This window comes from Nycticebus coucang, chromosome 2 (genome assembly GCF_027406575.1).
Source record: "Nycticebus coucang isolate mNycCou1 chromosome 2, mNycCou1.pri, whole genome shotgun sequence".
NCBI lineage: Eukaryota > Metazoa > Chordata > Mammalia > Primates > Lorisidae > Nycticebus > Nycticebus coucang.
Genome location: NC_069781.1, coordinates 7538046 through 7816982, shown reverse-complemented (window position 1 = coordinate 7816982; position 278937 = coordinate 7538046). Strand labels below are relative to the sequence as shown.

The 278937-nt window shown below is 51.0% G+C and overlaps 10 protein-coding genes and 2 pseudogenes across 29 annotated transcripts; 5 read left to right on the top strand and 7 right to left on the bottom strand.

Annotated features, from left to right (window-relative positions):
• Window positions 1-37219: 37219 nt before the first annotated feature.
• C2H9orf50 (chromosome 2 C9orf50 homolog) lies at window positions 37220-46292 on the bottom strand. The gene is made up of 6 exons (XM_053559878.1): window positions 43412-46292; window positions 43080-43170; window positions 39794-39957; window positions 38052-38214; window positions 37718-37892; window positions 37220-37378 (listed from the first exon to the last, which is right to left on the bottom strand). The coding sequence occupies exons 1-6, from the start codon at window positions 43911-43913 to the stop codon at window positions 37271-37273; spliced, it is 1203 nt and encodes a 400-aa protein (XP_053415853.1). The 5' UTR covers window positions 43914-46292; the 3' UTR covers window positions 37220-37270.
• NTMT1 (N-terminal Xaa-Pro-Lys N-methyltransferase 1) lies at window positions 43724-55985 on the top strand. 5 transcript variants are annotated; one of them, XM_053559931.1, is made up of 6 exons: window positions 43726-43862; window positions 46310-46445; window positions 46644-46802; window positions 53557-53770; window positions 54494-54746; window positions 55596-55985. In XM_053559931.1, exons 4-6 carry the CDS (start codon window positions 53609-53611, stop codon window positions 55850-55852), a joined length of 672 nt encoding a protein of 223 aa, XP_053415906.1. In that variant the 5' UTR covers window positions 43726-43862; window positions 46310-46445; window positions 46644-46802; window positions 53557-53608; the 3' UTR covers window positions 55853-55985. The 5 variants fall into 5 exon arrangements, with proteins under 5 accessions (XP_053415915.1, XP_053415906.1, XP_053415910.1 ...); XM_053559940.1 differs by lacking the exon at window positions 46310-46445 and having other exon boundaries at window positions 43724-43862; XM_053559935.1 differs by lacking the exons at window positions 43726-43862; window positions 46310-46445; window positions 46644-46802 and adding an exon at window positions 46878-47005.
• A 687-nt stretch (window positions 55986-56672) lies between these two features.
• Window positions 56673-62566, bottom strand: ASB6 (ankyrin repeat and SOCS box containing 6). Of its 2 annotated transcripts, XM_053559867.1 has the most exons (6): window positions 62309-62566; window positions 60232-60413; window positions 59172-59278; window positions 58954-59062; window positions 58370-58456; window positions 56673-58222 (listed from the first exon to the last, which is right to left on the bottom strand). In XM_053559867.1, the coding sequence occupies exons 1-6, from the start codon at window positions 62419-62421 to the stop codon at window positions 57555-57557; spliced, it is 1266 nt and encodes a 421-aa protein (XP_053415842.1). In that variant the 5' UTR covers window positions 62422-62566; the 3' UTR covers window positions 56673-57554. The 2 variants fall into 2 exon arrangements, with proteins under 2 accessions (XP_053415842.1, XP_053415850.1); XM_053559875.1 differs by lacking the exon at window positions 58954-59062 and having other exon boundaries at window positions 58118-58222.
• A 13266-nt stretch (window positions 62567-75832) lies between these two features.
• Window positions 75833-76284, bottom strand: LOC128564521 (60S acidic ribosomal protein P2-like). Its single transcript, XM_053559974.1, has one exon. It carries the CDS (start codon window positions 76230-76232, stop codon window positions 75885-75887), a length of 348 nt encoding a protein of 115 aa, XP_053415949.1. The 5' UTR covers window positions 76233-76284; the 3' UTR covers window positions 75833-75884.
• Window positions 76285-81495: 5211 nt separating this feature from the next.
• Window positions 81496-127300, top strand: PRRX2 (paired related homeobox 2). 2 transcript variants are annotated; one of them, XM_053559920.1, is made up of 4 exons: window positions 81496-82074; window positions 124401-124588; window positions 125801-125979; window positions 126843-127300. In XM_053559920.1, the coding sequence occupies exons 1-4, from the start codon at window positions 81816-81818 to the stop codon at window positions 126976-126978; spliced, it is 762 nt and encodes a 253-aa protein (XP_053415895.1). In that variant the 5' UTR covers window positions 81496-81815; the 3' UTR covers window positions 126979-127300. The 2 variants fall into 2 exon arrangements, with proteins under 2 accessions (XP_053415895.1, XP_053415902.1); XM_053559927.1 differs by lacking the exon at window positions 126843-127300 and adding an exon at window positions 126686-126828 and having other exon boundaries at window positions 81698-82074.
• A 9399-nt stretch (window positions 127301-136699) lies between these two features.
• PTGES (prostaglandin E synthase) lies at window positions 136700-166630 on the bottom strand. 3 transcript variants are annotated; one of them, XM_053559967.1, is made up of 4 exons: window positions 166462-166630; window positions 147817-147927; window positions 144442-144524; window positions 136700-137881 (listed from the first exon to the last, which is right to left on the bottom strand). In XM_053559967.1, exons 2-4 carry the CDS (start codon window positions 147922-147924, stop codon window positions 137632-137634), a joined length of 441 nt encoding a protein of 146 aa, XP_053415942.1. In that variant the 5' UTR covers window positions 147925-147927; window positions 166462-166630; the 3' UTR covers window positions 136700-137631. The 3 variants fall into 3 exon arrangements, with proteins under 3 accessions (XP_053415942.1, XP_053415944.1, XP_053415935.1); XM_053559969.1 differs by lacking the exon at window positions 166462-166630 and adding an exon at window positions 152510-152539; XM_053559960.1 differs by lacking the exon at window positions 166462-166630 and having other exon boundaries at window positions 147817-148000.
• LOC128596102 (40S ribosomal protein S12-like) lies at window positions 162285-192912 on the top strand (annotated as a pseudogene).
• TOR1B (torsin family 1 member B) lies at window positions 191940-198010 on the top strand. Of its 2 annotated transcripts, XM_053559883.1 has the most exons (5): window positions 191945-193463; window positions 194033-194298; window positions 195566-195741; window positions 196466-196593; window positions 197219-198010. In XM_053559883.1, exons 1-5 carry the CDS (start codon window positions 193172-193174, stop codon window positions 197458-197460), a joined length of 1104 nt encoding a protein of 367 aa, XP_053415858.1. In that variant the 5' UTR covers window positions 191945-193171; the 3' UTR covers window positions 197461-198010. The 2 variants fall into 2 exon arrangements, with proteins under 2 accessions (XP_053415863.1, XP_053415858.1); XM_053559888.1 differs by lacking the exon at window positions 196466-196593 and having other exon boundaries at window positions 191940-193463; window positions 197219-197464.
• Window positions 198011-198147: 137 nt separating this feature from the next.
• On the bottom strand, window positions 198148-210583 carry TOR1A (torsin family 1 member A). 2 transcript variants are annotated; one of them, XM_053559904.1, is made up of 5 exons: window positions 210264-210504; window positions 209361-209626; window positions 206306-206481; window positions 206082-206209; window positions 198148-200727 (listed from the first exon to the last, which is right to left on the bottom strand). In XM_053559904.1, exons 1-5 carry the CDS (start codon window positions 210439-210441, stop codon window positions 200669-200671), a joined length of 807 nt encoding a protein of 268 aa, XP_053415879.1. In that variant the 5' UTR covers window positions 210442-210504; the 3' UTR covers window positions 198148-200668. The 2 variants fall into 2 exon arrangements, with proteins under 2 accessions (XP_053415879.1, XP_053415873.1); XM_053559898.1 differs by lacking the exon at window positions 198148-200727 and adding an exon at window positions 201118-201965 and having other exon boundaries at window positions 210264-210583.
• A 2933-nt stretch (window positions 210584-213516) lies between these two features.
• Window positions 213517-221246, bottom strand: C2H9orf78 (chromosome 2 C9orf78 homolog). Its single transcript, XM_053559911.1, has 9 exons — window positions 221062-221246; window positions 220673-220732; window positions 219245-219296; window positions 219042-219112; window positions 216688-216765; window positions 215705-215902; window positions 214868-215004; window positions 214661-214759; window positions 213517-214212 (listed from the first exon to the last, which is right to left on the bottom strand). The coding sequence occupies exons 1-9, from the start codon at window positions 221142-221144 to the stop codon at window positions 214121-214123; spliced, it is 870 nt and encodes a 289-aa protein (XP_053415886.1). The 5' UTR covers window positions 221145-221246; the 3' UTR covers window positions 213517-214120.
• Window positions 221247-221302: 56 nt separating this feature from the next.
• USP20 (ubiquitin specific peptidase 20) lies at window positions 221303-276780 on the top strand. Of its 10 annotated transcripts, none has more exons than XM_053559823.1 (26): window positions 221303-221415; window positions 241855-241956; window positions 244796-244892; window positions 252767-252820; window positions 254480-254542; window positions 254881-255012; window positions 256270-256366; window positions 256719-256788; window positions 258580-258693; window positions 259657-259735; window positions 262103-262547; window positions 263194-263331; window positions 263565-263680; window positions 263930-264102; window positions 264625-264719; window positions 269119-269152; window positions 269314-269359; window positions 269840-270020; window positions 270096-270222; window positions 270887-271056; window positions 271149-271230; window positions 272127-272235; window positions 273931-274033; window positions 274967-275038; window positions 275360-275535; window positions 275927-276780. In XM_053559823.1, the coding sequence occupies exons 3-25, from the start codon at window positions 244812-244814 to the stop codon at window positions 275518-275520; spliced, it is 2742 nt and encodes a 913-aa protein (XP_053415798.1). In that variant the 5' UTR covers window positions 221303-221415; window positions 241855-241956; window positions 244796-244811; the 3' UTR covers window positions 275521-275535; window positions 275927-276780. The 10 variants fall into 10 exon arrangements, with proteins under 10 accessions (XP_053415798.1, XP_053415764.1, XP_053415769.1 ...); XM_053559789.1 differs by having other exon boundaries at window positions 275862-276780; XM_053559794.1 differs by having other exon boundaries at window positions 221377-221516; window positions 275862-276780.
• On the bottom strand, window positions 244906-249054 carry LOC128564362 (glucosamine-6-phosphate isomerase 1-like; annotated as a pseudogene).
• Window positions 276781-278937: the final 2157 nt, after the last annotated feature.

The window sequence follows — 278937 nt, the reverse complement described above, 5'->3', positions numbered from 1 at the left end:
GAAAGACCTTTCTGGCAGCTGCTACATGGAAAATGACTTGAATTCGACAGGGACTATGCCCAGGGCAGCTGTGGGTATCACCCAGCCAAGAGGGAATGGGGTCTGATCTGTGGCTGGAGGTGGGAGAAAAGCTGATAGAATCAAGAATTATTGCTGATTGACGTTCACTTCTGGCCAAGATGGAGTAACAATAGGCCAGATTAACTAATCTCTCCTGAAACAACCAAAGCATTTATAAAAATACATGAAAACAGTGGTTTTCAAAAGGCTGGAAAAAGAATCATCTGAAAGGGTTAGAGAGACTAGAAAGAACAGTGCCTGTTCCCAGCTGCCAGACTGGAAAACTTGTAATTCATTACAGATTGGGTGGAACAGGCAGGACAGTCTTACCTCAGAGGTGGAGAACAGCTAGCCCTCGCCTGGACACTGCTCCAGGTCCATCTAATAAATCATAACGCAAGACCAAAAGGCTCAACTGGTTCCCAAGTGACTTACTGCTTCCTAGAACAAATCTCAAGATTTATAAGAATATAAAAGTATCCAAAATTCATAATGTTTTCATTCAATAAAAAATTATCAGGCACGTAAAGTAGCAGGAAAACATGACCCATAAAAAAGAGAATTATCTCATCAGCGGACACCAACACAGATGTTAGAATTAGTAGAGAAGGACTCCAAAACAATTCATATAACTGTATTGCATGTTTTCAAAAAGTTAAGTGGAGGCCAGGTATGGTGGCTCACACCTATAATCCTAGCACTCTGAAAGGCCAAGGTGGGTGGATTGCTTGAGCTCATGAGATTGAGACCAGCCTGAGCAAAATGTGAGACCCTGTCTCAACTAAAAATAGAAGAAAGAAAAACTGAGGTAAGAGGATTGCTTGACTCAAGAGTTGGAGGTTGCTGTGAGCTATGACACCATAGCACTCTACCCAGGGTGACAGCTTGAGACTCTAGCTCAAAAAAAAAAAAAAAGTTGAGTGGAAACATGGAAGTTATTAGAAAGGTCTAAATTGAACTTTTAGAGTAGAAAAGGACCATATCTGAGATGAAAAATACAATGAATGGGATTAACGGCAGATCAGACAAGGCAAGAGATTCGTGAACTTGAGAGGACAGCAATAAAAACTACAAAATGAAACAGAAAAAATAAATCAAGAGGAAGAAAAGAAAAAAGGGAAGAAACAGGACACCAATGAGCTGTGGGATAAATCCACGTGGCCTAATATATATATAATTGGAGCCCCACAAGGAAAAGAGGGAGGAGAACAAAAAAAAGTATTGGTAGAATTAATGGTTGAAAAATTTCTTTCTTTTTTTGGTAGAGACAGAGTCTCGCTTTATCACCCTCGGCAGAGTGCCGTGGTGTCACACAGCTCACAGCAACCTCCAACTCCTGGGCTTAGGCGATTCTCTTGCCTCAGCCTCCTGAGTAGCTGGGACTACAGGCGCCCGCCACAACGCCCGGCTATTTTTTTTTTTTTTTTTGCAGTTTGGCTGGGCCGGGTTTGAACCCACCACCCTCGGTATATGGGGTCAGTGCCCTACTCACTGAGCCACAGGCGCCACCTGGTTGAAAAATTTCTAAATTTAATAAAATCTATATCCTAGGGGCAGCACCTGTGGCTCAAGGAGTAAGGCGCCAGCCCCATATACTGGAGGTGGTGGGTTCAAACCTGGCCCTGACCAAAAAAAAACAAAACAAAAAACTATATCCCAAAAGCCCAATAAACCCTGAGTAGGAACGCTCAGTGACCAAAAGGACGTAGAGGGAGAGAGAGAAGAAGGCCAGGGTGGTGTCTTGCCCTCTGGCTGGGAGACCTTGGCAGGGGTACAATTTCTTGAGAGGGAATAAAGGAGGGGTAGGTGGGGGGAGACTGGGGTGGAATGGACCTGTGTGGGCTTTGGGGGACACTGATTGGACCTGTCCAAGGGCAGCACCCATGATGGGTCTGGTGTGCAGAAGGAGACAGGGCTAGGGGTGGAAGTTCAGGAGGCTGTGGGTGTGGTGGGCACCACTGGGATAATCAAGAAACAGAACAAAAAGAGCTACCTAGGGGGCCTACAAAGGGACATGCAGACAGGGAGCAGGGAGACTGAAGGATGGGGTGTCTAGCTGGAGTGGCTGTGATGAGAGTTCAGTCAAAAGTGATAATGCCAGGCTGGGCGCCTGTAATCCTAGCCCTCTGGGAGGCTGAGGCGGATGGATTGCCTGAGCTCCTGGGTTTGAGACCAGCTTGAGCAACAGCAAGATCCTGCCTCTAAAAATAGCCAGGCATTGTGGCGGGTGCCTGTAGTCCCAGCTACTTGGGAGGCTGAGGCAAGAGAATCGCTTAAGCCTAAGAGTTTGAGGTTGCTATGAGCTATGATGCTATGGCACTCTCCTGAGGGCAACAAAGTGAGAGTCTGTTTAAAAAAAAAAAGAAAGAAAGAAAGAAAAGTGATAATGCCATTGCTTAAAGGTCCCATGTGGTGAGGCTGGCCCCAGGGCAGGACCATGGCAGCATATTATAGGGAAAGTGGTAGACGTGAGGAATCCTGGGAAGGGGTGGGACTTATGGGACAGAGTTCTGGAAGAGAGCGCTTAGGTACTTCTTAGGGGGCTAGATGGACAGGAGGCGGGGACATTGACCTTCAGACCTCAGAGGTGGGGCCGAACAAGCAATGATGGAGTCAGGGTGGTGCATGGAGCATGGTGGAGGTCCCTGAAGATGATGGGATGGAGGAAAAGGAAACCAGGGGCCTTCGTGGTGCCCAGAAGGGTCACACTGAGCAGGGGGAGGAGGACTCTGGATGACTCCAATGTCTTCAGAGGATGAGGGTTGCACCAGGAGGGGAGTATTGGATCCCAGGTGCAGTGGTGGCAGGAAGCACAGGGAGAAGGATGCAAACTGTGGTGGATAGAAGGGCATCACAGACTCAGGTCACACTTACTACGAGAGAGAAAGCACACACACGCTGCTTTTCTGTGCCCTGCATTACTTTCAGCCAGGAGGGCAGCTCGTGCATCTCCAGCTGCTGAGGGGGAGAAGCTTGGCCCAGCTCCAGCCGGAGCCTTGAAGCCAGGGCTGTGGGATGCAGAAAAACTCTGGAGGAGCCAGGCCCTGCAGCCTGGCCCCTGTGGCTCGGAGCTTTGAGCAGAGAGGCCCTGGGGCAGGCGTAAGAGATAAACACAGTGGACACAGTGGCATGTAGTGGCTCTGTAAGCTCAGAGAGCCTCCTTTGGCATGGGGCCAAGGGAGTCCTGGTGGGAACGGGAGGAGGCCATTTCCCTGAACCCCAGCTAGGTTCAGAGAAGGCCGTGGAGAGGGACAGCTGGGCAGCCCTGGTTGGCTTCTGCTTCCAACTCAGCATCCTCCACGAGCAACCAGCAGCCAAGCCCCGCCCTCTCTCTGTCCTCTAGCACTTTGCTGAAACCCAGGAAAACCCCTCCCCACGTCAGTGTGCTGCACTCCCCAATGAGTGTGTGTTTGCACACTCCCAGGGCACCACACATACTCAAAATGTGCACAGAGGCAAACACAGAGGCCAAACATGAGAACCCACAGAAATATATGTGCACCCGGGGAGAGCTACCCACACCAACCTGCATGTGTGCAGAAGAATTACACACATGCAAATGCAAAGACACCACAAAGGTGTGCAAAGAGATTACGCGCCCCTGCATAAAAATATACATCAGATGAAAGATGAACGCATGGCCGTCACATACCCCTCACACAGCTTCTGCGTCCTCAGAGATACCTGTTCCATGTACTTATGAACATTAGCAGAAATGTTCACCTACACACAAGTGTGCACTTAAAATCAAGTACAAAGAGATAAACACAAGCACACGCAAGATGCACATACAAACATCCACAAAGACGCACCCCTATGTAAATGCCTATGTGCACGTGAATACACACAGTTACACATTTACGGAGCTGTTCCTGTCTATACTTATGTACATACACAAGCAGTCATGCCCACGGACACACTGCACATGTACTTACATACACACAAAGACACGCATGCAAATGTAACGTGTCCTCATGCTTATAAACGCCTAGCTGAAGGCGCTCACGTGTATTCCTACAGATACACACATCCCGATACATATTTGCACAATCCGTCCAGAGCTCTATGAGGAAAGGGACCGTGGCTGTATCCCTGATTCCCCAACACAGAGGTCTGCTCGGCAGAATACTGGGGACAGCCAGAGGCAAGAGGGCAACAGGTGAGCTTGGGAGGTAGCCAGGAGTCCCAGGTAGAGGGAAATCAGACACAGGCAGGGGGTATAGGGAGGGCAGGGGTATAAGGATGGATGGGCCTGGTTCACCATGACCATGACCATGACTATTGTGCTAAGTAGGGAGTGGGTTTTTTTTGAGACAGAGTCTCACTTTGCTGCCCTTGGTAAAGTGCCATCGCATCATAGCTCAAATTCCTGGGCTCAAGTGATTTTCTTTTTATTTTTTTTCGTTGCAGTTTGGCCGGGGCCAGGTTCGAACCCGCCACCCTTGGTATATGGGGCCAGCGCCCCACTCACTGAGCCATAGGCGCCCCCCTCAAGTGATATTATTGCCTCAGCCTTCCAAATACCTGGGACTGCAGGAGCCCACCACAATGCCGGCTACTTTTTTTTTGAGACAGAGTCTCACTATGTTGCCCTGGGTAGAGTGCTGTGACATCACAGCTCACAGCAACCTCCGACTCTTATGCTTAAGTGATTCTCTTGTCTCAGCCTCTCAAGTAGCTGGGACTACAAGTGCCCACCACAATACCCAGCTGTTTTCTGTTTTTTTGATTATAGTTGTCATTGTTGTTTGGCAGGCCCAGGCTGGATTCAAACCCACCAGTTCCAATGTATGCGCTGGCGCCCTAGCCACTAAGCTATAGGCACCAAGCCAGCCGGCTACTTTTAGAGATGAGGTCTCACTCTGGTGGGTGGTCTCAAACCTGTGAGCTCAAGCAATCCACCAGCCTCGGCCTCCTAAAATGCTAGGATTACAGGCATGAGCCCCATGCCCGGCCTAAGGAGTGGTTATTCAGGGCCATGCAGGGTCTTGAAGTTATTTCTCCTTTCACTCTCCTCTTTCTTCCCTGGTTCCCCACTTGCACATTTCTGCGCACCCACATGTGTATTGACGGCAGGTGGGATGTCAGATGCTGGCAGAGAGGCCAGATGTGGGCAGGAAGGAGGGAGGATGCCACAGAAAACATGACCTTGTAGCCAGGTAGGCAGGTCTTGTCTCAAATCTATCATAGTACCGGAAGACCTGATTTTCTGTGTGCCTCAGTTTCCTTACCTGGCCAGTGAGAAGACCAGGCAGTTCTGATGGTTAGCTGCTATAGTCATCCTCTCTCAGTGGCTCGTGCCAGCAGGAGCATTCTTTTTTTTTTGAGACAGAGTTTCATTATGTCACCCTCGATAGAGTGCTGTGGCCATAGCTCACAGCAACCCCCAGCTCTTGGGCTTAAGGGATTCTCTTGCTTCAGCCTCCCAAGTAGCTGGGACTACAGATACCTGCTGCAACACCCAGCTATTTTGTTGTGGTTGTTGCCACTATTGTTTTTAGCAGGTCCGGGCCAGGTTGGAACCCACCAGCCCTGGTGCATGTGGCCAGCGCCCTAACCACTGAACTACTGGTGCCGAGCTCAGCAGGAGCATTCTACGGTCCCAAGAACCCTAGAAACCAGCAAGGTGGGCTCTTCAGCCCTGGGGCAGCCTCAGAGCCCCCTCTGGCATGCACAAGCTGGGCTTTCTCTGTGATGCCATAAGCATGCTGGCTCCTACCTCACAGGTTGCTGTCGCCAAGCCACTAGCAGCTCAGAAAGAGACCCACTGGGACATGCCATTGAAGGGTGATACACATACAGAGAAATACAAAGCGAACCCATGTGCATGTAACACCAGCATCCAAATCCCAGAAGCCATGTGATGGTCAATTTTTACAGAACCTAGGGCAGCCCCAGTCCCAACAGGTCAGCTTGTCCCTCAGTTTCTGGGTTCCTTTGTGTGCCAGAAAGGGGACATTTTGTCTCCTCAGCTTGGATCCCTTTATCCCTGGCCACAGCCCCATCTCACATTAGCTGGGGTCATCAAGCCCAGAGGAGAGAGGCAGGGACCTTCAGCTCCTGCATCAGCCTCCAGCCCTACACCCGGCCTCTCCTCAGTATCCCGCTGGGGCTCCTGTGAGCAGAAAGTGTCACAGAGGACATACTGTTGTGGATCTTGAGGACCATCTCTGGAACCCCATTTGGGGGGTCAGGAAAGCTGAGGGAGAGGACAGAGACCCCAAGTTTCCATGCGGGCATGCACCCCTTTCTTTGAGCACGTGTTGAACACCACCTAAGTTCTCACGGCTTGTAGGAAAGACTTGAACTCACGCTGTCCCCTCAAAACCCACAGCCATTACAGCAGTGGAGATCATTTTAGCCATTTTTCAGAAGAGGAAACTGAGGTTCAGAGATGCCAAGAACAGAGCCCGGCCTCCAAGCAAGATTTCTGCATCCCAAGCCCATGTGAACAGGCTTTCAGCAGCAGGGCTGAACTTGACCCTGTCACTCTCCTCTCAAATCCTTTCTGCTCCCCTGCCCTTGGGTGGAGTCTAACCTTCACAGGGTCAGGTCCCATATGGTCTAGGCCTCCTCTCTCATCTTCCTCTCCCTTTACTCTTCAGCATTCTCCCCTGTCAACTCCAACTCACTAGCCTTTCTCCCCTTAGCCAACATTGCAAGTTCCTCTTGGAGTTGAGCCTTGGCTCATGCTGTTCCCCTTTGGAGGGCTACTCTCCCCTGCTCATGTCACCTCTCACCAGTTTCAGCTTAAATGACACTGACTCTGGGAAGTCTTCCCTGGTGACTCACCTCCCACCCCAGGCCCCCTGAATTCCCCACAGGTGAGGTACATAGCTGTGTAATGATTTACTTAATATCCATCTTGCCCCAAGAAAGCTGGGACAGGACTGTCTGTTCTCAGCTGTAGTATTCACTGTGCCCAGCACAGTCCTGGCACCTAGTACGTGCTGGATGATGTGCTGAACCTTTAAGATGGATAAGACTGTGGCTGGCAGGCAGGTGGGGAGCCCAAAGGAGTTTTGGGGGCCATGGGGTTTCTCTCTATAGAAGGTCTGGGAAGGGGCAGGAACTTGCTCTGGGTCACACAGTGGTGAGTGCAAGATCAGGATAAGAACTCAGATCCCCAGCCTTCCAGCCTAGAGACTCCCTCCCCCAGCATAGTTCATTCTCTGAGCAAGGGCTCTCACCTCCCCCTCGTGCCCTCCTCCCTAGAGGCTGGTGTGTGTGTGGGGGGGTGCTCACTCAGACTTAACCACCTGCCCCTCCCTCTGCCCAGGCCCTGTGATATGTCAGCAGCACTCCCTGAGAAGACCCCACCACCCCAGCAGACTGTCAGGGCTGCAGGTGCCAGGAATCAAGCTCCAGCTGTTCTGCCCACCCCAACCCTGTCCCTCTGATGGCTGGTTCTGGAGACCTTGGCCACTTGCTTGTTCTGTGTCCCTGGACAAGGCGTCCCCTCTCTGAGCCTAGTTTACCCCTCTATAAAATGGGGTTATGACACATCCCCTAGAGTTGCTGGTAGGAATCAGTGATATCGACGCCAAATAAAGCCCCGGCGCGCGCACTGTCAAGAGCCTCTCATTTTACCCTCTGCAGAGCCAGGCACAGCCACCACCACCCCGGTTCATGGATGAGGAAACTGAGGCTCAGAGAGGTCTCAAAACTTTCCCAGGCAGCTGGGCTCCCAATCCGGGCCTGCTTGGGAGCCCGCACTCCTGCCGCTCCTCCCGGGGGACAGGGCCCCCCGCGTGCCAGGAGCTTGGTGGCAGCCCGCGGGCGCGCAGCCGGCGCAGGTGTTTAAGCCAGGGAGAGAAGACAGAGGGGGCGCCCGGCTGCCGCGGGGTCTGCCCGGGCCCACGCGGTGGCGGGGTAGACGGGAGAGCAGAGCGCAGCGCCAAGGAGGAAGAACCCCCCCATCCAAGGCCCAGGGGGGCCCGGCCAGGTCTGCAGCCGTCAGCGCGAGCGCGGCCCCGCGGCCCCGCCGAGGGATCGATAACTAATTTCGCCGCGGCAGCCGCCCCAGTTTTTTCCCGATAATTGTGCGCCGGCAGCTGCGAGGGGGCCCCCAGCCCGGCGCGCAGCCCCGCCCGCGCGCGATCAATTGACACTGCCACCGGGCGGCAGGAAAACTCATTTCTCTCCGGCTGCCCGGCTCCAGTTTGGGTGCGCACTACGCTCAGTCCGGCCCGGGGCTGGGGGTGCTCCGGAGGTCGCGGAGGTCGGGGCGGGAGTCGGGGTGGGCCGGGCACCTGCAGGGGGCGCCGGCTGGGAATAAGCTTCCTGGGAACCCGTGGAGGCCAGAGTACCCTGGTTTCCCCACTTTACCAGCAGGACTGTGGCCAAAGGCCTTGGGGACATGGAGTGTGTGCTAAAGTGACCCTACCCCTCTCAGCTTTTCAAGGTGGTGGCTAGAGATACACCTGGCCAGCCCTGGCTGGTGGGAGGAAGAGCTAAGAGGCGCTGCGGCCTGAGTCCTGGACATGTGGGTTGGACTTGGACTCTGCCGGTATCCCTGAGCGACTTTGCTATGATCTTTCCCTATCTGAGCCGCAGTTTCCCCATCTTCCCAAAGGGCCTGGAATGGTCCTGGGTACGCAGAGCCGTTGATTAGAGACAGTGAGATGGAGCATACGTAAGTCGTGCTTGGAGGAAATCTTCACTGTTGAGTAACTAAGTGTGCCAGGCCCCGTTCTAGGCCATGGCTGGGGATGGTGTGGTGATCTCAGCAGACAAAAATCCCTGCCCTTGTGGAACTGACGATTGAATGAGGGGACGGACAACAAATATCATACACAAGACAAATAAAGAACGAGAAGATGGCGAACACCATGGAGCAAAGTAAAGTAAGGTAAACAGGACAGGGTGTGGGGGTGCCAAGGCGATGCAGCCCCCAGGACCAACACTCCTTGCAGAGCTCTCAGTTACAACTTCCAAACAGCCGACTGTTCAAGGTCATGGTAAACTGCGGACTTGGCATTCTCCAAGGAGCGAGAGCAAGAGGTGGGAAAAGGCAGGATTCAGGGTGGGAGAGTCTCCCTGTGGGAGAGCCCACAGGAGGGCCAGAGAGATGTGCGGGCCTCAGGGCACCAGTGAAAAGGGGGCTGCAGACAGAGTTCTGATGGCCAAGGTGTCCTAGAGGTCAGGTCAGATGAGAAGAGGCTTAGATGGCTCGGCGCCTGTAGCACAGTGGTCACGGTGCCAGCCACATGCACCGATACTGGCGGGTTCAAACCTGGCCTGGGCCAGCTAAACAACAATGACAACTGCAATGAAAAATAGCCAGGCATTGTGTTGGGCGCCTATAGTCCCAGCTGCTTAGGGTACTGGGGCAGGAGGATCGCTTGGGCCCAGGAGTTTGGAGTTGCTGTGAGATGTGACGTCACAGAGGGTGACATAGTGAGACTGTCTTGGTGGGGGGAGGGAAGAAGAGGCTCAGATGCTGGCCAGTAAGGCCCAGATAGAGGCCGGGGCCTGCCCAATGCCACAGTACAGAGATGAGCTCCTGGGTCCTGCCACCAGACCTGGAAGAAGGACCAGAGAGGAAAAGGAAAGACAGAGAATCATAGAGAGGCACGTGGTGCTCTGAGGGGTGGGAGCCCTGACAGGCCTCCTGGGAGTTGCACGGGTTGTGCTGGGGCTTCCGTAAGACACCGTAAGACACCGCACGGCTAGTGGGGCCCTGGAGAATTGGTCTGCTGACCAGTTCCCCCTCACCCCGTTACCCCAAGCTCTGACAGAGGAGTTCTACGGACCCCCACAATGGTGGGTGAGCCAGGCGGGGCCAGGAGCCCCATGCTGCTGGGGAAGTGGAATGTGAGTGTCCTCCTACCTCAGTTTCCTCATCTTAAAAATGAAGCTGGTGTTAGGGTTCTGAGGTTCTGTCAGTCTTTCTTCCCTCCAAATTCCTGGCACGCTGAGCCCCATGACTGGGGGAGAGCAGTGACTTTGCAGAAAATGAAAGAGAGAGGCTGTTAGCAACCAAATGAGGTTAGCAGAGGAGGCTGGGCCAGCACACACAGCTAGGTCCCTCCTGCCCGTGGTCTGCTTGTCCACCCACCTTCTCACCTAGACATCTATTAGGACATTCAGCAACTATTTAGTTGGGCCCAGTGGCTCAGGCCTGTAAGTTGGGGTGGTGGGTTTGTGCAGCACCCTGAGAACAGAGGGAGCAGCCTGTCACTGGAGCTGCAGCTGGTAGCTGGAACGTGTGGCCAGGAGCAAGTTGTGGAAATGGGATCCCCCATCCCCCCAGTGACCCACTGTGGATTTGTACTTCTCATCCCTGCAACCACAGAAGTGTCCAGATGAGAGGACCCAGTTACCTGGGACAGGCAGAGAAGGGAGAGAGGGCAGGGGAGAAGGGAAGTGGGGGAGGACTCCACCAGGCACCATGAGGGTGCCCCTGAACTAAAAGCTGTGACTGCATCTGGTCACGCTGGGATCTTTGTGCCAGGATCCAGAACCAACATGTAAAGAAAGGGGGTTACCATCCAGGTGTGGTTCTAGCTCATCTCCGTCACCCTTTTGCAAGTGGTATTTGCGGAGATCGCAGATGGCCAGCAGCTTGAAGGGGACCCAGCGGAGGGTACTGTGGCAGAGCTGGGTGCTGCAGGGGGCGGGCTGCGTTGAGCAGCTCTCAGGTCTACTTTAGACCTCTCTGCTCTGCCCCTTAATCCAGGCCCAGCTGCAGTAAAGAGTCCTTGCAGGCTTTGACAAGCTCTACACAGCTGCAACCTGACAATGGCTCACCCTGGGACTTGCATCGTCTTACTTCCTGCCTGGAGCTTCTGCCTGGGGCTTCGCTAATGCCACAATGTGGGCTGCCCCCTCCCCAACACCACCACCACCACAATAACCCACTAGGCAGTTACCTGTGCTCAGCTGCAAGTGCAAGGCACTAACACCCTACAGGCCAACCCTTCTTCAAGAGCAAGAGAACCCTGGGATCAATTCCTTCCTCCCAGTGCCAGATGCATTTCACGAGGCAGTGCAGACGATCCTGTGGGATCGGGCACCCAGACGCCATAAAAGGAGCTTGATAATGCACGTTGTGTTGGCTCACTCTCCTCTCCTGTTTTGCTCCCCACTCCCCATGCCTCACTCTCACCCCTGGGAGTATGCTTCACACACAATACACCAGCCTATATTTTAGACCTGCTTTCAGGGGAACCCAGACCAGAACAGGTGTTCCCTAAACTCACATGTTGAAGTTCTAACCCATGGTAGATACTCCAGAATGCGACTGTATCTGGAGATAGGGTTCTGAGGTCTGGACGGTTGTGTGCCCCCCAAATTCACATATTGAAACTTCATCTTCAATGTGATGGTATTAAGAAGCTCTGCTCCCATAAACGAGTTCAGGCTCTCATCAAAGAGGCACCAGGGAGCCTGTTTACCCCCTCCTCACATGGGGACAGTGAGAACATGCCTCAGTCAACCAGGAAATCGCCCTCACCAAATCTGCTGGTGCCTTGACACAGGTGTAATCATCAGCTCAGTCATGTACACAGTACCCTTTAGGTAATTCCTCTTCCCACCCCCCCATCCCACCCTTTCACCCTGTGAGTCTCCAGTGTCTATTACTCCCCTCTGTATGTCCCTGTGCACCGCTGTGAGGACATGCAGGAACTGGCTTTCTGGTTCTTAGTTATTTCAACTTAAGCTAATGGCCTCCACTTCCTCCCATGTTGCTGCAAAAGACATCATTTCCTCCTTTTTTTGTGCCCTGACCTCATTTTCACAGACTGGGCATGCACCACGTGTATGTGTCAGTACAGCAGGTCCAGTTCCATACGTTGACCAGTTTGAGACAGTCCCTTGGGTGGTCACTTACAGAGGTTCTGCTGTGCGTGTGTGTGCTGTACACATCACACTTTCTTTATCCAGTCATCCATTTTTGGATACTTAGGTTGATTCCCTGGCTTAGCTGGTGTGAACAGTGCTGCAATAAACACACCAGAGTGTAGGTATCTTTTCGATATAATGATTTCTTGCCCTTTGGGTAGATACCCAGCAGTGGGATTTCTGGATCTAATGGTAGTTCCATTTTTAGTTCATTGAGAAATCTCCATACTGTTTTCCACAAAGGTTGTACTAATTTACATTCCCACCAACAGTGCATAAGTGTTGCCTTTTCTCTGCATCCTCACTAATATCTATTGTGTTGTAACTTTTTAATAATAGCCATTCTGACTTTCACTTAAGCCCGGGAGTTTGAGTTTGCAGTGAGCTATGATGACACCACTGCACGCTGGCCCTGGCAACTGAGCCAGATCCTGTCTCAAAAATAATAATAGTAGCCATTCCGACTGGTGTAAGATGGTATCTCATTGTGGCTTTGATTTGCATTTCTCTGATGGTTAGTGATGTTAAGCATTTTTTATACACTTTTAGGCCATTTGTGTGTCTTTTTTTTTTTTTTTTTTTGAGGCATGTCTTACTCTGGTCCTGGGTAGAATGTCCTGGCATCACAGCTCACAGCAACCTCAAATCTCGGGCTTCATGAAATACTCTTTAGGTTCAGCACTTGTAGCAGCAGAGAGGGCACCAGCCACATACACCAGGACTGGTGGGTTCGAACCCAGCCCGGGCCTGCCAAATAACAATGACAACTACAACAAAAAAATAGCTGGGCATTGTGCCAGGCACCTGTAGTCCCACCTATTTGGGAGGCTGAGGCAAGAGAACCGCTTAAGCCCAAGAGTTTGAGGTTGCTGTGAGCTGTGACACCATTGCACTCTACCGAGGGCGACATACAGATACTCTGTCTCAAAAAACAAAAAGAAAGAAATCCTCTTTTGCCTCAGCCTCCTGAGTAGCTAGGACTGCAGGTGCCTGCTACAACATCCAGCTAGCTTTTCTATTTTTGGTAGAGACGGGGTCTAACTGTTGCTCAAGCCAGTCTTGAACTCTTGAGCTTAAGCAATCCATCCTCCTTAGCCTCCCAGAGTGCTAGGATTATAAGTGCCAACCACTGGGCAGCGCCTGTGGCTCAAAGGAGTAGGGTGCCAGTCTCATGCCCCGGCCAAAAACCGCAAAAAAAAAAAAAAATATTGTAATAAAATAATAAAAAATAATAACAAAAAAAAAAAACCCAAGTGCCAGCCACTGTGCCTGCCTGTATGTCTTCTTTTGAAGAATGTCTGTTCTTGGGCGGTGCCTGTGGCTCAGTGAGTAGGGCGCCAACCCCATATACCAAGGGTGGCAGGTTCAAACCCGGCCCCGGCCAAACTGCAACAAAAAATAGCCGGGCGTTGTGGCGGGTGCCTGTAGTCCCAGCTGCTAGGGAGACTAAGGCAAGAGAATCACCTAAGCCCAGGAGCTGGAGGTTGCTGTGAACTGTGATGCCGCGACACTCTACCAAGGGCGATAAAGTGAGAATCTGTCTCTACAAAAAAAAAGAAAAGAAAAATGTCTGTTCTTGTCTTTTGCCCACTTTCTAATGGGGTTATGGGTGGGGTGGGGTGTGGACTGTTGTTGATGTTTGAATTTTTTTGAGTTCCTCACAGATTCTGGATGTTAATCCTTTGTCAGAAAATTTCTGTTCTTTGTAAGCTACCCGGTCTATGATGCCTTTTTTTTTTTGAGACAGAATTTCACTTTGTCGCCCTCAGTAGAGTGCTGTAGTGTCACAGCTCATAGCAACCTCCAGCTCTTGGGCTTAGGCAATTCTCGTGCCTCAGCCTCCCAAGTAGCTGGGACTACAGGCGTCCACCACATGCCTGGCTATTTTTTTGTTGCAGTTTGGCTGGGGCTGGGTTTGAACCCGCCACCCTCGCTATTTGGGGCTGGCGGCCTACCCACTGAGCCACAGGTGCCGCCTGATGCTTTTTTAATAGTAGTCCAATGGCCTAAGAAAGACAAGGCTTCTTTAAAGGATGATTAAGTTAAAATGAGGTCATTAGAGTGGGCCCTAATCCAATATGACTGGTGTCCTTCTAAGAAGAAGAAATCAGGACACAGAGAAGTAAAGAGGAAAGACTATGAAGACCGGGAGAAGGCGGCGATTTACAAGCCAAGGAGAGAGCTTCAGAAGAAACCATCCCTGCTGTCTCCTTGATCTTGGATTTCTAGCCTCCAGAACTTTGAGCAAATAAATCTCTGTTGTTCAAGGCACCCAGCCCACAGTACTGTGGAAAACTAATCTACAGGTATGTGCTATTATCATCTCCATTTTACCAGGGAAAAAATGCGGCTCTGAAGGCAGAGGATTCACCCAAAGTCACACATGGTAGAGGCCCAAATTCAAGCCTGAGACCTTGGGCAGCACAGGAGTGCCAGGGAGCCAAGTGGGTCTTCAGACCCTCTGGTCCAGAATTCTCCCAGTCTCCTCTCTCGGATTTTGGCAGCTTCCTCCTCCCTCCAGGCCCCACTCTCCTTCACTGGGCCTTGCTGGAGGCCCCCCACTTCCCTGCCTCTGGGCTGCTGCCTTAGCTGTTACTGCACTGCCGAGTTTTTCCTGCTCATTCCCTCCCTCCCCCCTGCTGAAGGCTCTTCTGCCAGCTACAGACACACACACACACTCGCACACACTCAGAGCTCACCCTTCTTCAGCTGCCACTCGAGGTTTTTTCTGCCACCTTCCTTAATTCCTGCTGCAAACCAGCAACACAGTAGCTTTGGGGGCTCCACGCCCCATGCCTCCATCTGACACTGTTGCCCAGGCGAGCACACCCCCTGAGCTGGAGCACATAGAGAGTGTCACAGACTCTCACCCATGCAGTGGGGACTGGTATTGTTTGCATTTCTTATGTGAAGGACCAAGGCCTGTGGAGCAGAGCAGGGAGAGGTGGGCTGCTCTGCCACCCTGGACGCAGGACCAGCCTCACCCAGGAGTTGACAAACTCAGAGAATGGGATTTATTCTGAAATGTGGTGGCTAACGCAGTCCCTTTCCTGACAGCGGGTTGTGATGTAGGGTGGAAGGCAGGGGCTGACAGAGGTCACCCTTCCACCACTGCCCTGATCCTCACCACAAGGGGTTCCTCCATGGCTGCCTGACTCCTCCGGTGTCAGGGTGTTCTGCAGAGATCCTCAAAGACCCCTGCTGCATGGGGAGGGGAGGTAGGCAATGGTACCTATTAAGTGCCAAGCTTCTTGCTGGGTGTGGCAGTGGACCAGCCAAACCAGGCCAGAGCCGTGGAAGAACAACATGTAATTATTCCACAAGCAAATGGAACTAGCTTTCTGACTATGACAGACACTGGAGAGAGAGAGGCATGGGACTCAAGCTGTCAGGGAGGCAAGCATTGTGCTAGGGGCTGGGGACGTGAGCAAGACGGACCTGTCCTGCCCTCTCAGGAGCTCTCTGGGAACAAACCACAAGGCCCTGAATGCAGGAACGAGGAAAGGAAGTGGGGGGAGGAGGAAACCATCAGGATGATGACAAAATTATACTTACTGAGCATTTCTCATGCCAGACGTGTTGAGCCCTCTATAAACACCAGCTCATTAATTGCTGCAAGTCTGCAAAGAAGGGCTGCTGTGCCATTCTACAGATGATGAGGATCAGAGAGGCAGAGTGATCGGTTAGGGGCAGGGCCAGCAGCTGGGCTGCAGGCAGGGCCAGGCCCTCACCCCCTCCCTCTTCCCCAGAGCCTCTGCTTTGACCTCCTCCTGGCCTGAGCAGGAGCTGGGGCCAGAGGGGGATGCTCCAAAGGCTGCTGGGCTGTGCAATCCCTTGTGACCCTGGGAGGTCTCTGCTCCTCCTCCATTCAGTGGAGGGGCCCAGGCTGGATGGATGGAGGTCACAGGGAGGTCAGGGAAAGAGGAAGGAGCTGTGGCTGCAGGTGTCCACCTTCCCTCCCAGCCCCCACCACACCTTCCCCACAGCAAGGCAGCTTAGATAGGCGGCCTGCACTGCCCAGGGTGGGAGGTACTGCGGGGGAGCAGGGGCAGTGGGCACTCTGCTCCTCTCTTTCTAGCCCCCTTCCAAGGCACAGTCTTGGCCCAAGTCTCCCCTGTCAGCAAATGTGGAGACACATCTTTGCACGCACATGCTCCACACCCATCCTGCAACGAGCAGCTGCCTTGCTCGTGCATCCAGACATGCATTCATTCATTCATTCATTCAGCAAAGGCACTGAGCCCTATTCAGCAGGAAACAAGGAGGGTGCCTCTGGAACAGGGGAGAACCAAGGCACCCTCCTTCCTGACGTCAGCAATGACTCAGAGTCAAGAAGGATGTTCATGAGTGATCATTGCAGATGGGATTGGCGCTGAGACCAGGGCAGCACACAGCAAGGAGGTGGCATGGGGTCAAGGGGAGAGGCAGCAACTCCTGTGGGGTGGCAGTCCGGGAAGGCTACCTGGAGGAGGTGGTAAACCCAAGACTGAGTAGGAGCTAGTCAATAAGAAGAGAAAAATGTTCCAGACAAAGGAATAGCACAGATGAAGGCCTGGACTCCCATGGATCATGACCCAGCTGAGGAATAGGGAAGAGGAAGGTAGGACCAGCTCTCAGGGTACAAGCTGGGAGCCCGGGAATGAAGCTGAGAGACTGGCAGGTGCTGGGCTGGCAGGGTCTTGCAGGCCTTGATGAAGATTTGAACTGTGCCCAAGGGGAGTGGGGAACTGGGAGCAGGGAGTAACAAATCAAGATGAATTTCGGAAAGCTCACCGGGCTGCATATCTACCTGCACACACATGCCTGCAATATGTACCTGCGCAGCATGCCCGCATACATGCACCTGTACACCCATACCTGCACATGAGTACCTGTATATGAGTACTTGCACACCTGGTGCCCATGGGGTGCACCTGCATGCCCAGCCCTGAGTTGAGTTCTTCACAAACACAGCATCTAATTGGGTCCTATAGGTGAGTTCATTCTAGTCTTTGCATTTCACAGAGAAGGAAACCGAGCTGGGAGAGGTGAAAAGAACTGCCCAAAGACACACAATGATGACTTAGCTGAGCTAAGAATTGGCCGCCAGGGGAGCTGCTCTCCAGCCTGTGCCTGTGATGGTTGGGCTCTGAGGCCTCCTGGTAAAGAGAACACCCTGGCCCAGGGAAGCCCACCAGCTCTGCCTCTTAAGGATGCTTTCCCGTTTCTTTTGGAATCTTGAGCCTCCTCTCCTTGTTGGCCCAAGCCCCTTGAATAGGCCAGATCCTATGTGACCTGGTAGCCTTGAGAGGCTCTTACCACCGACCCTTGGCTCTTTAAACATTTACAGAGCAGGGTCACGCCTATTCTCTTTTCTTTCTGGAACACTAGAGCTGGCTAAGAATGGAAGAAGAGCTGGCTGGGGTCCCTCTGTCAGTTTCCTGCTGCTGCTATAACAAATGACCGCAAAGTCAGTGGCCGAGATAACACAAGTTTATTCTCTTATAGGTTGGAGGTCAGAAGTTCCAAAGTCAAGGTGGTGTCCAGAGACCTTGGGAAATCTGTTTCCTTACCTTTTCTGGCTTCTAGGGGAGGTGCCCACATTGCTTGGCTTGTGTGCCCATCTCCCTCTTCAAAGCCAGCGTGTGGCATCTTCCTGTCTCTCTCTGATTCTGACCTTGCCTTTCTCTTACAGGACCTTTGTTGTTAAAATGAGTCCACTCTCCTTATGCTGGCTGTGACCTCCAGGGGGCTGCTCATCTCCCTCCCCCTACCTCTAAACACCTCTAGGACAGGAATGGGGCCCATCACTGCTGCCCAGATGACATGAAGAACCAGGCTTCCTGGGAAGGCATTGAGATGCTTCTGAGGATCTGGGGCTCTAAGGACCCAGATCTGAGGGCCTTTGCTCCACGGCCAGAGGTTCTTACTTCTGGCCTAAGGGGAAGTTGAAGTTCACTCTGTTAGGAACTCCTAAGTCCTGTACAGATTCCCCTAGGCTGTTCAGTACTTCCTACTCTGAGGGATGCTACCTGAGCTGATTAGTTGGGCCCTACCAGGCTCTGGACATCTGGAGAAGGGAGAAGGCTCCTATACCTGGGTCTGGGGTATGTCCAGGGATCTTGGAGCAGAGAATCCCTGCTCTGCCACGTGACTCCTGGTCCATGCATGAAGGTCTTCTCTTCCTCCCTGAGCCTCAGGAGCCTATTTGGAAGATGTGTATTAAGAATAGTTAGGGGGCTTGGTGACTGTAGCTCCACAAGGCGCCAGCCACATATACTGGAGCTGGTGGGTTTGCATCCAGCCGGGCCCGCCAAACAACAATGACAACTACAACCAAAAAGTAGCTGGGCGCCTGTAGTCCCAGCTACTTGGGAGGTTGAGGCAAGATAATCGCTTAAGCCCAGGAGTTGGAGGTTGCTATGTGATGCCATGGCACTCTACCCAGGATGACAGCTTGAGACTCTGTCTCAAAAAAAAAAAAAAAAACTGTTAGGGATGGGCGGCACCCATAGCTTGCTTAGTGGGTAGGGCGCCGGCCACATGCACCGAGGCTGGCAGGTTGGAACCTGGCCGAGGCCAGCTAAAACAACAATGGCAACTGTAATGAAAAAAATAGCCGGGCATTGTGGCAGACACCTATAGTCCCAGCTACTTAGGAGGCTGAGACAAGAGAATCACTTAAGCCCAAGAGTTTGAGGTTGCTGTGAGCTGTGACACTACAGCACTCTATCCCGGGCGACAGCTTCCCGACTCTGTCTCAAAAAAAAAAGAACAGTTAGGGGCCAGGAGTGGTGGCTCACACCTGTAATCCTAACACTCTGGGAGGTGGGGGGCCAGGTGGGCAGATTACTTGAACTCAGGAGTACTGAGACCACCCTGTCTCTACTAAAAAAATAGAAAAACTAGCTGGGCATTGTGGCAGACCCCTGTAGTGCCAACTACTGGGGAGGGTGAGGTAGGAGGATCACTTGAGCCCAAGAGTTTGAGGTTGCTGTGACTTATGATGCCACAGCACTCTACCCAGGGGTGACAGAGTGACATTCTATCTCAAAAAAAAAAAAAAGAAAGAAAGAAAAGGACAGTTAGGGATGCTGGGGGCAAACAAATGTACTCAGCAGACATGCGCCTTAATGTCTGCCATGAAACAGCCCTGTCCCACCTGGATCCTGAAGAGAGGGGAGCTGCTGCCTCCTGCCACCCAGCTGTACAGGCAGGAGGTTGATCACTGTGGTTACCAGGCACCGTGATGAGGGCACTGCTTGTCACCACAGCATAACCCAGAGAGAGCTGACTAATGCACCATCTCCCCAGTTAAAGCCAGTTGCAGCTGGCGCATTCCCTGTCTGCCCTCTTTCTCACCTCCCTCTGCTGTCGGGGACCCTGATGCCCAGAATCCCAGCCTGAAGAAATCACCAAGCATGTTGGTTTCTCCTTCTCCCTTCGTTTCCAAAATTCCTTGGTCCCTGGGGTCAAGTGACTCCGCCTGTCCAGGACTCCTCCCCCTTTGCTATGGGCTTCTCCTTAGTCCTCCCCCAACCTCCTTTCCCTGCCCTCCCAACGCTCCCTGCTTGGTGGGCATAATCTCTGCACCCTAATTATGGGAGTAGAGTAGAGGTCCTTAACCTGGGGCGTGCCATGCATAGAATTCAGGGCATTCATGAACTTGAACAGAAAAAAAATACAATATTACATCTCCATTTTCCCTAACCAAGTTTACCATTTCCTTTTTTTTTTTTGTAGTTCCTGGCGGGGGCTGGGTTTGAACCTGCCACCTCCAGCATATGGAGCCGGCACCCTACCCTTTTGAGCCACAGGTGCCACCCAAGTTTACCATTTCCTTCAGTGATGAACATACCCACAAAACCAGGAGTAGCAGTTCCTGTGGCTTTGTCCCCAGTAGAAATCACTGATGTCTTCGATTACCTCAAAGTTGGTGCAGATTTCTCAAACTCTCACCCATCACGCCTTCATTTTAGCCCCATGGCTGGATCCTGTTAATGGTTACTAAGAAGGCACATTTATTAATTACATCACAAATGTGGTTTTAAAAAGTATCTTGATAGGTGTATTTGAAATACTTGGTTTCCTGGGGCAGTGCCTGTGGCTCAGTGAATAGGGTGCCAGCCCCACATACCGAGGGTGGCAGGTTCAAACCTGGCCCCATCCAAACTGCAACAAAAAAATAGCCAGGTATTGTGGCGGGCGCCTGTAGTCCCAGCTACTCGGGAGGCTGAGGTATGAGAATTGCCTAAGCCCAAGAGCTGGAGGTTGCTGTGAGCTGTGACCCCACAGGGTGACAAAATGAAACTCTGTCTCTAAAAAGAAAAAGAAAGAAATACTTCCTGCGTAATTCTATGTATTTCTTATGCATTTACAAATAAGACAGGGTAAGAAGTTGTCACCAGATGCCAGATCAGTCCATGGCACAGGAAAGGTCACAATTCCCCACTGCAAAGAAAGGCACTGGGGATCTTGGCTACATGGAGAAGCAGGACCCTGGGAGGCCTGCAGAGTGCAGGGGCCTAGCCTGCAGGCAACCAGGGCCACGTGGGGAAGAAAGTGGCACCCTCTGGTTGTCCAGGGCCTCTTTTCCTGGAGGATGGTGCCACAGGCTGCAGGTTGGCTCTTTCCAGGGTCCCAGTGGCCTCCTCTTTCTGCATCCTAAATGCAGGCTAAGTAGGAAAGTGTCCCCAGGCAGAGACAGCCCAGCGGGGAGCAGCCACTGCTCAAAAGAGAGGGCTGAAGAAATGCAGGCTGGGAAACATCCCTGGGCTCCTTTGAGACCCAAAATGCTCAGCAAGAGCCTGTCCCTAACTCAAGATCAGGTTACCCCAGGAGTCTTGGTAGGGACACCCTAGGCTCTTCTCTGCCATAGAAAGATCTTTGCATATTGACTCAGTCCCAGTTTTGGAAAAGACTTTCTCCATGTCCCTCCTTCCCTGGTTCTCTGGAACCCTCCATCACACCTGTCCCTCCCCCTTCTTTCCCTCCTGGTAGCAAAAGGAACTGGCCCCCCCAAGTCCTCTTGAATCAGGCCAGGCTCAGTCCTGAAAGTCACAGCTCAGACCCTGAGCCAGCCCAACAGACAGGGGGAGAAACCCACATTGTTCAATGCCTCATCTATTTCTGGGGCACATGCAGACAAGAGCACATTTGGTAGGCGGAGTCATTCATTCTACAGAGATTGAGATGGGTTGACAGAGAAGTAGGGAAGGCTCAGCTCTAGAACCAGGTGGTCCTATGTTCAAACTCAACTGGGTGATTTAGCAGCTGGGTGGCCTTGGGTAAAGGATTTGACCAATTCCATTCTTAGTTTCCCTACCTTGAGGATTAAATGAATGACTACAAAGGAAAGTACAAAATACATGTCAGCTGTTATTATCATGAGCCAAGAGGTAGGGACTGTGACATAGGCTTTGGGTACTCTTCTTTGAGAATAGTACCTCATCCTTAGCTAGGACGGCCACGGGCATAGAGACTACATTTTCCAGCTTCCCTTGAAGCTAGACATGGTCATATGATCACGTTCTGGCCAATATGATGCTGGCAGACGTGGTTTGGACCACTTCCTGGGAGTTTTCGTTAAAGAACGAGGGTGATACCTTTTCCCTTTTTTCTCTTTACTGCTGATCAGAATGTGAGCATGAAGGCTGGAGCAGGAGCAGCCATTATGCACTGTGAAGTTGATGCTAGGTATTGAGGACAGCAGAGCAATAAAACAGTAGCCCCATACCAGCTCTGGATTGCTTGTGTTTACTTGAACAAGAAATATACCTTTTCTTTTTTAAACCACTGTTATTTGCGGTCCGCCCAATTTGAAGTGCAGCTGAGTTGTTTTTAACACAAGCACAGCAGTAAGTAAGATGCACAGTCCTGCCTTCTGGGAGCCTCAGTCTGGGTGGGGAGACAATAACTATGTAAACAAAGGAGGGAATAACTGCAGTTGTGAGAAGAGCCGTGAAGAGAATGAAACTATGGGATAGACAGCAGGATGAAGAGTGGAGAGGCGCTGAGGGACCAACCCTAGGAGGACGGTGCCGCGGGAATAGGAGACAGCTGAGATGTAACATCTGGGAGGGGCAGCGAAGGTGTCCCTGCAAAGGGAAGGAGGGACCGCAGAGGAAGGCAGCCCACCTCTGTGACTCAGAGCACAAGCATTAGAGTCAGGAGTCCTGGGCTCCTAGCCTGGCTCCGCCAGTGTGCGACCTGGGAAAGCCACTCCTCTTTCTTCTCTCTGAGGCAAAGTGCCCGGCATGTGCACCTCATACACAGTGGGTATTCAAGGAAAGATCACTGTTTTACTTATTTTTTATTGTTTCAGGTTCATTGAAACCTGAACTGAATTGAATTGACGGTACAAAGAATCAGGTTACAATGTTTGCATTTGTTAGGTAAAGTCCCTCTTATAATTGTGTCCCGCCCCCAGAGATGTCCCATACACCCTAACATTGTGCCCATTAAGTGGGAAAACACCCATCCCCCTCCCTCCTCCCCTCTCCCTCATTCCCCCACCTCCCTACCTTGAATTGATGGGAGTTTTTGTCTTGTGTGGGTGTGCATTAAATCGTCTACTGGCTTCTTATTAGAATTGAGTACATTGGATTCTTGCTTCTCTGTTCTTGTGATGCTTTACTAAGAAGAATGTGTTCCACCTCCATCCAGGTTAATACAAAAGATGTAAAGCCTCCATCTTTTTTATTGGCTGAATAGGATTCCATGTTATGCATATACCACAGCATTTTTTTTTTTTTTTGAGACAGAGTCTCACTTTATCTCCCTCAGTACTGTGCCTGGCATCACAGCTCACAGCAACCTCCAGCTCTTGGGCTTAGGCGATTGTCTTGCCTCAGCCTCCCAAGTAGCTGGGACTACAGGCGCCCAACACAATGCTCTGCTATTTTTTGTTGCATTGTGGCCAGGGCCGGGTTCAAACCCACCACCTTGGTATATGGGGCCGGCGCCCTACTCACTGAGCCACAGGTGCCACCCATATACCACAGCTTTTTAATCCCTTCCTGGGCATTTAGGTTGTTTCCACATTTTGGTAGTTGTAAATTGAGCTTCAATAGTCTAGTGAAAATGTCCTTATGATAAAATTATATTTTTTTCTTCTGGGTAGATGCCTAGTAATGGGATTGCAGGATCAAATGGGAGGTCAAGATCACGTTTTAGAAGGCAAGGTGAAGTGTGAATGAAATCATAGTGAGGGAAAACCCTAGGAGGGTCTGGAAAGTCTTCACAGCAGTAGAAACATTTAGATTGAGTCCTGAGGGTTGTATAGGAGTTTGACCAAGGTAGTGGAAAGAAAGGTATTCTCAGGGCGGCACCTGTGGCTCAAAGGAGTAAGGCACCGGTCCCATATGTCAGAGGTGGTGGGTTCAAACCCAGCCCTGGCCAGAAACTGCAAGAAAGGTATTCTCAGAGAGTGGGTCACAGGCCCTTTCTACTCCCCATCCATTTGGGGAACAGCCCCATCCACCACAACTCTTCAGAGTCTCTGATTCCTGTTTCTCCAGGTCAGGCTTTGGCCAGTCCATTCCAAGTGAAGTCTGAAATGGGCCTTTCTTCTAACCCCAACTCAACCCTCCTTCTTTGGGTCCTTTCATTTGAGTTCCCTAAGCTGAGGAGTAGGGCTGGTTATTATTGGTGCCTGGGTCCTAAAAGGCTCTATGCACCTTGGACTCCTTGACAACCCCTTGCCTCTGCCACACCAACCTGTCTTTCTCTCCTGAGTAAGCGCTTCCTCTCTCCCTCACTCACACAACCCAGCCCAGTTCCCTCTGCCCCTCTGCCCCTCCCACCACTCACCTCACCCGCCTGGTCCTGGCCTTTGCTTTCAACTCACCTATCCCACTTCCTCCAGGAAGTCTTTCCTAATGTCTGTGGCTGGCTTAGGCCCTTGTCTCTGAGATGCCTGTGGTCTCACCATCATAGCACAGATTTATGGATCTCTTTGATTTGTGTCTGTTTTGCCCGTGATACAGTGAGGCTATCCTGTCCACAGAGGTATCCCCAGCGTTCGTGCAGAACCGACACATAGTGGGTGCTTAGTATCAGCAGTCCCGGGGTTACAAACATCTGGCTGGGGTACAACCCACACTTATGAACAGGGCTGTTATGGGTAATAGGTAAATGTACCTGTTCCAACTTGCATACAAATTCAACTTAAGAACAAACCTATCAAAAAAAAAAAAAAAAAAGAACAAACCTATCTCATTGTAACCCAGGGACTGCCTGTGAACATTTGTTAAAGGGAAGGAAGGAGGAGAGTTAGTCCAGCCCTTCACGAAAAATGAGAAACCAGGCTGAGAAGCTGGGTCCATGGGGATCAGGTCTCCTGCCAGTAGCCCTCAGAGTGAGCCCCCTTCCTCCTCCTCCCTTCTCCCCTCTGCCTGCTGAACCTGGAGTTGGGAGGGAGCAGAGGCAGTGAGTGGTGCTAGGAGCTGCAGAAAGAATACCCCAGGGAGGCAGCCCTGAGAAAGCTGAGCTGGAGATCTCCGGAAAGCAGGAGCTGGCAGGGAGGGTGGCTGCAGCTCACATCTGGTCTCGCCCACCCAGGCTGCAGCTCCTGGGCAGCCAGCCACCCCTGAATCGGGACTGCCCCTTCCACCCTGCCTAACCCCTACTCTCCCCTCCTGGAGAGACACGGCAGGGCCCCTTTCAGAGTCACAGATGTAATCCCAGATTGTGTGTGGGCAGCGACACAGCCAGCCAGTTACCTGGGCTGTGCATCAAAACAGCAATTCCCAGAGGTCACACGGAAACCTGCCTGAGCCCGGAGGCTGATGTTCCTGTGTTTAATATTCTAACGACCTTCCCTCCCACCATGGACAAATGGACAGTGCCTGGGCCCTCTCACTGTCCCAGGAGGCCATGATGGAATGGAGTCCTAGGTTTGAACCCAGCTTGGCGGGGAGCCTGTACCTCACCTCTCTTGGCTCCCCTGGGGCTGATGCCTGAAATGGCCACTTCAGTCTGACCAGCTTATAGGACCTTGATGTTGCTATGGGCCTCAGTGTCCTCATCTGCAACTTGGAACCAAAACTCTGTCCTCAGTCTACAGCTCTGGAGCTGGGAGCTGGAAGCTGCCAGTAAAGTGGCGGGATGGGACAGACGAGGCAGCTACAAAGCTTCATGGGACTTTGAGGGCAAAGCACGGAGGCCAGGGCTTTCTAGAGGCTGCCAGTGTTGAGCCCAAGGGATATAGCAGCAGTAGAGGGCCCTCTGCCTGAGTCAGAGGTGGGGAGCAGGGTGACCTGGCTTTGTAATCTGGGAAGGAGGGAAGAGAAAGAGGCTATCAAGCCACTGATGGCACACATCTGGAGCTGTCACACACCTGGCTGGTGCTGGACCGGGTATTCATTCCCTCAGCAGCTGCCCTCAAACTGGCCTGTCCCAAAGGCTTATTAGTATTATGATTGCTATTATTATTATTACATTGAGACATAGTCTCACTATGTTGCATCTCACTATGTCACCCGGGTTAGGGTGCCGTGGCATCACAGCTCACACAACCTCTAACTCTTGGACTTAAGCAATTCTCTTGCCTCGGCCTCCCAAGTAGCTGGGACTACAGGCCCCCCACCTACCCCCAACCAGGCCACAACGCCTCCTGATTTTTCTGTTGCAGTTGTCATTGTTGTTTGGCAGGCCCTGGCTGGGTTCGAACCTGCCAGTCTGGATGTATGTGGCTGACATTGTAACCAACTACTGTGTAACCAACCACTGTGCTAAGGGCTCCCAGCCTATCATCGCTATTATTGAAGGACCGCCCTTTCTCCCTGCCTCCTGTGTGCCCACCCACAGCTGTCCAGGCTGGGGGTCGCAAGGATGTCCTCCAGGTGCCCACAGCTGGGTTGGGCAAGGGGTTATTAGAGTGGGAGCAGCCACTCAGGGGGACAGAAGAGATGACACCCACCCCCACCCCTGCAAGGAGGAGCTGAGCCCTAAGCTTGGGAGGAAGATATGGGAAGGGTGCTTTGGGCAGAAGGAATAGAGTGTACTGGTGAGATGGGGCAGTAGCTGAGACCCACAGTCACCCTGGCTGGCCAAGAGGCCGAGGGCGAGCGTGGAAGCGGCCAGTGCAGTCAGGGCGCCCAGCGGGGTAACTCGTTCCTCGCTCCTTGGGCGAGGCCTGGCCGCCCTGGGGCTCCTGGGGAGGGCGTCGAGCTGAGCCTTTTCTACCCACCTTCTCCCCTGCCCCCTCCACCCCGCTCCTTCCTCTCCTCCCCACCCTGCCCGGCCCAGTCCGGGACGGGCCCGCGGCTCGCCCTTTCAAGTCGGCCTCCCGGAGCCTCCCGAACCTTCCGAGCGCCCGGCCCGCGGCGGGGACATCAAAAGCCCGGCGCCCCCAGCCAGATCCGGTTGCGGAAGGGGCGGGTGAGCCGGGAAGGAGGCAGGTTTCGGCGGATTCCCCTTTCATGCCGCGGCTCGGGCCAGGCGCAGACCTCCGGGAGGCCCGGCACGTCCCGGCTGGGCAGGTCCCTGCAGAGCCCGCGGAGGGCGGGGCCCTAAGGCGGCGCCGCCGGGCTGCGCGAGGACCGAGCCCCGACTTGGGAAGCGGGCGACTGGGGTTCCGGACCTCAAGCCAGCGCCTGCCCGGGGAGCCCTGGCTCGGGACCTTCTGGAGAGGCAGAAATGCACGCGGGAAGCTGGGCTCTGCTCAGGGTGGCTGCACCTTTCTCCCACCCTCGGATCCACTTCCTGCATCAGACAAGCCTGCGCCCCTGTGTGACCCATGGTCCTGTCTTCCCCTCGCTGGGACACTGAGGGGGTGGACAGCCAATGCCTTCCCTCCCTGCTGAAATGAACACATCCTCTGCATCCTCTTTTCCGTCTGGCCGTCCAGGGTGGAGGCTCTGCTTTTCTGGAGAACTGTAGGAAAGGAAAGGACACTGCCTGCTTGCTCATCTCTAGCCTTCCACATGCTGAAAGGCTCTCCTCTCTCCCGCACTATCCCAGGACACCTTCCAACATCCTAGACCTCCTCTCTCAGGTGCACTTCCTGAGGTTCAGAGAAGGGAGGGGGCTTGTCCCCAGGCCACCCAGCCAGCGGAGGAAATGGTACCTGGCAGTAGGCCTTCATGGGGTGCAGTGACATCAGGCTGGGAATAATGCAGACAGCCAATCTGAGAGGACATATTCCCTCTACTTTACAGATGGGGAAACTGAGGCCCTGGAAGCCTACCACAGCCAGCTAAGTAGCAGAGCTGGGTATCAACCTGGACTTTTTGGCCTCAGAGACTTGAGGCTTAGCCATTGCCTCTGCAGTGAGAGAGGGCCCCAGGGCACATACTGAGTGTCAGCCCTGGGCAGTGAACCATCCTGGTCAACGCAAGCACTGCAGCGGAGAGGTGCTGTTGTTACGCCCACTATACAGGCCAGGGACTGGGTAGAATGGTGAGCCCCAGTCCTACTGTAGTGACAGAGTCAGAATCTGAACCCAGTTGGTCTGGTTCCTGAGCTCTCCAACTTAATTTGACAGCTATAGCCAAAGATAGCAGTGTCCCTCCCCTCCCCCATCCCCCCATGAGCCAAACAACACACAGTGACAGAGCCCTGGGAGGGACCTTATGTGCCAAGAGGGGGCAGTTTTATTTTTTTTGAGGGGGGGAAGTTTTAGCAGGCCTCCCCAAGAATGCTAGGTATATCCAGGCTGGTGGGATGGCACAGGTGCCCAGATATCCACCAGATGCCACCCCAGCCCAGAGATTTGCCAGTTCAGAATTCCTCCCTGGAAAATCAGATAATCAAAGAAGTCAAATACCATGAAATGAGTATGATCCTTGCCAAAAACCCAGAGGAAACGTCAAAGAAGAATCACATGGCAGGTGCAGGTGTGGGACCCTCCCCCTCAACTTACAGTCAGGGAAACTGAGGCGGATGGTGCAGCAGGGAGATGCCCACAGATAGGCTCCCACCCCTTTACTCAGCTTTTTTCCAGGCCCTTCTATATGGCCAGCTGTGGGTTAGGGGCCTGTCCAGTCCCTGCGCTTTTGGAACACGGGAATACCGGTGATGAGTGCTACATTGCTCCGTTCTGACTGTGGTAAGTGCTACACAGCACAGAGAACCATGGGGACCTGGCTTCCTTTGGGAGGGCTTCCTGAGGAGGTAACATCTAAGATCCATCCCACGTTAAGTAGGAGTCAGTAAAGCTGGTGAAAGGAACATTTCAGGTATTGAGAAAAGCTCAAAGGCCGTGGGGCATGAAGAGGTCTGGCTCAGGACAGTGAAGCAGCAGCCAGAGGCCTGCTATGGAGAGTGAAGGGGAGCATGAAGGGAGTGAAGCCAGGGGGAGGGACGAGGAGAGGGCAGGGCCTAGGGCCTGGAGGAGAGTATCCAGTCAAGGAGAGATGTGGGTTGGCCTATCAGAGGAAGGCAAAGCTGGGACCCAGGACTCTAGACTATAGTGATATGTTGGAGATACCCCAGGACTCCAAATGTCCATACCTTGAGAACCCTGGCTGGGAGCAGGAGAGAGAAGACAGTGGTCCCTAGTCCTGTTCTAAACCCTGCTCTGCTGAGCTACAAAAAAAAAAAAAAAAAAAAAAAAAGAGAGAGAAAGAGATCAAAAGGGAAAATTTGCAAGTTAGATTTATCCTCAATTCTATTAAGTCACCAAAAGCTGTTGGAAAATAATATTAGGGTCTTAACTCCACAAATGCCGGAAATCCCAGCATGGAAGGCCCATGCAGGCACTCCCTGTCCTCCCAGCACAGGGGACTGGGGTAGGGGAAGAGCCTCTGGATCCTTCGGGGTGGCCTGGCCTATGGTTCAGCCAGGTGGCCCTCCCCGTCCTCTGTGGGCTCCCCCAGGTGTGGTCTGGCACTTCTCAGAAGTGTGCTGTTTAAATTGGGTGTCTGTGCCTGGGAGGAGAGCAAGAGGGGAGAGGAAAAAGGGGAGTAGAAAGGCAGGGAGGAGTGGGGGGTCAGAAGAGAAGAAAGAAGGAGGGAGGAGGAAAGAGAGAGGGAAAAATCAGGGGAGAAAAAGAGGAAGAAGAGGAGAGGGGAAGAGAGGAGAGAAAAGGGGGGAGAGGGAGAGAAAGAAGGAAGGAAGGAGGGAAAGAGAGGAGAAACAAAGGGGGAAAGAGGAAGGGGGAGAGGGAGAAGGAGGGGTGGAGGCTGTCTGGGTTGGGTGGCAGTCCCTGGTGAGGGGTGTCCCCACCGTCTGTCACTTCCCTCACAATAATGTCAGCTCCAGCCTACTCTCGGGCCCTGTGCCAGGGGACCTAAGAGGGGGCAGTCACCTGATCCTCACAGAGGATTGGACCTCAGTCATGCAGCTCAGCTGGACCCAAAGCCTGAGCACTTCCACCCCAGGCTGGGCCCTATAGGTTTACTCAGGAGTCAGACGTCATGTCCTGAGTGTGGTGTGTGTGGTGTGTGTGTGTGTGTGTGTGTGTGTGGTTAGGAGTGCAGTCCTGGGCCAGACTGGCTTGGCTTAGGATCCTGACTTGACCAATTCCCAGCTGTGTGACCTTGGATGAATGACTCAACCTCTCTGGGCCTCAATTGTGTGGAGGAAATGAGTTAATCAGAGAGATCCTTGCAAGTGTTCAATTTTAGCTAGTATGATTATTATTCAAAAAGGATGACTATGGGATTCCTTTAGGAAAAGGCTCTAAACTGGAGGGAGGGGTCCATGGATAGGTCTCAGAAGGTCCTAGAAGATCCTTGAATTGAGCATGTAGGGACATTTTTCTGGGCAAAGAAAGACCTTAGCTCTCAGCAGTATCTCTTGGCACCCCCTACCCCACCTCCATACTCCCTGTTGAGCCCTCTTGCACCAGCCTCACACAACTTTTGAAAGGCTGCCTCTCACTTGCTCCAGGCTGGCAGTGGGTGCTGAGTTGTCTTGTGGCATCCACACATAGTGGGCCACACATGCTCAGGAAAATGAGCCCCTGACTCAGGGGGAATTGTTTTTAAAGCTGAGATTATAGTGGACGCTGTATCCAAACCAACTAGGATGAGGAGGCACGACACAGATTTCAAAGCTGAGCTTTGGATAAACAAAACACAATAAAAATAATGCTTGGAACCCAAATGCTGAATCGGATGGCAGCTCTAGGCACATTCAGCCAGATGATGCCAGCCCTCCCAGGTGACCAGACAGCCTTGGGGGCATTCCAGAAGCCTTGCAGCACAGCTGGGGTCTAGGAGACCCGGCACCCACACCTGCCCCATCCCCCAGCAGGCCACCTGGCCCCACCCCACCCGCTAGGCCTGGCTGGGATCCCTGCCAGCTCCATCCTAGTGGCTTTGTCAGCCTGGGAGATCCATTGGCCAGATCTCACGGCTTCCCCATCCGGCATTATGGAGACTGTGAGTACCTGGTGGGGGCAGTGACCTCTGGGGCAGTGGAGCTCTGAGGATTCCATCCCTGGTTTAGTGTGTAGCCACAGAACAGTGGCTGCACTTCTCTGAGCCTCAGGGGGAAATGAAGATCATCACCGCACCTCCTTGGCAGCCCTTGCAGTTAGGACAGGAGAGAGGCTGAGTGTTTGGTGGGCACAAGGAGGGACATAGGCTGCCCCATACCAATGTGAGGCTCTATGCCTGGACCACCAGAATGCCCACACTTGCTACGTGACACCCTGGGCTCCAGTTTCTCCGTCTATACAATTCAGTGACCTTGAAAGGGCCTTTTATGATCTCCTAGTTGGATTGTGAAGTGAGAAGCCCTGTGCAGGAGAGTGGGTACAATACAGGATTTATGTAAAATCAACACTAACATATAAAAATCCTCACATGTGCATACTCCCTTGTATGTGCTCAGAATATCTCTGGGAGGCGCAGAGGAAACTGGGTTACCTAGTGGAAGGGACGGGGCCAGACAGGCGGCTGGGAGGGTTTCCTCTTCCTGGCTTCTGGTCTGTGCCTTCCCATGCCGCCCTGTGCATTACCTAGTACCGCAGAGGTGGAGGGTATTTTTAAAGTCCTTTGGGAGCTTTGCCGATCCCGAGGAACTGCCCCGAGGGTCCAGGAACCCATGACAGGGTTTTGGGGTCAGGCAGGACAAAGACTACCCCTTGCTGTCATCTCCAGGGAGCTGTCATCCCCTGACCCTCACTCCAGCCCTTCAGCCTCTCTGCCTGGCCAGTTCTTCCAAGAAGTCCTCCAGGACCCTCCTGCCACCCTTCCATGTGACCACAACCCAGCATTTGCACAATGTGTGGGGCCCAGAGTAAAACGAAAATTTGGGGCCCTTTTGTTCAGGATGTGTCATGGATTTAAAGATGGCGCCAGCAGAGGATGACTCCAGTGCAGGGGCCTTCTAAGCACAGGGACGTGGGTGACGCAGGGGTCACATGCCTGTGACCCACATGCCAGTCCCTGTCTCCCTCAATGAGATGTGGGCTCTTGAAGCAGGACCCCGCCTGTCGTGTTCACAGGGCCCACTACACCGTGGCTGCTGAACAAGGAGTGAGGGACGGAACCAAGGAGTGGGCACAGTCTACCAGGATCGCCAGCCTGGACACATTGGCTATGGCTCTGCTCTTGAGGGCCTTGGCCCTCTGGGCTGGAGGAAATCTGGCCTGGCTTCCTGGAAGAAGGTGCCTCGGCTTCAGGGGAGACAGATGTTCTGTGTTCCCCTCCACAGCTGCCTGTGCCTCCCGAATCACAACTCTTACCACGATTTATCTGGAGTATAGCTGCGTAAGTCTGATCAAATTATTTAACCTCTTTGTGGCCTGGTTTCTTCATTTGTAGGAGCAGTGTCTGTTTCCCAGAGCTGTACCTTCCTTCAAGGGTGAGTAAGCTCTAAGCATGGAGGGTTTGTCTTTTCTTTCTTTTTTTTTTTTTTTTTTTTTTGTGGTTTTTGGCCAGGGCTGGGTTTGAACCCACCACCTCCAGCATATGGGACCGGCGCCCTACTCCTTGAGCCACAGGAGCCACCCAGCATGGAGGGTTTGGATCAGTGTCCAAACATAGTACAGCTCGTAGCATCCATCAAGATTCCTCTGTGGTTGCTGGACTCTGAGCTCCAGCAGGGCAGCGCCCAGTTTGACTTCACCCTCCTGGATTCCTGGAGGCTCTAATCAATGCTGCCAGAAAGCCCATGGGCTGTGTTAGAAGTTACTCAACTGGCATGGGGAGGTGGCTACCCCTGAAGAACATGCTTTGGGTCCTCAAGATGGACGGCAAGTGTCTGGGGCAGCAGGTTCCTATAGGAAGATTCTTTGGGGATTTATTGGGCTCTATAGCCATGGGAGCTGGAAGTCTGCCCAGAGCCTGGCAGGGGGTTCTCTAGGAGTTTGGGGGCATCACTAAAGCTCCCACAGCTCCCAAGTGCAGACAGTAAACCAGGGAAACCCTGATGGGTAGGTTCCTAAGGGTCCCCAGGCTTCATGATGGGAGGCGCAAAGGAGCTGCTCTTGGCTGCTGCTCCCAGGGTCTAAGCCTCACTGTCCAGGAAGGTTCCAGAGCCCTGAAAATAGATACCGGGCCCAGCCCAGGGAGTCCAATCCCTGCTTCTGGCTCAGATTCCACCTAGCACTCAAAGCTGGCTCTGATGGGTCCAAATGACGCAATGAACATCACTTGTCTCCCACATCCCTGGAGCTGTTTTAGGGGAATGTTGAGGCTTGCGGGGCTGCCTGGAGGTGGCAGCACGTGTCTCCATGGAGAGTTTGACTGCCTCCAACAGGAGCCCCTGGAAGGTGTGGACAATCTGTCACTTAGGGCATATTTGGGAAGAAAGATGGAAGGACCCAAAGATGAGGAGAGAGGGATGGCACTGGGGGAAGCCACTGCCGGAGGGAAGGCAGGAGTTGGGTAAACAGTGCAGATAGAGGCAGAGTAGCTAGAACCAGCAATGGCCGTGACCCAGGGTGTGTGTCTGCCTTGACTAGGGGAACACCAGCCTTTTTCTCTGCCTGGTCAAAAGCCCTCCTGTATCCCTTGCCTCCCCATTGAAAACTAGTGCCAGCCTTGCAAGGGGCCATTTCATTCATTTCTCTTCCTCTTCATTCCTCTGTGTGGTTTGTTCTGAGCCACCTCATGGCTATCACAGAGCCCAGGTGTCTATCCCATTCCCTGCACAGACAGGTGGGACCCTGTCCCTGCTTCCAAAGGGCATGTCTGTGTCTGTGTGTGATGTGCATGTGGTGTCTTTGGGGGTGTCTTAGGGGGTGTTGTGTCCCTGTGGTTTGCCTGTCCGTGCTGTGTGTGTGCACGTGTCCTGGGTGCCACTGTGTCCTAGAATTGCCCACTTGAGTCCACGCCTTTACCAACTGTAGGCTCCTGAAGGCAGGACTAGTCATTCTGGTGCCTGCCATGTGCTCAGAACCCAGCACAGGTATAGCACACAGTCAGTGCTTGTTGCAGTCTATTCTGGCTGCCATTACTGTAGATTGGGTGGCTTATCGGCGACAGTCTAGAGGCTGGAGTGTGAGATCAGGGTGGTGGCACCCTTGGGCTCTGGAGAGGACCCCCTTCTGGGCAGCGGACTGCCGGCTTCTCCCTGTGTCCCCACACAGTGGAAGGGATGAGGCAGCTCTCTGGCCTCGTTTGATTAGGACACTGATCCCATTCATGAGGGCCCCTTCATGACCTTGTCACCTCCCAGAGGCCTCACCTAATGCCACTGCATTGGGATTAGGGTTCCATCATGAATTTTGGGGAGACACAAACATTCAGTCCGTAAGAGTGATAAGGATCGCTCAAATAAATAAACCCACCAAGCCAGCTCACATGCCCGGCGCCCCGCTTGGGACTGCTTCACCCAGGTCCCACATCTACAGTGGCTCCACTCCCTCCCCACTCACTGTTGGGGGCCCAGCCTGTCCTCCCAGGATCTGAGACTTTCTGCACCCACAGCCCTTTGCTTCTGCCAAATTCCACCTTCTCCAATAACTGCCTCTTTCTCTCTAACCTTGCCCTGATTCTTCCTGCCTCCAGGGTACCCCACGTGCTGTAGGAAGGGTGTCCCTAGACATTCCCCCCATCTTGGAAAGAGGGATCCCCCATTGGACTGCCTTCAGGGAGAGATGTGGACTCCCCCTGTGAAGAAGGGTGTTGGTGTCTCCTTGTGTGTGCTGAGTCTGAATCCTGACTCTAATGCCTATAATTGTGTGACCTTGAGAAAGCACTGCACCTCTCTGGGCAGCTGAAGGGAGAACTCCTGTGTGGGTGGCTGACGGCTCAACTGGCAAGGGACATTTGTGGGACTAGTCTGACTCCAGCTCAGACTGGAGTGAGGCCCCCTGAGACTCTTGGGCTTTGGCATCCTTATCAGCAAATGGGGCTGAGGAACCTCACTTGCAGGGGTCTCAGAGGCCAGGTGAGGCAGGAACACCAGGAAAAAGGAGCAATGACTGTCCTGCCTCTCCACGCCCCTATCTGGACACAGCTTCCACTCCCCCTTGCTCTGGTTGGGCACAGGTCTATGGACAATGGCAAGGTCAGGGTGAAGTGGGGTAGAGAGGGATTGCTGAGAATGAGAAGGGCAAGCAGGATGAGCTGAGGTGGGCTGGGACTGGGGGAGTACACCTGCCTTGTCCCCCAGCAGCTCAGGTGGGTCTGAGGTTGCAGGGAGCAGGTGCTTTCCTGGCCTTCTAGCAATGCTGCTCCTCAGAGCCCTGAAGGGGCTGTCACCCTCCAGGCTACCTGTACATGAGTGGAAATGCACCAGTGAAAAGAACCCTGTTGGGGTTCCCAGGGAGGAGTTGGAGCCATTGCCAGGAAGGGGTGAGAGACAGAGGACCTGAAACAACTGGGCAGGGGTCCATCCCTACTGCAGCACTCCTGCTGTTCCTCCTCACTCCCCTTCTTGGCCACCCCAACTTCCAGGCAGCAGGAAGGAGGGCAGGTTGTTGGGCAGACACACACCTACAGAGGGCCAGTGAAGAGATTCCTATGCCCTCCGGGTCAGCAGGGGACTCCAGAATATAGAGGCCGGGTTCCCTTGGAGGCCCTAACTTGTTGGAGGGCATGCATGTGTGCTGGTCAAGATCGCTGTCCCTGGCGTGTGTGCGGGAATTGTTCGTGGCGTCCGTGTCTGTGGGGGTGTCTTGGGGGGTGTTGTGTCCCTGTGTTGTGCCTGTCCGTGCTGTGTGTGCGCGCGTGTCCCATGTGCCATATCCATGTGTGTCTCTGTGTGAGCCGCAGCGGCGGGACCTGGGGCTCCGCATCCTCTAGACACAGACTCCACGTTTGCCGTCTGTGGTCTGCAGAGGCGGGAACGGGGAGCGCCGCGCGGGCGGAGCGGGGAAAGGAAAGGGCGCTGCCGCGAGCACGGCGAGGTGACCAGACCCCGGGAGCCAGGTCGACCGGAACCCCCCAGAACCCCGCCTGCTTCCACCCTATGTGGCGTCCCTTCCCCCGCCTGGTCCCTGCGGGGGAGAACGTGGAAGCTGCGGGTGGGCCAAGGCGCCGCCCGGGTTGCCTCGGCCGCCTCCTCGCGCCCTGAGCGCTCTTCGGGGACTCGGCCTCCAGTGCTCAGGCTGCCACGCGGTTGCAAGTTTAGCAGTTTGGGGTTAACAACAAAGCGAGAGAGACGCTGGAGGCTGGAGAGGCGCGGCTTTCCCCAACCCCTACCCCAGGCCCGCCGAGAGCTCTGGCAGGCGCGAAGAGGTCGCGGGGCCCGAGCGGAGCGGGGCTGCTCGGCCTCCCGCAGCGCAGCGCGACACTGGAGGAAAAGTTTCCGACCCTGGAGCAGGAAGCTGAGAAGTTTCGGCTGCGCCAATTGGCGCCAAACCCAGGCCAACACTGCCCCCGCGTGGGCGCCACGCGGAGCGGCAGCCGGCTGCGAGGCTGGGGCCCGTCGCGGCTCTTCGGGGGAAACTGAGGCTCAGCAACCGCGAGGTGGGCTGCGCAAGGCCACTGAGAGGTGCGGCAGAATCAGACCCCCTCTGAAGCACGCGGACTTTCCAGGCACTAGAAAGGTTGGGTTGGCGATACGTGAACAGTCCAGGAAGGGTGACAGAGGGGAGAGGACATCCCAGGGTTTGAAACCCGCTCCAGGCCCCGTGGAGGGGCGGTTGTAGCACTGCCTCCTTCCCACCCGCGCAGGATTCATGCAAAGTGTGCCTAGATCTATCAGCTTTCCTCTGGAGCCAGGCCTCCTCGTCACAAAAGGCCTCCCCCATCCACAACCCCATCCTGCCTCAAGACGGCCCACCAACCACCGTTCAGCCCAAACCCCACCTGGAGCGGCCCAGTGCCTTGCTGGGAAAACTAAGCGCCTGGGTGGATTCCATGACCGTTTCCTCCCTGGCCAGGAGGTGGCGATAAAGACCCGGATCCTGGGCAATGGCGAGGGGGTAGAGGCGGGTAAAGGGCAACTTCAAGGAGAGAGGAGTGGGCTCAAACTTCCAGGGGATTGGAACGCAGGTATGGGGCGCACTGGGGGTGCTGGGTCAGCGCCTGCCACCTTGTCGCTTACTACCTCCTGATAGTTTACTTTTTTTTTTTGAGATAGAGTCTTAACTTTGTCACCCTCAGTAGAGTGCTGTGGTGTCACAGCACAGCAACCTCCAACTCTTGGGCTTAGGCATTCTTTTTCCTCAACCTCCTGAGTAGCTGGGACTACAGCCGCCGGCCGCATTGCCTGGCTATTTTTTGTTGCAGTTGTCACTGCTGTTTTGGCTGGCTGGGGCTGGGTTCGAACCCGCCACCCTCATATATGGGGCCAGCACCCTACCCACTGAGCCACAGGCTCTGCCCCTGTTACAGATTTAAGATTGGTCTTGAACTCCTGGGCTCAAGTGACTGTCCTGCCTCAGCCACCTCAGTAGCCAGGGCTACAGTTGGGTCAGCTCTCCTGATGCAGATTTGGATATTGGCCCCCACTCTGTACCCAGCCCACACAGAGGCTTCCCCTCCAGGGCCCAGATAGTAGGAACATGGCCAGGAAGATGCAGAGGACTAACACTGTCCACACACAGGGCACTTTTCCCTGGGCTGGTATCGGGAAGGCCTCACCCAGTGGTAGGAGGTCAGCAAAGCAGCTATTAGTGCCAAAGATGGCCACTGCCATGAGTGTGGGTGGGAGGTGCTGGTTCTCCCCCAAATTCAGGTCACCACAGGTGCCTGCTTCAGGTATAGGCTGATCTAGGTTGACAGAGGCTTGGTCCCAGGTTTGAAGTGTGTGGGCAGGGTCTCCCACCTTCCAGAAGTGGGGGTCACCCAGAACAAGCCCTGAACCCTGATGATGCTTTGCCCTACCCCTCAGCCTCATTGCAGCTGTGATTCCACACATTTCCTCCTCTGGCCCAGGAACCCTAAGATAAGCAGTCAGGTACCTGGAGAGGCTTGTACCATGAGACCTAGTGGCAGGCCCCAGCCAGCTGGGGTGTGTGTTTATTTGTGGGGCAAGAGGGTACCCTCCTCACTCCCTGGCCTGCTGGTGCCGCTGGGCGTGGGCTGGTGGGTTTTCATCTCTGAGCCCACTGCAGTGTCATAGATGGCAGGAAGAGCTGGTAGTCCTTGGGGCGGCTTCGCCTCAGGACCGACTGCAGCACCACACTGGGCAGGAAAGATTCCTAGAGGAGGAGGAGAACCAGCTGAGTGCTTCTGGGACTTCAGGGCAGGGATGGGGCTCCCTGGCCCTAGCAGATTTTCTCTCCACCACAGCTCTAGGGGGCAGCCCTAATTCACAGATGAAGAAACAAATGCAGAAAGGCCCCATGGCCTGCAGGTGTGGCACTGGGACCTGAACCCAGCAAGCCCAGCCTAGAGACCACCCTCTTGACTGCTGCACTTTGAGGGAGATGCAGGTACACAAGGCCTGACCACTGCACCCCCATGCTGAGTGTACTCCCAGCCTTGGCCATCCTGCCAAGCAGGGCTGTTCCTGGTGGTGGCTACCGGCAGGTGCTCACCAGCTTCTGATTCCAGGGGCTGGGTGGTTTGCCCAACTTCTCCGGGATGTTGTGGGTGCCCAGTAAGTTCTGGAGGTCCCCCCGCTGCCTCTGGGTGGTGGCCCTAGGGATGAAGGGCAGGCTGCTATTCATAGGAGTGTCTTCAGACAAGTGGCTGTGTAGCTCCTTGGTGGCCCTGGGGGAGACAGGAGCCCATGAGTTTGATGTATCCTGAGTCTGGGCCCTTGAGGACCCAGACCAGCAACGTGCCTGCTACTGGCTGGGAAGGTCTGTAGGGCAAGGAGGGAGAACCCTGGCAATGCCCTTGAGTCCTGCCCTTTCCCTAGAGTCTTACAGGCTGGGGAAGTTCCAGCAGGAGAAGCTGGTCGGGGCCTCCTCCCTGGCCCCCAGGTACAGGGCTTTGGGCAGAGTCTCTAGCCATCGCCCAACACTCCCGAGCAGTTGCTCTGACACAGCCGGCAGCCTGGAGGTCTGGTTCTCAGTGAAGCTCTGCCGGACTGAAGGAGAGAGGGCAGGGTGAGATCCCACCAGGGAAAGGGCTCCCCCCGTAACCCTGCTCTCCCCTCCCTGCTCTAGCAGGCAAGGCTGGGCACAGCCCTGTCTCCATGGTAATCCCAGGCTCCCCAATGCCTCTTGGCTGCCTCCAGAGAGGGCTTGGGGTTTAAAACTACCCTGTGTGACTGTTCTGCTGTTATCACCCAAGCTGTGTCCCTCCTCCATACCCCACTCCTGCTCTAGCCCAAAACAGGCCCTCTTTCCTCTAGTGCAAAGGCAGGTCACTACCCTCCATGGAAATCTCAGAGCCCATGCTGAGAATGCCAAAGGGTGGAAGGGGAGCTGCCTCAAGGCTGGAAGCCTTTCCTGACCAACAGCTGCCATTTGGGGGTGGCCAGGACCCCACAGCTGCCTCAGGATGGAAAGGGCTAGGGAGCAGCAGACTGTGGACCCGGTGCCCTGGAGTCCAAGCATAGGTCCTGTGCCATTGGCTGACAAGGAATTATCTCCCATATGAGCCAACTGCCATTTGTGTGAAATTGTTTCTCCTGGGCTTGTCCTGTCCTTGGACTCCCAAGAGCGGCCTGGGGCACTCTGGCTTCTATGTCACATACACACACGCCTGTTCTGCTCTTGGGGACTTATTTTTCCTCGTCAAACAACCAGAATTTGGGCAAAAATAACAGCTTCCATCTCCAACTTCCTGCAACTCTTAAGTGGATGAGCCTGGATTGAAACTGCACATACTAGGTGCTCAATAAATAGCAGCAGGATGTTGACTACTGGAAGCCTTGGGGGCTCCTGGATCCTGAGAATAGAAGCAGTGGGGCACATGGAGAAAGGTGGAGCTTGGGGAGGGCACACCAGAGCAAAGACAGGCACTGCTCAGCTGCCTCTCAACACCCACTTTGGAAAGTGTGCAGAACAGAAGCCACTACGTCGGGCCTTGGAGGGTCTTAGCTTCTTTGTGGGACTAGGCAGTGGCAGCTTTCCCCAGAAGAAAGGTTTCTTCTTTTTGACCTTCCTTCAGCCAGGCTTCTGAGGTTTGCCTTCATGTATATGGGGGGTAGATGTTTCCAGTGGCTTCTGGACCTCCTGGAGAAGGAGCCCCTCTAGGTTGTGTGTGTGGGGGGGAGCACAGATGTGGGCTGTGGAAGCTGTGGGTGCTGCTTTCCAGCTGGGCAGATACAGTGTGTGGGACCTCTTGGCAAAAAGAAGTCCTTTGGTGGTGGCCAGACCTGGGCCACCATTTCAGCCACTCCCTAGTGCCACCCACCAGAGTCCAGCCACTCTGCTGGACCTCAGACCCTCAGTGGTTCTCAACCTTCCTAATGCTGCGGCCCTTTAATACAGTTCCTATGGGTCGCGACCCACAGGTTGAGAACCGCTGCTCTACTTGGTCCTTGAAGGTCACTGTGACATCCTCTAGTGAGGCCAGTTGGGGTATTTCGTCTTCAGGGTCAGTGATCTCTTGGCCTTTTACAGGCTGGCCTCTCACTCTAGGGGCCTGGGGCCATGGTCTCTGCCCTGCCAGCTCTGGGCTGGAACTTCCTGGAGTGCTGAAACTCCCTGTCTGCCTACCTGCACAGCTGCGCTCCCAGTATCGCAGTGCAGTATCCCGTACGGTCTCATCAGCAAATCGAACCCGGAGAGGGGAACACCGCCTGCGGGCCCTGGAGGCCTCCCCTGAGAGGTTTCGAGTGACCACAGCCTTGGGCTTGGGGATTTGTGCACAGTAGGGGCTGCTGAGAGAGGTGAGAGGGGCAGGAGCAGACAGGGGCTGACCCCAAAGCCCCCATCTTGACCCCGACACCACATCCACTAGATCCAGACTCGCTGTGTGATCCTGGACAATTGGCCTCTGCTGGTCTGTAAGCTGAGGCCACGGCATAATGCCCACCACGGCAGCCAGCCTTTACTGAGCACTTCGTTTCTGCCTGGCAACAGATCACACAGGTCATATGCACCATCCTACCAAACCCCAGTCGCCCCCATGAACAAGCATCATTATCCCCATTTTATAGTTGAGGAAACTGAGGCCCAGAGACTTTTGCAACTTGCCCAGGGTCACACAGTTATAAAGCATAGCGCCAAGATTTACATTCTGGGGCGGCACCTGTGGCTCAAAAGAGTGGGGCGCCGGCCCCATGTGCTGGAGGTGGTGGGTTCAAACCCAGCCCCAGCCAAAAACTGTAGGAAAAAAAAAAAAAGATTTACATTCTGGTTCCAGAGTAAGCACTTTTACATCTCAAACAAGTTAGCACAGAGAAGATGCAAGCCAACCCAGGAGTCATGCAGTCTTGGGCTTTTCCTGACTCTCCAAGCCTCAGTTTTCTTCTCTGTAAATGGGGATGACAATGGCACCTACTGTACAGGGTTGTGAAGACACGGAGTGCAAAAGTGTCCAGCCCAGTGTCTGCAGGGCTGGAAGTAAACATCTCTAATAGTTCATAATGGAGCTGTCTCCCATTATGTTCCATGCCAACCACGTGACCTTTGGCAGATTGCCCCCAAATCTCCATTTTGCAGTTTTCTCCTTTAAATTATTTATTATAGGCAAAATAACACCATTCTCATATGAGTTTGGTGAGTATCAAGTGACTTATGTGAGCCTGGTATAAGGCTTGTGTTCAGTAAAGGGTATCTTTTATATTTATATGGAATGGATAAAATTGTTCTACGTATTGTTATTAATTTCAGCCTCAAGGTCAAGGCCACAGGAGGGCCTTCTTGATCCACTGAAGGATCTGTTATTCAGAAATACCATATTTGATTTTAAGAATACAAACATGTATATATGTACATCTATTGATCTGACCATTTATCTGGTATTGGCAGAGGGATGCTTTCCATCAGCCCACCCAAGAGCCAAGCAGCTGTGAGATGTCTACCACAGCACCTAGCCACAAGCTACTTGGTATCCAATGGAGCCTGCTCTTGCTCTGCCTGCCCATCTGAAGTTTTGGCTTCTCCCCTTCAGGATTGCTGCGGCCTGTTTTAATGCACCCTGATGTCCCCTGTAGGACTACCAGGGAACCTCACACACAGCAAAGTGTTCAAGCACTTGCTTTTTAATCTGCAAGTCTGTGAATGTGTCTATCTCTGCTTTTGCTCACATTTAAGAGAATGAATTCCATACTTTTAATTATATCTTGTGAGCAGTAGTGTGCTTACTTAGCCTGACTGGTTTAAAATTTCTGGGTTGGTAAATGTTTTACATTTTCAGCTTCTACTCTGAACCATCAGTGATGTCTGCCTGGAGTTTTGTTTTCTGAGTCTCAGGGGGGAAATGTGCTGTAATCCATTAGTATTGTCTGGCATGGGCACAGTATAAGGAGGAATAACAACATATGCCTTATGCTTAGTCTTCCTGGTCTTTAAACTCATGGGCAGTGCTCTTCACCCTTTACCCCTACTTAAGCCTGTTTAACCTGGAGAGATTTTTTTTTTTTCTGCTTTCTTTTTTTTTTTTTTTTGTACAGACAGAGTCCCACCTTATCGCCCTTGGTAGAGTGCCGTGGCGTCACACGGCTCACAGCAACCTCCAAATCCTTGGGCTTAAGCGATTCTCTTGCCTCAGCCTCCCGAGTAGCTGGGACTACAGGTGCCCACCACAACGCCCGGCTATTTTTTTGTTGCAGTTTGGCCAGGGCTGGGTTTGAACCCGCCACCCTCGGCATATGGGGCCGGCGCCCTACTCACTGAGCCACAGGCGCCGCCTTTTTCTGCTTTCTTTTCTGTTAGAACTATGGCATCTAGGCACCAGTAAGCTCTCATGCCCCAGTTCTTCTCTTACCTCTATCCCTTATTTTACTTCCCCCATTATTTGGCATATAGTAAAACCTAATAAAGTTAGAGAAAGAAATGGACAAGTTGCTGGTGGGATGGATAAAAGAATGAAGACTGGGTGGGTGGGCTGATGGATGAAATAACGGGTGAACTAAGGAAGGGTCTGGATAGGATTAAATCATGGGAGGATGGTGGATGGATGGATGGGTGGCTAGAGGAGTATGTAGATTTGTGGGTGGATTGTGACTAGACTAAGGATGAAAGTGTCCTGGATTTGTAGTAGATGGAAAGATTTGAAGATAGTTAACCATTAGATGCACAGATGGATGGACAGAAGAGTGGGAGTTTGTGAACAAATGAGAGACGGACCAACTGGCTGCATGGATGGATTAAAGGACTCACAGAAGACGTGATTCATCAGTGAGTGGGCAGATGGAGTCATGGGTTCGTGACAGATGGATGAATGGACAGGTTGGTGAACAGGCTGTAGAAGATCAGGCCATGGACTAGATGTTTGCAAGAGTGGATAGGTGAATGGGAGAATAGACACATGAATAGGTTCACCAATGAATTATGAATGTGTTGCAGAAGACCTGATTAATGGATGGACGGATTCATAGATGAATTGTTGAATGAATTTGGAGTGGGTTGGTAGAAGACCTAATTCTCAGACAGACCTATGCACTAATAGGTGTGTGGCTTCACAGATGGATTGTGAATGCTTGCTTCAGCAGAAGACCGAACCCATGGATGGACACATGAATGGGTGGATTGATGATGGATAGGTGGATAAATGGATAAATCCATAGGTGAAAGAGGAAAGAAAGGAAGGAAAGAAATGCCCTTTCTCCCCACCCCTACTCATCACTCATCCCCTCCCATCACTCACTGGTTGACCTTGGTGAGTTGTGAGTGATCACCCTTTAGAGGCCCCAGGGTAGAATCTGATGGAGCAAAATCTTCTTAAGATTATCTCCAAAGTAGGCTGACTGTCCCCTTAAAGACAGTGGCTGGGGTCCCTCACCCTGGAAGCACTGATGGCAACCCTGTCTTGACCAAGAAGGAGACTGACACTTACCACAGGTCTGGGAGGAAAGAGCAGTTGGGACACTGATGAGACCTTCGGCAGTGCTCTGACACACCCCTTTGGTGTCGTGGTACTGAGGATGCTGGAGCCAGAAGGAGGTGGAAATGGTTGTGAGCCTTCGCTGCGGGGCAGTCTTTATTACGATCTTCCTACTTTATAGGGCCTTGGGGGCGATGGTGGACCAGCCCTCAAGCAGGGATTGTGAGGACTCTGTGAGAGATACTCAGCTGACATTAGCATCCTTCTGAGCCCTGGGCACCCCCCCAGGAACCAGCTCGGCCCCGCCCCGCCCCGCCCCCTCGGGCCCGGGGGCTTGGCCTCACTCTGTGGCTCCGGGGGCTCCTCGCACTTCTCATGGAGCTGTCGCAGGAACTCGCGGAACCTGCTAGGGAGGAACTCTCCTAAGAGGGCGCCAAAGGAACTGGGGCCCTCCCTGGCCGCGCCCCTCCGGGTGTACTGGCACAGTCCAGGGCCGGGACGCCCGGGCGTCGATCCCCGGGACGCGCTGGCGGACAGCAGGGGTGGCAGCAGCAGGGACTCTAGCAGGCTGCGCTTCCTCTGTGCCTGCGGGGGCACTGGGGACCGGACGGGCAGGCGCGGCGTGGGGATCCTGACGTCCTCCCGGGGCTCAGCGTCCCAGCCCTGCCACCACGTGGAGCCACCCTCCCGGATGCTGGAGCCCGCTGCATCCCGCGCGTATCGGGCGGCTCGGAGCTTGGGCGGGGTCAGCCTGGGCAGCCGCGGGTCTCTCCGTCGCAAGTCGCCATCAGCGGGGTACCTCTTGCGCGCCTCCTGGGCCCCCGGGTTGAGCTGACGCCGGAACATGTTCGGCCCTGCTCAGCTCAGGGCATCCTCACGCCAGCGGGGGCGGGGGGCGCCGTGCGAGGTGGGGGGCAAAGACCTGCTCCGGGCCATAGTGCCCAGAGCCGGACAGAGCAATAACGGGGGACTCACGCTACTGGCCGGCAGACAGTGAGGGGCTCAGGCTGGAGCTCCCTGAGCCTCTGTTTCCTCACCTGAAAAATGGTGACGGCAGGAGCACCCACCTTTTTGGGTTGCTGTGACGTTTAAATGAGCGAATACGTGTCAGTCTCTTAGAACAGTGCCAGGCACGTTGTACGTACTTAAAGACTAGTTGCCATTCTTATTATTTTAAAATTATTATTTAGGATTAGTCTTGGCTTCACTACTTACCAGCTCTGTAACCCTGGGCAAGCCAATTAACTTCTCTGTCTTGTCTCAGTGTTCTAGTGAAATGGTTTTTGGCTGGTTGAGCGCTTAGCCCAGGCTGCTACGTCCAGATGTTAGTGCTCTGCTGGGAACTTGGACGAAAACAGACCTGAGCAGCAGTCCCCCAGTCCTGGTGGTGCCTCAGAGCCCCTTGGGTGGGGAGCTTGTTGAAAATAAGGATGACTTCCCCCCACCTCCCACCCCAGATGCTGATTCAGCAAGTTTGGGGTGGGGCCAAGACAGATTTTTAACAGACTTCTCCTTTGGTAGGTAGAGGCCTAGTCCCACCCCCAGTTCTTTTTTTTTTTTTTGGCTGGGGCCGGGTTTGAACCCACCATGTCTGGTATATGGGACAAGCACCCTACTCATTGAGCCACAGGTGCCACCCCTCACCCCCAGTTCTGACACTGAGGGTATCTGAGCCCACTTCCTTTCCATACCACATTCCCAGGTTGCTGTCAGCTTTGAGCTGGTTCCTGGGTGGTGTCACACCCAGGTGGATCCACTCACCCTGGTGGATCTTCTAGGGAGGGCCACAGAAGGTCTCATGAGTTCAGAGCCCCCTACCAGGCGGGCTAGTGCTTGGGAGAGCCCATCTTCCTTGACTGATCTCTTTGCCAGCCCCTCCCTGCTGCTTCTAGGGGCCTCTCCAGGGTCATTGTGATCTGTCCCTCACCCCTAGCCACCTAAGCAGCAGTGAGCACAGGCCTGGAGCCAAGGGCGGGGCTCTGGTGCCCCAGCCATGGCTGCAGCCACCAGAGACTCCTGATCAAGGCATCCAGGACTAAACCAGAGAGGGCAGGGTCCAGAACGGGCCACTCATTCCAGATCCAGGAGACTCAGATGGGTCATGTTTGGCTGGGTGACTGGATAAATTCTGCCTCAAATCTGGGCAGTAATAATATTGGAAACTAAGAGACCCAAGTCCAACTCTATGATCTACTTCTCTTTGCTGTGTGATGCAGGCCAGGTGACTCCCTTCTCAGGGCTCCATGGTAAAATGGACTGATGGCCTATATGACTCTTGGCTGGGAGGGGGCCAGGAGGAAGTTCACACTATTGTGAAACTCAGGTGGAGGACAAGGATAGTTTAGACTAGTATTTCACTGGCATGGTATAATTTTATAAGTTGAAAATGACAAAATGACTTTGTAATTCAAATTACATGGTGTCTTACTGGATGAGGTATCAACAAATATGTATTTTATTTTCTGTTTATGTTCCTCAACCAGAGATAGAGGGGTGTACTTCTTTGGGAAGGACGGAAATTGAGTGGGAGAGGCAGAAATTTTTGTATTTATTTAAAGGGTATGTGAGTTTTAAGAAATGATAGAGGAACATCAGATTGTAGATGATTTCTAAAGAGTCCTCCAGCCCTTACCCACTGTAAACATTTATTGAGCAACTACTATGTGCTAGGTGGGCTTGGGCAATCAGAGATGTGAGAAGCTTTGTGGTCAGGGTGCTGTCCAGTTTCTGTAAAGGCCTGGGAGCCTAGTGTGGGAAAGAGGCTTTCTCTTTGACAGGAAATAAGGTAGAGGCAGATTTTGGCGCATGTGAGAGCTTGGAGCAGAGCTATCCCTCGAAAGAGGATTCTAGACACCTCCAGCAATTGAATTACCCAGATCTATCCCTTTTCCTTAGAGACATGGAAAATAAAGTTTGAGAGAAGGGTCCAGACCAGGGGAAGCAGGTATATGCTAGAATAGTCTACAGGGAATGCTGGATAATATGTACATAAACAGATTTGGGGGAGTCAACTGGGGCTTTTCAGCACCCCCTCTCCCCATAGCTTTCACTGCATTACAGCAAAGACATTTTAAGCACTTCCTGTGTGCATCACCCAGAGAAAGGCATTGTAAATCTAATACTAGGATGTTAAAAGGAAAAATTAACAAGACAAATATATTCACTGTAACAGCTTCTGTTTCTTAAGAACCCACTGCAAGTATCAGGCTGAAGTGCAATATCCCACAAATTTAACACTTCAGGGCGTCAGAAGCTGAGCAATTATTCCATCTGTCTGGCAGAAGAGGAGAATGAAGAGAGGTTAACAGAGTCTACCTACTCCTAAGCTTGCGAGTCCATCACAGCTGCTTCAGAGATGGCTTTAGAATTTCCATGTAGGTGAGGATCCCAGGGAAAGGCTACCTTTTTGGAATGGAAACTTCATAAACAATTTGATTGTGTGGGGGTGGCAGACCCCAGGTATGAAAGCCCAGTTATTTCATTTTCTTTACTTTTGGGGGTTGGTATATTATTTTAAGATGCTAATGGTGATGGGTGGACTTGAGGTTAAAAGCCTTTTTTCCTTTTTTTAAACAGTGGGAAACTCGTTCGATCTTTAAAAGCCCAGACTTGTAGCCTCTGAATGTACTAGTGCACGTGCTGGAGGTGGGGAGAGGACGACGCGTGGACCTTCAAGTTGGGGAGATCCCTTCCAGAGACCCGAAGTCAAATCAGGTCCAGAGCTCGAGGGACTGGGTGAGTTGGGGGTGGGCGGGGCCATCTGTAGCCCCGCCCCAAGCGTACGGAAGTGACGTTAGCGGACAAAGGCAACACGCGCTGGGAGGTGTGGCGTCTGGTCGTGGCTCAGGCTGCTTTGGCTTTTGGGGTTGCCGCCGCCGCCGCCCTCCCACACTTCCTCTTCCCTGGCTTCTCCTGGGTCCCGGGAGTCCCTGCCCGGGGTGAGTAGCGAGAGGCGATGCTAAGGGGAGGCAGCCCCGGGAGAAGGGAGGCCGCGACCCCCAACTGCCTCCGGCTCGTCACATGACCCAAGCGCGTGCGCGCATGTTGGCCGGAGCCCCACGTGCGCGTCTCCAAAAGGTCCACCGGCGGGACCTGAGCAGGGACAACCGGGTTCCATGGCTGGAGATAGCGGATAAAAGCCAAGACACCTAAAGCCTGGGTGGGCCATTCCCTTATGCCTGTTTCCAGGCTGCAGCAAGTCCCTTTCTCTCCCTGAGCTTCATTTTCCTTCTGAGAAATGTATCTATAAGGAGAGCACCCACTCGGAGGTTGAGTGTGAGGAATCAGTAGAATCACAGCTCAGAGCCTGGCAGAGTTAAAGTCTGTGGCATAGCAGTCGGTATCGTATTTTACCAGTGCGCCTCGCCCCGGCTCTGGCCTGACACAGATGCAGCTCACAAGACAGCCGCCGCCAAGAGCTCCTGGGGCCAAGGTCAGCCTGTTTGCAAGGAGGCAGCCATATCGAAAAGCCTAGGCTTTACCGTCCTCCAACTGTGAGATCTTTTCTCATACTGGACCTTGGTTCTTCGTCTGTGCAAGAGGGGACTGAAACTGAAACAGGTGGCGTCAGAGGCCCTGAAGGTGGGGTGGGGCAGTGTAGCAGATGGTTGTGATGTGCAGAATGATTGCCCTGGGAGATGATATGAGCCTGGATTCCTTCCTGAATTCTGTTCCTGGTTCCATGTATGTGTTTTCACATACTTACTTTGGTGTGTCGGTTTTCTGTCTGTAGACTGGGGGCTGTGGGAGGCTTGGAGGTACAGATGGGAATGTTTTGGTGAAGGTCAGAGCTACAGACTACACAAGGAGAGCCTCTCAGAAATCCCTGCTTTGGTTCATGGAGGGAAAGCTCACTCCCCAGCCCTGCTGATTTGCAGAGCTGTTTGAGTCTGTTGGATACCAGTAATGATCCCTTAGGTGCATCTGACACTACAGTTCATGTGGCATTTCAATGCATTTTTCTCACTTGATTCTCACAATTGGCAAAGTTGACAGGAATTTCCTTTGACAGAAATTTCTAAAGCTCAAGAGAGAATCTGTGCTTGGCACTGTGTGGAGCACTTTAAGCTTTTCATGTGCACATTTAATCAGCTCAGCCTTTCTGTACAGCCAGCGTCACTGTTCCCACTGTAAGAGAAACAGGATGGTGAGGTTAAGTGTCTCAATCTGAGCCTACACAGCTGGTGAGCAGGGCTGAGCTTCACACCTGGTTCATCTCACTCTCTCAGAGCCTTTGTTAGTTTTAGAATTTTCAGCTACCTTTTTTTATTTGTCTTATCTCCCACTTTCCTATTTATTTATTTATTTTTGTTGTTAAGACTGAGTCCCACCCTATGCCCTGAGCAGAGTGCAGTGGCGTCATAGCTCACTGCAACCTCAGACTCTGGGCTGTGGGGATCCTGCTGCCTCAGCCTCCGGAATACAGGTGCTCGTAGCAGTGCCCAGTTGGGTTTTTCTTTTTTCTTTTCTTTTTTTTTGAGACAGAGTCTCAAGCTGTAGCCCTGGGTAGAGTGCTGTGGCGTCATAGCTCACAGCAACCTCAAACTCTTGGGCTTAAGCGATTCTCTTGCCTCAGCTTCCCAAGTAGCTGGGACTACAGGCACCCACCACAAGGCCCGGCTATTTTTTGGTTGTAGTTGTCATTGTTGTTTGGCAGGCTGGGCTGGATATGAACCCGCCAGCTCCACTGTATGTGGCTGGCACCCTAGCCGCTTGAGCTACAGGCGCCAAGCCGGTTTTTTTTTTTTTTTTTTTAATGAGTTGGGGTCTCACTCACTCAGGCAAGTCTTGAACTCCTGAGCTCAAGGAATTCTCCCTTCTCAGCCCCTACAGTGCTGGGATTACAAGTGTGAGCCACCACGTGCCTATAGAGAAAGGCATCCCTTTCTTTTTTATAGAGCACCCCATCGTTGTCACGTGTTCACCTGCTGTCCAGAAAGAATGGGCAGGCTGTGAGAGGGAGGAGGTAAAGGAAACTTTAAGCAGGCTTTTGCCTCCTGTTGCTTTCAGACGGTTTCTTAGAGACTTACATGAGGAGGGAGATCTGAGTGTGCAAACATCACCTGGTGAGTTCAAGCACAATTCTCTGCCATGGATCCTGGGAGAAGGGAAGTAGTGGCGGAGGCAGCTGCCTGGATGTTGCTATAAACAACATCCCCTTGTAGGGGGACGAAGAGGCCAGATGACTGAAAGGTGTACGATTGCATCTACTAGCTGAGCAGACAATTTACTATGAGTAAGGGGTTTCGTCTCTGAGCCAGCCCAGAGTGTACACAAAGCCAAGCTGTGCCCCTCAACCCTTCCCAGGCCCTGTAGCCAGGTAGCTCCTCAATGCTCTGGAACAGAGTATAGGAGCACTTCCTGCTGTGGGCTGTTCCTTCTGACTCCTAGCAACTCCCTGGCCCACTCCAGTCTGGACACTGGGAGGAAAAGCATAGACAGGGTCCCTGGAATCATGCTTATTAAGGAGTCAGCTGTTAGGGCTAATGTCAGCTGTGCTTGCTGTTTCCCGATCTAGCTGTGCCTCCCTGGCTTGTTCCTAGAATTTGCATGTAAGTGGAATTCTTATAAATTAGATTATTCAGGGGACCTTGACATTTAAAAGAATCGAGTTGTAAGGCTTTCAGAAAAGCAAAAAATTACATTGTCGGTAACAGCTGTCAGTGTTACCAGTTTTGAGTGGTTGGGCTTTCATCTGTAGGATTTTCTTAAAAATTGGAATGTCAGGGCGGTGCCTGTGGCTCAGTGAGTAGGGCGCCGGCCCCATATGCCGAGGGTGGCGGGTTCAAACCCAGCCCCGGCCGAACTGCAACAAAAAAATAGCCGGGTGTTGTGGCACGCGCCTGTAGTCCCAGCTGCTCGGGAGGCTGAGGCAAGAGAATCGCGTAAACCCAAGAGTTAGAGGTTGCTGTGAGCCGTGTGACGCCACGGCACTCTACCCGAGGGCGGTACAGTGAGACTCTGTCTCTACAAAAAAAAAAAAATTGGAATGTCAGCTGTGCAAAGTGGCTCATACCTGTAATCCTAGCACTCTGGGGAGGGGGATGGGCAAGGCAGATAGATTGCTTGAGCTCAGGAATTCAAGACTAGCCTGAGCAAGAGTGAGGCCCCATCTCTACTAAAAATAGAAAAAATTAGCCAGGCATTGTGGAGGGCACCTGAAGCCCCAGCTGCTCGGGAGGCTGAGGCAGGAGGATTGTTTGAGCCCAAGAGTCTGAGGTTGCTGTGACCTATGACATCATGGCACTGAACCCCAGGGTGACAGTAAGACTCTGTCTAAAAAAAGAAAACAAATGGCAATGGCTATAGCTGCACAAGGCCCATTCCTTTATTTGTTTGACAGCCAATTAGTAAATGCCCACCTCTTATCAGGAAGTGGGCTACTGTTGTACAAGGTAATGTCCCTGCTGCCTGGGAAGCTTGCCTCTTGGGAAGGGAAGCAGACAGATAGGCAGAGAAAGTACAGCCTGGTAAGTGTTGGGCCCAAATTTATTTTATTCATTTGATTGGAAGTGAACGTTGTTGAATATCTGTGTGTCGTACGGGATGCAAGAGAAATGCAGGGATAAATCTTGGATGTTGCCCTTGCTCTCGAAGGAGCTCCCAGTCCTCCGGGGAGATCAATTTGAATACAGAACCTTCAGTTTGCCAACACCTGTGGTTGGTTAGAGAGAGGGTTTAGTGAAACCAGGAGTTCTGCTGGTGCATGGAAAAGTGGTTTTGATACTGTCCCCAGCTTGATGGATGGAGGATCTGTGACATGGTAGTCATGGTACCTGTTGGCAGGCAGCCCAGTTGGCCTGGGTCCTTAACCCCCATCAGACCCCACAATGTAAGTAGCTCTCAAACACAGCTGTGTAGTGACATTCAGGCTAGGGGCCCTTTTCTTGGCAGGCCTGCTTGGCATGAGAGTCCGTTCTCCCTAGCAGTGCACCACTTTTCTTTTCTTTTTTTTTTTTTTTTTTTTTGGCCGGGGCTGGGTTTGAACCCACAACATCTGGCATATGGGACTGGCGCCCTACTCCTTGAGCTACAGGCGCCACCAGTGCACCACTTTTCTTTTCAGGATGTAGCTCAAGGTGCTGGGACACTGGTGTGGGGGCATTGTGTTGAACCAGGGGCTGCAGGCCTGTTATCCCAAAGGGCTTCTGTGATAGGTGCAGTGATTGTAGCTTTTCTTCATCTTGGCCTGAAACCTTTGTGCCTGAATGGTGAAGTGAGGGGATCAGTCTTCAAGTTGACTCAAGAATCCGAAGAGGGATATCAACAAGCCTCTCTCTAGACACATTAAATGGGTTCTACTATGTGGAGAAACAGTGGCAAAAAAGATCTAAGGAAACCCAGACCCTGTCAGGGCAGATGAATGTCATCAGCTCTCTTCCAGCCCCTCTGAGGGCTGGTGTTGACTGTGTGAGGAATGAATGCCCAGAGGTGCTGAAGGAGCCATGTCTGGGGATGGAAGGGAGGGCCCCATCCCATCTGTTCTCAGCAGCAACGGCAGGCCCTTCCCTGGTGCCCCCCTGGCTGGCAAGGTCTCTGGAAAAGGCCAACCAGTGACAGAGACAGAACTGCATCAGTTAGGAGCATTCTTGAGCTGTTTGGCTGGGCCTGCTGCTTCTGGAAGATTCCTTCTCAGGACAAGTTTGGAATACAGTTGAGCACTAGGGGAAAATAAATGTGACCAATGAAAATCCTTCAGCTTTTCTCATATTTTATTCCTTCCCTCTTTCTAGTCTGTAAATCATGGATCAGCAGCCTTGGGTTCCTCCTCAGGGCACTTTTCTTTTCTCTGTGACTGCCCTCAAAGCCTTTAAACCATTCCCTGGTCTTGGGGGTTTTACACTTTTATTTTTTTTAAGGCCATTATCAGAGCTCCACATGTTGACTCTTGACCCTGTAGTTCGGGGATCGGAGGCTCACCACAGCTTGGTGAGTACAGAGTACAGCCAATGAATTCCTCAGGGAAGGGATGTGACCTTGTGTCTCTCCCTGACCTGATGGGGATAGGCTGGCTCCATGTGGCATGTGGGGCCAAACTGTCATCCCTCTCCTGAAGGGTGTGGTGGGCCTTTGCTCTGCTGCCTGGGCCCATCCGTGCTGTTCCCTCTCCGTCTGTCCTGGCAACAGTCTCCTTACCTGTGTCTGCTTTTGCTCCTGGCCCCTGCTGTTTACCCAGTTGTCAGAAGTCTTCAGAAGCACAGATCTTCCATGCTGCTCCCCACTTATTAGGTGGGTCAAGTTCCATTGTTCTTCAGGGTCAAGTCCAGACAACTAAAGTGGATCCAGAGAACCTTAAGTTTCTAGTCTCAAGGGCTCTGCGCATCCTTTTCTTTCAGGAGCATGTTCTTGTCTCCTTCCAGCTCTTGCCCCTCTGTTAAGTTTCAGCTTCTATATCACTTCTCCCCTCCCCCCCCCCCCAAGATCTCACAACATCACCCTTGGTAGGGTTCTGTGGCATCATAGCTCACAGCAACCTCTAACTCTTGGGCTTAAGCAATTGTCTTGCCTCAGTCTCCCAAGTTGGGACTACAGGCGCCCGCTGCCGACTTTTTTTGTTGTTGTCGTCGTTGAAGTTGTCATTGTAATTTAGCAGGCCCTGGCTAGGTTCGAACCCACCACCCCTGGTGTATGTGGCTGTCGCCCTAACCACTGAGCTGCAGGCACGGAGCCTTCTGTGTCACTTCTTGAGGGATGCTTTCCCTGATCCCCACTGAGTCGGCTCCCTCAAGTGGTTAGCCTTTCTAGCATTCCACTCTTCTTCCCTGCCCCCCGCAGTTGTAGTTATGTGTGTTTGTATAGTTGTTTTCTGCCTGGTTGTGTTCCCGGTTCACAGCACAGTGCCTGGCAGTACCCATTTTTCGTTAAGGAAGGACTGTACCCCACATGAGTTGTGTCTGTGCTGAGCGGAAGGCAGGTGTGTACTCCTCAGGGCCTCCCCAGGTCTGCTGTCTCACCTGCTCTGTGGTGTGGATCAGGGTTGTCTGTCTGCTGGGCCAGAGGTCAGAGTCAGGTGTCATGTAGCACAGGTCAAGAACTCAGAGCTGGGCGGCGCCTGTGGCTCAGTCGGTAGGGCGCTGGCCCCATATACCGAGGGTGGTGGGTTCAAACCCGGCCCCGGCCGAACTGCAACCAAAAAATGGCTGGGCGTTGTGGCAGGCGCCTGTGGTCCCAGCTACTCGGGAGGCTGAGGCAAGAGAATCGCTTAAGCCCAGGAGTTGGAGGTTGCTGTGAGCTGTGTGAGGCCACGGCACTCTACCCAGGGCCATAAAGTGAGACTCTGTCTCTAAAAAAAAAAAAAAATAAGAACTCAGAGCCAGGAACCCAGGGCTCCTGCTTTGTGCCTTCATCCAGAGGGGAGAGGCAGATTTGGGGATTCTGTACATTCCTCTGTGCTGGGCAGGACTGTGCGTCTTTTGAAGCCTGGCCCTCTACCTGCAGGGCCTTTCCGAGTCCTTGGCTGGGCTGACTTACTCCTCTTTTCCTTATTCAGGAGGTGCCATTGCTCATCGTGGTGCTTGAGTGGAGCCTTGGTTGGTGACAGCATGACAAGTGAGGTGATAGAAGATGAGAAACAATTCTATTCAAAGGCCAAGACGTACTGGAAGCAAATACCACCCACAGTGGACGGCATGCTTGGGGGGTACGGCCACATCTCCAGCATCGACATCAACAGCTCCCGGAAGTTCCTGCAGAGGTTTTTGAGGGTAGGCAGGTCTGGTGTGCTATCCAGGAGAGGCTGTGGCTCTGGTGTCACCTTTCACACTTTACACTGCTACAGTCTGGTTATCTGTTGGTACCTGCCCCAAGGCCTTAAGGAGTTGGGGCAGTGGGGTGACTTCAGGTCTGTGGACTTAGCCGCAGGGTTACCAGATGCAAGTTGACTGTTACGGCAGAATTGAGGTGCCAGAATGGGGCAGACTTCTCTCAAACTGTTCAGTTCCCCTGGGGATGAAACCCTTGCCATCCTGCCGTGTCCGCGGGTGTTGGCTGTTCTGCCAGGTGCAGACTCCTAATTACTATGGTTTCCACCGCACCTCTCCCACCACCCCGGGGCCTGTCCCTTTTTCGTCTCCCTTGGCCAGCACGGATGCTGCTGCTTGGCCCCCTCCACCCAGCATCTCCCTTTACCTGCTTTCCCTCTCCCAGCCCCATTCACTACTTGTCCTTTCATTTTTCTGTCTGAATTCTTCTCTGCTATTGTTTCCCTGGGGTCTCAGGAGAGAGAGATTAATGTGCCTGTTCAAGCTATCACCTTGAAGTAGACATGCGGCTGTCATTTTAGAAATGTGTGGCCCGGAAAAGGAATGTCCTATGTACCCACCCACCCCACCCCGCTAGCTTGTACTGAGTCCTGATTTGAGTTTCATTCCCAGGGGGGCTCATGAGGAAGGGACCTTTGATAGGTCATATTCCTTCTCTGCTTTTAGGAAGGCCCGAACAAGACAGGAACGTCCTGTGCCCTGGACTGTGGTGCTGGCATTGGCAGGATCACCAAGCGGCTGCTCTTGCCGCTGTTCAGGGAGGTGGATATGGTTGATGTGACAGAGGACTTTCTGATTAAAGCCAAGACCTACCTGGGGGAGGAAGGCAAGAGGGTGAGGAACTACTTCTGTTGTGGTCTCCAGGACTTCAGCCCGGAGCCGGACTCTTACGACGTGATCTGGATCCAGTGGGTGATAGGTGAGGGTCCTGCTGTCCTTCCCCACCCACTTGTGTGTCTCCTGCCACTTTAGTTACCCACGCAGTCTTGGGAGCTGGGGCTTTGTGCTCCCGCAGTAGGCAGGCAGCAAGGATTCCTCCATTCTCCCTGCATATCTAGGACTCTGGGAGACTCTGCCTAAAAGGTACACGTCCTCCTTCTGGGTTTTGTTTCAACTATCTGCTGCTATCCATTTGGGGGCAGTTTTCTGTCAGATTTTTACATGGCCAATAACTGTATTCAAAGAAACAAAAATAAGTTGTATGAGGGTTTCTTAAAAAAAAAAAAAAATTAAAAATTTAACCCTTGGCTGCCCCTGCTGTTTGCAGGAAGTAATCCCTGCTTTGACACCCCACCCTGTGTGCTCAGCTTAATGGCACACCTGGAATGTTGTGCCCTGGTGGCAGGCCACTGCACTAGTCAGCCACCTGCAAGGTGGGTAGCAGCACAGCTCTGCTGTGGACATTATTTTCTGGTTCCAGGAATCTTCTGGACTGTGAATATAGGGAAGGAAATCTGCCTGAGACTGCCTGTAGTCCCAACACCTGATACCATGTGCACACCCCTGACCTAGGCCTGCGGGGTGGCACTGTGTAGGTATTGGGCAGGGTCAGCTTTGTGCTTAGTGTGCTTTTGGGTAGGTAACTTCTGAGCCAGTTTTTGCTTAAATGTTAGCAAACCCCTCAGGTCTGTTGAGAGCCAGCAAGGCCGTGCGCACCAGATGCTGGGCACAAAGGAACGGCTCAGCTGTGGCTGAAAACTATATCCCATCCAGTGGCTTGCTTGTGTTTGCATCTTTCCCCTGGTAACCTCGCCTCTGCCCTTCCCAGGCCACCTAACCGATCAGCACTTGGCTGAGTTCCTCCGGCGCTGTAAGGGGGGCCTCCGCCCCAATGGCATCATCGTCATCAAAGACAACATGGCCCAGGAGGGCGTGATCCTAGATGATGTGGACAGCAGTGTGTGCCGGGACCTCGAGGTGGTCCATAGGATCATCCACAGCGCGGGCCTCAGCCTCCTGGCTGAGGAGAGGCAGGAGAACCTCCCTGATGAGATCTACCATGTCTACAGCTTTGCCCTGAGATGAACCTGGGCTGGCAAGAGAAACTGAGGACCCACGGCCCAGGTGGGGGTTGTTAGCAGTTGCGTGAGATGCAGGCTCTACACTGACGGCTGTTGAGTGTTGAGGCCACTAAATATACCTGTCTGCCCTCCACTCACGATACAGACTCTTCTTATAAAGGCAGGTGGGGCCCATGGGAGGGGTGCTACTGAATCTGCAGGGAGGCTGGAGCCTGGCCCCCTTGCACTTAGAGGTGGGGACGGGGTGGTAGGGGCTGGGGACCAGCAGCCCATGGGGCTCCAGATGCTCCCCATGGGAATGCAGTCATCACACCAGAAGCTGTTCCTCGGTCTTCAGTCTTACCTTTAACCATGGACCTAGCTGGCATAAGAGGAAGGGGATGAGCCTTAATTTAGTGGCTGAGGACTTGAAATGCTGTCTTTACTTGGGGGAGGAACAGAGCTGGGCTTGTGAGCATTTCCAATTGCTGCTTGTGGGTGTGTTTACGTGTCAAGTCCTCTTTGTAATGGGGTCTTAGTGGCCTTCAAATGATGGTTGTAACAGCCTGTAGCAAGGGGAGGTCTGTGGCCTCGTCTTCACTGAGCTTGGGGCTCCTTCTTAGTGGGCATTTTCATTTGGAAATAAAAGGGGTGAGCCCGTCTACTGTGAAGGTCTAGCCAGTCTGGAGTGGTGCTTCTTTATGGGGACAAGTGTCACACACCCTCTCCCTCCCAAAGCAGCATCTGCTCCTGCCTACCACGTTCCTTCCTTACTGGCTGCTATGATCCTTTATCCTGAACTGGGGAAGGAGGACAGAAACATCATACAAGGACATGGAAGGCCAAGAGAATTGGTTCAGTTTTATGATATAAATATATCATTTAATTACTTCAGCTTCGTCCCAAAGGCATTAACACAATCCACAATGGCCAGTGTGACTTGGACGCAAGTTTATGAGCCCTCTGCACTGGGCAGTGCGGTCAGCTCTGTCTTGGTGGTGTGCTCGGTCAGGTTGAGCCCCTCACAAAGCAAGACACTTCTGAAAGAGCTGTCCTAGGTGTGCACTTGTGATTGCTTTTTAGCAGAAGGCATGGTCCCCAGGACCTTGGGCTTGGTGCAATGAGAGCTGCCACTAGAGCACAGGCCTGGTAGGCAGGGCCACAGGTGACCTGGCTCCTGAGCTCTAGAAGGTAGCAGGGGTCAGCTCAGCTTCCAAGACAGGGAGATGGGCCCATGGTGCCTTCTCCCCCAGTTCAGCAAAAGCACTTCTGTTCTGAGTGACAGAATCTGGAATGAAGAGGCAGGAATAGGACCTTGCTGGGTGGCACCCACAGGATACACCCTGGCTTCATTCTGGCTCCCGCTGAGCCTCTGTGCAGGACAGCAGATTGCTGCAGCTCTTGGGGATGCTCAGATTTCGACACTTCCCTCAAATTCAGAGGGTATAACTGGTCCAAAATCTAAACCCTGTCCTTTTTTCCAATGTGGTTTGAGATTTGGGGGATACTGCTGGAGGGAAGAAAGAGGGGCAGTTTCCCTGGAAGACACAGAGCCGCACCTTTTACCACAGGAGGATTACAGCTTGAGCTCTACCTGGTATGCTCTAAGGATGCAGCCCTTTACTCACTTCAAAAGACCCTCCCTCAAGACCATCACAGGTACTCAAATCCATCACAGGTTGACTTAAGCTGCCCAGATCCTCATTCCTTTTAGTCTAGTAGCCCTGTCAGATGTCATCCTCGAGGGTGCCGCTGTGCTCACTGAGAAGGTACCACTTCAGCCTGTCAGGCAGAGGCAGAGCTTTGACCTTCACATCCACAGGCCATGGCTGAAGGTAGAGGCGGATAGAGACACGGCACAGGTGCTTGAGGGGTGGGGGATAGCTCTCCAGCTGCCTCAAGGAGAAGTGGAGGGCCTGGATCTTTTCTGCCAGGCTTCCCACAGGGTGGATGTTGAAGTTTTCAGGCAGCTGGAGTTTCTGGGAGTTGGTCACCATGAGATCCAGCACAGTCTCAGCTTTGCGCAGGAGGTCCACGTGGCTCTCGTCTTCAGCACAGCCTGGATGGGAACAGAGCCTCTCAAAGATGATGTGAAAGCCAGACCAGCAGGACGCACCATGGAGGGAACAGTTGTAGGCAGCGCCAGACTCCAAGAGGAAGCGCAGGAGAGGGAAATGCAGCTTAAAGCTCTTGAGGCAAATATGGGTGAGGGATTCGTGAGCTGGGCATTCGCTGGGGTCTGCCCCATGAGCCAGCAGCAACTGTGTTACTTGGAAGCAGAAGCGGTTGATCATTTGGGCTTCCTCTTTATCCCCTCCCACGGTCTCACCAAGCAAGAAGATGATGCAGGTGAACACATTGTCCCCGTCTTTGGTGGTAGCCTTGACATCTGCCCCTAGAAGAGCCATCAGAATAACAGAAGAAGGCCTTCAACCCTGACAAACAAATCTACACATTTAGAGGAGCTGGGGAGAGCCCATAGAAAGTGATGTGCAGTGTGAAAGGGCACAGGGAAGTCTGGGGAACACAGGACAAGCCTCACCTCCTTCCAGTAAGAGTCGGATGTTCTCGGTGTTGTGGATCTGCACCCCATCACTGCTGGCCAAAGCATGGAGCAGGGCAGTCTTTCCTAGTGAGGGAGGGAGGAGGCGTGAGGAGCAGGTAGCCAGGAGCCAGGGCAGGGCACCCCAGAGACAGGTGGAAATCTCAGGGCTCACGATCAGAAAATGGACTTCAAAAGGACTCAACTCTCAGCTGGGGTGAAGGCTGAGGGTGACTGGCTTCTGGTCATTCTCTTTCCACCTCTAAAAAGCCTGGAGTGGAAGGTCCTGAGGTGCGACCTGGGACCCAGGCTGGGCCTCCCACCAGGAAGCCACTGTTCCCTTGGAAACAGCACACACATACTCTTTCCTTTTTCCTCCTGTAGACAACCCTTGAACGCCAGCCTGGGGACATAACTGCACAGCCTCAACCCTCTGCACTCAGCAAGTCAGCAAAATCTACCCACATGCCCAGCCATGCTGTGCCATCACATAGGGCCAGTTTTCAGCCTGCCTTAACTGTCATCCTGGAGTACCCTGGTGTCCTCTAAGGTGCCAGGGTTCAGGCTGTCCAGGAGGCACCCACCATGTTTGTCAGCTGCATTGACATCAGCTCCAAGGTCCAGGAGGCGCTGCAGGCAGGGCAGGCGCTCAGGCTCCTCGCTGGCCAAGTCCAAGGGGCTGCTCTCATGAATCTGAGCCAAGACAACATGAGCCAGGTTAGCCTGGGGGCATGTGGTGGGGCTCTGAGGCTGCTGGGCTCCCACATATTCCCCTTCACGGCACACAGGATCTGGTACTTACACGGTCCCTCCGGTTGATGTCAGCCCCATGCCGCACCAGCAGCTCCACCATGTCCGGCTGGTTCCGCAGGACAGCGATATGTAGAGCTGTGTAGTAAGTGACGGGGTCTGGGGGAACAGACACAGCTCATGTTAGTCTTGCATTCTCACAGCATGTCCCAGCCTGGCCTCTGGGGCCAGCCCCAGCTCACACCTGAAGTGTCAAGCCGCAGGCCCAGGCTCCTGTCACCAATGGGGTCAGGACAGACTGTCCTCACCAGATACTAGAGGGCCCAAGCGGCCTTCTGGTGGGCCTAATACACAACCAGTTTGTGCTTTGGTCTCCTCTTTGTAAAAGGGGCATCTCCTCCAAACTGTTGAGACACTCCAGGTAGCAGCTCTGGCTGCTCTGTTCCTTGAGCCTGGACTGACAGCCGGAATTCAGAATGGGCTCCATCAGCTCCTTGAGCCTGCAGGAGCTCAGCAACCTCCAAGTCCATCCTCAGGTGGGGAGGGGTGCAGGCCTGGCTGTATCATGGGTCAGTACAGGGCCCACCTTGGGTCACCAGCCTGCCTGCCTGTCTCCTGACTAACCCTGCCCTCCACTGGTGAGAGCTACAAAGGAAAGGAGGACAGCACAGTCAAATCCTGAGCGCTCAAATCCAGAAGCCAACATGGTCCTTACGTAACTTACACCTAATGTGGCTTTTGTGTTTTCTCCTCTCCCTATGATAAGCAAATACACATATTGGCTGAGAGTAAGTTGCAGAAAATTACCTTCCCTTAGCTCTAGGCACAGTGCCAGCAGCTGCATTTTCACATTAATGGAAGTGAGGATTAATCTGGGAGCTAGAGAAAGCTTGCCAAATCAATCACATAGTAGAGCCAGCAACACACTGGCTCTTAGAAGAGGTAAGAGCCCTCTGCAAGCCCACAGGGGGAGGGAGACCACCCCCTCCACTGGTAAGAGCCAGAGAGGGAAGAAGATTGCCACCCAGGAAAGAAATGAGGGAAGTCACAGCTAAGAGGATAAAAGCAAGGGTGGAAGGCCTGCCCACCCCCAGTTCTGGGCTCCAGCTGACCTTCAAAGTTGAGATTGGCCCCACTCCGCAGAAGAACATCTGCTGCCCGTGTCAGCCCTAGCTCAGCCATCTTGAGCAGGGCATTGCTCACACCTTCCTGGTAAAATGGAGAGTGGGCCTTTCTTTCCAACAGCTCTGTGAGGACAAGGAGCCGGCTCTCCTCATTGGCAACATAACTGGGCCTGGAGCAGAAGAGAGGCAGACCAGTGAGGGTGGGCACAGCTGTAGGAACAGCTGACCCAGACACCCTGTGGAAGGGCAGCCTTTACTGTCCTGCTGTAGTCAGGGCCCTGACTCTGTGGGGCAGAAAGTCTCTCTTCGGAGAAGATCTGAAGTGGAGAGAGGGCCAAGCCAGGCCTTCATCCTGGAGTAGAATCTTGGGTTTGCTGAGAAAGGACTGGGTCTGTCTGCAGTCTTCTCCCTAGTTGCCCAAAGAACTTGGTCCCTAGGGTGGCACCTGTGGCTCAGTGAGTAGGGTGCTGGCCCCATATACCGAGGGTGGCGGGTTCAAACCCAGCGCCAGCCAAACTGCAAACAAAAAAATAGCCGGGCGTTGTGGTGGGTGCCTGTAGTCCCAGCTACTCGGGAGGCTGAGGCAAGAGAATTGCCTAAGCCCAAGAGCTGGAGGTTGCTGTGAGCTGTGATGCCACAGCACTCTACCGAGGGCAATAAAGTGAGACTCTGTCTCTACAAAAAAAAAAAAAGAACCTGGTCCCTAGCTTTGTTGCTACGGAAGGGAACCCTCAAGGCCAGGAGCCAGAACCAGAATCTGACACTCCTTCCTCAGCCTTTCAGACTAAATACCCCAACTCTCCCTGAGCTCCCAGAACAGTCAGCAGAACCTCCTCCCTCCCCTCTCTCACAGATCTTCAGCCTCACTCCTAGCCCAAGGATGAGTACACACAAGGCCCCTCACATCCTATTGCCAATGCAGCTGGTCCCCAGACTCCCCCTCTGGCCTCCCTGGCCAGCACTAACTACTAAGAGCTGCTATGGCTTTCACCAAAAGCTCAGACCCAGGCTCATGCCCTTGAACACATATGACAGTGTCCCACCTCCACCTCATGATGAGGTTTCCCTTCTCCACTGGTGCTCCCCGCCCATCTCTCTGTCTCACCCATCTGTGTCCCTTCAGTTGGCTGGTTGGGCAAGATTCCATCTCATCCCTCTGGCACCCAGTGCACCAAAGATACAAAGCAAACACCTGGGACAGTTTCTGCATGATTTCTTGGGCCCACCACAAAGGCCATGCAGCTGCCTTTTACTGACCTACTCTCATCCTGCATAGCCTTAGTTAAGGAAATGTGTTGCACTGCATTTTCAGAGCAAGCGTCAAGGCGAACACAGTAGAGATAGTGATGAGGAACGTCTAGGTTTAACCACCAAGGTCCCTGAGACTCCTAATAACTACGTTTGAAATTCCAACTGATTACCTCCCCCCAACTGAGTCCCTTCCCCCCCGCCCCTCTTGTCTCTATTACACCTAATGTACTGATTACTGATCAGAGCGTCAGTCTCTCTGGAGCATAAGTGCCACGAAAGGTGGGCGTATGTTTAGCCCCCTGATGTACTCCAACTATTGCACGCTCAGTACGACGAGCAGCTAATATGGACTACTTTGCAACACCTATCCCACAGGTTCAGGATAGACCTGCTATGCCTACACAAATACAAACCCAGCTACAAAAGAGATTGTTTCCACACCGTTCTGGGGTAAGAACTGAGGCCTTCACAGATTCCGCCCCGCTGCGCAACTCGGTGGTGGTGGTGGGGGGTAGGGCAATAAGACGGGCAGGGCACAGGGTGGGGCCCTGAGGCGCAGGCCTGCCGACACCCCACCCTTAGGCCCATGCTCTTTGCCGGCGCTAGTCTGCAACACCCTACACCCTTTAAGGGGCAAGACAGGGGTGAGCGTGGAGTAGCTCCCGCTGGAGCACGCAACTCTGGCTTCGGTCCGTCTCTCCATCTGTAAAAGGGAGAGACAACCACACCACCCCCACCAGGCTTGTAGTGACAAAGCAGGAAGCAGCGCCGGGTCGGAGAGACCTCGGCCCGCCGACAGGAGGGAGCGAGTTACCCGTCCAGAGGCTCCTGCCGCTCGGGGTCCTGGATCCCTAAAGAGCCCAGAATGGCATCCACCAGCGGCTGGTACTCGAAGATGATCCTCCGGAAGCCGTGCAGGAACGGCATCGTGGAGGCCTCCGGGCGCTGCAGAGCGGCCGTGCTTACCGCCGAGACCCACTCGTCGATTTGATGCGCTCCGGCGGCCTTAGAGGAGGTCCAACTCTGCTGGTTCAGCCCCTGCGCGCAGCCGGTCTGCCGCCCAAGCCGCTGCTCCGTGCCGGAAGTGACTCTTGCATACTTCCGGTTCGCGCGGGCCTGGGGAAATGCGCGGTTGGTGAAAGCGCCCCCTGTGGGCTCGGAGGACCCCGGCGCGACCCGGACCGCGACTAGGGAAAGGACCCGGAGATGGGGGAGGAGCTTTCTCCAGGGGGTTTCGCGGGGCGGCCCCAACTGAGCCGGCGCAGAGACCCGCGCCAAGCCTGGTGACATAATTAAACCCACTGTAATGGGTGGCCCCAGGCATGGCCCTTATGGTCTCTGGGCCTCAGTTTCCTCATCTATAACCTGAGGATCCTTCCAGCTGTGACAGTCTTGAGATGACAATTATAGTAACAGAGACCCCGAGCAGGCCCTCCCTTTCCGGCCAATGTCTGGCCCGGCTCAGCATCACCCTGCGATCCCGCTCGCGGCCGCTGGGCGCCGTCCGAGCTCCGCCCATTGAACGCCCCAGCCCGGTTGTGCTCAGGCCGGGATCAAGTCAGACAGCGTTCCTTCTAGCGTGGCCTAGCTCTCTTCTTCCCCTGAGGAGGTGCTGGGCCACCTCTGTCACCACCTGGGCACGCTGACTGGAAAGATGAGGTCCACAGCCCATGCACATCACCTCCCCGCGGGCGATGGGGACAATTCCTATTCCGTGTTCCTGGGAGCGCCCAGTCAGGCAGGCTGCCAGCTCTTTTCATTGTCTGCCTTGATGGACTCAATGAACTTTACTTTGATTGATTGATTGATTGATTGATAGATGCGGGGTCTCACTCTGTCGCTCAAGCTGGAGTGCAATGGCCCAGTCATAGCTCACTGCAGCCTTGAACTCTTGAACTCAACTGATCCTCCTGCTTTAGCCTCTGGAGCAGCTGGGTCTGCAGGCACATGCCACCACGCCTGGGTGACTTTTAAAATGTTTGTAGACTCGGGTCTTTCTGTGTTGCCAAGCTGGTCTCAAACTCCTGGCAGCAGCATCATACTAGTAGTCCTAGCTACTCAGGACGCTAAGGCAGGAGGATCCCTTGAGCCCAGGAGATTGAGGCTGCAGTGAGTTATGACCAGGCTACTGCATCCCAGACTGGGTGACAGAAAAAGACCTCTCTAGGCTCCGTGCCTGTAGCATAGTGGTTAGGGGGCCAGCCACATACACTGAGGCTGGCAGTTTCAAACCCGGCCCAGGTCAGCTAAACAACAGTGATGACAACTGCAACGGAAAAGTGGCCAGGCATTGTGGTGGACGCCTGTAGTCCCAGCTACTTGGGAGGCGGAGGCAAGAGAATGGCTTGAGCCCAAGAGTTGAGGTTGCTGTGAGCTGTGGCGCTGCAGCACTCTACGGAGGGTAATGTAGTGAGACTCTGTCTCAAAAAAAAAAAAAAAGACCTCTCTAAAAAGAAAATAAATAGGGGCGGCACCTGTGGCTCAGTCCGTAAGGCGCCGGCCCCATATACTGAGGGTGGCGGGTTCAAACCCGGCCCTGGCTGAACTGCAACCAAAAAAAATAGCAGGGCGTTGTGGCGGGCGCCTGTAGTCCCAGCTACTCGGGAGGCTGAGGCAGGAGAATCGCTTAAGCCCAGGAGTTGGAGGTTGCTGTGAGCTGTGTGATGCCACGGCACTCTACCGAGGGCCATAAGGTGAGACTCTGTCTCCACAAAAAAAAAGAAAATAAATAAAAGCACATTTCAAGCAACCTACAAATAAAAAAGGCAAAGTTATAATTTTCTTATAACTAAACATTTTTAAAATGGGCAGAGTAGAGACCCTCCGCCATGAACAACAGAGCTGTAACAAGTAGAACCAATCCAAAGTGTGTCCAGGTCTAGCCATGGGGATCTAGCAGAGTGGGAGATGCAGGCTGGCCTGGATATCTGCCTGCTATTATCACTATTATTAAGTTAAAACTGTAATGCAACTAAGGGACAAGCTATCAAAATCCCTGTCAGTACTCCAAATGCCTTATTTTGCTTCTCTTCCATTGCCTAAAGGAGCAGGAAGGAGGAGGTGGGGAAGGCAGCTGTTTTTAGCCATTTAGAGGAGGGCCAGCTTGGGCTTCCCAGAAGCAGACCACTGGGTCTGAGGCTCCCAACACATTTCTGCTTTGGTTCTCCCACCAGGAAAGAAGTATCTTCTCCTTGAGTGAAATCAGGAAATGTTGCTCATGCAAAAATGGAGATCTGCCGCTTGTCTTGTAAAATCTAAAGGGTCTGAGTTCCACACAGTAACAAGGAGCACCTGGATGGGGCACTCGCTCCAGGTGCCTCAAACTCTCCCGAGTGTCACACTGGTGGGTTGAGGATCTACATCCCTTAGCCCCTTAAGTGATGTCAAGTCCCAGAAGAGTGCAGCTGCCCTCAGGTGACCCAAGGGCTTCACCGCCCTTTTCTCATTTGATCCAGGGCTTCTGGTCCCATCACGCAGGTGAGGAGACAAGGGCGCACAGTCACTGGGCCAGGGCACATCTAGCACAGGATCCAGGGCAGAGCCGGATGGACCACCTGGTATGAACTCCAACCCCAATTCTGCCCTGGCTTCCTTACTGTCAGAGCAACACTGTTGCAAAGTACCACAAAGGTGATGTCTTAAAACAATAGACTTTTATTCTTTCACAGTTCTGGGGGCTAAAAAGTCAAACTCAAGCTGTTAGCAGGGCCACACTACTCCCTCAAGACCCTAGAAAAGGTCCCTCTTCTGCATCTTCCAACTCTGGCGACTCCAGATGTACCTGGGCTTGGGCCAGCATCCCTCCAGTCTCTACCTACCTGTCCTCACATAGCCTTCTTCCCCATGTCTGTGCCCCTGTCCAAATCACCCTCTTCTTTCTAAAAGACACCATTCATTGGATTTAGGGCCCAACCTAATCTAGTATGATCATGTTCTAACTTGATTACATCTGCAAAACCTTTTTTTCCAAATAAGTTCACATTCCAGGTTCTAGAACTAGGACTTGAACATATCTTTTTGGATGACATAATTAAACCCACTATAATAGGTGACCCTAGGCATGGCCCTTCTGGTCTCTGGGCCGCAGTTTCCTCCTCTATAACCTGAGGACCCTTCTAGCTGTGACAGTCTTGAGATGACAATTATAGTAACAGTAATAAGAGTTCACTTGTATTTATAGAGTCCTTTCTATTCGCCAGACACTTGCTAAATGCTTGACATACTGATCACATTAAATCCTATGAAGTAGGATTACACCATTTTACAAACAGGAAATGGAGGCTCAGAGAGGTTTAGGTACTTGCCTGATGTTGCACAGCTAGGTTGGGACTCAGGTTTGGGTAACTTTTTCATACATATGTCCTCTGGGGCTTGACTATCCTTTCAGCTCCTCTGGCTCTGGGCCTGAGAGGGTCTGGGCAGGGAGGAGGGCGGCACTGACCCCTTCCCCCTCACAGCCCTTGGGCACCACACTGCAGAGCCAGGTCCTGCTGCCTGCCGGTTGCCAAGGCTCCTATCTTTAGAAAACTCCGTGCCCCCTGACCTCTCTCCTGTCAGCAAGGGCAGGCTTGTTTCCTCCATCTGCCTCCCATTAAGGCTCTGTCACTCAGACCCCTGATTTCAGCTCCCTTCTCTCTTCTTTCCTTGTCACTGCCTCTCACTGCCTGGCCATCCCAGCCCCTTCCTGCCACCCAGCTCCAGGGTTCCTCAGAACAATGGGGGTCCTGGGGATAAGCACCCAGAGCTCAGGCTCTGGCAGAGTCTGTCCCTGCCCCATGGGCCCTGGGGTGCTCAGGAGTCACTCTCACTCTCCAAGGTACAGAGGAGGATACTTTAATATATAAAGAAGTGTTAAAAATCAACAAGAAGCGGGCGGTGCCTGTGGCTCAATGAGTAGGGCGCCGGCCCCATATGCCTGAGGTGCTGGGTTCAAACCCAGCCCCGGCCAAAAACTGCAACCAAAAAAAAAAAAATTTAAATGCCAACAGGATTAATAAAGAAAAGCTTTCTCGGAAAAAAAAAATCAACAAGAAGCAAAACACCAATAGAAACACGGGCAAAGGACATGCACAGGCAAATCACAAACAATGAAAAACTGTCATCAAACATAAGGATACTCAGCCTCTCAGCTGCCCAACAATGGCAGCAGGTAACACACACGACTTACTGCCCACAAGACTCTGTTCCGTAGCAATTCAACAAAACAAATCACAGAATAGTCGGAAGAAGTGTGTGTGTGTGTGTGTGTGTGTGAGAGAGAGAGAGCATGTGAGCACATGTGTGAGAGCCTCTGTGTGTGCGTGTGTGTGAGAGAATGTGTGTGTGGCTAGGTATCATTCTTGAAGGCCATAGGTTGGGATGGTTTTCTTTTTCTTTTTTTTTGAGACAGTCTCATAACAGTTCACAGCAACCTCCAACTCTCGGGCTTAAGCGATTCTCTTGCCTCAGCCTCCCAAGCAACTGGTGGGGGCGGGGTACTATAGCCACAACGCCCAGTTATATTTTTGTTGCTGTTGTCATTGTTGTTTAGCTGACCCAGCCCAGGTTCGAACCCGCCACTCGTGGTGTATGTGGCTGGCGCCATAACCCCTGTGCTATGGGCACCGAGCCAACGTAGGCTGGCATGAGAATGGTGGTGGTTTTTGGGTGCTGGGATCCATGAACTTTTATCTTCTTTGTACTTCTGGGTATTTTCTACCTTTTCTCTGGCGAGGGCGTCTTACCTAAGACTCAAAACCCTCCATAAGCCCCAGGAAGTAGACAGTCAGGCCCCGATGCTCCTCCCACGGTGGGGGAGCAGCAGGCAGACCTTGAACTCCCTCTCCTGGCTCATCTCTGACATCCTCTTTGCCTTGAAGGCCACTTCCCTCCCCCGGGGCAGGGAGCCCTCACACGGCCTGGCTGCAGCAGTGGTCATTGAGGATAACAGCAGCTTTGGCCTGAGTGTGTCCTTGTCCCATGAATTGCATTAGAATCTCAACAGGCTCCTGGACTCGCCTCACAGGGGAGTCAGCCAAATCAGGACTCCCACATCCAAGTCAAGCTCAGCGAGGGAAGAGGGATTCAAACCCAGAGCCTAGCTCTCTGTCTCTGCTGGAGCCTCCACAGGGGACCTACACCTGCCTGTCCCGCAGGGGCACACTCAGAGCAGCAGCTCCAGGGTGGGGTGGCCTGGCCCCATCCCAGCACCGCCATCTGCACTCCGCCCCCCCCCAGGAGGGGCTGCCAGCAGCAGGCCTGTCCCTTAAAAGGCCCTTAGGAGAAGTACAGAGAGTCCCCCACTTTCATTTACTTTTTTTTTTTCTTTTTTGTTATTTGGCAGAGTTTGCATAAAGTGGGATTTTTGGAAAACATAGCCATCCCCCACAAGGACTATTTCTCTTGCCCGTGGCCATCCTCCAGCTCTGGTCCCTGGGCAGGTCCCAGGGACACCATGCAGGAGATGGGAGGCGCTGAGCATGTTTCCGAAGTGCGGTCTCAGAGCCACTGACTCCCTCCCCGCTTCCCTCCTGTTTGCATGTCTCCTGCCCTAGCTCCTTCCCTTCCTTTCTTTCTCCCCCCACACCCAACCCCACCCTGATCCCCGACTCTAGAGACCAGGGGGTGTCACTGACCAGGAGGCCCAGCCTGCTTGGTCCTGTCTGGTCATAGTCCTCCTGCTGAAGGGTTCATGTGCTCCTGGAGGCCCTGCACTCTGTCAGGTCAGGGACAGGGAAAACTGAGGTGCCAGGAGCTGGAGCAGAAGCTGAGTGTCCCCCTCCCTTACTCTGTGTGTTCACCTAAGGAGCACCAGGGGCATCTGTGCCCCAGTGGACTGCCTGCTCCCCACCTCCCTGCGCTGACTAGAAACCAGCCCTGTGGCCACCACGCCCACCTCCAAGAGGAGCCCCCACCTGAGCCCTCACCGAAATGGTTCCAGGGGGCTCCTGGTGCTTGGTCTGGTTGTGGAGACCAAGTGAGCAGGGTATGGGCTGGGCCAGGCTAGCAAAGGTAGGGGAGGGTGCTAGGAGGTCTGAGCTTGCCCCACCGTTGGCTGGTAAGTGGGTCCCAGAGCCCTTAGCCCAGAGATTCCCCATCTGACTTCTGCTGGCGTCCACCTGGTATCAGCCCACAGCAGGCCAGCCCCAGGGACAGAGCTGCAGGGAGGGGACCTTGGGCCTCTGCCAGAGCAGGTTCAGGAGGGCTCAGACCCCTTGGGAAGGGGGAGGGCAGAGGTGAGGTGGAAGGCTCCTTTGTGCTCCCTGGGACGCCTCCTCCACCCCCACTGCCCCTGCTTGGCAGAGGTGCTTGCGAGAAGAATCCTATCGGCCATCCGTCAGGGAGACAGAGTGGGCCCAAACGAGGGCCGCTTGAGGAGGGAGCCGGGGAAATTTGATCATTAAGAAACCCTCCTGGCTGTCTGGGGGAATTTAATTAAATTGCTGGAGAGGGCTGAGAGAGGGGCCACATCTGGAACCAATATGTGGGCTTTGATTTTTTTCCTTCTCTCTCTCCCTCTTGCCATCTCACTGCTGTAAAAGGGAATACAGCAGAGCCTTGAGTATCGGCGCCTCTGGGACAGAATTCCTGGCAGGGGGAGAGAGACAAGGCCGACAAAGACCGAAACCCAAAGACAGGGAAACTGCGATGGAGAGGCAGAGAGAGGCAGGAGAGCAGAGAGCGGACCCAGTGGGCAGAGGCCAGGAGGAAGAGGGTCTGGGATTCGGCCATGGAGGTGTCAGCATGAAGGGGTAGAGGTCCACTTTACAGACGGAGAGAGGAACTCCCCGGGACATCACAGATCTGCATGCCCGGCCCGGCCAGCTGTCCTTCCCGTAGCTAGCATTGATCAAGCTCCTGCCCTGCTTGGTGCATACCCCATGGAGGGACTCTTCCTGACACTCCTGGGTGTAAACACTATTGTTATCCCCATTCGCAGATGAGAGAGGATTCTGGAGTGGCACTGTGGATCTGGCCCTGGGCCTGTCTGGACACTGTCTAGACATGCCTTGTGGGTCACTTGGACTGTAATGACTTCATTGGTAGCTGTTTATATTGTGCTTGCTGGTGCCAGGCACTGGGCTAGGCTCTAGGGAGGCAGCAGTGTGGACGTCCGACCAGAGGCTCCTAGTGAGTCTGGGATGTGTTGAGTGCTGGGTGTAGGCAGGAGCCACTACCAGCTGGGCAGCCAGCAGGGGTTGCAGTGGGCTCTCCCCCTGCGAGGAGTAGACAGAGAGGAAGTGAGGGCAGAGTGGTGGTGGCTCTCTCTACCCCAGGCCCCAGACTCCTGCCCACATGGAGCCAGAATGGGAATTTCTGGGCCTGGGAACAGATTGGGTGGTTTTCTGGCCTTGACTCCCAAGGCTGAGCCATCTGATACTGGCCTAGACCCTTCTTTTGGCTGGTTTCTGCCACATGAGCAACTGGACTCCAGGCTTACTATTTCCTTTCCCAGGTTCCAAAGTCCTAGGCCGAAATGGGGTTCCCAAACCTCCATCAAGCCAGGGCTGCAAGGGAGGAAAGTGGTCTCTGGTCTGGGCCAGCAACCTCTGGGGTAATTCTCTTCCCCAGCTAAGGCCCTGACACCAGTTCCTAAAACCCAACTCCAGCCTCCCATTACCTGCTTCAAAGCCAGCTCTGGCCCAGCAGAGAGTCCCCTCCAAATGCGTCCTCAGCCCAGGACAACCTGGGGTACTTCCCAGACCCCACCATGCCTGGGTGACTGAAGTCCAGCCCTACACTGGCCCTGGCACTGTGGCAGACTGGCTATCTTCACTCTTCCTCTTTAGGCTCTGGCCCCCAGGGCGGGGCTGGCCAGCTCTACCTGATCCCCAGTGTGGCCCCAGGCCCAGCCCAGGGAGGGCAGAGGAAGGAGCTTGGGACCTCTTGGTGGAATGGATGTCCTGTGACCTTGACACATGTTTGAAACAGTAACTTGAACTCTCTGGCACAAAAGGAAAAGTGAGGCACAGAGAGACAAAAGTAAAATATAATAAAAAGTCCCTCAGCAGGGCCCCAGACCCTGGGAACAGGGAAGGAAGAGTGCTGGGGGGTCTTTTGCACATGCTACGTCACCTGCCTGGCCACCCCTAGACCCGGCCCTTCCACCTGTTGAATGCTGCTCAGCCTTCAAGGAGGGTGCTCAGTGCCCATGCCCCACGGGAAGCCTCCCTCTGCCCTCACCCTCCCCTTGGTCTCCTGACCCCCTTGCTTCATTCTCTAGCAACATGGACTCCACAGGCCAGGCTGTCAGACCACTGCTCTGTCCCCCTTGCCCCAGCCCAGTCCCCAGTCTGTGAAGGCGCTCAGTTAAAACATGATGGTGAAGCTACTAAGCCCTCAGTTTAGGTGCAGACTGCTTGTGAGCTCGGAGGGAGAAACAGGCCAGGTCCTGCCCTTAAGCTCTGCTCCAGGTCCCAGGGGCAATAATGGTGGTGATAGTGGCCACTGCTGTGTCATGGACGTGCACTGTTTAGTGGCTGGAGACCAGGTGGGCACCAGGAATGCACAGCAGATCTTGCTGCAGCCTCATAGTAACCCCATTCTTGTCATCAAGAAACAATGTTTGGGGAGGCTGGGTGGCTGCCTGTAGTCACTGGGCTGTGAGAGGCAGAGCTGGGACCTGTCCTCAGAGTAAGGAGGCAGAGTTGCTGGCGTGGCCACCAGCCTGTACCCTCTGGGAGTTGGAGGCTCCAGGACTGGGTGGCAGGAGGCAGGTGGGGGGTGAGGACCCAAGGCCAGAGGAGTATCAAGATCTGGGTGACCAGATGGGGCGAGGGTAGCAGGGACAGAAAGGATGCTTTGAGCCCCCCCACCCCCCAAGGAGCAGGAACACTGGTGGCTGGGAGGACCCGCCAGACTGCGGTCCACGCGCCTGCTAATCCGAAACAAACGAACAGGGAGACTCCAGGTCCCGCTTGGAGGCCCTGACAGGGTGATGATATACAGATTTTTAAATAAATGTATCTCATTAGGGACGCGTAGTCTGGTGGGAGAAAAATGATGTCCTTCCCTACTCCGCCTCCCATTTCAAAAACAAAAAAAAAAAGGAAAAAATTCAATGCTACAGCTAAAAAGGAAATTGCATTAATACAGATTGTTTTATTTAAAAAACCTTGACCTCAACTTCAAAAAAAGTCATTAGACATTCTCTTTCTCAAAGGCCGCCCGAGCGATTAGGGTTGGCCCGCTCATTTCTCAATGACTTACTGTTCCCCGCTGCTCTGCTCGGGAAGCGCAAGGGGTGGGAGTAATTTAAGGCTCCCTGCAGAAAGGTGTGTAAATCTTTGCGTGTCTAAAGAAACTTTACCAGACCACTAAGTCAGAGGAAAAGAAAACTGGAAGGGCCCAGAACCCCACCCCCCCACCATGCCTTTTTTCTGTTTTTTTCCTTAGGAACTCTGATCTCTTTGATCGTAAAAATGGTCATATTTCACCCCAAAATATCAGCAATCAGCGAACTAAGGAAGTGGCAGCCCGCGGGGAGTTTCGCTGCCGATTAGGCCCTTGGTTTAATTATTTAACGCCTGCCTGGATTGTGTGGGCCGTGAACACACCCTCCTGGCGAGAGTTCAAGAGTGAGTTATAAATAATAATAACTATTATATCCCCAATTAAGCCGGTGAGCTGAGAGCCTTGTCCCAGCCTCAGGCCCGCCCCATCCTCAGCCCTGGCATGCCTGGTCCCTGCACGTGCCCCTCCTGGGCTGTGTGCAGTGGGGAGAGCCTGGCATAGCTGCACTTCCCCGCAGAGTAATCACAGCAAGATGTTGCAGGGCCTGAGGCTCCGGAAGGCTTGGTGAGGCTCTGGGCTCCCCTAGGCCCCAGCCTGTGCCCCTCACCTCAGGCGTCCTTCCCTGACTTCCCGCAAAGGAGAGGCAGGGGGGAGTGGGGGCAATTTGCCAGGAGAGAATTTGGAGAGCTGCAGTCTAGGGTGGGTCTCAAATTTGGGCTTTTTTCCTCCCCTGAGCCTCAGTTTCCTCACCTGTAACAGGAGGGAGTTCTCCAGCATGGGGCATCCTGGGTGGTGTATCTGTCCCAGAAGCCCAACCGAGTTCAGTCTACTGAGCTCAGGCTGCCATAGCCAGACCCTGAGCCTCCTTGAGAGTCTCATCAAGGTTCACGATGCTCACCCGGGACCCACAGTGTACCGTGTACAGGTGGTCAGCAACTCTGTGAGTGAGTCATTCAGATTGTTTCCCATTGGTCTGTCTCCCTGTGAAGCCAGCTGCCCCCACAGCAGCTTGTCCTTTGGCCCCCAACCCAAATCTAGACCTGTGCCAGGGGCCCACCTTAACACTACCCTACCACTGGACAGGCACAGTTCACTGGCTAGACATTCCTGCTAGTTGGGTATTGGCGATTATGACCACCAGCCATCTGACCAGATGGTCACTCTTGGGATAACCATGTATGTGGCCCTACTATGTGCTCAGCTTCCCCTTGCTTCTCCTACGTAAGGCTCTGAGGACCCAATGGTGTGAAAGACAAAGTCCCTGGACTCACCTCTACAGTGTCGAGAGGGCACAGCAAGCAGCTTACGGGAGGCTGAGGCTCAGAGAGGGAAATATACCACCCAAAGTCATATAGCAAGTCCGCAGTGCAGCAGCCTTGAACCCAACCGAATCTTCCCTATACTCTCTACATTAGCTTTCTTGAAGCCTTTTTTTCCACATCCATAGGTGATATGTACTGAATATTTTTCACACAATGGGCTTGTGCTAGGCTTTTTATTTACATGGATCATTTAACTTGATTTTCATAACAACCCTATGAGGAAGGGACTATTATTACCTACGACATGCAGAGGAGAAAACTGAAACTCAGTGAGGTTTTAAGAGACTCAGTCAACGTCAGGCAGCTGGATAACATTGAGCTATGCCCAGGATATATGAAAGATTTACAACAAAAACAGGAAAATAGAAAACTACAGGTGAGGAGAAAAGAGAAGCTAATACACAAACTTGACACCTGGACAGATAGAGTTACTGTGATTATGTCTTAATATTAGCTCAGAGTTTCCTGGTAACTGAGGTAAAAAGGGAAATACAACAGGTTGCTCAGATCTCATTACTGAGTTTTTTGTTTTTTTTTTTAAAGAGGATAAACTATGGGTTGGGCATGGTGGCTCATAGTTATAATCCCAGCACGGGGAGGCCAAGGTGAAAAGATCTTTTGAGCCCAGGAATTTGAGAGCCACCTGGGCAACATAGCAAGACCTCATCTATACAAAAAAATAGAAAAATGAGCCAGCTGTGGTGGCATGTACTTGTAGTTCCAGCTAGTCAGGAGGCTGAGGCAGGAGGATCACTTGAGCCCAGGAGGTTGAGGTTGCAATGAGCTGTGATTACACCACAGTACTCTAGCCTGGCAATAGGGCAAGACTTTGTCTCTAAAAAGAGAGAGAGAGAGACTATAATTTTCAAGAGAATATTGATAACTCCCTAGTTCTTAATTCTCAGCACAATGGTTAGAAGCCTGACAAACTTACAGGGACACAGAGCTTATTCTCTCTGAGCCTCATTGTCCTGTCCTTGCATAAGAGTTGTGAGGAAGCTTCAAGATAATGTGGTTTAGTACATTGTCTGGCCTATATTTATAGTAATGCTCATTACATAGCAACCCCTGCTGTTAGAGAGCACATCTGTACCTTTGAAGGTACATCGGAAACATTTTCAAAGGGGCATTAATGTTTCAAACCTTGCCAAGAGCTGAGAGCCAGCCAGGAGATCCCTAGGAAGGAAACTGAGGCTAGGAAAGCTTTGGACCCAAATGTCCTGTCTTTTGGGCCCAGCCCCACCTTCCACAAAGTGAACTAGAGTCTGGGATGAGCAGGATGAGCAGGTCTTTATGACAGCCTGACACAATATTTACAAAACACTGTGATCTGTCATGGTCACACCTAGTCACACCTGAGTCACTGTGGTCTATGGCGTGTATGAGTCCCCAGATGTGCAGCAGTGAGCATGATTTAGCCTGTGTGCCATCCATGCCCTGCTGACTTCAGAACAGGCTCTTGGATATGTGGCTGTAGGGGCTGATCAGGTGAACCAGAAGAGCTGCAGAATTCCATCTTGTCCTTAATTTGTTTTCCCATCTGTGAAATGGGCCTATTCCTTGAGTGATGGATGATGGTCAAGTGTCTTCCAGAAGTTATGAAGGTTGAAGAATGACACTCATATAACTCAATAAGAAAATTTTTAAAAAAGTTCCAGTGGTGGCTCTGCACTCGTAGCACAGTGGTTACGGTGCCATCCACATACACAGAAGGTGTCAGGTTCAAACTCAGTCCAGGCCAGCTAACCAACAATGACAATGATAACAAAAAATAGGCAGGCATTTGTGGTGGGCACCTGCAGTCCCAGCTACCTGGGAGGCTGAGGCAAGATAACAGCTTGAGCACAAGAGTTTGAGGTTACTGTGAGCTGTGACGCCACGGATTCTATGGAGGGCGACATGGGGAGACTCTGTCTCAAAAAAAAAAAAAGTTCCAGTGGAAAAATGGGTAGTGCATGTAGCCAATTTTATACATAAGTGGCTATTAAATTCCAAAGAAATTTACCTTTGGCAATAATTCAAGATATGCAGTTTTGAACAAGAAAATGCCTTTTTGAAATTTAAAGTAAGTTATCGTGATAGCACCTGGTTGCAAGACACAGAGAAATGGCCAGGAGTAGAAATTGATACAACTCTCTGGAGGTCCTACGGCAATACTAATCAAAAGTCTTAAACTTCAGCAGAATCTTTGAGACAGCATACTAGTTTTCTATTTGTTGTAATAACATCACAAAACGGTGTTTTTAAACAGCACAAATTAATTAATTAATTAATTTATTTATTTATTTTTGAGACAGAGTCTCAAGCTATTGCCCTGGGTAGAGTGCCGTGGGCTCACAGCAACCTCAAACTCTTGGGCTTAAGTGATTCTCTTGCCTCAGCCTCCCAGGTAGCTGGGACTACAGGCAGCTATTTTTTGTTTGTAGTTGTCATTGTTGTTTGGCAGGCCCGGGCCGGATTCGAACCCACCAGCCTCAGTGTATGTGGCCGGCGCCCTACCTCCTGAGACAAATATATTATCTTACAGTTCTGGAGGTCAGAAGTCCGGGAAGAAAACCAAAGTGCCCGCAGGGCTGCATTGCTTTCTGGAGGCTCTAGGGGAGAATCCTCTTCCCTACCTTTCCCCTCTTCTTGAGGCTGCTGGTGTTCCCTGACCTAAGGCTGCTCCTCCATCTCCAAAGCCAGCAATGTCCAGTGGAGTCTTCTTCACATCACATCACTCTGTCACCTTTCTCTTCCACGTTTAAGGCCCCTTATGATTACTACTTTGGGCTCAGCAGGTAATCCAGAACAATTTTCCTGTCTTTTTTTTTTTTTTACATAAAAAGGAAGCTTTATTTGCAGGGGAATGGGAATTTAATCAAATAGGCCAAATCCCATATCATCATCTGATTCTTCACACTCCTCTTTCTTCTCATCTTTCTTTTCCTCTGCTGCAGCAGGGGCCGAACCAGCAGCAGGAACTGCAGCCCCGGGGGCAGCAGAGACAGCCACAGCCCCACCAGCAGGTACCCTGGCAAGCTTACCAATACCTTGAGCAATAACATCTTCAATGTTTTTTCCATTTAGCTCGCTGATGACCTTGTTGAGCCGGTCATCGTCCACCTCCATGCCTACGCTGTCCAGGATTTTCTTGATGTCCTTGGCGCTGGGGGAGGCGTTGCCCCCGAGAGCGGCCAGCAGGTAGGAAGCGACGTAGCGCATCTTCTCGGCGGCAGAGAGGTCTCACGCGTGCGACCTCGGCGGCGTCCGGAAGGGAAAGCCAATTTTCCTGTCTTAAAGTCAGTTATCATAGCAGCATCACTGGCTTCTAAAAAAAGACAAATAAAAATAAAAATAAAAATAAAATAAAGGCAACTGATAGTCAACCTTAATTCCATCTGCATCTTTAATTCTGTTTTGATACATTCACAGGTTCCAGGGATTAGGATGGGACCATCTTTGGGCGGCTATTATTGTATCTGCCTATCATACCCAGATATCCCATTTTCTATTTTATTTATTCTTAAGAAAGTAACTATGGGTGCATAGCAAAATGGAGTAATGTATTTCTAGGCTTTGATTAAAAGTAGTGGCAGACAGACTACTTAATAACATAAAAAGTAGGTTAGAAAATAGTAGGTACAACACGTTTCCACTTTTATAATACAAACAACTATCTCCATCTATCTAGATATGTAGCTATAAGCTAGAAAGATAAACTCTCAAATTATTTCTTAGCTTATTTATTTTCTTTTTCTTTCTTTTTTGTTCTCTTTTTCTTTTCTTTTCTTTCTTTCTTTTTTTTTTTTTGAGGCAGAGTCTCACTTTGTCGCCCCCCTGGTAGAATGCAGTGGGGTCATAGCTCACATCAAACTCTTGGGCTCAAGCGATTCCCTTGCCTCAGCCTCCTGAGTAGCTGGGACTAAGGTCCCACCACAACACCTGGCTATTTTTTAGAGACCAGGTCTTGCTCTAGCACAGGATGGTCTCAAATACATGAGCTCAGATGATCCACCCGCGTCAGCCTCCTAGAGTGCTGGAATTACAGGCATGAGCCACCACTCTTTTTTTTTTTTCAGTTTTTAGCCTGGGCTGGGTTTGAACCCGCCACCTCCGGCATATGGGGCCGGTGCCCTACTTCTTTGAGCCACAGGCGCCGCCTGAACCACCACTCTTTTCTTTTTCTTGTTTTATTGCTTTTTCTAGGGCTTCCATTCAATATTGAATAAATAGGATGGTTATCTCTAACCCTTTTCATTAAACCAACTTTCTTTCTTTTTTGTTTTTAGAGACAGAGTTTCACTTTGTCACCCTTGGTAGAGTGCTGTAGCATCACAGCTCACAGCAACCTCCAGTTCTTGGGCTTAGGCGATTCTGTTGCCTCAGCCTCCCAAGTAGCTGGGACTACAGGTGCCCACCCCAATGCCCGGCTATTTTTTTGTTGCAGTTTGGCGGGGCCGGTGTGAACCTGCCACCCTCGGTATATGGGGCCAGCACCCTACTCACTGAGCCATAGGCCCTGTCTAAACCAACTTTCTTTTCTGATGCATTGAATGGGTACGTGTGACAGGGCCCTTTAGGATTAGGATACAGGTGATTTTCATTCTCTTCATTCTACTTAATGTTTTCTAAAATCTCAACAATAAGCACATTACTTCTGTAATAAGAAAAGTTAACTTTTTAAAAAATCCGTGAGTTTTCTTTTCCTTTTTTTTTTTTTTTTGAGACAGAGTCTCACTATGTCACCCTTAGTAGAGTGCCGTGACGTCACAACTTACAGCAACTTCTAACTCTTGGGCTTAAGCGATTCTCTTGCCTCAGCTTCCTAAGTAGCTGGGATTACAGGTGCCACCACAAGGCCTAGCTATTTTTTTGCTGTAGTTGTCATTGTTGTTTGGCAGGCCTGGCTGGGTTCAACCCCCGACAGCTCTGGTGTATGTGGCTGGTGCCCTAGCCACTAAGCTACAGGCGCCAAGCCAAAACCTGTGAGCTTTTAAAACTGGGGCAAATATGTATTTTCACTGAAGGTCAAACCTAAGATCTAGTCTCCCACAGAGCCACCGATTAAAAATCAGCTCTTTCTCTACAGAATCCCTCTCTAGGGAGCAGGAACCCTCTCAGCTTCACCTCTCTTTCTCCCCAACCTCCACAGCCAGGTTCAATAACCATTAGTTGAACTGAGAGGTTCCAAAGTAGAACCTATTTACCCTTCATCCCCCTCTCTGGCATAGCATCTCAGATTTGTCTAAATCATTGTGGAAATTACTTATTTGTAGCCATATCCTTTTGGGGTAATAAGTCCCTGAGTTCTGCTCTGGGTTAGCTGGAGTATCCCTGGGTGTATTTTCAGGCTGGCTCAGGACTGAGCTTTGGTGTAGCCCATCCCCTTTGCCCCACCTGTCATGCCTCTGTCACCCCTTATCTCACCCCTAGAATTAGCAAGGGCAGCAACAACGCAATCACAGCTACAACAATAATAATGCTAAATTCACGGAACCCTTTGGATGCATTTCTTGATTATCTCCATTTCACAGATGATGGACCAGACTCAGAGAGTGTGAGCAAGTGAGGATTTGAGGCCACTCAGTTAGTAAATGACAGTAAATACATTCTTACCCTTGTCCCTGCAGCTAGAGTCCGAGTTTACCTTTACTGTCTGCCTTTGAATGCACACTAGGTGACAGATGTCCTTTTGTTATACATTAGCTTATTTAATCCCCCCTAACAGTGTGTTGAGGCATGCAAGGGAAAGAGGCCAAGTAGATTGCTCCAGGCCACTGAAAGGTCTTGATTTGACCCCAGGAGGCTGGCCAGAGCATCATCATCCTACAGAGAGGTAGGATATGACCTCTCAGAGTGTAGGATGAATGAATGCATGGGCCACTGTGACTTCCAGACCCCCCGAGGGACCTTAATATGGCACATCCCAACTCTGGGCCTCACATTATTCATCTATAAAACCAAAGGGCTCGTGCCAAACAATTCTAGCGGTTCTCGCAGCTCTAGAAGAGCTTGTTTTTACCTCTGTCACCTCAGCTTCCCCATCTGTCATCCAAGGGAGTGGGACCTAGATGATCTCTCAGGCCCTTGCAAGCTCCACAGGCTGCTGTTGACAGAACCCTCCCTGTCTTTTAGACCTACAGTACCCAACCCCCAGCTGCAGATGTCAGTGGCCTGTTAAAGAACTGGGCCACACAGCAGGAGGTGAGTGAGGATAAGCAAGGAAAGCTTCATCTGTCACTGTCTCCCATCACCCCCAGATGGGACCATCTAGTTGCAGGAAAACAAGCTCAGGGCTCCCACTGATTCTGCATTATGGCGACTTGTCTAATTCTTTCTTTCTTTTTTTAAGACAGAGTCTCACTCTGTTGCCTTGGTTAGGGGGCCATGGTGTCATCATAGCTGATAGCAACCTCATACTCCTGAGTTTGAGAGCAATCCTCTTGCCTCAGCCTCCAGAGTAGTGGGATTACAGGCACCTGCCGGAATGCCCAGCTACTTTTTCTACTTTTAGTAGAGACAGGGTTTTGCTTTTGCTCAAGCTGGTCTCAAGCTCCTGAGCTCAGGCAATCCAGCTGCCTTGGCCTCCCAGATTGCTGGGATTACAGGCATGAGCCATCTGCCTGGCCTCATTATATATCACAGTGTATAATAACAGCAGTAAAGTGCACAGTAAATGTAATGTGCTTGAAGCATCTGAAAACCCACCTCTCCCCCTCTTCCACCTGTGGAAAAACTGTCTTCCATGAAATCAGTCCTTGATGCCAAAAAGGTTGGCGACGGCTATTCTAGGCCATAGGCCCAGGACTTCACCTGCCACAGACTCCTCACAGTGTCCAGGTTGAGGGTTCATTAGGTCCCTCTGCAGAGGAGGAGCTGGGGCTCACAGAGGAGAGGTGACATGCTCCAGGCCACAGGTAGCACATGGCACTGCTGGGCCTAGAGCCTGGTCTCTGACATGAAGCTGTCACAAGTCCTGCGCACGGCCTCCACTTGGTGGGCTGTGTTCTTCCTGGGGTAAAACCCCCTGCTCTGTGGCCTTGCTGGGTGATCTAGCAGGGCCCTCCCAGACACCCTCCGGAGCCAAGTAGAAGCCCCACCCTGCTTAGTCCCTCAGAAAGTTGTTCAGCCACACCCTGTGGGCAGCGCTAGGGATTCCCTGGGGGGAGGGAGGCTGCTACCTCTTTGCCAGCCTTGCTCCCTGGACGCTCCTTGGGGCAGACTTCCAAGGAAAGCCAGCCCCAGCATCTCCAAACCCTCAACCTACCCATGTGGGTTGCTGTGGCAAAATCACTCTGGGGACTCTTGGCCTCATTTTAGGGGTGATTCCTTTCTTTTTTCTTTCTTTGCTTTTCTTTTCTTTTCTTTTTTTTTTTTGAGATAGAGTCTCACTTTTGTCACCCTTGGTAGAGTGCCGGGATGTCACAGCTCACAGCAACCTCAAACTCTTGGGCTCAAGCGATTCTCTTTCCTCAGTTTCCCAAGTAGCTGAGACTATAGGCACCCACCACAACGCCAGGCTTTTTTTAGAGAGAGGTCTCCTTCTGGCTCAGGCTGGTCTCAAAACTGTGAGCTCAGGCAATCCACCAGGCTCGGCCTCCCAAGTGCTGGGATTACAGGGGTGAGCCACCGTGCCCTGCCCCTAGTTTCCTTCCTAAGGAAACTCCCAAAGAAATGACTCCTGCGGAACCTAAGGCTGCTGGTCTGCAGGTTTCAGGGGTGTGCACAGGGCGGGCTTTCCGTGTGGGATCCCATTCTGAAGGCCTTCTTCTGGTGGGGTCATTTTTGCTGGTGTGACTGCATGCCTCTGTGGTGAAGGCAGGGGACAGAGGGACAAGCAAGGAAGCAGTTATCCTGGGGAATGACCCATGGCACATCTCTGCTGTGCTTGAAAAACAAAAGCAAGAGCGGCCACCCAAGTCTGCCTCTCTCCTGTCACCCATTTGTCAGTCTGGCTGTCTCCTGTCTATCCTGTGTGCACACTAGGAATTCTGCAGAGAAATTCTTTCCCTCAGCCTGGTTTTCCTTGGGGAGGGCCTGAGACATCGCGGGTGTGGGCACCGGGCTCTGGTGGGGAGAGTCGTTTATATTCCAGAAGCTCGAGGATGCTGTGCTTTCTGGGGGGGGCAACTTGAGGCCACGTGGAGTGGGCAGGTCCAGGTGGACGTCCATCCTGAGCGCTGGGGGCGTAGCAGGCAGTGAGGGGCGGCTGGGAGTTTGGTGCTCTTCCCTGCCAACCATCTCAGAGTCGCTGCTCTCACCTGGGGGGGCGTTTTTAAATGGAAGAGGGGGCGCCAATCCCCCCTCTGTCACTTCCCAGACACTTGTTGGGGGATTAAAAACAACCACAAAACAAGGAACCTCCCACTCCCTAAAATGTGGGTGGGGAGGGTGAGAGGACGACACCCCTCCCCCTTGCCCCTCCCACCCCCAGCCTCGGCGGGACTCCGCTAGGACCCCCTCCCGCAGCCAGCCAGGAGGGCCAGGCGGGGAGGCCGGGGCGAGGAGGAGGAGGGGAGGAGGAGAGGAAGGCGGGCGAGGTTTGCTTCTAGAAGGGGCGTGTGGCCGGAGAAGTCTGTGCCTTAGCAACTTGGGAGCGAGCGGCCGAGGCACAGAAGAGGAGGGCAGAAAGTTTGCTTCCCCCGACGTCAGCGCCGGGCGGGCCGCGGCGGCCAAGCCAGGAGGCGGCCGGGAGCGGGGCCGAGCGCGGGGCGGCCGGGGCGCGCCTGCTCCGACCCGCGCCTGCGACCCCGCCTCGGGCCCACGCCCGCGACCCCCGCCGGCGACCCGGGGCCGCTCGCGGGCATGGACAGCGCGGCCGCCGCCGCCGCCTTCGTCCTGGACAAGCCGGCGCTGGGCCCCGGGCCGCCGCCGCCCGCCCTGGGGCCCGGCGACTGCGCCCAGGCGCGCAAGAACTTCACGGTGAGCCACCTCTTGGACCTGGAGGAGGTGGCGGCGGCCGGGCGGCTAGCGGCGCGCCCCGCAGCCAGGGCCGAGGCGCGGGAGGGCGCGGCGCGGGAGCCGTCCGGGGGCAGCAGCGGCAGCGAGGCGGCGCCGCAGGACGGTGAGTGCGGGCGGGCGCGGGCCGGCCGGCCGTGGGAATGCAGCGCGGGGCCGGGGGCCGGGGGCCGGGGCCGAAGGAGCGAACGCGGAGTGGGCAGAAGTGCGGGGCGCTGGGTCTGCGGGACCTCGGGGTGGGGCGCCCCGTCGGCGCGCAGGAGGAGACGCCGCGACTCGACCTGGCGGGTGCGGGGGCCGCGGAAGGAAGCTGCCACAGCCGTCGTCGGGGTGTGTGTCGGGGACAGGGTGGGCTGCGGTGGACTAGACCTCTCCACTGGGGGAAGGGACCTTCTTTCGGCCAGAGCTATAAAAGACAGGGTTGCGCTGCCCGCGCGACCAGCGCTGGAGGCAGCCCTCGTTGCCCCACTCCCAAGTAGCTTGAGAAGCCATGTGATTATTGCCACGTTACAGCTGGGGAGACTGAGGCTTCCCAGGAAGAACCCCGCACCCTGTCCGGTGACCGCCACGCAGATGCTACTCGGGGAGCAATATGGGTTCTGTGGCCCGTGACGATGCCTACCCGCCCCCACCCTCCAGTTTGCCCAGGGAGCAGCTTCTGAGAGGGAATGGCCAGCTCTGGAGAGCCAGCTAGGCCTCTCTTCCCCTGCGGAGGTTAAAGGTCATCAGGAAGGGGCTTTAAAAACAAACAACCCACCCAAGTGGCCTTTTCAAGAAGTCACACAGGATGGCAGGATCCTGAGCCCTGGGTAAGAAGGGGGTGGGGGAAAGAGCTGGAGATGAAGATAAAGCAAAGGTCTTGGCCCTGGACATTTTCCATCGGTCAGAGCAGGGATGGGAAAGCGCAGAGTCCTGCCTTCCTTCCACCCGTGCAGGCATACCCTGAAGAGGGCCAGGCAGCCTGAGACCAGGCCCCTGTCCCCTAGGTCTGGGGACTAGGCCTGCCTCCTGCCGGCTCAGGGGCCCTAAAGTGTTACCACCTGACTCCAACAGCCTTCCTACTGCCCCTAGGGACCCCACCCCCCACATCAGGTCTCAGGGGCACCCAGGCTTCTCAGACAAGGGAGGCTGTTCCTCTGTGGGGACACCTGGGGCTTGCCTGCCTTTCATAGAGCACCTTCCCAGCACAACAAGATGCCAGCTTGCAGGGAGATGAGGCCATTGGCCCCACAGTGGCATCTGCCACCAGCCAGGCACAGGGGACTGGGAGCTAGCCTCGCCCTCAGTGTTAGCATGGAGTGGGCAGATGGCACTGGGAGCTGGGTTTAGATCCCCAAAGGAAAGGTGGAGGGGGATGGCCAGTTTGGGCCAGTGATAAAGCTGGGTGTGCTCCGTGTTGGTGGTGGGGGGACACCCTGTTAGCCCAGAGTCACTGAAGGACCTCAGTTGTCTCTGAGCAGGAGCCCCTCCCTCGGGGCAGATTTTAGGGAAGATGACAAAGACTAGGGAAGGGGAGAAGACGAAAAACAAGTTGAAGGTGAAGAGGAAGGAAGGAAGGAGAGCAAAAGAGAGGGGTAAAAGGGATAAGGAAAGAAAGGGGCAGGCCCGGCCCCTCGGCTCACCTCTGAGTCTGGGTCTGCAGGCAGAGGGGGTGGTTAGGAGTGTTGGACAGAGGCCGGTTTCCTGCTCTTCCCGAAGGTCAGGTGCCCCATTCCACTGCCACTTGTTGTGGATTCCCACATCCCAAAGGCTCCAAAGGTGGGGAGAGGGACCTCTCTCATTCTGGGGAGCCCAGCTCACTGCCAGAGCCTTTGGATTGTAGGCCACCAAACCTTGGGTGTCAGGACTCAAGACCCCAGGCCAGTGGATGTGGCCCTTGGTGTGACATTGTCCTCCAGTCCTGGGCCTGCAGGAGCCCCTGCCCCTCACCAAGGAGTCAGACATGCTTAGAAGTGGGTTTTCTTGCAGCTTCTAAAGGTGTTTCTAAGTCCAAAGAAAGAGACTGGCCTGGCAGCAGGAGAGGGTGCCACCTATGGGAAATAACAGTTAATGGGGAACCTAATGAGTTAGAAAATTGACATGTGCTCAACCCGCTAGGTTAGCGGGCTCAAAAGTTTTTTTTTTTTTAAATTGAAATTCTTTTGTTTCACAAAGGCACCACTGGATATAGCCTATTCCTGCCAATGACTTTGTAAGACCAGGCTCCCGCCAGAAATGGCCAGGAAGGCTGTGGCTTCGCCAGTGACTCAGAACCAACCCTGGTCTCGGGTTCCTCCCAAATCAAACGCTGAGGGCTGTGCTGGGCGCTGAGCTTATGCCAAGCACGTTGAGAAAATAAACCCTCGTTTGCTGCCTTTGCAATGACTTACAACAAAAGAAACCACATTAATAACTGAGATTTTCTTTAAAGCATTCCCTCCTGTGGGCAGGGCGGAAGTAGGGACGTGGACACACTGTGAAAACAAACAAAGCCCCTGGTCCAGGGGAGGCCTTGTGGCCACGCTCAGGGCTGGTGCCTGTTTTGGAAAACCCCAGGATGCACTGCAGGAGAGACTGAGTGGATCCCAGGTGGATCAACTTTTCATAGATTCGGGATGATGAGGTGCTTGGAGTTGAAGGTACAAGATGAGCCAGGGTGGGCAGCAGCCCAGGTAGGGGGTGGGCTGAGCTGCATCTGTGAATGGGGGTGAGTCAGGTTGGGGCAGAGGGCCTGCCCTTCCCTCTGGCCAAAACACAGTGGGTAGGCTGGGCCACATGCAGGGCCTGAGGGACCATTGAGTTTGAGAGACTGGCAAACCAAACCTATCGTCAACTCATTTTTGTTGTAAAAATACCTAACATACAACTTAGCATTTAACCATTTATAAGTAAGTATACAGTGGCATTAAGGTATAAAGTATAAGTGACAGTCACCCTGTTGTGCAGCCATCATCACCATCTATCTCTAACATTTTTATCATTTCAGACTGAAACTCTGTACCCAATAAGCATTAGCTTCCATTTCCCCCCCCCCCAGCCCTGGGCCCCCACCCTTCTACTGTGTGTCTCTATGGATCTGACTCCTCTGGGTGCCTCCTAAACGTGGACTCACATAGCATTTGTCTGGCTTGTTTCGGCCTAGCATAACGTCCTTGAGGACCATCCATGTTGTAGCATGTGTCAGAGTCTCCTTCCTTTTTAAGGCCGAGTGATATTCCGCTGTATGGATGGGCCACATTTTATCTTTTTTTTGAGACAGAGCTTCAAGCTGTCGCACTGGGTAGAGTGCTGTGATGTCATAGCTCACAGCAACCTCCAACTCCTGAGCTCAAGCGATTCTCCTACCTCTGCCTCCCAAGTAGCTGGGACTACAGGCGCCTGCCACAATGCCCGGCTATTTTTTGGTTGCAGCCGTCATTGGTATTTGGCGGGCCCTGGCTGGATTTGAACCCACCAGCTCAGGTGTATGTGGCTAGTGCCTTAGCCGCTTGAGCCGCAGGCGCTGAGCCATTTTGTTTATCTCTTAACCCTTTCATGGACACTTGAGTTGCTTCCACCTATTGTGAGTATAGTTGCTATGAACTTGGGTGTACAACTAACTGTTTAGATCCCTTCCTTTAATTCTTTGGGGTATATATCCAGAAGTGGAATTTTTGGATCACAGGGTAATTCTGGGTTTTATTTTTAAAAGAACTGTAATACTGTTATCCACAGCCGACTTTAGTTTTTGACTAGCCTCCCATTAATGATTCTGAAATGGGTCATAGTCCCGAGTGGCCTGCCAAGACTGGGGGCCCCTGCATGGAAGGAAAGAGAAGGGTTCCTTTGGTTGGAGCCTTTGACAGACAAGCTTGATCTGCTTCCCTCCCCTCACCTTCCTTTCCCCTTGTCCGTGTCCTATTGGGGACAGAGTCACATGGTACTGCACTGGGGGTGGGGGCACCTATTAGGGGAGAGACCTGGTTTTTGCTGCCCTTTCCATGTGTGACCTTGAGCATGTCATGTCCCTTCTCTGGGCCTCTTAGTCCCCCCTGAACAGTGGGAGATAGCACACAGGTTTCCCTGCTGACTATGGTCATGACTTGACCCAGGCCTGGAAAAAGCCTGCAGTGGGCCTTCTTCAGGGATGTGGAGTTTCTGAGCCCGGATCTTAGCTGGAACTGGTGCCTGAGCCCTGAGACCATGACCGTGTCTCTCAGCAGTGCCTGGAGTACAGGGAGAGAGGAGGCACGAGCAACCCAGAGCCCAGGAGCCTTCAGTTTGGGAGCTGCTGGCCCTGCCAAATAGTGGTAGAGTCTGCACCTCTGGCTTTTTGTCAGCAGGGAGGGCACTGGATGTTCAGTTCATTGTCATGGTTATAGAATGGTCATGTTCCTGCATTCATTAGATCATCTGGATGGAGCTTGGGGGTCAGGTACAGGGACCCGGGACAGGCTTTGCCTTCTCTGTGGACAGAAGCTCAACATGCTGGAACCTTCGCTGTTCCTTCTGGAAGGCTCCAGAATAGTAGCTTTGGAGCAGTCGTGGCAGGGCCTACTTGCACACCACCCTTGAGGCTTAGTGTTGCCATCTGTGGAATGGGAACAAGGGGCTGTAGGGAGCCCTGTGTGGTTGTGAGGTACTCAGAACCATGCCTGGCACACGGTAAGTGCTTAGTGACCACCTTGTGAATCAGGGAGGGCTAGCAATTGCCATCCCTATTTTTTGGAAGCCCAGAGAGGCAAAGCAACCTGCTAAGATTGCACAGCTGGGAAGGAAGGGGTGGGGTTTTTTTTGCGTCCCCTGTCCTGGCCTCTCTCTCCTGTGCAGCTCTGTGTTTAGGCTGAAGAGTGAGGGAGGAAAAGCCCTGCCTGGTCACTGGAAGACTCTGGCTGAGGTTTGTTTAGGGACTGAAGCAAGAATGGGCCTTGAAGGCCTGCATGGAGTAGGGCTTTGCGATGGACCAATGCATGTGTTAGGGATTTCTGAGTAGGTAGAGCAGAAAGGACAGAGTTTTAGTGGCTTGTCCTGGGCAAGGATGTGAAGTCAGGCTGGATGAGGCAGAACCTGGGGCTTTCGTGGTTTCCTGGGCTAAAAGGACAGTGGCTGATCCAGAGTGGACACAGACCTTGAAGGTGATCTAGGGGAGGCAGTCCTTCCCTGAACACATCCTACAAAAGGGACACCGGTACCTGCCCTGGGAGGGAGGCTGTGGGCATGGAGCAGAGGGACGCAGCTGAAGAAGATGTGAGGGGACACAGTGACCAGGAGCACTGGCAGGTGCAGCAGCCCTGTGCTTATTGCATGTAGGCTGGAGCTTCTCAGGCCTCACCCCAGTTGTCTTCCCACCAACTGTGTGAAGTTGGTCCTGTAAGTATCCATACCCATTTTATGGAGTGGAAAACAGGCTCAGAGGAGACACGGTCACACTGCTCCCATCCCTGTGGGATTCCAGCCCAGGCCTTCCTGTTCTAAAGCCCCTGCTTCCACCACTGTCCAAAGCCACCCCGGGGACCCAGGAATGTTGGGGCATCCTATCCAGGGATGTCCACCCCCAGGCACGTGTGGGCTGTATTCAAGGGGTCATGAGATGGCCAGGGAAGGGGTCTGCTCAGTATTCTCAGCAGCCTGGCCTGGGTCACAGGTATGTCAGCCCTGGAAGAATGTTCTCCCCCTCTGAAGACCTGTCTCCAGCTGCCTAGACCTGGGAGAGCTGTGGAGGGTCCCTGTCTCTGGAGTAGCCATAGAACAGACTCCTCCCCCTCCTTTTCCAGTGTCTGTGCACGTTCATTCATTCATTCATTCATTCCACATCATGTTCTGGCCCCTACTATGTGCCAAGCCTTGAGCATGTGGTTCCCAGACTTCGAGTCAGTGTTTGAGCCCCAGTGAAATTTCCAGCAACTTAGAGGAACTGGCATAGAGTGGGCAGCACTAAAGGTTTGCCAAGAAAATCTGCCTACTCACAACAGCTGTCATTGTGTCACCCCTACCCTTTCATCCAAAAAAGAACCTTTTAGCATCTTCATCTCCAAGAAAACAAAAGTTCTCAAAACCGATTAACAAAAAAGCATGGCCCCTATTTTTCTCATTTTGTGGTAGGTCAGTGCAAGCTCTGTCATAGGCTGGCATTTGGGAACCACATGGTGGTCTGGCTTTCCCAGACTCACAGGCACAGAGACGCACATAGGCCCATACCCCCTGTGCCACACATACACGTGCACACACATGCACACACACCCGTCAGAGGGGCTGGGGCCGGCACATAGACAGCAGACGTACCGCGGCACAGGCCAGGGGTTAAGTGCCTTTTCGAGGTGGTGAGTAGGAGGGAACCGTGGGAGCTTCCTGTTTGGACAGAGGAGGCAGGGGCAGTCATTCCTCCCGGCTCCCACACTGAGCACAAGAAGAGACTGGGTGCCTGTCCTTCACGTCCTGACGTGGGGCAGGGGGCAAGTTGCAGAAAGTCCCAGCCTGGGAGGGCCAGAGCTGGCTGCAGCTGCCCAAGAAGGGGCCTGTGGCCCCCGCAGCATATGGGCTTGCTAGGTGCTGAAGGAGAGCCCATCCTGGCTGAGACCCAGGGGCCAAGGCGTCCCACCCGATCCTGGGAATAAAGGTTAAAAGACAAAAAAAAAAAAAAAAAAAGTGCTGCTTCCCCGGTTGCTCTCGCTGCCCTGAGCTGGCGTCCGGCTGCGCTGCTCTGTGTCCGTCCTGCATCTGGGAAGCTGTTTGTTCCCAGCTGGGCTCTGGGGGGCCACTGTGACAACAGGATGGGTCCCCATGGGGCTCTTTACCAGTATATCTTTTATTATGTCCTAAAAATGAAGCAGGCTCTGGAAGATATTATTTTTGGCCTCTCTTTGTGATCATTTCTGCTTTTCTGTGTGTGGGATGGGCGGCTAGAATCTTCCTGCCAGGGAGTCGGGAGGGGGGGGGTGTTGGGGATATGAGGAAGTAGCAGGGGTTTCAGGACCTGGTGGACAGGGGCTGTCAACATTAGTCTCTGGAGAAGTCCCTGAGGGTAAGACAGTGAGAAGGAGGCCCAAGGCCTTTCTATGAGGCCTAGAAACTTCTACAGAGGGACCCTCTACCCCAGAACTGAATGAGCACCTCAGTTGCTCGAGATTCAACAAGGTGAGGGCCTGTTGCCGCCTGTGACACTGCTGCCCAGGGGGCAGTGAGAGGAGCCCCAGACTAGGAGTCAGGACATCGGGGTTCCCTCCTTAGCCGGTCCTACAATGTAGGACATGCCCCGCTGCCAGTCTGAGCCTCAGTGTCCCCGTTGTAAACAATGGCATTGGCCCATCTGTTTGGGGACATAGTTTTTGTCCATTGCATTGGAATTGGAGAGCTAGTGCATGCTTCTAGGCCCCACCCCCACCTGTCTGGGCATGGGCCTCTGCATTTGACACAGCACCAGCAATTTCTATGCCCTGCTGAAGGCCTCCTCCTGAGTGGCCTCAGTTCATCCCTCATCCTCCTCAGTTTACCCAAGTGGACCACGGTCATCTTGGGGGAAAGGAGAGGCTGGGCAGAGCTGCCACAGGCAGCATGGGGCTGGCAGGGATCTGGCAGCCCCAGAAGGGACCAGCGAACCCAATAGGGAGAGAGCTGCTCCAAGGCTGAGCCCCAGCATTCCCAGAGACCTAACTTTGTGCCAGAAGCCACACTGCCGTGTCCAGGAGAGAGCAGTTTTCCCAGCTGTTGGCATTCATTGAGTGCCTACTGAATACCAGCCCAATGGAGCCCAAAGGGTTGGAGTGAAGGGGCAGATTCCTCTCTCTCCACATCCTTCCCCTCTCCTGCTGAGGTGGTCAGGGTCAGGGAGGGGCAGTCAGCAGCCTCAACACCAAGCTGGGGTCTCTGTCAGCCCATCACTGGAAAGCCCCCTCCTGGCATCCTGCTACCCTTGCTCCCCCTGCCCAGCACACCCCATGGCTCCCTTCAACAGCCTCCATGGGGTGGGGATCCACTGTCCCCAAGGGGGTGGCCGACCTTCCCAAGACTTTGTCCACCCGTACCCACCCCCACCTAGCCACCCCTTGTTGGCCTCCCCTCTTGCCGTGGGCGCAGACGTTTACAGCCAGAGATGGCATTATTAAAAATGACATTTAACCAGAGCTGGAATTAGCGTGTGGATGGCTGGAAACCTTGGAATCAAAGTGCGAGCCGCCGGGTGGGCGCGCCTGGCAGGGGCCTCTCGGCCTCCTCTCGCCGCCAGAGCTCTGCGCGGGCCTCCCATATAAAACCCCCAGAACACTGAGGTCTTGAAAGCCAGTGCACCTCCTTTCATTAGACTAACAAATAACAAGTAACAGAAAACAGCTGTTAACAGCAGCCCCTAATGCTCTCAAGATGGGGCCGCAGGCGGCCAGTCCAGCCAGTGGGCAGCTGGGCTGCCGGGTCTCGGACTGTGCCTGTCCCCACCCCAGGTGATCGCAGAGTGCCTGGCACCACTGCCCTCCCGGGCTACCTTCTTCTCCCTTTCTTCAGACTCAGTCACTCACCTGTTCCTCGCTGAGGAGGCCTAAGTCCCATGATAGAGCACCTGCAAGCTGAAGAACCAGGGAAGCTTATAGCACGGTTCAGTCTAAGTCAAAGGCCTTAGAACCAAGGAAGACAATGGCAATCTTTCAGTATGACACTAAATGCCTAAGAACCTGGGGCCCACCAGTATAAGTTCAGGAGTCCAAAGGCTGCAAAGCCTGGAATTCTAATGTCCAAGGCCAGAGAAGAAAGTGTCCCAGCTCCAGGAGTGAAAAAGGGAAATTTTGAGGGTCTCCTTGCAAGGGGATGGAGCCAAGGGTAGAGAGCACCAGGGTGGCATGGTCAAGAACATGAGAACCCGCCAAGCCCTTGACCAGCTGTGTCACCTCAGGCAGGGTCTTTGCTCTGAGCCCCTAATTTATCTCTCAGAAGAATAATTATACCTCCTTACAGGGAGGTTTTGAGGATTTGGGGTGTGATGGAGGCACAGTGCTCAGCAGATGAAACTTGAGGCTCAGAAAGTGCTCGTGATCACAGCTGAGGAGACTGGGACTCAGAGAGGGTGAATGACTTGCCCAAGGTCACACAGCAGGTGGAGAAGCCAGGCGAGGAGCCAGAGCCTCTGCGCTTTTCAGTACAGGAACAGTACTGAAACATGCAGTGAGGAGTAAGCACTGGGCTGAGTGTGGTGGACATTCAGAAAGCGTCTGACACGGCCCTGCCCTCAAAGGGTTTCCAGTCTACAGCTGATGGCAGAAAACGGCTCACCTGAGAGACAGCAGGCTCCTCCCGCCCTCACTGAGGCCCCACCACCACACCCCAGGCTGGGCAGCCAGAGGGGCCTCTAGGTGCGTCATTCCAGGCTGGGGCTGGGGGACCAGGGAGTCTCCCCAGAGCCTGAAACTCGGGGTGGAGTGGGGTTCAGCCTCAAACCTGGAGAAGGAAGTGCCACATCCCAGACTAGGGAGAACAATCCAGAGAAAACATCACGAAGTTGGGAGGAAAGACAAGTTGGCATTTTGTTTTATTTCCCCTCATGTTGAAACTGCAGCACAGAGGCCCTTTTGCTGTTAAACCCATTTCTCTCCTCCTTACCAAGATGTGCCCAGCTTTGGGGTTCCAAAACACTGGGTGAGATTCATTCATTTGCTCATTCATTCCTTCAGCACACATATGTGCTGGGCAAATGCCAGTGGACAGGCCAGCCTGGTCCCTGGGACAGGTGCTGAGCACAAAAGCAGCTCAGCTCCCCATGCTTAGCTCTAGGCACCAGCACTTACAGCCTCCTGCTGAATTCTCCCAGCAGCCTCACAGCAGAGGAAACTGAGGCTCAGAGAGAAAGCGAGCCTTGGTCACCCAGAAAACATGCAGCAATCCCTAGACCCCAGGTATCACACTGGTGCCCTAAAGAGCCAAGGAGCTGCAGTGTCCTCTTTTTTTTTTTTTTTTTTTTGAGACAGAGCCTCAAGCTGTCGCCCTGGGTAGAGTGCAGTGGCATCACAGCTCACAGCAACCTCCAACTCCTGGGCTCAAGTGATTCTCCTGCCTCCGCCTCCCAAGTAGCTGGGACTACAGGCGCCCACCACAACGCCTGGCTATTTTTTGGTTGCAGCCGTCATTGTTGTTTGGCAGGCCCGGGCTGGATTCGAACCCGCCAGCTCAGGTGTATGTGCCTGGAGCCTTAGCAGCTTGAGCCACAGGCGCTGAGCCATCAGTGTCCTCTGGATGGAAGCAGCCCAGGCCCTGACAGGGAAGGACTGTTTGCCCCCCTCACCCCAGTTTCCACCTGGAAATCTCTGTGGTGTCCCCAGGAAGACCCCCTCTGGGACCTGCTTTCCTGGGACACACCTGTGCAGACACTAGCCTGTGGCATATTCAGGGAGGCTTTGGGCTACGTGGTCATGGAGGGCCCCTGCCTTGGGGAAGCTCCAGTTTCCCGGGGACATCATGTTTTAATTGGAAGGCCAACCTCTCCCGCAGAGCCTCAGCCCCACCACCACAGCCCCAGCTGGTGCAGAGAGTGTCAGGGCTCCAAGCGGGAAATTGCTGGAGACAAGAAGTAAAAACGGACTACTCTGGTTTCACTGGGAAGGAAAAAAGAAAAGGCAGAGCTCTAATACCAGCCGAAAGCAGGGTTGTTGTTGAAAGAAAACTGTCGCCATTGCAGCAATTTTGAGTCTGGGGGAAGCGGGTCCAGAGGGCATCTGCTTTTGCAAGGGACTGATTTCTCTGTCAAGGGAGGAAGCGTTGGGGTGGTATTCTGTGAACCCTTCCTTCCTTCTATAGGTGTGTATTAAGCACCTACTCCACTCCAGGCTCAGGGCTGGACTCTGAGGTCCCCATTACACCAAGGATGTCCTGGATGCTCTGAGGACACACAGTGGGGTCCCTCCTTTTGTCTGGAGGTTGCAGGAAGGCTTCCTGGAGGAAGCTGAGTTTTGGAAGGGACTTAAAGGATGAGTGGAGTTAGCCAGAAGATGAGGTCAGGGAGGGTGCTCTGGGTGGAGGGAACAGCAGGTTCACAAGTGGGAAAGAGCTTGGCTAGTCCAGGAGAAAGGGTGGGAGAGGCCCAGCCAAACAGATACTTGTTCAAGGTTTGCAATTTTGGTATTAAGGGCAGTGAGAGTGTTTTCTGTGTGACTGGGGGTATCAGCAGTGCAGCAGTGTCCACATCACCCAGGCCCTCCCTGGGGGCTCTCTCAGTGAGCAGGTGTTCCCTGGAAAGTGAGTGGCTAACTGCAGGGGAGGGGGGCAGCAGTTGTGTCTGGGTTACCCAAAGCCGCCTGGAACCCATCGCAAGCCCCACCTTGGTTGCATCCAGCCCTGTCTGACCCTGGTCCAGCTGCTGTGAGACCCATATCCCAAGTCACAGAGGGAAAGCTTGGGAGCCATCTGGGGCCAAGGCAGGCCAGGTTTCAGTGCCCCTCATTCCAGCCTGTCACCTGCAGAATGGCAGCACTAGTCGGGAGGGGGGGTAGGGGGGGAAGAGGTGCGGACCGAGAGGTGATGTCACGGGCACCAAGGCTGTGTGCCCCAGGTGCACAAAGACCCTGGGATGGGGTTTCATTGAGAAGAAGAGGAAGGCCATCCCAGCAAGTCCTGCACCCCTCGAGGGAATGCAGTTTGGGGTGCTTGTGGCAGAGGGACAGTCGGATGACCAGGGGAGGTGGCAGTGAGTGTGCTCGAGTGTGCTCACCTTCATCATCATCATCACTGTGATCTGGCAGGACCATTCCTCGGACACCTACTATTGCTTTTGAACTACACCTTCCACGTGGATCATCTCGTTAAATCCTGCCAAACACTGTGGAAGAAAACCTGTCTCATGACCCCATTTTTCAGACAAGCAAACCGAGGCCCAAAGAGACAAGTGACTTGGCTAGGGTGGGCGTACCAGGCCTTGAGCCCTGGTCTGAGACGTGCTCCGTACCCTTGCTGACCCACGGGCTGGGTGCTTCTGACCTCACCCAGCCTCCCCAGGCTTGTTCAGGAAGAGAAGGGTGAGACCCCACAGTGTGGGGGAAGGGGTAAGTGGACAGAGCTCAGAGCTGCCCCCTGATTAGCCAGGCAGGCTGGGATCCTGGTACATTACGTTGGGCCCCCTCAGGTGCAAGGCCAGCGCCTTCTCAGGGGCAAAATGCCCTAGGTAATGGCCCAGCTCTGCTCTGGGGATTTGGGCTCAACCTCACTCCCACTTGCTGGATGATCTTGACAAGGTGCTCACCTCTCTGAGCCTCAAACTCGTCATCTGCAAAACGGACATCTGTACAGTACCCGGGGAGGGACTGCTCATAGGAGCTATTCAGCTAGGGGCTCAGCTTGGTGCCCTCTGGGCCCCCAGAAGATATTCAATAGACAGCAATTTGCTTTCTCTTTCATGTCCTATAACCCTTGGAAGGAACAATGTGCAGTTTAGGAATGTCAAGCTCCCTTCACAGATGGAAGACTGAGGAGGGAGAGGTCTCCCAAGCCCTCTTAGGAGGATCTGAGATTAGGAGCTGAGTTCTGAATCCCAAGAACTTGCCCCAGTGGCTTTGCTGGTCCCTAACTGGGTTTTCCAGAAGGGAGACAGGTGACCCAGCCCGGTGTCCTCCAGTACTCATCCAGGGCCCCGCTGTTCCGCCCAGTGCTGCCTGGTGGCCTGGGGTCTCCTCTCTGGAAGGACAGCTTGGCTGCTGGCTGGACGTTAACTGCTGCTCCTGTGTGGAACAAACATCTTGCTTCATTTTCCACAGCACAAATTATAACCATATATAATTTCATGACAAGTACTGTCTGTAAAACACAACTATTTTACTAATGTGGTGTTTGAGGTTGAAAATTTAAATTAGAGAATAATTGCAGCTTCTAGAAGGTCTATGGGTAAGGTGGCTTGGGGAGGAGGCCTGAGATGTTTAGATTTGCCTCCTCGGGAACTGCAAGTGGGCTCTCCTGTTTGCCTAGAACACACAGGCACACGCGCGCGCGCGCACACACACATATACCCAGTCCCTGGCTCCTGCAAAGCTGGTTTAGAAATGGCGTTGGCACTCAGAGAAAACTAATCTGGACACTGGCTTCCTTCTCTGCCTAGCCAGGGTCCAAGCAGCCATCAGAAGCAGGTTGCCTGATGACAAAGCAACCCCGGGTTTGTGGAGGCAGATGGCAGAGGGAGGGAAAGGGACAGAGCTGGAAGCACCAAGGGGAGAAGTGTCAGGTTTACCTCCACTGGGTGCCAGTGCTCAAAACCCGCCCCTCCTCCAGTCCCCCAAACCCAAACCAGATGGAAATGTAAGTGAATGGTGAGTCTGAGGGCAGGGCAGACAGTGTAAGATGGGAGCCCCAGTTGGGGGCCTCAGGAAAGCTGGTGAGCCCCATTCCAGAAAGGCCAAAGCCCAGATGTGTCCCCTTCAGCACCTGGGGCCAGCTCGGAGCCCCCTGCAGAAGAACCTCAGGGCTCTGTGAGGATTGTGGGCACATGTTTGCAGCTTTATGCAAAATGGGGAGCCACAGCCGTGGGCAGGAGAGCGTTTTTTCCTCTCCCACCTTCCCTTGGGAACAAGCAGGGTTTTACTCTGGAGGAAGGCAGCTCCAGGGACCTCATGTACATGGGAGAGGAGGTCCAGCATGGGACCAGGGTATCAGACCCACTCCATTCGGCTCCCTGGGGCAAGAGCTTCCCCTTCTCTGAGCCTCAGTTTCTTTATCTGCCAGGCGGAGAGAAGGACAACGTCTACCCCGAGGCTGGGTTGTGAGGCCGCGAGGGGAGGAGAGCACGGCATTTTAGCACTGGCTGCTCCTGCTGCTGTTATTATTACTGCCATCACTGTTATTAGCAACTCCTGGGTGAGCCCCTGAGCAAGGATGGCTGAGAGCCAAGCCATGCCCCTGGCAGCTTCAGGCCCCCAGGGACCTGCATCTCCCCAGCTTGAGGTTGGGGAACTGTCCCAACCCAAACTACCTCCATATTAAGGCAAAAACCCTATCCCTCCGCCCCTAGGCCCACCCTGGGGCGGACAGTGGGTGTGGGGACTTGTTTATTCACTTTGTCATTAGGGAGAGGATGGAGAGATGGGGGTGCAGGCGGTGTCTCCACCCTCTCCCAGCAGGGGCTCTGCCCTATCCCAGGATTGGGACTGCTAGAATGGCTTCAGCCCTACCAGCCTGGCTCAAAGACTAATCAGAAAACCCTGGGAGAAGCTTCGGCCTCAGGACTTGCAAACTCTGTCCCTCCCCCGCTGTGCCAGTGCCTGCCAAGTCACCTATACACAGAACTTACTTGGCTGAAGTCACTGCCTACAGGCAGGCCCCCACTAAGGACAAAGCATGCTCTTCCTTCATCTTTGCACAGGAGAAGCAGAGGCTCCTTCATTCAGCTTTTATTTCTTGAGCACCTGCTGTGTGGAGACACTGGGCAGACAATCCCCAGGTAGCCTTTAGAGAGTTTACAGGTAACAGAAAATAGACAATTAACTGATAACGACACTGGTAATTTATTACAGTGCCTGGTAAGTCCTTCCAAGGAGAAGCACGGGGCCTCTGGGGCTCAGAGACCAGGAGTCACCACCCCAAGGCTGCACAGCCAACACCTGGCAGAGATGGGGTACAAGTCCACACTCAGACTCCAGAGCCCCCTACCTGCCCTCCGCACTGCACAAGGCGGTGGCTAGTGGGAGCCCCTCCCAACAGGCTGCAAACATTCACATCCAAATTTGTTGAGAGAGAGACCCATGACAGACCATGTGGCAGGGGTGGGGCTGGGAGCAGAGGAGAGAGGATTCCAAAGACGGGTCCACAAGTCCATCTGCACTATGCTCCTCAAAGACTTGGGGTCAGGGGTTCTAGTTCTGCCAGGGGAAGGACGAGGGTCCAGGTACAGCTGGGCTTTGGCAGTGTGCCAGTTAATACTGTCAACCATGATGGATAGAGGACCAGTTCCAACTGGCTTAAGTAAAATGAAGAAATGCTTACAACACAATTTAGAAATCCAGGCTGGGACTTCAGGCACGATGGGGTCCAGGCCTGAACAATGGCACTGGGGCCTGGGTGCTCTGTCTCTGGGTCCACCCTTTACTGTAGGGGAGAGACACACACACACACACACGTGCACGCAGAGCCAACAGAAAAAAATCCAGAAGTCTCGGCAAGTCTCACTGTGCTGTGATTGAGTCCCTGTCCGCCTTGAACCAGTCACAGCAGCCATGAGGAGCTGAGTGCTGACTGGCCAAGGCCTGGGGATTGCGGACCAGGAAGGGAGGGAGGCTGCTGTCCAGAGGGTGCTCCTGGCCTAGGTGACAAAGAGCTCCCTAGGCAGCACTGATACCTACTGGTTATCATCACACCTGTTCTTCACGGAGGGACTCTGTTGTGCCTGCTTTATAGATGAGGAAGCCAGGGCTCAGAGAGGTCAAGTAACTTCCCCAAGGTCGCCCGGCTTATGGGTGGAGTAGGGGAAACTCACTCCAGGGCGTTGTTCACAACCATGACTCTCAGAGCAACCAGAGCCTGCCCCAGAGGCCATGCTTCCATCATCTTGTCCCCTTTACCAGAGCAGAGTCCCCACCCTCCCTCTTCCTGGACTGAGGACATCCACCCAGCCATTGTGGGCCCTGTGGGCGGCTGAGTGGTGCCCAGAGGGGTGGTGACAGGAAGCCGTGGAAGAGTTGCATGACCCCCCTACCTGGTCCCAGCACAGTCCCAAGACAGGCTGCACAGGCCTGGGGACAGGGATGCCATCCAGTAGCCTCATCCCCTGCCCATTGCATTAGACACTGGCAGTACACCTGGCCCCTACCCGAGAGGTGGACTTTGCTTGTCGTGTTGACATGCCACCACGTGCAGCCAATATTTCGTTAACTGTTTGTTAATCACCCTCCTGTACTATACTTTGGAATTGACTAGAAATCTGTACTTCAGGTCTCCCATTTTACCAGGCTTCTGTGAAGCCCCTGGGCCTCAGGCATTGTGCTCCTAGAGACTAAATGGTCGTAGGATGTGAAAAATTTGTCCATCCATCCAGTGTTTACTAAACACCTACCTGGGTCAGGTATGGAGACAACCCCCAAGAGTGAGGTGGCTGGGAGAGGTGGCCAGGCCCCACACCTTTCCCGGGCAGTGAGGGGAGTTCCTACAGGAAGCAGTGTCTAAGAAGAGAGGTGAAAATATTCCAACCAGAGGGACAGCATGTGCAGAGAGGGGAAGTAGCAGAGTATGAGTGTCCCAAGGAGCATGGGAAGGCCAGTGTGGCCGGTGGGAGTCTGGGGTAGGGGACAGGGGTACCCAGGGAGGCTGAAGGAGGCAGGTCTAATGCTGGAAGTATAGACCCTGGTTCAGCCTGTTAGTTCTCTTTCTGAGTCTTTCTCAGAACCAAGATCAAGACCACAGTGAGGGGCATAAGAAGCCTCCAGTGCAAGTGCAAGGCTGTACCATGCAGGGCAGGCCCCTGGGTGCAGGGTTCCTTAACTTGCACCCTGGGCACCTCATTCCCCCAGGCCAGGACCTGCCTAGAACATAACAGCTTCTTGCTCATCAGGAGCCTTGGAATTTGTCTTCACAATTGGCAGCACCTCCTCCACCCTGACTTCCTCCTCTGTCCTTGGAAAATACAGCGTGGGTGGGGTCTGGGCAGAATGCTACTGAAATCAGAGGTGCCCAGGTGGGGGCCAGGCCCAAGGTAGAGGAGAATTAAGCAAGCGTCACAAAGCTGTTGCAGACTCTTTCCATATGTGATTGGTGCTGGTTGAGGGACAGCCACCTGCCAGGCAGCCACCTACAGAGGGAAAGGGGAGGGTAAGCAGGGACAGGTCTGCTGCTGCTTCTGCCATCCTGTCTTTGGCGCCTGGATAAGTGGGCTGTATTTGGCATTCAGCAGAGCTTCACGGAAGGAAAGAGACAGAAGTGGCCCATGGCCTTGGTAGGGAGGGTACCCTGCACGGCCCAGCGTCCAGGTGGGTGTTTGTCAGCCACAGTGACACTTGCAGGTCCTGTCTACAGACATCCAGGCACCATCGCATAGAACCCTCACAATATCCATGAGTAACAAGCTCCACAGACAAGGAAACTGTGGCACTGGGGGGAAAGCACCTTGCAAGGGGAGAGCCAGCAGCTGAGCCTCTTTCTGTCACTGTACATGAGTCCCTGGAATTGTGACAACCTGGTCAGGTGAGTACTCTTGTGCCTGCCTGAGATGTGGGGAGCAGGAAGGTAGCAGGAGCAGGAGATGGGGGCAGGCCCCAGCTGGGTTGGCAACATCAACTCTCTGAACCTCGGTTTCTCCTTTTATAAAGCTAGTCAATGACAGTACCCCTCCTCGTTCAACTACTGAGGTGCCCGAGGACTGGCAAGAGCCTCCAGTGTAAAGGGGTTATAGGAAGAGCTACTCAGGATCCAGGGTCCGTGGTGTGGCAATCGCCCTCATTCTCTGCCCTTCTCTGTCCCCAAACACGGACAATAGCACATCAATCTCACATTTCCCCCCAAGACGCACCATCCACGTCAGGTTAAGATCTATCTGACCCTGGAAGAGAAAGGCCAGTCTGGCTCACTGGGTCTGCAGCTGCTGCTCTGCCTGCTGCCAGCCGTCAGCACAGGGTCCAGAGGGGTGCCTGAACCCGGGAGCTCACAGCCTGGCAGGGCCTGAGGCAGGAGATCAAGTCTAGCGACTAGTGTGAGGGGCCTGAGGCAGACACAGCGTTAGGGGTTCTGTGCATCAGGGGAGGGTTTTTCAATAGGGTCTTGTCAGACAAGTAGGAGCCCATTGTTAGCCTTCTTCACCAGTCATGGTGCACCACCTTCTGGCTGTATGGCTCTTTGCTGAGCATCCTCCCCTCTGTGACCTCAGGCTTCTCATCATTGAATGGATTGGAAAGCGCCTGTTCTGCTTTTGGAATGGCACAGTATATAACCTTTTCAGATTGGGGTTTGAATGAGTCCCAGAGTGTTCCATGTTGTTGATTTCAGATAGGCTCATGGCTTAGGGGTGCTGGTTTCATGGCATAGGGAGACACTTGTGCACCCCTTAACACACTCCACTCCCTCTCCAAATCTCTCCTCTTCCAAGCTTTCTTGCCTCCTACACCCCCAGCTCTTCTCCAAGCTCTCAGGCACTCCTGTCTTCAGTGACAGGCTTGCCTGCTTCAGCCTGATTCCTGCCCTGCTGCTAGTTAACCTGATTACCTTGGGAAAGTCACAACGCCCTCTGAGCCTCAGTTTCCTCATCTGCAAAAGGGGGATAAATGATAGTGCTTATCTCCTAGGCGGTGCCAGATTTTGGTGAAATGGTGTGTTCAACTCAACACCCTGCACACAGGAATCACTTCATATGAGAAACAGAATCCATCGTCTCCAATTCCCCCACTCACACTTGCACTGTGCTTAGTTACTTGAGTGATTGCCTAAAATAGCCTTGGAGGTGGATATCCATTTTGCAGTTTTGCAGAAGAAGAAATGGAGGCTCATTTGGGGTAAGTGGCCCTTGGCCATAGGACTGGGACTTGACTCTAAACTGGTTTGATGCCTGAAGACCCTGCACTTGGCATTATCAGCAAGTGGTCCTCAACTCTGGCTGCATGGTAGCAGGACTGGACAGCTTCCAGTGAATGCTGATGGCCAGGCCTACCCCAAACCTGTTGATCAGACTCTCAGGGATGGCAGGGGGGCTTGGCATCTTTAAAAGCTCCATGCTGCCCACCACCCAGTGATTGAGTGCACAGCTGGGGCTGAGGACTCCAGTTCTACCTTGCTGCCTCTATCCCTCCCATCTTAGGAGCCTCTCCCCACCCCCATCCTCTATTAGGGTGGGGGTCCATCATTCTTTTCCTGAGAGCTGGCATAAAAGCTGCAGGCCTAAATCTTCTCGGGCATGACTTTTTCAGCTTTCTGGGCATACTTTTGAGGGTAACAACTCATTTCAGAAAGGCCCTCGCTGCCTGGAGCAGGTGATGGAATTACATACACATGTCATGTCATATTGATGGGAAGGATTTGAACCTCGATAAAGATACGCAAGATCTAGGGGCTGGATAGGACCCCCCAGGTGTGGCAGTTCTGGGGGCTGCTAGTCCTCAGATGGACATGACTCACTGTATCCAGCTCTGAAATCCAAGGTGGGCTCTACACCATGATGCCAGCTCCAGCTAAACACATTTGCACGTGGATAAGGATAAGAGACCACCTCCTTTACGTCGGCCATAAACTATAGTGGTTTGCTTGTGCAGTTCATGAGAGACAACTATTTTTAGAATTTTAGAAGCTGGTTCTCAAACACAGATGCTGTTAAAATTAAATTATATGGCTGGGCCTAGTGATACACCCCTATAGTTTCAGCTACTCGGGAGGCTGATACAAGGTGATCATTTAAGCCCAGGAGTTTGAGGTTGCTGTGAGCTAAGCTGAGGCCATGGCATTCTAGCCTGGGGGACAGAGTGAGACTCTGTCTCAAAAAAATAAATATGAAAATTATATAGCTCGCTCGCTCTCCTTTCTTTTCTTTCTTTCATCCCTTTCTTTCCTCTCTCTCGTACTTTTACGTTCTCCCTCTTCTACACATTCAGGGAAACAACTCTAGTAACCAATGAGCAAACTATACAAGTGATCCCTGAAAGAATAGTCTTGAACTGTATACTTTAAATGGGTGAATTGTGGAGTGTGTGGATTATATCTGAATAAAGATGTTATTTTTAATCTAAAATAGTAAATTATATAAACTTGTAATCATTCTATGTAAAACACAGGCAATATATACTCAAAACTCATCTATTCCTAATCATTTTACACCTGACTATATATTTATGCTCTTGGGGTTATTTGCATTTATTGTAACTGGATGGATGCTGAAATGCTATATACCGGTTGCTACTGGGCACCTCTTCTCAATTTTTGCCTTCATTGATGTCATGTTGTAGCTTGAAATTAGCTGAAATAGAAGTATTTATAGCCCCCAAATTGGCAAACATTATCAATTAAGGATCTCTCCCTCTCCCCACCCTGAGCCTGTTGTGATATTTGTTTTTTTTCTTTTTCCTTTTTACGTAAACTTTATTTTTCAGAGCAGTTTTAGACGCACAGCAAAACTGAGCAGAAGTACAGAGATTTCCCATATACTTCCTGTCCCCCACTATCAGCGCCCCCACCGAGTGGTCCCTTTGTTATAACAATGAACCTGCATGACACGTCATCATCTCCCAGAGTCCCTAGTGTACACTGAGGCTCACTCTTGGTGTGGAACCTTCTGTGGGTTTGGACAGATGTGTAATGACACGTGTCTGCCATCAGGGTACAGTGATCTCACTGCTGAGAAGGTCCTCTGTGTCCTTCTGTCTGTGTCCTGTCTGTCTATTCATCCTCCCCCCCCCCAGCTCCCGACAAGCACTACTCTTTTTACTGTCCCTGTAGTTCTGCCTTTCCCAGGATGTCACACAGTTGGAATTACACAGTCTGTAGCCTTTCAGATCAAGGTGACTCCCTGTCATTTCGTGACTTGTTAGCTCATTTCTTTTTCGTGCTGAATAATATTCCACTGTGTGGGTATACCACAGTTTATTTTTCCATTCACCATCCTCCAGATGGTGAAGGAAATCTTGGTTGCTTCCAAGTTTTGGCAATTATGAATGAAGCCGCCGCAAACATCCCTGTGCAGGTTTTGTGTGGAAGTAAGTTTCAACTCCTTTCATTAAATACCAAGGAGCACAATTGCTGAATCGTATGGTAAAAGAATCTTTCTTTTTTCTTTTTCTTTTTTTTTTTTTTGAGACAGAGCCTCAAGCTGTCACCCTGGGTAGAGTGCCATGGCATCACAGCTCATAGCAACCTCCAACTCCTGGGCTCAAGAGATTCTCCTGCCTCCGCCTCCCAAGTAGCTGGGACTACAGGTGCCCGCCACAACGCCCGGCTATTTTTTTTTTTTTTGGTTGCAGCCGTCATTATTGTTTGGCAGCCCGGGCTGGATTCGAACCCACCAGCTCAGGTGTATGTGGCTGGCGCCTTAGCCGCTTGAGCCACAGGCACCGAGCCAAGAATCTTTCATTTTGTAAGAAACTGCCAAACTGTCTTCCAAAGTGGCTGTGCCGTTTTTCGTTCTTATCAGCAGTGAATGGTGTTCCTGTGGCTCCACACCCCACCCCCCAGCATTTGGTTGTCAGTGTTCTGGATTTTGGCCCTTGTAAGGCTGAGAGGTATCTCACTGTTGTTTTAATTTGCATTCCCTCATGATAAATGATCTTTTGAAGCATCTTTTGATAGATTATTGGCCATCTGTGTATCTTCTTTGGTGAGGTGTCTGCTCGGGGCTTTTATCCATTTTTAAATCAGATTGTTCATAACTTAATTTTGTAAAGAAGTTTTCTCATGGGAGATAGTCTTTTAAAAAGAATAAGTTGTTTTCTTGGGGCAAAACTTTCCTTGTCACAGTTACCTAGCAATGTGGTATTTTTTGTAGGAGGTAAATACTATAAATATGTTGAGAGATGTTGGATAATTTTTCCTGCCCTTGCTGAAGCCCTGGACCAGGGTTTGCCTCCTGGCAATGCCAGATTGTGCTTCATTTATTTCCTTTAAGAGGCAGAAAGGAACATGTTGTCTTCAAATGTACTTCTGTGCCCTGTGTGAGCTTCCCAAAATAAACCTGTCAGGGGACAAGGGAAGATGGTGGCACATGTCACATAATTTGCTGTGTCCCTTGAGGTGGGAAGAGCCCTCAGTGGGGAGTGAAGGTCATGTCCCACTCTGGCTCTTTCGGGAATGCTCCTGAGCCCGAGGCAGACACAGTTAATCAACCAGAGCTCCTTAGCATCCCCCTGAACGCAGTCTGCCCAGCGGTCAAAGTGGCAGGGATGACATCATGAGCCAGCCCCCTCTGACTCTTTCTTTGCTGGCTACTGCCTGGGGAGGACATGAGGGCAGACTCACCCTTGCTCAGCAGCAGGCTCTGTTTAGGAGCATGGGTGCTGGAGTCTGTGCATCAGGGTGGGGATGGGTCCTTGTTCTTCCACTAACTGGCTGTGTGACCTCAGAGAAGTTACTGGACCTCTCAGATTCTATTTCCTTCTCTGTATGAAGGGCTTCTTGACAATACTTCTTAGGGTTGCAGTTGTGGGGATTCCTTGGAGTAGTGTGTGCATGTGTGTGCGCAGGAGTGTGTTGTGTGTATGTGTAAAGTGCCTAGCACGTAAGCTCCACTGAGCCATAGCTAAGAGAGCCCCATTCAGAGTCATGGTAACTGCTGTAGTGTCTGCACATGACCCTGGTGCTCCAATGAAGGCCTCATGGCTGGGCCATTCATCAGCCCACCACACCACCCTCCACCTTCCTGTAGCTTCCAGATAAAAAGAGTTTCAACCCTGGAGGAGGAATGGGGTGTGCCACAGGCGGGCTGTGTGAGAGGTCCATGGGTAGGATCACAATACCCACTCAACACCCCACAAGCAAGTGACCAGGCCTGGCTTAGGCCAGAACCTCATGAAGATGCAAGGTCATTCTAAAGTTCTAGAAGGACACCCTCCTCACCCCTGCCCAGCGTGGACAGGGCACCTGTTCTGGCACCCCCTTAGAGGTCTCTGACTAAGAGAGACAGAGCAGGGGCCATGGAGAGGAACGAAAGTGAAGGCGCCAGAATTCTATGACCAGAAATTGCCACAAGCTCTGGTGGTACCAGAGGAAACTGCCTTTTCTGGAGACAGCTGTGGAAGTGGCAGATGCCTCAGCACAGGGTTTGTCCACATTCCCCTCCTTCGCTCCAGGCTCCACTTGACCAATTTGCTTGTTTGGTTTGGTGTTTCCACACCCCAGAGCCGAGTTTTGTTTACCCCCTTCTGAGCCTGCCTGGGGACAACTCAGTCTCAGGATGGCAGAGGGAACAGCACTGGGAGCCCCCAGCTGGTTTTCACCTCCCCTTCCTCGCATCCCCCTCATCTCAGGACCCCCCAGCCTGGGGGGAAGGGCGGGCAGGGGCCTCACCAGCCACCTTCAGATGCCTGGGCACATTTGCCATGGCTGTAATGGACCTTATTACCATTAGGCTGGGAACTTTTTTAAAGTGTGGTTTTGTTCTAAAATCCAGAATTTTTGACAGCCTGAGTTAACAAGCCTCCCAAATGAATTCAGGGGATATTAATGGGAAAGTTCTAAACAGAATTTCTGCTCTGTCCTGTAAGCAGCCCAGGGAACAGTCTTCCCCCAGTTTAAGGGTGAATGTGGCACTTTGATGCGGGCCATTTCCTTATAAAGCCCCCTGTGAGGAGGGGAAAGGTAGTTTAATCTGCAGCCACCTGACTTGCAGTTGGCCAGCGCATGCTTAGCCCACAGGTAGGGGCTCAAGGCCATGGGGGTGGGAGAGGGAGGAAGACAGGAGAGGAGAGGAGAGACAGAGAGAGGGAAAACCCACCTCCACTCACCAATCCTCTCTAGTTGATTCATTATCATTTAATCCAGTTTGAGTGACTGTCCCTAAAGATCATAGACCACTTTTCAAAAATAAACATATACCCTTGAATAATAGGCATTCCTAAATCAGAGCATCTCTGCCAGGGATAAGAATGATCCCCGAGTGTACACTCCCGTTCCGGGTTTCCCATGTGGTGAATTCCCAATAAGTAGCCTTGCCAAGAAAAGGAGTCACCCCAGTTTCCAGAGAGTCCCCACCAAGACTCCCTTCCCCCAGGCGTTTGGGTCCGAGGACGTCTGCTAAGGGATCAGAGCTGCAGCTGCAAGAGGGTCCCTGAGGAAGGCCGGCAGGGGAGGGCGCCCCAGGGGAAGGCACACACTGCAGCCAACTTTGGGCAGCCTGGAGTGCCCGGAGTGTGCGCGCGGGCAGGTGAGGAGGGGTGCAGCGGGGATCCTCCGCCGGGCTGGAGTCTAGCTGAATGCCCCGCTCTGCCGCTTTCCCACGGTGTGAGCCGGGGCGACTGATCTCCCTCTCCAGCCTCAGTTTTCCCGTCTGTGAAATGGGGATGGCAGCCGTGGTACTGCCTTGGGTTACTGTGTGGAGACGCATCCATGCAGTGCCAAGCCCAGCCCTTGACCATGGTCGGTGCTGGGCTCGTGGGAACTTCCTCTGTTACTCGCTGGGGGGGTCGCAGTCCCTTTTACTGGCTGTTGGATGAGAGTGGGCTGCAGCCCGGGATCGGGCCCGGGGACCGGGGGTGGAGAGGGAGGTGTCTGCGCAGGAGGGAAGCGGAGCGGCTGGGCGGCGGCGAGCGCGGGCCGCGCGGGGCTGGGCGCGCCGATCTATTAACGTCTGTGTGTCTGGGCCGCGGGGCTGCGGCGAGGCAGGCGCCAGGGGCTCGCCTGGAACCAGATGTGCCGCGGCGCCGCTCTGGCCGCCACCGGCGCGGCGCGCTCGCACGCACGGGCTGGCGCGCACATGGCCAGGCGGGGCGGCGGGGGCTGGCGCGTCGGCCCGGCACCCCCTGGACTCCGGGCAGACACCAGACCCGCGCGCCGCAAAGGGAACCCCCGCCCGCTCGCCCGGGCGGGAAAGCCCCCCTCAGGACTCTGGGCTCCCGGGCTGGGATCCGCTTCCAGCCTAGTGCGGAGGCTGCTCAGAAAGCTCCGCCCGGTGCTAGCGCCCCCCACCCACCAGGGCCGGGGACTCTTCCTCGCACCCCCCCCCCACCCCGCGTTTATTTTCCTAAGTTTGTGCGGAAGATTTTTCAACATTCTGAGTCAGAGCTTCCCTTAAGATGAGGCGTTTGGGCCATACTAAGAAATGCCAAAATGGGGGGCGGGAGGAAATGTGGGGGTTGGAGGCTTTTAAAGGCAGGGATTCGGAAGGGGCTTTTCACCCAAGGGGTAAGTACAAGAGTTTCATTGAGGCCTGTCCCAGCTTCTGTGGGACAACAGCAGGCTGAGGTCAACTGTCCCCACCCCGAACCCCCGCCCCTCATCTCTGGGCGCTCAGCTCTTCCAGGCAGAAGGGAATATGGTCCTGGCTTGGGGGTGACCACTCCCAGCATAAGTTAAGAAGACTCCCGGGGTTGGGTTAGGGGGGGCACTTAGGTCCCACCTCCGCAGAGCTCACGCTGAGAGAGCCAAGAGGAGGCTGGGGACAGGGCGGTGGTGCAGCCAGGCCAGCCCAGGCTGGCTACAGAAGAGATCGCCTCACCCAGTGCCTTGGGGCTCCGGGAGTTCCCCCGGGCTTGCAGCCCTCCCTCATGCTGGAGAGGAGTGTTTCATAGAAAATACGTGGCAAGAGTGAGTCCTCCCAGCCATGCTAGCCTTCCCTGTCGGAGTAAAGGAGCGCTGGGAGGCTGGGAGATGGGGAGAGTCAGCTACAGCAGTACCTTCTTCCGTGGGCATGGGCAGAGACTGGGCAAGGGAGGCCCCCTCGCATCATTGCCATCCTGTCCCTCAGTGCACTGCACAGGGAGGGCTGGCCAGGCCTGGAGAGGAGCAGTCACAGAGCCTGGGAGGTGGGAGAGGCGGGATTCCCACCCAGGCTGCTGGACTCCGGAGAGCAAAGCTTGGGCTTGGGATCAAATCTTCTTGGAAGCTCCCTTTCTCCCAGGGCAGGCTCAGGGGCCTCCTCCCCAGCAGAAAGGCTATTCCTCCTGTTCCTCAGACTTTAACCCACAAAGCCAGGTGGAAGCCCTTCCCTTTGGGGAGGGATTTCTCTGACTCGTGCTCTGGCCCCTAAATTTAAGAACAATCAGTAAGTTTCTGCAGATAGGAGGTCTGGAAGGTGAGAAGGCTAGTGACAGTTTGATAGTGCCCAGAAGTCTTCATGTGTTTGGGCGAGCAGAGAATTGAGATTACCTCCCCATGAGGACCCAAATTCCGTGCATTCATCATTCACATATTCATTCAGTATTTGTTGAGGACCTACCATGTGCCAGCCCAGAGTAAAGAAGATGCTTTCTGCCCCATCCAGCCCAGCTTTTCAGGAAGCATCTAGGAGGGGTGAAATCTTTCCTCAGGCACCTGCAGGACAGCCTCTACCAGTGTGTGTCAGCACCAGTTGGGAAGGAGGTGTGTTCGGAGGAACAGACAACTTGGTCTCTGGGCACTACAGCAGCTGTTTGGGAGCAAGACTGCAGTGTGCTGGGCAGAGGATCGCTCCTGCCTCTTAGCAGCCTAAGTTTGCACTCAGAAGTCACAAACCCTAAGGTTTAGAGAGGTAAAGCAATTTACCTATGCATTGAATAGCCAATATATGGCAAGTCTGGGATTCAAACACATATCCATCAGACTCCAGATAAATGAGGGAATGGTTAATATGATTTTTGACTTACTGTGTCCTAGGCACTATTTTTTTTTGAGACAGAGGCTCAAGCTGTCACCCTGGGTAGAGTGCTATGGCGTCATAGCGCACAGCAACTTCCAACTCTTAGGCTTATGTGATTCTCTTGCTTCAGCCTCCCAGGTAGCTGGGACCACAGGCGCTCGCCACAACACCCAGCTATTTTTTGGTTGTAGCTGTCATTGTTGTTTGGCGGGCCTGGACTGGACTCGAACCCACCAGCTCCAGTGTACGTAGCTGGCACCCTAGCCACTTGAGCTACAGGCATCAAGCCCCAGGCACTATTTTAAGAACTTTATATATTAACTCATTTACTTCCTACGACAACCCAGTGACAAAGATGTTGTCATTATCCCCATTTTCCAGATGAGAAAATCGAAGCACACAGAGGCTTCAATTTTAAGATAAGAGAGGTTGTAACTTACTCAGGGTCACTCAACAGTGACACTGGGGTTTGAACCTGGTAAACCTAACTTCAGAGTCCAGCTCTGACATCTCGTGCAGACTGAATCACCATTTGTGCTTTTGTGGGTGACCCACTCTGACCACCTTGGTGAGGAAAGTTCCTGGCAGAGAGGAGCATGCTGTCAGAAGAGTTGCTGAAGCAGTTGGGGTTTTGAAATACAGCAGGACAGAGAAATGAGGCATTTTTCACCAAGTTTTAAGTAGAGGAAAATTGGAAGGAACCTAAATGTCCAGTAAGAGGGGACTGACCAGCTGATCAATGTTGGCATCCCCCCTTGGCGAAATGAGGTAGCTACTCATTGATGGTGAAGAAGATACGAAATGGGCAGAAGGTTTGGGGTAGAGATTGACCATCATCACCACATGCCCAGGCCTGCTGCAAGCCCCCTGCTGTGAGAGGCACTCCACTCACATCACCACACCAACTCTGCTCCATAAAATGGCGAGATAATAATGGTCACTTATACAACAGCTAACATCACTTGAGCACTAACCAGGTACCAAATGTTGTCCTGTTGTCCAAGCAGTTTCCACATTGATAATGAGGACACTAAGCCTCAGAAAGGTGAAGTGCTTTGTTGACAGAGCTCACAGGGCTGACATGAAAAGCCAGGGCTTAAAGGTAGCTATTTCCAGGAAAGCAGAATATGGTTGGGCAGGTTGTCCACTGCATAACCGTAGTGGGCAGCAGTTTGTGCAGTCCATGCCCTTGGAGTTGTGCAGTGCACAACTTGTGCAACCATGCAGTTTGCCTGCGTGTGTGTCTGATCTTGATCCTGGACTCTTAATCCATGTCCCATCCAAAATGAAAATGGTGTTCATACACACTGGAAGTGGAGTCATGTGATAGCTGGATATGTGTGAACATGGGACAGAAAGTATACTAGAAATTAAGCAGATATGCTGGCCTGGGAGGATTTCTAGGAGATTTTTCTCCTTTCAAATGTCCTCCAATGCTGGTTTTTGTTGTTGTTGTTCCTCCTCCTTTAAAAAAAAAAAGAAAAAAGGAAAGAAGCAAAATTGGAGTATCTAGAGCAGCTCTACCCAGTAGAACTTTCTGTGATAAGGAAAATGTTCTGTATCTGTGGTGTTCTATATGGCAGCCACTAGCCACATGTGGCTGTTGAGTCCTTGTAATGTGGCTAGTGGAAATGAGGAATGGAATTCATATTTCTTGTATCATTTTAATCAATGCAAATTCAAATTGAGATGGCAGCGTGCATCTAGCAGCTACCGTATTGGACAGCACAGACCTAAAGTAGATCAGTGTCTTTTGTTCTGAGCCATGTCATTCCCAGCTGGCTTCTCTCAAGCACCCTCAACTTGTGGGTGAGGGAGAATCTGTTGCAGATTTCCAGCTGGTTCTTCAAGACAGGAATGTCCCAAATTGTCGATGGACAACCCCCTGCCCTTTTTTTTTTTAGAGATAGAGTCTCACTTTGTCGCCCTCGGTAGAGTGCTGTGGGCTCCAGCTCTTGGGCTTAGGCGATTCTCTTGCCTCAGCCTCCCGAGCAGCTCCTGACTGCAGGCACCCACCACTCTTGGTATATGGGGCTGGCGCCCTACTCACTGAGCCACAGGCGCTGCCCAGTGGACACCCCTTTGAGAAATTCAGAAGATCTGATAGCTGTCCCTCCACTGGGAGCCTCCTACGTGGCAAGGGTGGGGGGGCCACCCCTGCAACATGGCTGAATCCACTGGAAAATCTGCCTTCGGATGTTAGGAAGGTGGGCTTGGGAAGAGAGTCCCAGGTGCTGCCCCTCAAAGTAAAAGCCCCACATGACCCACATGAGAAAGGGATTAGGACTGGTTGTAAGGCTGAATTTTCTAGAGTCAGGCTTGGCTGTTGTGCGAGAGAGTGATCGGGAACATGGTTGTGATGTCGAAGATGACTACGTGCACAGACTCTGCACGTGCTCTCGTCCTGGGCCCATGCAGCAGCCACTGGGGTGCCCTCTTGGGGGCTGGGACACAGACAGTTACCTGCCCTGCTGAGACACCCTGCAGGGGAGCCTGGCGGGTGGGTGTGGGCAGAGTGCTCCAATTTGCTGAGCCAGAGAGGGGTGGCCAGCTAAGCCACAGAAATCAGAATGGTCTCTGCACCTGGCTGCCAGACTCACCTGACTCCCCAGCAGGTGTTGGCTGTGGCTGCCTGAGGCCCAGGAGCTCTTCAATAGGAGAGGAAAACCCCACCCTGGGCCCTTGGCAGCAATTTCATTCTGGTCTGGAAAGAGTTAACTTTTCCAAAGGCAGCTTTGTCCAGCCACTTTGGGGACAGACAAAGTGGACATAAATCACTGCTGATCACTACTGGCAGGTGACCTGGGTTGGGTACTTCACCTTGCTGAATCTCATCGTCGCTATTGGGAGCAAGGCTTGATAACAGTGCCTTCTGCCTTCTGCGTTTTGGAAGGCAGGGCTTTGTCACTCAGCGCCAGGCACATAATGAAAGTTGAGTAAATAGAAGCCAAGAAAAAAAAAGGGTGGAGAAGAAGAAGTCCCCGCCTCACCACAGGCCTGCACTGGGGCGAGGGTGTGGCAGAAACACTTGAGACAGCCCTTGGAGCTTTACCCAACGAGCCCCAAACTCAAATTTTCCAGCATGCCCAGAGCTCACAAAAGGGTCATAAAAAACTCCAGTGATCCTCCAAAGTGCAGCCTCTCCAGGAGTGGAGTGGGGCTGGGGGCCCGGGTCATAGCAGGTCCTGCTAGCCTCAGGAGAGGGACCACTGGACACAGCCTTTGTCTGAGCTGCTCTCTGTGGAGGTCTTGCTAGGCGACCCCAAGATAGGGAAGGGGCAGGCGGATTCTTCCAGGGCAAAAGAGCTGACTTTCCATTGAGCTGACCCTTGAGACTGGGGTCTGTGGACAGGATTCAGACTCACGTGTGAGCTTTTCTGTGCACCTGTGTTTTTCTGGGGAAGGGTCCGCAGAGTTCTCCAGAGTCTTTGAAGGGTTCATGATTGAAATGGGGGAAGCACTAAAGAGCCGAGGCCGGGGTTTCATTTGGGACAGATAACAGTGGGGTGGCAGTCATCTCTGAGGCGCCACTGCAATTCCTGGGTTCCTAGGAGAGGACTGGGCTGAACTGCCTAAGAGGGAGGCATAGACACTGTCTTGTCCCCATGTATAGATGATGAAACCGAGACCCCAGAAGGGAGATCTCTTGACTAAGGACGTGCAGGGAGCAATTTTTCTCATTCTCAGATGCTATGGGGAGGCGGCATCTGCTGTCTGCCTAGGCTGCTGGGTGCCACCCAACCCAATTGCTGGGTCAGGGACATGTTCTACATTCTCTCAGGAAGCCCAGGGACAGAAATGGGACCAGGAAGGGGAAAATGTGTATCTTCAGGCATCAGACGTCAGTGGCTAGAACTTGGGGTCCTACTGCCTTGCTCTGAGCCCATGACTAAGTCCCTGCCCCTCTCCCATCTGCAAAATGAGGGACTTTGAAGGATGACCTCTAAGCTCCCTGCAGGCTCTGAGTCCTCGAGTGGGCAAGAATAATAGGCTTGAGACCCCAGAGCCTTTGGCAGGTTTATTTCAAAACCAAGCCACGCAACATCAGACCGTCTCTGTGCTCAGCCCTTAGCCCTCACCCCAGCTTCCCAGGGAGCTGCAGGCTTTGAAGAGACCAGCTCTTAAACAGGAGAGAAGGACCCACACTGGACCCTTAGCTGAGCATTTCATACCATTCTGAAAATGGTTAACAAGGGCAGCCTTCCTCCACATGCCAGCCCCTCATTAAAATTTAGGCTTTACAATAAATTTGGGATTTGGCCATCAACTTTAGATTAAAACCAGACAGGACAGACACTGACCCCCTTCTTAGACCAAATTCTGAGCAGTGGGCTGCTCCTCTTCCCCATGGAAAATCCCCTGACTTTCACCCACCACGGCATCCAACTCCAGTAGGTACCCTGTTCTCTGGAGCTTGCTTTGGGGATCTCAGGAGTAGAGGAGACTGGGCTGAACACAGATGTAACCAGAGGTGCCTGGAGCTTTGAACCCTGGCTCCTGGGGCACTGAGTGGGCAGAGGCCTGGGTGCTCCGTGCTACTCCTGGCATGCTGGCAGCCTCTGAGGCGGTCAGCTGTGTCAGCCTTTGCCTCGCTTTCATGTGCCTGGGACTGGGAGCAAATGTCTGCCTGGCTACCTTGTCCCTGCTCCCCTTGGGCCTGAAGACCCCATTTCTCAAGGCTTCTGAGCTTCAGAAGGACCTTGGTCCTTGCCCATCCCCTCCTCTAGCTATGGCAGCGCCACGTGGGGACATTCTGTGCGAGAACCATGCCTCCTACCTGCCCTCTTACTGAGGTTTTCCCCCAAAGACCTTGACCAAGAGCCAGCGTGGAGCCCTCCGTGGTTCTGAGCCAGGGTCTGTGCCTTGCCCGCTTTACCTCCCTCACTCCCTGCCACCCCTTCCCACCACACCTCCAGTGCTGGGGATTTGGGGTCTCCTGTACCAATCCAAGTGTTTCTCTCTGCACCTCCTCTTTTTGAGTGTGTTCTTTTAAATAGCTTCATTGAGGTATAATTCACACTATACAATTCATCCATTTAAACTGTACAGTCCAGCTGAGCATGGTAGCTCGTGCCTGTGGGAGACCCAGGCAGGTGGATTGCTTGAGCTCAGGAGTTTGAGGCCAGTGTGAGGCAGAGGGAGACTCCATTTCTACTAAAAATAGAAAGAAAAAAAAACAAAAACAGGCAGGTGTTGTGTCAGGTGCCTGTAGTCCTGGCTACTCAGGAGGCTGAGGCAAGATCACTTGAGCCCAGTAGTTTGAGGTGGCTGTGAGCTGTGACGCCACAGCACTGTGCCCAGGGCACAGAATGAGACTCTGTCTCATGAACAAAGTGTACAGTTCAGTGATGTTTAGTATATTCAGCTGTGCAACTGTTATCACAGTCCATTCCATATCCCCAAAAGAAACGCCGAACCTTTCAGCTGTCACTCCCCAGTCCCCCATCCTCCCCAGCCAAGGCAATGGTCAGTCTCCTTTCTGCTCCATGGATTTGCCCTTTCTGGACATTTTGTGTAAATGAAATCATACGATGTGTAGTCCTCCCCGGCTGGCTTCTTTCATTTAGCATCACGTTCTCAAGGTTAACCTACAGGGTAACTGGTAGGGTGCTTCATTTCTTTTTATTTATTTATTTTGAGACAGAGTCTTACTTTGTCGCCTTTGGTAGAGTGCGGTGGAATCACAGCTCACAGCAACCTCAAACTCTTAGACTTAGGTGATTCTCTTGCCTCATCCTCCCACGTAACTGGGACTATAGGCGCCTGCCACAAGGCCTGGCTATTTTTTGGTTGTATTTGTCATTGTTGTTTGGCAGGCCCGGGCTGGGTTCGAACCTGCCAGCTCTGGTGTATGTGGCTGGCGCCCTAGCCGCTGAACTACAGGCACTGAGCCTCTTTTTATTACCTACTATAATAATATTCCATTGTATGGCTAGACCATATTTTATTTATCCATTTACCAGTTTAAGGACATTTCGGTTGCTTTCACTTTTTTTTTTTGAGACAGAGTCTCAGTATGTTACCCTCAGTAGAGTGCCATGGCGTTACAAGCCCTCAGCAACCTCCAACTCAAGGGCTCAAGCGATTCTCTTGCCTCAGCCTCCCAAGTAGCTGGGACTACAAGTGCCTGCCACAACAGCTGGCTATTTTTGTTGTTGTTGTCTTTGTTGTTTAGTGGCCTGGGCCGGGTTTGAACCCGCCACCCTTGGTGTATATGGCCAGCACCATAACCACTGTGCTATGGGTGCCAAGCAAGGTTGCTTTCACTTATTGGCTGTTATGAATAATGCAACTATGTACACTTGTGTACAAGATCTTGTGTGGACAAAGGGGGGCTGTCCAGAAAGTATCCAGCTAAGTGCTGTGACAACCAGGGACACACGTAGCTGGATACTTTCCTAGCAGGCCTCCTATGTTTTTCATTTCTCTTGGGTCTAAACCCAGGAGTGGAATTGCTGGATCTAATAGTAACTCTTTTTAATCTTTTGAGGAAGTCCCAGACTATTTTCCAAAGCAGCTGCACCATTTTACATTCCCACCAGTAGTGTCTGAGGGTTTCAGTTTTCTCCGAATCTTCACTAAGACTTGATATTTATTTGTCTTTTGATTCCAGCCATCCTCGTGGGTGTGAAGTGGTATCTCATTGTGGTTTTTTTTTTTTGGCCGGAGCTGGGTTTGAACCCGCCACCTCCGGCATATGGGACCGGCGCCCTACTCCTTGAGCCACAGGCGCCGCCCTCTCATTGTGGTTTTTATTTGCATTTCCCTGTTGACTAATGATGTTGAGCACCTTTTCATGTGCTTGTTGGTCATTTGTATATTTCCTTGGAAGAAGTGTCTATCTAGATCTTTGCTCATTTTTAGCTTGGGTTATTTATCTTTTGATTACTGAGTTGTAAGAGTTCTTTATATTTTCTTTCCTTTTCTTTTGAGACAAAGTCTCACTTTGTTGCCTTGGGTAGAGTGCTGTGGCATCATAGCTCACAGCAACCTCAAACTCTTGGGCTCAAGTGATCTCCTCACCTCAGCCTCCCAAGTAGCTGGGACTACAGGCTCCTGCCACAACGCTGAGCTATTTTTAGAGACAGGGTCTAGCTCTGGCTCAGGCTGGTCTCCATCTCCTGAGCTCAGGCAGTTCACCCACCTAGGCCTCCCAGAGTGCTGGGATTACAGCCATGAGCCACCACACCCAGCCTATTCTTTATATTTTCCAAATGCAAATCCTTTATCAAACACATGGTGTGTAAATACTTTCCTATTCCATGGGTTGTCTTCTCACTTTCTCAATGGTATTCACAAAAGTTTTTAATTTTGATAAAGTCCAATTTATCTTTTTTTTCTTTAGTTGCTTATGGTTTTGTTGTCACGTCTAAGAAACTTATCATCTGGCCCTTTTGAAGACAAAGGGACTTGGCTTTGGAAATTGAGATTTCCCATCCTTTTCTGGAGTGAGGCATTCCTCCTTTTATATAATCATTCATTCAAAAATAGTTGTGAGACCCAACTTCTTCACCAGACTTGGGGATACAGCAGGGGCAAGGGAAACCCAGTTCCTGCCTTTCTGGAGCTTAGAGTTGAATGGGATAGGCAGACATGAAGCAGAAAACTAAAATACTTGATTTTCTGTTTTGGTTCATTACAAGTATGTGGGAGAGGGAGAAGGCTTAGGAGCCTAAAACAAGGCAATCTACCCTAGTCTGGGACTGGAAAGCCTCTCAGGGCGGCACCTGCAGGCTGAGAACGAAGGGGTGGGGTAAGCACTAGCCAGGCAGAGGAGCAGCGGGATGGGGGAGGGTGCTCCAGCGGAGGGAAAAGCATGTGCGAAGTCCTTGAGGGGGAGGAGCTGGTGCTCCCCGCTAAGGGCAGCTCCTGTTGTCACACTGGCCCATCATCTGGAGTTTCTTGGGGGTCTCATGGCACCAAGGAATTGTGGGCTTCATGTCATTCATTTATGGGAGAGGCTCTAGACCCCAGAGAGACCCAGATGTGCTGCCGCTGCCTCCAGGCAAGGCTCTGCTGAGCTTTAGAAGGGACCCAGGAGGCCACCCCCAGCCTCCCATAAACTCCAGGGTCATCCCAAGCCTGTCGAGGCCTCCTTGTAGCCACACTGGTTGCTGGCCTCTGGGCTAGGTGGATGGAGGACCAGGGCAGCTCCGGGCTGGGGTGGCCCATGCCTCTGGGCTCTCACATGCTATGCTGAGGCCTGGTGATGCCATGAGATGGGGGGTGGGGTCCCAGGGGGACCTTCCGGACTCCAAGGGCCCCACTGCCTCTTCCTTCCTTGCCTGCCTTCCCAAGATGTGTTTCTTGTTTCTTCTTCTCTAGGCTGGCAGCTATAAAAATGTGTCAGAATCTTAGGGTTTTGTTCAAAATTAATGAGGTGAAACATCTTTAGAAGTGTGGCAGGGCAGAGGCTGGTCGTGGCTGGTGGTAGCCGGACCACCCCACTAGCCCCAGCCCCTTCCTCTTGCCCTGTTCCCATGTGACTCAGCAGTGGCCAGCCCTTTACAGCTCCCTACGGAGGAACCTGACCCATGGGCAGAAGGACAGGCTTCCATGGCCTCCTCATTCATGCCTTCACTCACTCAACACTCAGTATTTATGGAGCATTACCTATGCTAGTCCCTGCAGGTTCCAAGGAGACAAAAAACGGTAAGCTCAAGTCCCTGCCGGACCAATGACCCCACACTCACCCTGCAGTGTGACAGAGCTATGATGAGAAAAGCTCTTTGGGAGCTTAATCCTGGGGGCCCAGGATGGCTTCCTGGAGGAGGTGGCATCTGTGCTGAGACCTGAAGATGAGCTAAGGAGAGGAAGAGGAGAGATTTCCAGCCCGGGAGAGGTTGCAAGCTCAGGGAGGGGTACACAGGGTAGCATGTCCTATGCGACCTCTGGCACCAAGGCAGTTATGAACATGGGGCAGCAGCTGGGCAGCCCTGAGACCACTTGAGGCCACCAGCCCTGGCTCCACCTTGTGGGGTGGCCTGGGTGACCCCAATCAGCAGTGGGCTTCAGGGAGGTGGTGATGGATGTCTGGTGTGTAAATCTCGCCAGGGGACCTGAGACCTTAGTGTCTTATCCCTCATCCCTGAGCGTCTGGAGCTGTGGCCGGGCATGAAAACCAGCTTGTTTGGAATGCTGGCTGGGGTGGCGCTGGAACGCCCTGGTAGCCCAGGCCCCTTCTTCTCGGAGCCCCAGGGACTGTGCTTCCTCTTCTCTCTCCTGCCTTCTCTTCTGCCTGCAGAGGTTGCTGAGCCCGGCTCTGTGCTGGGCCCGACCCTGTCCCTTCCTCCTAGGGGACTCCAGCGCATGCCCCAACTCAGAAATGCTTCTGTTGCCTCCAGCGTCTTTCCTCTTGGTTATTCCACACACCCTAACCTTCTGGGGAGACCCCCAGAATTCCACCACATGAGGACCTGGGAGGTGCTGTTGGTGCCGCCCCTGTGCCAGGGTGACTCACGTAGTGGTGTGGGGAGGCAGGTCATTGAAACCCCTGGAGTATGTGCTGGTCTCTAAGTTCAACTCCGGCTCTGGCCTTTCCTAGCCATGTGGCTTTGGCATGTTGCTGAACCCTCTGTGCCTTAGTTTCCTTATATGTAAAGTCCAACTAGGAACCAACCGTGAAGGGTTGGACAGGGGTTAAATGCGGTAGCTCTTGGTATTCCCGCCTTTCAGGTGAGATTCCCGAGGCTGGGAGCCATTAAAAGGGTCACACATGGCCACTGTGCTAGTGAGTTGGAACCGCCTGAGATCCTAGTCAGGGGGGACTGTCCACCTACGTGACCACCGGGCTGCACTGCCTCTCATTTCTTATGGGAAGAGGAGAGACTCCTCCCTCTAGTCTCCCCCAGGGCACTTGTGTCCTTGTGGATGCGAGTGGCAGCTAAGGATGTGGTTTCGAGTTCTTGTCTGAGCCCTTCTCCCAGGGGCCCTTCAGAGGAGCCCAAATCTCTACCAATAAACCTGGGGTGGGGGAGCTGCAGCCCTCCTGCCCCCCTCCCCAGCCCACCTCCACTTCCTGCCCAAGGCTGCCCCGGCTATAAATATTTCTGCAGCTCCCAGGCTTCTCTGAGGAAGGCCCAGTGTTAATTTGTTAAATCCACATCAAGGTCCCAAGGACCCGTTGTTTGTTTTTGTGATCATATTGGCAGAGATCACGTGGGGGCGAGGTGGGGGTTTGCTGCTTATTTGGTCAGAATAAATGCTAATTAATAAAAATTATTTATTTGGGTTGGAGCTTGCAGCAGCCCAGTGTCAGGCGTAAACTGACTATTTGAAGCAAAAACAAACAGAGAGTGTCTCTCAACAGCTTGAGAAAGGCAGAAACGAAGAGGCTGAGTTTATTTGTCTTAGGAAGAATTTGCAGCTAATTCCCTCCAGACTATTTAGACCCTTAAATTACACAGAATAAGTAAAACCGTGGGCACAGGGGAGGGGTGTTGGGAACACTTGATCAGTTGGCTGAGAGCAGAGTTTTCAAATGCCTTTGGCCCGCAGTCAGCCAGATAAATGGTATGTGTGAAATAATTTAATGGCAGAAAACTGTGCACCAGTCATTTTTTCATTGTAATGTAATCGGGAACGATGTAATTTTGGTTTTAAGGGTGAGGGCTTGAAACAGGCCTCCCCCATCTGAATATGTTTCACTCTTCCTTCGTCCAGCCCTCACAATAGCGTCTGAGCAGCCAGGTCAGATGGAGGCAGTTTCATGCTTTGTTTTCCATCTCAGAGAAAAGCAGAACTTTTAATGAACAAAAGAAAACTTTGGGCCAGCCTTGCTTGGACAGAGCCTGCTGGCCAGAAGAGAGGGGCTGTGAAAAGGCAGGGACCCCGCGCCAACGCCGGAGGCTTTGAAAGGATTGATTTATTTTCTAAGTGCTAGAAGCTCAAACATGGAATCCCCAAAGGAATACACACGCCCACCACCACATTTCTCAGGAGGTGATTCAGAAATATCTCCCACGTCCGCTCTGAGGCAGAGGTCAGAGCAGCCCCCGGCCAAGTCCAAAGCTGTGGGTTCAAGTTCTGGTCCCTTGAGAGATACTGCCTCTGTCCTTCTCACTATCCTCAGCCTCAGCCCGTAGTTGGTGCTGCAGACCCATCTTTTGACTGTAGGTTGGGCTTACAAGAGACCAAAAGATCAGGAGGAGGATCGTTGCCTTCAGATCTAAGGGGAGTGAACATTTACCTAGCAATTACTGTGCTCTTGGCACTGAGCTAAACTCAGCTCCGTGCAACTCACAGCAACTTGGTGTGTCCTTGTTCCATATGTTCCCAGGGGTAAGAAGTACCCAAGGGAACACTTTTGATAAGCTGGGATGGAGATGAAGGGATTTCTGCACCAGTGAGATGGGTGAGACTGGAGGCCCCTCCCAAAGACATCTCCTTGACTGCCGTCTATGGGCTCAGAGAGCTGGTACTGAGTGTATGACAGACCCTCTCTGTCACCAGGCCTAGAAGCAAGGTGGATGAGGGAGGAGACCCCCATGGAGATGAGCTCACAGCCTTGGCTTCCAATCCCAGTTGTATGGCCTTGGGCCAGACACTCCCAGAGCCTCAGTTTCCCTATTTGTCAAGTGGCGTGATGCCTCGCAGGGTGTAGGCGTGTGCAGAGCTCGGCACTGGCCTGGTTCACTCCTACCCTGGCTGCGTGCAGCCCAGCACAGTGCTTTGCTGAGACCCCAGGGGAGTGCTCATTGAGACCCGGTGTGGACACCAGCTGGCGCTGGGGGTGGGTCTGGTGCTGGTTGAGGTGGGGGTAGATGCCGTTGTGTGAGGATTCTGGCTCCATGTCACCACATAGCTTAACTGGCATGAGAGTGGAGCTGTTTCTTCCGGCGCCCACTCAGTGAGGTGAAGACTGCAAAATGTTTTTTATTTAAACACCCCCAGTTTTGCATAGCTCAGAAACTTCCCAAAAAAGTCTCCTTTTTTGGTTGAAAGGCCTCCTGTATTGGGTGTGTGCCCAAGTGGCATTGTCTGAAGGGGGGTGGAAACCACGCCTGTGATGGCTGGTGTTCCAGAAGCTTCCATCCCTACTCTCAACCACGTATTGATCGCCACTGAGTTTTCAGCACACGGCCCCTTGTTTCAGTTTAAGGTTTTCCTCCATCAAGGGGCTGGAGGGTAAAGAGATGTTTACCGGCACCAGTCTTGTCCATCTTCACCGGAGGAAAGCGGTGAGGAGTGAAACGCGAAGCCACATCAGGCGACCAGGCCAGCTCACGAGGGGGTTCCCGCCCCGCTGCCTTCCCCATCCCAAGTTGTCTCGTGTGTTTGCAAGTTTTTCCCCAAGGGGGGTAAATAACTGAACATAAACTCCTAGTCATCCCTCTAAGCCAGGGCCACTCAACCTCAGGAATACTGACATTTTGGACCAGATAATTCTTCACGGTGGGAACTGTCCTAGGAGCTGAAGAGCTCCCAGCAGTATCCCATCTCTCCCACCAGATCTTGGGTGCATCTTTTCCCCAGTCCTGAAAACCCAAATTGGCTCCAGACACTGTCAGATGTCTTCAGGGGCTAAAACTGCCCTGCCCAGTGAAAATCACTGGTTCAAATCCAGATTGCAGGGCACCCCACACACACATGCACAATCACTTACCAGTCTCAGAACAATTTAAATCAAATCAGTTGGTTACTTAAGAGTCAGTAAACCCTGCTAACCTGGAGCTATTTAAAAGCAGGGGGTTAGATCAGGCATGGTAACTTCTCACCTATAGTCCTAGCCCTCTGCGGGGCTGAGGCAGGACTGCTTGAAGCCAGGAGTTTGAGACCAGCCTGAGCAATATAGCAAGACAGACTATATACCACCACCACCACCCCTCTCAGGCCAGCTGTTTCTACATATTTTTTAAAAATTAGCTGGGCATGGGCGTGGTGGTAGTCTCAGCTACTAGGGAGGCTGAGCCAGGAGGATTACTTGAGCCTAGGAGCTAGAGGTTACAATGAGCTGTGATCATTCCACTGCATTCCAGCCTGGGTGACAATGTCACTCTCTCTCTCTCTTTTTTTTTTTTTTGCAGTTTTTGGCTGGGGCTGGGTTTGAACTCACCACTTCCGGTATATGGGGCCAGTGCCCTACTCCTTTGAGCCACAGGTACTGCCCAACAATGTCTCTTTTTTAAAAAGCAGAGATTTAGGCTCAGCGCCTGTGGCTCAAACGGCTAAGGCTCCAGCCACATACACCTGAGCTGGCAGGTTTGAATCCAGCCTGGGCCCGCCTAACAACAATGACGGCTGCAACCAAAAAAATAGCCAGGCGTTGTGGCGGGCGCCTGTAGTCCCAGCTACTTGGGAGGCGGAGGCAGGAGAGTCGCTTGAGCCCAGAAGTTGGAGGTTGCTGTGAGCTGTGACGCCACGGTACTCTACCCAGAGTGACAGCTTGAGGCTGTGTCTCAAAAAAAAAAAAAAAAAAAGCAGAGATTTATTACATTAAGCATAAATTAAAAAATAAAAAGCAGGGGTTGAATGGTATCCATTGCTGGGCCTGGCATATTATAAAAGCTCATGACAGTTATGTGAACAAATACTTGACATCATGCATGGGAATATAAAAAGGGAATGTGTAACCAGGGAACTAAAAACACTAGGTATGGACTAAAATTCAAAAGATTCACAATGTGCTGTGTTGGCCAAACTGTGATGGGGAGGCAAATAGCCCAAGTCTATGGGGGATCTGACCACATCTAGCATTTTCTCATTGGCCCGTAAATTCCACTTCTAGGACTCTGTCCCAGACATGCCCTGGCAAAAAATTAAAAACCATGTTTGCACGAGGTTATTCATCAGAAACACACCAAGGTCCTGTCTATCAGCAGGGCTGTATGCAGCTGGGAAAAGGCTCAGGACGGGTTCCTGCCACTGCATGGAGGGACCCCCCGGGTGTACTGGTTAGGGGGAAAGCCGGCCAGCATGTGCTGTGCTTTCTTTAGATAGAAGGGGGGAGAAAATATTACACACATTTCCTTATATTTGCAAAGTGCAAAGCTGGAGAGAGACAGAAAAAACTAACTTTAAAAATGATTCCTACAGGTGGAGGGAAAGGGGCAAGAGAGAAAATACATTTTGGGAAAACGGCCCCAGTAAAGAGGGCTACGTTTGCTGTACTGAGATGGAGAGGGATGGGGGCGGGGGAACATTATTAAACAAACACAGGCAAGTTGGAGCACCAGTGTGTGCAGTGGGACCTTGTGCTTGTAAATGTTTTCAATTTCTATTTGTAATCTTATAATCCATGGGAGGAGGAAGAGGGTGAAAAGAGTGCTTTGTTTTCCTTTATACCCTTCTGTGTTGTTTGAATCAGTTACTGTGTCAGACCGTGATGCTACTTTGTTATTAAAATATGCATTTTTAATTAAAAATCATAACCCCAAGGAAGGACTGAACTGGGCAGCATTGGTTCTAAGTGCCAGGTGGAGGGAAGGGGGTTCCACAGGGACAGGCGGCCTGCAGGAGAGGGCAGCAAGCTGGGCCCTGAGGGATGAGGGTAGGTGGTTTTGCCCCTGGATAACATTTAAATGTGGATATAGCCCATCAATCCATGAATGGATTAATAAACTGTGATATATGTGTGTCAAGGGATACTGTTCAGCCATTAAAAGATGGAGACTTTGCATCTTTTGTATTTACCTGGATGGAGTTGAAGAACATTCTTCTTAGTAAAGTATCACAAGAATGCAAAAAAAGTATCCAGTGCACTCAATACTAATATAAAACCAGTAGATGAACAAATACTCACGCACAGGAGAGAAAAACACAATTCAAATGGGGAGAAGGAGAGGGGAGGAGGGAGGGAGACCCGTAAGCTCTCACCTAATGTGCACAATGTAAGGGCAGACAGCACACCTCCTGGGTGAAGGGCTTAACTACAACTTGAATCTTACCTAACAAATGAAAACAATGTAACCTAATCATTTCTACCCTCATGTTAACCTGAAATATAAAAGAAAATGGAAATAGGACCTGGACATGCCCCCTCCCTCTCCCCTGCTCCCAGTCAGGTCCCCTGTTGGGATGTTTCTGGGATACCTGCCCTTCCTCTCCTGGGTCTGACTGGAGAACTCCTGTACATCCTTCAAACCCAGGGCAAGCACCACCTCTCCAGAGGAACTCCCCCACCAGAGCCAGACATCTTCTGGAGCCCTGGCCACACTCGTTCGGGGCCTGCCTTCCCTGCTGACAAATTGGTTTGACTCCCGCCCAGCACATCCCTGGCTTCATGGATGCTCAGGGTACTGAAAGAAGGGGCCCTCTGGAAGGCTGCTTTCAACAGCTGCCTGGCTTCGTCTGTGAATAGGATGAAGATGCTGGTGCCAAACTGAGGGGCTCAAAGACCTCCTCCACCAGTGACTTCGCTGGCACCTTGAACTTGGGCCTGAGACCTTGGCCTCTCTGAATCTTCCTTCCCCTCTATAAATAGGAGTGACGAGAACCACAGGACCCATATTTAGGGTCCCTGTGAGCATCCTATGATCTGTGGATCCTCAGACCTTGACTCCTACTGTTCTTTTTTTTTTTTTTTTTTGTAGAGACAGAGTTTCACTTTATGGCCCTCGGTAGAGTGCCGTGGCCTCACACAGCTCACAGCAACCTCCAACTCCTGGGCTTAGGCGATTCTCCTGCCTCAGCCTCCCGAGTAGCTGGGACTACAGGCGCCCGCCACAACGTCCGGCTATTTTTTTTGTTGTTGTTGTTGCAGTTTGGCTGGGGCTGGGTTTGAGCCCGCCACCCTCGGTATATGGGGCCAGCGCCCTGCTCACTGAGCCACAGGCGCTGCCTGACTCCTACTGTTCTTTATTATATAATAGTCCAATTTAACAGTACATGTTGATGGAGAGTTTACCATGCCTCAGAAACTAGGCTGGGTGCTGGGGACACGCAGGTGTCTCCCCGGCCCTCCTCACCAGGTCTGTTGTCCCTGATGGGGCGGGTGGCTGTCTCCTGGGCTCTCACCATAGCCCCCATCTTTGTTTGCCCAGACTGGGGGCTCTACAGAACAGGGGCCTGGCTGCTTTTGTTCACCATTCTATCCCCAGACTCTAACATTGTGCCTGCACATAGTGCGTGTCCGGTAAATGTGTGTTGAAGAATGAATGAATGGATAGGTGAGTGAAAGAATGAATGAGGGAGTGAAGTAAAGGGAGTGTTCCTGCACTTGGGTCTACAGACCACCCACCTGCTGAGGGAGACAGACACAAGTAAAGCACTGAGCTGGTGGCTGACCAGGGCTCAGGAGTAGCCAGGCTGGGCCACAAGGGCCACCATGCGCTGACCGTCCTACCCCTCTGCAGGTGAGTGTCCCAGCCCTGGGCGAGGCAGTGCAGCCAAGCGGAAGAAAAAGCAGCGGCGCAACCGCACCACATTCAACAGCAGCCAACTGCAGGCGCTGGAGCGCGTGTTCGAGCGCACGCACTACCCCGACGCCTTTGTGCGGGAGGAGCTGGCCCGGCGCGTCAACCTCAGCGAGGCACGTGTGCAGGTTAGTGCTGGGTCCTGGGCTGCACAGGGGTGTGCTGGGAGCCCGCAGCCATCAGTCCTTCCCCTGGGGTTGCTCACTAGCAAGGGTCAGGGCGCTTAAGAGCAAGGGCATCTGTGGCCCAGAAGGATGAAGATCAGATTCACGCCCTGCCACTTACTCCCTAGTTGTGTGTCTTTGAGCAAGTTACTTAACCCCTCAGTGCCACAGGTGCCTCCCCTTAAAGTGAGGCTCACTGGGGCGGCGCCTGTGGCTCAAAAGAGTAGGGCACTGGCCCCATATGCCGGAGGTGGCAGGTTCAGACCCAGCCCTGGCCAAAAACTGCAAAAATTAAAAAAAAAAATGAGGCTCACATAGGTTTTTTGTTTGTTTGTTTTGTTTTTTGAGACAGAGCCTCAAGCTGTCACCCTGGGTAGAGTGCTGTGGCATCACAGCTCACAGCAATCTCCAACTCCTGGGTTCAAGCGATTCTCTTGCCTCTGCCTCCCAAGTAACTGGGACTACAGGTGCCTGCCACAACACCTGGCTATTTTTTGGTTTTAGCCGTCATTGTTGTTTGGCGGGCCAGGCTGGATTTAGACCTCCCAGCTCAGGTGTATGTGGCTGGCGCCTTAGCTGCTTGAGCCACAGCTGCCGAGCCAGGTCATTTTTTTTTTTTTTTTTGCAGTTTTTGGCCAGGGCTGGGTTTGAATCTGCCACCTCCGGCATATGGGGCCGGCGCCCTACTCCCTTGAGCCACAGGCGCAGCCCCATTTTTTTTTTTTTTAGAGAGATAATATCTCTCTCTATCTCCCAGGCTCCCACCTTGGCTTCATAAAGTGCTGGGATTACAGGTGTGAGTCACTGCACCTGGCCACACATGGATCTGTTTTATAGGGTAGAGTTAATATGTTTGTGAGGTGCTGAGAACAGTGCCTGACACAAAAGGTTTTGATGCATAAGTTACCATCTTAAAGCTTGAAGCACTTACTCCATGCAAGCTCTGCGCTTCGTATGCATTGGTTCCTTCCTTCCCTTGCTAGCCTGTCCCCAACACACCGTCCCCAGCAGTGGGCGTCACTCACCATCCTGGTCTTACAGATGGTGAGACTGAGGCTCAGACAGATAAAGCTGCCAGCCCAGGGTTGGTGGCAGAGGGCACATGCTCAGGTCCAAAAGGACTTGGGTCCCCTTCACATCCAGGGCACCCTGCTCACCATCCCCTCCTCCCCCCAGGTGTGGTTCCAGAACCGCCGTGCCAAGTTCCGCCGGAATGAGCGGGCCATGCTGGCCAACCGCTCCGCCTCGCTGCTCAAGTCCTATAGCCAGGAGGCCGCCATCGAGCAGCCCGTGGCTCCCCGGCCCACTGCCCTGAGCCCAGATTATCTCTCCTGGACAGCCTCATCCCCCTACAGGTGAGAACCTTCAGGCTGAGAGGGGCAGCCAGGGATCGGGGGGGCCTGTTGGGGCCCCGACTCCTCTGAGCATAAGAGGAGCTTGAAGGTATCCAGGTGGCCCTGGGATCTGGGGTCCACCAAGTGGTGTTCAGATGGGCGAGCCCACAGTGCGTGTTCATGAACGTGTGTATGTGGGTGTTGTCAGACTGTGCAGGCGAGTGTGTGTCCTCACCAGTGTGTACACACAACCATGAGTGTATGTGTGTGTGTCCCCGTGCATGTGGCTACATGAATGCATGGAGTGAGGAGAGGACAGGCCTGTTAGGAATGGGAGCAACGTACAGGCATCAACCTGAGGAAGCTGCAGAAGTGGAGGAAGATTCCCCGGCACCCGGGAGCCCCAGAACACTGTGTCACCCTCCAGCAGAGAAATGGGGTTGGAAACCTGAGGGAATGGCCTCCCTGTGCCCCCAGGCCTGGCTGGGGCCCAGAGCCAAGTTCTGGGGCAGTTTTGTCTGGGCCAGAGCTGGAGAAAGGCTCTGACATGGCCCAGCAGGAAGGAAGACAGAGGCTCAGAGTGTGGCATGGTGATACCCCACAACTTAAGAGATGCCATTTGCCCCCTAGTCGGTGTGAGTGGCTCTTCTGGATCCCTGGTCCCTGGAAGCCTCCTTTGTCCCATTGCCCATCCTGGGTACTTCTGATTTCTTCCCAAATCCTGCAGCCCCAGCCCCAGCCCCAGGTAAAGGCTCCCTGGGAGAGCAAGCTGAGGAGGGGAGGCAGCAGGACCAGAGGCTGTCAAGGACTGACAGCCAGAAGCAGTTGGCTCCAGGGAGCAGACCAGCACACCCACGTGTCCTTGTGTCTCCTGTCGCCCCTAGCACGGTGCCGCCCTACAGCCCTGGGGGCTCAGGCCCAGCAACCCCCGGGGTCAACATGGCCAACAGCATCGCCAGCCTCCGTCTCAAGGCCAAGGAGTTCAGCCTGCACCACAGCCAGGTGCCCACCGTGAACTGATTGATGCCCAGCCCCCCACCCCGGCCCAGTTTCTGGTCTGACATCAACAGAAAAGAGGGCTGACCCCCAGGAAGTAGCCTCCTGCTTGGGCTCTCCTGGCCCCCCTCTCTCCAGCAGGGACTCTCAAGCCTGAGGGGCTGCTGAGGCACCCCCAGCCCAGCACAGCCTCTCTGTCCACAGCCACCAGGGACTGCAGCCCATGACCCTCTGAGGGGCAGGGCCGGACGGCAGAGCATGCCCACCAAGGACCTCATTTACTTCGTGTATTAAAGCCAAAAAGCTTTTGTCTTTAAGAAATAAAACCATTTTTTAAGCCCCAAAAGTTTGTGGGAGGGTGGGTAAGGGCAGCTTAGAAACTTCTGGGGTCGTTCTCTGCCCTGCACCCGTGGAGGACCTGGCTCAGGACTGCAGCCATGGCTGGGCCTGCTGCCCACCCCTCTGTGCCACTGTCCAGGATGAAGTCCTCTGTCACCCTGCAGGGCCCCAGGGCATGGGGCTTGGGCTAGGAGGACAGACACCTGCCCTGAACCCCATCTTCTATCTTGAGCCCTGAGGGGACACCCAGTGTTTGAGAGGAACTTTGCTGTGTGACTCTGGACAGGGAGCAGCTCCCCTGCCCTACTGGGGGAGGCAGGATGGGTGACCATGGGGTCCTGGACGGGCCAGAGGCATGTGGGACAGAAGCAAAGGAATTAAATCTCTTGCTTCTGGGCACACAGAAGGCTTGGGACCCCTCTAAGCATTTGAGCATGGAGAGGATAGGCAATGACCCAGAAAGTAGGGGCACAGATTGGGGGTCCCAGCCAGGCTCCCAGTTCAGCATCAAGTGATCCTTGACAGGTGGGGCCACAAGAAGATCTCTCAAGTCCCTCTAACCTACCCATTCACAGACAGTAACTGGGAATGACAAAGGATATGTGTGCCACCAGCCAGTGACATCCCTTAGGAGGGGTCTGCAGAAAACTGAGGGTGGGGGAGTGGTCTGAGATCAGCCCCTCCACCTGGCCCCATGCCACCCCTTCTGATGGGCACACCAGCCAGAGAAGTCAGCAGAGCCTTTCTGCTAAAAGTAACCCCAAATCCAGCCCCCCGGGAGGTAGAATAGCACCCTCCACCCCACAGGGCACAAAGACACCCAGCCCCTGGGAGTGGTATGTGAGACCCCCAGCCCCCAGATCACATAGTGCCATATTCCACTCTGCACACGTTACCTCAGAGTGCCCTCAAGTGCCAGCTGTGGACTGTATCCTCTAGACGGCCTCAAACAGGCTAAGGCCACAGAAATATCCACCAGGAGGGATGTCCCCTTTACTTAGAAGGTGTGATATTTACACCTATGAGTGAAGTGAGGCCCTCCCTAATATGTTCTAAATATTCTAATGCTCTAACTAGAATTCCACTATGGAAACTTTGTTCTTGTGAGTTGAACACTGCGCCCCTCCGGATGTGCCAACACATCTGGGGGTGGGTGACAGGCTGGTCACTGTGTGACTTCCTTGTTTGGTGGATGGACAGCTTCTTCCCTGGCAGCAGCGGGGCCCTGGCCAGCAGGAGAACGTGGGGTGCCGCAGAGGTGGTGTTAAATTAGGCAGAATTCTTATGCATTCTGGCTTCTGTCCGGGGTAAGTGCTCTCTGGGGCTCTTTTGCTGTTCATTCACTGAACAAATACTGTGAAACACTTGCCGTGCCCCAGGCCCTGGTGAGAGACACAGGGTCTTTGGCTACAAAGGAAGCACCATCTTCCAGGGAAGCAAAACGCTAAGGAGTGGTTACAACACCACATGCCTGAGGGTGTACAGGGGCCCCAGACCTCGTCTAAAGCATCTGGGCAGGCTTCCTGGAAGAGGTGTGCCTGGAAGGAGGAAGAGTTTGCCAAAGAGGGAGAGGGAGCTGCATGTGTGAAGGTCCTGGGGCAAGAATCTGTCCCTTTGGGCGAGTGGGAGCAGGTCCCAGGCCAGATTTTCTTTTTTTTTTTTTTTTTTGTAGAGACAGAGTCTCATCGTACTGCCCTCGGTAGAGTGCCGTGGCGTCACACAGCTCACAGCAACCTCTAACTCTTGGGTTTACACGATTCTCTTGCCTCAGCCTCCCGAGCAGCTGGGACTACAGGCGCCCGCCACAACGCCCAGCTATTTTTTTGGTTGCAGTTTGGCCGGGGCTGGGTTTGAACCCGCCACCCTCGGCATATGGGGCCAGTGCCCTACTCACTGAGCCACAGGCGCCGCCCCAGGCCAGATTTTCTGATGTAGAATGAAGCAAGGCTTGGTGGCCAGGACTGGAAGTTGGGATGTCATCCCATCTGTGGGGAGCCATGGAGGGATTTGCCTTGGGTGGGGGATGCCGCCGGCCTCCATGTGGAGGAGGAACTGTGGGCTAGGAGTGGACACAGAGAGGCCCCATGGAGGCTGAAGCAGGTGTCCAGGTGGGAGGGGCAGTGGCTTGGACATGAGAAGGACAGAGAGGGTGGATCGGGGGCACCCACCCCCAGATGTCTTAGAGGCAGCAAGGACAGGAGTTGGTGACAAGGTGATGGGCTGAGGGAGATGGGGAGGTTGGAGGTGGGGTTTTGGCTTAGACACAAAGGAAAGCCGGGGGAAGAGACCATGGACACAGGCCCTGCATGGTGGAAGCTTCCAGAGGATGCTGGCCTGTCCTTCCACCTAGACAAGAGCTGAGGGCCATCCTGGCCTAAGCAACATCCTCCCTGGCACAGAAATTGCCCCCTTTCCCCATCTGGGGGATTTGCATTAACAACAGGCCGGCCCATGGGGGCCCAGAGTGGCATTCTCATGGGCATCCAGGAAAATAGGCCTCTGTCGTCCCTGGAAGCGCTAACCTGGGAAAAGTGAGTGGATAGCACCCCACCCCCTGGCACCCAGCTAGTGCTCTAGAGCTGGTTGGAGGCACGTCCTGCCTTACTACTTTTCAATCAAGGGAGAGGGCACCATGAAGAACCTCAGGGCTGCCTGCGCAGATGCGGTTACACTGGGCGGGGGCCTGGAAGGCCAGCCCCAGGGACACCAGTGTTGGAAAAAGCTGGGGCCGTTCCCACGGAGGCACTGGCCCTGCCATCAGACCGTGGGGATGTCAGTGTCACTTCCTCCTGAGTGCTCTAGAGAAAACAAACCAGTTTAATCGTTTACACATGCTGCTCTGGGAAGCTGAAGGGGGTGCCCTCCCTGTGAGACAGAAAATATTTCAACACCGCTGTTGCTATTGTAGCCCTAATTGCAGGGCTGTGTGGGCAGCTTCCCGGGCACCCATCCCAGGGTATCATTTTTCTGTAAGGACAAGGTCTGCAAGGCCCCGGCCCAGGCTGGAGAATGTGGACTCCTCTCTCTCCCTGCCTTTGCCCATTGGCCAACTGAGCTTGGGAGAGGGCATTGCGTGTGTCTGCTTTTAGTTTTTATATGAAACAAAGGAGCTTGAGGATGGAGGGGGCAGGGTGGAATGTGATGGAAAAGCAGTCTGGCTCTCGCAAAAACCAAAACCAGAAATAAAGACCAGAGTTTCTGGTTCTGTGACCCTGGGCAAGGCGCTTCTCTGGGACTCAGTTTCCTCCTCTGTGAAATGGGAGATAATAACAGAACCCACTTGAAAGGGCTGCTGGCACAGGGTTACCACTGATAAATGGGCCTTCAGTGTTTATGGTGGGGGGGCCCAGATGGAGGGATGCGGGTGAAATGGCACTTTGTCCAGAGAACCTGGCACACCCGGTTCAGGGGCTCTGCCCTCTTGTTCCTTCTGTGCCCACACTCCCCGGGAGCACCAGTTGAGGACCAAAACCAAACCTATATCCCCAGCTCCTGCACCTCTCCTTCTCGCCCCTTGAGGGCGCTGTAGTGTCCAAAGACGGGGGTCCCAGCAGAATACCCCATCCTTGCTCTCAGGAGCTCACCAGGGCAGCTAGCTCCTGACCCAGGCTCCTCTTAAAAAACAAAGAAACAAATCCGAAACAGGCAGCAGGGGTCACAGCATAAAAATCAGCACAAGCATTCGGGAACTTGTACCAACAACAGCCATGAAAATGTTCACAAGCATTCACCCCATAAGTTTATCTCTAAGTCCAACTTTGAAAAATAATCCAAAAGGGTGGCTTAGGGCTGGGGTGGGGGTGGGGGGAAGCAACATTGACAGAGAAGTTTACTGCATTTATCACACATATTTTATACATGCACTGTAAAAAATTTGGGACAACACAAAGCAAAATGTAAATAAATTTTAAAGTGGCTTACACTCTACTAGTCTCTATTTTTGTGATAACTTTTTTTTTAAATCAAAAACAAAACAATATTACCAAAAAACAGAACAATGTAACAGTCTGAAATACAGGATGAGCTCTGTCTTTTCCTGTCAGAACACATTCTGGAGACCTAATGGTCAGTGTGTGGAGAAGCGACTGCCCCGTCCCCATGGGTACGTCTTCCTCCACCACGCCCCCGCTGCTTACCTTAACCCTTCAGGTCTTGAAGCTTTGAGACCATCAGAAGCTCCCTTTTACACTGTAAGTGCTGGAGAGAGTGTGTTTAAGAACTTCTCAGTTCACACCTTAGAAGAAACAGGAATGGACTAAGTTTGGAATGTGCACCTGGAAATCAGAGGGGGAACTCAAAGGAGAGATGGTATGGTAAGTAGGCATAACTCTGAGATGGCCCTGGAAGGCCAGGCATGGTGGCTCACACCTGTAATCCTAGCACTCTGGGAGGACAAGGAGAGTGGATCAGTTGAGCTCAGGAGTTGGAGACAAGCCTGAGCCAGAGCAAGACCGGTCCCTAAAAAAATAGCCAGGTATTATGGCAGGTACCTGTGGTCCCAGCTACTTGGGAGACTGAGGCAAGAAGATAGATTGAGCCCGAAAGTTTGAGGTTACTGTGAGCTATGATGCCACAGCACTCCACTGAGGGCAACAAAGTGAGACTCTATTTCAAAAAATAAAATAAAATGGCCTTGGGGTCCCCACCCCTTGTAGCCCCACCTTTGCATAATCCCTTTTCCTTGAGTGTGAAACTTGTGACTTGCTTCTAACTAATAGAATATGGCGAAGGTGAGGGACTTTTCAGGTGTAATTAAGGTACCCAATCAGTTGACTTTAACTAAATCAGAAGGAAGATTATCCAGGGTGGCCCTGACCTGATCAAGCAGGCCCTTTGAAAGAAAACCAGGTCTTCATGAGAAAACAGGCTCAAAGCAGAGACTTTTGGGCTGACCTTGAAAAAGGTGTATTATGAACTCCCTACAGAGGGGGTGGCCCCTAGGAATGAAGGGCCTCAGTCTTACAACCTCAAGGAACCAAATTCTGCCTACACTAAAAATGAGCTGGGAAGAAGATGCTGAGTTCCAAGTGAGACTCAGCCTGGGTGACACCTTGACTGCAGCCTGTGAGATCCCGTGCAGAGGACCCAACTGAGCCCTGCCCACACTCCTGACCCAGGGAAAATGTAAGGTCATAAATACATGTTGTTGTATTGCTACTAAGTTTGTGGCAACTTGTTACATGCAAAACAAGACTAATAGGTGGGGCTAAAGCTTGCAAGTCCACCTAACCCTCTGGTCACCCAAGGACCCCCCAGGCTGCCATGGAGCAGACTAGATGGTAAGGCCCCTGCTTCTGTCATCTGGTGGCCACAGTTATGGCCGCTTGTCTTGTCTCCATTCTGCACAGCCAACAGGTGCATCATCCTAGAACACAGCCTTGCACATCTCTCCCCTGCTTACAGCTTCCCGTGGCTCCCTAGGACCGTCAGAGCAAGGTCAGTCCCCCAAGCTAAGTATCTGTGGCTCACCATTCAGCCTATTCCTACCTCATCCCCTCCCCCAGATTCCTCAGACAACCCTGGAAACTCAGTCCCCTGTTCCCACTGTGCCCCCTGCCAGCCCCCTGCGATAACATCCTCTCACCCAACCCCTCTGCCAGAGAAAACTCATTCCAGTGGGGGTTACCCTGTAGTGGCAACTTTTTTAAAAACCAAGTTAAATTATGGACTGTTGGCAAATATACAATAGGTATGTATAACTCCATGGTATAATTTGTATTTGGAAAGTGGAAATAAAAACCCTATTTTCATAATTCAAATTTTAGAAAGCAAAGATACCCAAAGTCTTCTCGGCTCAGGCAAATGTCAAAAGGCGTGACCATCGTCACATGGTTGGCCCTGCGGCAGAATCTCCAGGGAGTATCAGAATAACATGGCAAGTCCCTAGAGGTGACAAAACACTGCCTGCCTCCCAGGCTCTTCCTCTTCTGGAGAATACGCACGCACATGTATATTACATATTTAATATGCACAGTAAAACAATATCTGGAAAGTCATAAACTGTAACGTGACCAGTGATTTTCTCAGGGAGGTGGGATTCTGGGTGGTCTCTATTTTTATATCTATACTTATAAATTTCTCTACTCGAGTACTAAAAATTGACAAAAATCTTTTAACAATCCTGTCCAAATTAGAACCATCTTTCTGGAGGGCGTGCAACAGACAAGACTTTTTAGCTCAGTAACTTTACTTCCAGAAACATGTCTGAAAGACGTGAGTGTACACAGAGACTGACATGCAAAGATGCCCACGGTGTGTGCAGATGCAGCCTGCAAAATGAATTTTCTGACAATGGGAACAAACCATGAGGACATCCGGGATGTCAGGGATGGTAGATGCCAGGGTGCTGTTACTGTGTGGGTGTCTAACCATGGAGAGCCCTGGGCAGACATGCAGTTGTGCGAGTAAAGGAAAAACCACAAACTAAGACGAAAGGGCAAGTTGAGGTGTCTCTGTGAGGCTGCAAGCCCTGATCACAGACGCCACCCGCATCTGTGACATCCCGAGAAACCCTGCATGAGTGTTTTTGTTGGGGAATTCCATTGTGATCGAAAACAGCTCTGAACCTGTCTCTGTGGCGTGAGTACACAAGGACATATGTGCATTGCACTCGTGTTTTCCTTCACCTAACAAGAGCCAGGAGCCAGACACAGCAGGGCACACATAATCCCAAATCCCTGTCCCCCTTGAGCGCACATTCTTGGGGGAGAGACAAAGAAGACAAAGGCAGAGGAGACACAGGAGTCGTGCCCACTGAAGACACCTTGGCGCCTTGCTGGTCCCATGATAACATGACCTCCTTCTGAGTGGGATAGAAGCTACCAGAGGGTTTTGCACACAGGAGCCTCAACTGCTGGGTGGGGAGGAATACTGTGGGGACCGAAGGGGAGACAGGGTGCAGCTGGGAGGCTACAGCAGTGACCCGGGACCTGGAAGCAACGTGCATGAACACGATTCCCAGAGTGCTGGAGCCCAGCCGGAGGGGAGGAGGCAGCCTCTGCATGGTGATGGCCCTGGGGGTCTGTTTCCTTCTGTGACCTTTTCTGTAATTCTAAGCTTTTGACATTTATCATAACTTGTAAGATCATATAATTAATGATTTTTAAAAATCCCATTCACCTTTCAGGGTCCAATTCCAGAGATGCCTCTCTTGGGAAGTTTGCCTGGATTCCCACAGCCCCAACTGATAATCCTGTCTTTGGTGACCACCCAAGGCCAGCCCCCCTGGATTAGAAAAAGTTGGTGTTTCCACCCTGGCTGCCCTTCCCAACTGCAGCAGCCTCCCAGGGACACACATAGAGGCCCAAGAATCCTCTCAATCGGCTGGGTGCCTATAGCTCAACAGCTAGGGTGTCAGCCACATACACCAGGGCTGGCAGGTTCGAACCCAGCCCAGGCCTGTCAAACAACAATGACAACTACAACAATAAAAAAAAAAAATAGCTCGTTATTGTGGGCGCCTATAGTCCCAGCTACTCGGGAGGCTGAGGCAAGAGAATCACTTAAGCCCAAGAGTTTGAGTTTGCTGTGAGCTGTGATGCCACAGCACTCTACCAAGGGCAACATAGTGAGACTGTCTCAAAAAAAAGAATCCTCTCAACCCTGTGGGAATGGAGCTCTGCCTCCCTGGGACCCCCAGGCTCTCTCCCTGCTTCACAGAGGGGCCCCTCTGCATACTGTCATCATCCACCACAGCCTTCACACACCAGGGGCTCCTGGGGGCCATTATAAGAGATAGGGGAGCCCTGGTGGGCAGGTCACACCCGTCATCCACCTATCTGGGCTTCCTCCCAAGAAGGGGTATATATTGGGGGTGGGAATGAAGGATTCTCTAACATGAGTTCAAACCAATACATTTTGAAAAGAGGACCCCAGAGTGCAACCTGCTGCATCTCCCTTGGGTCTGTACGAACCCCAGCTCAGCCCTTCTCCTCTGCATACCTGGAGCTCAAGAAAAGATGCCCCAGACACCAGGCCCTGAGCAGGGGCAGCACCAACTTCCCAGGCCTGGGCCTTAGTGCCATTGGTGGTCCCCAGGAGGCCAAAACACTGGCCCCACACTACCACTTCCTTTCACCCCAACTCCCCTCACCTCCCTTCCACTTCCAGCCTCAAGACCCCAGGGGGCTGAGCTCTTCTCATCTTCAAACCTCGATTTTCTCAGCTTGCACATTCCCCCCCAAACCATCTGACTTAGCCCCACCCCAGGTGAGTTCCCACCTCCTAGGCAGCACCCGCTATAGGGATTAGAGGCCCCCTCTGTGCTCCCGCTGCCCCATCTTCCCCATCAGGGTGCTGAGTACTGGGGTCATCACTGTCACTGTCCGGTGGCTGCCCCATAGCCTGGGACTCACAGGACAGGGCTGATGTCACACAGTGGATGAAGGGAGAGTAGGGGTGAAGGGGGGGCAGAGAGCTCATCAGGTCTGTGGCTCTGCCTCTGAATGGGCCACCTTCCCTTCCTCACCCAGGCCCCTGGCTCAGGAGGTCTCCCTCTATCCCTATTCACAGGTCCCACAGTCTCCAAGCAGGGCTCTTTGCCCTCAGAGCCCCTTTTTCTCCAGGCTCTGCCCCCCATGGTCCCCATTCTGGGGTTTTTCCTTCTGGCCTTACCACATCCTAGCTCAGGGATATTGGCCAAGTCACCTCTCCCTTCTGAGCTTTACCTTCCTTATCTAAAAAGCTAAAAGGCCCCCTCCTACAGTTATTTTAAGAAGTTAAAAAAAATTAAAAGGTAAGCATCAGGTCCAGCACAATGCTCAGCAAACAGCAGGTGCTCAATGCCTGGCAGTGCCCTTCTGCTTCCTGCAGGGCAGCAGCAGCCCAAGAAGAGGTGCCGTCTTACCACCAGGGGGCAGTGTTACCCACACCCAGTCCCCGCTCTGCTTTCTAGGGAGGCCTGGTGTCCCTGAGCCCTGCCGCCCGGCTAGACCCCCATGCAGCAGTTCCCATCAGTCGGGGTGCTGGGAGGGGAACACTTAGGGAAAGGGTACAGCACACTCACAGTGGTTCACAGCAGGGGCTCTGGGAGCCTGGCAGTCCCAGGTTCGGGAACTGATGCTGCCCTGTAGTGTACGCCGCCTGAGCCCCAGTGTCCTCATCTGTAAACATGGAGCTGGTAAAGGCAGCTGTGACAGGGGAGGAGGGCTGTGGGGAGAGGCACCACCTGCCAGGGCAGAATTCGGGACCCCCGGCCCCCAGGTCCCCTGGCCAAATACTATCTCACTCACCCCAGGCAGGGGCAGGAAGCTCCTGCCTACGGTGTGACTTAACATTAGTCGGGGTATATTTGTGGGTTTGCCAGTTTAGCCCCAGTCATACACTGGAAAAATGCCCAGTGCACTGGAGCAGCAGCCAGTCTGGGCAGCAGTGGACACCAGGAATGAGCAACCCAAGAGGCTGCGTGCTGAGTTGAATAGGTACTTCCATTTAATGACTAGAAATCACACATGAGTCTAGGAGCGACTACACACACACACACACACAGGTTCCCCATAGGGGTGGACATTTGTAGCTTTCAAACCTCAAAGACACTGAAGGAACCAGAAAGTTCCTGTTAGTGGTTGGTCATTCAAAGCCACTGTCCTCAACGGACAGCCCTTTGGAGTAACTAAAGCCCTGGAAAAGAAGGCTGACCTTATTGTGGAGCCTTCCCAGCCTCACCTGAGCCAGAGAGAAGGCTCCAGAAAAGGAATCTGGAGCATAGGGCAAGGGTGGTGTCAAGAGGGAACAGAGGAGCACAATCCCACTCTCTGTCACTAAACACCCGCCATGGAGCTGCTGCAGACCTGTTTCTGAGCCCCTCCTCCAGAGGGACAGGCGTGGCTCCCAGGCCAGGCCCTCACATGGGATTCCTGTTTACAATGCAGCCAGCCAGGCCTGCCTGGAGACCCCTGGGCCTAAATCTCCGCAGTGGGTCTGAGAAGTCTGCTATCATGGCCTGGCTTTGGAGGATCCTTAGGTTTGGGATTCTGAATGGAGCCTCCTCTCCCTTTTCACTCTCAGGGAGGGAGAGGGAGAGATGTTCTTAATGCTCTGTTATTTGAGTTGAGGAATTGTCACTCTCAACAGCCCATCTCTAAATGTTCCAATTGACTACATCATATGGAAATCCAAGGACTAAGAAACACACACATGCACATGAGCGCGCGCACGCACACACACACACACACACACACACACACACACACACACACGGGCCCACTGGGCCCAGGGATCCAGCTCAGTAGGTTGTCAGGAAATCAGGACCCACAATCTGGAAGGGACGCTAAGTCCCCAGATACAGCCACAGCAGCTCTTGGCCCATGGTCTGGTGGCCAAGGAGGGGTCAGCTGCTGGTCACAGGTGGTGGGCTGCTTCCCAGAGGATCTGCAGAGCCATGGAGACACAGGGGAGCTGGGCCAGGGTATAGGCCAGGGAGCGGATGGGCGCCGGCAGCTTCCCCAGGTAGGCCACCGTGTGTACCACACGGCCCAGGAGGACGACCAGGAAGTGCATCCAGGCGACGAAAGGGTTAGGATCCAGGAAGGAGTAGACAAAGCCCAGGAAGAGGAAGGGGTAGATGGTCTCCATGTCGTTCCGGTGGGCTCTGGGGAGACAAGGGGCTGCAGTCAGTCAGGCATTAGCATTGGGACCATGGGCCCTTCTGAGAATGTCACAGAAGTAGGCACTCTGCCTTGGAGGGGCCCAGATCCACTGGAGATCATTTCAGGGGTGCTGGGAACTCCAGTCCATTCATGGCCAGGGCAAGGAGATGCCCCAGAGTCCAGAGGGGCAGCAATCCAAGCTTAAGCTTGCAAGTGGCTGAGAAAGTGAAGCCCCATGGGCCCAGCCCAGTCGTTCACACCTGTAATTCTAGCACTCTGAGAGGCGGGGTGGGGGTGGGGGGAGGATCCTTTGAGCTCAGGAATTTGAAACCAGCCTGAGCAAGATTGAGATACCATCTCTACTAAAAATAGAAAAATTAAGTAGGTGTAGTGGTAGGCACCTGTAGTCCCAGCTACTCGGGAGGCTGAGACAGGAGGATTACCTGAGCCCAGAAGTTGGAGGTTTCTGTGAGCCATGCTGATGCCATGGCATTTTAGCCTGGGTGACAAAGTGAGACTCTGTCTCAAAAACAAAACAGGCTTGCCGTCTATAGCTCAGTGGCTGGAGCACCAGCCACATACACTGGAGCTAGCCGGGTTTGAACCCAGCCTGGGCCTGCCAAACAACAATGACAAGTATAACCAAAAAATAGCCAGGCTTTGTGGTGGGCGCCTGTAGTCCCAGCTTCTTGGGAGGCTGAGGCAAGAAAATCGCTTAAGTCCAAGAGTTTGAGGGTGCTGTGAGCTGAGACACTACAGCACTCTACAGAGGGTGACATAGCGAGACTCTGTCTCAAAACAAAACAAAACAAAAAGACAAAGTTCCCATGAATAGGCCAGGGGTCACAGAGAGCTTCTGGTTTAGTGTTTTTTGTTTTGTTTGTTTTTTTACCATGGCTCTAGGCTTGCTGGGACTGGCCTTGCCATACTCTGCCCATCTGCCTCTCTGGCCCTTAGATACCAGGTAGGAAAAGTGGGTCTCAGATATAGAAACTGTGAGCACTGGAGCTGGGGTTTAAACCTAGTTCTGACTCAAGTGTGTGCTCTCGACAAAGGCAGAACTTCGCCGAGGCAGGCCTGAGGCTGCCCTTCCTAGGAATGACACCTCTAGAATAGAAGGGGCCGAAGACTAGGAGTGTGCATTTGAGTGAGTGCCTGCTGTCTCACTCTGCCCCAAACACAAGCACCAGCCATCCTTTCAGGGACAGTAATAACAAGATCAGCTTCCACTCCCTGGAGCCAACCGTCAGCCTCTGGTGAGGCTCCCATTTCATATGTGCTTTCCAGCCTCTTTTTTGTTTAAAGTAATCAAGTGTGCGTGTGTATACATGTGGCAGGCATGGGGGTGTTGTGTATAACCCTGCCATAAATAAATGGCCAAGAAAGAAAGCTCATCCACTTCTTCTGGGAGTTGGTTCACATTTTCCATGACTCCTGCTAATGGTCAGCTTCCTTTACAAAGGGTGGGCAGGTTGAGTCCCATAAATTAGAGACTGAGTGAGCAACTAAAGCCATAGATGGCCACGTTGGAAGTTCACCTTTCCAGGGAAAGGACAGGCAGTGAGAAGGTCCTGAGGCGGGAATAAGCATTGTGTGCAAGGGGCAGAAAAGGGACCTATGTGGCTACAGTGTGGTAGCATGAGAGGGAGCGAGGCAGAGTGAAAGTGGGAGAGGGGACTTACAAAGCAGGACTGAGTTCAGTTTGAGTATACAAAAACTTCCATAAACCCAGCAGGGCCTGTATCTTTCTCAGGCCAACCTCAGGACAGGGCACTGGTGTCTGTTTCCCAGATCCTGAGTCCAGCATGAGACTTCCTTCTTTTTCCCCAAATCTTGACATTGAACCCAGCCACAGAGAAAGCAAGTCTGCAGCAGGTCTCACCCAGCTGTGGGGAAGACAGATGCCTGCTGGCACCAGAGAGAGGCTGGCCCTCGAGGATCCCAGGGTGCTGAGTGCAGGGGAGACGAAGAGGGAGAAACCAAGGGCTGAGGCCCTTCCAATTCCCCAGTCAATATGTCTCTCACCTTACTTGGGAGTCATGAAAGAAAAGGCAACAGTGTTTCCCAAAAATCACTCCATCCTGTGGAAATGGACTGTGTGTACCAATATCCCCCCATATGCTGATTAGAGGTATACCCTTGAAACCTCCCCCTCTACCTTTTTAAAAAATAAAATCTCACTATATTGCCCAGGCTGGAGTGGAATAGCATCATCACACCTCACTGCAACCTCACACTCTGGGACTCAAGTGGTCCTTCTGCCTTAGCGTCCCCAGTAGCTGAGACTACAGGTGCCTACCACGCCTAGCAAAAGGTTTTTTTTTTTAAAGATAGGGTCTTGCTATATTGCCCAGGCTGGTCTTGAACTTCTGGTCTCAAGTGATCCTCCTGCTTCTGTTTCCAAAGTGCTGGGATTACAGGTATGATCCATAGCACCCAGTCAGAAAACCCATTTTAGATTAACTGGGTATTTCCCAAACCATGGTCTGTGTACCCTCTCGTGAACCATAATTTGATACAACCCAGATGAGTATTTTTATAAAATTTATTTGAGCTGGGCACAGTGGCTCACATCTATAATCCTCGCACTCTAGGAAGCCAAGGTCGGTGGATCCCTTGAGCTCAGGAGTTTGAGACCCTCTAAGCAAGAACAAGACCCCATCTCTACCAAAAATAGAAAAATTAGCCAGGCGTCATAGTGGGTAGTCCCAGCTACTTGGGAAGCTGAGGCAGGAGGATCGCTTGAATCCAGGAGTTTGAGGTTGTTGTGAGCTAGGCTGATGCCACAGCACTCTAGCCTGTATAACAGAGCAAGACTCTGACTATAAATAAATAAATAAATTTTATTTGGAAGCACGGCTAGCACATGAAAGCCACTCACCCAGATATTTCTCCTTAAAGTATGTGTTTACATTTTAAGAGTGAGTCAACATTTAGAGTGCTGTTAAGAGAATCACGGTCAGGCAGAACGCAAACATGGCCACAGCCCACACAGCGGCCGAAGATGGGGGAGAGGCAGGCCTCCTGCAAAACCCGACGGCGTGTCCGAGTCCCACCTTCTAGCTATAGCAACCGGCCAGCGATCGTGAGATCACCAGTGTGGGAAGAGAGGTGGCCTCTGTGGAGCTACAAGAGCCCAGAACTCTGGCTCTCAGCCCCTGGGGCCAGCCCAGCACTTCTTCCCCCATCTAGTCTGTCTCAAACCACAGGGAGGCCCCCACAAAGCCACAGTTGGGCGCCCATGAAGCCACAGTGACGCCAAGGACAGGGACCCATGGGGAAATCAGGAATGATGCAAGAAAACTCACCTCCCTCCTCCCCACCTCCAGGATCTGAATTGAGACATGTGGAAGGAGTCACGTACCAGGGAGATGTTTGGGCAAAATGTGTCATTCCAATAATAACCACTTTTTTTTTTTTTTTTTAAGGTAAAACTCACCCAAAGCAAATTCCTGCTAGACCGGACTTGCATGGCCTCCTCTAGCATCAGGCCTGCCTCTCACCATCAACACACATTACGACACCATCCCATCTGCATTCTGTATCAGGTGGCAGGTGGCGGCAGGTGCCCACAGGCAGCCTGGGCAGGGCCAGCTGCTGGCAGCTCTGCAGGCTTCTCCTCTTCCTGCCCCGAGCCCTGCTGGTGGGCTCCTTGAGTTCAAGGTCTACACAGCAGCTGCTTGTTTGTAAAGGCAAGTACCCCACAGCGTCAAGTCGAACTTCGTGCAGAGGAGACCCCTCAGGAGCCGAGCCTCAGGCACCGAGTGCTGAGGGAGTTGCCCCTGGAGAGTGCCTAGAACACCTCAACGCGGAGCCAGTGGATCCTTGTTTTTTCTTTGTCACCCTTGGTAAAGTACCTCAAACTCTTAGGCTCTAGTGATCTTCTTGCCTTGGCCTCCCATAGTGCTGGGATCACAGGCGCGAGCCACCACACCTGGCCTTGAGTAAGTGGATCTTAAGTTTGCTGCTATCAGTTTCATCACTGTCACCTCCGCTGTCACCACCCGACACGCTGTTAAAGCTAATTTCACCCTCTTGGTTTTGCCAGACTCCAACCACCCTCCGATGCCCAGAGCCCAATTAGTAAAAAGTATTTCATGGTGCAGTGGGCAGGGGGTGCTGGCTCTGGAGCCTCCAGATTGGATCTGCCATGGCCTCAGGCCATCTCTCTCTCTCTCTCTCTCTCTGGGCCTCCATTCACTGTCTACAAAAAGAACACACTGAGTGATGTGAAAGGGACTTTTCCTGGGCTGATAATTGGAGACCAAATTTCCTGACAAACCAGTTCACAGCTTAATACTACACACTCCAAATAGAAACACTCACAAGCTCAGGTCATGTGCTTACCTTCCTTCTTTGGGACCACATGCATGGCCCTCACTGCAGGTTCACAGCTTAATACTACACACTCCAAATAGAAACACTCACAAGCTCAGGTCATGTGCTTACCTTCCTTCTTTGGGACCACATGCATGGCCCTCACTGCAGGTTCATACACATGGCCTCAGATTTGAGTCAAAACATATATTGCCAGGAAATCTGGATAGGTTATCATGAGGAGAGGTGGCTACATTTATGCTTTAGACCAGGCCCTGCTTCCCCCCAGGGCTGGGCTCACGTTTTGCGCATGTGCTAACCTGCAAGGCAGATTTATGCTCCAGGAGCCACGTGCTTTTCTATTTGAGAGAAGGGCAACTCTGATTTCGCTATAAACAACTCTGGTCTAATATTTAACCGACTTTTGCTTCCAGGGGTCTCTCTACTCAGGTTCTGGCCAGTTCTCCAGTAGGGGATGACAGGATGGATAATTCTCTTCATTCTGTGCCCCAAGTTTCCATGATGTTTTGTGAAATCAGGTGGTGGAGGAGGGGCCTCAGATACCCAGGCACCCCCGGGTCTGGCCTGGGCCCGGGATACAACAGGTTTCCAATAAATTCTCACCAGAGGGATGTAAAACATGAGCGGATGAGGGCAACTCAGATAGTGCTGACCTCAACTTAAACCATTTAGGCATTAGCACGATAAAGGATGGGTCATTTTGTTGAGAAGAAGAAACTTAATTGGGTGGGTAGAAAGGTCTTGGCACCACACAGGTCTATTGCCTCTCCCTGGAACGATCATGGTGAGTAAAAATAAACCCAGTGTCCATAAGCCCATGTGGCCACTCCCGTACCACATGAAAGCTGCTAACATCAAACCTCCGCAGCCTGAGAGGAGCTGAACATACCCCCGGAGGCTGCTGTGAGCTGGCAGCCCTGCTGCCTCGCCAGCTCCACTGCCCAGAAGAGCCCAGGCAACCAAGGACAAGGGTCACCGACGAGGGGTCATGTATGGGGAAGGCTTTTGCTCAGGAAAGTACGGCTCGTGCTCAGCAGTGCCTTGAAAGTGACCAAGAAAGAAAGCTCACATGATAGGTTCTCATCACAGAACACGTGGCTGGACGGTCGCACCCCTTACGGAGGATGTGAGGGCAGAGCAGCAGGAACTGTACTTCCTGCATTGCACAGCTCTGTCATTTTTTCAGACCACAAGTATGTATATTATTGTCAATGGCCAAGAAAAACATAAGAAAAAAACCCACAGACTTTCTTTCAGTAGAATTTCTATTATCTAAGTGGCATCATCCCACCCATTTCCGCCTGTGACGCATGGGAGTGTATTGGTGGCTTGTCTCCCGTCTGGCCCTGTCCAGCTCCCATCCTCCTCAATTCCCCATCACTCTGCTCAGACAACCCCTTCCCCGGGGGATGTCACCGCCCGCTCGTGAAGCATGGCAGAGCACAAACTGCTAAAAATCCAATCTTGACGCTGGTGATGTGAAATGAACGTTTACTCTCTGATGGAATTTCATGCAGCCATTTTTAAAGACTTACTGGCATGAAAGGTGCTCATGAAATAATGTTAAAAACAAAAAAAAGAATCCGAACTCTCAGTTGGGTATACCTAATGCATGCCTAATTTTATGACAAATATTTAGACATAGAAGCCAAAGCGGAGAGAGATGACAATGGGAACAGAGATTAGAATCATGAGGGGTTTTCCTTTTTGTCTCTCTCTATTTTCAGTATTACCCAAATTGTCTGCAATGAGTTGTTCTGATTTTTTATGGTAAGAAAAATTGATTTTACTTGACTAGGGGGATGTTAAGCATATGAAAAGATGTTTAACTTTACTCAGAATAAAAGAAATGCAAAGCAAAACCAAGACATGATGTAAATGTTCCTGTACCCTGTAGGCAGAGATCCACCCAAAAGTATGACAATAGAGTTGTCGGGGCAGGGAGTCGACGTGCGCACGTGGCAATATTTCTCACCATTTGATTGCATCCTGTCGTTTTTGCTCACACATACACACCAAGGCAAATGAAAGAGGTGTCAACATATTCTGTTCATAATGGACAAAGACTGAGGACAGTCCAAATGCCCATCTAAGGAAAGTTGGCTAGGAAAGGTATGGGCCATCTGCTCAGCAGGGTGCTGGCATAAACCCCAGTGGTCAGAAGGTCTGAAGGAACAGGCCACTGCCAAGTCTGTGGCCAGGTCAGTGTCCCAGCAGTACTTACCTGAGGCAGCGCTCCACATCGGGGTCAGTCCGGCAATACTGGAGGCCTCCGTGTCTCAGGGCATCCTCTGGGTTGGCAAAAGCCTAAAATATATCACCTGAGAATTACTGCTTATGAGATGGTTGCCCAGTCACCTGGTCTGTTTTTCATCCATGGACAGAGTTACAGGGCAGTGGTACAGTCACACCCACATCCATTCAACCGGCACCCATGAGCCCCTTCTCTGTGCCACACGCTGGGGGCTCACTGTGAGAAAGTTTCCCTGTCCCTGCTCTTGTGACGCTCATGGTCTGACAGGGCAATTGCCTGTGAACCAGCGGAGACCAGGTGGTCTCACCTTTTTTTTTTTTTTTTTTTTGTGGCCAGGGCTGAGTTTGAACCCGCCACCTCCGGCATATGGGACCGACGCCCTACCCGCTGAGCCACAGGCGCTGCCCGGTCTCACCCTTTAAGAAAGAAAATAGGTTGGCCTCACAATGTTCACAGGTGACTTGACTGAGACTGGGGTCGGAGAAGGCTTCTCCGAGGCAGTGACATTAATGCTGAGGCTCTGACTCATGACTATGTCCCCCAAGGGCTGCTTTGTCCTACTTGGTGGGCCTGTCCTGCCCTGCCCTGCCCTGCCCCAGACTTTAATCAAATGGAGGGAGGACTGGGGTATCTACATTCTAGGCAGAACGGCCATGTGCAAAGGCCCTGAGTTCTGAAGAAACTGATATGCTTGAAGAACAGAAAACCAACCTGTCTGGAGCATAGAAAGCAAAGGGTGGGGGACCCAAAGTGAAGTTACAGGGGTCAGGAAGGTCCTGGAAGTACTTTCAGAATGTGAACTGAGGGTGGTGGTGCACTCTTTTGGTCCCTACTTGGGAGAGTGAGGCAGGGTGATCACTTGAGCCTAGGAGTTGGAGACTAACTGGGCAATACAGTGAGACCCCATCTCTAAAAAATTTTTTAACCATAATAAAATTTTTTTACAGTTCTTAAGTAAAAAAAAAAAATTAGCCAGGGGTCATGGTGTGTACCTACCTATATTGCCACCTATTTGGGAGGCTGAGGCAGGAGGATTGATTGAGCCCTGTGTTACAGGCTGGATGACATAGCAAGACCCTATCTCTCTCTAAAAAAAAGAAAGAAAAATCTGGACTTTGGACTAGAAGCAAAGAAAGACTCTTAAGAGCTCCAGGCTGGAAATTCATTGAAGTTCCTGTGCCTCAACTTCCTTATCTGTAATGTGAGGATAAAACACCTGACCTACCATGCAAAGAGTGAGGGAGAGAGCTGGAGGAGCCTCTGGCACAACACTCAGCACGAGGAAGACACTTGTCACTTTCTCTTGTTGGAAAGCAGAGACAGAAGGTCACATTCTGGTCACTGAAGGCCCACAGCCATGGCTCCTGACCCCCATTTGCTGCCGGGACCTAGTCAGAGTCCACCTAGCAACTCCACAGCCAAACCTGAACCTCAGCAGTGGGTTTTCTAAGTGGCTCCTTCAACGGCAAGCCCTGTGCTTCTGACTCAGGACTCTGTCCCCTGAGGGCAGAACTGTCCTGCCTAGTGGGCCTGCCCTGCCCTGCTCCAGAGGTGAACCCAGCCCATGCCTGATACTGGTCATGGGCGGGGATCACGCACACCAAAATTCCTCTTCACTGGCCCTCAGGCCAGAGAGTCACCAACTCTGACGGCCCTGCCCCAAGGCCCTGTGTGCCACCTCCAGCCAAGATGAGGGGCCAGGCCTCTGGATGCTCTCCCAGGGAGTAAGCTATGGCTACTGCTGCTCATGTGAATTTCACTCACTAATAAGTCCTACGGACTGATGGTGGGACCATTTGCGCTGGGCCAGGTGTTGGATCCTCCTGCCCTGCTGTCACCACCCCCAGTTCACAGAGAGCACTGAGCGCCCAGACTTGCCCAGGTCCCAAGGCTGGCATGTGAAGGGGGTGCCTTCACCTGTCACCACCCGTCTGTGTGCTTCTCCAGGTCCTTCCCGGGTGGCACCAAGTGCTCAGAGCAGAGATGAGTGGGAGCACGTAAGGAGCACCTTGGGGGCAGCCTCACAACAAAGGAGGGTCTTCCTGCCATCTGGGCTGACCTGCCTGAAAAGCTCTCGGGGAACCTGCTCCCTTCCTTCCCTGCCTGAACTCTTGGAAGGGAAATCCCTGGGGCTGCTGCTAAAGCCCCAGCCCCCTAGACGTTCTGCATGGAGGTTATGTATCAACAGTAACGTTTACTGACCACTGGCTACTACTGCTGGCTCTCGGAGTCCACAGGGAATTGACTCCAGGACCCCCTTGTCAGCAATAATCCCCAAATGCTCAAGTAGCAAACCCCAAGACCTGGCCACACACCTGAACTCACACCTGAGCTCAAACCTGGCAGGTGCGATGCAGCCTTTTTGAGCCCAGGCTCCTCCCCAGTTCCTAGGGATGCAGTGAGGAGCTGAATGCTCCACTCCAACAGCAAATGGGAAGGAGTCAGTGAGCGAATGCAGCTGTCTTGCTAATCCTAGATCCCACATCCCAGGGCCAGCCAAGCAAGGAGAAGTCAGAAGCAGTCACTGTGCTGTGGCCTCCAGGCACAGTTGTGTCACCTGGGTAGCTACCCTGCCTTTAATCCTGCTGGTACCTTCACAAGAGCCTGAGCCCAGCTCACAGACAAGGTCCTCAACTCCCCCAGACCCACCTGCACATGAGACCAGAGCCACCCTTGCCTTGCTTTTGAGCTGGACAAAGGGGAAGAAATGATTCCTCTCCTAGGAAACCTGGGAAGATGATTGGCAGGCAACCCCCAAACCGTTCTGCACTCTAACAGGACGGCTCCGAGCTTGGCATGCTGGAAAGGTCCTCCCGCTGACTCGCTCACCCGGGCCCCCACATCTTGGCCTCTTTAGTGTTGTTTTGGTTCAGGGACTCTTGAAATTCCTCCCAGGACAGCCTGCTGGAGCCCAGCTGAGACCCAGCCTCTGGGGCTGCAGTGGAGTTGCAAGTGACATTGGCCAAGGAGTTGGGAATTTCCACTCAAATGTTTCTCAAGCTCCTGTTTCACTGATTCCCACTCGACTCAAACCTTGGGTCTCCCATGCCAGAAAGCCGTCCGATTAGACAGAGGCTTTGTGCTGTCCCACTCCACACTCCAGTACCTGCTCCTCTCAGAGACACTCACGGCTCTTCCAGTGCCGAGAACTTAGCCTGGTGGCACAGCAAGTGAGTAAATGCTCTTAACCATTTACAAGAGCAGACAAGAACATGTGAGCCCTCCGGAAAGCCAGGGCCAGTGGGGAGCCACTCTGGGCCCTGCATACACCTTGGCCACGTTTCCCTGCCCCTGAGCTTTCCAGCAGAGCACAGCAGGGGCTGGGGGCCCCAGGGCAGCACGTACCTTCTTCCGTAGCCTCACTTGGCCTGTGATGATGGCCACCACGTACATCTTGATGACCAGCAGCGTGCTACAGAGCAGGAAGGCCGGGAGCACCTGGCCGCTCTCCATCGCCTGGAAGTGGGAAGGCATCTCTGGCTCAGCTGCGCTCAACAGTGGGTGTGATCAGCTCAACTGAGCAGCCGCCCACTAGAGAGTAGGGAGGAGGCGGGAGAGGCTGAGGAGGCCTGTCTGCAGCAGCCCCGCCCCCAGGAGTACGGCCCCCTCCTGACTGTGAAAAGGAAGACAAGCAACTTCTACCCCCAGAGGACGCGAGAAGGGGACAGCCAGGAGGCGTCCCGGCCCTTCCCACCCCTCCAGGGAAAATCCTCAAACCCTTTCAAATCTGTTTCCAATCTTTGTCCTTGTCTGTGGTATGAAAGTACGGAGGGAGTGGGGGTGGGGCCTTGGTGTGTGTCACACTTTATGGGGGCAAGACATGATTGCAAGAGGGACTTTACCTAACAATTGCAATCAGTGTAACCTGGCTTATTGTACCCTCAATGAATCCCCAACAATAAAAAAAAAAAAGAAAGTACACTGCAGTACCCACCTTCTGGGGGTGTGACAAGGCTGGGCACTGTGTGGGACCTCGGCACATGGTGGGTGTCACTGATTTGTGCCCACCCTCAGGGGGGTTGGGACGGGTGGGGGCTGGGGACCAAGTCACCTGCCCCACACTCAGCCTGGACACTGGAGCCACACCTGCACTGAGGTGGCTCTGTCGTCTGTAGTCAGCTGAAAAATGACCCCACCCCCCAAATGTGTCCCATTCCAATCCCTAGAACCTGTGAATATGTGACTTTATGTGACAAAAGGGACTTTTGCAGATGGGATTTAGTGTGGGTCTTGAGTTGGGGAAGATTATCCAAGATTACCTGGGTGAGCCCATTGTACAAGTAACACAGGGGACTTCTAAGAGGGAATCAAAGGAAATATATCAAACAGCTGTCAGGACACAGCAGCGGTGAGGCCCGGAAGGAACCCAGCTCTGCTGCACTTCAGCTTCACCAGTGAGACCCACTTCAGACCTCTCTCCCCCAGAACTATAAGATAATAAATCCATGTCATTTTAAGTCACTAAGTTTGTGGCAGTTTGTTTCAGCAGTGATAGGAAATCAATACACTATTCCACCATTGTCCTTAACATCGCTGTCTTTTTCTGAGACTCTTTCCCCAGGCAGATGGTTTGATTGTTCACTATAAGACCTTCCTGAAAGACCCACCAACTCTTCAACAAAAAACATCAACAGTCGATGCCCTAAGATTTTTTGAATCTGTCACCTCAAAATCCTCCCCTTTCTTCGTACTGCTCCCTTCCCAGGATTCTGGGCAGGACCTTGGCACAGGCAGGGATCTCACTCAAGGTCCCTGCTTGTCTCATTTTGCCAACACTTTGGCTTTGCTAGGAAGGGGCCCCGGGGATGTGGGGATGAGGGAAAATCAGTCTCCCATGCCTGCCTGCTCCACTCTTTGGCCTGACCAGGTCCTCAGGGACAGCATCTGCCCCAAGGGACAGTAATGTAGGTCTGGCCTGTGTCCAGAGGCAGCTGAGATCAAAGGGAGGACTAGCCAGAGTCAGGTCATCTGGCTCGGAATCCCAAAGCCAGCCCTCAGCAGCAGCTGTGTGCCCTAGGGGAAGATGTCGCTCTCTCTGAACTAGTTTCCTCTGCTGTAAAATGCAGCTGCCAGTCACGCCCCACAGCAGTTGTGGAAACTAAAAGGAGGTTTGTCTCTAAGTTATAACCATCAAGCACCTGGCCCTCCATCAGTGTGAGCTTCTGAGCCTCAGTTTCCTCCTCTTCAATAATGTTCCCTACCTCGTCAGGAGGGACCTTCTTAGAAAACCCTGCCTTGCCCTAGGGGCAGCGAGCAGAAATATCCGCTTCCCCATCCGCTAAACATTGCTTTATCTGGACAAAATATGTGCTTGATAAACTGACTCCCATGTTTCTGGGGCATGGGGGACTGCCAGGCCAGGTTGTTCCAGCCACACAAGATAAGTGATAGATCACCATACCATCGGGGACAGGACGGCATGAGATGTCCTGAAACACATTTTATCTCTGCTATGTGTGGAGGAACTGGGCAGGTCTCTCTGAGAATAAGATGCCTGCCTCCCTCACCCCCTACTCAGGGGAACCGCAGAGGTTGTGACCTTCCTTGTACAAAAGCTTGGTGATAAATTGGGGTTTGGTGGCTGTACCACCGCCAGAATTGTGGACCAGACATAGCCCGGGAGGGACCCCCAGCTGTCCTCATGGGACTGGGGTAAGGGGAGGGCTCTGTCCTGCTTGGTCTTCTGGAACAAGCAGAAATGTCTCCAGTAGCAGAGGCCTGGGGCAGACAGCCTGTGATTATTTGCTGCTACCTAGAGCTGAAAACAAGAGACTCTGTAGGGAAAATCTTATGACTGAGGTACATGACTTCAAGGTAGGAATCTTTTCCTCATCGCTTACTGAGTGAACCAGTCAAACCAGGGCCTGGCAGAGGACTGAACCTTGTCTGATCTTTGGCCAAGAATTTCCCTGAAGCTGCCCTCAGATGGTGGAAGCTGCTACTTTTGTTTTGGGGGATTGTGGTGACTCTGGTGTTACTTCCCTCTGAGCCTCAGTTTTTTGTTTTTTTTTTTTGTTTTGCTTTGCTTTTGGAGATAGTCTCACTCGGTTGTCCTGGCTAGAGTGCCATGGCCTCACAGCAACCTCGAACTCCTGAGTTCAAGCGATTCTCCTGCCTCAGCCTCCCATGTAGCTGGGACTACAGGCATGTGCCATTAACGCCTAGTTTTTCTATTTTTTCTATTTTTAGTAGAAATGGGGTCTTGCTCTTGCTCAGGCTGCTCTTTAGCTCCTGAGCTCCAGGGATCGGCCCATCTCCAGCCTCCCAGAGTGCTAGGATTACAGGCGTGAGACACCAAGCCTGACCTTCAATTTCATTTTTTGTTTTGTTTGGTTGGTTTTTTTATTGTTGGGGGGGTGGTTATTCTTGAGATTGAGTCTCACTCTGTCAGAGTCCAGTGGCATTATCATAGCTCACAGAAACCTCGAACTCCTGGGCTTAAACGATCCTCCTGCCTTAGTTCCCTAAGTGGCTGGGACTATAGGCACCTACCACGATGCCTGACAAATTTTTCTATTTTTAGTAGAGACGGGGGTCTTTCTCTTGCTCAGGCTGGTCTCTAACTCCTGAGCTCAAGGGTTCCTCCTGCCTCCACGTCCCAAAGTGCTGTGGTTATTACAGGTGTGAGCCAGCATGCCCAGTTTCTTTGCCCGTGAGACAGGATTGGTGCCCCTTGCCCTGGGGTTGGGGGGACGGGGGATACTGTGTGGACAGTGCTGAGGAGACGGAGCCCAGGGGATGCTAGCTCTGTGTGCACAAAAATGAGGGCAAGAGAAGCCCCTGGAAATATTTTACATCTTGACTTGAGTGGTGGGTACATACGTAAAAGGTCAAGGAGCAGGATCTTTGAACCTTTTACTTTATCACATTGCTCTACAACCCTGAGAGAGGAGCTGCCGTCCAGAGCTACCGCGTGGCTTATTCCAGCTCCCCCCATCGGCATTTCCTGAGGATGAGAAACCCAGCTTTTCGCGCTGGCTAATTGTAACATCAGAGGAGGCTTAGAGAGAAGAGGAAGCGGCCCCACCTCAGCTGCTGGTTCCTGATCTCTGGGAATAGTGATGGGGAAATAATGTGAAGGGATTAAAAATAAAACAGACTACAGCCGAAGTGACCTCTGAAGTCAGACTCGCACAGTCGTCATCACTGTTGCATCAACTCTCATTAAGAAGCACCGTTTCCAAAATGTGGTCTGTGGTCTGCAGATGAGGTGCTATGAAAACACGGCTCAGTGAGCATTCTCCATGGCTCCACGGCCCCTCCTAGGGCAGAGGCACAGCAGGCTTCTGGACTCCCCTCAGGATGAGCCATTCAACGTTGGCTGTTGTTTTCATCTGCCAGCTTACCTCTCCCTCCTCTCTTCTGGGAAATCATGGTTCCCCTCCTTTTAAGGACATTGCCCCTGTTGACTGTAATTCTTTTGGGATTGCAAATATGAGTATCCCCTCCTTTTTGTATGTGGTAGTCACGAAACCCTGGCCAACCAACCAAAATTCCTGGCGTCTGGCCACGCCGGGCCAATCAGAGACCTTCCCGGGAGTTTATGACACTAACAGAGACCCCTCTTGGCTCTGGTTCCAGCAAGGAGATGGTGGTGGTCTGAAGTCGTGTGCAGCCGTGTCCTCTCCCCATGTGCAGGCCTTAGCCTCTGACTCACCCAGGCCTAGAAATCTAGGAGTTTTCTTTTGTTTTGTGTTGTTTTCAAATCACATCCTTCCTTTTCTCCAGCTCCTGCCGTAGGGCTTCCAGCTCACTCAGAGTAAAAGCCAAAGTCTGGTCAATGGCCCATGCCCTGCTCCACCTGGTCCCCATTTTCTCTCTCAGCTCCTCCTTTATTCTGCCCCGCCTCCCCCCACACACTCATACTCTGCCCATCCACACTGCCCTCCTTGCTGGTCTTGAGCACAGCACACACAACCCTAGCTCTGGGCCTTCCCTCCAGCTGACCCTTCTGTCTGGAATTCTCCAGGTTTCCACTGGCTGATAGCTCATCGCCTTCAAATCTTCGCTCACATCTCGCCTTCTCCGTGAGGCTTACCCGGCTGCCTCCTCTCCAGCGCTGCTGAGGCCCCTCCCTGCCTCCACTATCTTTCTTCTCTCCACAGCACGTGCCGCCCAGTACATGCCGTAGAATTTATTATCCTTAACTGCCTGGCCCCGCTTCCTGGGGGAGGGGCCTTCGTTCACTGGTGACCCATGGGCACCAGGACCGAGCCTGACATAGAGCCACAACCTTGCTCTGTTGAATTGAACTGAATTAAGCTCATTTGATTTGGATTTCTGTCCCTTCTAACCAGAAGAGTCTAGAGACCAAGACCAGTGAGAAACTCTACTTTTCTTCCAGGAGTGTGGTTCTGGGTCCTGACTCCTGCCTGCCTCCTTCCTAGAAGGTCTTCTAGTGGGGAGATATCTAGAAAAAAAGCCTGTGTGTCTTGAGAGGGACCCACTGCCCCTCAGGCAGGGACCAGAACAAGCCCGCTGAGGCACTGCCCCAGTGCAGCCGCCATGGCCACCTACATTCAGCACCGGAAACAGCCTTCACAGTTAGTTTGCACAGTGACACCACCAACACCCAATCGGCAGTGCAGAAGCAGACAAGTATAAATGTTAGGACTAGAAGCTGCCCATCAGCGAACCCAACTGATTTGGGCTGCGTGCCAGGCTGCTTGCCTGGCCCCTGAGGTCCACTCTTGAGACAGTCAAGATGGCCTTCAAGGATGACACCATCCCACTTAAGGATAGCAGCTAGATTGTGTGATGGCCACACGTCACCAGGCATTGACCTTTCACCCAAAACTGGACTAATCACAGACACCATCAGATTTAAGGGAGGTGTGATGAGTGGACCATTTTAGAGATGTGGAGCCTGAGGCCCAGGTTTGTGGCTCTACTTGCCTTGGTCCCACAGCTGGCCTTTGGGAGAGGTGGATGTTCTGGTCCCAGAGGCAGCCCTGTTCTAGCTCCTACCCAGAGCACCTAGCACATAGCAAGCTCTCAAAAGAGGGCAGCCTTTGAAGAGCAATTTCTAACATGATTTCCCAAGTCAGGAAGCTCCAAGGGAGCTCTTTCCTATCTTGGGAATAATGAAAAGCTGAGAAGCTGAGCTGGAAAGTCCAGGAGCAAGAAAAGACTAGATGTCCATGCAATGGAATAGGCCCTGCCCAGGAAAAGGAATGCAGTTCTGACCCATGCATGCCTCCGCAGGGACGAACCTGGAAGGCATTATGCTGGGGGAAAGAGGCCAGAGACGAAAGGCCACATATTTTACGATTCCACTTATATGAACTGTCCAGAACAGGCGAATCCACAGGGAGAGAGAGCAGACTGGTGGTTGCTGGGGGAGATGGGAGGAGGGTAGGCAGGGCAGGAAGGGGAGTGGCTGTTTAGTGCATACGAAGTTTTCGTCTGGGACAACAAAGAAGCTCTGGAGAGGGACAGTAGTAATGGTCACCAATATCGTGACTGTACTGATGACCCTGAATTGCACGCTTTAAAATGGTTATTTTTACAGAAAGAAAAGCCAGGCCCCTATCTTGTTCATGGCCGAATTTGCAGTGTCCTGCGTGGTGCGTGCACAGAATCTTGTCCAGTGAACATCTGTGGAAAGACAGACCTGACAGTGTGTATGGAACGTGGGGAGCTCCTGGAGCTGGCTGTGGTGCTGTCCTCTTCTCCAACTCCGGAGGGACAAACACATGAGTGGCTTCCCTGAGCCCCACCCCTGACAGAGCCCAGCTGCTGCTGCGTGGGCTCAGGGCCTCTCATCCCCTTGCAGGGGTGCAGAGCGGTGGTGAGACTGGGAGCATTTCCCGCGCAGCCCTGGGGTGGGACCCAGCTGACGGGAGAGGCGGACGGGGTGTGGGGAAAGGAGAAATGTTTGTCTCAGCACAAACCACTGCCAAGACATTTCCAGGGAAGCAGCTGTCACCCTGAGCATGGTTACAGGCAGAGTTTCCAGGGTCAGGGGAGCCAAGACCCTCCCATGCCTGGCTGCCCATTCATGGACCAGACCCAAGTGTTCTCATGCTCACATGCACGCACGCATGATGCTGCTTCCCTGCGGGCCACAGAGGAGGTGGGTGACTCTGGTGTACAACTCTCAGGCACATCAGGGACACATTCCCTCTGAGGCCTTGTCGGGGAGCTTTGCATTCCTCCATCGGGGTCAGCCAGCGATGGCTCCAGGGACAGGCTGCAACACAGGAATGATGGGAAGCTGGGAATAGCTCCACTTCTTCAGCAGCCTCCAAACCCAGAACAATGTCCTCGCTTCACAAGAAGCACCGCCCCTTTCCCGCCCCTTTCCCACGAGACAGGAGTTTACGACTGTGTTTTACTAATCATCCAAATCCTCCAGGTGCTGAAATTGTCAAGGGGGTAAAATGTGTGCTTCCCCCTTTACTTCTGAGGTAAGGGCATCTCTGCAACTCCCCAGTGGTCCAGCTCACCTTCGACTGTGCCAGGCACGGGAACTTGCCACGTTACGAGAATAGTAATCACAGCAGCAGCAGCCAGGAGCCCCGCAGATGCTTTATAATTTGTCCTCAGTGTGATCACCCAGTATCGTAGGGCCTTATCGGGCCCATTTTACAGGTGGAGAAATGGGCTCAGAGCTATGAATGACTTTATCTAAGGTCACAGATACAGATAAAGACATAGTTGTCTCCAGCCAGCACCAGCGCTCTTAACCCCTAGGCTGAGCTGAGGCTTGACTTGAAGCCAGTCGCTCCCTTGCACAACTCTCCTTGTTTAAAATTCCTTCCTTATGCTGAGCTGGATCTGCCCCTGAGGACCACAGAGCACATGCACACCCCCTTCCCCTCTCCACTCCCCTTCTGAAATTGGAAGACACCGCTGGGTCCACCCTAAATCTTGTCCTTCAGGTAAAACAACTGCCGCCCCATCAGCTGGTCCTTGAATCTCATGTTCACCAGCCCCTGTGACCACTGGATCCTTCCATTTTGTGAAGTTCCCCCTTAGAGGCCAGGCGTGGTGTCTGACCCCCGTAATCCTGGCACGCTGGGAGCCCAAGGCAGGTGTATTGCTTGAGCTCAGCTACTCAGGAGTCTGAGGCAAGAGGGTTACTCAAGCCCAAGAATTTGAGGTTGGGCTAGGCATGGTAGCTCACGCCTGTAAGCTTAGCACTCTGGGAGGCCAAAGTGGGTGGGCCAATCCCTTTACCTCAAGAGTTCAACACCAGCCTTAGCAAGAGTGAGACCCTGTCTCTAAAACCAACCATATGTTGTGGTGGGTACCTGTTGTCCCAGCTACTAGGGAGGCTGAGACAAGAGGTCACTGGAACCCAAGAGCTTAAGGTTGCCATGAGCTATGATGCCATAGCACTCTACTGAGGGTGACAAAGTGAGGCTCTGTCTCAAAAAAAAAACGAAAACAGGGATTTGAGGTTGCTGTGAGCTATGATGCCAGCGCACTCTACCCAGGTGACAGTAAGACTATATCTAAAAAATAAAAAATAAAAAGGTCCCTCTTAGAGGGATCATACCCCATGTGCTGCTTGACCCAGCCCAGACTACAAAGGGACCACCATCCTTTGCTGAAGGTCCCCTAACGAAGGACAAGAAGAATTCAGACTTCAAGCAGGTCTGGCCACATAATTTGTGAGCCTGTGCAAAATGAAAGCATGAAGTCCCTTGTCTGAAAATTATTAAGAATTTCAAGATGGGCAGTGCCTATGGCTCAGTGAATAGGGTGCCGGCCCCATATACCTACCGAGGGTGGTGGGTTCAAACCCGGCCCCGGCCAAACTGCAACAAAAAATAGCCGGGCATTGTGGCGGGCACCTGTAGTCCCAGCTACTCGGGAGGCTGAGGCAAGAGAATAGCCTAAGCCCAGGAGCTGGAGGTTGCTGTGAGCTGTGACGCCACTGCACTCTACCGAGGGCGACAAAGTGAGAGTCTGTCTCCAAAGAAAGAAAAAGAATTTCAAGATGGCTCAGCGCCTGTAGCTCAAGCGGCTAAGGCACCAGCACATACACCAGAGACGATGAGTTCAAATCCAGCCCGGGCCTGCCAAACAACAATGACAACTACAACCAAAAAATAGCCGGGTGTTGTGGCAGGTGCCTGTGGTCCCAGATACTTGGGAGGCTGAGGCAAGAGGATTACTTGAACCCAAGAGTTTGAAATTGCTATGAGCTAAGATGCCATGGCACTCTACCCAGGGTGACCAAGTGAGACTCTGTCTCAAAAAAAAAACAAACAAACAAAAAAGGAATTTCAAGATGGGGATGGTAAAACATTAATCTGAACATGGGGCTCTGTGTGACTGCCCAAAGCTGGCCCTGCTTCCAAGCTCAAGGTGACTCAACACAGAGCCAGGCAGGAAGCGATTTCCTGATCTAAACCCACACAAGGACAATGTCAGGGAGAGCTAAAGACAAATCAGAGCCCAGTAGGGCCTTTCTCTGCCTCATATGATGAATGCCAACCACTTTATTTTAAATGATAATGTGAGTAATAACAGCAACTAGCATTTTTTAGTACTTCCCTGAGCCAAGCAACATGCAATATATATTTTTAAAACAACACTTATGTAATGCTCACCAGGTGCCTAGGAAATCTTAACTTATGTAAGTTTCATATCAATTGGATGAGTTAGTAATTATTATTATCCCCATTTTATAGATTAGAAATCTGAGGTACAGAGCAGTTGGGTAACATACACAGTCACATAGCTAACAAGCAGTCTCACAACAACCATTTGGAATAAATACTCACAGTACTACCCTGCTTCCCCGAAAATAAGACAGTGTCTTATTTTCAGGGGACGTCTTATCTTTCCTGTAAGTAGGTCTTATTTTCGGAGGACGTCTTATTTTCGGGGAAACGGTATTACTGTCAATTTTCAGCAAGCCTCCTGTGGTTCAGATGGAGCGTACAGCAATATACATGACTATATCTCACACATTCTATGTTACTGTCCTGCTCACATCACAGATTGTATTTACACAAACCTAGATGGTGTGGCCTCCTATGCACCCAGGCTACATGGTCTGGCCTGTTGCCCCTGGACTCCACAGCTGAACAGCATGGTACTGTACCAGATAATGTAGGCAGTTGTAACACAACGCCAAGTACTTGTGTATCTAAACATGTTTACACATCAGAAAGGTACCGTAAAAATACAATATAAAAGGTAAAAAAAATGGTGCACCTGCACAGGACACTTACCATGAATGGAGCTGGCCGGACTGGAGGTTGCTCTTGAGCCAGTGCGTGGGTGGTGAGGAAATGCAGGGGCCTAGGACATGGTGGGGCGCTACTGTAGACGTTACAAAGATTGCACTCTTAGGCTACGCTAAATTTGTTTAAACATTTTTCCTTTCTTCAATAATAAATTAACCTTAGCTTACTGTAACGCCTTTACTTTATAAACTTCTTAACCTTTTTTTTTTTTTTCAGGTGCTCACGGCTCCTCAGCTGGAGAAGAGGGTGGGGCAGGAGGTTCTGTGAGTTGGGCCCAGTGAGGAAGGAGGGCTTGTTCTGAACTTGAATGCATCTCCCTAGCTTCATGGCTTTTCTTGGTAACGTCTTCGTGTATGGTCACCGTGATTCTGCTCCTGGTCACCTTGGAGGCCAGGTCTTGGTACTGAAAAATTAATGGTGTTGATTGTGGCGCTCTTCTGAGCCAGGGCCTTGTATTCACTACACCTTTTAATCCTAGATCAGCTATGTGTGGAACCGCTTTTACACTTCAACTCATTTGCTAAGAAACAACATTATTGCACATTCTGTATCTGCATATCAGCTTCTTCACCTCTTCGGGAAAAGCCAAAAAAAAAAAAAAAACCCCACGGACCTTCTTAACTTTTTTTTAACCTTTTTTTTGTGGTTTTTGGCCGGGGCTGGGTTTGAACCCGCCACCTCCGGCATATGGGACCTGCGCCCTACTCCTTGAGCCACAGGCACGGCCCTTTTTTTTAACTTTTTTAGGAGGTAGCAAGGCTGAGTGGTCTAAGGCGCTGGATTAACTTTTTGACCTTTTTGTAATAACACTTAACTTAAAACACAACCACGTTTACAGCTGTATGAAAATATTCTTTCTTTGTATCCTTATTCTATTCATATAAGCTTTCTATTTAAACTTTTTTTTTTTTAGAATTTTTAACTTTATGGTTAAAAACTAAGACACAAACACGCACATTAACCTAGTCCTACTTAGGGTCAGGATGTCTTCCCACTTTCATATTGTGCCCCTGGACGGTCTTTGGGAACAATGACATGCACACATTAATCCTGTGGTCTCCTGTGATAGCCCTGCTGCCTTCTGGAATATCTCCTGCAGGACTGATTGAGGCCATTTTACATATATATATAAACCCTACATGACTAAGACATCACTAGGTGATAGGAATTTCTCAGGTCCATTTTAATCATATGGGACCACTGTCATATACGTGGTCCATTGTTGACTGAAATGTCATTACACAGCACATGACTATATATATGCATATGGCGCATATATATGGAGATTTATATATCTCCTTTCATACAAAAAAATATAAAAGGAGATTTACAGTGATCTATAACTGGCTCCCGTGACTATGGGGGCTGAGATGGACCATTATCTGCACACTGGAGGCCCAGGGCAGCCAGTGGTATAAAATTCAGCTTGAGTCCAAAGACCTGCAAGGGAGCCAATGGTGTGAATTCCAGTCCGAGGGCAGGAGCAGGTGAGCAGGAGCAAAAGGACAAATTCTGCCTTTTATCCTATTCAGCCCTCAGCACCCTGAACGGAGCCTGCCCACTCTGGAGGGCCCTGCTGCGCCGGTGATTAAACCTAATTTCACTCGGAAATGCTCTCATAGACACACCCAGATAACGCTGAATCCTGGCACCCATGGCCAGTCCAGGTAACACATACCAGTAACCATGACAAGTCTGTACACATCTCCTAAGCCATGCTTAATTTCCAAACAAAGACAGCGGCCAAGTCGTAGTTCCGGCTGACGTGGTACAGCAATCCTGCACACGACCCAACCCAGTAGAGGAGAGTCCTCGAGGGGTTCTGCTTTTCTCCCTGGATCCCATAGCTTAGCTACTAGGATGTCAAATCAATACGGTTTCGTGATAAGTGAGAAAGAGAGGAAAGAAAACAAAGACCCACACACATTCACAGCAAAGTGAGGAGGGAGACTCGTGAGACAGTCTCCTCGCTGTCACTGGTCACGTGGCCGCAGCTGGCATTTATCACTCCCGTCTCCTGCAGTCCCTTCTGCTTCCCTTTGCCATCAGCAAGTGCCTCAGCGGGCCACAGTCCTTTACTCAGTGGGGTGACCCAAACCTTCATTCCTGAAGGGTCTGGGCCTTCCATTGCCCTACCTAGATTGCGTTGTTGTCCTCTTCCAGTGACCTTAAGAGACACCTTGGGACCTCCTGCACTCCAGACGTGCTCTTCCTCTCCTCCTGGGGAGCAGCAGCCCAGCTTCCCCTCTGTGGTCTGGATCCGTCACCCCAGCCGGCCCAGGGACCCCCTTCTTAGCCTGCTGACTCAGAGGCATGAGGAGCCCCAAGTGGCCAGCAGCTGTCCTCACTCCCAGCTCAGGGGACTCGCTGTCCTGGCTCCTGGTGGGAGCACCCTCCCCCTGGAACTGAGAGCTCTAGGCCAGCAGAGCATAAAGTCTCGGGAACAGGAAACAAAATTCTGCCAGTGGTCACTGGGGGTAATGAAGACGGTGCCACTCCGCTCCCAGCCTTGATTTCTGGCCTGGGACTCGGCTGTGGGAGAGCGGCACCTTACACTGATGCTGATTTCACGGCATCCGCAGCCTTCTGGCAACTTCACGCTGTCCCTGCAGCTGGTGCTGTAACTGAGTCCTCAAAGGGCCTTTCCACCGTTCTACCAAGCCAGCTGCCTCAGGAGGGTGGGAGACGGTCAGATGGTGAATTCCATGAGCACAGGCCACTGCCGAGCTTCTTGTGCTGCCACGTGAGTTCCACGGTCAGAGCAGTGCAGTGTGGGACACGCCATGGAGATAAGGCATCTGTGAGCCCTCAGGTGGCAGTTTTGGCAGAGGCATTGCATGCGGGGATGGCAACTATGCATCCAAAGACCCATTCCAGTAGGGCAACACACCAGCCCTTCCATGATGGCAGCAGTCAGGGCAATCCACCTGCCACCAGGTTGCTGGCTGATCACCCTGGGGAATGGTGCCACACTGGGGTTCAGTGTTGGTCTCTGTTGCTGTTAGACTGGACTGGGCATTCAGCAATGGCCATGATTGGTTGACCTTGGTGAGTGGGAGCCCATGTTCCCTAAAGCGCAAACATAAGCTCCTTCCCTGCCACCAAGGCCACTTTGTTCATGACTCCGTTGAACAAGGACAGGGGTGGCTGGAAAAAGAGGCTGACTGGCATCCAGGGGACAAGTTATCTTGTCCACTTGATTATTAAAATCCCTCTCTGCTGAGGTCACCCTTTGGCACACAAATATCTCCCCCACTCCCTTTTTCCCCCATTCAGGAAGGTCCATCCCCATTCCTCTTTCCCAATGGGGCCACTGCTTTTTAGCCAATTTTCCAATCACGTTCCTTCAAAGTCCTTGACCAACCAGCCAAACCATTGGCCACAGCCAATCAATCAGAAAACAATTGCACATCTGGCCGTTTCTCCTTCCACCCAACTGCACAACCAGGTACATGGTTCCAAGTTCTGAGCATGGGAGGGTTTCCCTTCAGTACCGCCCTCAGAGTTGTCCCAGATGGGCAGCGAGGCTGCTGCTGTTCACTTTCACCTGGTGCCCGTGCACTATTCAGAACCAGCTGTAAACCAGGCTGACTCTTACCTTCCTCTGTCACCTCATGGGTACAGGCTGGAGCAGAGAAGGCAGCATGACAGGAGTGGGGACCAGGGGCATTGGGCCACTTCCTGTAACCTACTTGTGCCTTCAGGGCCTGCTCGGCCCCGGTCAGGTCTCCAGCGCATCTGCCTGATGCTTGGGTGGGCTGTGCATGCCCACCTGTGTGCTCAGTGGGTCAGATAGCACCTCATTCATGGAGGGCAGCTCAGGTCACACAGTAACTTGGGGGCCCGTTGTTAAGTCTCGGTCTTACTAAGTCCCTGTCCCCACCCTAGCAGCTTTTCTGATCACTCAGTAAACAGCCTGGAGGAATGCACCCAAGTGGGAAGATGCTGCCGCCACAGTCCAGGGAGGCCCACGAAGTGGTCGTGGGAGAATTCGGCTGCAGTAGCTCATCCTGCACCTCAGCAGGAATATCCTGCCCTGCCCCTCACCCCTGGACCCCTAGAGACGCCACTAAGGTATCAGGCCTCTGAATTCTAATGAGACTTATTTCTGACTCTGACACACATGTCTTACCACTGAGTCCGGCGTAGGAGCTACTTCTGGCTCACTAGGTCAGCCAGCATGATGTCATCAGCGTAACGGGCCAGCGTGACACCTTGAGGGAGATAAAGGCTGTCAGGAGCCTCAAACTGAACACACCACAGCACTGGGGCCTTGAGGCGGGCAGCGAGGGTGCACTGCTGGCACCAGGGGACGCGAGCATTTGCTCAAGCAAGGAAACCACAGCTGGCATGGCAGCTGCCGGTGGAGTCACCGCCTGGTTAAATTTGCGATCATCTGCCGTCATTCTCTAGGATCCATCTGTCTTCTTAACCGGACAAGCGTATCTCCATCTGTGGAGATACGGTGGGATTCTCCAACACTGCGTCTTTCAAGTCCTTGTTGGGGGTACCAATCTCTGCAATCCCGCCGGGCACACAGTGACGCCTCTGATTTCCTACCGTCCTGGGCAGAGGCTGTTCCACTGGCTTCCACTGGTCTCTCCCACCATGGCCCTCACTCCACAGGTCAGGAAACCAGTGTGGGGATTCCTCAAGCTGCTACGTATGTCTATTCCAGCATTCTGGGACTGCGGAAGTAACCACAGGACGGGGTCAGGGACCCGCTGCACCCTCTGTACATTAGACCTCAGCTAAGGCTCATCTGTCCCCTGATCTTCACAAGCCCCTGCTCTGACTGGAGGGCTGCAGTGACCTGTGAGGTCTCCTGGTATCAGTGTCGTTCAGAGCCAGTGTCTGGTAATCCCTGAAAGGCCTGGTTAGTTCCTTTCTCCCAGGTACAGTTACCCTAGTTAAAGGCTGCAGGTCCCTCTGGGGACAGCTTGGAGGAAGATGAGCAGCATGAACTTTCAGTAGTGTCCTGGGGACCTTCCTCAAGGGGACCCAGCCTCTTCTTCATTTAAGGGGGTCTGGGTCTGTAAATGTCTCAAGCCTAAGAATTAGTTGAGGGGCCAAGACTCTGTTTTTATGGTTCAGGCTAACCTTTTGTTCATTTGATTTATAGCCTTCTGCCTCTGCAGATCCCATAAGAATCCAGTAGGCTTCCTCCTATTTTCTCTCCTAGGAACTAGTGATCAAGGAGCCAACACCATAGGCTGTGCAGGTCAGATGGTTCCGAGTGCTGCTTTGACTGTGTCCCTGCCAGTAGGGAGGGGAGTGCCACCAGCTGGCCTCTGGCATCCGGTTCCTCTCACTGCCTGTAGGTTTCCAAGTCCGTGACTGCAGGTCCCCCAGGAAGTCTGGTCCACAGAGAAGGGCAAGCCCAGAGCTCTGCAAGGGTGTCTGGGCTCCCCTCGCAAACTTATTCCTCAGGGGACTGGGACAAGGGCAAGGTGTGTTAGTGGGACTTACATGATGCATCCACTCTGACCTCCCCCAGCCTTTGAATTCCTTCCTCACTGAACTAAGGCATTCCTGACATTTCCAGGTTGATCACAATGGGCCACTTTTGGGTCCATGTGTCAGCTAACCAACCAGCCGAACTATTAGAGCCCTCTCTAACTCCCTGAGCTCCAGCATTAAATGCAGACTCTCCGCTTAGCAAGCCCACAGCAGTATGTTTGGCCTGATCATACCTGTTCCTCCCATCATATCCCATGCCCTTAACATCCATTCTCAAACTCAAGCAGTTCTTCTGGAGCATAATACACCTCCCCACACCCAAGCCTGACCAGGGTCTCATGAAAACCTCTGACTTACAGCCAGTTGGTCAGAAGCACAGGTGACAATCTGGACCTGCGATTGGCATCTGATGTGGTGATAGTCTCGTGAGTATGAGCCCTCAGACTTTGGGGTCTGTGCTAACTCCAAGCAGTTAGGGCCAGAATTACTTAGTGTGGAAAACCCACACATTTGCTGTCAGAGGTGCTGTGGGTAATAGAAAAAAAGAATTTTTTCTTTTACCAACATTTGTATATTATCATGTTAACATATCATCAATATTTTTAAATTATATCAATGAGATAGTTGACATTTTTTTTCTACATTAGGTCTCCAAATCCAGTATAAACTTTGCATTCTAAGTTTTCCAATTTGAAAAGCACTTATTTTCCTGTGGCCAGGCATGGTGGCTCACATCTGTAATCTTAGCACTCTGGGAGGCTGAAGTGTGTGGATCACTTGAGCTCAGGAGTTCGACACCAGCCTGAGCAAAAGCGAGACCCCCCATCTCTACTAAAAATAGAAAAACTAGCCAGGTATGGTGGCAGGCACCTCTAGCTACTCAGGAGGCTGAGTCAAGAAGATCAGTTCAACTCAAGATTTTGAGATTGCTGTGAGCTATAATGACACCATGGCACTTTACCCAGGATGACAGAATGAGACGGATGGACGGAAGGAAGGAAGGAAGGAGATTATTTTCTACAGAAAATAAATAAATCCACTTCCTGCATTAAATCTTCTCATCCCACTTGTGAATAAGGAAAACACAGTCCTAAAAAGGCCAAGTGACCTGCTGATGGCCCCAGCTGAGGCACAGAGAGAGCCCTGAGCCGGTGCTTGGTTGCTGTCAGTGACTCCTGCTTCCTACCAGAGCACCATGCCGAACCTCACTTCCTCCACCTCTAAAGCCGGTGTGATACTACGAACTTCCTCCCAGGATTGCTGAGATGATCCAGGCCACACGGGATTGTGCCCGGCGTTAAATATAACTGTCACTGCTGTTGGTATTGCTATTGTTATTTCAACAACTGAGATTCAGCCAGGCCAGTGTAATTCCAGGGGCAAAGCTTTTATGCAGAGGACAAGCTTTACTGAGTCCAGCCAGCCAGAAGCGGTGGGAAGTAGGCACCGACCTTTACTCTGGGACACTCTACAAACACAGCAGCCACTTAGGATGCCCAGGGAAGTTGACTCCTCCACAGAATGACCCTGCGTCTCAAATCGGGGCTGGTGCACCGGGGTCAGGTGCAGACCTGCCAGCACAGCCTGGTGGAAGAGGGTGTGTTTGGGGGATGTGCACACCCCTGCCCCCGACACCTGTGAACTTAGCATCCCCTTCCCCATAACCACTGGGCCAGCACACACCCGGCAAACCTGACTGAGGCCCCAGGCTTGGGATTGCTGCACACGCTCCATGAACTGTCAGTCCCGTGAAGGTAGAAACAAGTAAAGGAAGAACTTCCCCACGGCAGAATAAGACCATGGTCAGGACGCGTGTATACCAGGCAGGGGACAAGCTCGGTGGAGGAGGGGGGCTTTTGGTGGGTCCCCAGGAATCTGGTTGGCTGGGCAGAAGCCAGAGAGTGTATGGGATGAGACTCAGAAAGCAGACTGCCTCTGGGCCCCTGTAAGGGGTACCTGCCCCATACACAGTAGAAGCAACCCTCAGCACTTCCCTAGGCAGGCCACGTGTTCCTCGCCTGCGTCCCAGCACCATGGCCACAGATGACTGGGCAGGGAGGGCCCCTGACCACAGGCAGCAATAGGAGGCTAGCCAACAGCCAACAACATGAATAGCCTGGACAATTGTCCCCGGCTATGAACTGAAGATGCTGGGCAAGCCATGAAGAGGGGTGTGTGCAGGAGCCGAGGAGGCCGAGCTGGGGCTGGGGGCTTATGTGCACACTGGAAATGAAAAAAGGCCCCCAGGGAAATCCACCTTAGCTCCTGACCAGCCCTGGGGTCCTCATCTGGGTACTGGGGGCCCAGCATCCTCGCTGTGAACTGCTTTATCCCAGGGTCCTCCGTGCACCCCCAGCTATGGCAGCGAAACCATCCAAACCTGAGCCAGTTGGAGTCTGCCCCCTGCTCCAGCAGAAGCCAAGCACCCCGAAGGCGATTTTGCGCCTGGCTTGTCCTCAGGGACCTTAGGGAAAGAGCCCCTTGCTGCTTCTCCGTCTCTCCCACACTCAAACTGTGCAGCCATGTCGGCCCCCGCCCCGTCTGATCCGGCCTCCCTGGCACAGACCGTGTGGCATTGACCCCGGGCCGTTAGTTCTTTGCTGCCACCATATCCACCACCACGGGCTTCCTTCCAGGCTGTTTTCTAGGAAGGATTCTGGCCACAGGGACCCATCAGCTGTCTCTGGGGCTGTGGGCGTGTCACTTTTAATCATGTCACCAGCAATGGCTAAGAGAAGAATCCAACCAGACCCAGGGGCAGGCAGGCAGGTTGCAAGCCGAGCAGGAGACCTGGCCGGAGAGTACCAGCTGTCTCTTACCTCCAGGACAGGGAGGCTGAGGGCCAGAGCTGGGGTAAAACCAGTGATAAGAATTGTTACATAACAACACTGATTACTGTTAACAGCAGCAACACTACCCACCACACGCAGCCCCCAGTGCTTGAGACAGATTATCTCATGGTCTTCTTCTAGCAGCCGTCCCACGTGGTCATCAGTGACCCACCCAGCCCCTGGGGACCCAAGGGGTTTTGGCCTCTGAATTGCACAATAGAGGGAAAAAGGGAAAAAATGTGTCCTCCTGGCTGAAAGCCTATTTATCCCCAGTCATGTTGTTCCCCAGCTCTGTGCAGACTGAGTGACACGCCTAGAGCAGGTGAAACTAGGGCCCTGAGACCAGAAGGCCAGGATGAGGCCCAGAAGAACAGCCACTCAAGGGGGAGGCTGCAGGATCCGGCAGAGGGCCCAGGAGGGGTGGGGTGGCCCTCCCTCCAAGACAGTCTCTGACTGAGCCCCTCCATCCCACCTCTTACCCTGTCCCCAGGCACCTGTGTCTGGGTTCATCCCGCAGTGACCTCAGACGTCACTTGGGAGGCCTTGGCCAGCTTGAGATCCAGGGGCTTCTGGCTCTTGCTCTCTCCTCCCCCCCAGTCAAACGTGACTCAGGCGGGGACTCAGGCGGGGACTGTGACCAGGCTGTCCATTATTATGCAATCGCTTTCCTCACTCAAACCGCAGGCCTTGGGGCCACCTCCCCTGCCTCTTAAGCCTCTGCTGTTCAGGGGCCAGACGCTGGGCAGACAAAGTCCCCCTCCTCTGCCAGGGTCACCACCAGGCCTCAGGAAATTACCACAGTGAAGGAAAGCTCCCTCCAGAGATGTCCCTGCCCCGCCTGCTGGGCCCTGCCAGCTCCTCTCGCCTCCCTCCCCGCTCCTCCGTCCTCTCTCCTCTCTCCTGCTCCCCTCCTGCTCTTCTCTCCTTTCCTCTTCTCTGATTCAGAAAGCAACCTCATAACCAAATTCAATTCAACTGGTAGGTAATGGGACTTTTGATTTTCCCCAAGATTAGCCATATTTCTGAAAAAGAAAGCTTTGTAGTAGGTCATGGGTTTATTCATTCATTTGTTCACACAGAGGTGGTAGAGTGGCTCAAAGCCTGGGTTCAGGAGTCTGACCACCCATGAGTGTGTCCCAGCGTCACCACTTGCCACCTTTGCCACCATGCCCAGTGACCCCCACCGTCCCCCCTCGTCTGGGCTGTGGTCCTGGCCCAGGGTGCTCAGCTCGGTATAGACCCAGAGCAAGCTAGAGAAGGAGAGTGGACAAGGTGGAGGCTGCTGCTGTTGCCTGGAGGATTGACGGCCTCGGGGACAGCCTGGCCATCAGACGTTAGAGAACAGGGAAGTGAGAAAATGTCAGAAGTCAGAAGAGTGGCCCCCTCTAGGCTGAGGGAGGGTAGGACCTGAGGGAGCCCCTGAGTGCTGCGAGATTACTGTCCCCACCTGGGTGGGAGATACGGAGTATCCACATGGGTAAAAATTCCATTGAACTATGAATTGTTTATGCTATTTTTTTTTTTTTGAGACAGCGTCTCAAGCTGTCACCCTGGGTAGAGTGCCATGGTGTCACAGCTCACAGCAACCTCCAACTCCTGGGCCCAAGTGAGTCTCTTGCCTCAGCCTCCCAAGTAGCTGGGTCTACAGGTGCCTGCCACACATCCGGCTATTTTTTTGTTGCAGTTGTCATTGTTTTAGCGAGCCAGGCGGTTTTGAACCCACCACCCTCCGTGTATGTGGCTGGTGCCCTGCTGACTGAACTATGGGCACCATCCTGTTTATGCTTTTTAACTGCAGATAAATTGTACCTCAATAAAAAAATAAAATGAAAATCTCAATGTTGGGCGATGTCTGTGGCTCAAGGAGTGGGGCGCCAGTCCCATATGCCGGAGGTGGTGGGATCAAACCCAGCCCCGGCCAAAAACCAAAAAAAAAAAAAAAAAAAAAATCTCAATGTCTAGGTCTCTGACTTGAACAGCTGAGGAGCTACAATGGGCAACCTGGAAGAAATACCGATGTAGGAGAAAAGACCAAGAATTCATGTCCAGGGACAGCAGCTCACACCCATAATCCAAGACCGAGGCGGGAGGATTGCTTGAGGCCAGGACTTGGAGACTAGCCTGAGCAAGAACAAGATCTCATCTCTACAAAAAGTAGAAAAGTTACCTGGGTATGGTGGCGGGCGCCAGCTAACTCGGGAGGCTGAGGCAAGAGGATCCCTTGAGCCCAGGCGTTGCCATTGCCCTCTAGCCCAAGAGACAGAGCAAAACACTATCTCAAAAAGAAAAAGAAAAAAAGAAGAAAAATCCAATTTTGTGCTTAACTAATTTTGGACGTTTAAGCGGTTCCCTTTTCATTCCCCAAATAATGCTGAGATGAACCCCTTGTGCCTTCCTAAGTGGAATTTCTGGATTAAAGTGTAAGCTTCCATCTTTAAGACCTTTGATTCACACGATCAACTACGCTTTATCAATTTACATCCTGCTAGCATTCATTCATTCATTCATTCACTGAGTGCCAACTCTGTGCCAGGCCTTGTCCTAGGCATTAGGGACATAGTGGCAAACAAGACAGGGAGGTAGCTGTCAAGATCACAGTCTGGAGTAGGTGGTCATGTAGGAAGAGGGACCTGCCCGCATTCCCCTCCTCTCAGAACTGCCCCCCACCTCAGCCAAAGGGGGTCGAGCTCCAGCAGGCCCCAAGTATTACTCAAGACACATTTAATGAGCCCATGGTCCGGTGTAGAACTGGGGGTGGGGCCTATGGCAGCTGGGATCGTCTCCCCAACAGCTAGTGGGGTGAGGCACAGCTTGGCCCGGGAACTTTCCTCAAGTACCTTGCCAGACAGTTAAGAGATTAGACCTGGTTCCTGGAAAGGTTTTAGAGCTTGCTCCCATAAACTTTCAGTAACTTTTGTTATCAAGGAAACATCTTAAGAGTGAGATTGTTTTTTCTTTTTTTGAGACAGAGTCTCTCTCTGTCACCCAGGCTAGAGTGCTATGGCATCATAGCTCACAGCAACGTCGGACTCCTAGGCTCAAGCGATCCTCCTGCGTCAGCCTTCTGAGTAGCTGGGACTTCAGGCAACTGTCACCACGCCAGCTAATTTTTCTATTTTTAGTATAGACAGGGGTCTCAATCTTGCTCAGGCTGGTCTCCAGCTCCTGAGCTCAAGGGATCCTCCCACCTTGGCCTCCTAAAGTGCTAGGATTACAAGCCTGAGCCACTGCGCCCAACTGAGACTGAGATAGTTTACTAAGTTGTGTGCTATATCCAATCCCCAACTTGCACCTCGACCTCTGCCCCTAGTCCATTGTCTAGTTCTGGGTACAGGCAGGCAGGAGTCTCTCTGCGTGACCACCTGGGGCAGGTCTGCCATGTCCTCTTGGGCTGTTGGCCTGGCCTGCAGGGCAGGACTCCATCTCCAGGGAGTGGCATGGACAACATGGCCAACAGACGTCATTAAATTTATTAAAAACAGGGCGGCTCCTGTAGCTCAGTGAGTAGGGCGCTGGGCCCATATGCCGAGGGTGGCGGGTTCAAATCCAGCCCCGTCCAAACTGCAACAAAAAAAAAATAGCCAGGCGTTGTGGCAGGTGCCTGTAGTCCCAGCTGCTCAGGAGGCTGAGGCAAGAGAATTGCCTAAGCCCAAGAGCTGGAGGTTGCCGTGAGCTGTGATGTCACTGCACTCTACCAAGGGCGACAAAGTGAGACTCTGTCTCTAAAAAAATAAAATAAAATAGGGCGGCGCCTGTGGCTCAAGGAGTAGGGCGCCGGTCCCATATGCCAGAGGTGGTGAGCCCTGGCCAAAAACCAAAAAAAAAAAAAAAAAAAAAAAGCTCCTTTCTGGGCGGCGCCTGTGGCTCAAGGAGTAGGGCGCCGGTCCCATATGCCGGAGGTGGTGGGTTCAAACCCAGCCCTGGCCAAAAAACCACAAAAAAAATAAAAAAAAAAAAAAATAAAATAAAATAAATAAATAAGTAAATAAAAGCCATATTTAAAAACAATTATTAAAAATAGTCATAGCTCCTTGGGTGTGGGATATGACTACAATAGGGACTCTGCATAATAAATGTAAACATTGTAACCTAATGGTTTGCACCCTCACATTAATCTGAAATTTAAAAAAAAAAAAGGACAATAGCCTTTGTATCAGTCCATATGTGGACTTTGTATCAGTCCATAAGCTGCATTTCTGGATAAGCCGCGAAAAGGGGCTGAAAGGAGGGACACTCGGCCGTAGCAGTGTCCATCATCTCCAGGGGCAAGACGGGGAAGGGCAGGGGGGGGACTGCTCCTCTGTTGATGCACAGCTATGTTACTGGAAACTGTTATCACAGGCTCCATACACCCTTGCTCTAGTATTATTTAGGGTTCTCCAGAGAAACAAAACCAACAGGATATAGGTCTACACCTATATCTCTATCTATCTATCTATTCTATAGATGTTGGATATATCTCCATATTAAATATCAATGGAAAAAAAGAGGTTCATACACACACACACATATCTATCTGTCAGAGAGAGAGGGAGATTAGTTATAAGAAATTGGCTCCAGGCTGGAACTGGTGGCTCACGCCTGTAATCCTGGCACTCTGGGAGGTCAAGCCAGGTGGATTGCTTGAGCTCAAGAGTTTGAGACCAGTGTGAGCAAGAGCGAGACCCCGTCTCTACTAAAACTAAAAACTAGCCGGGTGTGGTGGCAGGTAGCTGTAGTCTCAGCCACTTGGGAGACTGAGGCAAGAAGAACTCTTGAGCACAAGAGTTTGAGGTTGCTGTGAGCTATGCCATTATGGCACTCTATCCAGGGTGACAAAGTGAGATTTTGTCTCAAAAAATAAAAAGAAGGAAGGAATTGGCTCCCTCAATATGATGGAGGCTGAGATATCTCAAGATCTCGGTTGGCACGCTCGAGACCTAGGAGAGAGGGTACTATAGTTCCAGGCTCAGTCTGAAGGCTTGAGGACCAAGAGGGGTGATGGTGCAAGTTTCTGTCGAAAGGTAGAGAAAGATGTCCCAGCCCACACAGCCAGGCGGGCGACAATCCTTCTTCCCAGCCTTTGCCTTCAGGTCTGCAGTTGACTGGGTGCTCCCCCACTGCCGGAGACCTGCTCTGTCCTGCCTGCCAATTCAAATATTAATTCACCCAGAACCCAGAACCACTCTCACAGACACACCCAGAATAGACCAAATGCACGGGCATCCCCCTGACACCTGACACCAACCACCACACTTCTTGAACTCCCAGTTTGGAGGAAGTTGGGGCCTGGGGAAACAAGTTGAACTACATGATGAGGCTGAGAGACAAATCAGAGGGTAGGACTTGCCACAAGACACCTGGCCCCGTCCCTGCCATGGCTCATGGTCTCAAAGGAGGAGGCACACTAGAACCTCAAGGACATAACTCCTGGATGAGACGCATGCCCTGGGCTGAACGCCAGCATGCACAAACCAGCAGTGAAGGGCAAGTTCGAGTTCCCTGAGAAAATAAAACCTTGTTTTAGGCCAGATGAAGATTTTCTGAAATGGAAAATATAAATCACCAAATGACAAGAGGGGCTTATAAAGCAGCACATTTTGTTCTGTTATCCAAATGAAATCACATTAAGATCATTTAATTAGCATCTCCTAAGAACAATAATTTTCTCCTGTAAAACCACAGTGCCTCATCCTCCAGTGATTCATTCACTTAAGATCTCAGTTGGGAAAACTGAACCCAAACAAACCCCGTGTGCTGGGCAGGCAGGCGGCATTGACGGTGGGGTGGGGATGTGAGGTTTCTGCCTATTTTTATGTGTTTGTTTGTATCTTCTAATTTTCTTCAAGCACACGTCCTGTTTCTGCAATTTGAAAAATATATTGTAAAGTACACACACCCATTATGGGTATTATGGTGGGTCTCTTCTAAGAAGTGACAGGTGGCAGCCTGAGGCTCCCTGGCCCGCTCTGCGGACTCTCCATTGGTGCCTTTCAGAGCAGAGGAAGCTCTGTGGGGGCAGAAACCCAGGTGCAGCCTGTGCTCCAGAGTGGCACCAACTCGCTGGTGTCCTGCAGTTTGTTCTTAGTTCTGGACCTCCACCAGTGTCCCCTCAGTACCTCCTGTACTCAGATCTCTTGGCAGCACCTGGTCCCTCCACCCAAAAAGTATTGCCGTTAAGGACTAGCCAGAAGCCTCTGGGAGGTGGGGTGCTTCCCCCTGCAGCAGAACAGAACTGCACATCAAACAACAGCATGGGTTAGAAAATGCTGGGCTGCAGGACTGGGCCCCGGATGGGACTGGAGGTGCAGGATCCACAGAGTGGCCAGTACAGCAGGTCCTGGGCGCTCAAAATCAGCTGGCCTTGGCATCCAGTCCCAGCTCTGCCTCTCCCAGATGGAGGACCTGAGCAAGTCGTTGCAGGTCCAGTAACTTGCTTTTCTTATCCACCAAACCCTGGTGATGGCAGCTTAGATCTCTGACGAGATGCCACCTCTCTCTCTAAAGTGTGGGCAGTGGATGGGACCAGATGCTGTGTGCATGGAGCTTCCCCCAGGCGCCTGGCCAGTGCAAGTTCTGGCAGTGTTCATTAACCTTGGTTCAGTTCAGTTTGACTTCCCATGATAACAAAATGCAAGGTTTAATCTTTAATTAGATCTTGGATTTAAAAAAAAAATTCTAGGCTCAGCGCCCATAGCTCAGTGGTTAGGGAGCCAGCCACATAGGTCAGTGGTTAGGGTGCCAGCCACATACGCCAGGGCTGGCGGATTCAAACCTGACCTGGACCTGCTAAGCAACAATGACAATGCAACAAAAAAATAGCTGGGCATTGTGGCGGGCGCCTGTAGTCCCAACTACTGGGGAGGCTGAGGCAAGAGGATTGCTTAAGCCTAAGAGTTGGAGGTTGCTATGAGCTGTGACACCCCAGCACTCTATTGAGGGTGACATAGTGAGACTCTGTCTCAAAAAAAAAACAATTCTAAGGACATTATTGTTATAATTGGAGATATTTGAATGTGAACTGGATAATACATAATGTTATGGTATTGAAATTAAAGTGGATGATAGTAGCATTGTGGTTTTGCAGGAGTTAGAACATATAATGAAGGCTTTAGGGATGAAATTTTAAAATGTTTGCAAACTGCTTTCAAATGAGTCCATTGGAAGAAAAAAAGGAGAGAAAGAGGGATCAGTATGGGGAACATTAACTTTGTAGAGTCCGGGGGCAGGAGATGTGGTTGCTTGTCATAGCTATTCTTTCTACTTGTGTGTTGATTCAATTTTTTTCCCCAGGATAAAATACTATCAATTTTCTTAAAAGGAGGGTCTTCCAGGCGGCACCTGTGGCTCAGTCGGTAAGGCGCCGGCCCCATATGCTGAGGGTGGCGGGTTCAAACCCAGCCCTGGCCAAACTGCAACAAAAAAATAGCCGGGCGTTGTGGCGGGCACCTGTAGTCCCGGCTACTCGGGAAACCGAAGCAAGAGAATCGCGTAAGCCCAAGAGTTAGAGGTTGCTGAGAGCTGTGTGATGCCATGGCACTCTACTAATGGCAATAAAGTGAAACTCTACAAAAAAAAAAAGAAAAAAAGAGGGTCTTCCTTCGTTGTTGCATTAGAAACGGGGTTGGGAACTTCTCGCGCCTTCTCTCCGGCCCTGCATCACTCAGGATGGTAAGGTGGGCTGTTTGCGTGTTAAACAACTGTCACGGGCTAGCCTGAGAACCTCAGCTCGTGTTCAGGACGCTGTCCCAGGGAGAACTGCTACAAGCAGACCTTCAGAGCCCACCCTGGACTCCGATTCAGGAGTGTGTCACTTTGCCGTCACTTTGGCCGCTGCCTTCCATCCTCAACCAGGAGATGCTCTGTGCTACGTCCACAAACAAAGACCCCCATTCTTTGACTAGAATGATAAATAACTCCACCTAATTTAGACTGGCTTCATCCAGGCAACTTAGTTTAGAGTTGTGCTTCTCAACATTTGGGGGAGATGGGCACAGAACTTTTTTTTTCTGAGACAAAGTCTTAACTTTGTCCCCTCAGTGGAGTGCCGTGGCACCATAGCTCATAGCAACCTCAAACTTTTGGGCTCAGCAATGCTCTTTCTTGCCTCAGCTTCCCTAGTAGCTGGGACTACAGTCACCTGGCTAGTTTTAGAGACAGACTCTGGCTCTTGCTCAGGCAGGTCTCAAACTCCTGGGCTCAAGCAATCCACCTGCCTTGGTCTCCCGGAGTGCTGGGATTACAGGAGGGAGCCACTGCCCCTGGCCTGGCACAGTACCTTTTGATACTCTGTTAAAGCTACAGAACTTTCTCCATAAAACACACGCACACACACATACACACACACATTTTCATGTCTTCTCAAGGGGTTAGCAGAAGTTCTGAAATCCACCCACAGGCCCAGGTTTAAATTTTCTGGGCTGAGTTAGATAAAAATTAGAAATAATCCAAAGGTCTACCAACTGGTGGACTAACAAAGCGTGACATTCTTACAGTGGAACATTATTCAGCAATAAAAAGGAGCCAGCTACAGATAAATGCTACAACGTAGGCGAACCTCAAAAATATTATGCCCTTGGCGGTGCCTGTAGCTCAGTGAGTAGGGCACTGGCCACATACACCGAGGCTGGCGGGTTGGAGCCTGGCCCAGGCCAGCTAAACAACAATGACAACTGCAACCAAAAAATAGCTGGGTATTGTGGCAGGCACCTGTAGTCCCAGCCACTCGGGAGGCTGAGCTAGGAGATTCGCTTAAGCCCAAGAGATGGAGGTTGCTGTGAGCTGTGACACCATGGCACTCCACTGAGGGCGACATAATGAGACTCTGTCTCAAAAAAAAAGAAAGAAAAGAAAATCATATGAAATAGCTAGAAAAGGCAAAACTATAAAGACAGAAGTTAGATTGCCTACGGCAGGAGCAGGGGCAGATTAGGAATTTACAGAAAAGGTGCATGAGAGATCATGAAAATGTTTCCAAACGGACTTATGGTGGTGGTTGCATCATAGTAAGTTGATAAATTTATTAAAAATCACTAAATTACACTCAAAAACGGTGAATTATATGATATGCAGAATATGTCTCAAAAATGTTATTTTAAAAGCTAGCATTGGGGCTCGGCACCCATAGCATAGTGGTTACAGTGTCAGCCACAAGCATCAAGGCTGGTGGGTTCGAACCCAGCCTAGGCCAGCTAAACAACAATGACAACTGCAACAAAAAAATAGCCAGGTGTTGTGGCGGGTACCTGTAGTCCCAGCTACCCAGGAGGTTGAGGCAAGAGAATCACTTAAGCCCAAGAGTTTGAGGTTGCTGAGCTGTGATGCCACAGCACTCTAATGAGGACAACATAGTGAGACTCTGTCTCAAAAAATAAAAAATAAAAATAAAAATAAAAAGCTAGCATTGGGATAGAACATGACTTTTTTTTTTTTTTTTTTTTATTTCAAAGAAATTTATGTGTGAACGGCCTGGTCCCCCTCCAGCTGCACACAGGGCCTCCTGATTTAACCTTGTGTGATCTGATCCCTGCCTCATCTTTGCCCTTGAATCCTCACCAAGTATTTGCTCTGCCCCTACTGGGCTGTAAGTCCCTCTGAGGAGAGGTGGTGTCTGTCTTGCTTGTATCCCAGGGCCAGCACAGGGTAGCTGCTCCCTAAATATTTGTCTGAGTGAGGGAAGGAATGGATGATGTCATCTCCCCCTTCGGGAGGTGGCAGGATTTCTAGCTCTTCCTCTTTCAACATCTCAAACATCTAGCCACTTTCCTTTCCCAACACTGGGTACCTGGGAAAATCAACACCCTTCCTGAGAGCATTAGTTTTGTTCACAGGCCGGGTGCAGTGGCTCACACCTGTAATCCTAGCACTCTGGGAGGCTGAGTTGAGTGGATCAATTGAGCTTAGGAGTTCCAGACCAGCCTGAGCAAGATCAAGATCCTGTCTCCACTAAAAATAGCAAAACTAGCCAGGCATCAAGGCAGGCACCAGTAGTACTGGCTACGTGGGAGGCTGAAGCAAGAGGACCCCTTGAGACCAAGAGTTTAAGGTTGATGTGAACTAAGATGATGCCACGGCACTCTACCCAGTGTGGCAGAGTGGGACTCTGTCTAAAAAAAAAAAAATTTTTTTTTTTGTTCACTGTACTGTTGTTTCTAAACCTCAACCTTGCTCCCAGAATTTCTTTAGGACAGGCTGGGACTTAGGGTCTGCTGTTTCTACCACTTGTCAAAGCCCTACTATGTGCCAAGGGATTCATGCATGTAATCTCATGTCATCCTGCAACATTCCTATAGAATAGACACTACTATTCTCCCTACTTTACATAACAGAAAACTGAGGCCCAGAGTTTCCCTGAACCCCTTGTTGGTTTATAACTACATCTTGGATAATTTTGAGGACTAGAAAATAGGTACATTACCAACATCTGTGAATGGTAGGTCCACTTCAATTGGAATCCTTTTGTTACCTTGCCGCTGTTTTTCTGCCTTTACCTACCTCTCACTTTCTCAAATCCTGTCTCTGCTTCACTCTCGCAAAAACTAATGCATCCCAGGGTTAAGTTGCTTGGAGGGATCTCGCATCCCTGCCTCAGGTGGCCCATTTCTAACTCTGTGTTCTGGTTCCATCTAGTGGTCAAACTTGGAAGTACATGGGCCTTCCTCTGAGAAGCCCCTGGTAGGACTGGGTTTGGGGAAAATTAATGGTTTCTAGCTGTTTTCTGGCAGACAGCAATAGCAACACTCCCCAGGTCACCAGAGACCAGATTCTCCAGATTTGTCTAAATAACATGCTTTCCATTTACTCTCCACTCAGATTTAACAGATGTTATATTTTGCTTTATGGTAGAACCTCTGTAGTTAACCACCTCCCTACGTTGACCATGTCCTTAAGTTGACCTAATTCTCATAGACCGGACATGCATCACATGTACATATCAATGCAGTAGGCCTAGTTCCTAATGTTGCCCATCTCTGTGCGTTGACCAGTTTGTCACAGTCTGTCGGGTGGTCACCTTACAGAGGTTCTACTGTATCTGCTTCAGGTCTTTGTATCTTTAATAAAATGAAAGTTTCAAGCCGCATCTCTTCGACCTTCCTTCTCAAAAATCATCTCTGCCTAAGTTGAAGTACATCAATTCCTTTTGCGTTTTGTTTTTACTTTAATTACACGTCTGTGCCCATAGAAATGTGTAGCATACTGTTCATTTCACGGTGCACACACACGAGGTGCTATACGGGTCCTCTTGCCACTTTTGCTTTTTACTATGACTCCTGAGACCTACACATAATTGATACATATGTTCACATGCATCCATTTTTAACTTCCATGTAATAGTCCATTACAGGACTAAACAATGGTTTATTTATCCTTTCCCCTAGTGATGGGAAATTAGGTTTGATTTCAATGTTCAATGTTATAAATAGCTCTATAATAAACATCCTTGAACCTGTCTCCTTGTGCAGAGGCATGAGTTCCTAGAGGCCAGGGCTCTGCACCCTCCTTGGCATGAAGGTTACAGGTGGGCCTGAGGCAGGCAGAGCTGTGGGCTAGGGAGCAACGACAGCCTCCTCTAGCCCCAGTGAGCTGTACCAAGCCTTTCGTTATCAATGTGTGCCAGAACATAATAAAGACTTGAAGAGGGGAATTTCTGGGCTGCAGGGCACATACATCTTCATTTCACCAGACATTGCCAAACCAATCTTATCTTCCACCCTAATTCTTCAACTGACTTCAGGGGCTCTTCCACCCTAACTCTTACAACAAGTTGGGGGACTGACATTTCCCGGGTATGTAGCTTGGGACTGAAGAGTCTCTGACCATCTATTCATTTCATAAATATCCGTTGGCATCTGCTGTGCCACAAGTAATAAAGTTCTTTGTCTCTGACTCAGGAGGCTTGCGTCTTTGCCAGCCACCATGAGATTGGCGGGCTAACTTGTGGGCTTGCAAAGAGGGCAAAATCTCAGACCCCTCCCAGTTACTGACAAGACACTTCCGAAATCCTGGAGGGTGCAAAAGACAAGATCACTGTGGCTTCTTGTGAGGGGCTCACAGCCTGAGAGAGAGCAGAGAGACACTTCGGCACTGCCCCTGGACTTTTTCTTGCTGGCATTCGTTACCCTCTGAAATGGCCATAGTGGGGCAATCATTCCTTTGTTCATTGTGTATCCACCACAGCATGGTTAGGGGAGGTTAGGAGGCCCCTGACTGGTCTTGCTCACACTTACACCATTCCTGGCACATTGATTGGTGCTCAAAGAACAGTAGTTGAGTGCATGAATGAACAAACTAAGGACTGAGCAGGGTTGTTTTGCAAAGCAAGAGTCGCCCGGCAAGCATGGAGACTTTGTACTGAGGAGAGCGGGAGGTAAGAGGGTTTGGACTGTACCTTCTGAGCATCAGTGGCCATCTCCCTGTTGCCTGCACTGATGGGAGTGGGGAGTCTGGCACACAGAAGCCAGTCCACTAATGTGGGGGATACGCATTAGGTTCCCTCTGCAGGAACCGCCCTGTGCTCATTCACATAAAGGCAACAGGGCAGCCACAGTTCATTCTGTGTGGTGCTGCTCCCACCCCTGGCCAAAGATGACCAGATCAGTGGGGCACCAGACCCACGCTGGGCCAGCCAAATCCCTTCCCTGGGACTTTGGAATTGGCATTGTTGGGGTTGGGGGAGAAGACAGTGAGTGAGTTTCATGCTGTTGCTCAGCTTCCTGGAAGAAGCAGAACTTGCTGATATGCAGAAAATGGGGCAGATCACAGAGAGAAGATGATGAGAGAGGAGGAGGGAGAGGGAAGGGCAGGGGGAGGGGAGGGGTCTCTGGCCCTGGATCAAGTCCTTCCTGGTCTCACAGTACCCAGTGCTGGGGGAATCAGTACCCATGGGCCTCAGAATCCAGTTCCCCTTTTCTGCTTACGCCAGATCATTTACTTAACACCTAAAGTCGCTGTGGCAGCAATCCATTAACCTCCTTCTCTGACCTTGGATTTGGACTTTGGCAGTATGTGATCAATTTGGTTGGCATATTTCCTTTCCCCATTATGTTTTGCTTTTGGGGTGGGCTAACAGCCCTCGAGTTCATACCCCATTGAGAAGTCAAAGGGAATGGACAGGCCCCAAGGGGAGAATCACCCAGCTTTGGGCTAACCATGTTCTACAGAGAATTCACAAGTGAGCGATTGGGTCTCTACTGAAAATGGACAGCGGCCAAAATCACCTTCACTTGTAGCGCTGTGGGTGGGTTTCAGATCAGGTGTTCCCATGCCTGGCTCTTGGCCATCAGTTTGTGATTGGTTTGGGGGCTGGAAGCACTTGATCAGGGGACAGTAGAGGGAGGTCAGGGTGATTGATGTGTGTGTGCTTGGGAGGCTGCTGTCCAGCAGCGGCGGTGTGGCAATACCCTCCAAGTGCATTTCGACAATGTTGCATTCATAAAGAATTCTCCGTGGGGTAGCGGGTCAGTCTCTGATGACATTGGTAGAACTTGGAGGAAGGAAACTTCGGGGGATCATAAAGTGGGGGAATATTTATTGGTACCTCCATAGGGATTTTCCCCTTTTCCCCCAGCCCCTGACCACAGGGGCTCCCTGGTGGATGGCACCAAGTCCTTCTGATTCACTGTGGAATCCCTGTGCCTGATACGGAGGAAGCCCTCGGCCACTAGGAAATGGGTGAATGCATTTCCAACAAGAGTAGAACAGGCAATAGTGGTCCAGGGCTCAAGAAGAGAACTTTCTAGAAGTGCCTCTCACACCAACCCTCTCCAGTTACCTCCAGGCTCTCCCCATACCCTTCATGTCCGTCCTACACCACAACCACTTGTTTACTGGTCTGTCCTGCCCAAGCCCTCTGCCGAGGAGCCCTCCACACTCATCATCCCAGTGACCCTCAGTTCCACGAGGCAGGGACTCCTGGTGCAATCATTTTGCAGATGAGGAAACTGAGGCACGGAGAGGTTGAGCAAGGTGTCCTTCCTGGCTTCCCTGCTTTCTACTCATGTGAGGCTCATCACCTCTGCCAGTGGGAATTCCCGCTGCTGCCTCACAGGCTGCTTTAGAATTAAATGAGGGAATGATCGTCATGCACCCAGAATCTGGCTCCTACCAGACACTTAATAAATAAAATAGAAGAACATGCAGTAATAGTGTTTTTAATATATGTATTAGTATATAAAAAGGATATTAATCTATAGTGACAGAAAGAAGATCAGTGAGAGGGGAGATTAGAGGAAATGATGGCAAAAGGCCTCTTTGGGGGTTGTGACCACCAGTAGATGAGTGCCATCTCATTTGTAAAGATGGTTTTGTGGGTATATACACATCAAACTTATCAAATTGTACACTTCAAATATATGCGGTTTGTTTATGATAATTACACCTCAACAAAACTGCCTGAAAACACAGGTGATATTCATAAGCCAGGGAGATGCCTGTGGCTCAAAGGAGTAGGGTGCCGGCCCCACATACAGGAGGTTGGTGGGTTCAAACCCGGCTCCGGCCAAAAACTGCAAAAAAAAAAAAAAAAAGTCATAGGCCAGGCAAAGTGGCTCATGCCTGTAATCCCAGCAGTCTGAAAGGTCAAGGTGGGAGGATTGCTTGAGCTCAGGAGTTTGAGACTAGCCTGGGAGAGCAAGACCTCATCTCTACTAAAAATAGAAAAATTAGCTGGACATTGTGGCAGGTGCCTGTAGTCCCAGCTACTTGGGAGGCTGAGGCAGGAGCTATAAGCGAGGCTCCCTCTATCTTAGGCAACAGAGTGAGACTTGTTATCAAGGAAAAAAAAAGACTGCATAAACTGTGAATTCTTGAAGCACAGCAAACATGAAGAAAAGGAGAACTCCAAATCCATGTAACCCATGAGGGCCCCTTTGACTAATACAGACACTAAAATTTGGATGAGGATAAGCTTATGTAAACAGCTGACATATTAATAACTAGGCTTTTGAGATTTTTCTAAGTCATTTTTTTGGAATTATCCGAAGGTTACAGATAATGACATAGTTGGGATTTGAATCGAGTCTTCAGTCCTGCAGCTCTCCAGCACTCCTTTGAGCCTCCTTGGTGTGAGCACATGATGTCCCCTGGCCCTGGGCAATTTCCCAGTCCTCCAGCACCACGACACCCCTCCTTCTAATGCCCAGGGCTCCTTCAGATACAGGTGTGGCTAGGGGCGCTGTCTCTGGTCCTGAAAGTCTGAGTCGGCTGTGAAACCAAATCACCCCTCCAGGTCTATCCTGGTTCCTTTTTCAATTTATGATGGCCTGGAGGAGTCCGGCCAGTAGTTTTGAATGTTTTCAGATCATCAGTTGAACCCTGTAGGCAGTGTTCCAAGAGAGTGGTGATGGATAAAAGAGAGTGAGAATGGGTAGGGTGAGGGAGGCACTGGCCTTCCAGCCACAGTGACAGACAGCAGCCACCATGGGCTCACACAACTTATGAAAACCAAATGTACTGTCTTGATATAGAATATGGACCTACATACCCAGAATCAGCACCCTCTGTAAGATTTGTAACAGAAATCAATATGGAGTTGTTTTAATGTAGCAGTGAACTCAAGAGCAGTGAACCCAAGAGCCAAATGGTACCAGCAAGATACCAGAATTCACAGAACTTCAGCATTGTCCTGCAAGAGCTGTAGCACCTAATGATGGCTAAAGAAGAGATGACAGTCCCCCAGCTGTCTGAGGACAGTTAACAGCAGTTAATCAAAAAGAAAAACCACAGGCCCTTCCTCCACTCAATGCAAGGGCAATTTGTCCTAAGATACTACAAGTGATACTAATTTTTGTCAATTTGAAATACATGTCATTTTATTTTAAAAAGTTAACTTTTTAAGAAGAGGGTGAATGGGGCACAGGCTCCTCCCATAAAGGAGCGGGGAAGTCAGGGTCATTATATAGTGAGGGGAGGGGCAGGTGGTGTGTGTCAGGTGTGCACAGGCTGCCCAGAGAGTGCTGCAAGGGGTCAAGAGGCTTCTACCCCTTTGCCAGCTTCTCACCCTCCACGGATTTCAGTGGCAAATTTGGGAAAAGTTATCAAATGACAAATCGGGAAATATACATACTTTCTTTTTTTTTTTTTGTAGAGACAGTTTCACTTTATGCCCCTCGGTAGAGTGCCGTGGCCTCACACAGCTCACAGCAACCTCCAACTCCTGGGCTTAGGCGATTCTCTTGCCTCAGCCTCCCGAGTAGCTGGGACTACAGGTGCCCGCCTCAATGCCTGGCTATTTTTGGTTGCAGTTTGGCCGGGGCTGGGTTTGAACCCACCACCCTCGGTATATGGGGCCAGCGCCTTACCAATTGAGCCACAGGCGCCGCCCAAAATATTCATACTTTCAAGGAAACAAAATGTTATATAAGCATGTAGAGCCGCACAAACTGGGGACGGGGCAGGGACCCACTCACACTCCCCCAGCCCGTGGCTAGTTGACCCGAGGTCCACCTGACCCAGGTTGGCCCAATCAGACCCTCTCTCCACCAAGTTGAAATTGGACCCAGGCATTCAGGTGGGTGAAGTTGCCAAAGGTCCCCAAGCGCTGTCACTGAGCCCTACACACAGCTACTCCTGGGGCTCTGGCCCTCCCAAAATGTGGTCAGTCAGCATTTTTTACATTTTCATGAGTCACCTGTATTCCTCTAACAAGTCCTAGAAAAGTCCAAGGCAGGGTCAGCTTGCAACAAAGAACCTCAGGTGATGGCACAGCTGGGAACCAAGCAGGTGGGGGTGAGTAACAGATGCTGAGGAGGATGTGGGGACGCAGAATTGGTCACTGGGCTGCTGTGTAGACAAATGCAGGGAGGCACTCCCTTACTCCAGGGTAGGAGCCACCGCAGCTGAAGTGACAAGGCAGCTAAGCCAATACCCCCTGGGGACATGTGGCCGTGAGGGGTGAGCTCCAGGGCCCTGGGGCCAGTGTAAAGGGGACTGAGAGAGGCTAAGGCCCCTCCCCCACCCACCACCAGGATTGGGCAGTGGTTACTGAGGAGGGAAACTGAAAGCCACTGAAAGGCGAGGTGGCTCCCGCCTGCGATCCCAGCACTTGGGAGGCTGAGGTGGGTGGATTGCCTGAGCTCACAGGTTTGAGACCAGCCTGAGCCAGAGCAAGACCTCGTCTCTAAAAACAGCCGGGTGTTGTGGTGGGTGCCTGTAGTCCCAGCTACTTGGGAGGCTGAGGCAAGAGGATCACTTAAGCCCAAGAGTTGGAGGTTGCTGTGAGCTGCGACACCACAGCACTCTATCAAGGGTAACCAAGTGAGACTCTGTCTCAAAAAAGAAAAAAAAAAAAGCCACTGAAAGGTATGTACAAATCATCTTGCCTAACAGAGTCCAGGCCTTTCTATGAAGAACTGTCTGGAAAAATCTACCTCATTCAAAAGGCTGAGACCTCTGGCAAACAAGTTGTTCAGAGATTGATCCTATGGGTACTGAACTCCATTAGGATTTGATCCATTTTCCAGGTCCTTGCTAGAGAGAAAGCAGGATGTGGACACCTGGATGAAGGCTGTGCTGGGCCCTGGAAGACACGGCAGACCCAGAACTCCCAGTGAGCTTAGCAACATCCTGCCACTGTGCCTTCCACAAGCAAAGTCCTCGACTCACCTCCTGCCCCATGCCCAGCCCCCATCTCTCTGCATCCCAGCTTCAGCGTGGCCCTGGTGCAGGGAAATGTGGGACCTGAGTAGGAAAGAGGCATCACCTCCAGAAGCAACTGTGGGAACCCACTGTTTTGCATAATCAGACAATGCCAGCTGATGTGAGAGCTATGGATTCTGAAGGTTATTACCTGACCAAGGAGGGCAGGTGGGATTGAGGGGTGTGGGGACACACATGCAGGGGCCAGCTCAGGGGGACTGGCAGCCTGTGGTCAAGCAGGTTTCAGCCTGATCAATGCACATCTGGGCCAAACACTGATCCTGTCCCAGAGCATCAAAGGACTCTTGGGTTAAGTAGGAAGGAGCCTGACACTGCAGGAAGCTGACCCCAGGTGGGCACAGACTGGCCAAGTAGCAACGTGAATGGGGGAGGGAAGCCACTTCCAAATGTTCAGTCCCACTGAATTCCTTCCCCAAACTGAACCGCCTGGTCTTTCCCAGTCTTCCTTCTCTGGCTATGAGAAGAAAGGCCAGGTTTCAGTTACCAGCCCTGACCCCTACTAGAGAGGAAATGGAATCTGAGGGCATCAGCAAGGCCCTTACCCTGCAGCCACCACACCCAGAGATGTCTGAGTATTTATCAAAGTTTTTCTTTTTTTGCATTTTGGGGCACAAGTGAGAATCAAAGTTTAAAAAAATACATGTATTGGTTGGGTGGTGCCTGTGGCTCAAGGAGTAGGGCGCCGGCCGTATATACTGGGGGTGGCGGGTTCAAGCCCTACCCCAGCCAAAACTACAAAAAAAGTAAATTAATTAAAAAATACATGTACTGGTACTATTTTGATATGTTGTAATCATAGGAACGATGACTCAATCTAGAATTTTAACACTCAGAGGTTCATGGTCATAAGAACTTAAAAAAATCTTTTTTTGAATGTTTAACTGTGGCAAAATATACATGACATAAATCTTACCATCCTGTTTTAACCATTTGTAAGCGTACAGTTGAGTGGCATTAACATTAACATGGCTGTACAACCATCCCCACCATCCGTCTCCAGAACTCTTTTCATCCTATAAACTGAAGTTGTCCCCACTAAGTGCTGACTCTCCCTGCCTCCCGCCCCGACCCTGGAAATCCCCACACTCCTTTCTCTCTGAGTCTGACTTCTCCAGGGACCTCATACCAAGATTTGTTTTTTATGACTGGCTTAGCATAATGTTCCTAGATCTGATCCACTTTCAGATTTCACTGTATCTTTCTGCTTTTGTTGCAGACGCTATTTTATTGCTTCAAAATTATTCTATTGCTTCAAATATTTTCATGGATATAGAATGGGTAATTTATCCATTTTACATATAGTCATTTGAGCATTTCTGCCCCACTTAGACTTTTTAAAATTTTACTTTTTTTAATTGACAAATAATTATACATATTCTTGAACAGAGTGATGTTTCAATACATGTAATTTATGGTGACCAGATTGGGATAATTAGTATATGCGTCATCTCAATTTCTTTGTGTTGGGAACATTCGGTATCCCTCCTTCTGTTTGAAACTATAAACTGTTAACTCTGATCACCCTACAGTGGTATAGAACGCGAGACTTGACTCTTCCCATCCACCAGTGACTGTGTGTCCTGTAAGCAACATCGCCCTATCCCTCCTTCCTGCTGACCATCCCAGCCTCTGGTATCCTCTGTGCTACTTGCTACTTCTATGAAATCAACTGTTTTCAGCCTGCACATGAATAAGAATGTAGAGTGTTTAACTTTCTGCTCCCGGCTATTTTCACTTAACAAACCGTCCTCCAGCTCCATCCAGGTTACGAGAATGACAGGACCGCCTTCTTTTTTACGGCTGAACAGTATCACATGGTGTATGTATGTTACATTTCCCTCGTCCACACACCCGTTGTTGAACACCTAGGTTGGCCCCCATCTTGCCTAATGTGAATAGTGCTGCAAAGAATGTGGAGGTGCAGGTGTCTCTCCAAGACGGTGATTTCTTTTCCTTTGGGTAAATTCCCAGTAGTGGGATTGCTGGATCATGTGATAGTTCTATTTGTAGTTTTCTGAGGGACCTCCAGACTGTTCTCGGTAATGGCTGTATTATTTTGCATTCCAACCAATAGCATCTAAGAGTTCTCTTTTCTCCATATCTTTACAAGCATTTGGGATTTTGTTGTTGTTTTGTTGCTGGTGTTTTTGTTTTGTAGAGATGGTCTCACTCAGTCTGTTGCCCAGGCTGGAGTACAGCAGCACAATGATAGCTCACAGCAACCTCAAACTCCTGGGCTCAAGCCATCCTTCTCCCTCAGCCTCCTGAGTAGCTGAGATGACAGGTGCCTGCCACTATATCTGGCCAATTTTTCTATTTTTAGTAGAGACAGGGTCTCACTCTAGCTCAGACTGGTCTCAAACTCCTGAGTGCAAGTGATCCTCCTGCTGTGGCCTCCCAGAGTGCTAGGATCACAGGTGTGAGCCACTGGTTGGCTCTTTAACTGCTTTAATTTAACTCTTACAACAAAAGGCAACTTGATGTTAATGAATCAGTTATTTCTCTACTGCCATATCCCTGTTCCTGCCATACAGGAAAGTAACTCTGATGCATTCTTCCATCCTATGAATCCAACCTCCTTTGCTCTACTCATTGGAACTCATTCTATTTTATGGAATGAAGTGTTGCTCAATTCCAGAATCACAAATGAAGCCAATTAAGATCTTTAATCTTGATAAGTTCCCACCTAACGGAGCATAACGTAGGGGTATATGGCATACTACCTGGATGAAGGACTCAACCGTAATTTGGACTTCACCTAACAAATGCAAATAATAACTTAATCATATGTACCCTCATATCAATATGAAATTTTTTAAAAAAGGAAAAAAATCTTTAAATTCATTGGCTAGGCCTGGTGGTTCACACTTGTAATGCTAGCACTCTGGGAGGCCAAGGCAGAACAATCATTTGAGCTTAGGAGTTTGAAACCAGTCTGAGCAAGAGCAAGACCCACCCCCTCATCTCTACTAAAAATAGAAAAACTGTTGATTAGTAGGATGTAAGCACTCCAATTTGTACAAATAATCAACACATCGAATCCCATAATGGCATAAATGTATTTATGATATATGTACAAATGACTTCATAAAAAATAAATAAATAAATAAATAAAAATAGAAAAATTAGCCAGGCATGTGGTGGCTCTCGCCTGTAGTCTCAGTTGCTCAGGAGGCTGATGCAGGAGGATTGCTTGAGCCCAGGAGGGCTATGCTGTGAGCGAGGCCGAGGCCATGGTACTCTAGCCTGGGGCAACAGCGTTAAGACTCAGTCACTAAGTAAATTGTAATTTAGTCACTTGACAAGAACTTTCTGGAGTTAGCACAGACCAGACAGGTTACAGCTCACTACCACGGGCTCTTTTTTGTCATGACAATGGAGGCCCATTAGCTGTCCATGGTTAATCTATCTTGCTTTATAAATGTACTTTCTTACTTTGTTTTCTTTTCCTTAATAAACTTTCTTTCACACTTGTCTTTCTTTGGAGTGTTCGATCATTCCTGAGTCAAGAGCATCCCAAGAACCAAGGATGAAGACAACTGTCTGAAACTCCACTGTTTTAGGGTACAGGTGGCCTTGAACTCCTATAAGCTCAACAGTAAATTGGAGATGACAGAAGAGCCAATGAATTTGAAAATAGAGCAATGAAAATTTACCAATCTAAGGCTGGGCGAGGTGGCTCATGCCTGTAATCCCAGCACAGCACTCTGGGAGGCCAAAGCAGGTGGACTGTTTGAGCTCAAAAGTTCAAGAACAGCTTGAGCAAGAACAAGACCTCATCTCTAAAAAAAACCAAAAAAAGCAAAACCAAAAAACCCCCAAATAGGTGGGCATTATGTTGGGCATCTGTAGTCCCAGCTACTTGGGAGGCTAAGGCAAAAGGATCACTTGAGCCCAAGAGTCTGAGGTTGCTGTGAACTATGACACCACGGCACTCTACTGGGGGCAACAAAGTGAGACTCTCTCAAAAAAAAGAAAAAAATTTACCAATCTAAAAAACAGAAAGAAAAAAAAAGGACTGAAGAAGTGAAAACAGAACCTCATTGACCTATGGAACAATCTCAAAAGTTCTAATACGCATGTGCTTGAAGTTCCAGAAGAGATATTTTTGTTTTTTGAGACAGAGTCTCATTATGGTGGAGCACCATGGCATCACAGTACACAGCAACCTCCAACTCTTGGGCTTAAGTGATTCTCTTGCCTCAGCCTCCCAAGTAGCTGGGACTACAGGTGCCTGCTACAATGCTTGGCTATTTTTTGGTTGTAGTTGTCGTTGTTTGACAGGCCAAGGCTGGATTCAAATCTGCCACCTCCAGTGTATGTGGCTGGCACCCTAGAGAGAGATATTTGAGCAGAAAAATATTTGAAGATATATTGATCAAAATATTCCTACATTGGTGAAAAAACAGAGAGACTCAAGAAGCTCTCATGTGGCCTTTCTGGCCACTAGCCTCACCCTGAGTCCATCTAGGGATCCCCACTCTAAGTAACCTCAGTAGCATAAACTCAGACGGGATCAAAAGGGGATCATTATGAATAACAAAAAATATTCCAATCACTTTGGAAATTTCACAGGTTTCAAGAGCTCTGGGCCAGGAACCAGGGGTAAAGACCATACCTGTATCTTATCACACGCCAAGTGGGAGCTCCGTGATCGTGCAGAGATTACGCCTGGCACTTGCTGTGCTCACTAAAGTGCTGTCAGTTCTACTGTTTTACTCTTTCTGTTATTTTGCCCTTATTAACACCACTGCTGATCAGCCTGAGGAGGAGACCACAAAGCCTTCTTGGGCTGGAGGGGAGAGGGGGCCTAGTCCCATAGCTAAGGCTTCCCGTGGGTGAGGTGGGTCCCAGATGCCCCCAACCAGAGCCATTAGACACTCTGACCCAGACTCCTGTGGTTGGCCCCCTTGAGCGAACACACCCTGTACCTGTCATCCCTTGGGTGCTTGCAAGCTGCATGGAGTCTCAGCTCTTCTCCCAATCTCACCAGAGGACTGATTCAGGAGCCATGTTGGGCTGGGAACCCAGTAGCAGAGAGTCCTTTACTTGATGGTGTTTCCAAAAAAAACAAAATCTCCAGGTTGGAGATCATGATCTTATGGGGACCAATGGCCTTGTCCCACAAATCACTGACACAAGGCAGATTGATTAATAGGAGAAATGGTTACAAATCTATTTAATATGTATGTATGGGGGTCTTCAAAATGAAGATCCAACCTCCCAGTGAAGTATAGAAGTTTATAAAGAATGGGGCTGAGACTGTGGCAAAACCAGTCTTAGCAAAGGTGGTCTTGTTATGTAAGTGAAATCTTACCAGTAGTGGCCCTCACAGATAATAAAAGGTAAATGTTTCTTTTTAGACCTTTAAAGGTAGAAGACTCTCAGTTAATCTTTCCTAGGTGGGATAAGAAAATACCTGGCTAGGCCAAGCTCATGCCTGTAATCCCGGCACTCTGGGAGGCTGAGATGGGAGGATCCCTTGAAAATTAGCTGGGCATGATTGTATGTGCCTGTAGTCCCAGCTACTTGGGAGGCTGAGGCAGGAAGATTACTTGAACCCAGGAGTTGGAGGTTGCTGTGAGCTGGGCTGCCATCATGGCACTCTACCCAAGGCAACAGAGCGAAACTTTGTCTCATAAAAACAAAAAAGAAAAGATTCAGTTTCACCCTTCACCCACTGTCATGGCCAAGGAAGGTAGAAGGCATTGCTGCTGGAGGTGTGATGGACGTTACCACTGCTCTACAAGAGGTGCTGAAGACCACCCTCATCCACAATGGCCTTGCACATGGAATCTGCGAAGCTGCCAAAGCCTCAGACAAGTGCCAAGCCCATCTTTGTGAACTTGCATCCAACTGTGCTGAGCCTATGTAAGTCAGGTTGGTGGAGGCCCTTTGTGTTGAACACCAGATCAACCTAACTAAGGCTGATGACAAGAAAAAACTAGGGGAATGGGGAGGGCTTTGTAAAATTGACAAAGAGAAGGTTGACAAAGAGAAGCCCGACGAAGTGGCTGGCTGCAGTTGTGTCCTACTCAAGGACTATGGCAAAGAATCTTAGACCAAGGATGTCATCAGAGTACTTCAAATGCAGGAAGTCAACAAATGAAACTTCAGTTCATATTCCTTTAAAAAAAATTAAAGTAAAATACCCATCAATCAAAACAAACACAGATTAGGGGCAGCGCCTGTGGCTCAGTCAGTAAGGCGCCGGCCCCATTCACCAAGGGTGGCAGGTTCAAACCCAGACCCGGCTGAACTGCAAACCAAAAAATAGCTGGGCGTTGTGGCGGGCGCCTGTAGTCCCATCTACTCGGGAGGCTGAGGCAAGAGAATCGCTTCAGCCCAGGAGTTGGAGGTTGCTGTGAGCTGTGTGATGCCATGGCACTCTACCCAGGGCGATAAAGTGAGACTCTGTCTCTACAAAAAAAAAAAACAGATTAAATGCAAACAAATGATATCAAGGCTGGCTATGAAGTAAAAACTATAAAAACAATTTCAACATAGTGGGTGGTGGGATCGAAATGAAAAGTTCAAACCTCAAATCAACAATATTCAGAAAGTGTTTTGTTTTTTTAACTAGGCTGAGAACTCTGTGAGGGCCAGGGACCATGTCTGTCCTCTTCTCTGCTGTGGTCCCCACATACAGCCGCACTGGGTCTGACACGGAGCCAGTGCTCATTAAATGTTCGTTGACAGATTGGCTGATGGATGAACTCAACCAATTTTAGCAAAGCCTGGGCCAAGGCTGTTACCTGGACAAATTATAACAGAGGTGAGGTCTGAAAAAGCAGTGAAATATTTTATGGGTTGTCTCTTTAATCCTATTCACTGCCCTTTTGGGGAATTAAAATCTGCATATTCCTTCTTGAGGCCAGTAATCAAAGGCACAGAAAAATGTTTTTGCTGTTTGTTTTCTGGTATCTTAAACCACAGGAGATGGTTCAGCAGAATTGTCACAAGATCATAATCAAAGTCTATGGAAACCAACAATTATAGCTGAACAACAATACCCCAAAGCCAGGACACGTGACACTGGTCCCATAGACCCAAGCCCAATTGCCACCAAACCCTGCCCTCCTTTTAAATGCCAGGCTTTTAGGGCACCACGTGTGGTTCAGTGGGTAGGACGCCAGCCCCATATACCAAGGATGCAGGTTTGAACCCAGCCCTCCCCGCAACTGCAACAAAAAATAGCCGGGCGTTGTGGTGGGCACCTATAGTCTCAGCTACTTGGGAGGCTGAGGCAGGAGGATCACCTAATCCCAAGAGTTGGAGGTTGCTGTGAGCTGTGACACCACAGCACTCTACCAAGGGTGAAAAAGTGAGACTCTGTCTCAAAAAAAAAAAAAGCGGGTTTTTCTGCTTAAAGGTAGGATTGTCGTCTTTTGAGATGCTAGTCTGACACCCTCATTTGCCAGCAAATTAATATACTTCTCTTTCCTTTTCCTCAAACCACTTGTCCTTGTTCTTGGTTCTCACTGATTCAGTGTCGGGGGCAAGGACAGAATTTTCAGTAACACAGCAGCCTCCTCAGTGGTTCCCTGTCCTGTCTGTAAACGCCTCAGCCAGAATGATCTCTGATTTCATCATGTTGCTCACCGTATAAAACCTTCTGTGGCTTACTATCTCCCCAGAAGGAGAGCCAGATGCCTTACTGCGTTTGCGTGACCGTCATCTTCCTGTCTCTTCTAGTTCTCCATCTCTTACCACCCTCCACCATGTGAAATACTTTTCAGTTCTTTAAACTGGTGGTTCAGTTCTCTGTGCAGACCACTCTACTCCTCCTTTTTTGCTTAGTTCCCAGCTTAGACAAAAGCCTTCTCTGTCCTGCTTTATCAAAACCTGCAGGGGGATTTCCTCCCAGGTCTAGTGGCTCATCACACAAACATCCAATTATTGAGACTCCCAGGATTGCAAAGAAAGAAGAGGATTTTATTTTTATTTATTTATTTTTAGAGACAGAGTCTTACTTTATCACCCTCGGCAGAGTGCCGTGGTGTCACAGCTGACAGCAACTTCTGACTCCTGGGCTTAGGCAATTCTCTTTTTTCAGCCTCCCAAGTAGCTGGGACCACAAGCACCCACCACAACACCTGGCTATTTTTTGTTGCAGTTTGGCCTGGGCCAGGTTTCAACCCGCCACCCTTGGTATATGGGGTCGGCGCCCTACCCACTGAGCCACAGGGACTTCCCAGAAGAGAAATTTTAATACAAAAGATGTGATAACAGAGAAGCTACCTCAGAAAGGAGGGATTAAAAAGTAGACCTACTGTTCAATCCTGCAATTCCTCTACTAGGTATATACCCAGATGATCAAAAATTATTTTACAACAAAGACATATGCACCAGAATGTTTATTGCAGCCCAATTCATAATAGCCAAGACATGGAAACAGCCCAAGTGCTCATTGACCCATGAATGGATTAACAAATTGTGGTGTATGTACACCATGGAATACTATACAGACATAAGGAAAAATGGAGACTTCACATCTTTTATGTTTACCTGGATGGAGCTGGAACATATTCTTCTTAGTAAAGTATCTTAAGAATGGGGAAAAAAAGTATCCAACGTACTCAATACTACTATAAAATCAATATATAATCACCTACACATTCATATGAATGGCAAAACATAACTATAGTCCAGAAAGTAGAAGGGAAGAGAGAGGAGGGGAGGGGGACATGGGAGGAGGGAGGGTATTTGGAGGGACCTCACATTGGTACATTTCAAAACTACTAAGAAATGAACATAATTGTCACGGATATGTTACTTAGTTCAATGTAAGCATTTCACATTGTATATCAGGGCAGTACACTGAACCCTGTAAATGCACCAATATACAAAGTTATGATTTAATAAAAAATAATAATTAAAAAAAAGGAGGGATAAACGACTTGGGATGATGAGTCTGGGCTCAGGAAGTCTGCCCTGGGGCCTTTAAAATCTCAGCTCCTTTGCCTCGCAGAAAATTCATCATTTCTGGCAGCCAACTCAAAAGTTAAGTAGTTAATTAAAGGAGAGGATTATAAAAAACACGCAAAGGTCATTTAAATTAGCTCATGACCCGGACTGCATCGCGGCCGCCGCGCTCACTCAGGGGTCCTCGCCTTTTCTGACTCCTCCCCTCCCGCGGGCTCCCCGCTCCAGCAACGGGCCTGCGCCGGGACGTGCGGACTGGAGGGACTCCTGGGTTGAGTGTCGCGGCCGCCCAGCTCAGACAGGGCCCAGCACCCACAGCGCTCGGTGACTGTGTCAGGCAGGTGGGCAGACCTGAGAACGCTGATTACAGCTCCGGCGGGGAGTGAAGGGAGGGGTGGCAAGGCAAAATCCTTAGGCTCCGAGACCACGTTAAGAAAACAAGTCCGCGGGCGGCACCTGTGGCTCAAGGGGTAGGGCGCCGGTCCCATATGCCAGAGGTGGCGGGTTCAAACCCAGCCCCGGCCAAGAACCAAAAAAGAAAACAAGTCCGCGGCGGGGTCGCGCTGAAGCCAGAGACTCACCACACACCTTCCGGCCACTCACAAAGATGGCTGCCCGGGCCCCGACTCTCCGCCCCTCACTAGCATGGCCACGCCCGCGGAAGTGACGCAGCAGGAAGTTTGGTTGGGGCGCGCGGGAGCCGGGCTCGTGTGCAGTGGTGGGCTGCGAAGCGGTGGGATGCTCCGAGCTGTGCGGTTCCCGGGCGCCTCGGTGCTGCTGCTGCTGCTGGCGGCCCGAGTGGTGACGGCGTTTGAGCCCATCAGCGTGGGCATCGCCATCGGGGCCGTGTCAGCCCTCACGGGCTACCTGTCTTACAAGGACGTCTACTGCCGCTTCGCCGAGTGTTGCCGCGCGGAGCAGCCGCTCAACGCCTCGGGTACGGCAGGGGCGCACTAGCTGCGGGTCCGCCCCTCAAGGGCTGCGGGTGGGGAGCCGGGTCCCGGGACGCGAGGGGCTCTGCGGCCTGGGCGCGCGGGGGCCAGACAGCAGTCATCCCGAGCGGGGTAGGCCTGGGCACGGAGGGGCCAGCCCGGGAGTCGTTCGCGGGAGGTCAGCTCGTATGCGCCAGGAGAACTCTGTTAAATAGGTTTTAGACATGTGACATGGCCCAGAAAGCCCACATTCGGACTTTGGTTTTTTTTTGTTTGTTTTTTTACCAACCATCATGGGTGACTGGGGAAATAGCATGCAGCTCAGTCAAGAGATGGTTCATCCTTGAATGAACGACTACATTTAGCTTCCTTATCAGATACTTCAGTGTAAAGAACATTCCCAGAATGCATTTTCTTGGAAGTGGCATTTGACTCTACCTCACTGTTGGTCCTGGGGTTTGGCTGGATCCCTCCCTAATCTGTGCCTCTCATTTTGGCCAGTTGGCGAAGTGCTGCTTTTCTGGTGCATTTTTAATATATGTTTCTTTCTCGGTTCTGGGGCTGGCTCCTGCAGCCCTCAAGCTGGATTTGGAGGAGAAACTTTTTGGACAGCATGTGGCCACTGAAGTGATTCTCAAGGCACTGACTGGCTTCAGGAACAACAAAAGTCCCAAGAAACCATTGACCCTTTCCTTACATGGCTGGGCTGGCACAGGCAAAAACTTTGTTAGCCAAATTGTGGCTGAAAATCTTCACCGAAAAGGCCTGAAGAGTAACTTTGTCCACCTGTTTGTGTCGACTCTGCACTTCCCTCATGAGCAGAAGATAAAACTGTACCAGGCAAGAGAACCCACTCTTATCTAGTCCACAGGCCACTGCAACTGGTCTGGGCCACCTGCTCACTAACTCTGGCTTCTGCTTCTTTCCTTTGCATTGCAATAGCCCCAGGCTCCAAGAAGTTAAGGCACATTTAGTTCTCTCCTACAATTTTTTCCTACTTGGTTCTGAAATAATCCAGTGTGGGTAGGGGATGTTATTTCTATTAAAAGATGGAGCCAAGAGAAGCAAGGTGATTTATTCTTTACAATCTTTGTGACTTTGTGGCAGAGCAAGAACTTGAACTCAAATCTCCCAACCGCATGGTAGCCACCTTCTCCAGTGAATGAAGGTGCCTAGCATTCACCACAGAGCACTAGGTATGAGGTCAGGCTGTCGCAATGATTTCCATGGGCATGGCTTCATTTAATGCCCCCCACCTATGTGCAGAGTGGTGCCTCCGCATTTTGTAATATAGATTTGAGGATTTTTTTTCTCCTAAACTGTTTATTCCCTTTGTTTCTCCCATCTTTCAAGTCCTTGGCATTGCTATCTTCAAAAGAAAGTCTCAAAGAAGTTAAACTTTGAGACCATCTCTCCTTTGGAGGTATTCTTTCCACATTTAATTTATATAAAGTCATCTAGGAAGTTTAATTCTCATTTAAGTGAATGTCAAAATGAATATTTCTACTGTGAGTTGGGAATTGAAGAAATAGAAACTTAACTGAACGAGGAAGTGAAAGTGGGTGGTTTCCACGCAGCCTCTAAGACTGGGAAGATTGCCAAAAGGAAGGAATAATTTTCTTGTTTTCCACATTCTTTCATAAATCTCTAGGAATGTAGTAAGATAGACAAAGTCTCACTATGTCACCCTCAGTAGAGTGCTGTGGCATCACAGCTCACAGCAACCTCAAATTCTTGGGCTTAAGCAATTCTCTTGCCTCAGCCTCCCAAGTAGCTGGGACTACAGGCGCCTACCACAACACTCGGCTATTTTTTTGTTGTAGTTGTCACAGTTGTTTTTAGCAGGCCTGGGCTGGTTTCCAACCTGCCAGCCCCTGTGTCTGTGGCTGGTGCCCTAACCACTGAGCTACGGGTGCCAAGCCCAATTTCTACTTTTTATATGTAAGGTTTTGGAAAAGCTGTTACCTAATAAATGGTGAGGGTGTATTTCTAAGAGCTCTTCCTTCAGTCCTTGGAGCTCTGATTTCTCCTCAGTATAGCGCATCTGCCCTTCTCAGCACATCCTTTGAGTTTCTGCATCCTATTTCTTCTTTTACGGCGGGTCTAGGACCAGTTACAGAAGTGGATTCGTGGTAATGTGAGTGCCTGTGCGAACTCTGTTTTCATATTTGATGAGATGGATAAATTGCACCCTGGGATCATCGATGCAATCAAGCCATTTCTAGACTACTACGAGCAGGTGGATGGAGTGTCTTACTGCAAAGCCATCTTCATCTTCCTCAGGTGAGTAGGAGTTTCCTGGGGAACACATACACCTTCCATTGCTAGAATGAAGTTCTGGCGAACACCAGCATTTTGTTTTTCCAGTAACAAAGCAGCAGCTTGGCAAAAGTCACTTGCCTACTTCTTTATTTTTTGGTTGCCAGTTTCAGCATGACACAGAACATGGGCAAAAGAAATGAGCTAAAGAAATAATTACTGGCTTGGCACCTACAGCTCATTTATAAGGTAAAGCGGCTAGGGCACCAGCCACATACACTGGAGCTGGTGGTTTCGAATCCAGACCAGGCCTGCCAAACAACGACAACTACAACCAAAAAATAGCCGGGTGCTGTGGTGGGTGCCTGTAGTGCCAGTTACTCGGGAGGCTGAGGCAAGAGAATCGCTTAAGCCCAAGAGTTGGAGGTTGCTGTGAGCTGTGACGCCACAGTGCTTTACCCAGGATGGCAGCTTGAGACTCTGTCTCAAAAAAACCCAGAAATAATTACTGATAACAAGCACTTTTATTGACTGCACAATTTGTTTCTGAGGGCAATAAAAAGCCAGAGCTTTATCCCAGCAAGTTCTGAAGATACAGATTTTAAGTTCCTTCAGGACAGATGCTTTTTTTTGTCTAGTAGCATTTAATACTCCTTGATTAAGAATAAAGCTTAGAGCAGGTTCATTTCCTGGTAAGACACGGAAATCTTAATATGTAATTTTAATTTTGCTTCTCTGGCAAATTCAGTAATGCAGGTGGGGACCTTATAACTAAGACGGCTCTTGACTTTTGGCGGGCAGGAAGAAAGAGGGAGGACATTCAGCTGAAGGACCTGGAACCGGTGCTATCTGTCGGGGTCTTCAATAATAAACACAGTGAGTCCACAGGGGCGAGGAGCCCCTTAACTCTGCCAGCAGACAGCCATCTGTTCTCTAATTGAGCGTTTCCCAAAGCCACGGATTCCTGCTCACCTCTGTGGCTTTGCTAAAGTATGGAATTTTCTTAGGGAAATTCCATTCAAGAAACCAGTTAGCAGAGTCTTCAGCTGAGTCTTAAGTCGGCTTTCTGCACAGAGACTCTCTGGGCCAGGTGTGGGATCACGCCTGTGATCCTAACAATCTGGGAGGCCAAGGTGGGTGGATGGCTTGAGGGTAGAAGTTCCAGACCAGCCTGAGCAAGAGTGAGACCCTGTCTCTACTAAAAATAGAAAAAATAGCCAGATGTTGTGGGTGAGCGCATATAGTTCCAGCAACTCAGAAGGCTGAGGCAGGAGGATCACTTGAACCCAAGAGTTTGAGGTTGCTACGAGCTACGATGCCACGACACTCTACCCAGGGTGACAGAGTAAGACTCTTGTCTCAAAGAAAAACAAAAAAATTTGTAAAGGAATAAACACATAATGAATGTACTGTGGGTCTGGGTCAGGATCAGAGTGGTCCTGTGAGAGCTTGGCCAGGTGGCAGTGATGGGCAGGAAACATAGCTGTGTCTTCCTTTGCAGGTGGCCTGTGGCACAGTGGACTCATCCACAGAAACCTCATCGACTACTTCATCCCCTTCCTGCCCCTGGAGTACAGACACGTGAAGATGTGTGTGAGGGCTGAAATGAAGGCCCGGGGCTCTGCCGTAGATGAAGACGTTGTGACAAGAGTGGCAGACGAAATGACATTTTTCCCCAAAGATGAGAAAATCTACTCAGATAAAGGCTGCAAGACTGTGCAGTCACGGCTAGATTTCCACTGAGCTCTTACCCAGATGGGTGAAGAGGCACCTGGGAGGCTCAGCACCCCAGGGGCCTCGCCTTTCAGAAACACTTTGAAGACCTCTTCAGGGTTTTGCACATACGAACTTTTGGGATGAAGTTTCCAGAAGTTGAAACCTGACAATATGGTCATCTGTCCCATCTGCCTGTCGTTTTGTAATGTAACAGCAGTCCAGCTCTTTGCAGTTGAAGATGAACTTTTAAAACCTCGTTCACACTTAACCATTACTCATCTTGACAAAAGTGCCTGAAGACAGCTGTGTCTGGGAGGCTCAAGGATCCTTTGTGACCCATAGTGCCCGCACTTCAGAAGCTCCTGTCAGGACTAAAGAGGAAGCTGAGGAGCATTCACCCGCTGAAAACATTCTTCAGCTGTTGGGTTTTCTTTACACAGAGAGCCTTTGCTGACTTGACTGAAGAATTTTCAGAGTTGTTGGGGCCTGCAGGATGGGCATCTTTGGGGGTGTGGCCCTGCATGCTGAGCACCCTTGACCTGGCTGAACTTTGCTCATGTGGGGTGGGGGTTCCATCTGAGGCCTCTGCAGTGGGCGGGACAGATGGGCCCCTCCCTTCTGTCCATTCTCTGACTGCTGATTACAGCTCGTGGGATCCCTCGCCCATTGCTCACAGCCTTGTCCCACCTCGTCCTGAACTTCCCCAGCCGTATCATATAGCCAATCAGAATGAGACCATTGGGTTTTTGAGTCCTTGGTTCCCGTGGCGAGATGTTTGTTAAACTTTGTGTGTGGGTCAGTCTTCCACTTGACTGCAAACCTTTTCAAGTCTGTAGGACATTCTCCATGATTGACACCCACCCAGACTGAGGGGACAGTTTTACAGATTTTGCATTGCCAAAGAAGTAGGAGTGTTGAACCCTAGAAATTTAGAGTTCTCAAGGATAAGTATTTTTTTGGTAATGTTTTTACTTCTGAATCTCAGATAATAGAAGTATAGGACATTGCTTATTTTAAAATACGGGAAGGACACAAAATGGAATAATTGTTTATTCCTTTCTCAGGTACTTGTTGAATACATGGCAATGTATGGTCACAATCATGGATCATACAAGGTCAGTCTGAAGTTGTGGCAGGTATTGGGTATCACCTGATAAGGATACCCTTTGTGGCAGCACCAGACTGGATGGCCCTGATCATGGCAAGTAAGACTTAGATGCCACCTGGTGTGATTCATTCTGTGTCTCTCCTGTTGTTACAATGCAGCTGCAGACACGTCATTAGAACCATGTGGTGTTTTCACATGTAAAATGTGGTAGTGTGCATTTATGACATGGAACTGCCTTATAGTGTATCACACTTAGTCTTTTAAAAATGCCAAGGGAAGGCTTAAAGTTTTAATACCTATTCTCAAATTGGAGCTAAATTACATTGCTTTTATAACCTTTTGGATATCTGGTCAAAAGGAGACAAGACTTTCTGTTTATGATGACGCAATCAATAAACCCAACACTTGTTGGCCACCTTTGGACCACCGTGACTGAGTGTAGCTTGGCCATGGCCCAGCCTCCCCCACCCTTTGTAAAATGCGGACAAGAATACAAAATAATAAAGCCTAGATTTATGATGTGAGTTGTCCCTTGCTAACTTTTCCCCCTAGTTTATTTGGTAACAGTCTGGAATAAAGACTCAACAGCCCAAGTGTTACTTACTGTCCCTGGACACACAGGTGGGCAGTCTGTACCTCACAGAGTCAGAACTTACGTTAAAGGCTGTTATCCCCAAGTATGGCGTTAAATTGGGTTAGGGGATGGATATTTTCACCAGAAAATGGACTTCTAAAAGATACAGCGTGGCCTTAAAATTCATGTGCAATTTTACATTGCCCATGGACTTTATGACCGCCCTGTATATTGGCCTTATGTGGTGGGCAGATTGTTTGAGCTCAGTTCAAGATCAGCTTGAGCAACAGTGAGACCCCCTCTCTACTAAAAATACAAAAAACTAGCCAAGCATCATGGTGGGTGTCTGTAGACCCAGCTACTCGAGAAGGTGAGGCAAAAAGATTGCTTGAGCCCAAGAGTTTCAGGTTGCTGTGAGCTATGATGCCACAGCACTCTACCGAGGGTGACAAAGTAAGACTGTCTTAAATAAAAAATTAAAAATACACCCTCCACTTAATGGGTCTTTCTGTATATTCTAAAATTAACCTAGGAAGGAAATTGAGGCACAGGGAAAACATTAATCAGCTTCACATTGTGAACTGAGCTCAGATGAGGAAACCTACCTGCCCCATCCTCCTTCCTCAAACTGGTAAATCATGGAAATCTAGTCATGTTGATCCAGTCTCAGCTTAATCACGTTTAACCTGATCTCTTACCTCTGGTCAGTGAATTGCTAACATGGACCCGCTTCACAGGACTGAAGATTCACTGATTTAGGACTAGTAAATTCAAACCTTCCTCACTCTTAGTTTCTTTTCTGAACGTTCTCCAGACCCATGAGACCACCTTCCTCGATCTGGTTCTCAGGCTGATGCAGTTTCTACTCTACACCAAATTGCCTCATCTACAAAGACTAAGCTTTCCAAATTGTTCCCTAATTAGGGGACTCCTAGGTGCCAGGGCTGCAATTTTCAAATAAGTGACTAGACCTAATCTGACCCCTGGGGACGTTAACAGGCCAGCTTCAACTGGGTGCCAGGTGCTTTCTAAGACTTGGAGCCTGGGCCACCCTAGAAGAGCCCCATTCCGGCTGGGGAGTGAGAGGCAGAGGGTCCTGCCTCAGACCTGCCGCTACAAAGGTATCCCTGCCTTCACCCTAAGAGCACCATGCCCACAGGAGCCCTGCCCTTTGTGGGCACATGCAGGTTGCACAGGACAGGACGTTGTCTCCCTCAGCCCCTCCTCCCTGGTGTCTGCAGTTCCATGAACCTGGGTAACAGAATGCGGTTCTGGGGCAGCTGGGTGAGGGGCCCGAGAGTCCTGCGTGAGACTGTGTTCTGTTCCAACCTGCACTGCCTCTGCTCGGCCTTCACAGCCCACAGCGGCAGGTTTCTCTCCCCCTGAAAAGATGTACTTACAAGTTTCACACATGAAATTTAATTACAAAGTGGCATCTATTTGCATTTATAAATAATCCCATTCTCAGCATCCTCCAAGGGGAAGCTAAACTTTCCTAGGTTGGGAAGTCGTGATTTAACATAACAAAACCAGTGATAAAGGAGTCAAAACATTTAATACAGCAAAGTTTGCACGTGATCTTGAATCCAGTAGAGAGCAGGCACTGTTCCTTCTGGAAGGGAAAGCAGAGCCAAGTACTGCCAAGTGACAAGCTGGAAATGCTTTCAAGACTCTGGCTCTAACAAATGTTCACAACATTGCTAAGACCATCCCTTGGAAAGGGCATTTCAGGCTTGTCTGTGGTGCCTGAGTATGTCCTATTGCCTGTCCCTTTATTTAACCACTGCACTGCCACTAGTAGCCTGGCTCTGGTCACCTGGCCCAAGTCTGACTAGTGTTCCAGCCATGTCCCCAGGAATGCCATCCTCTGAAATAAATGCCATAAGCTCGTGTGTAGGCTTGTTTACAGAAAAGATCTAACAGTGTATGTTACAATAATGGGAACAAAGAAACACACAAAGCCGACAATTTAGAGTCTGAGAAGTTTCTCATAATGTTAAAATCCATTTTAAATAAAGTTATCACATTTTTAATAAAACTTATTCATCCTTCCTTGAAACAGAAATACTTGAAATTAAAACATAATTTTTTAAAAATCATGAGCCCTGGCACTCTGGGAGGCTGAGACAGGCAGATCATCTGAGCTCAGGAATTTAAGACCAGCCTGAGCCAGAGCAAGACTCCATCTCTAAAAATAGCTAGGCTTTGTGGTGGGTGCCTATAGTCCCAGCTACTTGGAAGGCTGAGGCAAGAGGATCACTTGAATCCAAGAGTTGGAGGCTGCTGTGAGCTATGATGCCACAGCACTCTACCGAGGGCAACAGTGAAACTCTGTCTCAAAAAAATAAAAAAAATAAAAATAAATCACAAGCCCTGGAATGAGTGTGCTGGGAGCCTCAGAAAACTCTGGAGGCTTTGCATCCATGTCCATGGTCCTAAGGTCTGATGACTCCAGGCTCCAGGGCGAAAACAAAGCCCTGGAGAATCCCAGCGCCCTCACACAGGGAACCTTCCTTTCATCCTCTCCCGGGGAAAGGAGCTGGGAGGCGCAGGGAGGCACTGAGTGCAAATTCTTCAACTCGAGCAGACTCCCGGGCTATCAGTCATCGTAATAATAATCTAACTTGGTGAACACAGTTTTGCAGCCTTTGTCAGAGAAAACTCTCTCCTCCTTGGGGAAAAACGTCATCTCGTCAGCTACTCTGCTGATAATGTCCTCATCAATTTCATAGCCTCGGGCCTGCATTTCAACTCGGATGCACATTTTCAGGTGCTTATACTCCAGCGGGAGGAAGGGGACAAAATAATCAATGAGGTTCCGGTCAATTAAGCTGCTGTGCCAGAAGCCACCTGGGGAAAGAAAGAAGGTGCTGCTCGCCCACGTCCATCCACGCCCCCGCCACACTCTGTCTGGGGTGTTGCCTGCACCCTGCCCTCCAGGAGCTCCTGGCCCAGTGAGGCGGGGATGTTACCAGGTGAGCTCATGGACACCTCCATGTTGTGATACCTCTGTGATGGCAAAGGGCTTGGTGACTCGACAGAGTCGAACGGGACACCTTCCCCACACTGCCAGCTGGGGGAAGCCTCACAAGGTGTCCCTTAGAGATGGCAGGTGGGAAAGGTTCAGAGCAGAGGCAAAGTGGAGAAGGACATGGATTCACAAGCTGCCAGTTTCAGGAGAGTGACAGTGAGAAGGGATCCCGGGGAGACTACCAGCCAGGGCTCCTGACTCTCCTTGACGTGCTACAGTTGTGCCAGTCCCTGCAGAACAGTTGGGGGACCCAAACCAGACTCCAGAGTGACGGTGTGAAGACACTGCCAAGGCTGAGCACAGGGCATGGACTTCACCAGTGTCACCCACCCCAGGTGAGGACTGGCTATGCACCTGCCCAGGCCGTTGCTCCTGGTTTCCAGAACTCTAGAATCAGAACTTGCTCCTTTCTGAGATGACACAGTACCCCTTGGGTCATCCATGAACCAGGCTGTGTCTTCATGCAAAGTGTTTCCCTTTCACTTTGCTACTTAAATCTGCAACTCAGCTCCCTGATGTGAACTTCTTAATGCCTGAGGTTCATGCTTTTCATCCTCAACAGTGCTTTGCACATAGATGGTGCTTAGTATCTGGCTGACCAGACTGGGTGGAGGCTATCGATTGTGAACAGTGACAAGCAGGACAGCTCCCACTTCTCTGGAGCCCAGAGGGACAGCTCACCCTTGAAGGCCCACTGCATGCTGGGTGAGGAGACCCCACCAAACCAGTAGATAAACAACTGCAGACAGTGAGAGGCATCCAGGGAGCAGGTGGCCGAGTGGCCGGGTGGACAGGCATGGCCAGGTTACAGACTGCCTTTGAGCAGAGCCTGAATGATGAGAGTCCAGCCATGTGAAGGCCGAGTAGAGTATTCTGGCAGCACAAGGGACCCCACCATCTACTACTCACTCCCAAATCTGTCCCCTCAGCCTGAATGCCTCCCAGAGCTCCGCTGGAAGGTGACTACCTGCCCCCACATCCCTGCTCAGATGCCCCAAACATGTCATTACTGAGCACACCTGTCCCACAAACCCGCCCCTCTGCCCTCGGTTCCCCTAAATGGCAGCGCCCCCCTTCTAATCACTCCAGCTGGAACTTGATCCTTCTCTCTCATGCCCCATACAATCCTGCAGGACATTTTCCTGTTTCTAACTCCAAAATGTACCCAGAATCCACTTTGACCACCCACCACTGCCACCCTGGGCTCCTGCCCCTCTAGTCCCATCTCCACCCAGCAGCCAGCAAGGTCCTGCCAAGCCTGTCAGATGGGGCCACTGCCTGCTCAGAGCCCTGCAGAGGCACTTTCTGCACTTGGAGTAAGACTCCTGGCACACCAGGCTTTCCACCACCCGCACCCCACCCCAAATCTCACCTTCCCTCTCACCTCCCACTCCTCTCCTATCATCCTGGTCCAGCCACAGCAACCTCAAGCACATGCCTACTCAGGGCCCTCACACCAGAATGGAGGCTCTCCAAGGGCAAGAAGTGCTTCTTCGTGCAATGTTCTGGATCCCTGGACCCTGCCTGACACCCAGCAGATGCTCAGTCGGTATTTGTTGTATGAATGTTCAGCCACAACCTGAAGCCTGCCAAGCCACATCTGTTCGTGCCCCTGAATGGCTTTGTAACCTCCCACCATGCAGGTTCTAGGCAGCTGGCCTCACCTGCCACAGCGTTAGGCTAAAGTTTCTGTTTCCCATGCTGTTTTTGCCATGCTGAGAAACTACCCCACACGTTACAGTGTTTGTCTTTGCTTATGTACAAGTTTACATAAAATACCCCATACTAAAAAAATAAAATAAAATAAATACTCCACACTGTCCACTTGACCCAAGTATGAACTTCTTTTTTTTTTGATTCACAGTCTTATTTTATCACCCTCGGTAGAGTGCCGTGGCGTCACAGCTCACAGCAACCTCCAACTCTTGGGCTTAAGCAATTCTCTTATCTCAGCCTCCCGAGTAGTTGGGACTAAAGGCGCCTACTACAATGCCCGGCTACTTTTTGTTGCAATTCTCATTGCTGTTTTAGCTGGCCGGGCCTGGGTTCGAACCTGCCATCCTTGGTATATGGGGCCGGTGCCCTACCCACTGAGCCACAGGCACCGCCCCAAGTATGAACTTCTTGGCTAGTCTCTTAAATGAGACCTTTTGTTTTGCCACCTCAAGAACCAGAGCAAAGGCGTGGACAACCATCCTGCCCAACTTCAGCCAGTAAGTGAGACTCCCTCATGATGGCTCACCACCTTCCAGGCTCAAGTCTCCCGATGTTCCCTGGAAAAGCAGTGAGTTGAAACTTAAAAGCTCAGAATCGGGGACACTGACCAGGCCACATAGCCCCGGGCAAGCTGCTACATCTCCCTGCTTTTCTGTCTCTATCCTATCAGATTATGATGATGAGTAAATGGAACTTACAGGTAGGGCCTCCCACAGTGCCCAGCGTACAGCAGGCCCAGACACCATGTGGCTGTCGTTCTCAGGTAGTGTAAAGAAAGGGAGGAACCCAACAGGCCACCTCCTCCCCTGTGCAGCCCACAGCAGCCTTCTTTCTTCAACCACCTGCTTTTCTTCTACCAAGAAAATCATTTTGCTAAAGAAAATGAACTGATTTTTAAGATCTTGGAGATAAAGAATTGCTGTCTGTTTATATTTTGTTGTTTGAGACAGGGTCTTGCTTTGTTGCCCAGGCATGAGGGCACTGGCATGACCATAGCTCACAGCAACCTCAAACTCCTGGGCTCAAGGGATCCTCCTGCCTCAGCCTCCTGAGTAGCTGAAACTGTGCCTGGCTAATATAAAATTTTTTTGTAACAACGGGATCTTGCTATCTTGCTTAGGCTTGTCTTGAACTCCTGACCTTAAGTGATCCTCCTACCTTGGCTTACCAAAGTGCTAGGATTACAGATGTGAACTACCACGGCTGGACTAAATTTTTTTTTTTTTTTTTTTTTGCAGGATACTTGAATCTTTATTCAGCAAACTTTCTCAAGCCCCAGGCCCTTGTGATGACTGTACCCCAACCCCTTTCCCCCACAAAGGCATTTAGCTGAGGCCACAAAACATTACATACATTCACACACCTCATGAAAAACATCCACGGAAGAGACCCGGACTTTGATTGACCTGGATGGACCAGTGCCCACATTCACACAAACCCTGGCCCAGGGATATCCTCCTTGCAGGAGGCATTGAGGCACTGTTGCTGCACTGTGAGCCAGCACTGACTGATCTCAGGGTGTATGAGGAGTCAGAGGAGACTGTAAGGGGAAACAAGACTCTTCCTCAATGCCTGCCTTATTCTGAGCATCCATCCTTGGCTGATAGGGCTACCCTGAGAACCCACACCAGAAAATATACTTTTCACCATAGATGAGGGCCCTCACCCCTGCAAACATAAAATGTTTTGTTTGTACGGTCACCAAGATTCTCATATCTGAGACAAATGTAAGGAAACTTCTGTCTGCTCCACTGCTACTGCAGGCCTGGAGCAGCTTCCCAGGGCAGCCCTGGCCCACCATGATCCAGTACATGAAGGGCAGAAGGGTGCAGAGCCATGTCCTGCTATACCCACTGGTGGGAAGAGGGGGCCAGCTCCTTTGCTGTTTTCTGGGCTTGTTCCCCCAGCAGAGGGCCTTGGACTAAATTTTTTTTATTGCAGAGCCAGGGACTTGCAATTTTGCCCAGGCTGCCCTCAAACTTCCAGCCTCAGGCACAAGCCACCATGTGCCTTTTATTTAAACAGTACTTCTCAAACTTCAGTGTTCTAAAGTCAGCTTGAGCTTGTTAGCACAGCATCTCTTCAGAATTCTGACCAAGGAAGGGACTGGGAATTTGCATTTCTAATCAACTGCCAGGTGATGGAGAGGGAGACACTGATGCTTTAACACTTGGGTGCAGGATTGGGATCAAGGTGGGGTAACAGATGGCCCTACTTACTGTTCTTGTTATTGAAGACTGACAGAGACAAGGCATGCTCAATGTCTTTGAGCTTGATTTCTTCCCTCTGCTTTCCATTCCTCCAGAAATCTAAAGCCACGTCTGTGATCCTTTCTGCGCCAGCATTGCTGTAAGACAGTTCCAGTGATCAAGGACTAGGTTTCTCCTGGAGCCCCCAGGCTCAGGCTCAGGCCTCTTCAATCATGTCCTGGCCCTGACCTTACCTGAGAAACATGAAGATGGCTTTCTGGTAGGAGACCCCGTCCACCAGCTCGTAATAGTCTAGGAAGGGCTTGATGGCATCTATGAGGCCTGCGTGCATTTTATCCATTTCATCAAATATGAAGATGGACCTTGCGCAGGCACTCACGTTGCCTCGAATCCACAACTGTAACTGATCCTGAATTATAAGGGGAAAAGCCAACACAAAGTTCTTAGCAAGGGCTGTCAAAACAACTTTCTCCCACCAAGAACAATGGCTGTACTTTAATCAAAGCCCCACACTTTTTTTTTTTTTTTACTGAGACAGAGTCTCACTTTGTCACCTTTGGTAGAGTGCTATGGCATCATAGCTCACAGCAACCTCAAACTCTTAGGCTCAAGTGTTCCTCTTGCCTCAGCCTCCCAAGTAGATGGGACTACAGACACCTGCTACATCGCCCAGCTATTTTTAGAGACGGGGTCTCACTCTGGCTCAGGCTGGTCTCGAACTCCTGAGCTCAAGCAATCCACACTTTGATTATATTCCTATGCTCCAAGATACCGCATGGACACTGTGTCAGAGTTGCTGGTCTTTTATCATCATGGCAATGTCAACACATATCCTGTGTGCTCTAGTCTTCTCGGCAGGGGGCAGAGACCAAGTGATCCCCACTCTCATTCAACCCACAGGACGTCCTGGAGCAGGTTCTGCGACTGTCTGATGGGAAAAGCGGTGAGCACGGGCTCACTGAAGACAGCACTCACATGCTTTGGGATGAGCCTGGGGAAATGACACTCAAGTTCCTAGAACAATACCTGGAAATTTCTGAAATAAATTTGTCTAACCAGAAATATTCCATAAGAACATATTTGGGTACTTCTTATAATACTAAGCAATCAAGGTAGGGAGAAAAGACTTTTAGAAGCCTTCAGAAAATGGAAAACCTATTTACTCTATAGATTTTTTCCCCCTCACAGTGAGGTAGGGAAATTGGAGATTTGTTTTCTAAGCCTCTGAAAGTTACAATGTAGGTCTTAACCTACTATAATTTTGGCTACATGGTTACAATGTTCCAGGTGAGTATCTAATCTAAACACAATTCTGCTCTGTAGGTAGAGACTAGCCTGCATTTATACAGGAGGAACAGGAGAGAGTTGAAGTGGTTGCCTGAGGCTATGGGGGAGTCACTGTTTAAACAAGGATTCACTCAGACCTGCTGGGCTACAACTGCCAAGTTCTCCCCCTCTGCTATGCTGGTTGGCACCCAACAGCAGAGCACATGCACTGTAAGCACTATTCGCATAACACTTCACTGTGACCTCCCAAACCCACCAATGTAGTCACTGTTGTGTATCTTTTTCTATAGATTTGGAAACTGAGGCACAGAGATATTAACAATCTTGCTCAGGGTGGCGCCTGTGGCTCAGTCAGTAAGGCGCCGGCCCCATATACGGAGGGTGGCAGGTTCAAACCCAGCCCCGGCTGAACTGCAACCAAAAAATAGCCAGGCCTTGTGGCGGGCGCCTGTAGTCCCAGCTACTTGTGAGGCTGAGGCAAGAGAATTGCTTAAGCCCAGGAGTTGGAGGTTGCTGTGAGCTGTGTGATGCCACAGCACTCTACAGAGGGCCGTAAAGTGAGACTGTCCCTACAAAAAAAAAAAAAAAAATCTTGCTCAAAGCCAGGTATTAATGTTAGTGGAGCCACAATCCTAACAAGGATGACCAACTAATCTTGATTTACCTAGAACTTTCCCCTTTTAACCGTTTTTTTTTTTTTTTTTTTTTTTTTTTGAGGCAGAGTCTCATTTTGTCACTGTGGGTAGAGTGCCGTAGCGTCACAGCTCACAGCAACCTCAAACTCTTGGGCTCAAGTGAGTCTCTTGCCTCAGACTCCCAAGTAGCTGGGACTACAAGCACCTGCCACAACACTTGGCTATTTTTAGAGACAGGGTCTCACACTGGCTCAGGTGATCTTGAACCTGTGAACAGGCAACCCACCTGCTTCAGCCTTTCAGAGTGCTAGGATTACAGGTGTGAGTCACCAGGCCCAGCTTCCTTTTTTAGCACTATGAGTGCAGAATCCCAGGAACCACTGGAGAATTGGTGATGGTCACCCAGCAGAAGGAAAAAATGTATTCACACGGGTAAGGGATAAATATCTGACTGTTTTGCCCACATTTTAGGTCTGTTACACAGATCCTAAAAGGCAATAGTTAATTTATTTGAACATTTATGTAGCAGGAACCAGGTAACATATTTGACTGACAGAGCTCATTGAATTCTCATAAGCATCAAGATGTAATGAAGAACCTCAATCTCAGAGAGGTCAAGCAACCTTCCCAAGACTACAAAGCTGCTGGTGGCAGAGTTAGCACTCAAATCCAGGTGCATCTGCCACCAAAGGCCAGGCTATTCATCAGTGAGTTAAACTACACAAGCAGTTTGCAACATTTAGGACAAATGCTGTCCAAAGAGCTTTTTAAGTTGAACAAACCTAGTCCTTCTAGAAATGTTTACTCTTTCACAAAATGAGTATGGCCTTTAATTTAGATTATGTCCATACCTAAATTCTTTTTTTTAGAGACAGAGTTTCATTTTATTGCCCTCGGTCCAATGCCATGGCGTCACAGCTCACAGCAACCTCCAGCTCTTGGGCTTAGGCAATTCTCTTGCCTCAGCCTCCCAAGCAGCTGGGACCACAGGCGTCTGCCACAATGCCTGGCTATTTTTTTGTTGCAGTTTGGCCATGGCCAGGTTTGAATCCACCACCCTTGGAGCCAGCGCCCTACTCACTGAGCCACAGGTGCCACCCCATATCTAAAATTTTATGATACAACTTACTCAACTGAGTATCACTGGGCCTGTTTTCAGACACTTCCACAGAGCTTTCAGGATGTGAATATCCTGTGCATAGCAAACCCTCTGTAACTTCACCTCCCCACCTTTCAAAGGGGAACTGACACATGGAGCCATTTTCAGGGCTCACTCATTCCAACATGGAATTCCCAAGTCCCATCCCACAGCGAAGGACCTCAAACCCGGTGCCATCCAGGAAGAACTCCAAATGACTGTCCTTGCCTTGTATAGGGTGATGTTCGAAGCATGTGGAAAGTGCAGTGTGGCCACAAACAGATGGACATAATCACTGTTCAGACCACCCTCGTAAATATTCTCTGCGATGATCTTGCTGACAAAATTTTTGCCAGTGCCTGTCCACCCGTGCAGGGAGAGGGTGAGAGGCTTCTTGGGCTTTGGGTTGTTTATGAAACCAGACACAGCATTTAAGATGATCTTCTTTGCAAGGTGCTGTCCAAAGAGCTTGTTGTCCAGATCCTTCTGCAGCGCTGGGAAAAACAAAGCCAGTCAGGAGGGGGAAGAAACAGCTGGCAAAACGTAGCCACATTCTCAGGCCCACGAGAAAGCCAGCTAAGCACCTTGTGAAACGCGGAAGTATGGTGAGCTGTAATCACTTGGCCAAGAGGGGGACCGTGGTCCGGGAAGATCTCCCTTTGCCAGTCCTGCCTGTCCTAAAACCCTGTCGTTGCTCCTTCCTGAGACAGGCCCCGGGCTCCACTGCAACAACCAACAGTTTGCACCACTAACCCCTGCGTGGTTCCTCACACCCCAAGGCCAGAGCGCAGCCTGGCCCTCTCTGCTCGGTTCCGGAAGGGTCCCCACCATCCTTCCTATCTCCAGCTAGGAAGGAAGCTGAACTCTCTTGAGAGGAAGTTTACAACCTTTAGACCCCTATTTCTGTGTGGAGCAGCCCAACCTGCAGCTCGTCTGCCCCGGCCAAAGTCCGGCCTATCTGTGGTCGTGGCCAAAGAGCCAGGCCCCATCCTGCAGCCCGGACCGCTCGACTTCCGGGGACCGGTCCTCTCCGGGCTGGGCTCTGCCCAGACCCAGCCTTCCCGGGACCCTAACCCCCCAGCCCAGCCCAGCCCGGCCCTCATGACAGTCCCCAGCCCGGCGCCAGCCTACCCTCCCGGCTGAGGCTCCGCTTCTGGCCGCAGCACTCCGTGAAGAGGCAGTAGAGGCGCGGGTAGATGTAGCCGGTGAGGACGCCGGCCAGGGCCAGGCCCACGCTGATGGGCTCCAGCGCCCGCACCACCAAAGGCGCGAGGAGCAGCAGGCCCAACGCAGCCCGGCCCAGCTTCATACCCGGACCCGCGCCGCCCAGCGCGTTCTCGCGCTCACTGCGCGCACCCGTGCCACCGCCAGCTTCCCGCTTCCGGTTCCTCTCGTCGCGGAGGCATCTTTGTTCGGGGCATGTCTTCTTCCGCCGCCATAGGCTGCCATCTTTCTTCCGGGCAGAACCGTCGCTTGCGTGTGGATTCCGGCGAGCCCCTGTCAGCCATGGAGTTTTTAATGGCCTTTTTTTTTTTATTTTTTGAGACAGAGCCTCAAGCTGTTGCCCTGGGTAGAGTGTCGTGGCGTCATAGCTCACAGCAACCTCCAACTCCTGGGCTCAAGCGATTCTCTTGCCTCCGCCTCCGCCTCCCAAGTAGCTGGGACTACAGGCGCCCACCACAACTCCCGGCTATTTTTTGGTTGCAGCCCTCGTTGTTGTTTGGCGGGCCCGGGCTGGATTCGAACCCGCCAGCTCAGGTGTATGTGGCTGGCGCCTTAGCCAATTGAGCCGCAGATGCCGAGCCTTTAATGGCTTTTTTGGTGGTTGTTTGCGTGCGTGCATTCTTTCATTCATTGACAGTGTCGCACTTTGTCGCCCTGGGTAGAACGTCGTGGCGTCACAGCTCACAGCAACCTCCAACTTTTGGGCTCAAGTGATTCTCCTGCCTCAGCCTCCCGAGTAGCTGGGACTACAGGCGCCCGCCACAACGCCCGGCTATTTTTAGAGACTATGTCTCGCTCTAACACAGGCTGGTCTCCAACTCGTGAGCTCAGGCAATCCGCCCGCCTCGGCCTCCCTAAGTGCTAGGATTCCAGGCGTGAGCCATCGCGCCTGGCCCTGGTTGTTTGCTTTTAAAATAAAAGATTTTTTTTTTTTTAAGAAAAGTTTAAGGGCGGCGCCTGTGGCTCAAGGAGTAGGGTGCCAGGCCCATATGCCAAAGGTGGCGGGTTCAAACCTAGCCCCGGCCAAAACCACACACACACAAAAAAAGATCTAACATTGAAAAAAAAAAAGAACAGTTTAAGTTTTACAGAAAGGTTTAGAATAGAGTTCCCATATACCACCCGTGCAAAATTTCTCCTATTAACTAAAATCTTACATTAGTATGCTACATGTTACAATTAGTGAAACACTGTTGCTCTGTTATTACTAACCAAAGTCCATAGTTTATTCAGATTTCTTTACTTAATGTCTTTTTCTGCTCCAAGTTTCCACCCAGGGTACCACATTACGTTTAGTCCTCACGTCCCCTTAGACTCTTCTGAACTTTGATCATTTTGAGAAGTACCAGTGACATCTTTTGTAGGATGCCCATCTACTGGATTTTGTCTGATATTTTTCTCATTATTAGACCAGGGCTGTGGGTTTGGGGAGGGAAGACCATAGAGGCAAAGTGCTGTTTTACCAAGTGTATGCACCACGGACATGACTTACCACTGTGGTTGTTGACCTTGATCATTGCACTGAAGCAGGATTTGTCGTGTTTCTCCACTGCAGTTACTCTTCTCCCCACCTCTCCTTTCCACACTGCAGTCATTGGAAGGAAGTCCCTAAGCACAGCTCACACCTAGAATGGAGAGTTTTGCTCCACCTTGAGGGCAAGCCATCGACCCCTAGTTCTGTGTGGAGCAGCCCAACCTGCAGAAATTATTTGGAATTCTTCAGCATAGGATATTTGTCTCTTCTCCCCATTTATTGGTACATTCAACTATGTATATTAGTATGGACCCATGGTTATTTACTTTATACTTTGGGGGTGATAATACAAGACTATTTTTTTTCCTCATAAATTGTTCCCATGTTGACCATTGGGGGTTTCACTTGGTTCCTTGTGCTCTTTTGATATAGAGCCAGTATGTATCAATGTCTGTTTATTTAGGTTGGTGTTTTGTTTTGATCACTCCATTATCTCTGGCATCCCATGATACTCCAGGCTCATCCTGTGTATTTTTCTGCCTCAGTTTTTGAATCAGCCATTCCTATAAGGAGCCCTATTTCCTTTTACTAGGAAGTTTGAAGTTATAGTGAGCTATGACTGGGCCACTGTCCACCAGCCAGAGTGAGCCCTTGTCTCTAAAAGAATAAAGACAAGAAAGCAAGATCTAGGTGGTGGGTGTGCTCCTTGCTACTGAGCTGTCCTTTCTTTCAGGCCTTCTCAGATGACTGAGCAAAAGAACGTGTATATACACCAACCAGTGTACGTACACCTATCTGTGAACATTTCTCTAAGAAGCCTATCTGTACCTGTGTTAAGCTAAACGTGAGCTCATATGAACACGTCCAAGTCTAATGTATTACAGATTATTTGAGCTCCCTCTCCTCACTTGTCTCTAAATGTCCACTCCTGACAGTTGGAAATCTGGCTCCCACCACCCAGTGGCCACTTTTACACTGGGGCAGCTTCCCTTTCCTTGAGCAAAGGGCACTCTCCGACAAGCAGGAACTGTTTATCCTACAAATGTGCCTGTGTGCCAGGGATGTGCTAGACTCAGTTACCCTTGTGTGTTGTGAGATCTAATGTTTGTTAAAATAGTCTGGAAACATTTTTAATGCTCAACTTTCTCACATTGCATTAAAACAGTTTTGCACACTTATTATAAGCCAAACACTGCATACAGGGATCGCTCATTCATTCACAGCTTTAACGATTGCCTGTGTCAGATTATGGGCTATGGCCCAGGGATTCAAAGAAAAACTGAGGTACACCTGGCTCCTGCCTTCATTGAGCTTGCATTCTAGTAGAGAAGAAAAGATTCTTTGTTTTACAGATGAGAAAACTGAGGCTAAGAGGGAAAGGGATTTGCCTAGGTATACAACTGTGAGCAGGGCTCAGAGGTGACTTCAGATCCAAACCTCTGTAATCAATACCTGCTCTAAATCAGCAGAAGTCAACCGACCAGCTCTTTCCTATCCCTGCCCATGTAAATGCCTCAGGAAAAATGACAGGGTAAGTGGGAAGGGACTGACAGCTGGCAGGTTGGAGTATGTCTTTGACTAAATGAGAAAATCTCAGTAAATTCAGTTCTACATTTGAACTACCCAAACCCCAGGCTTTGAAAACATCTGATGTTGGTATAAGGAAACACAATACAAACAATAAGGTTAGATTCATCTCATATTTAATAATTCAATTCTTGAAGTGGTAAGAAATGTAGTTTTTGCTTTTTTTCTCTTTTAAAGAAACAGATAACTTTGTAAAAGTCAGAAAATGCCAGTATCCCTTTGTTCTCATCCTAGATTTTTCTGCTGTCAGCTGGACCTACCCTGAACAATCAGGAAGGATTTGTGACCCCCCATTTAAAATATGTGAAAGACGTGATTGCCTAACAAAAGCACTATCTAAAGGATGTCATCACACCATGAACACACAGTTGTTTCCTCTTGACTCAAAACAAATATTGAGAGGAAGTCAACATATTACAAACAAGATTTAATAATTCTCATGATAGAGTTTGCCCCCAAATAGGAAAACTAAATGTTGTTTTGTTTCAAAAAGTTACAAATTTAGTGCTTGGGTAATCCAGCAGGTAAGCAGCAGGACTAATTCGAGTCTGTTTTTGAAACTGTCTGCTAGCATACAAGCAGGCTTCAGGAGAGAGGGGGAGAGACAGACAGAGGGAAACGGAGAGAGAGAGGGAGAGAGGGAAGGAAGGGAGGGAGGGAAGGAGGGAGTTAAAGGTGCTATTTACATCACAGTCTGCCAGTCTCAGTACCGCCTGTTCATCTTCTTGAACTTTTCATAGTGATAGTCGTCAGTGGCCTTCTCATTAGCAGGGCGTTTGCGGTTAGGAGGGGACCCTGGGAAGGAAAAGACCAGAGCACGCTATTTGCCATGCTGGAGCCCAGTGCTAGGGAGACCATGGCTGTCTCGTTCCCTGCAGGCACCCACGTGCTCCATCTACTGCATTAAGAATACAGCAGAGCCTCAGTAAATACCTTGTTTATGAGTAACTTTTATTTCTGCTTATTAAAATATTTAAACTTCTTAGTGTCTACTGTGCTTGCTAGCCCAGTGGGTCCTTAGGGCAACCCAAGAAGTAGGTTCTATTACTATACCTATTTTCTAGATGAGGAAACCGAGACTTGGAAAGGGGAAAACACACATTCAGCGTCTGGAGCTTGGACTGGAACTCAGATGCCTGGGTTTCAAAGCTGCAGCTCTGCCCCTGCCCAGCCCCACTTTGCCTCCACAGGCCCCCCAGAGCACTGACCACTCTGGGAAGCCCCAAGACGTCAGGGTACTCACGCTCAGGCTCTGGCTTCTCTGTGTCACCCACTCTCAAGGGTCGGGCTTTGGGCTCTTCTTTGTTTCTCCGTATGGGAGCATTGAGCTCCTCATGATAAACTGGACCAAAAAAGACCAGAGGACACATCAGACAGAGTATGAGAGGTTCCTGGGGACCTCAAGCCAAATAGGGGAAAGGCGTGGGGCCGCATTCCCTGAGAGGCTCACATCGGTTGTGCTGCACGTAATTCACAGCCATGTTGGTAGGCACGAAGGATGTCTCACTGTCTTTCTTCTTATTCTGCTGCTCTGCCAGTAGACGAGCCTTGGCATCCTCCGTGGAAATGATATTTTTTATTTTAGCACTATGGGGAGAAAGAAACCACACCACATATGAGACCACAGCATCTTCAGTACTCAGGTGGAATTGAGTGGTGAGGCTGGCAGCCCACACTGCGTAAGAAGCAGCTGTCCCAGGGCACAGTTCTGTATGGTTCACCAAGCACCCTTGAAGTCACATTCTAATGGTGCTCTCACAGCCACTGAAGAACTAGAATTGATTTTCCTCTTCTGATCAAGAGGAAATGAAGTCTCAGAGAAATAAAGTGAACTGCCTAAGGTTCAAAGCTAGTGAGAACAGAAAAGAGGGAACCCAGAAGTCTCTCAGTTTTCTCTGTACCCCAGGATGATTCTGATCATTGTATTTCTTCCATGACAATCCCCCTTACAGATATTCTGTAGTTAAAATGAAAGGAAAATCATGGGGGTTGGGGGGAGGGTGAGCTTTAAACATGGCTCCTGCTAGAAGAAAACAGAAGAATAAAGGGCTTGATTAGGACAATGGAACAGCCGTGAACAAAGGCTAAAGAAACAGTGGTTAGGGTCCCTTAAGTCTCCTCAACTCCTCTGACCAAAACTTCAGAGTAATTCTTGGTGACAACCTGCTGGAGCGATTCCAGTTTATATTAATCAGTTCCCAAGGACACAGGGAAGAAACTGTGTCTCTGTAACTTTTAACTGGACAGTAGAGAATTCTTCCCTCTGCCTACAGGGCATGAAACATACTCAATGCCAAGGTCCACTTCAGGGATGCCGCTCAGCATCTGGTTGGAAAGCATTTCCTCGGTCTTCTTTGCTGAGGAAACACGGATGTTTTCGGGAAGTTCATAAAGACAGTCCTCTGCATTCTTTGGTTTGACCTTCTGTTCCTCATGTTCCACAATCCCTTTCCTCTTCTTCAGCTCTGTCTCAATGTACTTCATCCTGAAATGAGAAACCTACAGGGCTCAGGGAGAAGCAGGAAGCTCACAACAGATGCCTCCCAAATCAGTGGTTCCTGACACTGGCTCAGAGACAGGTGATGGTCCATGAAGAAGTGAGAAAAATGAAAACAACTTAAATTTTTCATTAAGTTAGAAATTTTCAACTTAAAACACCAACCTATATAACGAGATTACATCCTACTTATCTATTGGTGTTATATAAGCTTTTTTTTTTTTTTTTTTGCAGTTTTTGGCCAGGGCTGGGCTTGAACCTGCCACCTCCAGCATATGGGGCCGGCGCTCTACTCCTTTTGAGCCACAGGCGCTGCCCATATAAGCTTTTTTGAAGACAGAAAGATGGCAGCTGTTTAACAGCCTTGTCGTCAAAATAAGAAGTAGGCCAAGTCTGTGTTAATGCCTGCAATGTTTGGGGGAAATGGAATTAGCCATGGAACCTAAAATCCCAAGAACTACCCTTTTAAAGAACTTACTTTTGTTTTAGGGTCTCACTATGTTGCCCAGGCTGGTCTTGAACTCCTAGGCTCAAGTAATCCTCCCACCTCAGACTCCCAAAGTACTGGGATTATAGGTGTGAGCCACCATGCTTGGCCACTTTTAAAGAACTTTTAAGAGGTTTTAAAAGTTCTCAGGCCTGGGAGACAGGGAGAGAAGGGCCAACTCTGACACCTTTTAGAAAATGTTAGAAATGTCATTTGTAACTAAACATTGTGGACTCTGACTGGAGCCCAGCTCCAATCACTCAAGGCCAGACAGACTGACACTCACATGTCTGCATCCTCGTCCCTTCGGTTGGTTTCTGCAGAAAACGAAGTCCCCAGGTGAAGGTCTTCCTCTTCACTGATCCTGAAGGAAGAGAACAACGAGGCAGAGCTTTCAAGTCACAACTCAGCAAGGCTGGGTTTTATTTTCTAAGGAAAAAACAAGGACACAACAAAAAAACTATAATATCCTGTTGATGCCTGGGAGAAAATATACAATATGGTATGATATGTAAATAGAACTAGAAATATATGCAAAGTGTTGGCCTCCGATGACACTTGTGAGGAATGAGTGGCTAAAACTGTCTCTTGGTAACTGCTCCAGGACTACGTAAAGGTGCCAAACTCCATGGCTGTTCAAGTCCTTTATATAAGATGATGTACACGGTGTATTTGGATATAACCTATGTACATCCTGCCATATAGTTTAAATCATCTCTAGGTTACCTATAATACCCAATACAATGTGAATGCTATGTAAATAGTTATTGTACTGTAGTCCTTAAATTTATAATATTTTTTTACTATTTTTTTTTTGGCCAGGGCTGGGTTTGAACCCAGCACCTCTGGCATATGGGGCCGGCGCCTTACTCTGTTGAGCCACAGGCGCCACCCTACTATCATATTATTATTTTTAATTTTCTTTTCTTTTTTTGAGACAGAATCTATGTCACCCTCAGTAGTGCCATGGTAACACAGCTCACAGCAACCTCAAATTCTTAGGCTTAAGTGATTCTCCTGCTTCAGCCTCTCTAGTAGCTGGAACTACAGGTGCCTGCCACAATGCCCAGCTATTTTTTGTTGCAGTTGTCATTGTTCTTTAGCTGGCCCAGGCCAGGTTCGAACCCGCCAGTCTTGGTGTATGTGGCTGGCACTGTAACCACTGTGCTAGAGGCACCAAGCCAAGTTATTTTTAATTTTTTATGAATATTTTTTCTCTTTTTGTGAGACAGAGTCTCACTTTGTCACCCTCAGTAGAGTGCTGTGGCATCATAGCTCACAGCAACCTCAAACTCTTGGGCTCAAGTGATTCTCTTACATCAACCTCCTGAGTACCTAGGAGTACTACTTTTATTTATTTAGAGTCTCAAGCTGTTGCCCTGGATAGAGTGCCGTGGTGTCACAGCTCACAGCACTCTTGGGCTTAAGCAATTCTCTTGCCTCAGCCTCCCAAGTAGCTGGGACTACAGCCACCTGCCACAACGCCTACCTATTTTTCGGCTGTACTTGTCATTGTTATTTGGCAGGCCCGGGCTGGATTTGAACCACACCAGTTCCAGTGTACGTGGCTGGCGTTCTAGCTGCTGAGCTACAGGCGCCGAGCCAGGGACTACTATTTTTAGAGACAGGGTCTTGCTCTGGCTCAGGCTGGTCTTGAACTCATGAGCTTAGCCAATCTACTTGCCTCGGCCTCCCAGAGTGCTAGGATTACAGGCATGAGCCACTGCACCCGGCCCAAATATTTTCTATCTGCATTTAGTTGAATCCACAAATGAAGTACCAGTAGATATGGAAGGCTGACTGTATTTTTATTTTTTAAACTTTTTGTAATTGTGTTTTTTTCTTTTTTTTTTTTTTTGAGACAGAGCCTCGAGCTGTCATCCTGAGTAGAGTGTGTGGCATCACAGATCACAGCAACCTCCAACTCCTGGGCTCAAGCAATTCTCCTGCCTCCACCTCCCAAGTAGCTGGGACTATAGGCGCCTACCAGAACTCCTGGCTATTCTTTGGTTACAGCCGTCATCATTATTGTTTGGCAGGCCTGGGCTAGATTTGAACTCACCAGCTCAGGTGTATGCGGCTGGCGCCTTAGCTGCTTGAGCTACAGGCACCGAGCCTGTAATTGTGTTTTTATACAAAACTTACACATGGGTTTGTAAGACAATCACAGGACTCTACCTACTCAGCTCTAAGCTAACTTTTTAAGAGTTTTGGTCTTCTTTTTTTTTTTTTGAGACAGAGCCTCAAGCTGTTGCCCTGAGTAGAGCGCTATGGTGTCACAGCTCACAGCAACCTCAACTCCTGGGCTTAAGTGGTTCTCTTGCCTCAGCTTCCCAAGCAGCTGGGACTACAGGCACCGGCGAAAACACCTGGCCATTTTTTGGTTGTAGGTGTCATTGTTTGGCAGGCCAGGGCTGGATATGAACTCACCAGCTCCAGTGTATGTGGCTAGTGCCCTAGCCGCTTGAGCTATAAGCACTGAGCCTTCTTTTGGTTTTAATTAAGATACTCTTTACAAAACACAAAGGCTACCTCAAGATAGCCTATTAAAATTGCTGCTGTAGACCTCTGTTCTCTGAGGGCAAACACACTGGGGCAGGGATAAAGGTGAGTTTGCATCTCAGCCTATTCTGCACTTACTTATCTTTGCCCCTTTCCTTCAGTTTCTTCATATCCACCATACCACCTGTCTTCATTTGAAAGGGATCATCCTGCAGAAAACAAACGCAGCGTAGAGGAAGCATATATACAAATGGCAGTGGATTTTTTTTTTTTTTAAAGCACAATCTCTCAACTGGAGAGCAGCCACAGGATGAACTGCCAGAGAAGACTCCATAACTTACTACTAAAGTGGTCTCTTCTTGTATCTTCTCTCCCACCAGCAGGGCCACAGCACTAGCAAAACAAAAAAAGGAGGGGAGGGAGAGAAAAATGGCACAATTCAGAGATGAGGAGAAACAATCAGGAAGTCTGTAGACTGAAACATTAATGCAAGAGGGAGAGTTGTGAGGGGCAGGCAAGAAAGCCAGCTGGAGAAGTCCATTGGAATAAAACAGGGCTCAATAAACACTGTAAATATTGTGGGTGGAGCAGGGGAGGGTGGTGAGTGAAGTGGTACACTTTCCTGCAAAGCTATTTGGCATTATATTGGCCTAGAAATATCATATCTAAGATTTTTGCCATCAGGGAAAATGCAGCTAAAGACAAATGTAAAGGAATATCTACTGCAGGGCGGCGCCTGTGGCTCAGTCGGTAAGGCGCCGGCCCCATATACCGAGGGTTGCGGGTTCAAACCCGGCCCCGGCCAAACTGCAACCAAAAAAAAAAAAAAAAATAGCTGGGCGTTGTGGTGGGCGCCTGTAGTCCCAGCTACTCGGGAGGCTGAGGCAAGAGAATCGCTTGAGCCCAGGAGTTGGAGGTTGCTGTGAGCTGTGTGAGGCCACGGCACTCTACCGAGGGCCATAAAGTGAGACTCTGTCTCTACGAGAAAAAAAAAAAGAATATCTACTGCTGGGTGGCGCCTGTGGCTCAAGGAGTAGGGCGCTGGTCCCATATGCTGGAGGTGGTGGGTTCAAATCCAGCCTCGGCCAAAAACCACAAAAAAATAAAAAATAAATAAAAAAAAAAAGAAAATTAACCATTTAAAAAAAAAAAAGAATATCTACTGCAGCCTTGGTGTTTAAAATTCACAAAATGACCTACATGTCCCAAAGTTGGGGATTTGTTAACAAATTATGGTACATACATCTAGTGCAATTTTACTACAGGCCATCCTTGTTAGATAGAAGGGGAAAAAAGGCCACGGTATGGGTGAACGCCCATAATATCATAGCAAGTTGAAAATAGCAAGGAATAAAGTACATATAAAAGAGACAATCTTTACAAAAGGGCGGGGGCGGGAGGAGGGAACAGAATGGAAGAATATTTAATGTTAATGCTGGTTATCTCTGGATGGGAAGCATTATTGGTGCTGTTCATTTTCTCAATTGTACCTTTCTAAAATTTTCAAACTCTTAAGGATTAACGTGCATTTCACAATTAATCGGATGCAGTAAGAATGCGAGTAGTGACCTGTTTCTGTACCTCTGGAGCATACCCTAAGACCACATGGCTGGGGGCATGTCCTTTGCAAAGAACGCCAGTCCCCTCTTCGGGCAGTACCGGCAAATAGAAGCAGCTACGTCTGAGAAAATATTTGTGACAGGGACCTGGGCGGGGGCGTGTCTGTCATCCCCGCTTCTTCTTCCTCACCCTTCTTCCGCGGTACCCACCTCACCCCGTTGGGCCTCTTCCTCAAGTTCTGCACCTCTCTGGTCTCTTCCAGTTTTAATCTAAAAAGAAAATGGCGATGCCTAGGTTGAGAGACTCTCAGCGGAGCCCAGAGCCAACAGGCAGCTTCCAGGGCATCCCTGCCCCACTCGCTGCTGAGATGCCGGAAGAGTGGTCCAAAGGGCGACGCCGCGCCTAGATCCACTGGGAGTCAGATCCACAGCACATCCCGGGGGCATCTCTATCAACTACTGTGCGGCCTTAGGCGGGGCGTCCTCATCCCTCAGGAGTCTCAATTTCTTTGCCCGCAAAAGAGACAATAACCCCTGTCAGTGAGTCCCTCAAGCCAGTCTCTCGGTTCCTGCCTCTGGAAACCCGGTACCAAACTCACCTAACCTCCTCTGAATCCTGTTCATCTTCCTCCGACTCCGAGTCCGCTCGTCGCCGACGGAAAGTCTTCCTGGTGACAGGCATGGTGGCGCCGGCCCCACGGACCAGCCGCCCACCCTCGGCACTGTGGCCCAGGCTGCTTCCGGCGCGCCGCAGTGCGGTCAGAGCGCCAGCCCCGCTTGGCCCCACCCCAAACGCACAGCCCGCGTGGTCACGGCCTCCACTCCCGTGACGTAGCTTCTCCTGATTGGACTGCCTGGGAGGAGGGGCGCGGTCGGCCAGACCCACAACGCCGCGCTGCGCAGCCTAAGGGGCGCTTGACTGACAGGCGGCGGCGGCGCAGTTGCTACGGCAGGTGAGTGCGGGGTCGCAGCCGGCTGATTCTTGGGGCTGGGCCTTTCCGAGCAGGGACGACCCCAGCCCAGCCCTGCTGGGTGCGCCGAACGTCGCGGCCAGGTGAGCGCAGAGCGGGACCCCCTGGCCGCTGCCGCCCCCTCCTCTACTCCAGTCGGGGCCTATTCCAGCGTTGAAAGTATGCGCGTGGCGTCTCTGGGCGCTGATTTTTATTTCCTCAAGCTTCTGTGCCCTGACGAGCATTTTTTCCTTTAGGAACAAAAGATGACCACTTCTTTGCGGTGGTGAATTAAGTCCCAACGCCGACTGCCCCGCAAGTAAAGGCCTCCAGCTTCTCCTCAAGTAGAGGCGCGTCTGATATTTTGAAGCCACCGAGGAGGGGTTGAGGCCAGACGGCTCCTCTTCGGGGCTTGCTGGCCGCCTCCCTGGACCTTCACGGGTCTTGTTTTCCTCCTTTTGTCAGGAGAGCCGTCGCTCTGCCCTCCGCCCTTTCCACCCTAAAGATGCTGTGAGGATAAAGTTTATTTTGAGAAACAGGTATTAGCAAACGCTTAGAAATAACTACATGCATAAATGTAGGCTTGTGGGACTTTTAGGAACCCCTGAAATAATAGTTTTCCTTTTCTTTCTTTCTTTTTTTTTTTTTGTAGAGACAGAGTTTCACTTTATGGCCCTCGGTAGAGTGCCGTGGCGTCACACAGCTCACAGCAACCTCCCAACTCCTGGGCTTAGGCGATTCTCCTGCCTCAGCCTCCCGAGTAGCTGGGACTACAGGCGCCCGCCACAACGCGCGGCTATTTTTTTGTTGCAGTTTGGCCGGGGCTGGGTTTGAACCCGCCACCCTCGGTATATGGGGCCGGGGCCCTGTTCACTGAGCCACAGGCGCCGCCCAGTTTTCCTTTTCTTAATATGAGACTCTTTGCTTTGAAATGAGTACTTCTTGTTCAGAATTTACTATGTGGCAGGCGCTAGGCTAAGCATTATGTCAATGAATTCTCCCAGCAATCCTATGAGGTAGATTTAGTTTCTCATGCTACAAATGAGGATGCTGAAGCCGGGAGGAGCATAGGCGTCCTCAGTTACACAGCTAAGGGGTGGAGCAGGGAACAGTCGCAGGCTGCATGGTTGGCGACGGACTTGGCACAGTAGTTCAGTAAATGTTCGCTGCTGTAGCTACTAGAAGGCGGGGCTGTTGGCGGTTGTGTTTGGTTCCCTCTTAAGGAAGACCATTCTGAAGCAGGGCAGCATTTCTGGGATGCCTTTTCTCTGGAGCAGTCTCCCCTGAGATTGTTGTTCTCTGCCTTAGATTCAAGACTTCTTGGAACAACCTTTTGTCTTTGGTTAAAAGCCATATGTTAAAAGTCTCGAAGTCTTGTTCTTTGCAGAATGGTTCAGCCAAACCCAGATGCACATGGCATTCCCTGGACACTGTGTCCCTGTCAGCTGATGGAAAGCCTCCTTGGAATTGCTCACGAACCCTGGTAGTTGATGTTTGCAGCTTTCACATTCTGAGGTGGCTCTGATTTGGCCGCCCAGCAGCCCTTCCACCATGGAGTACTGGACACCACTAAGAAAAGGTCCAGTGACATTTCTGGACTCTCCCCCTCATTTGAAGTCCCAGGGAGGAGCATGTGGTACAAATGAGCAGCACCCATCCTCACTCTGAGGCCAGGATGCCCACCTGTGCCGTGGAATACTTAATTGAGCTGTTTAGAAAGGTAAGGCCGAAAATGTGGCAGCTGTCAATCTAGCAGTGGGCAGCTGTGTTGAGACTGCAGCTTCTCTGAATCTTGGCTGGGCCTTGTTAGGAGTGGAATGAGACTGCTTCTCAGAGGAAGCTTCTAGGAAATATAGGTTCTGTGCATTTCAAAGATGTGTCTTATGTTTTTATTAGGGACTTTAGTTGTTTTAGAGAAATACAGGTTCGGTGCCTGGAGCTCAGCGGCTAGGGCACCAGCCACAGACACCAGAGCTGGCAGGTTTGAACCCAGCCCCGGCCTGCCAAACAACAATGACAACTACAACAACAACAAATAGCCAGGTGTCATGGTGGGCGCCTGTACTCCCAGCTACTTGGGAGGCTGAGGCAAGAGAATTGCTTAAGCCCAAGAGTGTGAGTTGCTGTGAGCTGTGACGCCACATCACTCTATGGAGGGTGACATAGTGAGACTCTGTCTCTCCAAAAAAAAAGAAAGAAAAGAAATATATAGGTTTGGGTTGGTTTGCTAGCTTTGCTAGCTCCTTTCTGGAGCCAGATGAGATGCTGTCTTATTTTAGGATTTGGGGAACATTACTATTTGGGTGGCTTTGGAATCCAGCAAAGTGATATAGTTCATAGCTCAGCATAGATAGTGTTTAATAAACGCTTGTTGGACCAATTTATTTGCTTTACTAAGCATTTACTGTATGAAGCAGCACTGTTGTAGGTGCTTGAAATACATCAGTGAGCAAAAAGACAAAAGATTTAGTGGCATTTATGTTCTAAGAACTTACTAATGTATGTAAAGTGTGTTAGAAGGTGATAAGTGCTATGGAAAAGAGGAAAAATAGAACAAAGCAAGAGAGTCAACAGTACGAGGGAGGATTGAGTTGCGAATTTAAATTAGCATATTTTAGTTTGTGGTTTGGTTGGTAACGTGATAAATGAAACATTGGACTGAATTATAGGCTCTAAGTTCCAGTCCCAGTTCTGCCCACTTGCTATGTAACTCTGAGCAGGAGCCTTTCCCTCTGTGAGCCTCTTGCTCCATCGAAATCCCTGTTGTACCTACCATTCACTGGCTGTATGACACTTGATATAAAGCTCTCTCAGCCTCAGCTGCTGGTGGTTTTAGGGATCTTTATGTTTAATCTTTTTTACTTTACAAAAGCGTGTGTTTAGACTGAGCTCAAGTCCTAAGAGTGGGATATATAACAATGATGAAAGAGCTAAGTCTTTTCTTTCTTTTCTTTTTTTTGAAACAGAGTCTTGCCCTGTTTCCCAGGCTGAAGTACAGTGGTACAATCATAGCTCACTGTGCAGTCATAACCTCAAACTGTTGGCTCAGTTGATCCTCCTGAGTAGCTGGGACTACAGGTGTGCACCACCACACTTGGCTAGATTTTTTTGGTAACGACAACTCACTGTATTGACCAAGCTGGTCTGGAATTCCTGACTTTAAGCCATCCTCTCACCTCAGCCTTCCAGAGTCCTGGGATTACTGGCTTGAGCCAACTGTACCTGGCCTTCTTAGAGTTTACAGTTTAGCAAGACAATTAACAAAAGTCCAGTTGGTTCACGTTAGTATAAGACCCTGGGAAAAAACATGAATACTGACAACAAAAATTAATATTTAAAGGCATAGACAAGTTGATAATTCTTTGGTTCCAGTGAGCAGTAATGAATCAATACATAGAAATTTCAGAAAAGCCAGATTCCATTTATTATAAAAACTGGTTTGAAACAACCAGAGCTGCCCTCTGGGGAAAGGGTGATTTTTATTATCCATTATTGTGCTCACACCGGGTTTAGACAACTGATTTGCAGGGCTTTTACAGAGCAGAGCCCCTCCTTGTGAGGAAGATGAATGATCTAAATCCCTCTACCCAGCTGCTCGGGAGGCTGAGGCAAGAGAATCACGTAAGCCCAAGAGTTGGGGGTTGCTGTGAGCCGTGTGATGCCACGGCACTCTACCCGAGGGCGGTTCAGTGAGACTCTGTCTCTACAAAAAAAAAAAAATAATAATAATAAAAATAAATAAATAAATAAATCCCTCTAAATTCTAGGATTGCATGGCAGGAGCTGGTTGCAGATCATGATACCTGAAAAGGGAGTCTCTGATTTCAGGCCCTAGAGGTCACAATTTTCCTGGCCCTTACTTTCCATATCAATAATATGAATTTGGATTACTTCTGACATTTTTAGGTCTGAATGTCTGAGTTTCTGCTTCTACTTACATACCACAGAGTCTGAGGCTTCTTGTGACCTGGGCCAGTCACTGCCACCGGCCTGGGGTAGCCCCAAATCTGTATCCTCTCCAATTAAGTAACTCTTATGGATCCCAGAGCAGGGGCAGCATCAGGCTTTGAGCTACACAGAAACTATCCTAGACTTAAGAAAGTTAAGTTGGGCCAGGCATGGTGGCTCATTCCTGTAATCCTAGCACTCTGGGAGGCCGAGGCAGGTGGTAGATTGCCTAAACTCATGGGTTTGAGACCAGCCTGAGCAAGAGTGAGACCCTGTCTCTAAAAATAGCAGGGCATTGTGGTGGGCACCTGTAGTCTGAGCTACTCGGGAGACTGAGGCAAGAGAATCACTTGAGCCCAAGAGTATGAGGATGCTGTGAGCTATGATGCCACGGCACTGTACTGAGGGCGACAAAGTAAAACTGTCTCAAAAAAAAGTAAGTTGAGCAGAGAAATGCTCTCTGAAGAGTGACTCAGAAGAGGCTCTTGTGAGCAGGTGTTCCTTGAAATGCGGGTGTTTGGATTTGGGGGGTAGGGTTATCCCATGCCAGGCTGGCTGAGTCTGTTTAGGTTGTTGAGGAGCCGACAATTCCGAGCGCTGACTTCAGGGAAGGTAGTCATGAGTTTGAATTCCAGCTCCGCAGCTCCATAGCTGGGTGACCTTAGCCACTTATTTCACCTCCCTCAGCCTCAGTTTCTCTATTTTTAGTGATGGAGATGCATTTAGCTTGGGATGTCGCTGCCTCCCAGAGTGGTTATGAGGCTCCAGTGATGTCACTGGTGAAAGCTCCAGAATGAGCTGTTAGTGTCGGTTCCAGTACTGGAGCCGTTGTAGCAGGTGGCAAGGTGGGTAGGGCCAGGGTGGACAGAAGAGACCTGGAGGTGTGCAGGAAGCGAAGCTTGGCTGGGCGTGGAGGCCTGAAGGGCTCAGCTTTGGGACTCACAAGGATGGTGGAGTCCTATGTTGTTGAGACTGGCTGAAGCAAAGGGATAAAGTGTGTTTATCACCTTGGGAGAATGGAGTGAAGAGAGCAGGAGAGAGAGTGTCTGTTCTGAGGGGAGTGTGGAGGGCTCTGGGCACACCCCCTCATGCAGGGATGGGTGAGTGGAGTATGGGATGGCTAACGTGAGAATCCTTGTAGGCAGTGGGTGGGAGCCTCAGCAGCGTCCCTTGCCCCCTCCAAGGGATGGGCTCCTCACTAGGAGGAGGAGGAGGATGTAGCAGGAGCTTCTGGAAAGTATGACTGATGGGAACTGCCACCTCACTCGAGGCCCAGGGTGCCTACCCTTATTCAGGGTGCAGCATATTGGAAGTCTCATCCAGGGCCAGAAGTGAGGGGCTCTTTGCCAGAGCAACCAGCCCTGCCTCCCATCCTCCCCCAGGACCTCACTGACTGTCAGCACAGCAGGTCTGGCTGCTCTTGAGGGGCTTGTACTGGGATCTTGTTCTCTCAGCAGTGCAGCTGCCTTTCCCTTTCAGCCTTTTATTAAGTGCGTGCTGTGCACAGAGGCACAGGCAGGAAGGGCATGAGGGTGGACACAACTTGCTCACTTCCAGCTGTGTCACTTTTTCGCCATATGATCTCAGGCAGTGGCTTCTGTCTCAGAGCCTCATTTTTCCTCTGTGAGAGGAGAAACAACCGTCCATGCCTGAGAGGGATGGGTGTGCATCTGACAAGGTGCCCATGAAGTGCTGGGCACTGTGCCCAGCTCAGGGTAGGCCGTGGATCCCGTGATTGGGTTGTCTTTTTTTAGACGAGCCCTCTCCGTTCCCACTTCAAATAAGAGAAAGAATTTTTTTAAAACTTTCTATTCTGGGCCAGGCATGGTGGCTCATGCCTGTAATCCTAGCACTCTAGGAGGCCGAGGTGGGTGGATTGCCTGAGCTCACGAGTTCCAGACCAGCCTGAGGAAGAGTGAGACCCCATCTGTACTAAAAATGAAAAACTGAGGCAAGAAGACCACTTGATCCCAAGGGTTTGAGGTTGCTGTAAGCTATGATGCCACGGCACTCTACCCAGGGTGACACAGTGAGGCTCTGTCTCAAAAAAAAAAAAAAAAAAAAAAAAAACTTTCTATTTTGAAAAAAAATTACAGACAAGTTACAAGAATAATACAGTAGCAGTAGGGTGTGGTAGCATGTACCTACTGTGTGGTCCCAGCTATTCAAGAGGCTGAGCTGGGAGGGTCACTGTTGCCCAGGAGTTCAATTCTAGCCTGGGCAACATAGTTCTCTTAAAAAAAAAAAAAAAAAAGGCAAGGAAGAAAAGAAATCATGCAATAAACTGTCATTTATTCCTCACTTAGATTCAATAATACAACATTTATTAACATGTTTGCCTTATTTACTGTAACTCCATGTTTACATACTTATTACTGCTGATCCAGGTAAGAATAAACTTCAGACATCGTGGTCCTTTACCCCTATGTAGCTCACGGAGAATCGTCTAAGATTAAGAATGTTATCTATACCCAGGGAATGATTTTCATCTTCAGAAACTTTAACGTCAGTATTATACTGTATTTGTTTTCCAGGGCTCCCATAACAGAATGCCACAGACTGTGTGGCTTAAACAAATTTATTTTCTCACAATTTTGGAGGCCAGTAGTCTAAGATCAAGGTGTCAGTGAGTTTGGCTTCTTCTGAGGCCTCCTTGGTGTGCGGGCAGCAGCCTTCTCAGGTTAAAGACACTAAAGAGGGCGGGGTTTTGCCTGCATCCAGTGTCTCTGTGTGTGCAGATTTCTTCATCTCATGAGGGTGCCAGGAAGGTTGGATTAGAGCCTACCCTAAAGATCTCATTTTAACTTAATTACCTCTTTAAAGACCTTATCTCCGAGTATGATTACATCCTGCGGTGGATAGAACATCAGCATATGAATGGGGGCATAATTCAGTCTATAATAAATACCGTTATCTAATATGTAGTCCTTACTCAAATTTGCCAGTTGTCCTAGTAATATTCTTTATGGCATTTCCTCTCCCATCCATGATCCAATTTTGTTATATCTCTTTAGTGTCCTTTTTTTTTTTTTAAGAGACAAAGTCTTACTTTATCACCATCAGTAGAGTGCTGTGGCGTCACACAGCTCCCAGCAACCTGCAACTCCTGGGTTTAGGCAATTCTCTTGCCTCAGCCTCCCGAGTAGCTGGGACTATAGGCACCTGCCACAATAGGCTATTTTTTTGTTGCAATTTGGCCGGGGCTGGGTTTGAACCCGCCACTCTCGGTATATGGGGCCTGCGCCCTACTCACTGAGCCATAGGCGCCGCCCTCTTTAGTGTCTTATCTGGAAAAATTTCTCAGCCTTCATTGAGAAAGGGGACCTTCAAGTTGCAGGAAGGCAGAGGTGCTCAGCAACAGGAATTTGGGTTCAGAAGAGGCTGAAGTAGCTTGGCACCTATAGCACAGTGGTTACGGAGTCGGCCACATGCACTGAGGCTGGCAGGTTCAAACCTGGCCTGGGCCAGCTAAATAACAATGACGACTGCAACAACAACAACAAAAAATAGCTGGGTGTTGTGGCAGGTGCCTGTTATCCCAGCTACTTCAGAGGCTGAGGCAAGAGAATCACTGAAGCCCAAGAGTTGGAGGTTGCTGTGAGCTGTGATGCCACAGCACTCTACCAAAGGCAACATAGTGAGACTGTCTCAAAAAAAAAAAAAAGTGGCTGAAGTGGGAGGATCACCTTAGCCCAGGAGTTCAAGTCTAGCCTGGGCAACATAGCTCTGTCTCTTTAAAAAAAAAAAAAAAGAGAGAGAGAGAGAGGCTTGGTGCCTGTGGCTCAAGCCACTAAGGCGCCAGCCACATACACCTGAGTTGGCAGGTTTGAATCCAGCCTGGGCCCGCCAAAATAACAATGATGGCTGCAACCAAAAAATTGCGGGGCATTGTGGCAGGTGCCTGTAGTCCCAGCTACTTGGGAGGCAGAGGGAGGAGAATCACTTGAGCCCAGGAGTTGGAGGTTGCTGTGAGCTGTGATGCCACAGCACTCTACCCAGGGCAACAGCTTGAGGCTCTGTCTGAAAAGAAAAAGAAATAATGCAATTTACTCCTCACTTAGATTTAACAATACGGCAATTATTAACACTTTTGCTTTATTTAATGTTTAAGGATTCAGGGGCATCCAACCTGCATCCTGCAGGCTACACATGTATTATTTGAGGACTGTTTTGCTTATCTGTGGTGTCAGGTATTGCAAAAATTATGCATGGACTTTTTTTTTTTTTTTTTTTTTTTTTTTTTAAGATAGAGTCTTAAGCTGTTGCTCTGGGTAGAGTGGCATGGTGTCATAGCTCATAGCAACCTCCAACTCTTGGGTTCAAGCGATCCTCTTGCCTCAGTTTTTCTATTTTTAGTAGAGATGAGGTCTCACTCTGGCTCAGGCTGGTCTCCAGCTGGTGAACTCAAGCAATCTACCCTCATCAGCCTCCCAGGGTGCTAGGATTACAGGCATGAATCACCATACCTGACTTGCAGACCTTTTTTTTTTTCCTCATCACCCTTTATTAGTGTTGGTGTATTTCATGTGTGGCCCAAGACAACTCTTCTTCCAGTGTATCGTAGAGGAAAAAAACTTCTGGACACCTCTGCGTGGGACACCTCTGGCTTTTCTTTGATGTCAAAAGTACCAGTATCTTAAAAAGCAGCAAGAGTCCAACTACTGTGCATCAGCCACCATGATGCCTTTGCTGTGCTGGTTGGCCACAGAGTCCCAAGTGAAGTCTGATGGAGGGCGCCCTTCTGTGTCACCTTGAGCACATCACTTCCATTCTTACCAATTTCAGTGTCCTGGTTGAGAAAATACAGCCAGTGACACAAATTACAGAACCAAAGATTTTTTGAGCACTCTTGCCCTGCAGCTCAGTAGAAAATTGGAGCCGCCCTCTAAGTCACCTGACCAGAGTCGTCATGCTCTGCGCTTCCTGTGCCTTGGCTCACGTTGTCCTGGCTGCTGTCATTGTAGGGGCAAGGAGACTGATTTATCTAAACTCACAAACTTCTTTTTGTTGTTACATAAATTAACCCATTTATTATAGGCTTGTGATGTCTGAAAAGGTGGAGCTTCTATTCCTTTTTCAAGTCCTTTAGTCTTCAGATGGCAGACTTTCCTGTGACAGCAGAAGTGCTGTTGTAGGGCCAGGCATGACCAGCTCTTGTTTTCATGCAGGAACCACAGTGCCAGATCCCCACAGCTCGTCTCTTCATCCTGGTTTTGCCACAGAAGGAGCAAGTGTACTTGGCATGCTGATTGATTTCAATTTTTTTTTCACCATTTTCTAGAAGGAGGCACCATAGTGGGTCCCGTATTTACTGACAATTCAAACTGGTGCGGCTTCTAAATAGGCCCCTAAAATCACGCACTTGCAAGTGACAGATAAAGACGCTGAAGCCAGGGGTGGCTGTCTCTGTGATCACCCTCCATAATTACCATCACCTCCTGGGTTGCTCTTTGCTGACCCTCAGAGTGCAGGAAAAGTTGGCCCAAGGGGGCTCTATGGTTGAAACACAGGACTCTGTGCCCCAGGAGGGTAGTAGCCTGCCTGGCTTGTTTTCCAGGGCCTCAGGGCACTGGCCCTGAGGAGGTCCTTAGTCAGATAAAGCAAAATGATAACTGTCCCATGGCAGGGACCCACCCTTCTTCTGACCTGTGCGTTTATGATGTCTCAGGTCCCATGTTTAGAGTATTAAGCATCCAGTGTTTTCAGTACTGCCATTCAACTGATTTTTTTTTTTTCCTGTTTTTGAGAAATGGGGTCGTCTTCTGTTGACCAGCTGAAGTACAGTGGTGTGATCATAGCTCACTGCAGCCTCAGACTTCTGAGCTCAGGTAGTCCTCCTGCCTCAGCTTCTGGGACTACTCGACTGCCTCACTGCCAAGCCTGGCTATTTTTTTTTATCTTCTGTATAGACAGGGTCTAACTGTGTTGGCCAGGCTGATCTCAAACTCCTGCCTTCAAGCAATCTTCCCACCTTGGCCTTCCAAAGTGCTGGAATTACAGGTATGAGCCACTGTCCCAGCCTTAACTTTAATAAAGTTGGGTTACTTAGGCTCAGCGTCCATAGCTCAGTGGTTAGGGCGCCAGCCACATACACAGGGGCTGGCAGGCTTGAACCTGGCCTGGGCCTGCTAAAAACAATAACAGGGACGGTGCCTGTGGCTCAAGGAGTAAGGTGCCAGCCCCATATACCAGGGGTGGCAGGTTCAAGCCCGGCCCTGGCCAAAACTGCAAAATAAACAAACAAAACACTACAACAAAAAAATAGCTGGGCGTTGTGGCAGGCGCCTATAGTCCCAGCTACTAGGGAGGCTGAGGCAAGAGAATTGCTTAAGCCCAAGTGTTTGAGGTTGCTGTGAGCTGTGATGCCACAGCACTTTACTGAGGGCAATATAGTGAGACTGTCTCAAAAAAAAAAAAAGTTACTTAAATGTTCCATGTTGGGCCCATTCACATTGCTGATAGGCAAGTAAATTTATGCAATCTTCCTGGAGGGAAGTTTGTCGGTATGCATCTACCAGGGCTCCTTAAACTTTTTAAACGGGGGGCCAGTTCACTATCCCTCAGACCATTGGAGGGCTGGACTATAGTTAAAAAAAAAAATAAAAAACAGAATAAATTCCTATGCATACTGCACATATCTTATTTTGAAGTAAAAAAACAAAATGGGAACAAATACAATCACACCGCCTCATGTGGCCTGCGGGCCGCAGTTTGAGGACGCCTGAGTCATGGTCCTTCAATGCATACTTTTTTTTTGTTTGTTTGTTTGTTTTTTTTTGAGACAGTTTTACTTTGTCGCCCTGGTAGAGTGCTGTGGCGTCACAGCTCACAGCAACCTCAAACTCCTGGGCTCAAGCGATTCTCTTGCCTCAGCCTCCCAAGTAGCTGGGACTACAGGTGCCCACCACAATGCCCGACTATTTTTTGTTGCAGTTGTCATTGTTGTTTTAGCTGGCCCAGGCTGGGTTCGAATTTGCCAACTTTGGTGTATGTGGCTGGAGCTATAACCACTATGCTACAGGTGCCGAGCCCAATGCATACATTTTGACCCAGTACTTTTTCTTTTGGTCAAGGACTTATGTTCTGAAGTGTCTCTCAGTGTCTTATTTATAATGATAAAACATAGACAAAAATATACAAAAATACCCTAAGTATCCAATAGTAGGTAAGTGATTAAGGAGTTATAAAGCTTAAATTGTTATGTGGAATAATATTCATCCATTAGAAATGAAATTGTTGAACTGACATGAGGGGCAGCACCTGTGGCTCAGTGGGTAGGGTGCCGGCCCCATATACCAAGGGTGGCAGGTTCAGACCCGGCCCTGCCAAACTGCAACAAAAAAATAGCTGGGCATTATGGCAGGCGCCTGTAGTCCCAGCTACTGGGGAGGCTGAGGCAAGAGAATCACCTAAGCCCAGGAGTTGGAGGTTGCTGGGAGCTGTGTGATGCCATGGTGCTCTACCAAAGTGAGATAAAGTGATAAAGTGAGATTATGTCTCTACAAAAGAAAGAAACTGACATGAGAAATATTATCAATCAAAAACTGTATATAAACTGTGTCAGTTACATTTCAGTTTAGTTTTAAAATTTATATATTCATACAGATAAATGAGACTTACTAAAAGAGTAACTGTATATTTTTTCTTGTATGGTAGGATTACAGCCTCGCTCTGTCATCCAGGCTGGAGTGCAGTGAGCTTCATCATAGCTCACTGAAGTCTCCAACTCCTGGGCTCAAGTGATTGATCCTCCCACCTCAGCCTCTCAAAATGCTAGGATTATAGGCATTATCACCTGCACATGGCCTCAGGTGATTTTTTTTTTTTTTTTTTGTAGAGACAGAGTCTCACTTTATGGCCCTCGGTAGAGTGCTGTGGCCTCTCACAGCAACCTCCAACTCCTGGACTTAAGCGATTCTCTTGCCTCAGCCTCCCAAGTAGCTGGGACTACAGGCACCCACCACGACGCCCGGCTATTTTTTGGTTGCAGTTTGGCCGGGGCCGGGTTTGAACCCACCACCCTCGGTATATGGGGCCAGCGCCTTACCGACTGAGCCACAGGCGCCGCCCTTTTTGAGACAGAGTCTCACTCTGCCACCTGTGGATGAGTGACCTGGCATTATCATAGCTCAGGGCAACCTCAAACTCTTGGGCTCAAGTGATCCTCCTGTCTCGTCTTCCCAAGTAGCTGGGACTACAGGTGCCTGCCATAACACTTGGCTAATTTTTCTATTTTGGTAGAGTCAGGTGTGTCGCTTTTGTTCAGGCTGGTCTCAAACTCTTTGAGCTCAAGCAGTCTGCCCACTTCAGCCTCCGAAAATGCTAGGATTACAGGTGTGAGCCACTGCACCTGGCCTACCACAGGTGATTTTTATATCTGTTTTCCAGCTTGAGCAAAGGTGTATGTCAATTTTATTAAAACCAAACAAAAATGCCTTTTTCTGTTTTCAAGACAGGAGAAGATGAAAGCTCTAATTTGACATGGAGGTAAATGAGACAAAAACAAAGGTGTTATGAGCAGATCTTGGACTGAATGAGTCGTGTGGAAAGTTGTGCTTTTAAGGTAGCAGCTTTCAGGCTCTGGGACTACTCTGGTGCTGCTGCTCCTTTGAAAACCACACTTTGTAGGCCCTGGGCAGTGCCTGGTGCAGGGGACTGGAGCACTCCAGGGTTTGAAGGCTCTCTCCCCCAGAGTGCCCTCAGGGGCCTGGGAAAGAGCAACCTACCAAGGAGGCCATATGCACACTCTTATTATTTTGGGAACATTAAAAATAAGTGACCATTCTTTGTAGAAAATGCAGACAATAAAAAGAGGAAATAAAAATCACTTGGCTTTATCCTTACAGAAGACAATAGCATCCTTTATCTAGATGTAAAACATTGTTTCACAAAAATGGGATTTTATTATAATGTTTTATGTAACTTTATATGTTCGACCCATTCAGCAAGTGTTTTCTGAGAAGTTACTGTGTTCCAGGTGCTGTTTCAGGTACTTGGGTTACTGCAGGGAGTAAAACATCCCTGCCCTTAGCAGGCTTATGTTTTTAAGATGAAATAGACATTAGACAAGAAAACAAGTAAATAAATGACCAAAATGATGACAGAGCTGCCAACTATGGGCCAGAAGGCCTTCCCTAGGGGAGAGAGCAGTACCTTAAGGTATGACTGGGTTCTGCAGGGTGGCCAGCCTGCTCGGGACAATGAAGCTGACACCTGCATGGTGAGAGAGGACAGAGATACAGTGATTGGTATCTTTCCCTGGTCAGTGAATATTTTACTTTATAGTAACACCCCTTTTTCTTCTATTTTCTTATTTGATTTTGTGTGTGTGTGTGTCTATGAGACAGAGTCCCTGGGTAGAGGGCCATGGCATCAGCATAGCTTGAGCAGTCCTCTTGCCTCAGCCTGCTGTGTAGCTGGGACTACAAGGTGCCTGCCATAAGATGGAGTCTTGCCCTTGCTAAGCCTGGTCTTGAACTCGTGAGCTCAAGCAATTCACCCGCTCAGCCTCCCAGAGTGCTAGGACTACAGGTGTGAGCCACTGTGTCTGGCGTACTCCCCCTTCTGTTTCAAATCTTTTTGATGGCATCATGCGTACTCTATCCTCAATTCTTTTGAAAATTATTTTGTAAGTTGTGGTAAAACATGCATAACAAGGTTTTCTATTGACTTGGCCTCCCAGAGTGCTAGAAGTACAGGTGTGAGCCACCACGCCCAGCCAGAATTTTCTTTTTTAGGTTGAACATTATTTCATTGTACAACTGGCTATCCCACATTTTGTTTATTCATTCAACCATCAATGGACGCTTGGGTTTGCTTCTGTCTTTTGGGTGTTGCAAATCATGCTGCCTCAAACACGAGTATACAAGTATCTCTTCCAGCCAAGTGGACCGTGCCTGTAGTCCCAGGCATCTAGGGAGGTAGAAGGGTAGCTTGAGCTCATGAGTTTGAGACTAGCAACATAGTGAGATCTTGTCTTAAAAAACAAAACTCTTCCCAGCTTTCAGTGCTTTTGGGTATTTATCCAGAAGTGGGATTGGTGAATAGGATGGTACTGGTTTGCGATTTGAGGAACCACTATACCGTGTTCCACAGCTGCTGCACCAGTTTACATTCCTACTGGCAGTGCACAGGGGTTCAGTTTATCCGCATTCTCACCAACTCTTGTCTTCTTTTTTCTTTTCTTTTTTTTTTTTTTTTTTTTGCAGTTTTTGGCCAGGGCTGGGTTTGAACCCACCACTTCCGGCATATGGGGCTAGTGCCCTACCCCTTTGAGCCACAGGCGCCGCCCTTCTTTTCTTTTCTTTTTTTTTTAGGTAACTTTTTTTTGAGACAGTCTCACTATGTCACCCTCAGTAAATTGCCATGGCGTCACAGCTCATAGCAACCTCAAACTTTTGGAATTAAACAATTCTCTTGCTCCAGCCTCCCAAGTAGCTGGGACTACAGCCGCCTGCCACAATGTCCAGCTATTTTTTTGTTGTAGTTATCATATTTTGGGAGGCCCGGGCTGGTATCAAACCTGCCAGCCTCCGTGTATGTGGCTGGTACCGTAACCACTGTGCTTCCAGGCGCCAAGCCAGTACACAAGGGGGAAAAGACAGTCTTTTTTTTTTTTTTTTTTTTTTGCAGTTTTTAGCCAGGGCTGGGTTTGAACCTGCCACCTCCAGTATAAGGGGCTAGCGCCCTAACCTTGAGCCACAGGCGCTGCCCTTTTTTTTTTTTTAATGGAGACAGTCTCACTATGTTGCCCTCGGTAGAGAGCTGTGGTGTCACAGCTCACAGCAACCTCGAATTCTTGGGCTTAAGCGATTCTCTTGCCTCAGCCTCCCATGTACCTGAGACTAGAGGCACCTGCCACAATGCCCTGCTATTTTTCTATTGCAATTGTCATTGTTGTTTAGCTGGCCCAGGCTGGGTTTGAACCCGCCACCCTCGGTGTATGTGGCTGGCGCTGTAACCACTGTGCTATGGGCGCCGAGCCTATGGTAACCATCTTAATGGGTGTGAGATATAGCACATTTGTTTTTGTTACTCAACAAAAACAAATTTCTGAAATTTATCAGTGTTGATGATGTCACAGTCATTTCAAGTGTGATTCGTTTTCAAAAAAAATTTATTTTATTTTTTTTTTCAAAAAAATTTTTTTAAGACAGAGTCTTACTCTGTCCCTCTGGGTAGAATGGAGTAGTGTCATCATAGCTCACAGCAACCTCAAATTCCTAGGCTCAAGCAATCCTCTTGCCTCAGCCTCCAGAGTAGTTGGGACTATAGGCGCCTGCCACAATGCCCAGCTAGGTTTTCTATTTTTAGTAGAGATGAGACAGGATCTCACTCTTCCTCAGGCTGGTCTCAAAACTCCTAAGCTGAAGCAATCCACCTCCTCAGCTTTCCAGAGCACTAGGATTACAGGCGTGAGCCACCATGCCAGGCCTCATTTTCAGAATTTTAAAGTACCTTTATGAAGGTATAATTTTTCTTCAATAAGATAGACCTATTGAAGCATCTTGTCTGTCTGTGCCTTTTTTCAGTCAGTCTCCCTGTTACCATCAGGCAATCACAGAACTGCTTTCTATCACTATAGGTTAGTTTCCATTTTCTACAATTTAAAAAATTGATATATAGTTGCACATATTTATTTTTTTGCAGTTTTTTTTTTTTTGGCTGGGGCTGGGACTGGGTTTGAACCTGCCACCTCTGGCATATGGGGCTGGCGCCCTACCCCTTTGAGCCACAGGCGCTGCCCTAGTTGTACATATTTATAGGGTGCCTGTTAAGTTTTTTTTATGCAGAGTCTCACTTTGTCACCCTCAGTAGAGTGCTGTAGTGTCACAGCTCACAGCAACCTCAAACTCTTTGGTCTTAAGTGATTTTCTTGCCTCAACCTCCCAAGTAGCTGGGCAGGAGGCACCTGCCACAACGCCTGGCTATTTTTTTTTTTTAGAGATGAGGTCTTGCTCTGGCTGGTCTCAAACCTGTGAGCTCAGGCAGTCTGCCCACCTCGGCCTCCCAGAGTGCTAGGATTACAGGCGAGAGCCACCTCGCCCGCCCAGGTACCTGTTTTGATACAGTGTGTAGAATTCATGTCAATGGAGTCATTTTCTTGTCTATTTTGGTTGGGGGGTACTGGCTTCTTTCACTTAGCTTTTACTATTCTGAAATTCATCCATGTCATGCTTATTGGTAGCTGACCTTTGATGAGTAATATTCCATTGAATGGATATATTCACCAGATGACATTTGGGTTGTTTTCAATTTATATCTATTTTTATTAAAAAAAAATTTTTTTTTTTTTGGCCAGGGCTGGGCTTGAACCCACCACATCTGGCATATGAGACCGGTGCCCTACTCCTTTGAGCCACAGGCACTGCCTGATTTAAAATGTTTTTTGTAGGTGGCGCCCGTAGTTCAGTTGTTAGGGCACCATCTATATACACTGATGCTGGCAGGTTTGAACCCAGCCTGGGCCAGCTAAAACAACAATGACAACTGCAACAACAAAAATAGCCAGGTGCTGTGGCAGGCACCTGTAGTCCCAGCTACTTGGGAGGCTGAGGCAGGAGATCGCTTGAGCTCAGGAGTTTGAGGTTGTTAGTGAGCTGTGATGCCACGGCGCTCTAGCCAGTACGACGAAGTAAAAGAAAAAAAAAGCATAGTATCAGATCAGCTGGGTGTGGTGGCTCACACCTGTAATCCTAACACTCTGGGAGATTGAGGCTGGTGGATGGCCTGAGTGCTGGAGTTCTGGACCAGTCTGAGCCAAAGTGAGACCTCATCTCCAAAAATATATTCCTAGCTACTTGGGAGGCTAAGGTAAGAGAATTGCTTAAGCCCAAGAGTTTGAGGTTGCTGTGAGCCATAACACCTTGGCATTCTACTGAGGGTGGCAAAGTAAGACTGTCTCTATCTCAAAAAAAAAAAAAAAAAAAAAAAAAATGGCTCAGCACCTATAGCTCAGCGGCTAGGGTGCTAGCCACATGCACCGGAGCTGGTGGGTTCAAATCCAGCCTGGGCCTGCCAAACAGCAATGACAACTACAACCAAATACTAGCCAGGTGTTATGGATTGCCTGTGGTCCCAGCTGTTTGGGAGACTGAGGCAAGAGAATCGCTTAAGCCCAGGAGTTTGAGGTTGCTGTGAGCTGTGACGCTATGGCACTCTACCTAGGGCAACAGTTTGAGACTGTTTAAAAAAAAAAAATTTTTTTTAATTTCAATGAAGTCCAATTTCTCAATGTTTCCTTTTATAATTGATGCTTTTATGTCCTTCAAAGTTGCAAAGAGTTTTTTTATTTTTCTCATGAAATTTTAGAATTTTGCTTTTTTAAAGTCTGTGATCCATTTCTAATTTTCAATGTATATGATAGGAAATAAGGGTTAATTTTTTTCCCCATTTTTTTTTTTTTGAGACAGAGCCTCAAGTTGTCGCCCTGGGTAGAGTGCTGTGGCATCGCAGCTCACAGCAACCTCCAACTCCTGGGCTCAAGTGATTCTCCTCCCTCCACCTCCCAAGTAGCTGGGACCATAGGCGCCCTCCACAATGCCCGGCTATTTTTTGGTTGCAGCCGTCATTGTTTGGTGGGCTTGGGCTGGATTTGAACCCGCCAGCTCAGGTGTACGTGGCTGGCACCTTAGCTGCTTGAGCCACAGGTGCTGAGCCAGATATCATTCTTACAGTACTATTTGTTGAAAAGAATATCTTTTGCTTATTGAATTACATCAGTACCTTTGTTGGAAATCACTTGGCCATCTACGTGCAAGTCTAGTTCTATTTTTTTTTTTCCAGACAGTCTCGTTTTGTCACCTTGGTAGAGTGCGTGGTGTCACAGCTCACAGCAACCTCAAACTCTTGGGTTGGAGCAATTCTTTTGCCTCAGCCTCCTGAGTACCTGGGACTATAGGTGTCCACCACAACGCCCAGCTATTTTTTCTAAAAATGAGGTCTCACTCTGGCACAGGCTGGTCTTGAACTTGTGAGCTCAGGCAGTCCACCCACCTTGGCCTCCCAGAGCGCTAGGATTATGGGTGTGAGCCACACACCCAGCCAGCAAGCCTAATTGTAGATTCCTTATTCTGTTCCACCAAGTTATATGTCTGTGATGGAACTGAGGCTAAAAGTCTTGCAGTCAGGTGGTATTAGTCTTCCAGCTTGGTTCTTTTTCATAATTGTTTTAGCTAGTCTTGGTTTTTGGAATATACTTTTTAGAATCAGCTTGATAATTTCTGTTAAAAAGCCTGCTAGGATTTTGATTGAGATTGCCTTGAATCTGTAGATCAATTTGTGGAGAATGGACATCTTAATATTGGGTTTACTACTATGTGAACATTATATACAGATAGCTCTCTAATTATTTAGATCTAATTTTAATTTTGTGGATAGGAAGATTAAATATTCTTCATTTTTGATGACTAGTACAATAGTGTGTTATCATTTATCCAGTTGCCTGTGGTTCATTCAAATTACATCCAGTTTCCCTCCATTAAAACAGTATTGCAGGGAATATCTTTGTTGTGCTGTTTTTGCACATAGCCTTGATTATTTACTTAGAATAAATCTGGAGCCAAGTTAACCCTCTTGACTGTTCTTTGCTATTTGCTTTATTCATACTGTTAGTAATTTGTTGCAGTTGGATGTGGAGTATCAATGACGTAGGCTTGCTTTCAGGAGGCCCAACAGCATGGTGGTTTAGAATGGGTTAGCAAAGTGTGGCGGTTGGCTAGGCTTGTTTTCTATGGCCCTTGAATTAAGAACTTTTAAGGATTGGGAAAAAAAGAGTATATGACAAAGGTAGATGTGACCTGTAAACCAGAAGCTATTTACTATCTGGAGCTTTAAAAATTGCCGATCCCTAATTTAGGGCTAGGCTCTGCCCAGCTGATGAGGACCGCACCCATTGCTGACTATCCAGATGATTAGCCTTGGCCAAGTTCCTTCATTACTTAAACTCCAATTCTGTTTCTTCATTTGTAAAATGGGGGTAGTGAGAGTGCTTCAAGGGTTATTAGCCACAAGCGTTTTTCTTCCTCTTGGACATTGCAGGAATGTAGGTTATACTTGTGAATCAAGACTGGGCCTGTCATCATCATTCTGGTCCTGGGCTTCAAGGTCACAACTTGGGTGGTGCCCGTGGCTCAGTGAGTAGGGCACTGGCCCCATATACTGAGGGTGGTGGGTTCAAACTCGACCCCAGCCAAACTGCAACAGAAAAAATAGCAGGGCGTGTGGCGGGCACCTGTAGTCCCAGCTACTTGGGAGCCTGAGGCAAGAGAATCACCTAAGCCCAAGAGCTGTAGGTTGCTGTGAACTGTGACGCCACAGCACTCTACTGAGGGTGACAAAGTGAGACTCTGTCTCAAAAAAACAAACAAACAAAAAACACAACCTGACTCCTGCCTTCCCCAGCCATCCAGCTGGAGAGATGGGGCACATACCAAAGACACAGAACAAACCCACACACTGCAGCTTAAAATAATGCAGGACTAGCACCAACCCAGGGCACTTGGCCTGTGCAGAAACAATGAAAAAAAAAAAAAAATTTTAAAAACCAGCTTCAAGGGCGGCACCTGTAGCTCAGTCGGTAAGGCGCCGGCCTCATATACCGAGGGTGGTGTGTTCAAACCCGGCCCCGGCCAAACTGCAACAAAAAAATAGCCGGGCGTTGTGGTGGGCGCCTGTAGTCCCAGCTACTCGGGAGGCTGAGGCAAGAGAATCGCTTAAGCCCAGGAGTTGGAGGTTGCTGTGAGCTGTGTGAGGCCACGGCACTCTACCGAGGGCCATAAAGTGAGACTCTGTCTCTACAAAAAAAAAAAAAAACCAGCTTCAAGTGAAGAAGTTTGGAATTTAGAATCTCTAACCCATTATTGTCATGTGCCTATTTTAAATGTTAGCTTCTAACTGCCTCACTCCTTTAAAATGCCCACATCTGGGATACCATGGCCCAGCAGAGAATAGGGGCGGGAGTAGTGGTGACATGGATGCACCTGGTTGGGCCTATAGTCTGGGGTTGCTTAAGACTTGGGGGTTGGAGGTTATAAGCATCAGGGATCCTTGACAGGCTCAAAGGATGATCTTAGCAACTTAGTGGCATGCATGTGAGGGTGGGGCTTCCTCTCAGGATGGTTGATGGCTGTGGCAGCCTGAAGGGGCAATAGAAGAGAAGGCCCCAGGCTCCCTCCTGCAGACCCTTCTTTGAAGGTCTCCTCTCGAGGGATCACAAAGGTAATGACCCGGCACTGATAAGGAAAGCTCCAGCACCCTGTAGGAGGAGCCAATCCTGTTTGCCATCTCTGCCCAACCCTGCCATAGCTGTCCTAGGAGCAGCCCCCGTGGATACACTGGGGAGTGTGATGTCTCGCACATGGACATCCCAAATATACATTGGGATATGTATACTTGTCCCTCCTAAGAGGAATTCTGGGCTACTTTTAGGCTCTAGTTGGTGCTAAGAGTGATTTTAAAATAAAACTATAAGATGTGCTCTGGTTCATCCCCTAGGCTCCTTGCCAGAGGCTTCCACTCACACCAGATCCTGCAGCCAGCCCCTGCCAGCTGCCTAAGGAGGATGCGAATGCTTGACACTCCCTGCCTTCCGCAGAGGTGAGCCCAGCCTGCTCTCCTCAGGCTGATCTTTTAGCACTACAAGGAGGAAATGTGGGTTTTTCTTTTTAGGCGAAGTGATGGCATTGTGGTTATGGAATGGGATTTTTAAAAAGTTTTTATTTCTTAGAAAACATATGTGACTGGAATGTCATTTCATGCATGTCTGGGATTTGCTACAAAGGCAAGAGGAAACAGGAGGCTAAGATGAAGCAAGATTGGCCAGGAGGAATCTAGGCACGTGAGGATGCGTTATACACTTCTGCCTGCTTTTGCATGTTCACATTTTCTAGAAGTTAAAAACAAGTGAGCGGCGCCTTAAGAATCTGACCAACTTGGGTTTCTGCTCTAGCTCTGACATTCCTATCTGTGAGAGCTAGAATAGGAGCCCCTATTCTCAGTTTATGAAGTGGGCTGGGCACAGCTGCCTCTGAAACGGCAGGGAGAATTTGTGAGGATGTGGCATGTGGAAGGTGCTTAGCTTGTATCTTGCACCCAGGCAGCACCAGTAACTCATGCTCTGCTGGAAGTCTGGCCAGTTGATCTGGACTGACTGACTGAGGTGGGGAGGAGATTGCAGGAGAAGCCTGGGGGGTCCACCTCTCTGACCAGCTGGGCACACACATGGCTTCTTTGATGAAACCACTCTTGGCTCCATTTATGTTGTGGTTGGTTTGGACCTTACTTGGCAGCAGTTTGGAACTATTATCAGATTCGTGGACGTTATTCTGCTAAAATATCAAGTAACTGAAGCATTTTTTTTTAGCTTTATTTATTTATTTTTAAGACAGAGTCTCATTCTTTCGCTCTGGGTAGAGTGCCATGGCGTCATAGCTCATAGCAACCTCAAACTCCTGGGCTCAAGAGATCCTCTTGCCTCAGCCTTCTAAGCAGCTGGAACTATAGATACCTACCATGATGCCTGGCTCATTTTTTTAGTAGAGACGGGGACTAACTCTTGGTCTCTTGGTCAGGCTAGTCTCAAACTCCAGAACTCAATCAGTCCCTGCCCTCTCACCCCTTGACCTACTAGAGTGCTAAGACTGCAGGCATGAGCCATCTGCCCAGGCTGATTAGTTATTTAAAAATTTTTTTTAATTATACATTCACAGGAAGTTACAAAAAATTTATAGGAGGTCCTGTGTACTCCTTCCTGGTTTCCCTAGTTGTAACACATCTTTGATGTGTCTGTAGTTCAGCCAGTAAAATGACGCTGGCACAATCCATAGAGCATGTTCTCATCTCACCAGGTCTGTGCACTTTTAATGTATGTGTAGATCCAGGGAGCCACTGCCACAGTCCCTACCACCAAGGATCTCCTTTCAGTGGAACATTTATTTTCCAAGAAGGAAGTCATTGTTTCCTGATTTAAAGATGTATGCCCTGTGTCATCAGCAATTTATTTTACATTACTTTGGACTTTCTAATATCATCTTAGTTTTTATCATAAACATGTATCATTTAAATAGCAATAGAATAGCAAAGCTATTCTTTTTTGTTTGTTTGTTTTTTTGTTTTTTTGCGGTTTTTGGCCAGGGCTGGGCTTGAACCTGCCACCTCTGGCATATGGGACCAGCGCCCTACTCCTTTGAGCCACAGGCGCTGCCCAACAAAGCTATTCTTTCATCACTGGAAACCCTTCATCCCCACACACCTTGTTGCTATTTGACCCATACTGCTTCCAGGTGGGTTATCTGCCTTCTGTGCGACTTCCTCTTTGCTCTCAAGGACGTCCTTTGCTTCCCTGGTGGTCTAGTGCTCAGCTCTTATGGGTGGGGCTCCTCCTGCTGGGCACTTGGACTTCCCGTGGCTCTTGAGAAGACCTCAATCAACACCGGCTCTTAGGCTGGGTACGGTGGCTCACGCCTGTAATCCTAGCATTTTGGGAGGCCAAGGCAGGTGTATTGCTTGAGCTCAGGAGTTTGAGACCAGTCTGAGCAAGAGTGAAACCTCATCTCTACTAAAAATAGAAAAATTAGCCAGGCGTCATGGTGGGTGTCTGTAGTCCCAGCTACTCAGGGGGTCCAAGAGTTTGAGGTTGCTGTGAGCTATGATGATGCCATGGCACTCTACTCAGGGCAACAAAGTGACACTCTGTCTCAAAAAAACCCAAAAAAGGTGGCGCCTGTGGCTCAGTGAGTAGGGTGCCGGCCCCATATGCCGAGGGTGGCGGGTTCAAACCCAGCCCTGGCCAAAATGCAACAAAAAAATAGCCGGGCGTTGTGGCGGGCGCCTGTAGTCCCAGCTGCTCGGGAGGCTGAGGCAAGAGAATCGCGTAAACCCAAGAGTTAGAGGTTGCTGTGAGCCGTGTGACGCCACGGCACTCTACCAAGGGCGGTACAGTGAGACTCTGTCTCTACAAAAAACAAACAAAACAAAACAAAAAAAACAAACAAAAAATAATCATTTGTTCTTGCCTTGTTGAGTTGCAGCTTTCCCATACTACCCCTCCTCTGCCTGCCCTGTGGATGGAGTGAGCTCCCAAACATAGACTGGGCTTCCTTCTAACAAAGCGTCCACAGTTAGGACTCTCTGGCCTGTAGCTCCAGGAATGCAGGCTGGACTCTGTGTCTTCCCTACCAAAACTTCTGATTATTGCAGCTGGCACTTGCCGGCTCCTCTCCTTGTGCCTTTTGTCTCTGTGAGTTCTCGGAATAGCCCACTGGGATAGCTGTTGTCTTCTCAGAGAAGGGAGACTTCTGAAAGCAAGACTTAAAGAGGTTAAGCCATTTCCCTGCATCACCCTACTCAAGGACAAATTGTACACTTAACCATTGCCTCCTTGCCTGCCATCAGCAGTGGCTGCTGTTAACCCCAGACTGCTTGTTTCTTCCTGTAGGTGAGCCCAGGCCAGAATGGGAGACTCCAGGGATCTTTGCCCTCACCTTGACTCTATAGGAGAGGTTACCAAAGAGGACTTGCTGCTCAAATCTAAGGTAATGTGCCAGATCCTATGGGGCAGAAGCCCCACCCAGGGCTACCACTTTCCTGGGGTGTGTATGTTTCTGGCACAGTGGAACTGGCTCCGTGACAGTCTCTGCTCAGCCTTCCGTGTAAATGGAAACGCTGGCATCTGTCTGGGAGGCCTTGTTCCGGGGCCTGTGTCCTCACAGCCATTAATTATAATTTAGACCAGGCCATTTGGGAGCTGATAATGGTTTCTTTCCATTAGCTGTTGGGGTGGGTGCCCAGAGCCTCTCTGAGGCAGGGAACGATTGCTGCTTTCAGAGCCCAAGGACATCCTGACAAATGTGACCTGAGAAGAGCTCAGGGAGGCCTGAGTAGGAGGCTGAGGCCCTTCTCTGATATGTCCTTACTGTCTTTTGTTAAATTTTTTTTAAAAGGTAACACTATCACATGGGTCAATAATGAAACAATTTAACATGATAAGTATAGACCCTGTGTGGTGGCTCATGCCTGTAATCCTAGCACTCTGGGAGGCTGAGACAGGTGGGTCGCCTGAGTTCATGAGTTCAAGACCAGCCTGAGACAGAGCTAGAGCGAGACCTCGTCTCTAAAAAAAAAGTAGCTGGGCATTGTGGCAGGTGCCTGTAGTCCCAGCTACTTGGAAGGCTGAGGCAAGAGAATCACTTAAGCCTAAGAGTTTGAGGTTGCCGTGAGCTGTGATGCGACAGCACTCTACCAAGGGCAACAAAGTGAGACTATCTCAAAAAAATAAATATAAATAAAATAGCAAGAAGTATCCCCCTGCCCGATGCCCCCATTCTACCCTCAGATAACCATGTTCATTGGTTTCTTTATGCAAATACAAGTGGTATAATTATCTTTTTTTATTTGAAAATATTGGAGTTGGGCGGCACCTGTGGCTCAGTCGGTAAGGTGCCGGCCCCATATACCAAGGGTGGCAGGTTCAAACCGGGCCCCGGCCAAACTGCAACAAAAAAATAGCCGGGTGTTGTGGCGGGCACCTGTTGTCCCAGCTACTTGGGAGGCTAAGGCAAGAGAATCGCTTAAGCCCAGGAGTTGGAGGTTGCTGTGAGCTGTGTGATGCCATGGCACTCTACCTAGGGCCATAAAGTGAGACTCTGTCTCTACAAAAAAAAAAAAAAAAAAAAAAAAAAAAGAAAAGAAAATATTGGAGTTATAGGAAACATAAGTCCATTGATCCATTAGCTTAAAACAGATTTTTTTCTTGCAGTTTTTGGCTCGGGCTGGGTTTGAACCCGCCACCTCTGGCATATGGGGCCAGCGCCCTACTCCTTTGAGCCACAGGCACTGCCTAGCTTAAAACAGATTGGGGCGGCGCCTGTGGCTCAGTCGGTAAGGCGCTGGCCCCATATACCGAGGGTGGTGAGTTCAAACCCCACCCCGGCTGAACTGCAACCAAAAAATAGCCGGGCGTTGTGGCGGGCACCTGTAGTCCCAGCTACTCGGGAGTCTAAGGCAAGAGAATCGCTTAAGCCCAGGAGTTGGAGGTTGCTGTGAGCTGTGTGATGCCACAGCACTCTACCGAGGGCCATAAAGTGAGACTCTGTCTCTATTAAAAAAAAAAAGATTGACAGCATAGTTACACACAAAAGATAAAGAAAAAACACTGATACCAAGCTCAGCACTTACAGAGAAGCCTGAGCCAGGCTCCGAAAGCTCTTTCCCAGAATTAGAGGTAGCAGTAGCTTCAGACAGGCATCAAAACAGAGAGGAGGCAGCAGCATCCTACCCACAAAGAGTGAAAGGAAGGCTGAGGAATAGACCATCTTAGGAGCCAGGGTAAAGAACTGGGCAAAAGGGCTGTATTTCCTGAACATCAGGCCGTACCGCATGAACTTGAAAGGCTTAGAAAAGCAGAGTGTTTTAAGTGGGGAAACAATATTAGAAGCATTTGGTATGTTGTCTTGGACTCAACTATGACGGAAGCGTGACACTTGTATTGCCCCTGAACTCACATCACTCAGATTAACATAACACTGATGTTGTGGCAATGTCTACTGCTCCACTGGGCCCCGACTTACCAATGAGTATGTAAGAGGAGCCACAGGGAGACTTCCTAGTGCTCCTGGAGGGTCCTTGAGGGGGAGAGGTTTGACATGGCTATGCCTCTTGAGGCTCTGAGTTTATCAGCAAAAGCCACCTCTTCGCCCCACCCACCCAAATCCTTCCTTAGGGACAGAAGCTGTGAGAGCAGATGGCAGCTGGGGAAGGGCTGGTTGTCTGCCATAGCACTGTATTGACTGCTTCCTTGCACTCATAGTACATACTGAGTTTGTGTCTTCATTTGGAGCAGTGATGCCCAAACGGGGGCAGCCCTGTTTAAGAATGCTCACAGGACTCTCCAAAGGGTTTAATATCCACAGACCCCTAATTCCCTCCCATTTGAGAATCAGCACATAAGGATAGGCATTTCTGATTGGAGTGTGTTGTACACGTGAACAGTAGCTGAGGCAGAACTTCATGATGAAGTACATTTTTCAAGTTTTCTATTTTTCTGGTTAAGTTACAAATCATTCTCCCTATAGCTAAACGTCATGACTAGACTCCTGTTCTCAAAGCTAAGAACAAGAGTTCCACCCACTTATCTGGAGTAAGTGTACTAGATTAAAGTACAAGTGTAGGGATGATGCTGCTGGAAGGCAGATACAGTCCAGATGTGGTTCGCTCCCTCCTCAAAGGCCTTTGTACAGAGCACACGCCTTGTGTGCACCTGTGGTGAGATCATCACCTCTCCGGCATCCGTGCCAGTGCCCCTGCCCACTGTCAGGGCCATGGCGGGCAACTCGGTGAGCTCTCCATCAAAGAAACTAGCATTAAGCAGGATGGGGTCCCTGGCCAGCATCTTCACATGGGTCCAGGCGCCAGGCCCAAGCCTGGCTCGTTGAAGACTCTGTGTCTCTCAAGGCCGTTTCCTCTAACAAATAGCTCTGTCTTGCCTGCAGCCTGATCTTCTCTTCAAAGGCATCACATTCAGCCTTTAGGTCAGCTGCATTGCCATCCAGAATGTGGATGTTTTCTGGGTGGCTGCCAATGTACTTGAAATTGTCACTCCACTTCAAGCTGGTGAGCTCGGGGAAGGCCCACATACTGATGAGTATGTTGAAAGTCTTCATGTATTTAAAGGGCATGTCCCCATTCTTGTTGTATTCACTCATCTTCTTATAGCAGCCAAGTGGGGAGCTCCCAGGGGGAGCCAAAGTGAAGGACTTGTCTGGCCCTGGTTAAAGTGGGCAACGCAGTTCCTGATGTATTCGGCCGCCCACTTGATGACCTGAGAATAGTGGTCTAAGATGATGAGCTTCATCTTGTCCTGCAGCCAGCAGGGTTGAAGCCTGGTTTTGTGGGTTTTTCAGATATACTTATTTTAAATTCTTTTCTTACATAAAAGATGGTGTAGTGTAGTTGCTGTTTTATAACGTGCCTTGCTCACCTAGCGGTGTATTGGAGCTCTTTCGACATCAGTACAGAGATGGCTTTCTTGTTCTTTGTCTAGAAGTTGCACTGTATTTCATTATTTGGATACAATAACCGATCCTCTGTGGGTTGATACCTGAACTCTTTGCCACCTCTTGGCAGTACAAACTATGCTTCAATGAATGGCCTCGTAGAATTGTCACTGTGTCCATGAGCAGAGTTATGTGCAGGCATGTTCCCAGGAGTGGGCTAAGCGAGTCAGATTCCTAGATGTATTGCTGATGTCTTCTTTCCAGACACCTAATGCTGGTCATTTGACCTCACTGCACCAGCAGGTCCTTGGTGGCCTTTGGCCTGAGCTAGTTAGTCATGGGCCTGTGTGTGGAAGCAATTCAAGGTGTCTGTGGCTGATTTGGGAGTAGAGAGAGGCTTGGGTTCATTCACACTATCTGATGCTAGGTTTCTTTCCAAGTCTAGGGAAATCTGAGAGCAGGTGGGAGAAGGGAAGTAGAGCACGGCTGAGATAGGCACCCTTTCCAAGTATGTTAGTGCTTCTGGAGCAGAAACCAAATGTGTCTGGTCTGGGGCGCTCTGGGCCTGTTTGTCAGAAAGTAGATCTTCACATTAGGTGCCGTGGCTCACACCTATAATCCTAGCACTCTGGGAGGCCAGAGGGGGAGGATCACTTGAGCTCAGGAGTTAAGAGACCAGCCTGAGCAAGACCCTGTCTCTACTAAAAATAGAAAAATTAGCCCTCGGGTTTGAACCCGTCCCCCTCGGTATATAGGGCCGGCGCCTTACCGACTGATCCACAGGCGCCACCCCAACCAGCACTATCTTAAAATATTCAGAAGGGGCAAGGATATGAGCTGGTAGCTCACAGTGAAGGAAATGCAAATGAGCAAGAAACTTTTTTTTTTTTTGGATTTTGGGCGGGGCTAGGTTTGAACCCCCCACCTCTGGCATATGGGACCGGCGCCCTACTCCTTGAGCCACAGGCGCCGCCAGCAAGAAACTTTTGAAAACAATGTTTAACTTTACCAGTGGTCAAGGATATTGATAATGAAAACAGGACTATATCTTTTTTTTTTTGAACACAGAATCTCACTTTGTCACCCTCAGTAGAGTGCTATGGCGTCACAGCTGACAGCAACCTCAAACTCTCGGTCTTAAGTGATCTTGCCTCAGCCTCCCAAGTAGCTGGGACTGCAGGTGCCTGCCACAACGCCTGGCTATTTTAGAGGTGAGGTCTTGCTCTGGCTCAGGCTGGTCTCAAGCCCGTGATCTCAGGCAATCCACCTGCCTCAGCCTCCCAGAGTACTGAGATTATAGGCATGAGCCACCGTGCCTGGCCTGGATGCTGCCATTGTTCAGAGAGGCAAAAACAGACTATCATATTCACAGCTGGAGAAAATGGACCACTCATGTTGGGATGGAAATTACTGTAACCTTTAGGGTAATAGCCCTGCTTCTGGGAATTTATCCAGTAAAAATGTATTGGCTTGGTGCCCGTAGCTCAGTGAGTAGAGCGCCAGCCACATACACTGAGGCTGGCAGGTTTGAGTCCAGCCTGGGCCTGCTAAACAGCAATGACAACTGCAACCAAAGAATAGCCAGGTGTGGCAGGCGCCTGTAGTCCCAGCTACTTGGGAGGCTGAGGCAACAGAAATTCTTAAGCCCAGAAGTTTGAGGTTGCTGTGAGCTGTGACGCCACAGCACTCTACGGAGAGTGACAAAGTGAAACTCTGTCTCAATAAAAAAAAAAAAAGTTAAGTACCAGTTGGAAAGATACAGGTACAGCAGGATTTCTTGAACATTATTTGTAAAGGAGAAAAACTGGTGGCAGCCTGAGTCTTCATCATGAAGGGATTGGATGAATAAATTCTGGCGTGTCCATAGTGTGGGTCACTGTGCAGTGATAGCAAAGAATGAGATGTGCCCTCTGTACAGACTCAGAACAGTGACTGAGTAGGTGACAAACACATGTTACAAAGAAGTATAATAGTGTGATCTTATTTTTACTAAAAACCACTGTATGCATATGTTTGTATAAGGATGAACAGATGTATTTCAGTCATTATAGTATATATGTATTATATATTTCAGGTGATGTAACATATTACCTGAGTTGTTACAGCAAGCATGTGATACTTTTGTAAATCAAATGACTGAAATGAAAATATCAGTAAAAACCTGGGATGATCAGAGTGAAAAGTGAAATTAAAAAGTCACAAGAGAGGGTGGTGCCTGTGGCTCAAGGGGGTAGGATGCCGGCCCCATATGCTGGAGGTGGCGGGTTCAAACCCAGCCCTGGCCAAAAAAAAACTGCAAAAAAAAAAAAAGTCACAAGAGATTCCAACTTCAGCAAGTCAAGAGGCTGCTCTGAGTCTGCTCAGCAGATAGGCTGACCTCCTGCCTCCCTATAGCAGCCTCAGTGAGCACCCTTCAGTCCCACAGATTGCAGAGCTCAGCCCGTTGTCTGGGACGAGCTGCTTCATGTTAGCCCTCCTGCGGGGTCTGTGTTCAGGCTCTTTATTAACACAGCCAAAATCCAGGTTTAGTGATAATGACGTGTTGCCCTGGAGTTTTGGGGGCCAATGTGGCTACCCTCAGAGGGTAGTCAGCCTTTCCTGGTTTGGGGACCTTGCCGCTTAGGGGCCCAGACTCCTTGGCTTTACCTTCTGACCTTGCCCTGCACAGTGGTATGACCTGTCTGAGCCCCAGTTTCTCATCTGTGAAAAGATGAGTAGGACCTCTGCACAGACTGGTAGGGATGACATGAGTCATGTATAAAGAACTTAGCTGGAGACTTGGATCACTGCAAGCCCTTACCAGGTGTCCGTCCTCATCATGACAGAGCCTGACACTGTGACCGCTGTCAGAGACAATCACTTAGAAGTCATCTCACAACTCATGGCAGCATACCAGATGTAGGACCTCAGTTGGGAATTGCTGTTCTAGACATACACAGATGTAATTATTTAGGGCACAGTTTAAGTTGCTCTAACAAAGAGACTCTGAAATACAGTAGCTTAAATGAGATAGAAGTTTTTCTCTCATGAATGCACAAAAGGGAGATAGGGCTGATAGGGTGGCATTGCCATTCTTAACACGTGGCTTTCATTTCTGAGTCCAAGGTAGCTGCTTCAGCTCCTGCCATCACATCCACATTCCAGCCAATGGTAAGAAGAGAAAGAGCAAGGGTGGTACACAGCTCAGAAGTGCTCAGAAGTGGTGCACATAACTTTTGCTGTCCTCTCATTCATTGACTGGAACTAAGCCAGATGATCACAGCGGAGGCTGGAAATGTAGCTGGCTGGCTAAGTGCTCAGCTAAAATTTCTGGGTTCTGTTATTAAAGCAGGAAGGGGAGAAAGGACATTAGACAAGAAGCAGGCTTCATCAACCACATCACCAGAAACCTGGGTGTTTCCTGTGCTCGACAGGTACGTTGATCTCTCAGGCCCTGTGAAGTCCTAGGGGTAGGCCAAACAGTCCGTCCCTCTCTCATTGACCCCAGAATCTAAATGAGGAGAAAGGCTCCAATAAGTAAGTGCCATGAAGGTAGAGTAGAGGGATACTGGAACGGTATATTAAGGGCCCGTTTGTTTAAACTTTATTAATTTTTTGAGACAGAGTCTCACTCTGTTGCTTTAGCTGGAGTGCCGTGGTATCAGCCTGGTTCATAGCAACCTCGAATCCTAGGTTCAGATGACCCTCCTACCTCAGCCTCTCAAGTAGCTGGACTACAGGTATCTGCCAGAATGCCTGGCTGATTTTTTTCTATTTTTAGTAGAGATGGTGTGTCACTCTTGCTCAGGATGGTCTTGAACTCCTGAGCTCAAGCAATCCACCCGCCTTGACCTCCCAGAGTGCTAGGATTATAGATGTGAGCACCACGCCTGGCCACTTGTTTAAATTTGTTTATTTTATTATTATTATTTTTTTTTTTTGGTCACCCTGGGTAGAGTGCTGAGGCGTCACAGCCAGCTCATAGCAACCTCAAACTCTTGGGCTTAAGTGATTCTCTCGTCTCAGCCTCCCAAGTAACTGGGACTACAGGAGCCCACCACAATGCCCGACTGTTTTTTGTTGCAGTTGTCATTGTTGTTTAGCAGGACCTGGCCGGGTTCCAACCCGCCAGCCCTGGTGCATGTGGCCGGCACCGTAACCACTGTGCTATAGGTGCCAAGCCACACTTGTTTAGATGTAAATGATTTTATTTAAAAATGTTTTTTATAGACACATAATAAAAATTCAAACAGTAAAATATAAAGTGCCCCCATGAGGATCCTAATTTCAGTGGGTAACCTGACAAAGGCCTTTTTTAGTCAGGGCCTTGAAGCTGAGACTTTAGGGTGAGTGTCAGCCAGGTGGGAGCAGACCCTGCTCTCAGCTCCCCACAGGCTGCTCACACTTTTCTTTCTCTCTCACCTTAACCCACACAGGGAAGCTGTCAGTCTTGTGGTGTAACTGGACCAAACCTGTGGGCCTGTCTCCAGGTAAAGGATCCTTGTGGCTGTTGGGGTTATAGAGCGCACTCTGGAATCGGGTTGGGAACGTCTGTCCCTCGTGGGCAGAGCCAGAAACCTTGGGCAAGGTCACAGGGCTCCAGAGACAGCAGATTTCTGGAGCCCTGAAAGCCATTAAAAATGACAGGAGGAAAAGCAAGTTGGAGAAGGCTCTGGACTGAATGATCCAGTCTTTGTAAGCGACAAGGTTCTATACTGGCAGGTGTATGAGAGGCGATGTGGGCGTCTGGCTTTGAGGCCTAGCACTGTCACTTGGCAGTCTGTCCCTGGGCCAGGCTGGTCTCCTCCCTAGGCCTTTATTTCTCCACTTCCCCACGCTGGAGCTTTGACGACTGTACCCACCCCTAGGGCTGGGGTGTAATACATGAGACAGATGCTGTGATGGAAGTAGCCTGCTGCGGGCCCTGAGATGGTATCCAGGAGAATATGGAGATGTTTTGATTACTTTTACTCTTTTTAATAGGTAGTAGATGTGACATAATATGACAGCTTTTTCTAGGTGGTGGAATTACAGGTAATGTTCTTTTTTTATTTTAGTATTTAAAAAATGTTCTATAAATGTGTATTTTTATAGTCATATGAAGAATGACTGTTAAAATTTCTTTTTAAAGAAACCCCACAAGTCTTTTCTCCAAACTGGAGGGGTGTGTGTGTGGGTGGGGGGAGACATAAGTAGAAGCAAAAAAGAGCTACGAGGTGAAGATATCCAGTCAGTTTTTACAGAAGATTCAGTGCTCCCCTGACTCATGGGACTCCAGCCTCTCCCATTTGGGCCTGTCCCTCAGCATAAAGTATATCGTAAGATGCTGTCTAGGTACATGGGGGATGTCAGGAACTGTCAGGCAGGGTCCTACCTCATAAGAGCTCACAGTTCCCCAGAGCGACAGACATGGGAGGCTGATGCACAAGATAGCATGAGCTTCATGACTCAGACAAAAGATGCTTTTCTCAAGAGGCCCTCACCAGCCTGCGCAGTGCTGGCCACAGGTAGAAGTGACACCCAGTGCTCCTGTGGAGAGGCAGGCACAGTCACTATTGGCTGGGAGGGAGGCCTGCAGTGGAAAGGCCCTTGAGCTGGGCCTTGGAGGTTGAGTGGATTTGGGACAGGAGAGCACAAGGCCCAAGGCAGGGTCACCAGGCCACATGCATCACTAGGGGGCATTGAGTCAATGCTGCCCCAACCGCCTCTGCCTTTCGTTTTGCATGCCTGGTGTCCTTTCACCATACCCATCATTAGAAGATGGCTGTGAGGCCCAGGGTTCCCCACCAAAAACAAGGATCCCAATAACCAGCCCATCAGGAGGTATGGTTTTGGGGGGACAAGAGAGTCTGGGCCCCAAGCAGCCAGGCCCCAGCTGTGACCCTGCTAGGACTTCTGCAGGAGAGCAGGAGCCCAGGCATCTTGCTCAGAGGGCAGGGGCAATGTTTATGGTGGCCATCCCTGCCCAACATGAGCTTCAAGTATAGAGACCTCTGTTGCTTTGCGGGGAGAGAGCCCCAATACCTTGTGGTTCCTGGCAGGTAGAGTTGGGGGACACTGACTGGCTGAGGAGTGGAGTCAGAACTCCACAGAACGCTGCTCTGACGCTGTGCTCTGGGCCAACCCATCTCCTGTCCTCTCTCCCCCAGGCCGCCTGCCCCTATGTTGGCTGCGGAGAGTCCTTTTCTGACCACAGCACTATTCATGCACAGGTGAGTGTGGCAGGCGAAGTGTGGGCTCTGCACCAGACTGCCTGAACCCAAACCCCAGCTCTGGCCACCTCCCAGCTCCACCTGCCTGCTCTGGCCTTCATGGCGGGGCTGTCAGATGGGGTAATCACAGCAGGGTTGCTGTAAAGAAGCAAGAGAGGATAAAGGTGAAAGCATTTTGCACATGTACTTTTTTGATAAATGGCAGCCTTTGGTTTTGTGAGTAAAACCCCTGTCCTGACAGGGCCTCTTACTGGGGCTGAAGAGCAGAGGCAGCCCTAGTGCTTGGGCCCCTAGTAGGCCAGTGTATCCTTGACCTTATTTTGGTTCTTTCCATCGAGGCGAAAAAACACAACTTGACAGTGAATCTGACCACATTTCGGGTATGGTGTTACGCCTGTGAGAAGGAGGTGTTCCTGGAGCAGCGTCTGCCAGCGCCCCTACCAGGGTCCTCCCCCAAGGTCTCAGAGCAGGTAACAGGTGCAGTGGATCACTTGATTGTTGGCAACACTGTCAAGGACTCAGGCAGCGTGACCAGTGGATTGGTGGAACGTGGGTGGGCGGTTGATGTGTGTGCAGGTGACCTTGAGGGGCTCACATCAGCAGATGCTCACTGAGCCTGACTGTGAGCCACAGCACGTGAGGCCGTACCATACAGAGGTAACTAAGGCTGGCCCCTCCCTCAAGCACAGTGGCTGTGGGGCAGCTATGGAAGTACAGGCTTGGGGTGGGCTCAGGGCCATGGGCATGTGTAGACCTTTCTAGATACCATGGGAGAGGGCTAACAAGGTCACGGCCCCAGGCAATCCTGGATCCAAAACGTTTCCTAAGAGAATCCTAAGCAGTGGAAAATGCTGGGAAATGCATTGACCAGTAAGCAGCAGGGTGCTGTGCAGCCCTTAGCAGTGGTGGGTCAGCAAGTCACACCTGAAGGGCCTGCCGGCCTGCCCTTGGGGAGCAGTTGGTCAGTCCCGCTGTCAGAGGACCTGGAGTGCCTGCAGGAGGCCAGCATAGTGCTCACTTGCATTGCTGTTTTCTCCCCATGTGGGCCAGCTGAGAGGTGCTTGACTAGTGCTTACTGAATACATTTGTGAACTTGGTAGATATTTATAAAATGTATTTTAAAAGGCTATAAGGCAGCATATCCAATATCCTGTTTTTACATATGTAGGTGTTAACAGCCAAGCCTACTTATGTACATACGGACTGTCGTCAGTGGTTCTCTGAGGAAAATGAGGTTGCATGCTTTTTCTTTTTTTTTTGTAGAGACAGAGTCTCACTTTATGGCCCTCGGTAGAGTGCCGTGGCCTCACACAGCTCACAGCAACCTCCAACTCCTGGGCTTAAGCGATTCTCTTGCCTCAGCCTCCCGAGTAGCTGGGACTACAGGCGCCCGCCACAACGCCAGCTATTTTTTTTTTGGTTGCAGTTTGGCCGGGGCCGGGTTTGAACCCGCCACCCTCGGTATATGGGGCCGGCGCCTTACCGACTGAGCCATAGGCGCCGCCCTGCATGCTTTTTCTGTTATTTTTTCCCCCAAATTATAAATAATTATTTTCATTATTACAAATAAAAAACACAAGTCACCGAATTCTCAGGGTGAAGCCCCCAATCCCATGGAGTCCTCTGCTCAGAGGGACCAACTCAGCCCAGCATGGGGCTGTGGGGGCTTGGGGGCCTCTGACCTAACCCCCCTTTCTCCCTGTTTCTCCTCTGGGTCTTTAACATAGGACTCTCCACCACCCTCCCATCCTCTGAAAGCTGTTCCTATTGCTGTGGCTGATGAGGGAGAGTCTGAGTCAGAAGATGATGACCTGAAACCTCGAGGTAATGGGAACAGAGGAAGCTTGGGGGCCTTTGCTGAGGTTGGAAAGCTCAGGGTCTGTCTCTGCTGGCACCATGCTGATAGAGCAGAGAAGGGCAGCACAGCATGGTGGCTTCCCTCTGAGAGCTTTGTTGCCTTCTCAGCCATGTGACCTTGGCAGGTGTCCCCTTGACTGGAATCTGTCACATACACCCAGTTAACTCTGTCGTGAGCAGAACCACATTAACTTACTTGGAAGCTCCACCCTTGTCTTTCTCAGCTTGGGTCCTGTGGGATTGAGAGCTGCAGCCGAGTCGTTCGTGAGGTCTCCTCCAGGGTACTCACCTCCCCCTCTCCATTTTGTTCATTTCCCAGGCCTTACGGGCATGAAAAACCTTGGGAACTCCTGCTACATGAATGCTGCCCTGCAGGCCCTGTCCAATTGGTAGGTTGTCACTCTTCTGTAATCCTAGCACTTTGGGAGGTCAAGGTGGGAAGATCCCTTGAGCTCAGGAGTTCGAGATCAGCCTGAGCGAGAGTGAGATCCTGTCTACTAAAAATAGAAAAATGAGCCGGGCGCTGTGGCGGGTGCTTATAGTCCCAGCTACTTGGGAAGCTGAGGCAGGAAGATGACATGAGTCTAAGAGTCTGAGGTTGCTGTGAGTTATGGTGACACTATAGCACTTTAGCCTGGGTGACGGAGTGAGACTCTGTCTCAAATAAATAAATAATAGAAAAGTAAAAACATAACGGCTAGGTGCAAGGCATGTGCCTGTGGTCCCAGCTGCTTGGGAGGGACCTGCTTGAGCTTAGGACATGGTGGCCATAGTGTACTGTGATTACCCTGTGAATTACCATTGAGGCCCAGCCCAGGCAACAGAGACCTTGCTAATACAAATTTATTTGTATACAAATAAATAGAAACCAGGAAAAAAGGAATGGGAGAGACACCTTCAGCAGGGGAGATGCCTGCTGCAGAATGAGCCTGAGAGGAGGAGTAGGAGCTGGTTCTTCTCTTGTTCGTGCAACAGCTGTCCCTCAGCCTTAAGGGCCTGCCTTCAGGAGGCTCACAACAGACCCAGGAGAGAAAGGGGGGCGTGTTCACCTCCTGGTGCGGCCACAGCAAAGTACCACAGACTGGTGATTTCAGCCACCGAAATGTATTATCTCTCAGTGCTGCAGGCTGCAAGTCCAATGTCAGGGTGTTGGCTGGGTTGGCTCCTTCCAAAGCCTCTCTCCTGGCTTGTAGATGGCCACCTTTTCCCTGGTTCCTCACATGGTCTTTCCTTTGTATACCGTGTGTCTGGTGTCAATTCTGTGTCTCCAAGTGTCCTCTTCTTAGAAGAGCACCAGGCTGGGTACCCGTAACAGAGTGGTTATGGCACCAGCGACATACACCAAAGGTAGCGGGTTTGAACCCAGCCCGGGCCAGGTAACCAACAACGACAACTGCAACAAAAAATAGCTGTGCGTTGTGGCAGGTGCCTGTAATCCCAGCTACTTGGGATGCTGAGGCAAGAGAATCACTTGAGCCCAAGAGTTTGAGATTGCTGTGAGCTGTGATGTCACAGCACTCTACTGAGGGTGACATAGACTCTGTCTCAAAAAAAAAAAAAAAAAAAGAGCACCAGTCGGCCAGCCAGGGTGGCTTGTGCCTATAATCCCAGCACTCTGGGAAGCCAAGGAGGGCAGATTGCTGAGCTCAGGAGTTTGAGACGAGCCTGAGCAACAGTGAGACTCCCCATCTCTGAAAATAGTCTGGCGTTGTGGTGAGTACCTCTACTCCGAGCTCACAGGACTCACTCACATGTTACAGGTGAGGAGCTGAGGCAAGAGGATCACTTGAGCCCAAGAGTTGGAGGTTGCTGTGAGCTATGATGCCACGGCACTCTACCAAGAGTGACAGAGTAAGACTGTCTCAAAAAAAAAAAAAAAAAAGAAGAGGAGCAGTCGTTAGATCAGAGTCCCCCCACAGCCTCATTTTAATTTAGTCACCTTATAGTTCTTGTCTTCAAATGTGCTGAGGTGCTGGGCTGAGGTGCTGAGGTTAGGGCTTCACCATGAGGATTTTAGAGGGACATGATCCAGCCCATGCAGGTGGGATCCTTGTAGTCACCTCAGGTGTTAAGGGGTCTAGGGGCCACTGTGCATCCCTGAACAAGTGCTCCAGCTCTTCATAAATGATGCCACACACCTCTTGCCCCTCCTGACTTGGTTCACTTTCCCCTGCCCCCAGCCCCCCACTGACCCAGTTCTTCCTGGAGTGTGGAGGCCTGGTGCGCACAGATAAGAAGCCGGCCCTGTGCAAGAGTTACCAGAAGCTGGTCTCTGAGGTCTGGCACAAGAAACGGTGAGTGACTGAGGCCCTGGCCTGGGCAGTGTATAGGGACGGGGTTGTCCATCAGTGCCCTTCACTGACACTTCCTGTGGATTCAGCCCCAGTAACACTTTGCCAGACGTTCTGCCCCTGCAGGCCCGTAGGTGTGGGTGGCATCCATCTCTGTTTTACAAATGGGGAAACCAGGGCACAGAGAGCTTTAAATATCTTGCTAAAGATCACATAGCTGGCCAAAGGTAAGCTACAATTTGAACCTGGTGTTGACCCTGGCCAGTAGTCAACACCCAGGGTCTGTGCCGAGAGACGTGTGTGACCAGTGCTGGGCCTTGTCCCCAATTCTGTTTGTGTGTAGCTGGCCTGGGCTTTTTTTGGCACAGAAATGAATTTAAAGAGCAGGAGCTCAGACTAGATCTGTCTCTCCAGGAAAAGTCAGGAATAATTTTAAATGAGTGCATAGAAATATGTGTAGAAGCAGATTAAAAACCAGGATGGTACAATGTAATTCCAATTGTGTAAGAAGCCAAGTTTAAATGTATACCTGTATGTACTTTTGTTTGTTGTTTTTCTGTTTTCACAGAGAAAACTGGAATCTAGTTATCTAAGGGTGGTACCATTAGTTGGCAGTGTTTCTTTGTTGGGTTTTTCTGAAATTTTGGATTTATTAATAACGAACATAAGACTTTTGAAATGAGAAAAACCACAATAAATGTTAGAATAAAAGCAGTCTTTAAAGTGGACTTGTCGTGGCCTAGCGGGAAACCGTGCCATCCTGGTCAAGAGCGCTTTGCCTGGGCAAGGTGGCTGTGACTTGATGCTTTCCTTCTTATCTGTAGAGTTGTGTGGGCCTGTTGGGGTCCTGGCCGGGGAGGCACCTCCCCAGTTCTCAGGAAGTACCTCGGAGTCTGTCCAGCCTTCTTGGCTAAATTGAGTAGCCCAGCCAGGCCTCCTGGATTGAGGGATGTGGTCTTCCCACAGGCCGAGCTATGTGGTCCCCACCAGCCTATCTCATGGCATCAAGTTGGTCAACCCTATGTTCCGAGGTTATGCTCAACAGGTAAGCCATCTTAGCAGCCCAGCCTGGGGCCATCCCCAGGCCTGGCTTTGAAGCCAAAGCCAGAATGGAAAACGGTAGCAGTCCCTATGGACCAGGCTCTTACCACCTAAGCCTATCACATGTATGAGGACATTGGAGCCTTCCAGCAGCCTGCCGGTAGTTAGCCCCTCTTTACAGATGGGGAGACTGCAATTTGGGGGCTGAGGGATGTGCCTAGGCCACACAACTGATACCTGCCAGGGAAGTTTGCACTCAAGCAGCCTGAGTCCACCCTCAACTCTGCACTCGAAGGGGCACATGGTTTCTTATTCCCCAACCCCAACCCATGGGCAAAATTTCACTGTTATTAATGTAAAAATTTTGATTAGAAAAATTGTTTTTAATTTGGTGAACATTTTTAAAACCAACCATATTTTCCTATTGAGTAAAATCCCAAGACTAAGGCAAAGCAGAGCGAGCCACCTCCAAGCCTCAGCCCTGAGCTGGTGGTCCCTGTGATGCAGGCGCCTGCCCCGGACTGCTCCAGAGCTGGACTCGTCTGAGTCATCTCTGCTGCTGCCTGCATGTGAGACCACAGGTGGAGAGGTGGTTGCATGGGCCTTTGGCTCTCTCCTTCTGCCCCCATCACCCTGCCTGCTGTCCTTTGCCAGGGTGAGAGCTGTTGGGCATTTGACTCTTGCCTGAGAAGCCCAGTGCTGCCTGAACACCCCTCTTTTTGAGGAGTATTAATATCCACAATGATCCGAGTTTACTGTGACCACTTATTAAGTGGTCATGCCATGCCATGTGAGTGCAGCCCTTTTAATCTTCACAAGACTCACCCACATGTTACAGGTGAGGAGCTGAGGTCCGGAGAGGTTCTACACGCCATTCAGACCACAGTGCAGAGTAGCAGGGATGGGGTTCAGGCTCAGTGGAGCATGTCCTTCACACAGCACTGCCCGACTCTGCAAGGCAGCCTGCTGGCCCTTGGCTCTGGGCTGTGTGACATCCACATGGACTCTGGCAGGACCATCCCTTTCTCTGGTTCTTGGGTGTAACATAGGGGACTATTCTGAGTCTGAAAGATAGGGCAGCTATGGGCCAGAGGATGACTTTGTGCTTCCGCATGGATTAAAATTCTGACAAGGAATACACAGGACTTTCATTAAAAGGAAGAACCAGAGAGAAAAGTAGATGGCATGTTAAAGGCTTGTTCTTAAAGGGCTTTCAGTATGCCTGACACAGGCCGTATCCCTCTCCCTGACGTAACATAGCTGGTGCTTCACTCCTCTAATCTTGGAGTCTGACACTTTGCCCAAGGAAATCCACCCTGAGCCTGCTTTCCCTCCACCAGCTCTGGGAGAGCCAGCCCCTGTTTTCAGATTGGACCCCAGGCTAGCTATGGTTGCTGCCCAGCCCCTGTTGTTAGGACATGGAGAGGGGGCCTGCTTTTGACATCTGGGTCAGGAACTGCCAGAGAAGAGCTGGATTCGGAACCCAGGCCCTCCGTGGCTTGCCACCACCATGAGTAGAGTGCCACCAGCTGTGCTGGTTGGCACCACCACCTTCCTACCTTCCAGTGTACCTCCTGTGTGAGTGCACGACTCTTCGCCTGGGTTCAGTGGGCAGCTCTGCCAGACGCCCCACTGCTCTGACCTCCTGCTGGGCCAGTGGCCCAGTCATAGAGTGGCCAGAATAAAACCATCACTGCTGTGATTTGAGACCCATCCAGCCTGCAGAGGCAGCTTGGTCCAAGTCATACCCAGGTCTGTGGGCAGATGAGAGCCTGCCCCAGGCCTGTACTCAGACCTCACTGTCATAAGGGAAGATTTGGGCACACAGCTGAGGGGGACAAGAGAGGGTACCTGAGGGCTGGCAGAGGGACTAGGAGAGAGAGAAGGGGGAGCCAGCATAAGGGTGGATCTCAGAGTGGCCTGACCTGTGGGGTGGTATCACGCAGTGCAGGGCCAGGCTGAGGCCTTTGGATAGTGTCAGGCTCCCTCATCCTTCCCTGGCCTCCCTGCCTTTGGGGAGCAGGATAAATTTAGAGGTGAATTCTATACCTCCCCTCTCTCCTCCTACACTGAGTTCACAGCAGAGTGATAGGTGATTGAGAGCATGAGTTAGGGAGTCTGTGGACCCAGGTGCACATCTGGCCCTCCCACTTTATAGCTGTGTGCCCTGAGAGATGTCTCTTACCCTCTCTGAGCCTCAGTGTCCTCAGCTAGGACAGACAACCCTGGGAGGCCTCTGTGGGGGTTGAGCAGCCCAATCCCATGAAGACCCATTAGTCAGAGGCTGAACCCTCCAGCAAAAGTAGTGGGGTGCTTGAGGCCAGATCCTTCTGTTCGGGCAAAGGCCTGTTGACGCAGCACCTGGTTCTAGGACACCCAGGAGTTCCTGCGCTGCCTGATGGACCAGCTGCACGAGGAGCTCAAAGAGCCAGCAGTGGTAGCAATGGTGCTGACAGAGGCTCGGGACTCGGACTCGAGTGACACAGATGAGAAGCGGGAGGGTGACCAGAGCCCGTCAGAGGATGAGTTCCTGTCCTGCGACTCAAGCAGTGACCGGGGTGAGGGTGACGGGCAGGGTCGTGGCGGGGGCAGCTCGCAGGCTGAGGCAGAGCTGCTGATCCCAGATGAGGCGGGCCGCGCCATCTCCGAAAAGGAGCGAATGAAGGACCGCAAGCTGTCCTGGGGCCAGCAACGCACAAACTCGGAGCAAGTGGACGAGGATGCTGATGTGGACACGGCCATGGCTGCCCTTAATGACCAGCCCACAGATGTGCAGCCACCATCACCACAGTCCACAAGTCCCTGCCAGATGCCAGGTATCAGTGGACCAAGAGCTGCTGGGGGAAATCATAGTTCTGTCTGGTCCCTTTCTGTGCCAAGCACCAACACACAGTGGCCCACTGGGGGGTGGGTTCCTCCATGAGACCCAAGCTTACAGGTGGAAAATCAGCCTCAGTACTGTGACCAGGTTTGCCCAGCTGATGGAGCTGGAGCTTGACAGAGCCCTACCCCAGAGCCTGCAGCTGGAAACAGAAAGGACAGTTCTGTTTTTATTTTTGTTTGTTTGTTTTTGAGACAGTCTTACTGTGTCACCCTCAGTAGAGTGCTGTGGCATCACACAGCTCACAGCAACCTCAAACTCTTGGGCTTAAGTGATTCTCTTGCCTTAGCCTCCTGAGCACCTGCCACAAAGCCTGGTTATTTTTTGGTTGCAGTTGTTTAGCTGGCTCAGGCCAGTTTTGAACTTGCCAGCCTCTGTGCATGTGGCTGGCACTGTAACCACTGTGCTACAGGCACTGAGCCTGGAAAGCTCTATTCTGAGTGTCTATCAGGGCCAGCGTGGGCACAGGCTCATCCTGGGAGAAGGTTCTGGCAGGTTGTCTTCCTATTGAGGCTGTGGAGCTGCATCAGAGACTCCAAACTAGATGCCGTGGTTCAGCAAGGTCCCCTCTCTGCTCCCAGAGCCAGACAATGATGCCCAGCTGCGCAGCTCCTCCCGCCCTTGCAGCCCTGTCCACCACGAGGGCCACGCCAAGCTGTCCAGCAGCCCTCCTCGTGCAAGCCCAGTGAGGATGGGGCCATCATATGTGCTGAAGAAAGGTTTGGAGGGTGGCAGGGAGGGAAGATGAGTCTGGGGCTGGGAGCATGAGTCATGCCATTTTTAAGCAGCTGTTACCAGGGGCTGTGCTGAGGACTCAGGTGGCATCTCTCAACCTTTATAGCTCTCTGGGACATGGTGGGTGGAGTTCCATTGTACAGACACCTGGTGCCTGTGCCCATGCTATGCCTGGGTGGCTGGAGACTGGGCCTACTCTGTGGTGCTGTGTCCCCAGCCCAGGTCATGAGCTCTGGCAGCCGGAGGCGGAAGGAGCAGCACTACCGTAGCGTCATCTCAGACATCTTTGATGGCTCCATCCTCAGCCTTGTGCAGTGTCTCACCTGTGACCGGGTGGGTTCCCCATGGATGGGGAGAGCCAGACTGGGCTGCCAGTGGCCTCAACAGCCCTCCTTCTGGTTGGGCTGGGCTGGGCTGGGCTCTCCATCGGTTCTTCCTGCCCTCTTCCAGGGGAGGGCCCTGGTATGGCGCTCCCATGTTCAGGGCATGGAGAACAAGCCCTCTGCCCCTTATCTGCTAGCTGGGGTTTGGGGTGTAGATGCTGCCAGAAGGTAGGCGCCAGACTGACCTTCAACTCTACAGGTGTCCACCACAGTAGAGACATTCCAGGACCTGTCACTGCCTATTCCTGGCAAGGAGGACCTGGCCAAGCTCCACTCAGCCATCTACCAGAATGTGCCAGCCAAGCCAAGTGCCTGTGGGGACAGCTATGCTGCCCAAGGCTGGCTGGCCTTCATCATGGAGTATGTCCGATGGTGCGCTCACCCTCCCACCAGCTGGGCACATAGCTGGGCCCTGTCCTGGGCGCTATCCTGGCTTCCCTGGGGCAGAGACAGACTGCACAGTGAACTTCTAGTGTTTTCAGGAGCCTGGGAGGGTCTGGAGGAGCCAAAGGGTATTTGCTAAATGGCAGGGGGTGGGGGGGTTCCTTGGCCATTTTGGGGAGGCCAGGATTGGATGGTGCTGTGGAGCTGAAGGGCAGTGACAGCAGGGAGGTGACCACATGGTGGGCAGAAGGGAAGCCTGGCCAGCTGTTGTTTTCTTGGGGCTGTCTTGCCTGGCTGTCACAGGTGGGGAAGGCCAGGCTAAGTGAGCAGTCAGGTCACTTGCCCAAGGACATAGAGGTGTCTAGCTCCAGGCCTCTGGGGTAGAGGCCTTGGTAGAATGGTACTTCAGGTTCTTGTGGGGCTCGCACCTGAACAGACTTCAGTCCAAATCCCCCAAGTGCTATTTATATCCAGACCCTGTAGCACCTGGCACCCCTTTCTTGTCTCTAGGTTTGTGGTATCCTGTACACCCAGCTGGTTTTGGGGGCCTGTTGTCACTCTGGAGGACTGCCTTGCTGCCTTCTTCGCTGCTGATGAGCTGAAGGGTGAGTGGCCTGGTTGGTGGAGGTGGGTCCTGGGGGGTTGTATGCTGACCTCTGCAAGACAGCATGCAGTCCAGGCTTGTAGGGCACTTCAGTGGCCTTAGCTTCCAAAGTTAGACCCCCACTCCCAATGCCTGCTGGGCAGGGCCCGGCTGGGCTCTGTGTACTCCCAGTCCCTCTACCTTGTGATTTTTCGGTGTTAAAAAAAAATTTTTTTTTAAGACAGTTTCATTTTGTTGCCCTTGGTAGAGTGCTGTGGCGTCACAGCTCACAGCAACCTCCAGCTCCTGGGCTTAGGTGATTATCTTACCTCAGCCTCCCGAGTAGCTGGGACTATAGGCGCCCACCACAACGCCCAGCTATTTTTTGTTGCTGTTTGGCTGGGGCCGAGTTTGAACCCACCACCCTTGGTATATGGGGCCAGTGCCCTATTCACTGAGCCACAGGCGCTGCCCAGTGTTAAAATTTTTTATCAATCTGGTGGGTAGAAATGATGTTGTGCTTAAATCTTTAATTTTCTTGATTATTGATGAGTTTTAACACTTTAAGTGTGGCAGCTGCCTCTGCCCCGACCTGCTGTCCCAGGGTGCCTTTCTTTGCCAAATCCAATTGAAATTTTCCATTCTTGTCCTTTTTCTGTTTACTACTTGGCACTTGGCATTTTCACCATTGGGAAACCTGTTTTGTTTTCTGGGTTTTTTTTTTTTTTTCTTTTTGGTAGAGATAGAGTCTCACTGTACCGCCCTTGGGTAGAGTGCCATGACACACGGCTCACAGCAACCTCTAACTCTTGGGCTTACGCGATTCTCTTGCCTCAGCCTCCCGAGTAGCTGGGACTACAGGCGCCCGCCACAACGCCCGGCTATTTTTTTGTTGCAGTTTGGCCGTGGCTGGGTTTGAACCCGCCACCCTCGGCATATGGAACCGGCGCCCTGCTCACTGAGCCACAGGTGCCGCCCTTGTTTTCTGTTTTTATTTAAAAAATTTTTTACCTTATATTCATTTATTATTTTAAAATTTATTTTATCCATTTTATTTTTATTTTATTTACTTTATTTTATTTGTTTTTTTGCCAGAGTCTCATTCTGTCACCCTTGGTAGAGTGCTGCGGCATCACAGCTCACAGCAACCTCAGATTCTTGGGTTTAAGTGATCTTCTTGCCTCCAACTCCCAAGTAGCTGGGACTACAGGTGCCCACCACAACGCCTGACTATCTTTAGAGGGGGTTTTGGGAGGGTGTCTCGCTCTGGCTCAGGCTGGTCTCGAACTCCTAAGCTCAAGCAATCCACTTGCTTCAGCCTCCCAGCGGGCTGGGATTACAGGTGTGAGCCATTGTGCCTGCCTTTTTTCAATTTTTAATTGTGGTAAAATGCATACAACATAAAATTAATTACCATAATTTTTTCTTTATTTTATTTTATTTTATTTTATTTTTTTCTCTTTTTTTTTGTAGAGACAGAGTTTCACTTTATTGCCCTCGGTAGAGTGCCGTGGCCTCACACAGCTCACAGCAACCTCCAACTCCTGGGCTTAGGCGATTCTCCTGCCTCAGCCTCCCGAGTAGCTGGGAATACAGGCGCCTGCCACAACGCCCGGCTATAACTACCATAATTTTTAAAAATAGAAACAGGGTCTTGCTCTGTCACCGAGGCTAGAGTGCAGTGGCATATTTATAGCTCACCATACACTCTTGAGCTCAAGCCATCTTTTGGCCTCAGCCTCCTGAGTAGCTGTTCCTACAGGTGTGCATTATGCCAGGCTAATTGTTTTTTAACCTTTTATTTTGTAAATGGGGTCTCACTGTGTTGCTCAGGCTAGTCTCAAACTCCTGGCCTCAGTCCTCCCACCTTGGCCTCATAAAGTGCTGGGATCACAGGCATGAGACACCACGCCCTGCAACCACCATAACCGTTTTTTTTTTTTTTTTTCTTGAGACAGAGTTTCACTTACTAACCCTCGGTAGAGTGCTGTGCTGTCACAGCTCACAGCAACCTCCAAATCCTTGGGCTTAGGCGATTCTCCTGCCTCAGCCTCCCGAGTAGCATAACCGTTTTTAATGTTACTTTTAACATAAAGTGTACAGTTCATGGCATTAAGTACATGCACATTTTTGTACAGTTCTCACCACCATCCATCTGCAGGACTATTTTTAAAACCAAAACTGTATCCATCAAACAGCTCGCTATTTCCACCCTTTTCCCCTCAGCACCCACTTGCAGTGTTTTTTTTTTTTTTTTTTTTTTTTTTTGAGACAGTCTTAACTATGTCGCCCTTGGTAGAGTGCTGTGGTGTCACAGCTCACAGCAACCTTCAACTCTTGAGCTTAAGTGATTCTCCTGCCTCAGCCTTCAAGTAGCTGGGACTACAGGCACCCACTGCAATGCCTGGCTATTTTTTTTGGTTGCTGTTGTCATTGTTGTTTTAACTGGCCTGGGCCAGGTTCAAACCTGCCAGCCCCGTGCGTATGGCTGGTGCCCTACCCACTGAACTATGGGTGCTACCTCTACTTGCAGTTTTATGAACTTGGCTACTCTGGCCACCTCATCTAAATGTGATCATGCAATGCATTTTGTGACTTCTTTTACTGAGCATAGTGTCCTCAAAGTTGATCCACATTGTAGCAGGAGTCAGAATTTTTCTTTTAGTCTGAATAATATTCTCTTCTGTGGCTATACATCTCTATCTGTTCACCCATCAGTGGACACTTAGGTTGTATCCATGGTCCAGCTGTTTTGAATAATGCTGCTGTGAACATGGGTGTATAAATACTTTCTCTTCCAACCCTTTAGGGTATATACCCAGAAGTGGAATTGCCAGGTCATCTGCCGATTATATTTTTAATTTCTTAAGGACCCACATACTGTTTTCCATGGCAGCTGCACACCTTTATGTTCCTGCCAGCAGAGCACAAGTGTTCCAGATTATCCACATTCTCACCAACACTTGTCATTTTCTGGGCGATTTCAGATACTGGCTGTTCCAGTGGGGCTGTTGCCTGATGACTAGTCCCACTGAGCACCTTCTCAAGTGTGTCTTGGCCATTTGTACACCTTCTTTAGAATAGTGTCTATTTTGGGCGGCACCTGTGGCTCAAGGAGTAGGGCGCCGGTCCCATATGCCAGAGGTGGCGGGTTCAAACCCAGCCCGGGCCAAAAACCACAAAAAATAAATAAATAGAATAGTGTCTATTTCAAATTCTTTGCCCATTTTGTAATCAGATTATTTTGTTGTTTGGGTTCTGTATATACTCTAGATGTTAACGACTTTTAGAGAAATGACTGTGAACACGCTGCATTCTCTTCTGTTCTGTAGATTGCTCTGCATTCTGTTGTGTCGAGTCACAGAAGTTTTTGATTTTGTTACAGTCCAGATTGTCTACTTTTGCTTTTGTTGCCTGTGTTTTTGGTATTGTATGCAAGAAATTATCACCAAATCCAATGTCATGAAGTTTTTTCTTGGGTTTCTCAAGAATTTCAGAATTTTAGCCCTTAAATGTAGATTTTTGATCTATTTTGAGTTAATTTTTGTACTACGAAGAAAAGGAGAAACTATACATTAAGATTGTGGTCAGGTGGGATGGCTCACACCTGTCCCTGAGGTCAGGACAAAAGGATTGCATGAAGCCAGGAGTTTGAGACCAGCTGGGCAGCATAGACCCCATCACTACAAAAAGGAAAAATTGGCCAGGTGTGGGGGCTCGTGCTTGGGTCCCAGCTACTCAGAAAGCTGAAATAGGAGGATTGCTTGAGCCCAGGAGTTTAGGCTGCAATGAGCTGTGATCACACCACTGCCCTCCAGCCTGGGTAGCAGAATAAGTTAAAAAAAAATAAAAAGCATTTTAAGATTTTAAGATGTTGTCTCTCTTAAATGTTGTATTTTCCTCCCATTTTGCCTTTTAATTTTGCTTGGTGATGTCTGTATAGGTGTCGAAATGTTTGTAGGGTCAAATATATCCATTTTTTACCTTTTATGGTTTCTGTCTTCGAAGGGCAGCTCAGGCTTTCTCTCTCAAACCTCCTGAGTTTTATTTATTTATTTTTGAGGCAGTCTTGCTCTGTCTGCCCAAGTAGAGTGCAGTGGTGTCATCATAGCTCACAGCAAACTCAAGCTCCTCGGTTCAAGCAGTCCTCCTGCTTCAGGCTCCTGAGTAGCTAGGACTATAGATGGCCATGGCTAATTTTTCTATTGTTGATAGAGATGGGATCTCGCTCTTGCTTAGGCTGGGCTTGAACTGAACTTAGGCAGTCCTCCCAGCTGGGCCTCCCAGAGTGCTACAATTTTAGGTGTGGGCCACTGCACCCAGCTAGGTTTTATTTCTTAAGCATAAATCATTCTCCTTGCCTTTTCCTATCCCCATGTCCCTTCCTTGCTAACTTTTTACCCTTTGTTTTACTGCCCCAGGTGACAACATGTACAGCTGTGAGCGGTGTAAGAAGTGAGTGTGTGTTCCAGGTCCTCTCCCTGACTCCCCGTTTTTAACATGGGGGCTCCCTCAGAGAGCCCTATCTAGGCCTCCAGGAAGTACCCTGGGTGGAGGCCTGCTCCCTGCCTCTGCACCACACACTGGACACTGACCTTGCTCGTGCTGTTTCTTAGGCTGCGGAATGGAGTAAAGTACTGCAGAGTCCTACGTTTGCCCGAGGTGAGTGGGAGGCTCCTCCATGCCAGTGTCTCACGGTGAACCAGCCTCTGCAGTGCAGGTGAAGGCCAATCCCTTCTATGGGGACCCAGACAGTCTGTCGCTTTGGCTGAGAGACCTCTTGGGAAGGGCAGCAGGGGCACGTTTTCCAGTTTGTGACTTGGTGCCCTCTCCCTTTATGGCCTCAGCTTGTCCATCACTCAGCATGTTTTCTGAGGGCCCCTGGAAGGTCGGTACGGGGGGTGCAGAGGCACTGCCTCAAGTAAGACAGGTGCGGGTTCCCGTTAGCAGGAGACAGTCCCTCTGGACAGCAGAGTCTGGAAGCGTGGCTCACAGCCTGGTATGGCTCCCATGGGCCATTCTTTGTTCCTATGGAGTCAGCTGGCTGAGGCTTCTGTGGCAGGTCAAGTGCAAGGGTTCCTGGCATTTATAGCAGGTGATCCTGGCCTGACCGGCATGCTCCCCTCTCCACCCACTCCAAAGATCCTGTGTGTTCACCTGAAGCGCTTTCGGCACGAGGTCACATACTCGTTCAAGATCAGCAGCCACGTCTCCTTCCCTCTGGAGGGGCTTGACCTGCGCCCCTTCCTTGCCAAGGAGTGCACATCCCAGATCACCACCTATGACCTCCTCTCTGTCATCTGCCACCATGGCACAGCAGGCAGTGAGTATCACCCTGTCCCCACCCCTACCCCCCACCTCCCAAGGTCCTTGTAACCCACCTGCTCTGCTGCCACAGGTGGGCACTACATCGCCTACTGCCAGAACGTGATTAACGGGCAGTGGTACGAGTTTGATGACCAGTATGTCACCGAGGTCCATGAGACAGTTGTGCAGAATGCCGAGGGATATGTGCTCTTCTACAGGTCTGTGGAAGGGCAGCAGTCGCCCCAGTCCCTGGGACCCGTGGGCCTAGATACCCTGCCCCTGCCTCTGGGTGTGGTGGAAAGGGGCCTGGAAGGTGTGAGCTGGGGGAGGGGTTTGGAGTTTTTCTTGTTTTGTGTTTTGTTTTGTTTCGCTTTTTTGAGGCAGAGTCTTACTGTGTCACCCTGGGTAGAGTGCCATGGCATCATAGCTCAGAGCAACCTTAAACTCTTAGGCCCAAGCAATCCTCTTGCCTCAGCCTCTCGAGTAGCTAGGACTGTAGGCGCCTGCCATGATGCCTGGCTCATTTTCCTATTTTTAGTAGAGATGGGGTCTCATTCTTGCTCAGGCTGGTCTTGAACTCCTAAGCTCAAGCAATCCATCCACCTTGGCTTCCTGGAGTGCTGGGATTACAGGCTTCAGCCACGGCTCCTGGCCAAAGATTTGGGTTTTTAAGAAAGAGCCCTCTGGCTGCTGTGGGTAGCCGAGGCGGCAGGGTTGACCTTTCTGTGGGGTCCCACGGGCAGGGTAAGGTCATTTACCAGGGTGTTCAAGAGGGTGGTAAGTGTGCTGGACAGGCATGCTGAGGTGGGGGAGGCTCTGTGCACACTGGCACTACAGTGGCCTGGGCACAGCAGTTCCCTACCCCCCCCCCCGCCCCCCCAGGAAGAGCAGTGAGGAGGCAGTGCGTGAGCGGCAGCAGGTGGTATCCCTGGCTGCCATGCAGGAGCCCAGCCTGCTGCGGTTCTACGTGTCCCGTGAGTGGCTCAACAAGTTCAACACCTTTGCGGAGCCGGGGCCTATCACCAACCAGACCTTCCTCTGCTCTCACGGAGGTGAAGCGCCCCCCCCTGTGGCGGGACTGCATGGTGGGCGGTGGGTGGCCAGCTGATCCCCTGTTTTTCCCCTCCCTGTGCTCCTTCCCCAGGCATCCCACCTAACAAGTACCACTACATTGATGACCTGGTGGTCATCCTGCCCCAGAACGTCTGGGAGCACCTCTACAACAGGTGAGTGCTGGAGCCAGCCTCAGTCCAGCCAGCTGCACAGGGGAGGAAGAAAGCCGCCAGGACCCTACGCTATCCTGCCTTGGGCAGTGGCACCCCCTTCTCCAGTTGTTTCTCACTGAAATGGCCACGTTGTTTGTGGGATCCCAGTTGGGTCCTTCCAATTACAAGGGACAGGAGACTGGCCCAAGCAAAAGTAAGCACGTTAGCTTGTTGCAGGGGAAGTCCAGGGGGTGCTGCCCTCAGGACAGGGGCTGGCAGGTGGCAGGGCTTCTCTCTACCTTGTACTTGGCTCAGGTGGCTTTTGGTTTGGGCTGCAGAATAGGGACAGCTGATCTAGTCTGGGGGCTTCCAGATTCAAGTCTGCCAAGACCAAAGGCTCTCTCACAGGGACTAGCCCAGGCCTTGCACTCTGCAGGGTGGCATCTGTCACTGCTGGGGTGTGGTCAGACAAGTCTGAAGGGGAGGCCAACCACACCTCTCTGGGGGGCTCTGTTGCCCCCAGTGCCAGTCAGGAGCAGGTGTTTCCCGGCCTAGCTGCCAGTGGGTGAGTCAGGAACTCTGGGAGATGGGTCCCCAAATCCTGTGGAGTCCTCCAGGCTTGGGACACTTATCTTCCTACCTGCAGCCTCCCTGTGATGTTGTCCTCAGGGTGCGGCTGGGGCAGTTCTTGGCCAGCGTGGCTTCTGCCCCGCAGCCAGCAGAGGAGGCCTTTGTCTTCCAGCTCCCAGGGCATGTGCTCTGCTGGGTCCTGTGTGCATGGTGCCCTGTGAGGGGGACAGATAGGCACCACAGGCCTTTGGGGTGCTGGGGTGGGGCTGGAGGAACCTGCCAGGTGGAGGCTGGTTCCCCCACCTCCTCTCATGGCTTGTGCTTCTCTCCCTCCCACCCCGGTGCAGGTTTGGGGGCGGCCCCGCCGTGAACCACTTGTACGTGTGCTCCATCTGCCAGGTGGAGATCGAGGCGCTGGCCAAGCGCAGGAGGACAGAGATTGACACCTTCATCAAGGTACACCTGGGAGGGGTCACACAGGGACCTGGGGACAAAGGGCCCTGACAGGCTCTGTTCTGCAGGCAAGTAGATGGGTAAGATGTTTAAGAGGGCTTTTCCTGGGTTTAGCAGGTTAGGGCCCTGCACTTGGTGCCACCAAGCAGCTAGTGAAGGAATAGAGCAAGTGTGTCCTGTTGTCCACTTTGGCTCTGTCACTTGGGGCTGATAGCTGTTCGCTGTGGAGCTGTGTGCTATGGGACATTTAGCAGCATCTCTGGCCTCTGCCCACTAGATGCCTGTAACAATCTAAGTGACTCCTAGACATTGCCAAGCCTATAAGTAAAAAAAGCAAATTATGGGACAGGACTCAGCGTGATCCCATTTAGGGAGGGATTTCTGCAACAGAAACTGTATCTGAGTGCCCAGCTGCCAAGCACACATCCTCCCTGCAGTGCTGCTGCTGCTTTTTTCTTTTCCTTTTTCTTTGAGATAGAGTCTTATTATGTCACCCTTGGTAGAGTGCTGTGGTGTTACAGCTCACGGCAACCTCAAACTCTTGGGCTTAAGCGATTCTCTTGCCTCAGCCTCCCGAGTAAGTGGGACGAGAGGTGCCCACTACAACGCCCAGCTATTTTTTTGTTGTTGTCATTGTTGTTTAGCAGGCCCGGGCCGGGTTCGAACCTGCAGGCCCTGGTGCATTTGGCTGTCACCGTAACCACTGAGCTTTTGAATGCCGAGCCTTACAGCGCTGCTTCTAATGGATTTGTCATGACAGTGGAGGGGGACGGAGTGTGGTGGTCTGAAGGCCTATAGGGCCCACACAGCAGCCAAGCCCTTGGGCCTTCTGCTCAGCTCCTTGGGGCTGGATTCAGCCCAAGACAGGTCAAGGCCATCTGGATAGACCCTGAGGGACTCACACTTTGTGGCCATTAGAAAATAATGTTGTAATAAGAACAGTCCGTGATATGAGCAAAAGACGTGTGCTAGAGGGCAGGGAAGCAGTGTCTACCCTGTGATCTCATTTGGTTTACAAAAGTTTTTTTTTTTTTTTTAAGTCATATACCCATAGATCATGAATACATTTATGCATACGCGGGGTACAGTGTGTTGACTTTTTTATACAATTTGAAGTGCTTACATCAAAGTAATTAATATAGCTTTCACCTCATTTACTTGATTATTATGTCAAGACATTTATGTTCTATATTTGATAGATTTGACTTGTACCCTTGCAATATGCTCCATAGGTGTGGTCCCACTGTTTACCCTCCCTCTATCAAACCTCACCCCTCTCCTCCCTTCCCACTCCATTTTTCTCCTTCATCCTGGGCTATAGTTGTGATCTATCTTTCATAAGAAAGTGTGAGTTGGGCGGTGCCGTGGCTCAAAGCCATAGGGCGCCACCCCCATATACCGGAGGTGGCAGGTTCAAACCCAGCCCCTGCCAAAAACTGCAAAAAAAAAAAAAAAGAAAATGTGAGTAAATACATACAAAAGTTATTGGAAAGAGGCTCATAGAATGTTCCCTGCGGTCCTCTGAGTGTTGGGATTGCTCATTGTCTTTGAACATGTCTGGGAATTAGAAATTTTCTACTTTGAGTGTCAGATGTTCTTATGAGGAATGGGGTGGGGCCCTTGGGAAATTCATGGTAAAGGTAAATAAGATGCTGACCTTGTTCTCCTGTCCACTTCCGTCCCCACCACCTTGCCCAGCTGAACAAGGCATTCCAGGCCGAGGAGTCCCCTGGTGTCATCTATTGCATCAGCATGCAGTGGTTCCGGGAGTGGGAGGCCTTTGTCAAGGGGAAGGACAGTGGTGAGTCGGGGCCTGGCATTCAGTCCCTGGGAGACCATGGATGCTGGAAGACGAGGGTGGCTCAAGGGAGCTCTTGGATCCTCTTGGAGTGCCTGGGGCCTGTGCTTCCCTCTGGGGCTGAGCAGAGAGCATGGGTGCTCTTCTACCCCAAGCTGGGACTGCTTGTCCCGGCTCCAAGTCGGGCTGCGGTTCTGCTGAGCCTCTCTGCTTCTGGGAGTGGCAGGAGACCCACTCGTCCTGCCCCCTGTAGGTGCCCAGAGCAGACTGCTGTCCCTAGGGATTCTATTGCCTTAGGTTATAGGTTTTGGCTGATAGATGGCTTCAGACTTTCAGGGAATGACTTGGACAGTGTCGTCTGACCCTTCGATTGACAGAGACAGAAACAGGGAGTCCTAGGGTCCCCCCACATCCCCAGCAAAGAGCAGCTCAGCTGAGCATTGGCTGCCCATGGCCACCCTCAAGCCCCTCACCTGGCTCCCAGACTGGGTTTGCGGCCCCAGCAGGGCTGGCAGAGCCAGCATGTCCTGTGCACAGGATGTTTGCTGTTTGGTCAGGGCACGAACACCAACCAGTCTGCGGTTGCTGATTGTTAAATGTGACAGTCAGGTGCCTGGGAAGAAGGCCTTGCAAGGGTAGCTGTGTCAGAGATTAAGATGCTGCCACTTGCCACTGGCTCCTGCAACAACAGGCTGGTGTCTGAAACTGTCACGTGTATCCTAGAAATTCCCTCTGTGGGGTCCAAGGTTGCCTCGGGCCCCTCCCACCCCTTGCAGAGGAGCATTTCGTGCCCAGCTTCCTTGTCCCATTAAAGTCTTCCTGCCAACCTTGAGGCCTGGGCAGCCTCTGTGGCCTGTAGTGCTGAGTGTCACCCGAGAATGGCTCTGGTGGGAGTGGGGAGGGGCCAGGGCACTGAGCTCATTGTGTCTGTTCCAGAGCCCCCTGGGCCCATCGATAACAGCAGGATCGCGCAGGTCCGAGGAAGTGGCCATGTCCAGCTGAGGCAGGGTGAGTCTGCCCTCCTGGCTACCCAGGAGCTGCCCAGTCCTTGTCCTGTCCGGAATCAGGAGCTTGGCTTCTGCCTCGGTCCTGCAGGCCCTGTAGCCCTCCCACCTTTTCCCCTGGCTGCTGTCTGTGCTGCCCTGCCCTTCGTCAACCCCACCCCTGAGAAACAAGGGACACAGCCAAGGATGTGTCCTCTGGGGCCTCTGAGGCAAAATGGATGTTCCTGGAAATGCTGAGACTTGACATTTGACGGCTCTGTGTAGCCGTCTGGTGGTCGTCCCTTCCCCCAGAGCCCCTGCCCAGCTGTGCCTCTGTGCCTGGCAGGAGCTGACTATGGGCAGATTTCTGAGGAGACCTGGGCCTACCTGAACAACCTGTATGGAGGTGGCCCTGAGATCGCCATCCGACAGAGCGTGGCCCAGCCACAGGACCCAGAGAGCTTACACGGGGAACAGAAAATTGAAGCTGAGACCCGGGCCCTGTGACTTGTGGGCCAGCCTGTAAGTGGCCCCATCTGGGCCCCTCCAGGGAACTTGGGGCCTTTCCTCTCCTCTAGACACCTGCTCCTGTCCCCTTGAGTATCCAAAGAGAATATTCCTGAACATACCTTCCTCAAGGCTGCGAGAGGAACCCTGGCTATGCCCATAGGCCTTGAGTTTTCCTTGTCCCTCTGGAGGGTTTGCGTGCCCCCAGAGGTGAGCAGCCTCCATAGACACCCAGATGCTTAAGGACATGGGACGTGGTATGCCCCGGGGAGCATGTTCACGGCAGGCTTGTCTAAACGATCAAGACTCTGTGACATTAATTTGGGTCTTTGTCCTGGCAGTGCCCACGCCAGTCACTGTCATCGTTGTGTCCCTCAAACCTGCCTTCTTGCTGCCTCTGGCCCAGCTTTTGTTCCTGGGGCCCAGTGCTGTTCCTCTGTCAGAGGCTGTGACCTGGGGTGGAGTCACTGCTGCTTCTCAGGCGTTTTCCCCAAAGATGTGCAGAGAATGCTGGTTGGAGCCGGCGAGGAGCAGCTGAAAGCTTCCAGCAGTGAGGGGCTCACACCGGCCGTCCCTGGTGGCCCTGCTTCACCCCTGCATTTCTTCCTCGTCACCAGAAAGGCTCCTGAAGTCCTGGGTGTTTGCAGCGTTTCCCACAGACTAGAGGCTAGACTCAGTGACTGGGACAGGCCAGTAGGGGCGCTCCAGAGGGAGCCGGGGTCTGGCCTCTCCTGGACGGACTGTCATTCGCTTTGCAGCTCAGCAGACTCCCAGGGACCGAGACAAACAGATACCTCATGCCGCTGTCATTTGCTGCTGCTGCAGCTTCCCTGGGTGCTGGTACTGGAGAAACAGGCTTCCCTTCCTGCTGGCTCCTGGGCTGTGCAGAGCCTCCCGCCCCAGGGCCTGCCCAGCATACCAAAGCCGAGGCTTGTTTCCAGAGGCATCCCAGCCCTGGGGAGCCAGGTGGGGGTTGGAGCCCTGGGACCAAGCCCCCAAAGTGCTATGGCCTTGGGTTTCTGTGGAGGTGGGTGTTGGTGAATTCAGCAGGTGGTTCCAGCAGAGGTGCTTCTGGGATCTCGCTTTACCAGGGTCCTGTCCTTCCCGCCAAGGCAGGCAGCCCTCTGGGGTGTTTCTGGGCCTTGGCCACCATCTTCTGAGAGTGGCCACCGCAGAGTCCACTGTGCAGGCTGTGCTGTGAGTGTGCCGGGTCTAACCTGTATTCAGAGTGTTGTAATAAACACCGATGCGTCCCCTGCAGCCACACTGCTGCCTCTGTGGTCACTGCAGTTGATTCTGTCACTGGAGGGAAACACCCCACCCTGGGGGCAGGTCAGGAGGGTCTTCTGTCGTCATGAGCCTATGGAGGTCATGTCACAAATGACCAGCACAGGAAGGGGCCTATGACTTCTGAAGCTAGAGCCCATCTGCACTGAGGTTGCTGAGTTGAGGGGGAGAGGTGGCCAGGTCCCTGTTCACACCGGTCAGCACCTTGCCTTTCTTGGAACCAACTGCTGCCCAGAGAAGCAGAGTCTGGTGTGAGCAGTGGCTGAAGCTAGACAACCCACAGTCTGGCCCCCACTGGCCACCGAGACAAACAGCCACCTCCCTGCAGGCCCCAGGCTCCTGATGGGGACAGCCCTTTCCACATTGCAGCCTCTGCTGTCCACGCCAGCCGGTCTCCCTGACGCTGGTGTTTTATAGCCCCTGCCTTTTGGGGGGTGGTTTACTGTGGCGGCTTTTTGGAAGGACAGGAGAACTTGAGATTTTATATGTTACCTTAAAAACACATGTAATCCCATCAGATAATGAGCATACAGAAACATGTTCAACATGGAGGGTGACCAGGGCCTGCCCACTGGGGCCCTCCAGTCATCTGCCACTTTGTCTCAGCCCGGAGCTGTTCCCTTGCCTCCATTTCCCTTATCCCTCTCACAACATGTGTGTTTCTGTGCAGTTTTTTTAGCTTTGTTCACATTTGAAGGTCATATACATATGAAATGCCATGGTACATGTTTGGTGACTGACTTCTTGTTTAACATGGAAGATAAGAATGAATTTTGTCTGGAAGATTTATTTCGGAGGTTTGGAGACATTTCTTGCACTACAGGAGGGGGATAGAAATAGGCACCAGTTTGTCTTAAACTGTTTTCTCCTTGAGACATACCTGGCTCTTGCGGGCTCAGTCAAACTCATGCTGGAATCTGAAGCCAAAATACAAGTCTGTGGTGGTTCACCTCAAACAAGTAGGAGCAGGAAGTGCTCGGTGGCCAGGGACTCTGTGCCCCAGGCTCTGTCTCTAGCTCATTGCTCTGTGGCTAGGCCTGGTGCCAGCAGCGCCTTTGAGGGGCCAGCCAGGAAGCCACCCTGCAGCCCCGGAGGGGAGTGTCTGCGGTCCAGCCACCACTCGCAGGCCTCTGCTGCCTGTGATTCTTCTCCCAAACCTGCCTCAGAAAGTACACCTAATTCAGCACCCAGAGAGCCTGGGGGAAGTGAGTGAGGTTTGGGAATCACACCTCCCTCTGGCTGTTCCTGCTACAACTTTACCTAGGAAAACAAACTTATTTACTGTAATGGGTGAGATAGTGCACAGGAATTTTTTTTTTTTTTTTTTTTTTTTTTCAGTTTCTGGCTGAGTCTGGGTCTGAACCCGCCACCTCCAGCATAATGGGGCTGGTGCCCCACTCCTTTGAGCCACAGGCGCTCCCAGGAATTATTTTAAGATCCTAAGTCTCATTCTTGTCCACCACCACCCCCGCCATGCCTCCACCCTCCACTGGGCTGCAGTGGTGTGATTATAGCTCACTATAACCTCAAACTCCTGGTCTGAAGTGATCCTCCTGCCTCAGCCTCCAGAGTAGCTGGGGCCACAGGCCAGCTCAAGTGCAGGAGAAACTAACACCTGTGTGGAAAGCTTTGACAAAGGGCAGTAAACACTATGGGCAAGTTATGTTCTAGAAAGTGATCTCAGGGATGTTAGGATGCAGCCTTTGGGCCTTGCTTTGATATGACCCCAACGACCAGCCCAGACTAGAGAACGTTTGGAGAGCTGGACCTGGGAAAAGCTTCACCTGTGCAGCTGGAGGATGTGTAGACTGTCAGTTCAGGGACACTGCCCCCCTGAACCTGTCCCAAGCAGGGTGCCTGGGGTGGAGAGGATCCTTTCCTGCTTCCCAGCTGGGGAGAGTGGGTCCTAGTGAGTTTCTTCACACAGCTTCTGGCACCTTAGCCCTGAGAACAAAGGTACGTGGGGCCCTTTCTAATGCTTCTGCTGTACCTTTTATGGCCCAGAGATGTCCTCTGCTGATGTCACAAAACTGGATAGTGTTTAAATCAAGGCCTCCTGTGCACTTGATGCCACACTGGGAGAGTGGCTCCTGATACAAGGCCACTGAGTGGCCCTGCAGCCTCTCACAT

What these genes read in the sequence shown, in the direction of transcription:
- C2H9orf50 (XM_053559878.1), bottom strand. Translation starts at nt 43,913, where the DNA reads ATGTTCCGGCGTCAGCTCAACCCGGGGGCCCAGGAGGCGCGCAAGAGG. An exon ending in TCTTTCCTCCCAGACCTGTG is followed by an intron (nt 39,958 to 43,079) that starts GTAAGTGTCAGT and finishes CACCTCTCTCAG; the next exon opens with CAGCCCCTACTGTGCACAAA. An exon ending in GCCCCTGGAATCAGAAGCTG is followed by an intron (nt 37,379 to 37,717) that starts GTGAGCACCTGC and finishes CTCCTCCTCTAG; the next exon opens with GAATCTTTCCTGCCCAGTGT.
- NTMT1 (XM_053559940.1), top strand. Translation starts at nt 53,609, where the DNA reads ATGACAAGTGAGGTGATAGAAGATGAGAAACAATTCTATTCAAAGGCC. An exon ending in TCCTGCAGAGGTTTTTGAGG is followed by an intron (nt 53,771 to 54,493) that starts GTAGGCAGGTCT and finishes CTCTGCTTTTAG; the next exon opens with GAAGGCCCGAACAAGACAGG. An exon ending in CTGGATCCAGTGGGTGATAG is followed by an intron (nt 54,747 to 55,595) that starts GTGAGGGTCCTG and finishes TGCCCTTCCCAG; the next exon opens with GCCACCTAACCGATCAGCAC.
- ASB6 (XM_053559867.1), bottom strand. Translation starts at nt 62,421, where the DNA reads ATGCCGTTCCTGCACGGCTTCCGGAGGATCATCTTCGAGTACCAGCCG. An exon ending in CGGCAGGAGCCTCTGGACGG is followed by an intron (nt 60,414 to 62,308) that starts GTAACTCGCTCC and finishes CTTCTGCTCCAG; the next exon opens with GCCCAGTTATGTTGCCAATG. An exon ending in ACATCAACCGGAGGGACCGT is followed by an intron (nt 59,063 to 59,171) that starts GTAAGTACCAGA and finishes GTCTTGGCTCAG; the next exon opens with ATTCATGAGAGCAGCCCCTT.
- LOC128564521 (XM_053559974.1), bottom strand. Translation starts at nt 76,232, where the DNA reads ATGCGCTACGTCGCTTCCTACCTGCTGGCCGCTCTCGGGGGCAACGCC.
- PRRX2 (XM_053559920.1), top strand. Translation starts at nt 81,816, where the DNA reads ATGGACAGCGCGGCCGCCGCCGCCGCCTTCGTCCTGGACAAGCCGGCG. An exon ending in CGAGGCGGCGCCGCAGGACG is followed by an intron (nt 82,075 to 124,400) that starts GTGAGTGCGGGC and finishes ACCCCTCTGCAG; the next exon opens with GTGAGTGTCCCAGCCCTGGG. An exon ending in TCAGCGAGGCACGTGTGCAG is followed by an intron (nt 124,589 to 125,800) that starts GTTAGTGCTGGG and finishes TCCTCCCCCCAG; the next exon opens with GTGTGGTTCCAGAACCGCCG.
- PTGES (XM_053559960.1), bottom strand. Translation starts at nt 147,945, where the DNA reads ATGCCTTCCCACTTCCAGGCGATGGAGAGCGGCCAGGTGCTCCCGGCC. An exon ending in AAGTGAGGCTACGGAAGAAG is followed by an intron (nt 144,525 to 147,816) that starts GTACGTGCTGCC and finishes GATATATTTTAG; the next exon opens with GCTTTTGCCAACCCAGAGGA. An exon ending in GATGTGGAGCGCTGCCTCAG is followed by an intron (nt 137,882 to 144,441) that starts GTAAGTACTGCT and finishes TTGTCTCCCCAG; the next exon opens with AGCCCACCGGAACGACATGG.
- TOR1B (XM_053559883.1), top strand. Translation starts at nt 193,172, where the DNA reads ATGGCCACGCCCGCGGAAGTGACGCAGCAGGAAGTTTGGTTGGGGCGC. An exon ending in GCAGCCGCTCAACGCCTCGG is followed by an intron (nt 193,464 to 194,032) that starts GTACGGCAGGGG and finishes TGGCTCCTGCAG; the next exon opens with CCCTCAAGCTGGATTTGGAG. An exon ending in GCCATCTTCATCTTCCTCAG is followed by an intron (nt 195,742 to 196,465) that starts GTGAGTAGGAGT and finishes TGGCAAATTCAG; the next exon opens with TAATGCAGGTGGGGACCTTA.
- TOR1A (XM_053559898.1), bottom strand. Translation starts at nt 210,441, where the DNA reads ATGAAGCTGGGCCGGGCTGCGTTGGGCCTGCTGCTCCTCGCGCCTTTG. An exon ending in CGAACATCACCCTATACAAG is followed by an intron (nt 206,482 to 209,360) that starts GCAAGGACAGTC and finishes CTTATAATTCAG; the next exon opens with GATCAGTTACAGTTGTGGAT. An exon ending in AGTCTTCAATAACAAGAACA is followed by an intron (nt 201,966 to 206,081) that starts GTAAGTAGGGCC and finishes TTCTTTCCCCAG; the next exon opens with GTGGCTTCTGGCACAGCAGC.
- C2H9orf78 (XM_053559911.1), bottom strand. Translation starts at nt 221,144, where the DNA reads ATGCCTGTCACCAGGAAGACTTTCCGTCGGCGACGAGCGGACTCGGAG. An exon ending in AAGAGGCCCAACGGGGTGAG is followed by an intron (nt 219,297 to 220,672) that starts GTGGGTACCGCG and finishes TTGTTTTGCTAG; the next exon opens with TGCTGTGGCCCTGCTGGTGG. An exon ending in AAGGAAAGGGGCAAAGATAA is followed by an intron (nt 216,766 to 219,041) that starts GTAAGTGCAGAA and finishes CTCTTCCTTCAG; the next exon opens with GATCAGTGAAGAGGAAGACC.
- USP20 (XM_053559823.1), top strand. Translation starts at nt 244,812, where the DNA reads ATGGGAGACTCCAGGGATCTTTGCCCTCACCTTGACTCTATAGGAGAG. An exon ending in ACAGCACTATTCATGCACAG is followed by an intron (nt 254,543 to 254,880) that starts GTGAGTGTGGCA and finishes CTTTCCATCGAG; the next exon opens with GCGAAAAAACACAACTTGAC. An exon ending in TGATGACCTGAAACCTCGAG is followed by an intron (nt 256,367 to 256,718) that starts GTAATGGGAACA and finishes TTCATTTCCCAG; the next exon opens with GCCTTACGGGCATGAAAAAC.